The 233,915-nt window shown below is 40.3% G+C and overlaps 9 protein-coding genes and 1 long non-coding RNA gene across 29 annotated transcripts; 3 read left to right on the top strand and 7 right to left on the bottom strand.

Annotated features, from left to right (window-relative positions):
- Window positions 1-1,405: 1,405 nt before the first annotated feature.
- Window positions 1,406-7,931, bottom strand: LOC119737537 (deleted in malignant brain tumors 1 protein-like). Its single transcript, XM_038211968.1, has 6 exons — window positions 7,794-7,931; window positions 6,526-6,834; window positions 5,620-5,925; window positions 4,435-4,782; window positions 3,714-4,067; window positions 1,406-1,989 (listed from the first exon to the last, which is right to left on the bottom strand). Exons 1-6 carry the CDS (start codon window positions 7,879-7,881, stop codon window positions 1,670-1,672), a joined length of 1,725 nt encoding a protein of 574 aa, XP_038067896.1. The 5' UTR covers window positions 7,882-7,931; the 3' UTR covers window positions 1,406-1,669.
- A 176-nt stretch (window positions 7,932-8,107) lies between these two features.
- Window positions 8,108-22,092, top strand: LOC119737536 (E3 ubiquitin-protein ligase TRAF7-like). 2 transcript variants are annotated; one of them, XM_038211966.1, is made up of 15 exons: window positions 8,108-8,336; window positions 10,138-10,406; window positions 11,014-11,111; window positions 11,635-11,750; window positions 12,274-12,401; window positions 13,133-13,223; window positions 13,550-13,691; window positions 15,020-15,124; window positions 15,542-15,619; window positions 16,507-16,593; window positions 17,370-17,505; window positions 17,890-17,949; window positions 19,763-19,911; window positions 21,035-21,154; window positions 21,594-22,092. In XM_038211966.1, exons 1-15 carry the CDS (start codon window positions 8,131-8,133, stop codon window positions 21,663-21,665), a joined length of 1,857 nt encoding a protein of 618 aa, XP_038067894.1. In that variant the 5' UTR covers window positions 8,108-8,130; the 3' UTR covers window positions 21,666-22,092. The 2 variants fall into 2 exon arrangements, with proteins under 2 accessions (XP_038067894.1, XP_038067895.1); XM_038211967.1 differs by lacking the exon at window positions 17,890-17,949.
- Window positions 22,093-26,052: 3,960 nt separating this feature from the next.
- Window positions 26,053-44,364, bottom strand: LOC119738744 (alanine--tRNA ligase, cytoplasmic-like). Its single transcript, XM_038213681.1, has 21 exons — window positions 44,281-44,364; window positions 42,818-42,985; window positions 41,972-42,160; window positions 40,018-40,163; window positions 39,004-39,198; window positions 37,551-37,695; window positions 36,589-36,734; window positions 35,782-35,890; window positions 35,007-35,160; window positions 34,564-34,688; window positions 33,810-33,957; window positions 32,593-32,762; window positions 32,149-32,277; window positions 31,453-31,590; window positions 30,816-30,956; window positions 29,799-29,911; window positions 29,236-29,344; window positions 28,523-28,639; window positions 28,265-28,384; window positions 27,559-27,759; window positions 26,053-26,426 (listed from the first exon to the last, which is right to left on the bottom strand). Exons 2-21 carry the CDS (start codon window positions 42,968-42,970, stop codon window positions 26,250-26,252), a joined length of 2,925 nt encoding a protein of 974 aa, XP_038069609.1. The 5' UTR covers window positions 42,971-42,985; window positions 44,281-44,364; the 3' UTR covers window positions 26,053-26,249.
- A 123-nt stretch (window positions 44,365-44,487) lies between these two features.
- On the top strand, window positions 44,488-52,671 carry LOC119738745 (probable E3 SUMO-protein ligase RNF212). 3 transcript variants are annotated; one of them, XM_038213682.1, is made up of 17 exons: window positions 44,488-44,628; window positions 45,037-45,187; window positions 45,689-45,750; window positions 46,056-46,130; window positions 46,342-46,398; window positions 47,297-47,364; window positions 47,975-48,064; window positions 48,419-48,480; window positions 48,740-48,791; window positions 49,119-49,164; window positions 49,840-49,921; window positions 50,393-50,453; window positions 50,612-50,695; window positions 51,133-51,191; window positions 51,729-51,790; window positions 52,369-52,397; window positions 52,566-52,671. In XM_038213682.1, the coding sequence occupies exons 2-17, from the start codon at window positions 45,079-45,081 to the stop codon at window positions 52,606-52,608; spliced, it is 1,041 nt and encodes a 346-aa protein (XP_038069610.1). In that variant the 5' UTR covers window positions 44,488-44,628; window positions 45,037-45,078; the 3' UTR covers window positions 52,609-52,671. The 3 variants fall into 3 exon arrangements, with proteins under 3 accessions (XP_038069610.1, XP_038069611.1, XP_038069612.1); XM_038213683.1 differs by having other exon boundaries at window positions 49,843-49,921; XM_038213684.1 differs by lacking the exons at window positions 51,729-51,790; window positions 52,369-52,397; window positions 52,566-52,671 and having other exon boundaries at window positions 51,133-51,387.
- On the bottom strand, window positions 52,286-72,988 carry LOC119738743 (TBC1 domain family member 31-like). Of its 5 annotated transcripts, none has more exons than XM_038213676.1 (24): window positions 72,860-72,988; window positions 72,114-72,241; window positions 70,663-70,818; window positions 70,110-70,225; window positions 68,765-68,943; window positions 68,077-68,225; window positions 67,166-67,325; window positions 66,266-66,466; window positions 65,724-65,936; window positions 65,139-65,221; window positions 64,105-64,251; window positions 63,861-63,994; window positions 63,043-63,176; window positions 62,017-62,196; window positions 60,890-61,069; window positions 59,706-59,911; window positions 58,254-58,389; window positions 57,379-57,471; window positions 56,406-56,546; window positions 55,791-55,907; window positions 55,098-55,175; window positions 54,349-54,445; window positions 54,043-54,135; window positions 52,286-53,888 (listed from the first exon to the last, which is right to left on the bottom strand). In XM_038213676.1, the coding sequence occupies exons 2-24, from the start codon at window positions 72,188-72,190 to the stop codon at window positions 53,734-53,736; spliced, it is 3,225 nt and encodes a 1,074-aa protein (XP_038069604.1). In that variant the 5' UTR covers window positions 72,191-72,241; window positions 72,860-72,988; the 3' UTR covers window positions 52,286-53,733. The 5 variants fall into 5 exon arrangements, with proteins under 5 accessions (XP_038069604.1, XP_038069605.1, XP_038069606.1 ...); XM_038213677.1 differs by having other exon boundaries at window positions 72,886-72,987; XM_038213678.1 differs by having other exon boundaries at window positions 72,882-72,984.
- Window positions 72,989-73,764: 776 nt separating this feature from the next.
- Window positions 73,765-79,976, top strand: LOC119738750 (derlin-1-like). The gene is made up of 7 exons (XM_038213699.1): window positions 73,765-74,103; window positions 74,589-74,700; window positions 75,987-76,051; window positions 76,675-76,701; window positions 76,997-77,145; window positions 77,655-77,765; window positions 78,666-79,976. Exons 1-7 carry the CDS (start codon window positions 73,945-73,947, stop codon window positions 78,808-78,810), a joined length of 768 nt encoding a protein of 255 aa, XP_038069627.1. The 5' UTR covers window positions 73,765-73,944; the 3' UTR covers window positions 78,811-79,976.
- Window positions 79,780-180,150, bottom strand: LOC119738747. Of its 13 annotated transcripts, none has more exons than XM_038213686.1 (102): window positions 179,918-180,016; window positions 175,700-175,990; window positions 175,174-175,440; window positions 174,468-174,698; window positions 173,636-173,890; window positions 172,960-173,220; window positions 171,643-171,906; window positions 170,433-170,567; window positions 169,267-169,644; window positions 168,208-168,450; window positions 166,612-166,854; window positions 165,731-165,976; window positions 164,847-165,107; window positions 163,813-164,070; window positions 161,338-161,595; window positions 160,441-160,698; window positions 159,906-160,154; window positions 159,166-159,423; window positions 158,565-158,822; window positions 158,019-158,276; window positions 157,490-157,738; window positions 156,739-156,996; window positions 156,136-156,393; window positions 155,590-155,847; window positions 155,061-155,309; window positions 154,310-154,567; window positions 153,707-153,964; window positions 153,161-153,418; window positions 152,631-152,879; window positions 151,880-152,137; window positions 151,277-151,534; window positions 150,728-150,985; window positions 150,201-150,449; window positions 149,452-149,709; window positions 148,846-149,103; window positions 148,298-148,555; window positions 147,770-148,018; window positions 147,015-147,272; window positions 146,401-146,658; window positions 145,853-146,110; window positions 145,325-145,573; window positions 144,570-144,827; window positions 143,956-144,213; window positions 143,408-143,665; window positions 142,880-143,128; window positions 142,125-142,382; window positions 141,517-141,774; window positions 140,969-141,226; window positions 140,443-140,691; window positions 139,688-139,945; window positions 139,080-139,337; window positions 138,532-138,789; window positions 138,005-138,253; window positions 137,253-137,510; window positions 136,645-136,902; window positions 136,097-136,354; window positions 135,574-135,822; window positions 134,822-135,079; window positions 132,973-133,230; window positions 132,425-132,682; window positions 129,957-130,205; window positions 129,046-129,303; window positions 128,246-128,503; window positions 127,220-127,477; window positions 126,121-126,369; window positions 124,776-125,027; window positions 122,627-122,740; window positions 121,874-121,996; window positions 121,082-121,204; window positions 111,999-112,133; window positions 111,637-111,759; window positions 110,969-111,094; window positions 110,066-110,200; window positions 108,519-108,677; window positions 107,486-107,641; window positions 106,825-106,944; window positions 105,973-106,221; window positions 104,369-104,629; window positions 103,186-103,446; window positions 101,631-101,891; window positions 100,083-100,337; window positions 99,102-99,359; window positions 98,464-98,724; window positions 98,070-98,330; window positions 97,533-97,790; window positions 96,895-97,155; window positions 96,501-96,761; window positions 95,964-96,221; window positions 95,326-95,586; window positions 94,932-95,192; window positions 94,393-94,650; window positions 93,755-94,015; window positions 93,361-93,621; window positions 91,944-92,204; window positions 91,304-91,561; window positions 89,923-90,180; window positions 88,910-89,155; window positions 87,157-87,243; window positions 85,935-85,967; window positions 84,355-84,465; window positions 82,822-82,941; window positions 79,780-81,931 (listed from the first exon to the last, which is right to left on the bottom strand). In XM_038213686.1, the coding sequence occupies exons 1-102, from the start codon at window positions 179,973-179,975 to the stop codon at window positions 81,741-81,743; spliced, it is 23,970 nt and encodes a 7,989-aa protein (XP_038069614.1). In that variant the 5' UTR covers window positions 179,976-180,016; the 3' UTR covers window positions 79,780-81,740. The 13 variants fall into 13 exon arrangements, with proteins under 13 accessions (XP_038069614.1, XP_038069613.1, XP_038069615.1 ...); XM_038213685.1 differs by having other exon boundaries at window positions 84,355-84,468; XM_038213687.1 differs by lacking the exon at window positions 179,918-180,016 and adding an exon at window positions 177,509-177,717 and having other exon boundaries at window positions 84,355-84,468.
- On the bottom strand, window positions 112,902-118,318 carry LOC119738749. The gene is made up of 2 exons (XM_038213698.1): window positions 113,191-118,318; window positions 112,902-112,938 (listed from the first exon to the last, which is right to left on the bottom strand). Exon 1 carries the CDS (start codon window positions 118,281-118,283, stop codon window positions 113,841-113,843), a length of 4,443 nt encoding a protein of 1,480 aa, XP_038069626.1. The 5' UTR covers window positions 118,284-118,318; the 3' UTR covers window positions 112,902-112,938; window positions 113,191-113,840.
- LOC119738751 lies at window positions 120,052-120,735 on the bottom strand. The gene is made up of 2 exons (XR_005272500.1): window positions 120,341-120,735; window positions 120,052-120,088 (listed from the first exon to the last, which is right to left on the bottom strand). It is a non-coding gene; the product is annotated as an uncharacterized LOC119738751 (long non-coding RNA).
- A 2,102-nt stretch (window positions 180,151-182,252) lies between the features above and the next one.
- Window positions 182,253-227,857, bottom strand: LOC119737534 (G patch domain-containing protein 1-like). The gene is made up of 16 exons (XM_038211965.1): window positions 227,587-227,857; window positions 222,609-222,740; window positions 221,520-221,608; window positions 215,580-215,731; window positions 214,628-214,728; window positions 214,264-214,496; window positions 212,424-212,565; window positions 209,672-209,730; window positions 208,814-208,979; window positions 208,209-208,502; window positions 207,437-207,615; window positions 206,166-206,293; window positions 188,944-189,187; window positions 188,254-188,422; window positions 187,036-187,400; window positions 182,253-183,313 (listed from the first exon to the last, which is right to left on the bottom strand). Exons 1-16 carry the CDS (start codon window positions 227,648-227,650, stop codon window positions 183,140-183,142), a joined length of 2,691 nt encoding a protein of 896 aa, XP_038067893.1. The 5' UTR covers window positions 227,651-227,857; the 3' UTR covers window positions 182,253-183,139.
- Window positions 227,858-233,915: the final 6,058 nt, after the last annotated feature.

The following is a 233,915-nucleotide window of genomic DNA, read 5'->3' on the forward strand; positions in this document are numbered from 1 at the left end:
CACGTCTACATTGGCCGGCATCCGATGATGCTTTAGTTGACTACTAGTTTTAATAAAAGTTTCATGAAAAATAAGGCCCTAATTTTTTTTTTAAAGTGAAGCCAATAGGATGCCTCAATTTTTAAGCTGTACCCCCCCCCCCAAAAAAATCTAATATTCACTCGGTCAATGCAGTTTAATATCTTTACAACTTGGTGATTAATTTGAAGAAAAGACGAATATAAAATCATGGAATAAACTCACCATTGCAAGAAAGTTTCGAGATAAACCTTTAAAAGTATTTCATCAAGTTGCATGTATTATTTAATGACAAAATGGAAGAATTCCATACGTGGACACATCACTAACTTTTCCCTGCAGTGACTTATCAGCCATCAGAAAAGTGATATGTCCTAAAAAGTCAGCTTTAACAGGGAAAATATTGAAGCATAAGCTGAAGAAAAAAAAAACACTTAGAATTTTTCAGACCAGTCTCATGGGGTTTGTGCACAGGGTGTCAAGTGATGTCCAGGTATGGAAATCTTTCCACAAAATAGTCTAAAAGATAATTACATACTAGGTTTTTCAAATTTGAAGAATTCATCAAAATCAGAAAAACATGTAACTAGAAAATAACATTTTGAGCAATAAACATCACTAGGATGATTACAGTTTCAAATAAAAATTCTTCCCAATTTAAAACGGTGTGTTCAGAAATAAAGAGAAAACAAAAACAAGTGATGGAAATAATTGGACAACTGAATATGCTAGCTCTTTGTCAAAATATTCCACTTTGTGTAATAAACAATTCCAGTTATTTATGCCAAATTTTGATAAAGTAGCTATCATGTTCATAAAGTTTTTTGTCTAATATTGGATTTTACGCAGTATTATGTTTCTGTCTTCTTTTTGAAGATAAAGGGGACGGACCTGTGTTAACAGGAATGGAGTGCCCATCTCTCTTTCGTTAGTGATTGGGCCAGACTCATATGTTGCTGCGGGGGGATCGCCACACCTCCTCCACAGTGGGTCTGTTACCTTCCCAGCATTGAATAATGCCGGTACCCATTTAACACCTGGGTTGAGAAGAGTAATTGAGGTAAAGCGCCTTACTCAAGGGCACAACACGCTTGCCAAGGCGGGGCTTGAACCCACAAACTCACGATCATGAATCCTGTGCTCCACCGCTAGACCACACGTGCCCTTAAATGTAAAATGACATCGGCGCCTACTACACTTTGAAGATAAATCTTTGATAATAATTTAGAATGAAGTACATGTACATGTAAAAATAATCAGGATACTTTCTTTTCAACATTTGGCACTTGAACAAAGAACATCTGTCTGATCTGAATTCATAAACAGTAAATATGAAAACCTCATTCAGCACATATAGTGTTAATAGCAAACAGTTTTTCATAATCTATCGCCAGCTATGATCTCATTTATTAATATGCAAGTCTAAATTATAACCAAAAATAAGTAAATTAACCTTCAACAAAACACTTTTTTACTTCACACGTTAGCACCTTTGACAAAAGCAAATACACCTTTCTTAAACTCCCAGTTCAAGCGACACTTGTGGATTAGAACAAAAATAAATTACTAAATTAACCTTAACGAAACATAAAATAAACATAAAATAAACAAAGAAAACTTAAAAAAATATTGCAAAAATATATATCCTGAGTTAGACACAGGTATCCGCCTGAAGCTTCATTGCCTCGCTGTACTCGGGAGGCGGGGTTTCAGACCGCTGTGTGATGTACACATCTCGATTTTCGTGGACGGTGTGATAAGCGGGTGGTTCCTCCGTGTATTCCATAGGGACGTCGTTGGCGCGGGTTACGCCTTGCGTGCTCGCATCTTGGGTGCGGTGGAGGTGGGCGCGGCGGGTGTGGCCCGTGTAGCGATCCCAGATCTTCAAGTAGCAGTAGACGAGGCAGCCGACGAGGATAAGGAGCGCAATCAGGCCATTGATGAGGATGACGATGAATGGTAGAAAGGAATCTGTATAATGGAACACACAAATGGAATTTCAGTAAGTAGATTTAAAACCTTAATTGGGCAATTCCACGGTTACTCAACGTTACATTTTTGATGTACTTTTGAGTTTCCTTGGGCTGTAATAACCTTACTGAATAGGTTTAATAACTGTTATCCCCATGGTAGATAGAGTAGACCTAGACCTACCTAAGCACCAAAGATGACATCCAGAAAAATGTGTTATGTATGATAAACAAGACCCACAAAATCGGTTACTCACGCTACATTTTCGTAATGGGAGTAACTGATTTTGTGGGTCTTGTGTATCATACATAACACATTTTTCTGGATGTCATCTTTGCTGCTTAGGTAAGTCTAGGTCTACTCTATCTACAATGGGGATAACAGTTATGAAACCTTTTCAGTAAGGTAATTACAGCCCAAGGAAACTCAAAAGTACATCAAAAATGTAACGTGAGTAACCATGGAATTGCCCAATTGTGGAATGGATGCAAGTAGGGAGGAATTAAATGTTCCGTAGACCCTAGGCACCGGTGGTCCGTATTCCCTACTCCGCCCTAGGCACCAACACCAATGTCATGTTGATGCTAATTGCTGTACTAAGCAAGCCAGGCCACACTCTGGTATATTCCTAGGCTCTCAAATTGTTCGTAGGTCCCCACATTTTTGGTAGGCCCTAGGCATAGTGCCTACTGTGCCTGTTGACCTATCGCCATTTGCGAGTTAGCCACGCCCCTTAGACAACCCTATGGAACTTTTGTACGTTGAGTTTTGTTTGTCTTAGATTGGGCGCGATCCGCGTCCATTTGTATATCATGTAATTGGACAATATTTCACAAGCTGCGTTGACGCGATTCTACTGCGATAGGTCAATTGGATAATCCAGGCCTGGATGCAAGAATAACATTTGAGGATGATACTATATAATAATGAATGAATTCTGTTAAGAAATGTTGAAAATTTCAGTCTTGCAGTGGTTTTTCTACGGAGTCCGGAGTGCACAGACCCAAAACACATACTTTGCATGATGCTCGATAATTTGTTTCAGTACGAAGAAAGTTCTATTGGTTTATTACATAGAGTTAGATTTGCACCGATTCACGAAGCTTCCAGGCAAAAAAAGCCTTATGTCGGGCGACATGAGAGCAAGCTAAGCTACTAAATCACCTTAACAGACAAGCTGCCTTTTCATACTAGTTACACTATTTGCGAACTGTCATATTATGAGGAATAACCCCCACCTTTGACTTTTCAAGTATACATCATGTCAAAGCGCAAATCACTGGCTTACCAATGATGCCAAATATTCTAAAGATATGCCGCAGGAACTTTAACAGTGTCCCGCCGAACTTTGCCGACCTCATTTCGAGAAAACACACATTGCGCCGCTAACGGCAGTGAAAAACGTTAGGGGTATATTTTTCCAACAAAAATACATAGTGTGAATCTTGGATACCTTGGCTACTCAAAAATAAAACCAACATCGATTTTGACAAGATTTGTCCAGTATATCCGACTTCACGCCTTGATTACTCAAAAAGAGGTTTTGGGGGACATTCCTCACTTTGCCACAGTAGGTCACATTTGCAGGGTAATTTGGAGACCTATTTCTCTCATAACTTGCAATAATACATTGGGTTTAACTCTGGCTGCTCATCAAATGACACAATTTGGCCTTGGAAAATTCATGAGAAATATTTGAGCAACATCTTTTTTTTGGGTCTTACCTTGAATGCCGGGTGACAACGTCTCAAGCTGCGTCTTATTTTCATAGCATCGGACCCCGGCGTCCTCATTATGTTTACAGTTGTGCTCGCCGATCCCAGCATGACGACAGTTTATAATACTGGTCTCGTTCCCGGCACACATGACATCGTCCAATAAAATGGGTCCATCGCCCTCGCCGAAGTAGGCAGTTGTAGAGATAGCCTCGGCCGTGTGAAAACCAAGTTGCTTGCAGACGACGTGTGCATCGGCATATCCCCAGTGGTCATCGCAGACAGTCCCCCACTGGCCGCCGTACGAGATCTCCACCCTCCCTTCGTATGGGAATACCCCACCGACTAAACGGATCTGGAAATCTGTGTGAGGTTGGAGTCAGAAAATATACAGCTGTTGAAGGTGGGATTTTGAGGCAGAGCGATGTTACTTGTACAAACAATAATTTGTTTTGAACATATTTTGGGCATTTTTAAAAATAAACCTACTATCTGCAAATGATGACTTCTAAGATCAACTGACGACAAGGTGTCAGGTTCAAGTCCTACCTATGCACACCTTTAAAATATTCAACTAAAACACAAAATTCAAGAAAATGTTTCCAATTCCTCAAAATGTTTTGGACATCATCAAATGTCATCTCCAGTTGTTTTAAGAGAAGCCTTTCAATAATATCTGTGTAAATTGAAGATGAAAGTAACCGTCAAATTTGTGGACATTTTTTCTTACCGGGCAGTGGAGTTACCATGCTATCACTGCAGCTGACTTCTGCCAAACTCTTTGACGAGCACTCATAGTCCTTGCTGAGATTAAATTTGCATTCTGTGAGCGTTCTCTCTGTTCCAAGACACTCTAAACTTCCAAACTGCCCTTGTCTTGGGATCTTTGAAGAGTCTTTATCGTAAACAGAAACGGCGCGAACCGTTACGGCATCCACGAAGCCTAGCTGGTGACAAACCAATTGGGCAACTGTCATGTCAACTCCCTCGAAGCAAATCCTCCACCAGTCACCCGCATATTTGACTTGCAGAATTCCAGTATCGCTGACGTCAACCTCCGAGAGACGAGTGATATCTCCTATGAGTTAGAACAAAAAACAGGTTTATTGTTTAGCTAACAAAACTCATGAAGAACTATAGACTAATGAGTACAGGCAAAGGAAAGTAGTGCAATGTACATAAGAATGGAAGAACAAGTGAGCTAAACAACACTTTTGACAGTTAAGGCTGCCTAAAGTTAAAGATTTGGGCGAAAGATTAAGCGATAACTACAAAACTAAAAGACAATTTGGGGTGTCAGGTTGGCGTAGCAGTACTTTCCTTGCCTTCCACTGCTGTGACCCGGGTTCGAATCCCGCCTGGGCCAACATGTGGATTGGGTTTTCAGTCCCTGCCTGATTCCGTGGGTTTCCCCCAGAATATTCTTCTGGGGTTTTCCGTCCCCCCTCTAAAACTGTGATTTCTTCTCATTGTCTTCTATCTCTCCACAGGTTTCTTCAGGCTTGCGGGCTACAGTGCCTAGGGTGCTTTTGAGGAATCCTTGTCTTCATTACCAGAAATAAATAAATAATAATAATAATAATTTCAGCACCTTTCCAAGAGATCAAAATGAATACTATCATTAAAAATAAAAGAAATGTAAAACATATTTGACAAAATTTTTTTTTTTTAAATGTAAAACATATTTGACAAAAACATGGCTAGAATGACTTCCAATGTGGAATGAAATTTGGGTTGGTTAACTGTTTTGCATGACTTGATCTTTCCAATTAGACCACAATGACTGAAATCAATACTCTGGTGTTTGAGATTGTTGCAAGGCAATCTTTAAGTCACCATTTTAAAACTACAAACTTTTCTGGTGACTTCAGAGAGTTTTTAGGATCATGGATTGCAATGTGGAGGTTGAACACACCTGGTTTAACATCATTTGTGTTACTGCAGTTAACCTCAGCGGCCACACTGCAATCGCCGATCATGGGCCCGTCTGTCAGACACAGCCCCAAGTGTTCCTCCTCTCCACTGCAAGAGAAGTCCAAAGCCAGGGAGTCCTTTGCATCCTCGTCGCCTGATTTCTCACGGTGATGTCCCTTTACCCTGACGGCGTACCGGTAGCCTAGCTGTCGACACACCACCTGGGCTGTAGCTATTGCGCTAGGTCCGTGGCAAACGGGGATCCAGTGACTGTCGTATTGAATTTCCACCCCGTTACTAATACGGACTGGAAAAAAACATGAAAGCAAAATTTCATATTGACAGCAGTTTTAGTATGTTGTTCTCAACTTGGACACTTTCGATATAAAACTGTGAACAGAATAAATGGTAGAGGGACAAAAAGCAACAGGTTTTAACTTGTTACAATCTGAAATAAGACCTTAACATTGACTGGTGAGGTACTCAGGACTTTAACATTATCTGTTGACAAATTTAGCTTTTTTTGGCCTTTGAAAAGGTCCTGCTTAGGATTGAATGTTACATATTTTTTGTTGTTTCTGATGAAAGGGGAATATCAAATTGGCCTGAATGATTTTTATCCTTGACGACAGGTTTTCTGGACTGTAGTCTTAATCTGGTTGTTTCGGTGATACTTCCATCTTTGTGGTGACAGGGCAATCTTAGGGGACATCAAAAATCGAAAGATATCCCACCATTCTTTGTTGACAGTGGCATGTTGGGACACATTTATAATGTTACGCCCCCTAAGTGACCACAAAGATGGAGTATCCATGAAATGGTCTATAGGGGGTGGCGGGTGGGAGGTTGGGGTGGGGGCGTAAGGGGGGGGGGGAGGCAGAGGGAGTTGATGACTGGTCTCCCATACCTGGTAAAGCAGCTTCTTGGCATCTTGCCATCGCCTCATCTTCGCAATCCCATGATCCCGCACGATAATGACACTCTCCAAGATTACTCTCCCAGCCGTCGCAATCCACCAGGTCAAGCAATCCCGGACCGCCCCCCTCGGCGTTGATCATGGCGAGCTTGGCACCGGGGAATCCCAACTGTCGACACAAGACATTAGCGTCTACCATCTCCCATTCGTGGGTGCACACTAACCCCCAGTCACCATCGATGTTGACCTCAACTCGACCTTGGTGTAAATATCTGCCGTTTACAAGTCGGGCCTGGAAATCTGCCAGATTGAATGAATAAAAAAGTTTACAAGGAATTGTGGTGAAACAATTTTTAACTAAGACTATTGTTATTTAATTGTAGAAATTGAGTTCTTCTTTGTTTTGTTTGTTTATTTGGGCCTATATTTTGTAGCAGTGGGTATTTTGCCAGATCCGGCTTTCTTTTAGTAAACGATGTTTTGCCGGATAGGCACTGAACATGCACAGTAACTATTTTTTGGGACTTAGAAATGTTTACCGGCTAAATAGCCCCATAAATGTGGCCTATTTACTGGACTGCCTCCGTAAACATAGGCCACACATCCACATGTACAAAAACGTGTCGCACTTTGCCAAATTTTGATTTTCGCATTTAGGCTTAGTTTGTAGGGGTTTTTTGCTTTAGAAGCATACTCACCCTCTTTATAGGCTAATCAGAAAGTGCTGCCTTTTTCAGACGTATATTTTTCGTGAAATTTCCACTCCAGATTCATTTTTACACGTTTGCGTATCAAAATTTCAACATGAAATTTCACAAAAATTAGACATCTGAAAAAGGCAGCACTTTTTGACTACCCTATAAAGAGGGTGAGTATGCTTCTAATTTCTAAAGCAAAAAAATCCTACAAACTAAGCCTAAATGTGAAAATCAAAATTTGGCAAAGTGCGACAAGTTTTTGTACATGTGGATGTGTGGCCTATGTTTACGGAGGCAGTCCAGTAAATAGGCCACATTTATGGGGCTACCGGCTAAATATCCACTATCTATTTTGTGTTTTAATTGGGGGGGGGGGGATGTGACTGTAGGCCAACTTTTTTACACTTTTTTTCTGGGGTAAATGTTTCACATCTTGGTGTGCTTTTTTTCCATTCTGTTTTCCCTTTTTTTTTTTTTTTTAACTTAACAATAACAGTAAAATAGAACAAACATCTATGGAGTGTCATCGAAATATGTGGAATAAAAACAACAATAACATACCTTTTTGTGGGGTGTTATACGCGAATGACGTCAGGCGAACCGCAAACCACATCCACAACACTGCAACTTTTGCGACCATCATGATCATGTCGATTCCAAACGCAACAATTTTGAGCTTACCTCAAAATTCTACTTCCATTTTCGAACAAATATTTATGACATGAATCCCCAGCATCTTTTCTCACAGGTTATCACAAGTATATCACCCAATAAATAAGAGATATTTGGAGGTTTTTCTACAGCAATTTTATGTTAAAGTTGTTTCTCGCCCGAGCTTCCTTCATTATTGTTTTTGTAAACAGCGCCCTCCTTTGGCGAATCCTAGTCATTTTTCATCATGGCGACTTCCGTGTTCGCGGAAGAACCATCAGTTCACCTCTTTTGCCCCTCGTGTAAACATCTTCTGCAGGACCCAGTGATCAGCGTGGCATGCGGGCACACATTCTGTAGGCTGTGTCTAACGGACGGCAAAGATTCGGTGATTTTGGAGGCTTGTCCTGTCGACGAGAAGCCGTTGAAAAATACGTCAGTTGTTGCGAACAGGTTTGTTTTGTGCATGTGGTTTTGTGTGTTATCATAACGTTGTCATAACGCAGTACAGTAGTACCGGATGAGTGCTGTACCGGATGTAGGATGGAACGCCGTATTATCGCGGTACTTATCACGTTTCTCGTTCGGAATAGAGATTGCCCACTAACCTTCCAGAATTGTCCTGTCTTATGTGTAGTATAACTCTTCCTTTTTAAATTAATATAAAAAAATCCGACGGTGGTGTGGTTTATTCCGTGTACGATGCCTGTGAAAATAGACATGCGCGGCGTGTGCGAACGGAGGTGGACTCCCTATTATCGCGGTATGCGGGAAGTGGTTTTTATAATGATCCCAACTTTTTTGTTCATAGTTTATCTTTGACCAAAACACCCCCTGAATAAAGTTTGATATTTTCCCTGTAACGTTCAAGTTGATTAAAGACCAATTTTCTGCAGGATGATTTCTTAAGACCCTGCCCTTCCCCCGAAAGGAGAACACAAATCCCTGAGGCAAGTCTACTGATCGGCGATTGAGGGCGCCATTCACTTTACACGGTGTGCCGTTTTATTTTCGCTAACGCGCGGTGCTTATTTTGATCCCGTAAAAGTTGTTACGATTTCGCGCTGCCAATATCATCGTTCGACTTCATTTTACATTTGCAGCTGAAGAATGGGAACCAGACAACGGAACTTTCATGGTCAGAGCGCAATTACAGATTTATGTTAAAATATAAATGGTACCTTTTAGCAGACACGGTGAGGGAAAATTTTGCAAGTTTTGGAAAACGTTAATATTTATTAAAATCGTTAAAAGTCCCGAAAGACACAACATTTTTTAATCGTCCTTTTTATACAACTCGGTAGAAAATCCTCGATGACTGGTGAACTGGATAAAAATCGCCACTTGAAGGAGTTTTGACACTGTAAAAAGAGAAATTTCCCATGCCGCGATAATAGGGATGCCGCGATAATAGGGAGTCCGACTATACTACTATGTAGTATGTACAGCAACTTGCGTACCGCAGTCGTTACGCCCTAAGGCTATTAATTAGCATTATACATGTGTAATTACATTTTACATTTTGCGTCAGAAAATATTTGGAAAGGCCTGAGGTCTTTTTTTTATTTTCATTTCTCATTATTCAGTTATTATTAATTAATTAGGCCTACTTCAAATTTTTTATTATTCTTTCTTCAACTTGACTTGAGATGACTTTTTTGTCATGTTTATTTACATTAAAATAAAAATGAGAAAAATTGCTGCAAACTTCATTCTGACTGGATTGACCTGAAATAAACAAATGTAAAAAAATTAAAGTGGCGTGATGTTTCGAACTTAACAAGTTCTGCAGCAGAGGCAAACCTTAACTTTAAAAAGAAGAATTTACAAAAATTATTAAAAAGACAAAAATAAGAAGAAAAGAAGCAAAAAATTAAAAAAATTACCTTTATTTTAAAATGGGAGTCAACCCGATCTTATTCTGCAAAACAGTCATAAAACAAGACACATTCCTTGTTTTCAAACATAATTATGAAATTAAGCCATTTAAATTCGGCTTTAACGTTTCTGAATCAGTTGAAATATTGCAAAGCCCCGTGGTGGACTAGTACAAATAAAATATGTGATCTTGCGTATATTCAGGGCAATATTAATATTTTTTTTACTAGTATTGTTTTTGTTTAAAGTGTGGTTGTTGAAATCAAGAAGACTTTTTTTTAAAGGTGGGCTACAAACATTTTCTTAGTTAAGATAAAAATAAATATGATTAAATTAAAAAAAATTAAGCAATTTTCAATTCTGTGAATTTGTACAGGGCCATCACCTCTCAGCTAGACGACATACTGGTGTACTGTAAAAACGGCATCAAGCGGTTCAGCTCCAGGAATGACGAGCTAGTCACAGACACCTGCGGCTGTCCCGAGCTGGTCCACCTATCCCAGAAGGCCGAGCATGAATCCAGCTGTCCGTACAGCTCCCTGGCGTGCCCAAACAGCCCCGAGTGTGGGGTCATACAGCGACTGCATCTAGAGGATCACTTCTTGAGCGTCTGTCCTTACGTGAAGTGTCGTTATCATGAGCAAGGTTTGAATTGGCGATGTTACGCCCCAACTATAGCAGTGGCCCCAATTATAGTTGGGACACTCCCAACTCTAATTGGGACTCTCCCAGCTCTAGTTGGGATCGTCTCAACTATAGTTGGGACAATGTTCTAGTTTGGGTGTAACAGTCGTACTGCATCTTGTTATATATTTTGGCTTATAAACCCTCATTTTTGTCTCCAGCTTTGGCCCTATCTATGACTTCAGGGAGCATTCAGAGGTCTTTATGTTGCAGACCAAATGGAGATCTCTGAATGCTGGGCTCATTCATGTATTACAGGCTGTGATGGACTTGAAGCAGAAAATATCCCAATATTGAGTGACCTTCCTCAAAGTCAGTGTCTCAAACTTCAAGTTTTAAGTATGAAGCAGAACAAGATACTAAGTTTGGTATGATCCTATAGTTATACAAGTACAAGGTAATACAGAATGCTTGTCCATAAATTGACTCAAAGGTATTGATTTGTCTCTGGATCACTGCGATGTGTCTTGCTCAAGGACACACCATGTCAGGCTTTCGATTTTACAGGATTTTAACGTAGCTGGAATTGTACAACTATTGCTATTTTTCCTTTTTGGACATCTCACAGGTTGCACATTCAGCAATAAATCGCAAGCTGTGGAGGACCACTGCCAATCATGTAAATACAAAGAGCATCCAGGCTATGCTGCAGATAGCATTTCAAAGGTAATTTAACCCTCCTTTTGTCTGAGCAGTCAGACAGTCAAAATGTCAATTCTGTTCCCCTGCCATGCTTTTTACACAGGCTAGTCACCAACAGTCAGATCATTTTTCAATAGACACCCTGACTTGACAAATTCCATCGACAGACAAAAGCATGTAACTGGTAGGCACAGCTTGCTTATCAATCACATGTAGTCAAAGCATAGCTATATCAGGTTTCATAACAATTACAGCCAGTCAATCCTGCTTTATGAAGGCAGGGAGCACTCAACTGTCATAAACAGTCACTTGATTTATTTTGACTTCTGGGCTGGCCTTGTTGAAATTGCCAGCCAGAGAGGGAGGGTTTGCTTGATAAGCATCACGCAAGGTTACTGGACTCTCTAGAAATGCTGCGTTCACAACGATCACTCCACCAGTGCCAAAATGAGGGTGCTCTTGGGTGTACACTCTGTGAATATAAGACAAAATTTCAGGCTGAGGCTAAAAATGTATTGCTTAGTTTTACCTTTTTTTCTTTGTCCAGCAATCTTTCGAAGAGCAAATTCTCCTACAGAAACAGGTGCAGATGCTGATTGAGAAGGTCTTATTTCTGGAAAATGGCAGAGACGAGATGAAAGCACAGCTAGATGCTTGCACAAGGTTGGACTAAAAAATTAACCAATTTTTGAACCACAGCAAAAATCTTGCTTTCTTCACACAAAAAAAACATTCAGTGACGGAAATTGGATGGGCCAGTGGTTGTGAGAATCTTTGTGATTGTGGAACACTGTTTTCTTTTTCTCATGCGTTTGCATAAAATTATGGGGTATATTTTCTTTGTAAAGTCCGCTGAATCCAACCGAGTCCAACAGCTTGACCAAAAGTTACCTTTTTTCATATTGCCAATTTTAGTGAAGCTGTTAAGCTCTGAAATTTGCTAAGCACAAACAAGTACAATAGGTTAAACAGGTGTATTGCTCTTGAGTGGTCTCGGCTATTTTGTATTTAGTGTACGTGTAAATAACTTTGCTAAGCCATTTTTTGTCTTCTGCTGCTGAGCAGTTTTAAGAAGTTTGGCTCTTTCCAGATCAAACAAATCCAATTTATTTCAACCAGCGTTTGATAGTGCGGGATTTAAGAAGATTTAGGATGAATAGATTTTTGACAATTTGTTCCGTTTCAGGGCTCTGGCCGACATGGAGACCAAGTGTAATGACTTGAAGTCAACCATCACTAAGCACGACGCTAAGCTCAGCAGCTCCTCCTTCAACCGATCTCAAAGACCTAGCATCAGACCGAGGACTGCCTCAGGTAGGTTATCAGCGGAGGTCAAAGGTCAAATCACAATTCAATCACAAGCTTGGTCTTAAATCAGATCACAAGTCAGTCACAAGGAAAATCACAAGCTAGGTCTCAAGTCAAATCACAAGTCAGTCACATGACAGATCACAAGTCAATCACAAGCTAGGTTTCAAATCAAAGCGCAAGTCAATCACAAGTCAGATCACAAGTCAATCACAAGCAAGGTGTCAAATCAAATCACAAGTCAGTCACAAGCTAGGTTTCAAATCAAATCACAAGTCGGTCACAAGCTAGGTTTCAAATCAAATAACAAGTCAGTCACAAGGCAAATCACAAGTCAATCACAAGCTAGGTCTCAAATCAAAGTGAAGTCAATCACAAGTCGGATCACAAGTCAATCACAAGCTAGGTCTCAAGTCAAATCACAAGTCAATCACAGGTCAGATTACAAGTCCATCACAAGCTAGGTCTCAAATCACATTGCAAGTTAGATCGTAAGCTAAATCAAAATTCAAATCACAAATCAGATTGTATGTTCAATCGTAAGTCAAATCACAAGTCCATCACTGGTCAAATCACAAGTCGAATCACAAGGCCATCACAAGTCGAACCACAATTCGAACCACAAGTCATATCTCACAGCGCTTGTGACTGAGCTTGACTGAGCTACCATTGTCACCGTACCAAAAGTTATGATAAAGGTGTCAGTGTGCAACAAATTTTGATTTGTTTACCCATAGATCGTCGCGATTCATCCAGCCCTGAAAACACCATCACAAGCCATGACCACTGGCAAGTGCCATTTGAGTTCAAATGCATAGGAACCTTAAGGTAAGTTTTAATTTCACAGAAACTTTTTGAAATGACTGTAAAAAAATGGGTTACTAAATTTGTTTTTAAGACTAGGTTTTTTTTTGCATGGCGGTAGTGTAAGCTAGTGAGGGATAGTTTCCACACCATGTGGAAGAATCTTTTTGAGTAGATGTTTGGTTCTGAAAGAACCAATTGGTTGTGCTACTCGGCGTCCTGATCAGTATGCTCTGATTGTCTTCAGGAGAATTTTAAGTTTTAAGAGATGCTTATAATGATTTGCTTACACAAATTTAACGAAGATTTGAAGTAAAAGAAGAAATTGTTGATTTTTTTGTCGTTGACAGAGGACATGATGCTGCCATCCATTGCCTAGCAACAAGAGGTCATAAGTTATACTCCAGTGGAGCAGACAAAGTCATCAAAGTGTGGGACGTGGACGCCCTGAGTAAAGGATGCGTGCAGAACATCAAAGGACACACGGATACGGTAAGGGACCGTGACCATTCAGCCCTGGTATGAAAAGGGCCCCCCGGTACCTCGTCCGGTCCAGAGCCAGTCCGGTCTTCAGCCCAGTCTCGTCCGGTACATGGTCCTGTCTGACCAGAAGTTTTGAAGTCAGTCAGGCGCATCATTTTATTGCCCTTCGGAGAACGTTCTGAGCAGAACAATAGCAGACTTATCGGATTAAGATAAAATCCTTCCAAACTCTTTGGTAATTTACGGACCCATTTTGCGCGAAACCGCATGGCAGTGGTTTTGATCTGTGCCGACGAAAGTGTTCTATTGTTTCGCGCTGAAGGATGAAAACCACAAGCAGGTTTCTTCAGGGATATATTATGTGTGTCAATACTTGCAAACAATAGACCCCAGGATAGAGGAGTTCCTGATTAGCAACCGGACCAGCTCCTGGGCCGGTAGCTTGGACGGTACGAGAGGACTTCTTGGGAGGGGACGAGCTTAACGGGGGGCCCTTTTCATACCGGGGCTGAATAGTCATGGGCCCTAAGGTTTCAAAGAACGTGGCCATCTTTCTGTTGTTTCATTTTATTTTTATAGATTAACCCTCACGCCTTGTGGCATTTAACCCTCCTTTTGTTTGATCAGTCACACACAGTCAAAAATTTCAACTTGTTCCCCTGCCATGCCTTTTACACAGGCTAGTCACCAACAGTCGGATCATATTTCTTGTAGGCACTGTGACAGTCAAATTCACTCGACAGACAATAGCAGGTGACTGGAAGGCACAGCTGGCTGATCAATTTTCTACAGTCAAAGCATACCTACATCAGGTTTCATAACAACCACAGCCAGTCAATCCTGCTTTATGAAGGCAGGGAGCACTCAACTGTTAAAAACAGTCACTTGATTTATTTTGACTGCTGGGCTGGCCTTGTTGAAATTGCCAGCCAGAGAGGGAGGGTTAAATTCATTATATAAAAAAAATCAGTAATTTGGTTTTGCCTATAAGGATATGCCAACGTGTCGAAGGGTTTGCCTGTTCCAGATATTTGTTAAAGCGTCCTTAAAATCAAGAATTTATTCACAGATTTGACCAAAACTTGGCAGGAATGTTGCAAAATTGTTTGAATTCTCTCACACCTTAACTATCTAAATGTTTGTAATTCCTAATTCTGTTTTGTATTGATAGATTCCGAACTATAAAAGTCTAGCTACTTTTATATAATTTTACAAAGGCCTTGATTGCTGGCAATTGCTGATTGAAACCAGTGTTGGATTTTGGAGGGGTTAGGAAGCTTGCAGATAAAAACATTAAGGTTTTGGGGTTTTTTTCCCTGTCTTTTTTGTCTGTGCAGGTTAATGCCCTGCTAGCCGGCAGTGACTTCCTGTACAGTGCTGGCGAAGACCAGACCCTCCGTATGTGGAAATATGACACGATGAAGGAACACAAGTGCATCAAGGTACGAGCAAAGTTTCATTCTTTTGAAAATGAACTGACCAGCACCCCTTGAACGAAGACATTGACAAACAAAATGGGGAACCGCCAACATAGCGTTGGACAGCTCAGTTGGTAGAGCACCAGAAAGGCAATCCAGAGATCGCAGGTTCAAACCCCGCTCCAGTCAATTTGTTTGTTTACCTTAGTTTACATAAAGAGTAACACATCCAGAGTTTTGCAGTTATCAAGAGATTACAAATGTATTGTAGGAGGGAAGAAGTAGTATAAGAACACAAGTGAAAATCAGACTTAAATATAAAGACACTTTATAAGCCAAACCTCCTTGTTTGATGTCATTATTACATATGCCTCATGGCTTCAAAATTGAGTACATTTAGATAATTTTTAGGTGTTTTGTTTTGGTTTTGTTCGTCAACAGAAAGCCCATGACAGTGCCATATGTGCTTTGGTCAAGAACGGAAAATATCTCTTCTCATCGGGATATTCCACAATCAAGGTAAATATGTATTTGATGGAAAATTTTGCGTCAGTGTGGTCTCGCTAAGTCTTGCAAAATCCTCCTAAACTTTTTTTTTGCGTGGATTTTTAAAAGATCTGAGTGTGTTAGGGTTAAAGGAATTGTGAATGAAATAGTGTGTAATATCCAGTGTTGTAGTCGAGTACCTTTTTCCGAGTACCGAGTACTGCTGAGTACTTAGGTTGCCGAGTACGAGTACTTGTACCTCCGAGTACAAAAACGGGTCTCTGAGTACGAGTACTTGTACTTCCGAGTACGAGTACGAGTACTCGCATTTCCGAATCGGCCGTACGGCAAATGGTTCATTGTGCGTAATTGGCCCAGGCCCAGTCAGACCAATATACAGACCCTCTCACGGCTAGCTGTTAAATGTGTTTGTCCCGACTTGCACAGAGGAAAATCAGGAAATCTCAATTTCTCCACAAGCCGATCAACCATTTCAAACTGAAAGTATCGATAAAATAAGGTCATGGTAAGTGAAGCTATAACATTTTCCCCGGCCGAGTACTGCTATTCGAGTACGAGTACTTTAATGATCGAGTACAATTTCGACATGTCGAGTACGAGTACTTTGCTGCCCGAGTACGAGTACTTTGACATTCGAGTACGAGTACGAGTACGAGTACTACAACACTGGTAATATCCTTGACCAGTACAAGATGATGGATGTATAAGATTTGAAAAAAATTAATTTTCAGATTTATTCACTGAGCTTTTAAAAACCTCGTTCACAGACATCACATAACCCTGGAATTCCCCTGAAAAAAAATAACTCTTAGGCTTATGGTATTCTTGTAGGCTTTTGCTGCTTTTATTGTTATTTTTGACTTTTTTTTGCGGTGATTTTCTGTTCATCTCTTCATCAGGTTTGGCATGTGAACACCCTGGAGTCCGTCACAACCATTTCAGGTCAACATCATTGGGTCAGAGCCCTGACTTTAGAACCTTCAAAGGTAAACTGAATTCCAAATCAAAAAAAGTTGCTACATTTTCTAACATTTTTTTTTAAGATAAGCTGAATTCAATTCAGCATTTCTCCAAAATTGTTGCATTTCCTGAAGCGAATTGAAATGTTGCTGGTCACAGAGATATATAGCCTGCCTACATGAAGAGCCCTGTTTGTACCACACTGACTGACTATAGCCCGGTTTATACTTCACGCGAAAGCGGAAGCGAAGCGAAATTCGTGACGTCAACAATACATTCGAAGCGCGTCCATCATTGTTGACGAAATGAATTTCGCTTCGCACTTGCTTTCGCGTGAAGTATGAACCGGGCTTTACTGACTCACTTTTGAGCTGGGCAGTGTCATCATATAGACCAATCCAGACACACAATCAATTCTATCACGAAGGCCCCCTTCAATGGCAAAAGCATTGTGCTTACTATTGTTCAGATAATCTGTCATGGGGCAGTTGATTTGTACAATAGCTCTGCACAATGGTTCCGCCTTTGAATTGAGCTTTGTTGGTGTGTAGTGATCACTTGCCCAGATTCATGTATAGGATTACTCAGTAACAGAAATGAATGGTCTATAAAATCCATCCCATTGTGCACACTGATGCGTGAAAAGACTTCCATTGAATAGCCATAGTGAATCGATTACAATTGTGTGCACTCTGGGACCAGCTCTAATACTGCCTTGTCTTGTTACATTGCTTCCCTTGATAACCCAACTGCAATTTGCACCAAATCTGTCCTTGTTTGCCCCTTTTTTTCTGTCGTGCAGGAGGTGCTTTACAGCGGTTCACACAACACAGTCTGCCTGTGGGATGCCACAGGCCAGTTCAACCTGAAGAGGAAGTTGGAGCATGAGTACGGTTCCGTCTACGCCCTGGCGATCACCTCCAAATACATCATCATGGGTAAGTGTAACTCATAATCTCTCCTTTTATTTTTCTAAGAAACTGAAGTAAGAAACCTGAATCCTTCAAAATCCACCATTTCAAAGGAGCCCACATTTTTCAAACTATCCATTTTTGTCAAGTCTCAATGTCAACTGAAAAAAGCTTGCGCTCTGGCACAGCACCAAATATAATCTGCCTTAACATTTTTGTTTAAAAGAAAAACACTCCATGTAAATTTTGTTTTATCTTCTAATAGTCCTTGTGTCTTGTGTTTGCCGAAAATTTAAAGTTTTGACCTGTTGTACCCGTGTATAAAATCTTTTGGTGGAACATGTTGTGTTTTCCCCCGTTTGTGTGTACTCTCGTTTCCATGGCTACTTGTGACCTTTGCACTTTGACCAGGAACACGGGGAGAGAGTGGAAAAGAAGAGGGGTCAAAGAACTCTTTGGAAGGGCATTCAGGTAGGGCTTGACATCACCCATGGTTATTCATTAACCCTACTTACCAGACATTTTTTGCAAAAAAAATCCTTCCCGAATCCTCCAAAATCTTCCACCGTGCAGGAAATGGATTGCACAGTCTTTTTGGAAGGGCATCAAGCACGGTTTGACATAATAGATGGCTCTACCATCCTTTAACTCTCCCAGCAGAAAGCTTTTGAATGCTTTTGAATTCCTGGTCACAGCAGCGTTAGACTTAGCCACCATGTTTTCACATTGTATTGTGGGATACTTACCCAAGTAAATGGCTCCGCAGGTCAGTTACTTGGGCCAGGCTCGAGTAAGCGCGAGAAGTCACATGAAATTGATATCGAACACAGTCGCGCTTGCACGAGTAAGCGCGGGAAAAGTAATTGAACACGCTGACAGAGAGTCACTGAACAAAAACCAGCACTGTGGAGAGCTGTGAAGCGTGACCGAATCCCCCTGCTCGCCCTGAGCTTAACCACACAAGAATTGTCCAGGGATTTGAAGTGTTATCCATACTCCACAGAAGATTATCTCAAAGGAATTTGAAGTGCGGGTGCTATCTCTACGGGCAAAAAAGTGGTTTTGCAAAACTTGAAAGGTTGTGAAGTGAAGAAAGAGCAGACTAGGAGGGTTATTCCTGCAAAATATTTCAAAAGCTTTTGGTGGATTTTGAAGGATCTGGGAGTGTTGGGGTTAAAAAGCTTTCTTTGATAACACGAAACACACTATTTTAGCCCTGCGGTACTCACATTGTACACCACATAATTCCACACTTTTAACTTAAAATCGGGAACCTTTGCATCACATTATGCCACAGGTTTTGGCAAGGTCATAGTCATAGTGTGGCTAGTTTTTTGTAGTCGCAGATTGAAGTCTGATGTAGTGCCTTTGACTTTTAGTGTATAACAAAAATAATCAACTCATTTGCCTTTTCACATTTACCAGGCTATAGTGGGACTGCTGGCTGACTTTCTTTCAACACAATTTCGTGCATCTCATTAACGTTAATAATTGTTGATACCATGTAACACCATGCCTTTTGCATTTGGCTCATTCTGTACATTTAGGGTTCAAAGTGTGACATTTTTCCTGTCTCCATTACCTTTGACCTTTGTAATTTGCCATTCAGGTATCATTAAGAATTGCTTCAAACTATTTTATATTTGTTGGGTAGGTCGTTTGCTTTAACATAATCACTCTTGGAGGAAGAATTAATTAAGGAGTGCATCAGAATTACAAAATCATAGATGTCAGATGTAACAGGGACCGGAAAAAAATGGACCCCATATTTATAGTTCAGTGTAACGAAATTGTACTGTCATTGTTTTTTATACAATGCCTGAATAAATCCCCATCATCTGATTGGAGGTCGTTTTTCACATGTCATTGAATTATTCGCCCACCCACGGCACGGCCGCACTGCAAAAATAGAAGTTCTATTCCACTGTAAATAGAAGTTCCATTGCACGGTCAACACTATTGGTGTCTCTGACCAATCAGATGACAACGATTTAGTCAGGTGTTGTATCAAACAAATAATGAATGTTTCACATTCGTGCAATGGAAAGAAGAATTTCATTCGCCTTGTAGAATGGAACATTCCATCTGTCACCTCATGAAATTATTCTCACCATTGCACTCACAAACATTCATTATTTGTATAAAATACCAATTCTCTGTGAGATACATCTTGTGTGAGACTTTCTTGACTAAAAAACAACTATCTAAAGATACAACTCTAAGTTCTTTTGACATCATTTTTTTTTCTCGTCTTTTTTTTTTTTCTTTTTCTTTTTTCATTCAGGTTCGTACAACAGAAATATGCAGCTGTTTGACGTCATCACCCACCAGCACGTCAAATGTCTGGGCGGCCATATTGGAATCGTCACCGGCTTAGCCACGAGCCCTGCCGGCCAGTTTGTCATATCCAGCTCCTACGATAACACAATACAGGTTACGACAAACAGTCTTACTTTTGTAAACTAACATACGGGGCGGCCTCCCTATACAAATGATTCAGCAACCGCCGAAAGTTTGCCCAAATCATTTGGGACTTTTCTTTCTACCATTTGGGGTCATCTAAAACAATAGGTCTCTAGCTGTGGAAAAAAGTGGAACAACTGTGGAACAAAGGGGGGCATTTTCACCCTGGATTCTCATAACGTAGGCATGTGTGTAATCCACTTCAAGGGTTCATCACTACATATCCTATAAAGCTTGAGTGCGAGCATCAACACTGAATTAATCTCACAATCAACTTCCTTTTGTCCCATCTTGGGAGTGCGGCTGGATTGTGAGGGATCAAGCATGAATGGTTTGGCACACCATTCTGAAGTAGTTGGCGAGTCAATAAAGGCCAAGTTCGCGCAAGGACTATAGTTGACCAATGGTTAACTAACGTTTGCCCGAACTCTGTCTAGTCGACGATGGTTGACTACGCTAGTCGACTATTTGGAACCAGCCTACTGGGGTTGGTTGCATCGCTGGTAACCAATAGCCGCGCTCATTCATAACGCTAGCAGGGAGCCAGGATCCAGAAGTTTTGCGATGACATTTTGACCAGCGTTTGACTAGAGACGTTTGCACGTTGCTATCAGTGCGCAGGCGTAAGGTACGTCACAAATCAACCACTAGTCGACTAATGGTCCCTGCCCGAACTTGGCCCATTTTGGAACCATTCGGTGGTTGGCGAACCATTTGTGTAGGGACGCCGCCCCTAAGTATTTACAGTTTCAGTGAGTGTCCTTCTTGGAGTACAAGTTTCTTTATGATGAATATATGTATACTGCAAAAGGACAGGGCAAGCCCTCCTAAATCTAGTCAAAGTTCACAAAATTCTATTCCTTTGTCATGCTTTTGGTCTCCACAATGGGCCGGGTTTATAGCCCAATCATTGACGTCACTGGGTAATCCTATACAATAGCACTGCCCAGCTCACGAGTCAGTAACAGTGGGTCAGTCAATAAGTCATTGAGATATGGGCAAAGAGGCCACAAACCACAACATCTTAGCTATTCCACAGTTTTTTGGCAATGCTGGTTAATTAGTGATTTATTCTCAAATTTCTTTTCTTTAGATATGGGATCTGCAGAATTTCCTTTCCCTCCAAGTTCTCTCCCGTCACCAGGGCAGCGTCAACGCCATCGTGCTGTGCCATAGCTTACTCTTCACTGCATCCGAAGATAAAGAAATCAAGGTGAAATCTTAAAACCTCTTTCAATTATGAAACCTCTTCCAAACATGAAAGGGTATTAACAGATCAAATGTCTTGGGCGGGGGAAAAATGTACAACTAGGGTTTGGTTTTAGGCTCTGGGCACCAGTTAAGATTTTACTGTTATACCTAATTATTCACTGCTAAAAATATTTTGGTGAAATTGTCAAAACTCCAGAAATAAGGAACTAGATTTCAAGCATTTTAGTGATGTTGGGGTCCTAATACCTTTTTTTTTATTACATAATTGTCTTTCAATAAACAGAATTACCAACATGCACAGTAACATCAAACAAATATATCCACTACTCACATATCTGTGCTTGTACTGTTACTTTGGCTGGAGGTTTTTTTTTAAGAAGAAAAATTTCCACAAGAAAAAGATTCGTACATGTTTCTCCATTTTCTGCCTCTTTCCTCAGATCTTCAAATACTTCCGTCTGATCACCTACAGCAGCTTTGGTAACCACATCTTGCCGGGAAAGGACATGTAAACAATTCTTCTGGAACAACTCGTCAGCAGTAATAAATTTGGTGAAAGTGGAGTGCCGTGGCCTAAGTGGAGTGCTGTGGCCTCGTGGTCTGGAGCATTGAATTCGCAGTCTGCGGGTAATGCTGCAGGTTGTGGGTTCGAGGCCAGCCTGGGGTTGTGGTGCGTGTGCCCTTGGGCTAGGCACTTTGTCACTCATTGTTTCTCCCCACCCAGGAGTAAATGGGTACCTGTGTGGGCAGAGATGGTATATTGTGGTTGATTTTAGCTGCCTTTGCGCCGTAATGGCAGCAACGAGCTTTACACCCTCAGGGAGCTGAGATGGTATTTTGAAAGTTTCATTGGCCCAACGAGCAGGGTAATAATGGCGCCGCGCCTTGAGCACCAATACTGGTGGATACATGCGCTTTATAAATGCACACATAACATTACGTAAGGCCAACAAAAAAAAGTCTCCGGTTTCTGGTATGCGCGCGCGTCACCGTAGCCATGCGCGTCGGCTTAATGAAAACTTTTTTTTTTCAATGAAAGATGATGTCTCAAAACCGCCAAACTCACTGGTTTGACTGGAATCCTGCTGCTGCACAATTTTAACGTGTTTTTTGATTGAGTTATGGTCGAGAATAAGCTTTATGTGGCCTCTCTGGACTCCCATATATTTGCACTAAGTTTAGTCGGGCACCATTTGCAGTCATCAGCCGACATTTGAAGCAAAAAAATCAGGTAAAAAAAAAAAAAAGGCGCGTCGCCGCACCACTTTTTGGGCAAGCTCCATACCAGAAACCGGAGACTTTTTTTTTTTGGCCTAATTAACTCTCGGAGGACCAAATCTTAAGCCATGCTAGTAAGAAGCACTTGCAGTGCAAACGTGGTTTGGACAAACACAGTAAAATGGTCTGTAAAATATGTCCAATGGCCAGCTGTAATTTCAGTGGTACATTTACCTGTGGCAAATACTTTGTCCATTGCATATACATGTACATAACTGAATTGTGTTCTGAGATTTTGGAGTTGTGCCATAGAATGCCATGGTCCAGTGGTTAGGCCAAAAAAAAAAGTCTCCGGTTTCTGGTATGGAGCTTGCCCCAAAAAGTGGTGTGGCGACGCGGCTTTTTTTTTTTTTACCTGTTTTTTTTGCTTCAAATGTCGGCTGATGACTGCAAATGGTGCCCGACTAAACTTAGTGCAAATATTATGGGAGACCAGAGAGGCCACATAAAGCTTATTCTCGATCATAACCCCATCTAAAAACACGTTAAAATTGTGCAGCAGCAGGATTCCAGTCAAACCAGTGAGTTTGGCGGTTTTGAGACATCAGCTTTCATTGAAAAAAAAATTTTGCCGACGCGCATGGCTACGGCGACACGCGCGCATACCAGAAACCGGAGACTTTTTTTTTATGTAAATAACTGAATTGTTTTTTTGAGATTTTGGAGTTGTGCCATAGAATGCCATGGTCCAGTGGTTATGGTGTTTGACTCATGTGCCATGGAACGTGGGTTTGAACCCTAACGTGAAACATGGTGCTTGTTTCCTTGGGCAAGACACTTAACTACAATTGCCTCTCTCCACCCAGGAGTATAAATGGGTACCTGTGAGGGTAGAGGACCGAATGTGCGCTGATATCGGCTGCCGCGTGGTCTCATGGCCTGATGAACGGGGGAATAATTGTAAAGCGCTTTGAGATTGTTGATACAATGGAAAGCACTACATGTATATAAGCATTACAATTTATTTTTTTAGATAAACCATGTTGCATCCGCGATGTGCACGTCATTGCTTTCGTACATATGTAATAATACGTATTTATATTTTAATATTATTTGTATTAAATTGAATCATAAACTCTGAAAACACTGACTTGAAATCTGCCATTCTTTATGCAATACTTAACAGTAATAACTTTATTAAAAAAAATTATTTAATTTGTGTACAATGGTTTGTGAGTGCAAATTGCACACGCGGTTAATTTGTCATTTCCTCGTTTATTTTTAGATGATTTTTATCTCTAATTATTGTATTTTCCCAGAAATGTATTTTTCTAAACAAATCAGTGTTTTTCGAGAAAAATATACTGAATGTACGGATTTTCTAAGAAAGGAATGAAATCTTAATTCTGAGTACTTTTACCTCAATGTTACCTTTTTATGTTCACCCCGAGAATGTAGCATATGTAAACGTAAACATGAGTTTGTGTGGCATGTAACCATGCCTACTTTTAAAAAAAGTCGTTTTTCAAAACTGACCAAAATTCACAAAAAAAATGTAATACACTTTCATGAAATTAATACTTTCCATTGTTTTTAACCGTAATTTTTGCTGTGTTCCCATGTTTGATTATGATTTTGTTTTTGTATTATAATGTACACATCACGTTTTTAGTTTATTTTTGATTTTTATAAACCACTTTGTAATTAAAGCAAAAGTGGAGAATTATTAAAGCAATTTATTTCAACGACAAAAGTGTTCATGCAAAGTCACACAAATCCCCCCCTTAAAATGAATTTACATCAAAATTAAAATCCAAAACCAATGTCGCAAAATGATAAAACAACTCAATATTGAAATACAAGTTTTATTCTTAAATTTGTGCACTGAACTTCTCTGTTCACATCAATGGCAGAAAATTTTCAAACAAAAGAGCATTTCAAGAAATAAACACAAAAATAAAGTTAAGATATGACATGCAATACACTTTTTACCTCCATTATTAAGTTAACATACACTTTGCTAAATCTTGAGTAAACACATTTTTGTATAATGAAGATATTAAATTTCAAAACAGGACACACAAATTGTGAAATTTCATTTCACTGGTTGTCCACTAAACTTTTAGAAATCTCCAAAACAGTGTATCTGGGCTGAATGGTAAGAAAATCACCAACTTTTATACCAAATTTAACACCAAATATTGATCCCTTAACCAAAAGCAAAAAAAATGCACCTAGGCATGATACCGGTGAAGAAAACGGACAAAAACCTGACTATTCAAACTTTTTTATCAAAAAAATCTGACAGTATGGCAGAATTATTAAGTAAATTTCACAATGAACTGTGACTTTTAATTGTTTACCAGTAAGCAGGAGGCCGTAGGTTCGAGTCCCACCGGAGTGGTTTGTGAAGTTTTTGTATACCAAATTTAACACCAAAAATTGATCCCTTAACCAATAAGCAGAAACATCGCACCAAGGCATAAAACCGGTGAAGAAAATGGACAAAAACCCGACTATTCAAACTTTTTTCACCCAAAACAATCGGACAATTAGTATGGCAGAATTATTAAGTAAATTTCACAATGAACTGTGCCTTTTAATTGTTTACCAGTAAGCAGGAGGCCATGGGTTCGAGTCCCACCCAAGTAATTTATGAAGTTTTTTCCCACAATCACTTGGGACAACACTGAGTATACAGTGTTTATAAAAAAACGTCGGTGCAGGGCAAAACCTATTATAGAATTCACATCACCCCGACGCAAAGACGCAAATTCCATCTTACAAATATGTAACACTTTATCAGACCTCATAGACGATACTTTCTTAGTAATTTTTTTTTTAAATGAGCAACGACCATAACCCTTGCATAATAAATACAGTATCCCATTACAGAAAAAGTATTGATTTTTTCAAGTTTTGAGCTAAATTTTATGGTTGGTTTGTTTGTTTATATCCATTTGTACAACAAAAATTCAATGAGAAAATACAAGAAGTTGATCAATATAAATGGTGCTTTTGTAATGCACACAAATTGTTTCTGAAGATCCAGTTTTCATTCAATTTCATGCAGTGATTCACAATTGTACCACTTATGAATGCAAAGTTCTCTTCAAAGTTATACACAGAGATCTATTTAAAATTCCACATAATTTGAAATTTTCAATTAGAAAATTTTTTTTAATTAAAATTTTAGAGTCCTATCCCAACAATGTCAGACTGGTAATACTTTGAATTCCAGGAACTTTTCGTGGCTCATTTTTACCCTGTCACAATTTTTTTTCTTCTGCAGACTAGTCAAGTCATTTTCCTTAATACACATGTGTGAAACATAATCATATCACGTGATTGAATTAAAATATCACCTGATTTGAAATAAATTTTTAGATTTCTGTTGGAGATCATGGCAGCATTGTGGTCTATGCTAGGTCACTGTAGAGCAAAGGTTAGGTGTTCAAATCACTAGAATTTAACATTTTTCTTTTTTCCCCCAGAAGTGAACTTACATTCCTAAATTGTGTTTAACCCTGTTCCCCTGCCATGCCTTTCACACAGGCTAGTTACCAACAGTCAGGTCATACTTTATGCAAGCACTGTGACTAGTCAAATTCAGTCAACCGACAAAAGCAGGCAAGTGGTAGGCACAGCTGTTTTATATAGGCTGGGAGCTCTTAACTGTTTACAGTCACTTGACTGATTTTGACTGAAAGGACAACTTGGCTCAGAATGTATGTTTTTTAATTTAAAGAGGAGTAAAGTCTGAAAACCAGTTGACGCAAGCGCATTATGAAGATTGACTATACTTGGTTGCAAACAAAAATAATTGCTACCTGGTCAAGCGCAACATAGCTAATTCCTACCACTGGTCGTGCCGAGCATTAACTTGCCAGTTTGAGCTTAGCAAAGTCCTCCGCCAGACGTAGCGCCTCATCAATCCCGTCGGTCCGGTCTCCCGTTGCCTGGGCAGCCAGCTCCTTGCCTCCCCCTTTGCCGTTGATGACCTCTGTCACCTGAATGACCCACTCGTTGGCTTTCAAACCCTTGCCTGCTACATCCTGGATAGGTGGATTGGAAAGGAATTATTGGCGATTTTTTTTCATCATTTGCATTTATCCAAAACGTCACCTACCAAATGACTATCAATAAGCTTGCTTGGATTTAAGATCGTACTGGTACTAAACACCCCGTGAAATTATTCCGTCTGACTTACTGTCATTTAGAAGAAATCAAAAAATGTAGGTGACATGCAACAACCAGTCAATTGACTGATGATTTTGAAATATAAAGAGTGCTATTGGCAAAACTTTGTTTTATCATGGACATGGGCGTCGCCAGGATTTTTTCTAGAGGGGGGCAAAAAAAATTTTTGCCCCAAAATGCTTGTATTTCTCAACACATTCTCGATTTATCAGTTTTAGAGGGGGGCAGGGACATTTTGCCCCCCCCCCCAACTCATTAAATTTACACCACTTTGTCTTCGCGCCTCTTTTTCTTTTCTTTTCTTTTTTTTTTTTTTTTTTTTTTTTGCTTTTCCAGGGGGGGGGCAAGTGCCCCCCCCTTGCCCCCCTCCTCGCGACGCCCATGATCATGGACCTCTAAATCTTACTTACAAAATGTTGAAAAATGTTATCCCTCTGTTTGAATTATGGTGGTTTGTTTTGGGGTTTTTTGAGGGGGGGTGTTTGTTTATTTGACTTTTATTTTTGTGGGTTTTTTGTTTCTGTTGGTGTTTTGCTTTGGTTTTTGTATTTGAAGGGAGAGTATGGATAACATATTTTCGTTTTTTTTGCCCTTCGTTTTTTTTTTGGGGGGGGGGAGGATTATGAAGAAGAGTACTTGGGCTGGGAGGAAGGGAAATTAGATGATGTAAACAGTGCATGCCTTGGAGGGGGTGGGGGGGGGGGTATGATCGAAGGTTCAGGGTTAGAATCCAGCAGTTGGCTGCACCTCTCTCCACGCATAATTGGGTACCAGCTGGAGAGTAACTTGTGATGGACTGGCATCCCATCCAGGGGGAATAGAAATATTCTCAGTTGTTTCATGCCGCAGAAACCGAAGATAAACGCCGGCCTGATGAACCATATTGGTCCAAGACAGCCTTTACATTTTACTACTAAAGAGTGCCTGCCACGCTCAATCTTACAACCGAGAAACTGAAAATGATTTTTAAAAAATCTGTGGACTTACCTTTGGCACCTGAGCCATACACAATATCTTGCCGACCTCGGCGTCCATACTGAACAAGATGGCGGCGGTGTTAGGCGAGCCAGACTTGTACTCCTTGAGGGCAGCATCCAGGGCCTTGCCGTTGGCTCCGGCCTCTAAACGAGCAACGACGTAAGGAACGTTGGGAGAAGCCATGATCATCTGCTTGGCGGTGTCTTTTGCCTGAAAAAAAAAAAAGGAAATAAATCATTGGCCTGCTCTTTGGAAATGTTTAAAAAGCATTCTGAAGTTGATTATAGGTGGTTTTGCGAAATGAATGGTTGACTTTCCTTCTTTGTTGGAGGGGGGAGGGGGTTATTTTTTGGCAAAGTTTGGAAAACCTGCGGTAGAAATCAACCATGAGACAAAACTCATTATAAATAAACAAATACACCATCTCATTGCTAAAAAGTCATAAATGGCACTATTTTGGCATTGCAGTATTTTCAACTCTTTTGTCCTTTTTACAAATAAATATCACACAAATATAAAAAAATTTGACCATTTAGATAACTTCTGAGGCAATTTTTGGTTTGAGATTGCAGGTAGTGCAATAGCCTAATGATTGTCTCCTAGTACGCCAAGGATTTTTTTTTTAAACAAATCAACCAATGGTAGGTTGACTACAAAAACATCTAAACCTTTGTGTTTACAAAAAAAACAAGAACAAACAGAGGGGCTGTCTTACCTGTTGCACCTGGGCAGCTTTGTAGGCTTTGTCCATGTTATCCATGATCTTCTTCAGGTCTTTCAGTTTGGCGCGGAGTTCGTCCTTCTTCCACTGCTGGACGATAGCTATGTTGAGATCCTAGAGTAAGAGACACAAGAGATGCTTCTAATAAGGGCTTGCAAACATGTGAATGCTAAACATGGCTGTCAAAATGCAAAAATCCTGAGGGGAAAATCTTTTGCATTACTAATGCCACAATAGTGAAGGTGAACTTACGTCTCCCAACTCGACCACTTTCCTAGTCAGCAGTTTCTGGTTGGCGTTGCCGTTGTCCTGAATCTCCTTGGCCAGTTTCGCAATCAGAGCTTCCATGGCCTTCCCTCGACTGATAGCCTGTCCAAAGAAAAATATCGTGAAAAAAACTCAAGGACACTATTCTATTGGATAGTATTATGGGTGGAAATTTCCTGACGTCACAATCGCTGTCTTAAATGGCAGCGCAGGAAGCAAAACGTAATCTACATGTACCCATTTGCGCGGGCAAGCGCTAAATGCCGCTCAAAATGTGATGTCACGAAATTCCATCTGTCGGCAATATATCCTTACTAACTCAGAGGCCAATTTTAACGAGAAGCAAAAAATGAAACCTGTACTAACTTTTTCAGTCAAAACTTAGCAATAAAAAACTGTTGCAAAATTTTACCGACTGGACTGACAATGAAAAATTGAAATCAGAATGGTTAGAATGCCTAGTTTTTCTTCTGCTGTGATAAATATTTAGCTTTCTAAAATATCTGCAAAGCATTTCAGATTCACGTTAGATCATCAACACACGATCAAAGGTTACAAAACATATGTCATACTTTTTAAAGTTTTACCAGTACCATTTATTCCAATAATACAGAATAATTGGAGTCTATTACGATGATCAAAGTATCAGCTTTACTATTTTTGCCGTGAATAGTTTCATCATTGATCTTCTCTCTTACCTTTTCAGCATCCTCTCCGGTAATTGCCTGGATGCGACGGATCCCTTTAGCGATGGCTTCCTCCGAGGTGATGACAAATTTGCCAATGTGACTGCTGTTCTGTAGATGCCTGGCAGAACAAGTCATAATCATGCACGTCAACAACCCAACATAAAAAAACACGGTACTTAGACTGTATTCATGGATTCTTTAGAACGTTCTCCCTAGACTCTTTGCCAGCAACTCTCAAATCAACCGCCATGCAGAAAACTAACTGCGTATTCTTTGCACTTATAGTTTTAAGGGGCCATCGAGGCCCTAATGCGTTAATAGTGGCTGAGCTCTACCGTCCTTAACCCTAACCGAACTCAACCCATCAAAGCCCAACAGCAGGTGTTGTTGAAATTTGTTAGAAAGTCCAACAGTGTGTGTGTACGATTTCCCATGTGGGTGTTGGAATTTGCCAGGATTCGTACAGTTCGTAGTAAATTATGCTAGGGAGTTAGGGTTAATCAAGCAAAATAAATTTCTAAAAGTCTATTGACATGAAGTGTTGAAGGAAGAATTTTTTATCAGAGACTCACGTGCCACCGCAGAACTCCACCGATGTCGTTGACCCTCCGGGTCCAGTAGGGTCAGCCACTAGGTCTTCAACAGCGATTCCGATGCTGACGACACGCACTGGGTCTGGGTATACCTACCAACAAGCAAACAAACACAGAAGCAGTAGCCAACAAACAAACAAACACAGAGACAATGACCAACTAACTCAGTGATCAAAACAAGAAGTTCCAGTTGCTTTCTTCGGGTAGTTGATCTGTAATGCTTAGAGCTCAACAAAACAACCAGGTTGGCAAAGCGGTACTTTCCTCGCCTTCCACCTTGTGCGATCCGAGCTGTGAATGATGTTTTTCAGTCCCTGCCTGATTTTGTGAGTTGCCCCTGGAATATCATGCAGGATCTTCCTCCCACCTCTAAGATTTGAACATAACTGCAACTTTTTCTTCAGTCTTCCAAGCAACACTGCCTGTGAACTTTTGATGAATCTTCGGTTTCATTGCTAGAAATAATAAAACTACTTTGACTGAAATGTGCGTGAAACCACCGAACTGCACACATGTACTTTTTAGGAGCCCTTGGTTCAAATTTCAGAAAGTATCAAAAATACAAAAGTTGTTCAACTGACTGTGGACAAATCTGCAGACGTACCAACCATGAAATGACCCGTGACAAGTACAGTCCTTTATAATTGTTCATGCCCTATACCTTGCAACTGAACTTGTGTCGAGGACTTGTCATTTCCTTTTGACTGGACTTGTAATGCAATAAGCCAGTTCGGTATTTCAATGACCCGAGGTCATTCAGGATAACATCGCTGACGTGATGTTACGCGATGTTACGCCCATGCCCATTCTGCTGGTAATTACACGCAAGCGACATGCACCCGAGTTCATGCGCCTTCAAAACAGTCGATTATCCCAAATGACCCGTTACCCATATCATTGTGCACATGCGCAATTGAAATACCAAACTGGATTCTTGTCATAGACTTGACTGCAACACTGCCAAAAGTAAATAAATAAATAAAACACTTTACCTACCTCATCAAACACAGCACGCAATCCCTGTATGGCTTTAGCCTGTGCCAGCGGCGTGTTCATCGTGTACACTTTAGCAGCCTTGGCGATGACTTCATTGGCGATGCGTTCGGTGTCTTTCACTTGCTGCGTTGTCATGGCACCCTAACAATGCAACCACAATACGTAAGAAACAATTTGAAAGGCTTTATGTTTTAGAATTGTTTCTTCAAAACCAATTGTTCATTTTGTCACAAATTGGTTGTCTTCAATAAGCATCGAGATTAAAAGATCTCAGTTTTGCTTTCGAACACCCTAACGTCCTAGTTTCAGTGACTTTATACAATTTGAATCAGTATCATTCAAATAAAAAATATAAAAAATAAACAAGATGTTAAAAAGTAATGCCCTTTCTAGGCCGAGAGGTTAAAAGAGAAATTCTAAACAATGGTGAGGACAGTTTTCTACTTCAAACTTTAGGATTTAATTCATTCCTAGTTCACTTTCTGTACATTCCTGATTCCTTTTTAAAATAAACGATTTTACCGACTTAAAAAGAAGCACCTTATTTTTCCTCAATATAGCCGACAATTTTCCAATTAAATGATCTCCACTATACAATCCTGAGAAAAAGACTGAACTATCAGAAGACCTCCAATACCTTAGCGGTGAAGTCAAATCGTAGCCTGTCTGGCGCCACCAAGGATCCCTTCTGATCCGCGTCTCCTAAGACCTGACGTAGGGCAAAGTTCAAGACGTGAGTCCCCGTGTGGTTGTTCATCACGGGCCTTCTACGAACCTGGAATAAAAGCCGGAATAATGAAAATCACACCAATGTACCAATATGCAAATTCGGGTATCTGGTGGAATTTGCATCCACAAGGGTTCCCACAGAAATCTTAAAATAAAAAATTCCACAACTTTTTCCCTGACTTTTCCAGGACAAAATTTACGGCTTTCCAAGACCAATTCCATGCTGTTTTTGGCAAAACTTTCCATGATAGCTTTGAATTCCAGAGGTTTTCCAGTTTTTTTTTCAGGACTGTGGGACCCTGATCCATGGATGAAAATTTTAATATTTGGTTTTGCACCTTCTCCACTAAAAAGCGATTCAAATTGGACAGCTGACCATGGTAAGCTCAGTGGTTGAGTGATTGGTCTCAGGTTCAAGTCCCATCCCAAAAAGTTTGTGAAATGTTCCCATACGCTCTCAGACAGTACTGAGCGTACAGTGTTTTTAGAGTAAAGTCTGACAAGTTAAAAAAATCAGTATAAACAAACAGTACAGTTTAATAAAGAGAAAATTGGAAAATGTAGTCAAATAGTTTTGGGATATGATGGAACTGGAAATACTGACCTCATCAACGGCCAGCTTGAGGCGGTCGCCAATCTTGATCTTCCCGTCCAAATCCACGGCGGAAACTTTGCCGATGTGAAGGCAGTAGCCACCTTTGACCTGGACATTGGTAACCCTGAACTCGATATCCTACAATACAATGCAGAGTACCAGTCAAGTTAAACGTAAGACATAAACCAATACAAAAACAAATCGAAGTGAAAACTCAAAAGGTGATAAAATGGACCATTCCTGCCTGTCAATCATACAGTGTGCATTGACCAATCAGATCAGGACTTTTGGTCAGGTGACCACGGTAGTTCAGTCAAAGTCACTCACAAGCACTGTGAGAGATGTACACAAACCAAAAGTGGGCGTGGCCAAACCTGGAATGGCCAATTAAATAAATCATCATGGATTAAACACACATGAATGAATAAATGAATAAATTTAATAACTGCTTACAGCATTGTCTTCCTTCTCCATAAATCCCTCGTCATAGATCTGCCCTCCAGACTCTGCATAGAAGCACGTCTGATCCAGGAGAATGCCGCACTCGTCGCCACGCTGCACCTCCTCCACAAACTGATTGTCCTTGCGCAGCGCGATAACGGTGCCTACTGTCGACTCAAACTCTGTTGAGAAATCAGAACAACAACAAAGTGGTGTTGGTAGTCCAAGCAAACGTTGCCAACGTTCACGATCTTTTTGCGCATAGCCAATGGGAAATCATTGACAATGTCTGCGTTGTTCGCGTACGCGGAATGCATCCCAACTTAAATATTTCAACTCTTTTAACAACAGAATTCTAGTTGTTTGAAGAAAAACTTACCTGGCGATAAAAAATCGTCCCAATGACTTTCAACTTAAAATTACACTTTGTAGCTGTCGGACATTAGTGATGGCTCTCCAGACAATCCTGGAGAGCCATCACTAATGTCCGATGGAAGTCGCCAGAGTAAGTAGGGTTCATTTGGGTAGCTTGGGAGTTGACCTGTAGACTGGATGACTTGTGACGGACTTGTGACTGACTTGTGACTCACTTGTGACTGACCTGCGACTGACCTGTGACAGACCTGTGACTGACTTGTGACAGACCTGTGACTGACCTGCGACAGACCTGCGACTGACTTGTGACAGACCTGTGACAGACCTGTGACTGACCTGTGACTGACCTGTGACAGACCTGCGACTGACTTATGACAGACCTGTGACAGACCTGCGACTGACCTGTGACTGACCTGCGACTGACTTGTGACTGACTTGTGATAGACCTGCGACTGACCTGTGACTGACCTGTGACTGACTTGTGATAGACCTGTGACTGACTTATGACAGACCTGCGACTGACCTGTGACTGACCTGCGACTGACTTGTGACTGACCTGTGACTGACTCGTGACCGACTCGTGACTGACTTGTGATTGACCTGTGACTGACTTGTGACCGACTTGTGACTGACTTGTGACTGACATGTGACTGACATGTGACTGACCTTGTGAAATTTTTCTCACAAGCCCTACTGACAACACTGAGTATACAGTGTTAATAAAAAAATATGTCAGCGAAGGACAAAACCCACTACACAAATGTATATCTCCCCGATGCAAATTCCATCTCAGAAAATGTTCTGATAATCTCTTGAGTTCATAGCAAAATCCTGTCGACATTTTCTCAACTCACGATAGTTGCCGGCAGCGTCGCTGGTGTAGTTGTACTTGACTTTATCGTTGGTCGGAGGCACTTTCCTCTTCTCTTGCAAGTCGTTGATGGCGTGAATGTCGAGACTGATGGTGTCGTCAACTCCGGATCCTTTGCCCTGAGACAGAATCTGCAATAAAAATTTCAGCAGAAAATAATCAACAATGATGTCAAATTAGCCCCAGGTTTTTATGATATAAGATTTGAAGGCTGGCATGGTGAAGTTAGCAAAGTCAGGGAAAATTCAAAGTTTTGGACAGTATGCTCTGCCCACCGTCAGGAGACGGATGATGGGCGGTGAAGTTTCTTCAGAATGTTATCCGTGAAAACTCTTAATGCACAAGTGCCAACCCCACAGAAACTAAAACCAATGTTTCCTGTGGACCTGCTTGTTTATAAAAATAAATAATAATAAAAATAGCTGAATTTATAGAGCGCCACTGACTGCCTAAGGATACAAGGTGCTAAACAAAGAATGAAACAGGGCAGGAAGACAAGAAAAGAGGACAGCCAGTTGCTATTTGGAGAAAAGGTGGGTCATTTTTGAAGGACAAAATACTGCCAGAAATTCTGATGGGGATGGGTAGGCTATTCCGTAAGCGGGGGGCGGCAATGGAGAATGCCCTGTCACCAGCCTGTGACTTGGGGACGACAAGGGACTCTCCCGCAGAAGAACGAAGGGAGTAAGGACGGGTCTGGACCCTCTATTGCCACAAGCAGAGAGGATGAGCCGTACCTGGGCCTTCTTCTTTTCCTCTTCGTATTCGGCCATGTTGATGGTCATGCCCTTCTCCTCCATGATCAGACTCGTCAGGTCGACGGGGAATCCGTAGGTGTCGTACAGCAGCCATGCTGCCTTGCCTTCAAGTGACAAAAAGGGTTCATTGCTATGATTTCAATTGATACATAATAAGAAAATTATAACATGTTTACACCATGTAAATATCTGCCAAAAATCGAGCTGTTTGAATGCTAGTCGTGATTCCAGTCGAAAATATTGAACTGTCAGTGTTTTCTGGCACGTAACATCAAGAACTCTCCAACTGAATGCCGTACCAAAACCAATATGTGAGTCAGCTCTTCCAACTTTATACTTAGTATGAAACACTAACAATTTTGTTGTAAATGGTCACAAATGGTTTACCGAAAAGCCAAAATTCAGATGAAGGGTTAACTGACCTGGCAGCTCCTTGGCGTCCGGCCCCAGCTTGTTGACGGTGCGCTCCAGCACACGGCGCCCCCTAGAGAGCGTCTGCAAAAACTGTGCTTCTTCCTCGTTAATGATGTCCATGACTAGCTGGGGGTCCTTAGTCACTTCTGGGAAAGCTTCGCCCTGAAGTTGGAAGTGAAGAAATTTAACAAAAATTGTACAATTTCCTCACCTGAAAACTTGAAAACTCCTCAATTAAAGAAACCATTAACTCCATTGCCATTTTTGCCTTCCTGAATCCTCAAGGGCCCTGAAGCCCCAGGTAAAATACAGTGGTGAGACTGGGAAAATGCAAACTCCACAAAATAATCGGCAGAGGGTCGAGGGTCGTAGAGGGCCCCAGAGCAATGTAGGGTCTATGGGGTATGTTTGTATTTGCCTAAAGGCACTCCTTATACTACCCACTTGTTTTGTTTTGTTTTGTTTAAACATTTATAAGTAAAAACACCTTTAAGGTAAAAACCTCAGGAATTCCTGCATTCTCAAGGCATTCTATAAAAATCCGTGAAAAGGATAAAATTTCACGACAAATCTTACCCCTGTATAGTGGATGGGTCCTACTTTCTTCAATACAGAAACAAAATCCAACAAAGCCGCCTCATGAATTTTGAAGGTTCTGGGCTCGGTTATCGATAAGAAATATATTATAAGTCTATCACAACTTGAACCGGCTGTTTATAATTTGTCATGGCTATTTGCCCTTTGAAAGTTCACATACAATTGAATATAAAGAAAATATCTAACCAAGATTTCAACGACAACACTGACGAGGCTGGCAAACACTCCCGGCTTGGCTTTCAGTTTCTCTGTGGCGTATCGGATCCCCCTCCGCAGAATGCGTCTCAGAACATATCTGGAAAGGAAAAAGTTATAAAAATCAGCAATCATGAGTTTATCACAATTCACAAGAGAAAACAAGAGTAAAAAATATAGAAATAAAAAGCTATGATTAAAAGAGTATCAAAAAGTGGAAGTAAACAACATAAACAAGAACACAAAAGATCAAATATTCTTGCTTCATAACTGTGGGGACTACACAGCTGTTGAGCGATGGTACTATGGGGACCAAAGACACATTGGGGACGGCAATGTAACTCGGTCCTAATTTCCCTAACCATAAAAAACGTCCCCATAACGCGGTGACGGCCCGTGCATATACACTTTATTCAACCGTTTGAATCAAACACCATTAAAACTGAATCACAAGAAACTATTTATTACTTAAAGAGAAATTCTCTTTTCTCAGCCTTGTGGTTTCTGCTATTTGTAATATTACATTGTGATTCATACAATTCCATACAAATTTCAATACAACAGAAATTGACTGGAGCTGCATTTGAACCCGCGACATACGGAACATTGTACCGGTGCACTACCAACTAAACTATGCAGTCCTCTATCGGCTATCACCCAATTTAAGCACTATATATTTCTCTAAAACCAAATTTCTGGTTACACCAACAATTTTGAATTGTAAGACAGTCAACTATAATCTTTCACACTTGCAAATTTGCGATAAAATTGGCAATTGAGGAAGGGTTCGGTGCTTACCCTCTTCCGATATTGTCGGGTCTACCGCCGTCCGACAAAGCGATGGTCAATGTGCGAATGTGATCAGCAACGACACGGTAAGCCATGTCCACACCATCAGTGTCCTCGGCAGCCAGTTTACCAGTGTACGTCCGGATACCAGTGGCCTTAAGATAGAAAGAATCCAAAGTAATTCATCTGGTGAATTAGTGATCATTTTGGTTTATGACGAGGGCAAGGTGACCGTAAGGTCATGGCCAAATTCTGCTAAATGCACTTCAAAAATCTGCCAAATTCCACAGAGTGACTTGAATAAACACTTAAAACACATGCAGATGTTGTAGTATTGCCTTAATTAAGGTTCAAATTACATTATAAACAATCTATAGTCACATAAAGACGTTACGAAATTGAATAATAACAGGCAAAACGCGGTTGCGTCACAACGAAATCCGGTTCCCAGTGAACCTCAGCACCTGGACCAGTCAACCCGTCCTATTTTGCAAGGGTTTGTTTGAAAAGATTAAAGTTTTTTTAAACAAATGTACCATTTTTTTTCCAAATCTGCCATGTTTTTCTGTCAAATAACCATTTTTTGCAGAATTCTGCCAGAAATCTGCCAAAAAAATCCATTCTGTCAAATTTTCTGTCAAACTCGTTTTTTTTTTACAAAAAATCTGTCAAAGTTAGCCGAAAATCGGCTAAAACGGTCACCATGGACGAGGGCCAAAATTTACCATCATCAGTTTTGTATGGTCCACACAGCCCAACTCTGTTGCAGTTAATTAAGCCCAAACACAAGTCCATCACAAATTGCCCAGTCCAGTCACAAGATATTGAAATGAATATTCCTTTGTTAATGTTTATACTCTGTTACTTGTGACTAGACTTGTGAATTACTTGTGACTGGGCTTGTGATGGACTTGTCTGCAATATTGTCCTGGGATGAATACGGCTATAAAGTGGAATTTGTAAACGCTCACCTTTTGAATAGCATCAAAGATGGGCACGAAGAGGTCAGTGTCGTAGTTGGAGTCTTTGTATTTGAGAACCGAGACGATACGCTCCAGACCCATGCCGGTGTCACAGTTTTTCTTGGGAAGCAACTTGAGACTCCCATCTGGCTCTCTGTTAAAGGGAAAATACAACATTTGCAAACATGAAAAAATAAAACTACCAAATCATTTTGAAATACCTTGCTGGACTGTTAGTGAATGACAGTGTAAAGCATCCTGTAAAATCATGGCACCTGGTATACTGTCATTTTCAAGAAAAGTGGTATTTTTGTATCAATTTCCAACGCTGGTCGGTCGACCAGCGTTGGAAAAAACTGGCTTTTTTTCAAATACTGGCCCCAATTGACCATCGCACTTGTTTTCAATCGATTACACACCTATGAACGGGTACAAGCCAGCTGGACTGGTTCCCTGACCTTACAATTCCCCAATGTATGTAAACTGCTCAGTTTTTTCTCAAAAAGTCAGTGTAACTATATTTGCTATATATTTCCAACCCCCCAATTCCATCCATTTCTGAAAATTACAGCAAAAGCAAATGATGTATATTCCCTTTAAAGAAATGATGCAAAATACACAAAACTAGCTTTTAACCAAATGAATCAAACACTTGAGACAAAGTACAAAAAATGTGTACATTTTTATAGTTGATTGCTCACTTTATAAGAATTTAACAAGCTCATACATTTTGTGAACTGCAGCAAAGATGGCGTAGCTGCTAATTACTAATAATAGAAGTAAGTCTGAAAAAAAGCTATAAGCAAATGTGAATCCATTAGATTAATCCAAGACATTACAAATCTATCCAAAGTTGTGAAGGATATCGTAGGATTGAGAAAGAACTGAGATACTATCGCTTTGATGCCCTTTGTAAAAAAGAATGAAGCATTTATTCTCTGGGAAAAGTGGGGGATGTTTGGAAGACTGATTTCGGACAGGTTTGGGTTGAAACTCAGCAATATCAGGAACTGATTTTTGTTTTTTGGGGTTTTTTTTTGCAGATACTGACAATTAAAATTAAAAGCTTTAATTCCCTGACAAGGTAACAAATTACCTAACCGGTTAAAAAGGTTATTTGAACAAAGAAACTGACTGGAGCGGGGTTTAAACCTAAGACCTTCGGATTGCCGTTTCGGTGCTCTACCAACTGAGCTATCCAGCCTTATGTTGACGGCTCCCCATTTAGTCAATGTCTTTGTTCAAGAGGCGCTAGTCGGAAGCCATAAACCTGTATATGTCATGTAGCCAGGGACCACGTCCAAAGTCACGACGCTAGCAACATTAGTAATGTTGTAAACCCGGGAAATAGCAAACGGGGATCACTCAGAGAGGATACGGCTTTTTATTACAAAATGCTTCAAAGAAACCACATATGGAAGCTGACTAGGTAAAAAAGGTGAAATATCAGTCCACAACCTACCTGTTAAACTGCGTGAACACCAAGTTCCACAATTCCACCACGTTAGGGTCGTCCATGTTGACATATTCCGAGGCATCCCGTCCGCCACCCACCCGGTCAAAGTGCACCTCGGTGCAGGGCCCGCAGGGTCCTGTCGCACCCATCTCCCAAAAGTTGTCCTTGGTTCCAAATGGCATGACTCTTTCTTCAGGTACACTAATGGAGAGAGAAATTATTTTTTTTTAATTAAAAAGATTTCACAAACATCACTGAATGGCACAAGACACGGCAAGTCTGGTAAAGCTGGTCCCAGAGTGCACAAAATTCTATTGAATTGATTCAGAATGGCTGTACACAGGAAGACTCGGTACATAATGGGCCAGATTTGGCTCTGTCATTGGCATTACAGGGTAATCCTATACAATAGCAATGCCCAGCTCTCTTCACTGGTCTACAGCCAGTAGAAAGCACAGGTGACAGTCAGTCGGGGAGTCAGTCAGCAAGTCAGTGAGTCTGTCACTCAGTGAGATTGGTGCAACAAGGGCACTGGGCAGGCCCGCTGGGTTGGGACTACTCTGACCTAGGGTATTTAGCTCAGAAACTCTGCCCAATGCAACACTTGTCAAAATAAAAAGCCTGCCAGGTTTTCAAACTGCCCCAGTGTCTGTGGTTACCAACTGCAGCACGATACAACAGTGGCATTGTGCGATAAAGATTTGCCCGCATTGTCTCAGAAATTGGCCGTTTATGCACTGGTGCTGATGACCCTATGCCACAAGGTCCCACAGACTTGTACGCCCGGGGTCAATTTCATGGTGATGCTAAGTGCAAAAAAATTGGTAAAGCACAGAATATTTTGGCTCAGCAATATTGGGCAACCAACCAAACTGCCATGGGATCCTTATAGCTTGTCACTGGTTCTCTGCAATATTTTTGCTTAGCCCATATATTTTCTGTCAAGCAGCTCCATGACTTTTTAAGGGTAAATTACAAGACAAAGAATCCAATGTACAGACAGAGTCAGTAGTTCCTCACCCTAAATCCATCCAAATCTGTTTGGTCTCGAGATCTTCCTCCAAACCTTCTTCTTTGCTTCCGCCAAAGTATGTGACGTACAGACGATCCTTGGGCAGCTTGTAGACGTCTGTAAGGAGTTCCCACGACATCCGGCAACACTCTTTCTATTTAGATTAACGAAGGCAAGAAATATTTTTGTAAGCAAAAGCACCTGCAGAATCAGATCAATAGACTGTTTTGGATTGGACCACAAGCACCCCCAACCTTTGGTTTGTGTACATTCCAAAAACAGTGCCTGTGACCGAGTTGGACTGAGCTACAGTGGAAAATCAGTCAAACCCATAGAGATATATTAAATTACTAGAGCGCTGACTCGATGTACAAAGTGATGCCTGCTGGGCGCATCCATGTTTGTGCACAAACCTATAGAAAACTCAACATTTTGTTCAGTTTTTTGCATATCTGCGTTTGTATTCTATACAAGTGCATTGTCGAAGCCGATACGCCCAAAACCGAACCGCACAATCAGTAAATTAGCGTTTCATTTTGCTTTGCACAAACAACGCAAACGCGTGCGTGTATCTGCTGCAGATGATTTTTGCTATGTTTTTTAACCATCATGACACGCTTAAGTTATATGCGTACGTTGTACTTGCGCGTTGCATTTAGAGTACACCTTCAAAATTCACTCCGTCTAATTTCATTATGTGCTACAAACACGCACATGAAATAAAAATGTCTACGCTCAGAACAGCTTCAAAGTATCTCCGCAAGTAAGAATAGGGAGTTGGTGCTCTAGTAATTGAATATAGCTCTATGGTCAAACCACTAAACTAAGGCCGTGTCCGTATTACTTGCTATGCAAGGGAATATTCCATACACTAATCTTCACCATGCAAGCCTTCACATCTTATCTGACACAGCATTAGTTTAGCAGACTGTCCAAGTTTCGCACACTCCAAAAAATACTGCAAGTAAAACTTGCACAATCCCCCTGGCATCTTGCCAGTTTGTATACATGTACATGTACAGCCAGTTAGTAAGGTAGTAATTTTCAGTGACGGCCTTGATTGTCCAGCAGGCAGGTACCAGTTCTCAGTTGAATGGGGAGTTTGGGTTGAATGGAGAGTTTGGGTGAGACACTGCAAGGATCCAAAGTGCTTGGAAAAAGTTTCGCGAACTCTCTCCCTTCCTCACCTCAAGGCTGACCACTCTAAGAGTGAAAGGGAAGGTGTATGATGCATGTGTAAGAAAATGCATGACATACGGGAGCGAAACATGGGCAATGAAATCGTCTAATGTACAGCGCTTGGAAAAGGTTGAGATGAGGATGGTGAGGTGGATGTGCAGGACATCACTACATGAAAGAACGAGGAATGAAGTCCTCCTTCAGTCAGTGGGCCTGATGGGGGTAGCAGAGGTTATGAGGATTAACAGGCTTAGATGGTATGGACATGTGGCTAAAAAAGAGGCAACACACTGGCTCCAGAGAGCTTTAAATTTTCGAGTCACCGGAAGAAATCCTCGTGGGAGACCCAGAAAAACCTGGAGGGAAACTGTAGAAGAAGATGCCAAAACATCTGGTATCGCTCACATGGACCCCACAGACAGGAAAGCTTGGAGAGCAGCCATTAAGGAAATGAAATGTCCAACCCCACAAAGTGGGACAAATGGACTCTAAATGCTGATGATGATGATGATGATGACTGGACTAACATATGTTACAGTCATTAGTATCTTTCCAGAGACCTCGTAAATATCCATATTGGAAAGGATTTTTTTTTTATGTCGGCCTGCTCTCCACAGATCACCTTTCAAGTTTGGTTGATATTGATGACTGAACTTTACAGTGAAATGGAACACACGCACGCACGCACGCACACACCGACACAGACAGAGATACGCGATCGCAATATCCCCCTGTATGGCATGAAAGCCAGGGAGATAAAAATGAAAAAGAAAATCAACCGACCTTGAAGTAGTCTCCAAACGACCACGTTCCCAGCATCTCAAAGAAGGTGTGATGGTAGGTGTCTTTGCCGACATCGTCCAGATCGTTGTGTTTGCCGCCGGCACGGATGCACTTCTGACTGTTGACGACACGCCTCCATTTGGCCATGTCGCTGTTGGGATCCACAGTGCCGGTGAAAATGGCTTTGAACTTAAACAAAACACAGAAGAGATACTGAACATTTTCTAATTTAAAGAAAGTGTTTTGGGATTTCAAAACTAGCTGATTATTAAACATCAGTGTTATGATTCCATTGTGCAATCTCTTTAAATCAAAATGTATCAATAATAATTAATATGTGTCGTTTATACAGGGTGGATAAAAAAAACGAAACCGAGATATTATTGCTAATTGGAACAGAAGTAGGGCACATGTGAATCAAAGGGAGATATCTTCTTTTGAATCTCCTCTTTAAAATGACGCCCTGGTCATGTCATTACATTCACGGTTGACTGAGCAGTGACCAATTTTATGAAAGGGTCTATTTAGAGAATTGCGCCACTTTTCAATTGTGGTTTTTGTTGTGTTAATTGTAACAGAGTGAAAGGCTATGGTTGCCAATCAAGGCAGGTGGGGGAAAAAAAGAGAGATTTCACCATAAAAAGTAGCGCAAGGTGAACATGTTTTGTTATTAAAATTCAGTGACTATGAAAGTACAAAGTGTCTACAAATGCGTATCGCCGATGAACAAAGACCTGTCCACAGTGAGGGCGCTCTGTGCAAGCTCTCTATCGGCATATCCAACTGACTGGTGAAAGAAGTCAACCATCTGTGAGCGGGGCAGTGCAGTAATAGTTGGTTTTATACCTGGTTCATGCCAGCATTGGCAAAGAGCAGTGTGGGATCATCCAGCGGGATGGTGGAGCTGGAACGGACAAACTCATGCTTGAAGACGGGGTGATCGAGGTGGAAATCAATGAAGATCTGTCGCACCTGCTGCGAAGTCAGTGAGGAATCCATGGCAGAAATATTTGTCTGAAAGAACATAACAAAAACTTAAAGATTGTATTTTTTAAAAAGTCCACTTTTTCAGGGTTTTTCTTTGGGTATTGTACAGATTTAAAAATAAAAGGGGTGATTCTAAGTGATGAGCGGTGGTGAGAACCCAGTGACATTTTCATTTTTCAACTTTTTAAAAATAACATCTAGGCCTATATATAAAAAATATACAAAATTCTTGGCACAACTATAGAATACAGGGCCACTCCATTCTATATCCGCGCATCCATGGCTGTGTGGATGCGCAGTCGGTTTTCTATAGCACCCTCTATTGATTAAAATTTACTTCATGCCCACTCCGCATCCGCGCATCCAGGCATCCAGTAAAGTGCCCTCTATTGATTAAAATTAACTTCATGCCATTCGCGCATTTCTATAGCGCTCTCTATTGATTAAAATTTACTTCATGCCCACCCTGCATCCAGGCATCCAATAAAGCGCCCTCTATTGATTAAATTTTACTTCATGCCCACCCCGCATCCGCACATCCGCGCATCCAAGACGGAATGAGTGGGTAGGTTGGGGTTGGTTTTAGATAGAGAAATAAAGTAGTGGGTCCTATAGGGTAAATACAGTAGAGGGTCCTGGGGTAAATAAAGCGCCCTTTACTGATGATTTCATGCTCATCCACCCCGTATCCGTGCATCCAAGACATCCCAAGCTGTCTCACTTGGTATATATACTACGTACTTGTCAAGAATTCACTCTCTATAGCGCCCTCTATTGATCACAATTTACTTCATGCTCATTCACTCTTTCTACATGTTCTACCACCCTCTATTTTTTTTATACATCTACGTTCATACCGTACCCGCGTACGCATAGGATGGCAAAGTCTCTTATCTTATAAACCAACGTTGCTTCGTTCTCAAAAGAGTGCCATTCTACTCAATTCACGACCCCACTCCTCATGATCCAACTTAAAAAAAAAAAAAAACCTTTTCCGGCGTGGCCCTGCATTCTATAGTTGCTCCAAATTCTTTTCCAAATGTTGCATCAGGTTGCAACATTTTTTCCTAAACACAATAATGGAATTCTTGGGGCGAGCTGGTAAGGAACTGTCACAGTGTCACTGTCAGCGTGCATGAATGTCAATTGTCATGCATGGATTCGTCATCAGTCGACTGCTTCGTTATTTTCATCGTGTCTCAGTCTGCTTTCAATCAAAGCAAAAAGGGACTGTTTTCCATAACATATTGTGCTTTACAAGGCTTCACTACTACAGCAAAAAAAAATTAGAAAATAGGGAGAAAAACAGATAATTATCAAACCTTTCTGACACAGACGGTAGCAGGGTGACTCACGATTTCATTTACGACACGCGTGTTTATTTCAAGGACAGTGGTACGATTCCCAGTATTCGCTCAGTAGACAACCAACGTACAATAGTCGGGTACCATCAAAGATGATGAAACTGCGAAATCTCGACAGAGAAGCAAATCTCACGAGATCTTTCGTGACCTGTGACATTTGCATAGAAAAACTTGCAACCAATGGACGCCAGTGCAGTGGCAGTGCTGTAATTCTGTCATTCAGCGGTGATTTTAAAAGTGTAATTTTGTATCAAAGGATCTGTTTCGTGGACAGCTTGTGAAGAAGACTTTGTCACCTTTTGTCGGGTAAGGTGAATAAATATGTTTCGAATTCTTCCTTGCAAAACAATTACAAATTTCTGACCATGGCCATGCTAACGTAAGAATCTTATTCTGCATTGGAATGGATGATTGATTAGCCTAGATTTGTATTGGGGGGGGGGGGGTTAAGCCTACTAAAATATATGAGCCTATAGGGGCCTATTAATATTAATATTAATAATTATGGGGACCTGATTTCCAGAAGTTATAATAAAAGGGGAATGGGAAAAAAAAGTTTAGAAAAAAATGGTAAATTTGGGGAAACTTTAATAGAAACCTTCAAAAATAAGTTAAATTCCAAAAAGAACTTAAGAAGAAAGAGGATTTTTTTGTGGGGCTGTTGTGAAAATGAAAGCTTGTTTTCTCAGACCACTTACTGTGTTTACTCCTCAGTGATTATAATTCTTTTTCGGAGTCCAAGGCTAAGGGTTGACGATGGCAGACTGGGTACATTGTAACCAGTGTTTTCGTAAGCCAGGCAGTGAGCACACGTTCTACCTCACAAGCTGCGGCCACATCTACTGTGATGATTGTGTCAAAGAGGGTAATCAGATGAATTTCTATTTTGACAGTTTAATTGGAAAGTTTCTTCCATTCCAATTCTAAACTGAATTTGTTTACTTCCTCAGTGCCAATGGGACAAAAAAATATGCCATCATTGCCTTCATTTCATGTACTTACATGACTTATGATAATTCCTAATACCTAAAGTGATAACCCAACATAGGCCTATGAAAACAGTTTGCAAATCCTTAATTGTAAACAGTTTGTTTACAATACCTGTTTACAAGACAAAGTAATAGATAATCATTTGCCCTTTAATTAAGGTTACATTATCTATTTACATTATTGTAAACGGTTTGTTTAAAATAATGTAAATAGATAATGTGACCTTAATAAAAGGGTAAATGATTATGTATTACTTTGTCTTTAAAAGAAAAAAAATGAAAAGACATCAATAACCATACTTTATAAGCATTAGCATAAATTACATATTTGAAAAATGAGTTTTATCTTCTTCTTTTCAATTGTGTTCATTCTACAGGAACCAAAAATCAGTGTCATATCTGTGGAGTTCCGTGTTCAACAATAGAATTATCATCTAAGGTATAATGTAAACAAATGTTTTGAACAATTAAAAGTTTTTATTACATTTTAAACAACTTTTTAAAACATTTGAACATTTTTAATCATGGCAGAAGTCTAAAATTAAAACAAAGTATTTGCTGTTTACACTGTGTCCAGCATGGTTATAAACACGCAATATCAAAACAAAGTAATGTTTGATTCAATTAGACTTAGAAATGTTAACGTGTCCCAGGCGAGATGAATGCTCATTACTCTTTTGCTTTTAATTAAAGAAACAAATGTAAAATGAAGTAATATTGCTTGTTGTTACTGCTTAATCTCAGATGAAGCCGGAGGTGGAGATTTTCTTTGAAGATCCTCGTGAAATTGCCAAGAAACAACACAGGCAGTTATTACAGGTATATGCCAACCCCTTCCCCCCCCCCCCCCCCAAAAAAAAACACACACAAAACTTTGGAAATAACCCACCCCTTTCCCTTATTTTAAAGTGATACATTTGAAAAGTTTAGCAAAATATATTACAAAAACTATATTTTGTTGTTAAATCCTGATTAAAAAAACCTTGAATCTGACCATAAAATGACTTCCACTTTGTATTTGTTTTCAAAGGTGATGGACTTTCAGAAGAACCACAGACAGCGCTTTGAAGCTCATAAGAAGGAACAGGTATCAAGTTATTTCATTTATGATCCTTTCTACAGTGAAATCTGAAATATATAGGCCTATTTATACAAAAAACAAGTCAGTCAAAAAGAAAGACTTGGATTAATCATTTTTTTCCCCTTAAAAATCAATCCAATTTAATACACGTATGAAGTATGTCCTAAAAGAATTACGTCCTAAAAAGAAAAAAAAGAATTACTGAGATGGATCAATGCTATCAGAGGTTATGCATGTTTTACTAAAAGAACCTATTTTCATAGCCGTCCATGGAATGCCATTGGAGGCTATTGAGCTGAGTGACAATTACAGATTACACACATGCTGTCAAATACAAATGGGATTTTAATCATGCGAGTCAAGACTGAAGCATTATTTTTGCTGTCCGATTTTGTGTTTTGAATATGAGGAACAAATCCACTCTTTTTTTTTCTGAAATATTGATGGCAATTTTTGTCTGTTTTCCTTTGCAAGTTTTCATTCACACATGGAGGTGGGAAAACGTCCATGTTTCATTGTATTTAATGGGTATTCGTCAGTTTTTAGAATGGTAAATGATCAGTGGTGGACAGCTGAATTTGTAGTATTTTTATAGAAAAGGCAGAACTTGGGAATAGAGTACACAAATTAAGTGAAATTTTCACAGCTTCTTTATCCCTATGTTATTTTTATGAAATAGAATGTGCCACATATTTAAGAAACACAAAAATTCTAACTTGGTGACTTTCTTTTTGACTCACCCTGTAGATATACAGTTATTATTACAAACAAATTATTAACAAATAACAATCCACAAATGAAATGTCAATAAGATAACAAAACAACTCAATAATATTGACAACATTTTGAGTGTTAGTAAAGTTGAAATTAATATCTTTTTTTATGTGACATTCTTGATTTGAAGGAAGCAAAGACGCAGTCCCAGATGGCGATGACAATGCGAAATCTGCAAAAAGCCATGGACTTGGAAAGGTTAGATTGTTTCTTCAAGTTTGTTTTCTGGTAGGGACAAATCAGTCCCAAAAACAAACAGTCACCTTGTAATTTAGAAAACACAGAATTTATTTAAGACCAAAGAAAAAAAGTCTGCGGCTTTTTTTTTTTTTTTTACTTTGTTTTTCTTCAAATCTCGGCTGATGGCTGCAGATGGTGCCCAACTAAAATTAGTGCAAAACCGTAACGCCATCTAAAAACACGTTAAAATTGTACAGCAGCAGGATTCCAGTCAAACCAGTGAGTTTAGCGGTTTTGAGACATCATCTTACATTGAAAAAAAACTTCTTAATTTTGCCGATGCGCATGGCTACCGCGACGCGCGCGCATACCACAAACCGGAGACTTCAATAAGACTTAAAATTTCGAACAATCCTGTTATGTCATTCAGAATTTTTTTTTTTTTTTTTTTTAACAAAATGAATTATACTTTGGAACTAGCTAAAGTGGGTAGTTTATGGCAAAAATTCCATGATCCCGAAACGTGTACATCCTGACAGGAATTTTCTGTACTCAAATTATGCAGAATCTGTGGGCCATACTTCTGTTAGGGTTCATATTCTATGTTGTCATTTTTCCAAAACGTCAGGGAGGTGCGTCATTTGCGAGAAGAGAATTGCAAGCTGAGGCGGTTGATGAGTGGATCCCCAGGTCCAGGAGGTGCTGCTAAGGCCTACAGGTATGGCCCAACTCATCAGACAAAATTTGAAACAAAGTATTCAAAAAGAAGAGGTTCAAACATTGTACTTAATGGTAACAATAAATATTGAAAAACTTAAATAAGTTTGGGTGTTTTATAAATGGAGACATCCCTTAAATTTTACAACATCGCTTATTTGATCAGAACATTTTTGAAGGTACGTTATCATTGTCAAATTTGTCCGTGTTGCCTTTTGAACTAAATTTTACATAATAATTGTGTCTTTTTTTTGGCAGCATGCTCCTTTTGTCTAGTTGACTATGTTTAATTTTTTGACAACCATTGCCAAAAATGCCTGCAAATGGTAAATTTCTACATTTTTTATTTCTCCAGGCCAAGCACTCCCGGGCGAGTTTTGGCAAATTCCAGCATTCCACCAAATATGCGCAATATGGGTAGGTTTTAAAAAAAAGAAATGTTTAACTTCCATTTACATACAGTAAGTTGACAATGCACTGAAAAAAAGGTTGTTAAAGTGATCTTAACTTTTTTCTACTACTTCTTGAAGTTTTAAGAAGTTTAAACATTTGAAGAATAAAGCTTTAATGCATCATTTATCCGAGTCAGCATCTAAAGCTCTAAGCCTTTTTAATTGTCGAAATAGTTTTCTTTTAACATCATCGTATGTTCTGTATTATGATGTTTTATTTACAGTTCATCAGAATTCGTCACATTCAATCAGCAGGTCCTCATCACCTTATGGCAGGTATGATTTCCTACGTTTGTTTGGCCTTTTCTGTACCAGGTCTTCCAAATAATCTTCCAGTTTTGCTATAATTTTTGCTTTAGTGAACCACAGTTCTGTCCTTCTTTTGGGTTTTTTTATTTTAAAAGCATTTTTTTCATATACAAAAATTTGATATCAACACAGATATATTTGTTCCTTGAGTACGACTGGATGAACAATTACGTAGATCCTACAAAAAAAAGCAAAAAGGTCTTTCTTGTTTCCCTAAGTTGGTCCTTTACTTGCAAATGCCTGTTGTATCTGTCTATATATTAATGTTGATGCTTCTTTATTTTCTTACTTCAGACCACAGCATATGCAGCAAATGGACACATGCAAGACATCTCAGTCTGTGAGTAGTCAAAAATTAGATGCTTCATTAGAAGAGGGGGTGGGATGAGAAGAGGGTGTGGGATGAAAATCTAAGTCTGCTGTAAGGGCAAAAGTCCCCTTTAATTCGGGCGATTCACAACGCAGTGCGCCACCAAGAGTTTGCCATGGAGAGTCAACTTTTCAAGTTTACGGTCGACAAAACATTGCCAATTTGAATGAGTGTCAGTAGACAATTTTAGCTAATTTGTTATAGATTTGGGCATAGCGTTCTGCCGCCTTATCAAAAATTACCATATTGATACAAAGAAAAGAAAAGGGCAAACATATACTCGAATCATATGTTTATGAAACTACTGACCGGAAACACGAACAATTTCAAATGTCCCGCGCTGCGAATTTGTCGACCATCTCCAACAATGCACTGGGAAAAATGAACTCTCTGTGGCAAACTCTTGGTGGCGCACTGCATTGTGAATCGCCCGAATTACTCCAGTAGTTTCCAATACTTTCAAAGATTTTAACATCAGCAAATAAGCTCACTCCTGAGAGAGACTAACCTTCTGAAGGGGTTGAATAGAAGAAATGGGGCTTGAAAAAGCAGATTGAGCCAGTCAGGAAAGCAGACAGAAAATAAAAAAGTAAAGATGAGATGAACGAGGGAGATTATAATTTATTATTTTTTTTAATTCACCAGCAGCAACCCATGACTCCCACCAGAACTCCACCAGGTCCTGCCAGGCTGAGTATCCGCACGCCGCCAGTCAACGGTAGGATAGGTAAGTTCATTATCAGATTGGATCAAGTTGGCGCAGTGGTACTTCCCTTGCCTTCCACTGCTGCGAACCTGGTTTGAATCCCGCCTGAGGCAATGTGCAGATTGGGTTTTCAGTTCCTGCCTGATTATTGTGGAATTTCCTAAGAATGTATTTTGGATCCCCCCCCCCCTCTCTAAAATTGTAATTTCCTTCATTTTCTGCAAAGGGACCCCACTAGAAAAAAGTCAAATCTCAGCCGAATACTGAATAATTAACAAATAAATATATCCGACCTTGACAGATATTTTGAATTGACCAGCCAATCCCATTAATGGTCAATGGTTAAGACATCTGACTAGCATGCAGGAGGTCATGGGTTCAAGTCCCACCCAAGAAAGCTTGTGAACTTCTTTTTCTTTCACAATCTCTAAACCAGTATTGAGTATACAGCTTTAATAAAACTTCGTCTGTTGTGATATTTATTTATTACAGGAACGGTTGGCACCCCCACCCCGGGGCATATGACTCTCACCCCTTCTGGCACCTTGATAAGGTACAATCCAACTCAGATTTGGCTAAAAAAAATCTCTTTTTTTTGTTTTAGTTTGTACATTCTGATTATGTGGTTGTTATAAGAATATGATTTGATTTTTGAAGTGATTATTTTTTTTCCCATGAACTTATTTTCCAATTTTGAACTTTGACCTCTAGGTCAGCCAATACGCCGGGAGGAGTGGTTGACATGGCAACAACAGGTCACACCTCACCAATGAACATCAGCCCTGCTTCTAATAGGTTTGTGCAAAGACTTTTTTAAAGCATTCAAAAATCTGCCTTCAGGTTTTTTGGACTAAAAAGAACAATTTGGTCATATTTTTACTTCACCATCTAAGAAAAGTACTCTTTGTATTTTCCTTAAAAATTCTCCTTGATCCACCTTTTCAGATTATTAAAGTCTGCTTTTTATAATTACTGCGACTAACATGTGATTGTAGATCACATTGAGACAGTTCACCGGATAATTAAAACTTAATTCAATATAATTCCTAATAACTTAAATGACATGTGCTACTCAATGGCACTTAAATAGTACAGTAAAGAGTTTTTACATAAATTGAAAATTAACAGCATAAGAATTTTGCCTTTTTCTGTGAACACATACAAACCACAAAGAACATCCATTTTTATTGTTTAGGAAACAAATTAACTTTTCTTCATTCCCATTCTTACAGGAGTTTTGTAAGTCTTAGCGGTATCCGGTCTTCTCAACATCGTGATGGTTCTTCCCAGGGTTTGTTGAATTCCTTTATAGTTAAAAATATCATCAGATTGTTGCAATCCGAGCTGTTATCAAGTTATTATATTACAAGTCCTCGTTAAAGGTAATATACAACATTTGCAAAAAATCAAAAAAACAAACTACCAAATTATTATGAAATACCTTACTTGACTGTAAGTGAATATTATAGTCTCAAGCATCCTGAAAAATCATGGCACCTGGTGGTCTGCATTTTCGAGAAAAGTGGACTTTTTGTATCAATTTCTAGCGATGGTCGGCCGAAGACTTTTTCAAATACTTCCCCCAAGTTACCAAATTTAGTTAGGCCACATTTTGTCTGCAATCGTTATACATGCGTGAGCGGGTACAAGCCAGTTAGTCTGGTTCCCTGCCCCGATGTCTATAAATTGCTCCGTTTCATTTGAAGTAGTGTCAGGGAACCAGACTACAAGAACAGAATCTTTTTCTTGGTTTTTCCAGCATCCTTGAAAACACAAAACGTTAAACAGGTCTGTCATGATCTGTAATTTTTGTCCTGATCGAATGCAGGTAACAGGACGCCAGGATTGAGCCAGTCTTCCCAGACTGATCCTAGCAGGAGACCCATCCAGGTAATGTATTCAGAATATGAAATTTAAAAGGAGAGGGTTGGGGACAAGACATATAATTGCAACACATCACAATAGAAAAAAAACCTGTTTACTGCAAGTTTAATCAATTAGCAGAGTTCTTGAATAAAAGATGTGGACGTGGATCCATCTTGTCACCTTTTATTGTTGAATACAAATGGTTCAATTTGGCTCAAATGGAACAAAATACGAGTCATTTCAAAGTGACTTATAAGATGACTTTGGTTAAAAAAAAAAAAACATGGTTTGCATTAACTGAAGATCAATTTCCTCATTTGTAATCCCAAATTTTTGAATAGAACTAATCCTCTTTGGGGTGGGGGTCAGATATGGGGGCACGGACCTCTTCAGCTGGTATATATCTGAGCTCATTTCAAGTAGAACCAAATTTGTCTTGGGTACTTCTTCAATTCATAGAGTGCCTGACAGTCAGTGCAATGTGCATCATGGCATGTGAAATTTTTTTTTTTTTTGGGGGGGTCAAATATTTAAACCAGGAAAACAAGACAATGGTATGTTTGTTTGGCTAATACACTGTATTATGGTTTTGTTTCCCACAGCTCAACTACACTCCAACAAGGCCAGTGATGTAAGCATTTCAGAATTTGTTTCTAGAAATAAATGTTGAGACTGATCATTTCACTACACTCCCTTGTACTGCTCGGACAAATAACTGACTGTAACGATTCAATGACTTTTTTTTTGCAATTTATTGAAATATTTTTTTCTGATTTTTTTTTTTTTTTTTTTTTTACAGCTCTTCAACTCCGGGTAGCCAATACCGACAAGGCAAATCGTAGCCACCCTAGACTTGGCCTAGTCCTCCAACAGAGGAAATGTTAGCCTTTGAGGTACACTTACTCTGCATAGATTCCATGGATTTGACTTCTATAAATAACTAGGAAATACAACAGTTGCAGACCATAGAATGCATTTGGACATTTTCACTCCTCAAAATGGAGAACGACACTCCAACTACTTTTGCATTGCATTCCTTAATGGGTATTCATTTAACTTTTGCATGGATTGAACAGTTATACATTTTACTTGTCACTAACTCTGTACCAAAATGCATAAGTTTAAATAACAAATTCTTGGAAAATTCAAAAATTTTAAATTTCAAATCCAGAATTCTGGTTTGTGTGCACTTATTTCCGAAAATTGTGAATCGCATAAACTGCATAGATTGACTTAACATTTCAACTACTTCAGAAGCAAGCAATGCCCAATGGTAATTGTCAAAGAGTTGGAAAAAAAATGATTTTAAACTTTTCAACTTTTGACACAAAATAATTACCTCTAGGCTCCATGACTTTGTGTTATTCTTATAGCTACACTGTATATATGTAAATAAAAACATGTAATCATTTGTTGCAAACACAATTTCCAAACGAAATGTAAAATTCAAGTTTGAATTGAACACCATGTTTATGTGAAAACACTTCAGAGCAAGAAAATTAAAACAGGCACAACTGGTAATCAACCTCAAAAATTCTTCACTTCTAAATCTTATTAAATAGCTGTCCCAGTATTATTTTGGACGTGGAAATATTTCATGAAAACAGCAACCACAATATACATTATGTACAACAATATACAAAAGTCCAAAACGAGGTTCAGTTATACCGAACTTGGAAAAAAAAAATTAAATAAAAAACAGCAGAAGTTTGAATAATACAATGTAGATTAGAGCAATGACAGGTTACCAGCTAAAACATCTTGCAATGTTTATTAAACGTGACTGGTACTTGGCCCATTTGTGCTTAGCACACAAATTCCCTAAGGAAAATTAGCTTAGCAGCTCCACAGACTTCAATTCTTCTTTTTGTTTAAATGATTTTTCATCAGATTGTTGTAAGTCCATTACCAGAATTTTTTTTGTACAGTGTGACGTGAAAACATAGTCCAACTTTTTTATTTCCCCGTCATTCGTTTTCACTTCCTCCATCGTCTACATCAAATGTAGGCGGAGGATGTCGCTGTCTGGTTTCCATGGCGATTTTCTTCCGGAGTTCCTGGACCTGCCTCATCAGATTTTTCTCTCGCTGTTCGAAGGTGTCCCTCCCTCGATCCAGAGAAACTAGAAAAGATGGAAAAAAATTGGGAGGAAATTTGAAGACAAACAATTTGTGAAAGGACATCATAAGCACAAAAAGCGACAACCAGCACACTTTGAGTCAGTGTGACAAACTTCTAAATTTTGTAATTTTGTAAGAATGACTCAATATACTTACTTGGTACTTCGTCCTCTTCTGAACTACTGAAGTCATTTAAGGCTTTCCTCATTGATGAACTGTTGTTAAGATTTGAAGCTCCAACTACATGACCTGATTAAGTAGAGAATGCAAACAAATGCAGATAATAGGCTTACTTGATGACATTTGAGGGTACTTAAATTAAATTGCTAATGGGCAATCCCAAAATTACAACAACAAAAAAGAAAAGGATCCACACGAAATTTGGCTCCATATTCAATGGCAATGTAATTATAACTGACTGCTGTACGTGGAATCAAAATTTGAGTGGTGAGTATGTTGTACCTTGTTGGTGACCAGGTTTCGTTCGTTGTCCATCATGAGCACCGGAGAGCGCCCTCTGTTGGTGGAAATCTGCCGTTTTCTCTTTCGCCTCCTCCAACTGTACGTTCAAAAAAGATAATTAAATCTGGTGAAAATGTTTTCTCCACTTACGACATTATGTACAAAATTGTTATTAGCACAACAAATATTTAACGATTGATTATTGATTATTGTTGAAATTGACCAGAAATGATTATCGTACGTTTTGCAAAAGGATTACCAGTGTTGAGGTTTTCGTGCAGTAGATAAAGCCGAACTTGGCCCAATATTTTTCTTATTCAGCACCAAAGCCTCAAAAGTAAAATATCTTCAGAGCTTAAGAAGTAAAAAAAAAACGACTTGAAAGCAATCAAGACCTCTGAAATTTCAGCCAATCCACTCCTTTTAAAAAGGGAATGTACAACATTTGCAGTTGCTGCAGTTTTCAGAAATCAATGAATTTGAAGGATAAGTATGTTATAGCAAATATTGTTCAACTGACTTGTTTCACGTTTTGGGCTTGTAGATGCTGGAAAAACATAGAAAACCAATCATGTTCTTGTAGTCTGGTTCCCTGACCCCACTTAAGATGAAACAGAGAAATTTGTAGACTTTGGGGAATTGTAAGGTCAAAGAATCAGTCATTTCGTTTTTTGATGTTTGCAAATGTTGTATCTTCCCTTTAAGTCTACTCAATTTGTCTTCATAATGTTCTTTAAGCAAGCTCATACCTTCCTGCCAGCGATTCTCTTCATGATGGACTGGATTTCCTCTTCAAGATTGTGATTCTCATCATGAAGTCTTGAAAGCTAAAAAATTGTTTCAGGTCAAAGAAAAAGTAAAGTGAAAAAAAAGTACAGTTTGAGATTGAGTTAACACCTTCCTAAAATGAAAACTGGTTCTGAGGAGTATGCTTGAACGATGCTACTTGTTTTAATACATCATATGGATTATTCCCAATAATACGCCGCCTAAATAAATCCCCTTGATGGGTCATTGATCGCGTGTCATTGAACTCGTCCCAACCCACGGCCCGTCCACACTGAAAAAAATTGAAGTACAGTGAAAAGAAGTTCCATTCCATGGTCACACTAGCTACCAATCAGATAACAGGGATTCATTCAGGCGTCGTATAAAACAAATAATGAATGCTTCATATTCGTTCAATGGATAGAATCATTTCATTCGGCGACAGAAGGAATGTTCAATTCCAATATTCCATCTGTTACCTCATGAAATTATTCTTTACATTGCATTCACAAATATTAATAACTTGTATACTAGCACAGTAGACCATTCTTGAAAGTGAGGACTAACGAAAATTAGCGAGCCACATTTTCACCTCCCAAAGAAGTAAATATAGGAAGGGTTCCTTATCCCTTGTTCTGCTGGCAATATCTTTACAAATTAATAGTTTTCTCTACCTCCGAGTTCCTGAGTTGTCGTTCTAAGTCGTCCATTCTCCGGCGATACTCAGAGTCTCTCCTCAAACCGGCTTCCTCAGATATTTCTTCCGCCTTGGCAGTGCTTGTCTGAAGTTGCTGGTTCACAAAAAGATGAAAGGAAACATTCATTTCTAATTATCTAGCTGAGGAAATTCTTATTTAAGGAGGTGAATCATGCAGCTTTCTTCCAGAGAGACCTCTAACTTCTTCAACTTATTTATCATATTATGCTATTTTCGTGAGGAGACGAATACATTTTGGTGAGCACAGGAAATTTGTCTACTGAAAAAATGGTGACAATGTGCCTGCCTCTATAACAATTTGGAAACTCTACACAAACCTTGTGTTACATTCAGAAGAGTTGAGCTTTCTACCGACAAGAGCTGACACTACTAAAGATGAAATAATCTTGGCTTTAACTCTTTAAAACTTGTTCAGGCAACAAACAAAACCCAAGCAACAGCACTTTGGTGAAAGTATCCTCGCATGCAATCACATTGCCTTCACATAACTGTTTGATCAGGCAGCATAGCGCCCTCTATGGCCCATGCACGGACCCTATAGGCAGTGGATCAGATGGCTGCATGTAGCTACCTTTCTCGTGGCATGTTGTTTGTCCTGTACATCCTCCCACGCTCTCCGCCGGACTCTCTCTTCCAGCTCTGCCTGGCGTCGGTAGGCCTCGGCATCTGCTCTCTCCTGGTACGTGGTCTCTGACAAACCTTTAGCAAGGTCCTGCTCAACAACAAAGACATTTTCGTTCCACAAATGACAAGAACAACTGATCATCAATCGTTTCGTTGTTCTGTGCACAACTTGATAAAACTTGATAAAACATTAACCCTCCTGCTATTTAAGCAGTCACGGACAGTCAAAATTCATTTCCACTTCCCCTGCTATACTTTTAACAAAGGCTGGTCACCAGCATTCAGATCATATGTCAAGCAAGTACTTTGTCAAGTCAAACTGGGTCAACCGACAAAGCGGGCAAGTTGTGGTCACAGCTGTGTTATCACTCTCCTGGAGTCAAAGCATAGCTGTATCAAGTTACTTAAGCAGTCTAAGGCAGTCAATCCTGCTTTGCGTGGGCTGGGAATTCTTACGGCTTGAAAACAGTCATTTGATTGATTTTGACTGTAATGACAACTTGGCACAGAATGTATGTTTGCATAGGATGGTAAAATGTCCTGAAAGTGTTTAGCTCCATACATGTAAAATCAAGAAATCAACTGTGCTAACAAAAATGGAATAAATAGAAAAAATTGGATAAATATAATCCATTTAGCCTAATAAATCTGGTTTAAACCCAATGTTACAATTAAAGCTCTCAGAACCCATATCTTCAGTGCACAAGGGTGATGGTTTTGACTAAGTTAAATCAAGGTCTACTTGTTGACTAGTGGATGACTCATAATGTTTTTCGTGCTCGCACACTAACATCTGAGTGAAAATGTCTCTAGTCATATTATGGTCAAACATCATCACAAGACTTCCCAGTTTTGGTTCCCTCTTCTGCATGTAACATGTGAAGTACTAACTACAAAAAAACCCACAAAATTGATTATACCTGCTCCAGGAGTTGTTTCTGGGCCTGCAGCTCCATCCGTCGGATTTCTACGTCATCCATTGCTGCCTTGGTTTCTTGCTCTCGCAGTAAACTCTGTGGTAACCATGCAAATTAATCCCATCAAAAAGTTTCAAAGATACAAACAATCAACTGTTGTCTATTACCTATTGATAGATACCGCCAAAGACGCCAATTTCATTCGAGAGAAATTTGACAAACAACAGGGAAAGAATGTTGCAACCTGACGCCACTTCAGCAGCCGTGTACAAAGTCTATGTAGAGTCACGAAAATTTTCCTAAGTATTTCCTAACAAAATTGGAAATGTTTCTCAGTCCCAGATTCATGTCTTATCATCATTTTTGCAATTACTGACCTTCATTGAGATGATATATGAAGAAAAAAGCAGCGTCAGGTTGCAACATTCTTTTCAACAACACAAAATGTTGTGCGGTGCCGTTACATCTTAGGTCATTGGAGAATGCCAAATTAAACAGGCAGTTACTCAAGGTTTTCCTCAAGGTTTTACAGGGTTTTATGGGGTTCAGCAGAATACCTGCTCGTGTAAATTTGCTTTCTTCCATTAAGTAGACAGTTTTTCTAATTTATCCTAACAATGTTGAATTGAGAGAAGACAAGAAAGAAAATATCAATATCAAAATTGTCAGAATCCCTGCAGAACAAAATTCTAAGCAGTAAATTTTTAAAATACTCAAATCAATTATTAGCCCAGGAAGGACACACGTGAAGTCACCCAAGGTGGAAGGCAAGGAATGAACCAATACACCAGCCTGACCACAGCATAAAACAGCAATGATGCCATGTTCTGTTTGTTCACATTTATCTCTCTGAGACATCAAATAGTGTGTGTTCTTACCTTTCTAGCAATCTCGTCATCCAGCCTGCTGAGCTCAGCTTCCTTCTGCGTCTGCTGATGATGCATAAACTTCCTCTTGGCTCCGTCCAGGAGCTGCAGCTCTTGGATGTGCAACTCTCGCTTCATCGCTTGCAATCTGAAAACAATGTAGAGAATCATGGATTACAGCAATATTCCTGATAACAAGAAAATATATAAAATGACAAAACAAATTTCAAGCTGGCTGAGGCTTGTCAGCAACACCGACATCTGGCCCACTGATCTACAGATCTCTACCTTCAATTCACCCCCACCAAACCAAACAAAGAAACACATATCTACAATTTGAAACCAAGCTATCACACGACCCACAGGTTTGCAATCAATTTACCCTTCCTACCTGTCAATCAAACAGTGCACATTGACCAATCAGATCACGATTTTTGGTCAGGTGACCACGGTAGTTCAGTCAAAGTCACTCAAGAAATGTACACAAACCAAAGGTGGGTGGGGCGGAAAATCTGAAACTGTCCATCCTCACAGAATCCTCCTTCCTTTCTTCTTAAAGCTATAGTCCATCATTTGTAATTTGTGCATTTTGTTCGTTTGAAGCAACAAAAGTGCTCAAAATCTAAAGAAGGGTACTGAACAACTAACCTAATGAAGTTTCAGCTCAGCTTCAGCTGTATATTCCGAGAAAAACAGCATTCTAGGATCTCAATTTCAAATCAAAAGTTGCTGAATCATGTTTTGAATTGCGCCTGAATTCAGCGTCCCAGACACGTTCTCGCTGAGCCGATTGCAGCTACGCGATGTTGCGCAGCGATCCGACGAATTATAGCAGCCGCGCGCGCGTGTGCGTCGTGCCAATGATTGCGCGCGCTTTGCCGAATAACAAAACGAACTACTAATTTAAATTTTCCTACGGTGCGTCTTAAGAAGCACCGTTGGAAAGGCCTTCTTTCGTTGATTACTTCAAAATGACAGCTTGCCAGAAAGAATAATTTCACAGGGAGTTTAGTCCCCTTACTATCTTTCAACCAAGTATGTTTTTCAACAATAATTACGCCAGCTACTTTTCGGATAGCTGCAAATGATGGACTATAGCTTTAAACTCTCAAAATAATTTGACAAAAACCCCCTTCCCTTTCCAAAGACCCCTTTGTACTCCAGGGTGGGGAAAGACAAGTGGGCATAAAGTGGCTTGCCCAAGGACACAACATATGCCCAGCAGCTGGATTCGAACCCCTGACCCTCTGATCATGAGTCACCAACCCTAACCACTATGCCACACTCCCCAGCATTAGCAGGGAGTAACCTGCAATGGACTAGCATCCCATCCAGGGGGAGTAGAAATATTCTCAGTTGTTTCATGCCACTGAAACCGGAGATAAACGCCGGCCTGGTGGGCCACATTGGCTCGTGACAGACTTTACTTAAACTTACTGTCCAAATCCTACAATCTTATCTTACCTGACTCGTTGATCGATGAGTTTCTGCTCCTCCTCAGCTACCAGACTCCTTCTTTGCTCCTCCGCGTCTCTCAGCAGCTTCTGTTGTCGGTACCACGCCGTCTCCTCGCTCTGTCTTTTGTCCAGCTCTCGTTTGAGCTCGGCGGCCGCTTGGCGCTGGTGGAGGAACTCCAACTCATCCTGACGAATTCGCTCCCGCTCCTGGGCCTTGATGGCAAAACAATTTCAAATGATGGTATTTTAGAAAAAGAGACACACTTTTGCAATAGATTCTTGTGATTAAATAATTATATTTTGATTACTCAATGTTAATGTCAACAGTAAGGCCAAAAAAAAAAAGTCTCCGGTTTCTGGTATGCGCGCGCGTCGCCATAGCCATGCGCGTCGGCAAAATGAAAATTTTTTTTTTCAATGAAAGATGATGTCTCAAAACCGCCAAACGCACTGGTTTGACTGGAATCCTGCTGCTGCACAATTTTAACGTGTTTTTAGATGGGGTTATGGTCGAGAATAAGCTTTATGTGGCCTCTCTGGACTCCCATATATTTGCACTAAGTTTAGTCGGGCACCATTTGCAGTCATCAGCCGACATTTGAAGCAAAAAAATCAGGTAAAAAAAAAAAAAAAGCCGCGTCGCCGCACCACTTTTTGGGCAAGCTCCATACCAGAAACCGGAGACTTTTTTTTTTTGGCCTAAGGGGCAACTTTTTAGTTTGGATTTGTGCATCACAACCACGCTACCACAGCAATGCACAAATTAATGCTGTTGAAGTTCCAGCAATAAAAATCTTAAAAATGCTACATGTTACTGATGACTCTGGTTTGGAATAGCTCAAGCAAGTTCAAATATTGCTGAAAAATGTCAAAGATCTTTTGTCTATTTCGAGGCAAAAATGGACAAAACTACCTGTGTTTTAAAATCAGCCTCAATATTTAATCGCTTCTTGAAACATTCCTCAGTGACAAAGAACAATTTGATTTTGAATGAAAGGGTCAAACTTAAGACTAAGGCCGTGTCTGAATTTCTTGGCTACGGTTTGCAATTAAACACAAGTCTATGCGAAGTGGCTGCAGCCGCTACCATAGACTCATGTGTAATGTCAAGCCACAGCCACGTAACTCGGACACGGCTTAAGTTTCATATATGGCATATATGATGGTTTGTTCAATTCTTTATTTCCATACCTGATAGTCTACGATGAATTTTGGGTACTTGTTGAATATGGGATACTGTCCCTTGGTTAAGGGTTTGAAGTCGTCCAGCATTCTCTTGGGGTGAATGTCATCGGGTGTGCCGTCCCACAGACGATATGCTTCGCTGATGACTGTGCCGATGTGTACGGCATTGCGATGGTGGACGAAGTACTGGACAAAGGATACAAATTGTTATCATGCACTTATACTTGGGTCAAAAAACAAGCTTTTCCAATGAACTGTGACAAGGGTTTCCTTTTGTTGTTACTCCTCCTCCTCTTAATTGTGATTGACTTGTGATTTGAGTTGTGATTGAGTAGTGATGATTTTGTGATGGTCTTGTGACTGAATTGTGGTTGACTTATTATTGAGTTGTGGTTGACTTGTGATGAATTTGTGGTTGAGTTGTGATGGACTTGTGGTTCACCTGTGATGGATTTATGATTGACTTATGACTGACCTTTGTTAACTTGTGAGGGATTTATGATTAACTTGAGACGGACTTGTGATGGACTTGTTTTGACTTGTGATGGATTTAGGAGTGACTTATAATTGATATGTGGTTGACTTGTGATGGACTTGAGCTTTACTTGTGATGGACTTGTGATTGACTTGTGATGGACTTGTGATTGACTTGTGATGGACTTGAGAAGACTTGTGATGGGATTCTGAGGACTTAAGATGGACTTGTGATAGACTTGTGATGGACTTGTGATGGACTTGTGATGGACTTGTGATGGACTTGAGATGGACTTGTGATGGAGTTGTGATGGACTGGAGATGGACTTGTGATGGACTTGTGATGGAATTGTGATGGACTTGTGACTGACTTGTGATGGACTTGTGATGGACTTGAGCTTGACTTGTGATGGACTTGTGGTTGACTTGTGATGGACTTGTGGTTGAGCTAATTGACTTGTTAGATTGACTTATGCTTAACTCGTACTTGTAATGTGATTGACTAGTTGATTGAATTCTGATTCAATTCCAAACTGACTTGTAACTGACTTCTGTTATGACTTCTGATTGTTGTGTATTTGGGTCTGTGATTGAGTTGACAACTCATCACGTTTTACAAAAACTGTTTTACAATTGTAATGTATTAAAAGTCTTTATACCTTGAAGTCATCTACATCAGTGCATTGTAGCAGAGGCTGCCTGGAGCTGACAATGTAAGCGACTACGACGATGAGCAAGAATGCTGGATGGTTGGTGAAGATGTTGTCAAACAATCGCTGCCATTCTTCCTTAGTCACAACCTCTGACAGTAACGTCTGAAGCAACGGCCAAGCGTAGACCTATCATGAGATAGTTTCAGAAATATCGAGTGATTGCATGAAATCAGTTTATCAAGGTTTTCAGTCAGTTTAATACCAAACAATCTGAATTATCCACTTTTGGGATGGAATATGTTTGCTTCAAGGAGATCTAAGTTAAGGCAATAGCACCTGTTGTACGTTGTATCAATTTCTTTTTTGATCAAACCATACATTATTGGGGTGGTTGTGGCGGTATAGAAGAGTAACAGGCAGGACAATTTGTGACCTGTTCTGTCAAAAGCAGACGCTTCTGGGCAGAGGTTGAAATTGAGATAGGGCCAAAAAACGCTGTGGGGTGATTTTTTTCGATTTTCTAATTTTTGCATATTTGTAATCCTGAACATGTCTAAAATATACTATAAAAGTTTGAAACCCTAATTTGAACTCTAAATATGGTATTTTTGATGATTTGTTGAGGTATATCAGTTAAAGAAATTACTGTTTTGTGACGTTCGTGGCCATTTTCTCCGTTTTCTACTTTTCAACACAATGAACTTCAAAATAGCATAACTCTGCCCAGGAATTACAGGTTTCAAAAATTAAACCACCTATTAAAAGGGAAATGTACATATTTTAACAGTAGCACAAATCTCATTTTGGACCTTATGCCCAGAAAAGTCTGATTTTGACAGAACAGGTCACATTTGAGCAGTACAGGGACTAATGGGTTAATAGTGTTGTGTTTTTTTTCCTAACATAACTTTATAAGAGAGCTTGCGAAAAACTTAAATTACAAGCTTGCTCAAGATACAATTTCTATTTCTTGATCTTTGTAAAGTGATGCTTGCTGCTTTTGTTGTAATAGTAGATCTGTTAGAATAATACCTGAGAGGTCACGCCGTACTTGACAAAATGTTGCAGCACGGCCCGATCGTGGTAAGCCAGTACGTTCTCCACCATAGACAGGACGTTGACAGGAGGGTTGGGGAAGAACTCAAACCAGAGCTGACACCAATTACCTGATGAAGGAGAAAATAAGAAGAAAAAAAAACGGTCTAAAGATCCTAGATTGAAGAAATTGTTCATAGCCCTGAGCCTTACTGCAGTTCACACAAAAATAATCTGCTTATACAATAACCAAAGACAAAATAGTCAAAATATCCTAGATTGAAGAAATTGCCAATAGCTGGGAGCCTTTTATTACCTCCGCCAAGGAGGTTATGTTTTCATCCGATTTGGTTAGTTTGTTGGTTGGTTGGTTGGTCTGTTAACCAGATGACTCAAAAAGTTATGGACGGATTTGCATGAAAATGTTTCTAGGGTGGCCCTTGGTGCAAGTACAAATCGATTAGTTTTTGGAAGTGATTCGGATCTGGGTCTGGATCCAGGATTTTTTTTAAGGATTCTTGACCATTTAAGCGAGTATTTCTTTTGGGTGTACTGACAATATGGCGGGGAATTGTTTAGCCTTGGTGGAGGTTTGCGCTCTTAGAGTGCTTTCTAGTTTGATCATTACTGAAGTTCACACACAAAAATATCTGCTTATACCATAAAAAAAACAATGCTGTGGTCACTACTCATTTGAAAAGCTTGTGACCTGAATTGAGACTGAATGACTCTTGCACTTGTGAGGACGCATGATGACTTATAATGGACCCGAATAAAACACTGGTTCTAAAACAAAAAACAGAAGAAGCTCTTACTTAAGACAGTGGCAAGGACCTCAAAGCAGATGAGCTGGTTGTTCTGGAACAGCTTCACAAAAGGGAACGTCAAGAGGGGAAGGAAGTCAGCCTCTCCAAAGACGGCAGACCAGTGGGCTAAAGCAGACAAGGTCCTGTTGGCAGAGAGGGAAATGTGATTGATTTCATTAGCGGCGTAAACTTGCTTCAGGATTCACGTGAGAGGGTTAGGATTTTAATCTCACAAATGGGGATAAAATCGTACCTTTGCAGAACCCTGAGTAGTTTCCGGCTCTTGATGGGGTAGGTCTCGTGCACCTTGGCCCAAGCGATGTGGGTCCCCTTGTCTACAAGACTACTGAAGGCTGTGTGGTTCTCAGGAAGACGCAGAACAGAACGCCAGATGAACATCCTGAACAAAAATTCACTTTACAATTAGACGATGCCTGGTTTCTAGTGCTCATTATTTCTCCGTTCATCAACATCATCCTAGATTTCTCCCTCTGGGGGTAATAGACCCTCCCTGTCTGTCAATCAAACAGTGCATTGACTAATCAGATCACAACTTTTGATCAGGTGACCACGATAGCTCTGTCAAACTAAACCCAAGGTGGGCGGGGCTAATCACAAAATCTGGAACGGTCCATTCCTGGAGCTGCTGAGCATAGAAATTTGTTAAGCCCCAAAAATATTTGCTGAACAAAAACAGGTTCATTACCGGCCAAAAAGTCATGCAAGATATATTTACTTGGGACTGGTATTCAGAAAAAAAAAATTAGAAATTTGCTAAGCCCCCAAAATATTTGCTGAACAAAAACAGGTTCATTACCGGCCAAAAAGTCATGCAAGATATATTTACTTGGGACTGGTATTCAGAATTTTTTTTTGCTAAACAGAATTTTCTTCTTAGCAACTTCCTGAAATTTCATGGCACTGCTAAGCACGTGATTTCATGCTTACAGAGCCTCTGGGTATTTCATGGACACGGTAAGCAGTAAGCACAGCAAAAGGCTCAGAGGAAAAAGTTGCGTAACTTATTCAGTAATGACGTAACAATGACTTAATGACGTAGCAACAGAAATCTCCAATTGCGCGCAACCGTTAGCACATCCACACCAAGAAACAGGGTTCAAGGTTAGAACAATTTTCTGCTGAAACTTTTCTGCTATCTGTTAAGCAGCGCCATGACTTTGATCCCAGGTCACCAGCCAAAACGTCATGTGATGTACACTGCTTGTGACTGGTACTCGGCTGATTATTGCTTAGTAAATTACTCAGACAACAGTAAGGAGAACTCACCTGTACTTGGCTGGATACTCCCCATAGCCTTTGAGAATGGCGTGCAACCTGTTCAGATCGAGTCCCTCCGGCAACTCAGAAATCTAGACGGACAAAAATAAGAAGGTATCAATTGACCGATTCAGTCTGCTCCATCCACTGAGCACAAGGGCTACACCAGGTGCATCTCTCATATAGGCTCCGTGCATCAACAAGAGAGGGCGCTTTTTTACCACTTTTGAAAGGCCCATGGACAGGACCCACCCTGTGCAGTACTGGTTTGCATGCATATAGCACAAAGTTCGCACGACTAATTTTATTCTAAATGTGCACAAAGCCATAGCGTCTTTGTGTGAGCCTCAGGCGTTGTCGGCAATGCGTTCAAATGTCTCTCCCAGTGGTCTCCCCCAACTCTCCCTTTCTTACCGTTGAGGGGGTACTTGTGTATGGAGCCCATATTCCAGACATGTGGGTCAAACGCAAGTGCAGGCATGTCAGACTTTTGAGGGACATTAATCATGGCTGTGATTGGTCAAAATGTCAAGAGATCATTGCATAATGGAAAGACTTAAACAAAAAATTAAGATTTGCTAAACTTCCAAATACCTCCTCTTTTTTTGACGTCCTGCTCCCCTCCTCCCCCACCCGTCGCCTGACCCCCGTTGTCACCCTGTGCGTCACCCCTGGTGTCTCCCTTGCTGCCCCAGGCATCTGAAGTCTCCCTGGGGTCATGGACCTGAGTGTGGTTGTGGTTGTATCACTGGATGTGTCTCTCTTTCTGGTCTTGCCGGAGGCAACTTTGACCAAGGCTGGTGGTGGCTGAAGAGACAAAAACATTTTAACGTCAATCAATCTTATGGAAAATGTTTTGAAAGGAAAACATTCAAATGTTCAAAAGCAGAAGCAATGCCAAATATTGTTTTCACATAATAATTACTAAAATGTAATAAAATATTTGAGTGGAAGTTATAGCAAATACAATTGTGATGGACTTGTGATGGACTTATGATTAATTTGTGATGGACTTAGGACTAAATTTGTGATGGACTTGCAATGGACTTAAGATGGACTTATGATTAACTTGTGATGGACTTTTGATGAAATTTGTGATGGACTTGTGATGGATTTGTGATTCGAGAACCTCATACCTTGTTGAAATCCGACATCAACGCAGGCACGCTGTAGACATTGATGCATCCACTGTCCACCACCGCGGCAACATGGCGTCCGGCTGGGCTGACCGAGACGTTCACGACGCGATCCTGCAGGCTGCCTAGATCACATAGCATTGTGCAGGTAGTGACGTTGATGAAGCGCATGATGCCGTCCTGGCTTAGAGCTCCCACAACCTGAAAAGAGATATCATATCAACAAAATGAGCCACAACTTGCCAGAGATACTTTTGAGTAATTGGCCTTTTGGCGGAATCAACCCTAACCATTGCTTTACATGAGGATCGATGGCACTTGAAAGTCTAAGTACTTCAGAACGTGTCGTTGGGTTCCTTGAAAGTGGAGGATGTTGGAGGGTATCAGAAGCTTGGGATCGAAAGTTCATCAACCCTAACCCTAGCAGATCTTTAACCCAAACTCCCCAGCATAATTTACTAGGAACTGTACCCATTCGGGCAAATTCCAACACCCACATGGGAAATTGTACACACACTGCTGGACTTAGTTTCTGGAGGTATGCCAACCCCAGTGTAAAAGACCATCTGTTTAGGGGTACTGTACCTATCCCAACAGATTTAAACAAAACCTGCTGTTGAACTTTGATGGGTTGAGTTCGGTTAGGGTTAAAGATACACCCGTTTGTTTTTTTATATATATTTTTTCAGTATTGAGAAAGGTAGAGCTGAGCCACTAATCTTTAATATAGTGGGCAAATAGTTTAATTGGAAATCCCATTCAAAAACTCATAACTTAGGTTTAATGCTGCATAAAAGATTGAATTTTTAAGGGTGCCACAGCAATCTGTAAACTGTCCAGACTTCAAAATTTGTGCCAAATGGCTCTCATATTGATGAAAGTTGAATAAGTTTTTTTTACCTGACTTGAGCCGCCGTCAAAACTCTCGGGGAGAAACTCCACTTGCTTGACGACGTGTACCTTGGTTGGCATCTCAATGACCCGCAGAAGGTGTCGGGTGTCCAGGGCCCAGACGTGAAGAAAGCGAGACTTTCCCCCAGCGACCAACAGACGCCCGTCCCTGAAGAAAATCGGCAACAAATTTGACAAGTGTTCCTTCAACTGATGCTTAAATTTCATTTCTAACATTAATTTTAGATTCGAACCAGCCAACCGATCCCGTTAGCTCGGTGGTCGAGAGGTAAGACGTCTGCACTAGAAAGCAGTAGGTCATGGGTTCGAGTCCCACCTGAGTGTTTTTTTTCCAACTTTCACTTGGGAGGTAACACACTGAGTATACAGTGTTTATACGTCGGTGAAGGGCAAAACTTAATATTGATTTACATCAGCCCAACGCAAATTCATAATAATTCAGTCTCTTGTTTTATTTTTTTAAAAAGGTGACTTTGGAGATTTGTTGTAAGTCGCTGTCTCAGCTTAACTAAATTTTAGTAAATGTTTCTTTTAAATAAACCACAAACAAATTGACTGGAACTCTATAAACTGAGCTACCGCACAAAACAATACAAGGGTAAGTAAATAAAAATAAAGGGCAGTTGATTTCATCTAGGATAGCCCCAAAAAAAGCCAATTACAAAGGCTTACTTCCAATGAAAAGGTCCCATGAAAACAAAAAATATACAAATTACTGGAAAATAAATCAGTTGAAGCTTGAAAATACCCCCAAAAGTATAAAGTAATACCCCGTAAAGCAGTACCCAATACTAAAATCCACTTAAGTACTCCATTAGGATCCCATGAAATTTGCAAGAAAATCCTCTAAGCAAATGGCTTAGCGGATTTGTATGGCTTAGCGGATTCGTAAGACTTACCGGGGTGTGGCGAATGCCTTGTAGTGGGGTCTGTCGCCAGGGGGAATGGGCAGCTGATACTTGCACTGGAGGGTGTCTGACTCCCATGCAAAGATGGAATCATCACGGAAGCAGGTCAGGATGGTGTTACTCAGAGGCAGGAAGAAGACCTGACAATCATGAGGAAAATGAAGAGGAAAGGTTGGGAATAGCTAGAAAAACTGGGAAAAATGCGGAAACCCTGGGAGAATTAATGTAGAATGTGCGGATTACTGTAGACAAACCCTGAATACGACAATTACTGTCCACTTTTCATCGGCAAAAAAAACATTAAAGGCATTTAGGTTCATTTGCTTTTCATGCATTTTGTTAGTTTCCAATAATAACACTATTCAAAATCCAAAGAAGAAAGTTTCAAAATCTAACCTATTGAAGTTTTACCTCAGTGGATATTATACTTTTGAGAAAAGAAAAACGACGAAAAACCATGCACAACTCTTTTTTCCAAAAATCAGACTGATTGTTGGAAATCACCTACATTTCTTGAATTCTTCTAAATGACAGCAAGCCAGACGATATAATTTCACGGGGTAGTAACCAGTACGATCTTTAATCTAAGTAAGCTTTTTGATGATAATTCGGTAGGCTACTTAAGGTATAAATGCAATTGATCCGATATGCCTTTAAAAATAATGACGGATTTGTAAACCTTAGAGATGCCGACTGCATCCCTGACATTGAGTTTGCGTTTTCTGGTGAACGTGTCCAAGTCCCAGAGCAGGCTGGTGTCGGAGGAGGTGGTGAGAGCGTAGCGGCCCGAGGCGTGGACCGAGACGGAGTGGATGGGGGTAGTGTGGCCCTTCATCCAGGCCACAAGCTCCTTAGAATCTGAGACATGGTAGAGATGGGAAGAATAAAAACAAAAAGATACGAGTCCAATTCTTCAGGGATGAATTGAACTGTTATGGGCTCCGTGCACAAGTGCCCCCTCATTGGAGTGTCATGGCCTAGCTGTTAAGAGCACCGGACTCATGCTCTGGTGTTTCAGAGGAAAACAGTGGCGTGGGTTCGAGCTCGGGCCCGGACACTTGTGCCCTTAAGCAAGGCACTTAACCATTATTGCTTCGTCCTTCGGATGGGACGTAAAGCCGGAGGTCCCGTGTGTTGTGTAATGCAATGCACGTAAAAGAACCCAGTAACACTTATCGCTAAGAGAAGGGGTTTGCCCCGGTGTTTCTGGCCTCCTTGTTATAGTCCCTTGTGGAAGTCCTTAGGAGAAGAACCAACCAAGTACCAAGTACCAAGTATTGGCAAGAAAGTGAGAGTTGGGGGAACCACTGTGAGAGACATTCGAGCGCACTGCTGACTACGCCTGACCTCACGCGAAGACGCCATGGCTTTGTGCACATTTAGAATAAAATAAGTCGCGCGTCGTGAACCAGTAAGCACACGCGGTGTGTCCCGTCCATGGGGCTCTCAAAAGTGGAAAAGCGCCCTCTCTTGTTGGCGCACGGAGCCCACATGGCACACCCATCTTTCACTGAATCCAAAACTGAAACTCGTTCAATTGACCCTTTGCGTTTGGCAGCCATCTTGGGGGTAATTTAGTTAAATTTAGTCAGTAAAAATCAATGCACAAGAGGCCTACTCGTGCCTATACCTAAGGAACAAAAGCGTCTCAAAGACTGCTGCAATGCAAAAAATCCATCAAGTATCATACAGTTTCATAGCTATACATGCACTGCTTTTGAGATAACACAGAAGACACATTTCAAGACACTTTGGCCGACAAGCTACTTTAGCTCATCAACATTCTCTGTGCTAAGCAAGACTGTTTCCTTAGCAGCTCAATAAAACTGTATAGAAATATAGACGTCTTATATTTTTTTTTCTGCATTATAAGTTTACAAGTTTAAATTGTTACCGGATAACAAAGAAAAAATGATGAAATAACTGAAAGCTCAAAAACCACTGAAGACATCCCAGTACTCAATTTGACATTTCAGACCTTGAACAAAGGGAATATTAGATCAGATCAGAGGTCAAAGATTCACCTGTATCGAAGCATTTGAGGGAGCAGTCTGCAAGAGCAGCGAGGTACTCTGTCTTCCTGCGCAGTGTGAACGCAAGGGATGTACATGCCTGTCCTGTCTTCTGCACCAACTGGAACCTGCGATACACACATAATAATACATGGTGTCTTCAGTTATTATTTCAGTTTAAAAAAGGGCTATTTTAGTAAAACTTTTGCGAATGAAACGTGTCATCTCATGTGTCATTGTGACAAAGAGTGCATACAAGCTAGTCCAGCATTATGAAAGGCAGTGTAATGTCTGTGACAGAGCCAGTTAACCATGGTATCTGTTTAATGATTCAGAGAAAAGATCCAAAACTCATCGTAGTCTATAATCTCCTTGACCATTACTAGATGAAGGATGTACAAGATTTGAAAAAATACATTTTCAGGTTTATTCACTGAGCTCTTGAAAACTTTGTCACTGATAAACATTTTGTAAGATAACATTAGAATTGCCAAGAAGTAATTTTAACACAGGAGCAGAAAACTTATCTCTTAAGTATGCAATTCAAAGGTTATATTTAACCAACCTGTTCTTGGAAAGATCAAAGATGTAAATGTTTCCAAGGTGGTCTCCAGCGATGAAACTGTCGCCCGTGTTATTGAATGCTGTGTGGAGGAAGCGCACTCGCCGACCGCTTGGTGCAAGAGGCCCACTGACATCGTGCTTAATCTGTATCATCAACCTTGGTGAAAACAAGAAAGTACTACCTTTTAGTAAACACTTCACTGAATTAAATGGAAAAAAATGTTTATCATCCATCCTTTCTGAAAAAAAGGAAGGAGGCCCTTTTTTTTCATCAGAGATGACAGAGATTTCAAAATGAAAGATGGATTCTTATTTTGCCGATACTTTTGTGTCCAAGGAGTCGTCACCCTTTCTACCAGATTTTGAACTTCCATACATAGCTACAATTTTGCTGGAAACAATTAAAAAGATAACATTTATTGCAAATTATGATAAATAAAAAAGGTGGGTGGGAAAAAGGAAGTAGGCGGGGACAAGAAACTTTTGTTTTGTTTTGTTTTTCTTTGGCTAAGGTCCTGGATTAAAACATTTTGGGGGTTTCAAAATTTTATTTTGGAAGAAGATGAAAAAGGACCAACTTTTTTAAAAGATACCAATTTATAATTTTATGGGTCCACTAAGGTCCGACCTAACGTGATGGATATTGAAAGAAATGGAAAGAATTCCATACAGGGTCTCCACTCAGACTTCCTGCACAAAGTCTATGGGCTATGACAGAAAAAGTTTAAGTATTATCAAAGAATTTTTGCACTCCTAAAATAGTGTTTCTTCATCAGATTTACAACTTTTGGTACTTTTCAGGTCATATTAAAGGGAATATACATCATTTGCTTTTGCTGTAATTTTCAGAAATGGATGGAATTGGGGGGTTGGAAATATAAAGCAAATATAGTTACACTGACTTTTTGGAGGTTTTGGGTTCGAAAATGCTATAAAAACCAAGAAAAACGATCATTTTCCTGTAGTCTGGTTCCCTGACTCCATATAAGAAGAAACAGAGCAGTTTACATACATTGGGGAATTGTAAGGTCAGGGAACCAGTCTAGCTGGCTCGTACCCGTTCATAGGTTTGTAATCGATTGCAAACAAGTACAATGGTCAATTGGGGCCAGTATTTGAAAAAAAGCCAGTTGTTTCCAACGCTGATCGGCCGATCAGCGTTGGAAATTGATACAAAAATACCACTTTTCTTGAAAATGACAGTATACCAGGTGCCATAATTTTACAGGATGCTTTAGACTGTCATTTACCAACATCCTATTAAGGTATTTCGCAAAAACTTGGTAGTTTTATTTTTCGATGTTTGCAAATGTTGTATATTCCCTTTAAGGAATATGAGTGGGGGCTGTGCATGGAATTCTTTCCAAAGAAATTTAAAATATTGCATTTATTTATAAATGTTGGACTCTATACTACGGTGGAAATTCCATTCATTTATTGTTTGTTCCCTACCCATCGTCACCAGAAGGAGATGGCTTCCTCAGCCAAATCTTGCCTGCTTCTTTTTTGTTCACATCACATGTCTGCATCGTGCACTATGCTATAGTGACGTCATTTCTACTCCAATTCCAAACTCCAAACTGAACATCATAGAGAGAAAATTGGGAGAAAATTATTTAAAAAAAAAAAATTACATTAGGCCTAGGCCCACGGTAGGCCTTGGCCTTAGTTTAATTTGACATTTTCATTGTCTCAAAAAATGTATGGACATAAAGATATATTTAAAGTCATTTCATTAAATTATGTTTTTTTGCGATTCAATGCACATGCGCACATCACGATGCACAGTTTGGTTTCGAGAGATCATGAACAGTTTGCCACATGCATGCAAAATCATAACGGGTATACGGTAGGCCCCCATGGAGCTATAAAAAAGATTGGCCTACCAATGAAATTAAAGAAAACGCCTTTTTTTTTTTTGGTAAGATGTTACTTAAATGAAAAACTGGAACTATCTCCCGAAAGCCGAAACTACAAGTCATTGAAACGATGTGTGCACGAGCTGTTGAATTTTGCAAAAAGGCTTGCACCTTGAATTTGGAGACCACAAACTACGGAGGGCGCCCTCAATTGATTTGTTTTAACGATAAATTGAGTTAAACTTCAAATGCAATTATTTAAAGTCATAAAATTACACATTCTAGGAAATAATGCCGTCCAAAAATAACAACATGACCATTACGTTTGGTTTATAATACCTCATTTGAGGCTTGTTTATACCAACATGTTTTTAAGCGCTGTATACGTTGGAAAATGTGTAGCTTATCCCGTTTTTGCGTTTCAAAAGAAATTTCAATATGGCGCTTTGGGGAGGGTTTTCTGGTTTCATCTCTTGAGGGCGCCCTACAAGGTGCGAAGTGTATCGGCAGTATCACAACTGGAATTTGTAATCATTAGAAATGAATTATTCATGTTTTCATCATCAGCTAGTCTTGGCCCGAGACGTCAGTGACCAAGAGCATTTCGTAGCAATGGGGGCGGGGCCATTTTATGTAAATAAGACTGTGCGTCTGTACAGATTCGAACAATAAATTAAACATGTTTGTAGCTCCATGCTTGCACGTGTAGCACGAATATGTTTACAACCGTGAGCCATTTAAGCTTTTCTCGACCGCTGATTGATTTCCTAGGAAAGCCTATGGAGAAAATAGAGAAAAAGTTAAAACGCTTAAATGAAATGGCCAAGACGCTAGTGCGATAAACCCACTTATTGACCTATCGCGGTAGAATTGCGTTAGAATCGCGTCAACACAGCTTGTGAAATATTGTACAATTATATGATAATACAAATGGACGCGGAACGTGGAACATCTGAGCCAAACAAAACTTAGCATGCAAAAAGGTTCACAAGGTTGTCTAAGGGGCGTGGCCAACTCGCAAACGGCGATATAGGTCAATCATGGAGGAAGGATCTCCTTCCTCCATGGGTCAATTTTGTGCCATTGAAGGGCGCACTATGCACTATCCACTATCGATCACTAGCGCCTTGGGCCAAGACTAATCATCAGCGGCTCTTCGTGTGCTGCATAATTCATTACCAGTGACGCAATTATCTGCATAAATTATCTGTGACCCAAGCATAAATTATCATAAGTTAAGTTATATTGGGTTGTGATACTGCTGCTGTTTTACCGACCTACTTGGAAGTCGCCACGTAATGCTAACGCACGCAATCCATTAGTGCTTGATCAGTAAAATCACCGGGTTCGACTTGTTTATTCGACTGCAAAATAGACTAAGTAATTCTCCTTTTTTTTCAGAAGGAAGGACGGCCAGCAGCAACATGGCCCAAAGTGACATTGGTGATTGGTACCGTGGAATCCCCCAGATCACGCGGGGATGGTTTACCGGGTCTGTGGTCATTCCGTTGGCCGCGAAATTCGGTCTTCTCAACCCCATGTGGTTGATTCTGACCTTCCAGCAAGTGGTTTATAGATTTCAGGTAAACTAAAAGAAACTTGGTTAAACTTAAATATGTTAAATTAAAGTTAATGCCACTAAGAAAATAAATAAAACAATAACTGTTCAATTTTGTTTGGGCATGTTATTTATGACCCAAACGATTAGGCCCCTAGGCCAAAATGTTATGTGAAAATCAAGATTAAAATTTTGTCCTGGGTTTTAACATTATTGTTTGATTTTCATATTATTGGTTATACATTTACGATCACCTTTTCCGCCCGATAACCTCAATGTTGGTCAGTCGTTGCATATATAGGCTTATAGGCCTATATTTTGAAAAAATAAATATAAAAAATAATTCTCAGTTCTGAACTTCAGTGGCATCTGAATTCAACGTTCATGTTTAATTTTTTTTCCATGTTGTGCTGTTGGTCGATACTGCAGTTGCAATCTTTTCTTTATTGTCTGTGTACCTTTCCCAATTCTTGCTTGATTTCTCATCCTAATCCTGCCTTTGGTTTCCAGATCTGGCGCCCCGTTACTGCCCTCTTTTACTACCCTATCACCCCGATGACTGGTTTCCACTACCTCATACAGCTCTATTTCTTGTACAACTACTCGCGTAGATTAGAGACCGGTGAGTGTTGCATGATGGGATAGTCGCTGTCTACTGTCCTCGGCAAAACGGTGGTCTTTTTGCCTTCTCTGTTTTGCTTTGTCATTGGGCTCGGAGTAAAACACACTGTTGGTCCAGCTGAAGTTCTGCGCTTGGCAAATTCATATTTTATGATGTGAATTGTCAGACAAAATGTGTCAGATCCAACCATTCAGCCGAGTTCAGTAGACATGGTAGACATGAATATTCCGTGAAATGCAGTCAAGCATGCAACAAAATAAGTTTCTGAGACCCTTGATCAAAAGCATGATGGACTGCAATTCATGTTACGACAGTCGTAGGCCCATAAATGTGGCCAATTTACTGGTCTACCCCCGTAAACAATTAAGGCCACACTTGGAAAATGCACCATAGAATGTAGAACTTTGTCAAATTTTGATTTTCACATTTAGTTTGTAGTTTATTTACGCTTAAGAAGCATACTCACACTCTTTACAGTGATAGAAAAGTAGTCCTGCATTTTTCAGACGTCTATTTTTTGTGTAATTTGATGTTGGAATTTAGATACGCAAACGTGTGCAAACAAACCTACAAATTACACAACAAATAGACGTCTGAAAAATGCATGACCACTTTTCTATGAATATAAAGAGGGCGAGTATGCTTCTAAAGCATAAATATACTACAAATATAGTCCAAATGCAAAAATCAAAAAATTCAACAAAGTTCTACATTTTCGGGTGCATGTTCCAAGTGTGACCTTTATTAACGGAGGTAGTCCAGTAAATTGGCCACATTTATGGGGCTACGACAGTGGCTGCAACATGTCTTCAAACTGGCTTTTTGCTTTGGTCTCCCAGCAAGCCCTTCCTAATCCCCGCCCCCAAAGGAGCAAATGATATCACATTTCAAGATGTTTTATTCCATCCCGATTGCTGGCCTGGACTCATAGCTGTGGAGGCCTGTGACAGCATTGTTCTACGCTCCGTTGTCACCACGGACGGGGTTCCATTATTTAATTACCCTGTACTTCATGTACAATTACTCCGTCCGACTTGAGACAGGTACAGCTCATTTGTTCTCTGAAGTCTTTCCCAATCCCCCCCCCCCCCCACCCCTCACCCCTTCCAAAATAGTTAGAATTTCTTATTAGTTCCAGACATTGGTTTGAAGTCTAGAATCGTTAAATAAAGAAATGATGGATTGATAATTGTGATTCAGATTATATAATTTTTTCTTTTGTTCTTGACAAGATTGTTAACAAACTCATTAGGAATGCTGAAATTCATAGTTTCTCTTGTTCACAGGTGTATTTGATGGCAGGCCTGCGGATTATTTGTTCATGCTGATATTCAACTGGATTTGCCTTGTTGTATCCTTTTAAAAATTAAACAGTCATAATTAGGCAGACGGAGTGAAATTTATTACAAAAGGAAATTGCAGTTAAGTTCTGTGTATCTTTTTGAGAAGGGGCAGTGCCTTTATAATTCATTAACCCTTTACTATTTAAACAGTCACAGACAGTCAAAATGTCCATCCACTTCCCCTGCTATACTTTTAACACCTTCAGTCAGATCACATGTCAAGCAAGCACTGTGACTAGTCAAACTCAGTCAACAGACCATGAACAGACAAAGCAGGCAAGTTGTGGGCACAGCTGGCTTATCAATCACCCACAGACAAAGCAAAGATGTATCAAGTATAAACAGTCACAGCCAGTCAATCCTGCTTTATGTAGGCTGGGAATTCAATAACTGTTGAAAACAGTCACTTGATTGATTTTGACTGAAAGGACAACTTGGCATAGAATGTATGTTTGCAAAGGAGGGTTACAAATGTTATATTTTGTATTTGAATGCAAAGGGTTTTAGGAGTTTTCTCATTTTATTGGGGGGGGGGGGAGAGGTTGAAATCACATGGAAAGGGTTTTGGGTTTGGGAAAATTGTGATTTATTTTCAACAATTATTTCTGTTCTTAACCCTGCTGTCATTCAGATAATTGGTTTTATCGCACCACTGATGGTAAGAGTTTAAATTGAATTAATATCACAGTTTCTCCCTTTGTAGTCATTTATCATAACATTGGCTCCCCCCCCCCCCCAAAAAAAGCTTAACAAAAAAAAGTTACTTTGTGACAAATTTCTGAAAAGTTTTTGTCTCACACCAAACTCCTCAAAAAACAAAACCATTAGTTACAGGATTCTACAATCGTGTTCCTTCTGGTGCACAGAGACATTTTTTTACCAAATCTTGGGGATTTTCGTCAATTTTTACCAATTTCTCACATACCTTTTGGCATCGTCTTTTCTCCTTGTAGCTACTGATGGATCCCATGGTATTGAGCGTTCTGTATGTTTGGTGTCAATTGAATCGTGACGCCATCGTACAGTTCTGGTTTGGCACACAGTTCAAGGCCATGTACCTACCCTGGGTCCTGGTTGCATTCAACATGATCATCAGAGGGGCGTAAGTCGGCAGAAACTTGTAGTTTGATATTCTCTGTTCTCTATTTTAACTTGAAGATCATCTAAATTTAGTCTTGGAAAATTTGTAGAATTGAGAAAAGGCGGTTTGTTTTCCAACTTTTGTTGAATTTCTAAAATCCATATGTAAAAAAAAAATGTACTGTTAAGCAGGGGTGTGAAATCTCAGCTTTAAAGCTGATTTCAGCTCTCTTTTTTTCCCCTCACTTTCTGTGTACAAAAGTATAGGAGATTTCCAAAGTTCAGCTTTTTTACACCTTTGTCAGCTGCTATTTTAATCAGTGGTCACTCACACCCCTGGTTAAATGAGGAGTCTTTCTTTGTTAAAAAATGTTTTAGGGTACATTTTTTTTTTCTCTAAATGCACGTTGAAGGCAAGCATAGTTATTGAAAGTTTACAGATTTCATTGTTCCAAGTTTCGTTTCATAACTATCCCGTCTTTTGCCAAACGTAGTATCTTCATGTTCGTTTTTCTTTGCGTTGCTTTTCAGTGGACTTTCAGAGCTACTTGGCATTATAGTCGGCCATCTGTACTTCTTTCTGATGTTCAAGTATCCCCAAGACTTTGGTGGTCGTGCCTTCCTCAGAACACCAGAAATTCTGTGAGTACCGTCTCTAAAACCTAACTTTCCCAGATCCTTCAAGACTAACTAGGTTTAATAGGATTTTGTAGGATTGAGGAAGATAGATTCCAGCCATTTGAATTGTGACGTAACGGCCCTTGAAAGTATGAGCCATTCACTTCTTGCAGTGAATGTGGATTTTGGAGGATTCAGGAAGTTTCATACCAGAAATGCCAGGCTAATATCTCAGGATTAAACAAATTTTGTTTTTACCCTCCTCGTGCGAAGTCAATATTCACAGCAATATATAAAACCCTGCAGGTCAGGTTTCAGGTGAAGGGATATGAAGTGTTAAAGTAACTGTGTCACACAGAGAGTCACTGCACACACAAACAGCACTGTGGAGAGCAGTGAAGCATGACTGAATCTGCCTGCTTGCCCTGAGCTTAACCACACAAAAGAACTGCGCAGGGATTATCAACACTCAACAGAAGATTACCTCAAAGGAATTTGAAACGTGGGCGCTAACTCTATGGGCAAAACTGGTTTTGCAAAACTTGAAGGGTTGTGAAGTGCAGAAGACTAGCTAGGAGGGTTAGCTATTAACCCTAACAGCCCATAACCAATCAAACTCCAACAGTAGGTTAGTGTTTAAATCTGTTGGGATAGGTACAGTACCCCTAAACAGATGGTCTTTTACACTGGGGTTGGCATACCTCCAGAAACTAAGTCCAACAGTGCGTGTGTACAATTTCCCATGTGGGTGTTGGAATTTGCCTGAATGGGTATGGCTCCTAGTAAATTAGGCTGGGGAGTTTGGGTTAAAGAACCAGAAAGCCTCATTTTAGAAAATTATTATACTCAGCGAATCAGTCAGTCAATAACTCGAGAACAAAAATTTACGACACTGTTGAAAACTTTTACCTTTTTTAAAACCAGGTACAAGTATTTCCCCAATCGGCAAGGTGGAGTGAGTGGTTTTGGCATGGCGCCAGCTAGCCGGCGCCCTCGTGAGGAGAACCACGACCAGCCTGCCGGAATGCGTTATCGATGGGGACAAGGGCAGCAGTTAGGGGGACAGTAACCGACACAGCCATGAGATGTTTGCGAAATCTTGCGTTCGCCTTCGGCTTCAGGAGACTTTAGGCCCCTAAGTAGGGGAACTCTAGCTTAATTTAGGGCCAAGTTTTGGGAACGTCAGATCCTGTAGTATGAGACCATTCATGGAACAGGCAATAAACTGATGGTCCGTTATGTTACTAATGAATTATTCTGGCTATTAGCAACCCAACATGCAAATTTACATGTTTTTGTAAAATACAATGTATTGCTCTCATCAATTGTTCAGCCTTTGTGCGTATATATGTAAATATTTCAGTGTCCAAAAAAATACACTGGCACATTATTATGATCACTATTTAATTCATTTTTCAGTTTTGTTATGGATTTTTGTCTGAGGGGAAAAACTGTAAAAATACTTTTAAAACATGGATGTAAATCTTTGTAGAAGTTGTAACATTTCAAATCAAATGTTAACCTCAGTTAATTGCATACCTGGGCCGAATTTCACGGCGCTGCTAAGCAAAAAAATTTGCTAAGCAAAAAATTTGCTTAGCACAAAAAAGACATGGCTTATAAAAACAGTGTACCAGCCAAAACACATTATTTTCATGCTGTAGCAAACAACAGCTCAATACTAATCCAGAGCAATAAACATCACATGGAGTTTTGGCCGGTAACCTGAAATTATAAGCCAGACTTTCTTTTTGCTAAGCAAATTTTTGTGCTTAGTAGCGCAGTGAAATTTAACCATTGTCATGTGTCAGGTGAAGAAAAGTTGAATTGTTCAAAAACTTTTTGTGATTCTATTACTTGCTGTTATAAACAACCATTTTTTTCCTTATCTGAGATCAGTGTGTAAGCACCTACTAAATATACGGATGGATCTTCAGTTCTTTAACATTTTTTTTGGGGGGGGGGGTATTTTATTGGTTTTGGATTGAATAATAAAATTACTTTCTGTGTAAATAAGTTTACTGAAAATATCTTGAAGAAACGTCTGCTCTCTTTATATTTCCATTTTTAATGACATTAAACCCATGCGTTACAGACCTTTAAAGGAATATCGATCTTCTTATAATCTTATGCACGATTGCAAACATGAGGTAAAATGCAGATTGACTTAAATTGAGCAAAGCATAGCTGTCATACAACTAGTGTGTAATTAAATCAATACTTTCTAATGACGAGCAATTATGTTTGCTTTGATTTATTCCTTTATTGCTTTTCATCCTGTTTATGAATTTCTAAAAGCTAAGAAATCTGCGTTCGTCACATGCTTACTTTCCGAGAGGGAATTACAATGAATACCATTACGCTTCATAACTATCACTACAGAACTTGATAAAGAAATTATTTAATAAAAAGCTTTTGCACAGTCTCAGTGGTTTAATATTGGTGCTCCTTAATATCACTAGCAAAATATTTAATAGTATAAACTTCCTCATCTGAATAATATGTGAATAATGTAGGGTGGGATCAAACCGGGAGGGCCAAGATAGGCACAAAGCAAAATACAGATTTTTTTTTAAATTTGTCTTAAATTAAAAGAAATGGCCATAAAAATATTAACCAATTTTAACAAAAATCTCATTGATAGCATTTTGGCATTACTTCGCTACTAACACATTGGCACTGTAAATGTTAACTTGTGAAAATGTTCTGATTGACTCGGTCACATGAACTTTAAAAACATCGACTGAAACAAAGAATTGCATCCAGTGGTACAATATAACATGTAAACACTGATGGCAAATCAATTAATTACTAAAATAAATTTGCAGTACCAGCTCAAGTATTTTTTTTTTTTTTGCAGCATCGTATTTTAACCAATCACATCACGCATCCTAAACATGAATATTTATCACGCTGTGTGGGTGGAAGACACTTAGGTTCTCATAGTGTTTTCCCTTCAATTAATCTTATCCCAACCGACAAGTATATTTGATGAAAATGGACATGGGCCACTGTGGCAGCTCGACGAAAGCCGTTCTGTGAAAAGCAAAGTACATGCATGACTGAGTGATAGCAATGGTGTGACGTCATTGTTATATTCTCATGAATAAACATCGAACTAGCTGAATAATCATGATTCATTGGCGATGTGTGCCGCAGATAAAAACACTGCTACCAGCCCCACTAACCTTCATATATGGTTGTATCTATTCACTTTAAATCTAACAATAGATATCTAACGTACAAGATAATTAATACGTTAACTAAAACATTTTCTCTGACTAATTTAAAACCAGCCACCATTAATAAGGAGTTGTCTGAACACAAATTATTGATTAAACTGGTAAAACCACAAAACTGACAAAAGCCAAGATACCATGCACAGTGTCTGACACTCTATTTCAAACAAAATTTTGCAGGCAGTATCGAGTGCTAAAAAAAGTCTGTCGGTAGTTATTTGTTAGGTTGTGTACGTTTTTAGAGGATTTGTTTTTTTAATGGAAATTTAAAATTCTTATTATTGCTTTGTTTCAAAAATAATCTGAAAGTTAAACAACATATGCTTTAATGTCTTGGTTAAAAACGACAACTTGTCCGACCAGTTCTAACCCGTGACATAATACACTAAACCATACTTTACTCTGCCACAAATTTGGGTTCATAATTAAGGACTTGAACACAAATTTGCAACCTGCCACAACTTGTGAACAATCAAAATGTAGCTACAACACACAGTGTGCATATTTACTTCTGGAGTTGGCAATCTGATTTCTGTCAATAAGTGATAAACCAGCAAATCATAAAACATACACTTATCGTAGCAACTTGGTATAAAAACACCTCTCTAATATAACTACCAAATATATATATTTTTTATTAAGCAGTCACCATTTGAAATTTATGCGAGAAGCAATTTTTAAAAACATCTTAAAGAAAAGCTTTTATAGATTGTCATTATTTTAAAAATAAACAAATGACGCTCCGTTTCAGAGCCTCGTCCTAGTGAACGATGGGGACTTCGTCATAACGGAGTTTCGGATTGGTGAGGCGGGGAGCCAGGCGACAGAACATCGCAGCTAGGATAATAGCGAAGGTTGCCAGGACACCGGCTACCGATACCATGATCCAGGTCATCGTGGAATGTATGGGGGAACGGTCTTGGAGATCACGGATGTTATCCCGACTCCTTCCTGCAATCATTGAATTGGGTATAAATTAAGGGGCTTGAAATTCTTGTGCAGAAAATTTTGCATGCGACAGAAAATGCCAGCGAGTAAGTCTTGGCAACGGTTCAGCTAGTGACTGGTTTCTCAGTTGCTATCTATTTCATTATTACTTAGCAGGTCCGTAAAATTGGGCCGAGGAAGTATTTCAAATGAGGGATTATCAAAACCTGATCGTCCAGAAGCACTGTTGTTTTATGGGAGAGGATGTAAGTTCCCTAAAAAGATCAAAACATTTCCTGTAATCTCATTTTCTGATCACGCCAGACCAGCCACTTTGTATGTCCTTCAGATATAGTGTGTTTTATAAACCTATTACAATAAAAATTAGAAATGAACATGCTCTTGTACAGTGACAGTCACTCTCAATTCGGGCGAATCACAATGCAGTGCGCCACCAAGAGTTTGCCACAGAGAGTTAATTTTTCCCAGTGCATTGTGGGAGATGGTCGACATATTCACAGCGCAGGACATTTGAAATTGTTTGTTTTCCCGGTCAGTAGTTTCGTAAACATATGATTTGAGTGTCTGTTTGCCCTTTTCTTTTCGTTTTATCAATATGGTGTTTTTTGTAAGGCGGCAGAACGCTATGCCCCAATCTATAACATATTAGCTCAAGTTGTCTACTGACACTCATTCAAATGGGCCATGTTTTGTCGACCGTAAACTTGAGAAAAAAAAATGGATTCGCCTTGGCAAATTCTTGGTGGCGCACTGCATTGTGAATCGCCCGAATTCTCCTTTGACAAACAAAGTTTTCAATTACACATGAAACTCAAATTAAGAGCTTGTGTGACAATTTGCATCAGAACGACAGAGTCGCAGTGATGGTGATTGTTGGATTAGTTTATACATACCTGTACAGTCTTGCCCCACCCATCCCGGCTGGCATTCGCACTCGTATCCTATCTCACTGGAGGGTGTCGGGTAGCAGGTCCCATTGTTGGCACAGGGATTGGGTTCACAGATACTCACTTCTGTGGTTGATTACAAAAAAGGGAAAGGAAAGATAAGACAAACTTGATTTGGGATTGTCTGACCAAGATGGCAAACAGTAACATTTATCACTATATAAGACCCCTCTCACACCAATACGTGAAGCCCGTTCGTGGCCACTTCGAAGTGTCCGTGGGTGCAAAAGTTTAAAAATCAAAGTAACCAAGAAATGGAATCGGATCTCACAGGTTGCCACTAACTAACCACAAATTAAGGACGTATCGATTCCTTCCGTGGGCCAATTCTCACGGATGCTCAAGGGATCACCCAAAAAGTTTTTGGATATGTTGAAAAACTGAAACGTGTGCACTTTGGAAATTTATTGCCAAATTAAAAATACGGCTTCAACACGGCTTATTCGAGGTACTCTCGTAGTGTTCTCGAGGTTGGGCTGAAGTTACATCGGATTTTACGGGATGGCCCCGGATTGATTGTTGGCCTGTTTTTCGGCCGTTTTCATTACGCGCAGTCCACAAGTGTCCACGAGTTGACCACGAAGTGCTCACGGACTACACGTAGTACTGTCAAGCTGGTGCCGTGGTCACCACTGACACCACGTAGTAGTCTCGAGCTGGCGCCAAAGTCACCACGGGATGCAATCGGGATGGCCACGAGATGTCGCCGGCGTGCAGTCCGTGAATTCCAGGAAACGGACATGAGCACGGGTTGGTCCCGTGGTGTTTCCGAGGTGGCCACGGATTACTCACGAAGTAAAAATGGGTACCATGAAATAAAAACGTGCTGGCATAAAAAAAATGGACAAAAAAAACCCCGGAGACTACGGATACTGTTGAAAAAATTGCATTTCCGAAGTGACCTCGCACTGGTCTTGGATTGGTGTGAGAGGGGCATTAGAGTTGACTGTCTTTTGCTGACCCCACCTTCCTCAGTGCGATGTTGCCGCCAAAAGAATGCTCACACGTGGAAAATTCTACGTTCCTTTTTCTTTTTTAGTATTGTACAAAACACTCATTACCATCAGCAGAGAGTGCAAAGTGCACACAGGAAGCCACAAAATGCCTCAGAACCGAAAAACATACTTGTGCTTTACATAAAAAACTCTACGCCTTCAGTAATTCCTTTTGGAGTGAACTGTGGTTGATATAAACTCCCCCCAGTGTCTGTGACCGAGTTTGACAGAGCTACTGTGGCCCCACCTGACCAAAATTCATGATATAACTGATCGATGAGCACTATTTGACTGACAGACAGGCATTTGCAATGACTCCGGTCAATGAAGCAACTAGAGTCTGACTTGAGTCAAAATTGTTGGCGTCTTGACTCCACCCCAACGGGTAACTGACTTGACTCGACTCGAGTCACAAAATTCAGTGACTTGTTACAACCCTGCAGACAGGATGGGTACACTGTACCCCACACTCTGACAAACTTACCCCTGATCTGACACAGTATTCCAGTGTAGCCATTAGGGCAGGCACAGTAGAAACTTGGTGGATCTGTGCTGACTTCAACTGCCAGACCCCCGTGTTCGCACGGACCATTTGCTACTGGTAAAATATGAAAAGTAGGTTGTGTTCTATTCACACAAATGTAAGAACGTCCCGTTTTTATTTCTATGGTCTCATACTTGTTTTGCCCATGGAATTAGGGTCGGTTGGGCCGCATGTAAAATAAAAATCTGGAGACAGAAAAGTTCCTGTTGCAGCCGGTTACATGGCTAAATTAAATGATGCCAAGTGTGTATTGTCTCTTGTTTTGTTTATTGCAATGCGATTATCATGGGTTGATATCACTGAACATGATAATAAAGCCGTCTTGCAAGATGTAGTTGAGTTACGTTATATCTGCACCGTGCAGCCCAATCTTTTTGCTGTTTTGTCAGCAATGATTTACAATGTAACAGTAAAGATAAACTACAGGGTGAGTAAAAAAAACGAAAACCCAAATGTCGGGACTATTGTTTTAGTGAAGTTATGCATGTAGCACTTGCAAAATCTACGATATGAAAGCCCAATTCATAAACTTTGTTGAAGTACAAGAATCATTCAAATCACTCATGTACTTTTCAAGTTATGGAATTTTAAACACAACCACCGTTTTAAGATTCTGTCCACGGATCACAAAAACAGTTCAGTGTTCTTTCAGCGAAACGAAAACAAATCTCATAGGGATGTGTGTTAATTGTTTTCGTTTTGCTGAAAGAACGTACACTTTTTTGTGATCCGTGGACAGAACTTTAAAACGGTGGTTGTGTTTAAATTTCCGTAACTTGGAAAGTACATGAGTGATTTGAATGATTCTTTTACTAAAAGAAAGCTTATGAATTGGGCTTTCATATCCTAGATTTTCAAAGTGCTACATGAAGAACTTCACTAAAACAATAGTCCCGACATTTGGTTGTTTTTTTTTACTCACCCTGTATAGACCCCTGATATGATGTTAGGCAAAAGGCCCTCGCACCATCTACAATTGCATTGGTTGCTATTATGCCATGCTTCAAGTCAAATTGGATTATTTTCAATTGCTTTTCAAATAACACACAGCCTGATTGCCTGAATTTCATATTCTTTTTGTTTTATTATCAATTTGTTTTTATTTTTTGGGTTAGTGGGGGTTCAAGACAGGGTCGCAGTAACAAAAATGACCTTTTTTTTCCCCCTTGCGTTGGGAGCCCAAAATAGGGTCACTCGGAAATGAGAACCCAAAAATTAAAAAATGCTCTTAGCATGAACGTTTGCTTCCTGTGGGTGACAACCCAAAGAGGAGCAGACTTTTCCATCAAAAACCTGTTGTCAAAGTGGCGTACCTCCCCCGCCAGTGCTACAAGAGTCAAATCTTTGTTTAGGATCAATCCTATTTCTTGTGACTTAAAAGAGGTTTTGTCTGAAATCTCATTTGATAAACAGTCGGGGTTTTTTTTGTTTACACTCAACATTTTGGATTTGAGGGATTCGATGCAGTGACAAAAAAAAGAGTGAAACCAAAACAAATATGACTATTAAACCAAACTCACCGTCACCAGAGTCCCTCCTCTTGCGAACTGGGGCTAAAATAAAATGAAAAAAATTCAAAAATTGTATTTTTGTTTATACATCATGTAACCCATCCTCTTCCCAAAGGGGAAAAAAAAGGTACAGTTGAACGAATACAGTTACTGACAAGGTTAACTTTCTGTGTATATAATCGTATTACTCATCACAGTCTTTGAGTTTGGGGTTAAATGAGTCTTGGCCCAAGTTGTAGGTGACCGATAGCGATGGTTGGCGCGCATCTGGGGTTTTTTTTTTACTTTACGGACTAATGTCTTGGGAATCTTGCATCAATGGGGACGTGGCCGTTTTATGTAAATTAGACTGTTGGTGTAAATATTAATATCGGCGGCTTCCCATTTGATACCGGTAGTCGCCCATGCAGGGCTATCACTATGCTGCGTATTTAATCGAGGGCGGATCCAAAACACAATTTGGAGGGGGGCCAAACACACTTTTGGTCCCCCAAAAAGCGGGTCTGAAAAAACATGGCATGGGGTTCAAGGTTTGGAAAAAAATTGGATTCTAGATGCTCTGTGGTGCGATCTGAGGCAATTTCTGACCACTTTAACCAATTTAATTTTTTTGTTAGGAAAAGATGGTGGTGTACGCAGTGTCTGCTTTTATTGTGACATCACTTTTAAAAAAAATGGGTTTGTTTTGGGGGCCCCTGTTGCCCCCCCCCCCCCCGGATCGGCCCTTGTATTTAATTGGGATGGTTGATCACCACACTTCTCAGTTGAGTTTCCGCATGTAGTGCATATGTTTACAACAGTCGCACGAAGACTATATACTTTCCGAAAAAGGCTTAGCGTTAAGCGCCGCCATTCATTGTTACGCGTGCGACTGACTATAAACCATTTCCCGATCACTGATTGGTTCTCTAGGAAAGCTTAGGGAGATAATTTTTTTAAATAGAAAATGGTTACTAAAGGATTCCCAAGACCTAAGTACGAGATGCGCTGGTCTAACAGGGCAAACAAATCTACTTGACAATGCATGACCCACTGTCGATCACTAGCATATTGGACCAAGACTAGGGTCAAATTTGCAGGGGGCATTTAGGAGGACTCATTTTCTTTACAGGAGACTCAATGGGTTGTTTTAATAGGATAAGAGCTCATTTGTGAGTTTTATCAAATTCTGAGAGGGAAGAGAAGGGCTTGGAAGGTGAGGGGGGGAGAAGATGTGAATGTCACTACTTACGAAGACAGAGGTATTCATCACTCGTGTAAAAGCACCTTGGGGTTGATCCAGAGCAAGGGTTACTCTCGCACGGGTTGCTTGTGCGTGCTGTTTGAATCAAAGTCAAATGAAAATTGCGGATTAACAGAAAAGGCTTTTTAGTTGGACGAGATTTCTTTCAATTGAAACCATTTACTTGAAGTGTTTCAGCAGAAGTACTCGTCTAAACAACTTTGTGGGTTAAACACTCTACTCTTTGCCAACACGAGGGGGTACTAATAGGGCTGTCCCGAATATACCGAATAATCGGTCATCAACCGAATATTCAAATAGCTCGTTGCTGGTTCGGATAAAAAAATACGCATGTACACACACAACTGTAATGTTATTTTTTTAAACGTAACGTTTAAATCTGTTGTAAAGAGCTGCGCTTTGTCAGATGCTGCGCCTTGTCAGATGCTGCGCCTTGTCAGATGCTGCGCCTTGTCAGATGCTGCGCCATGTCAGATGCTGCGCCATGCCAGATGCTGCGCCATGCCAGATGCTGCGCTATGTCAGATGCTGCGCTATGTCAGATGCTGCGCCTTGTCAGATGCTGCGCCTTGTCAGATGCCGCGCCTTGTCAGATGCCGCGCCTTGTCAGATGCCGCGCCTTGTCAGATGCTGCGCTTTGTCAGATGCTGTGCCTTGTCAGATGCTACGCTTTGTCAGATGCTGCGCTTTGTCAGATGCTGCGCTTTGTCAGATGCTGTGCCTTGTCAGATGCTGCACTTTGTCAGATGCTGCGCTTTGTCAGATGCTGCGCTTTGTCAGATGCTGTGCCTTGTCAGATGCTGCGCTTTGTCAGATGCTGCTCTTTGTCAGATGCTGCGCTTTGTCCGATGCTGCGCCTTGTCAGATGCTGTGCCTTGTCAGATGCTGCGCTTTGTCAGATGCTGCGCTATGTCAGATGCTGCGCTTTGTCAGATGCTGCGCTTTGTCAGATGCTGCGTTTTGTCAGATGCTGCGTTTTGTCAGATGCTGCACTCTGTCAGATGCTGCACTTTGTCAGATGCTGTGCCTTGTCAGATGCTGCGCTTTGTCAGATGCTGCTCTTTGTCAGATGCTGGGCTTTGTCAGATGCTGCACTTTGTTAGATGCTGCGCCTTGTCAGATGCTGCGCTTTGTCAGATGCTGCGCCTTGTCAGATGCTGCGCTTTGTCAGATGCCACTTTTTGTTGACCGTAATTTTTTTTGTGCGGATAATTGCTTATCCGTGTTTGCATTCTATACAGGTGTGTTATCAAAGCTGATTTGCCCAAAACCAAAACGCACAATCAGTATATGAGCATTTCATTTTGCTCTGCGCAAACAATGCAAACGCATGCGTGTATCTGCCGCAGACGATTTTGCGATGATGTTTTTTTACCGTCATGGTGCGCTTAAATTGTTTATGTAAAAGCTTTGCATTTAGAGTACACTTTCAAAATTCACTTCATTTTATTGTGTTATGTTCTGCAAACACGCACACGAATTCAAAATGTCTGCGCACAGGACGGCTTCGATGCGTCTCCACGCGTAAGAATGAGGAGTTAGTGCTCTGGTAATTTAATATATAGCTCTATGGTAATTACCCTACTATGGCCACATCCGAATCTGTTGTCAAGAGCTATTGCTTATAGGCCCTCGTCCATTGCAACTACATGGTGACATGCTGACAATAGACGCAAGTTGTAGCTCTGGAGGACTGTTTCGGACATGGCCTATCTTTTTTTCATTGTAATAGATTACCAACCTGTGACATTGACTGAAAATATGCAGCTGGCTTGATTGCCGGCCCGGTCAGAGAAGGTATAGGTGACTTGAGTGATGCCCAAACCGAAGCTGTCTCCTGGTCTATGGCTGCGTTCAGTATTGGTAATGCCAATGTTATCAGAACCTACAGGCTCAGTCCATGTGACTATCACACTGTCGCTGCCGGACGGCAACAGGGACTGGCGTTGAGCCGGGCAACCTGTGAAAGTCGGAGGCTGGGTGTCCACTGTTGGAGAAAAATTATTTGTTTGGCTGAGTGCAACGGTTCTAGATATTACAATAATGCCCCCCCCCCCCATCCCTCAAACACAGCACACCAGGTCACCAATTTGAGTGGTCTAGTGACGTCAAACGCAACAAGCACGAGTGTCGTTAGAGGGAGGTGTGGAGGGCTGAATATGAAAGAGCCAAAGCATTCATAGCCCAAGATATGCGACTTTCATTAGAGACATTATCGATTACTGTTTCCATTGGTAATGGTTCCAAATAACGTATGCATACACACACACAATTCTGAGGAATGGAATAGCTGATAGTAGTAACGGATAGGTAAAGGTATACATATATGTATCCTTTCACATGGGAAACCTCTCTTACAGAAAAATTAGACGAACAAAACTAGAAGCTAATTTTCAGGAGGGACCACGTGTGCGCACGCGTTCTTAAAGACAAGGCGTGCACACATTTTGATCAAAGGAGCCCGGAGCGTGTGCGTACAACCCGAGTGTGACTCATGCAAGTCTGGTGCCTCCTCAGAAAATGGGAGTCACTGAATTAGTCCATAAGTAAATCCAAAAACTATTTATAAGAAGCAACACTAAAATGCTCGCACAAAGCAAGCTCACACCAATTATGTCAGCATTGTTTACATTTTAACATGATTCTCACCATCTTAAAACCTGTCTTTGCAACTCCTACATCATGATTATTGAAACATCGACAGACTATTGCCCCGCTGCATGCCCCCCTCCCCCCCTCAAACATTATACTCACGAATGACGTTGATGGTGAGTGTGCAGGAGGCCATATTTCCAGCTCCATCTTCAGCAGTGTAGGTGATTTGGTACGTGCCAAAATCAAAGGTGCCAGTGGGCTGAGGATAATTTGGGCTGGTGGTCACTGTGGGTTGAACACCACTGTCATCCGAGACGGTGGGATTGGACCAGGTGAACGACAGGACCTGAGTGATCTCTCTGACGTAACCGGTGATGCTTGCAGGGCAGACGATGGTTGGAGGGGTCGTGTCCCCGCCTGAGACAAAGATAAAAGCGGAAAAGTTCTTATGAACTCTGTGAACACATAGCAAATGGGGCTTCGTGACCGCTCACAGTGAGGTCCGTAAGAGGCATCAATTGACACAGTTTGTGTGCGCGTGATCAATTTTGATCTAAAAATACACAAACCCATTCAAGCGGCAATGCATTAGAGTCCCTGCAACCTCTTTGTCATTGAGTGCGAGGTAAAGCAGATAGATAATAGCATATGTTAGTACTCATAGTTAAAAGTAGCCCAGGTTGGACTGCTCCGTTGTGTGCATGCGACGGAGTCCAGGGTATGAACTTCTGCCGCCATAGCGAAAAAAGTTTTGTCATATTTATCATATTCTTACCTGATATTTACATTACCTTTCGTTTACATATTCCTTGTGTCCAGAATTAAAAAGATGCTTGGTTTAGATAAAGTCAATATGTCCGTAGGCGACGTGCTTAAGATAAATTGCAGATCTGTTTTCGTCGTAAACATTTTCAGTACGAACTTCCCGTGTGAAACTTTTACCCGCGTGCATGCACGCCCCACATAGCAACTGTGTTGCGTGCATGCACTCATAAAGGCACCTTTCCATAAGCACATTTTTTATCCGTGTTGTGTCCGTTGCGTAAACATTGCATTCGCGATGCGTTCTGCGCATGTGATTTACCTATCCATATGTATACATGTATGAATTTGGTTAGCAATGTAGGAAAAAGAAAAAAAGGCAAGCTGTCAAAATCAAATGTGTCTATTGATTACGCTGTAACTTACATAAAAAAATTCAGAGTGCGTGGCGCATCAAAAAATAACCTGCATAGGGAAAGGCACCTTTAGTCTTCACACGGGAAGTTTTCACTGAGGATGTTTACAAAACAGTTTACGACGAAAGCATTGATCTGTGATCTATTTTCGGTAAACACGTCGCCCACTGATATTTTTACTTTTTTAAACAGTGCAACTTTTTACTATTCTCGACACAAGGAATATGAAACTTCAGCTTCCTCCATCAGGTAAAAATCAAAAAAAAAAATTGTAAAAGCTGGAATTGAGAACAGGTCCTAAGGAATATAAAAACGCACAAACAAAAATACCGGTGATGACACCGTCAACACTGATATATTACCTCCTGATGATGTGATGGTGACAACAAAACTGCAAATGGCCTGGTTTCCTGCCGAGTCCATGAATATGTAACGCACTGTGGTGCCACCGATCTGGAACGAAGAACCGGGGGTGTGGGATCGGGCCACTCGTACCGGTAAGTTGTCGTCGTCAGCTGCCGTTGGCTCATTCCACGTGGCTGTGCCGGTGGTGGATCCGGACGGGGCAACCCCGGAGGCAGCTGTGGGACAGCCTGTGATGACTGGGACACGAGTGTCAGCTGTGGAGTGAATCAAACGTGGAATTATGAATGGGTCCATGAAAACAGAGCCAACAACATTCGTCATATTTTGCATATAGAGGTTCATCAACAAATTATTATGCTAGGTTTTTTGTATCAAAAGATATTAATGGTATATCTGAATACTATAATAGTTTTACAAGAATTCATATTTTTGAAGTCAAATAAGACTCTTTTCTTAAATAAAAAATGTATTGGGAGTAAGAATGCAGTTTCTCATTTTGTCAATGTTCCTTTCTTCACTGGTTTCCACTTGTTTTGAAGCTCTGTGCCCTTAACAGTTTTCCACACGTAAAACAGCTTACAAAAACCATTAATTAAACTTGCTAACTAGACATCGTAACTGGAAATCGTCACGTACCTATGACGTTTACAACAAAGGCACAGCCTGCCGAATTTCCAGTCGGGTCCCTGAATGTGTACACCACATTTGTCATTCCGACGGGGAAGCTCTGGCCTGGTGAGTGGCTTGCCGTGACGCTAACTTGTCCTCCAGAGTCATCAGTTGCGCTGGGTTCAGTCCATCTCACAATTATCGTTGATGCGCCTATCGGTGATCTGGCCGTCACATCTGCCGTGGGACAACCACTGACGACTGGGGCTGTTGTATCCGTCCCTGACCCTGTTCACAAATTCACATTAAAGGTTGCTGAATGAGTTATCTTTCGTGATATAAAGCACAAAGATTATGTATTCAAAATGTGCATGATCCTGTTAACTACACGGTTGCTGAAAAACGTAAGCGATATTTCACCACCCTTCTTGATTTTGGTTTATCACGTGTTTACATATTCATTTCATTTACGTAGATCACTCAACTGTATCTACTTCTTTTGTTATTCGAATTTGACAAAGCGCCCTCTAAATTTTCATTTTGAATTCCGCGCGCTTTGGGCGTCATTCTGTTCTTGGATGAAGATGACTCAGTACATATTTCTACTCTTCTCCATTTTACAGGTATGACCAATTTATTTTGTTTTCTCCTTTAAAAGTTTTCTTGTAATCCTATTTGACAATACCATACGTTTAGCTACATTTCCTTTCATCAGTATTCTGTATTTTGTAGTATTTTGATGTTATGCCGAGATGATTTAGCATTTAACTAAGTGTGTAAATAATAACTTGCTACCTGTTTCGTTATTTAATTATAGTATTTGTGTATATAGTTAGTAATCAACTTAATGATTCTGTTCTTGGATGAAGATGACTCAGTACACATATTTTCTACTCTTCTCCAATTCACAGACTCAACGAATAAATCAGCAAAAAGTTAGAAGCAGTTTCTCCGTCCCATTTTTTGTGGCCTAGATTACAAGAAAGGTCACGTACATTTTAAAAAAGAAAAAATTTGTCTGCGTCAAAAAAAGACAGAATAGAAAGTTCACTAAAATTGTCATCTTTTAAAAATTATGTCAGTGAGAATCTGAAGTGTTTTTATAAGTCGACGTCAAGAGCAATACTACTGATAGCCTCTAATGAAATAACCATTTTTATTTTTCTCGTTCAGGCAGTATTTGTTTGTACACTCATTCTTTTTAATGATGGTAATTTTGTGAACTCTACCACTTGCCTTAAGAAACAATGTCTGCCTGATTGAAAAGCATTAAGATTTTAACAGGTGTATTCACATTAAAATTCTTACCTCTCACAGTGACAAGAAAGACACACAATCTGTTCCCGTGTAGTGTTGAATCATATGTATAACCATGCACGCAAAACACCAATTTTCAAAGTGAAACAGCATTTGTACGTTAATCCAATTGAAAAAAGAAAGTTACCTTGAACATTGACAACAAAGACACACATGGCCTGATTGCCAGTTGGATCCCTGAATGTGTACTGAACCATTGTCTGTCCAATGGGGAAACTCTGGCCTGGTGAGTGGCTTGATGTACGTGTTGGTACTGCCCCGGAATCATCGGTAGCTGTAGGTTCGGTCCAAGACGCTGTTGCTGTTGTTGCACCAGAAGGAGCTGTTACAGACACACCCGATGGACAACCACTGACTGTCGGTGCAGTCATATCACCTCCACTACCATCTGTTCCAAGATTTTAGTTACAAATAAAAGATGTAAAATTAGTGAAATGAGGCTCACTCTGGTGGTTAAGAAGGAAATGGTTAGCTCAAAAATCACCAGAAGTGCAAGAAAAGTTCATCTTTCTTCCCCTTACCTGTGACCGTGATACTGAATTGACATGTGGCAATGTTGACTCGGGCATCCCAGAATGTGTAGGTTACTCGGGAGACTGTGTTAGCATTAAATCTTTGCCCGGGATTATGAGTACTGGCTACATTTGGCTGAGCTCCACTGTTGTCTGTTGCTGTTGGTGGTGTCCAAGTTACAGTGGCAAAGGTTTGACCAGCATCCGGGTTGACAGTTATATCGGCTGGGCAACCACTGATGACAGGAGGTGTCATATCTACACCGCCCACTGCAAACCAAAACCAACCAAAACCAAATATGACGTTCTGTAAGCCTAAACACGGATGTAGTTTAAACTTTACACAGAGCCGTATGGCAACTTGAGATACACCATATGCAATGATCGTCATTACAAAGAAGACCCAGAAGAGTTAACTCAATATATTGGTCAGTGTTTTGCCAACACTCTAAACAGGGGATCATTAAACACTGTGGATATTTGTTCAAATTAACTGTTTTCAGAAAAGGTAATGTTTCTGGACTTTGTTGCCACTGTCTGAAGTTTTGGTATGGTGTTTCGTTTCTCTAAATAGTTTTATCAGTGATTGCTACATTTTCTTGTATCATCCCTAAGTGATCTTTTATCTAACGGCCTAACAAACATACCTTGGACGGTGACAATGAAGGAACAGGTTGCCATATTCTGAGAAGGATCCCTGAATGTGTATATCACATTTGTCGTTCCGACGTTGAAGCTCTGGCCCGGCGAGTGGCTTGATGTACGTGTCGGTTCTGCTCCGGAATTGTCTGTTGCTGTAGGCTCAGTCCAAGACACTGTTGCTGAAGTAACACCAGTTGGGACAGATATAGACACACCCGATGGACATCCACTGATCACTGGGGCGGTGGTGTCTCCAGTGCCTCCTACATTCAAAGCAAAAGCCAAAATGAAGATCGTTTAACTTCAACAGTAACACTGCAAGATGCACAATTTGAGAAGAAATAGAAAGCATGCACTGCCTAACTGTTCCATATCTTAATACCGTTATATCTTCTTAGTGGAAACTTTTTCAGCCTTTCCCTGTTTTGTGATAATCTGTTTCTGTATAGTGCTGAATCACAAGTATAACCATGCGCGCAGGAAACAAATTTCCAAAGTGAAACAGCATTTGTACATTAATCCAATTGAAAAAAGAAAAACTCACCTTGAACATTGACAACAAAGACACACATGGCCTGATTGCCAGATGGATCCCTGAATGTGTATTCAACCATTGTCTGTCCAATGGGGAAACTCTGGCCTGGCGAGTGGCTTGATGTACGTGTTGGTACTGCCCCGGAATCATCGGTAGCTGTAGGTTCGGTCCAAGACGCTGTTGCTGTTGTTGCACCAGAAGGAGCTGTTACAGACACACCCGATGGACAACCACTGACTGTCGGTGCAGTCATATCACCTCCACTACCATCTGTTCCAAGATTTTAGTTACAAATAAAAGATGTAAAATTAGTGAAATGAGGCTCACTCAGGTGGTTAAGAAGGAAATGGTTAGCTCAAAAATCACCAGAAGTGCAAGAAAAGTTCATCTTTCTTCCCCTTACCTGTGACCGTGATACTGAATTGACATGTGGCAATGTTGACTCGGGCATCCCAGAATGTGTAGGTTACTTGGGAGACTGTGTTAGCATTAAATCTTTGCCCGGGATTATGAGTACTGGCTACATTTGGCTGAGCTCCACTGTTGTCTGTTGCTGTTGGTGGTGTCCAAGTTACAGTGGCAAAGGTTTGACCAGCATCCGGGTTGACAGTTATATCGGCTGGGCAACCACTGATGACAGGAGGTGTCATATCTACACCGCCCACTGCAAACCAAAACCAACCAAAACCAATTATGACGTTCTGTAAGCCTAAACACGGATGTAGTTTAAACTTTACACAGAGCCGTATGGCAACTTGAGATACACCATATGCAATGATCGTCATTACAAAGAAGACCCAGAAGAGTTAACTCAATATATTGGTCAGTGTTTTGCCAACACTCTAAACAGGGGATCATTAAACACTGTGGATATTTGTTCAAATTAACTGTTTTCAGAAAAGGTAATGTTTCTGGACTTTGTTGCCACTGTCTGAAGTTTTGGTATGGTGTTTCGTTTCTCTAAATAGTTTTATCAGTGATTGCTACATTTTCTTGTATCATCCCTAAGTGATCTTTTATCTAACGGCCTAACAAACATACCTTGGACGGTGACAATGAAGGAACAGGTTGCCATATTCTGAGAAGGATCCCTGAATGTGTATATCACATTTGTCATTCCGACGTTGAAGCTCTGGCCCGGCGAGTGGCTTGATGTACGTGTCGGTTCTACTCCGGAATTGTCTGTTGCTGTAGGCTCAGTCCAAGACACTGTTGCTGAAGTAACACCAGTTGGGACAGATATAGACACACCCGATGGACATCCACTGATCACTGGGGCGGTGGTGTCTCCAGTGCCTCCTACATTCAAAGCAAAAGCCAAAATGAAGATCGTTTAACTTCAACAGTAACACTGCAAGATGCACAATTTGACAAGAAATAGAAAGCATGCACTGCCTAACTGTTCCATATCTTAATACCGTTATATCTTCTTAGTGGAAACTTTTCCAGCCTTTCCCTGTTTTGTGATAATCTGTTTCTGTATAGTGCTGAATCATAAGTATAACCATGCGCGCAGGAAACAAATTTCCAAAGTAAAACAGCATTTGTACGTTAATCCAATTGAAAAAAGAAAGTTACCTTGAACATTGACAACAAAGACACACATGGCCTGATTGCCAGATGGATCCCTGAATGTGTATTCAACCATTGTCTGTCCAAGGGGGAAACTCTGGCCTGGCGAGTGGCTTGATGTACGTGTTGGTACTGCCCCGGAATCATCGGTAGCTGTAGGTTCGGTCCAAGACGCTGTTGCTGTTGTTGCACCAGAAGGAGCTGTTACAGACACACCCGATGGACAACCACTGACTGTCGGTGCAGTCATATCACCTCCACTACCGTCTGTTCCAAGATTTTAGTTACAAATAAAAGATGTAAAATTAGTGAAATGAGGCTCACTCAGGTGGTTAAGAAGGAAATGGTTAGCTCAAAAATCACCAGAAGTGCAAGAAAAGTTCATCTTTCTTCCCCTTACCTGTGACCGTGATACTGAATTGACATGTGGCAATGTTGACTCGGGCATCCCAGAATGTGTAGGTTACTCGGGAGACTGTGTTAGCATTAAATCTTTGCCCGGGATTATGAGTACTGGCTACATTTGGCTGAGCTCCACTGTTGTCTGTTGCTGTTGGTGGTGTCCAAGTTACAGTGGCAAAGGTTTGACCAGCATCCGGGTTGACAGTTATATCGGCTGGGCAACCACTGATGACAGGAGGTGTCATATCTACACCGCCCACTGCAAACCAAAACCAACCAAAACCAAATATGACGTTCTGTAAGCTTAAACACGGATGTAGTTTAAACTTTACACAGAGCCGTATGGCAACTTGAGATACACCATATGCAATGACCGTCATTACAAAGAAGACCCAGAAGAGTTAACTCAATATATTGGTCAGTGTTTTGCCAACACTCTAAACAGGGGATCATTAAACACTGTGGATATTTGTTCAAATTAACTGTTTTCAGAAAAGGTAATGTTTCTGGACTTTGTTGCCACTGTCTGAAGTTTTGGTATGGTGTTTCGTTTCTCTAAATAGTTTTATCAGTGATTGCTACATTTTCTTGTATCATCCCTAAGTGATCTTTTATCTAACGGCCTAACAAACATACCTTGGACGGTGACAATGAAGGAACAGGTTGCCATATTCTGAGAAGGATCCCTGAATGTGTATATCACATTTGTCATTCCGACGTTGAAGCTCTGGCCCGGCGAGTGGCTTGATGTACGTGTCGGTTCTGCTCCGGAATTGTCTGTTGCTGTAGGCTCAGTCCAAGACACTGTTGCTGAAGTAACACCAGTTGGGACAGATATAGACACACCCGATGGACATCCACTGATCACTGGGGCGGTGGTGTCTCCAGTGCCTCCTACATTCAAAGCAAAAGCCAAAATGAAGATCGTTTAACTTCAACAGTAACACTGCAAGATGCACAATTTGACAAGAAATAGAAAGCATGCACTGCCTAACTGTTCCATATCTTAATACCGTTATATCTTCTTAGTGGAAACTTTTCCAGCCTTTCCCTGTTTTGTGATAATCTGTTTCTGTATAGTGCTGAATCATAAGTATAACCATGCGCGCAGGAAACAAATTTCCAAAGTAAAACAGCATTTGTACGTTAATCCAATTGAAAAAAGAAAGTTACCTTGAACATTGACAACAAAGACACACATGGCCTGATTGCCAGATGGATCCCTGAATGTGTATTCAACCATTGTCTGTCCAAGGGGGAAACTCTGGCCTGGCGAGTGGCTTGATGTACGTGTTGGTACTGCCCCGGAATCATCGGTAGCTGTAGGTTCGGTCCAAGACGCTGTTGCTGTTGTTGCACCAGAAGGAGCTGTTACAGACACACCCGATGGACAACCACTGACTGTCGGTGCAGTCATATCACCTCCACTACCGTCTGTTCCAAGATTTTAGTTACAAATAAAAGATGTAAAATTAGTGAAATGAGGCTCACTCAGGTGGTTAAGAAGGAAATGGTTAGCTCAAAAATCACCAGAAGTGCAAGAAAAGTTCATCTTTCTTCCCCTTACCTGTGACCGTGATACTGAATTGACATGTGGCAATGTTGACTCGGGCATCCCAGAATGTGTAGGTTACTCGGGAGACTGTGTTAGCATTAAATCTTTGCCCGGGATTATGAGTACTGGCTACATTTGGCTGAGCTCCACTGTTGTCTGTTGCTGTTGGTGGTGTCCAAGTTACAGTGGCAAAGGTTTGACCAGCATCCGGGTTGACAGTTATATCGGCTGGGCAACCACTGATGACAGGAGCTGTCATATCTACACCGCCCACTGCAAACCAAAACCAACCAAAACCAATAATGATGTTCTGTAAGCCTAAACACGGATGTAGTTTAAACTTTACACAGAGCCGTATGGCAACTTGAGATACACCATATGCAATGACCGTCATTACAAAGAAGACCCAGAAGAGTTAACTCAATATATAGGTCAGTGTTTTGCCAACACTCTAAACAGGGGATCATTAAACACTGTGGATATTTGTTCAAATTAACTGTTTTCAGAAAAGGTAATGTTTCTGGACTTTGTTGCCACTGTCTGAAGTTTTGGTATGGTGTTTCGTTTCTCTAAATAGTTTTATCAGTGATTGCTACATTTTCTTGTATCATCCCTAAGTGATCTTTTATCTAACGGCCTAACAAACATACCTTGGACGGTGACAATGAAGGAACAGGTTGCCATATTCTGAGAAGGATCCCTGAATGTGTATATCACATTTGTCGTTCCGACGTTGAAGCTCTGGCCCGGCGAGTGGCTTGATGTACGTGTCGGTTCTGCTCCGGAATTGTCTGTTGCTGTAGGCTCAGTCCAAGACACTGTTGCTGAAGTAACACCAGTTGGGACAGATATAGACACACCCGATGGACATCCACTGATCACTGGGGCGGTGGTGTCTCCAGTGCCTCCTACATTCAAAGCAAAAGCCCAAATGAAGATCGTTTAACTTCAACAGTAACACTGCAAGATGCACAATTTGAGAAGAAATAGAAAGCATGCACTGCCTAACTGTTCCATATCTTAAAACAGTTATATCGTCTTAGTGGAAACTTTACCAGCCTTTCCCTGTTTTGTGATAATCTGTTTCTGTATAGTGCTGAATCACAAGTATAACCATGCGCGCAGGAAACAAATTTCCAAAGTGAAACAGCATTTGTACATTAATCCAATTGAAAAAAGAAAAACTTATCTGCTGGTCGGCCGTCCAGCGTTGGGAAAAAAAATTACGCCAGTTACTTTTTGGATAGCTGCAAATGATGGACTATAGCTTTAATATGGGCTCTGTGCCCAAGTATCCCCTCAGCGGTAAGAAAGGGAGAGTTGGGGGAGACCACTCGGAGAGACATTCGAACGCGTTGCCGAAGATGCATGAGGCTCACGCAGAGACGCCATGGGTTTGTGCACATTCCGAATAAGATCAGTAGTGCGTACTTTGAGCTATACGCGCACGCAATGTGTCCCGCCTAACGGGCTCTTGAAAGTGGTGAAAAAGCGCCCTCTCTTGTTTGCACACGGAGCCCATTTTCGTCTTACTTTTTTTCCAGCATTCTACTTCAAAAACGGTATGCCAAGGTTGGACTGATTGAATAGCATACATATTTCAGCCAGTAAATTCACTTGAAGAGTCTTACCTACAACGGTGACAATAAAGTTACAGAAGGCCTGGTTGCCAGACGGGTCTGTGAATGTGTACCCAACGTTTGTCACTCCACTGGTGAAGCTCTGGCCTGGTGTGTGGCTTCCTGTCCGTGTTGGTTCCGCTCCAGAATTGTCTGTTGCGGTAGGTTCGGTCCAGGACACAGTTACAGAGGGCGAACCACTTGGGAGATTTACAGTCCGATCTGTTGGACATCCACTGATCACAGGTATTGTGTTGTCTATGGTTCCTGTTCCAAAAAAAAACAAAGACGAAGAATTTATTACTATAAAACAGGCACATGCTAGGTATTTTCAAAAGTCAAGTGCGTACATTAATTGGAAATTAATTAATTGGAAATTAATTGCCACTTTTGATGTTTGTGACTGTATATTTATTGGTTGTAAAGTGAACTTAAAACATTTTTTTTCTTATTTGACCAAAAAGTATTCGTCTTTTTTAAAATTATTATTTCCCCCTCCCCTGTGACCCAACACTTGACTGGAATTTGGGCGTTGAGTTTTTGTGATAAATTAAATCTGAAGATTGTTTGCTCAATTACAGCCTACACAGAGGTTATGTAGTACATGTTTTCACAAGACTCTTTGTAACTTATTGATAATGCCTACAAAATAGGGTTATGGTCAGTTGGGCAGTGTTACCATGTTTAAACTTCAATGCTAAACACTCCTTAATGTGAAAAGTTGTATCCTCTCTGAATGATCCCCATTTTCTATTGTCCAGGTTTGCATCAATCTGGACTTTGGGCCTGAGCCCTGGCTGCCGGCGGCGTGTAAGGGTTTACAGCTTCTGACTTGTGCTCTTGAACCATAGCGCTACATCAAATTACTAGAGCGCTAACTCCTCATTCTTACACGCGATGCTACTTTGAATCCTTCCTGCGAGCAGACATTTTGAATATTGTGTGCGTGTTTGTAGAACATAATGAAATAAGATGGAGTGTATTTTGAACGTGTACTCTAAATGCGATGCGTAAGAACAGCACAAGCAAACTAAAGCATGTCATGACGGTTAAAAAGCATCACAGGAAAACTCATCCGCCGCAGATACAGCACGCGTTTGCGTTGTTTGCGCAGAGCAAAATGAAACGCTCATTTGCTGATTGTGCGTTTCGGTTTTGGGCGTATCGGCCTTGATAACAAATCGGTATAGAATACGAACGCAGCTATGCAAAGAGCCGTACCAAGCCGTACAAAATTTCGAGTTTTCATAGGTTTGTGCCCAACATGGAAGTGCCCAGCAGGCATCACTTTGTACATCGAATCAGCGCTCGAGTAATTTAATATAGCTCTATGCCTTGAACAAAGATACTGTCCTTGGGAAACTGCCAACATAGTGCTGGATAGCTCAGTTGGTAGAGTGCTGGTACTGTCATTCAGAGGTCGCAGGCTCAAATCTCATCCCAATCAACTTCTTTGTTCAACTTAAAAAAAGTGTTTTCGCATGCACCTAGTTTATAGTCTCCCTTTCTATTTTATTTGGTCGCTTTTTAACATCATCAATTCCATCCTGAAAGACTTACTTGTGACAGTGACAGTGAAGGAACAGGTTGCTACATTCTGAGACGGATCAGTAAATGTGTAAACTACATTCGTCACTCCAATGGCAAAGCTTTGGCCTGGTGATCGCGTTGATGTGCGTGTTACGACTCCTCCGGAATTGTCCACTGCCGTTGGTTCAGGCCAATTCACAACTGCTGAGGTAGCACTTGTAGGGGCCATTGCTGTCACACCCTGCACTGGACACCCACTGACTATCGGCGGAGTGTTGTCAGCACCGCCAGCTGTTGCAAAGCACAAAAACACACTCGATTGTCACTCAACAAAAGTTAGTAACAGTATGATCCTTATGAAACAAAGCTGAGTTATCTTAACCCTAACCCCCTTGGCCCTCTGGCTAGGATGCAACCGCAATCTTGCAAAATCCTCCAATTGCCACCAAGAAAAAATTGGATTCAGCCCAATCCTCCAAAATCATCCGTTATTTCTTGAATTTAGTCTGTGGAGGGTGACCACTGCGTCAATCCTCCAACATCCTCTCCCAATTACTGCTATGGTTTGAGGCAGTGCGAATGGCGTTCAGAAGCAGTGTAGATGAAATATGAGAAAAACACAGGGCTGAACATAACCAATGCAGGATATGGCCTACTGGCTTGAGGTAATGCATCCTCCACAAAAATGCGATACATCTCTGCCATTCATCCTCAATCCTTGAAATCATCCAAAACCGGCGGGATGATTTTGGAGGATTGAGGAGGTTTAAGGTTGCTTTGTTTCAAACTGTCAAATTTGAAAAACTGTCGAACTGTTAAAACATAAACATGACCGGATTGCATTTTCAGCATCTGACTTGTCCAAGTGTACTGTACATGTATTATGGAGAATTTGTGCTTAAAAAGAACGGGTTGGTTTTAGGTAGTCTGAAATCTGCCTCAATATCTCATTCAAATGGAGTCAGAAAATGGGTTAATGTGATATCGTCTCAATGGCCTGTATCACAGGGTCAAATTGGCTTGAATAATAACACGCACACAAAACAGCACTTGATTAGTAGGGTAGGGTGAACCACAAAGTGAAGAATAGGATAGTTTTCATGCACCACAAAGTGAGAGACAATGCTTAGCCTTTGTACACTCCATATCACTGTTATGTCACTTTGTGATGCAACGACTATCCACGATACATCACTTCATATTGGGACTGACCACTTGCTAACTAAACCCTCAGTCAACAGGGAGGGTAGAATCGTCACAGTGCACATAGCGACTAGTGTGATTCCAGAAGCTTAGGGGGCATTGCCTATTCCAATAAGTATGTTTGAGGTAAGGTTTCCAGTCTACCTTCCTAGTTCACAGTGTTACATTTTGAAACATTTGTAACAAAACGTACACACCAGGGAAAGAACAGTTTTGAATAGGACAACTCCACTAGACAAAACTAAACTATTTAAACTGTATTCCTTGAAACTCTATTTGCTGAGACTTGCTTGGATGACCTGGATTACTTTTACACTTTAAAGCAGCACCTTCTATGAGATTGTAAATTATGAAAGAAAAAGGATTATTCAGAGAGACTTACATAACACAATGACATTAAAGTTACAGGTGTCACTGTTTCCAGACGGATCAGTGAATATGTACGTGACAGCCGTTGTTCCGACGGAGAACGTCTGGCCCGGTGAGCGGTTTGTTAAGCGCGTCACCACTCCTCCAGAGTTATCCACTGCCGTGGGTTGGGTCCACGTCACGACAGCCGAGGTGGCGCCGGCTGGGGCTGTCACAGTCACACCTTGCACTGGACAGCCACTGATGACGGGGGGAATGGTGTCCCCTTGTGCCACTGTAAACATCACCGGCAAGAGAAAGAAATCAATTCTTGACGTTAACGGGACAAGTAGCGCTAGCTTTTTGTTGTTGCTTTGTTATACTTTTGCTTTGACATTGACAAAATGAAAAGCCTTTTAATTAAAGCTAGATTGAACACAAAAACTTTTGGGGTCTAGATCTAGAGGCCAGTTCAAACTTCATATGAAATACATACGTGAAGGGAATTTGACGTCATGAAACCTTCACTCTGAAATTCACCTGAGTTGCAATGGCTGCTCAACTTTTGCAACTTCGCAGTGCCAATACTTGTTGTGACGTCATGAATTTACACTCAGGTTCATTTTTGTGCCAACTATGAACCAGTCTTAAGCTTTTTTTTTGCCAAAGTCACAAAAAAAGTTCAGGAAAATTATCAGGAAAAGGGTAATACTTTATTTAGTACTTAATTCATAAGAAGCAAGTAAAAATAAAGTACATTCAGCATTTGAACAGTTGAACCATGAGACTGACAAAAAAATTATGTGTTGTATATTTTGATGGCTGGCAATTTCAAAAACATACTGTCATTTTTTTAATATTTTATGAGACTTTAAGGTTTGCATGGTGGATATGAACAAAGAATGGAATGTTTGTGGTAACATCATGTGAATAATATCTCTTTTAAGTTGAGAGGAACCAGTTTTTAAACCTGACATCTTCTGATGACCAACAAACTGGTTCTTAATACAACTGGTTCTTCTCAGAACCACACAATCAAAAGAGATATTATTCACATGGTGTTACCACAAACTTTCCATTCTTTTTTCATAAATTTTAATTTAGTTTTGAGGAATACTGCCATCTCAAAATCAATTCACATAATATGTTTTTTCTTTGATTAAGGTAAAATGCCAATTCCCCAGAAGAAGAAAAAAAGGAGCAGACAGAAATTCCACCTGTGACGATGACGTCAAATGTACAGGTCGCACTATTTCTGCTGGCATCGGTGAATGTGTACGTCACCCTGGTGTTGCCCAACGGGAAAGTACTCATTGGGTTGTAATTAGACGTGCTGGTTACTTGCTGCCCAGAGTTGTCGGTGGCGGATGGCACCGTCCAAGACACTTGCACTCGAGTGGCTCCAGTTGGGAGGGTTGCCCGCACACCTTGGATTGGGCAGTTTGTGATTGTGGGTGGAATGTTGTCTGTAACGCCACCTAAACAAGGAGAGTATAAACACGCACACACAAAAATCACTAACATTTCTTGCCAGAATAAAAAGCAATGTGGGGTTTTTTTTGGATGATTTTTGTTAAGAGAGTCACCCACCACAAGGCCGTATTTAAGGGCCACTCGAGGTGAGGACTCCCAGAAAAAGGAAGCTAACAAAAAGAAATATTGACTTCAAGTATTGCCGTTACGCTTGAACTGGGACAGATTATTATTCAACGGGCAATCAGAATACAGTTTAAGGAGTTCTAGAGTGAGGTGGCGTGCGTGGGAAAAAATGGATGGATGAACCAAAGAACTGTGAAATGTAGTCTTGCATGGGATTTGTGAATATAAAGGATTCACATAAGAGACAGATCCAGGCTTTTGTAATGAAGGGAAAAATCTTGAGTGTATTAGTGTGAAAATTCCCTTCATTTTGAAAATGTGATGGAACTGTTTAGATTGACCTTAATTTTTATGGAAGCCGTGCCCGAGTTCCCCTTTAACAGTCACAACAAGAAAGTTAGGCATTGCCTGGATTTCACGCCAAGATGCTATGGGTTTGTACTGATTCACATGATTTTTTCATTTTCTTTCAAATTTGTTGTCTTTGAGAAAGACTCTGATAAGATCCTGAAAAAATAATTGTCAACCTGAAAAATAATTGTAACTAATTCACACGTATATGTACACACTTGAACCAGTGCAGGCATGGAGGGTCCCCCACACTGAGCTGTCACTAGTTATCATTAAAATGCCATGTCCAAAGAGAAATATTAATTTTTTTTCAACTCAATATTGGGTTCTGGCTTTCACTGATGTATATTATAAACACTGTGTATTCAGTGTAGTCCCAAGTGATTGTGAGAAACAAATCACTCGGGTGGGACTCGAACCCATGACCTCCTGCTTACTAGCGCAGACGTCTAACCACTCGACCACCGAGCTTGCCGGGATCGGCTGGCTGGTCCAAATCTGATGTAGCAGCGGGTACCGCAATGAAATTAGATGGACTTTACGTCAGGCTGATGCAAATTCAATATTCGAGTGATAAGATGTCTGCACTTTCTTAGAAAGCAGGAGGTCGTGGGTTCGAGTCCAACCTGAGTGATTTGTTTCACTTTCACTGGGGGGGGGGGGGGGGGGTAACGCGCTAAGTGTACAGTGTTTGTACATCGGTAAAGGGCTAATATTAAATTTACATCACCCCAATGAAAATTCCAGTTTTGAAAGTTTAAAGTTTTTATCAAATCGAAAAAAGAACAGGAGGTGGGGTTGGTTGGAACCTCCTTTACCCCCTCCCTCACCCTTCTAAGTCGACTACTTAAAAATATCACTAATTCCTCACTTGTGATGGTGACAAAGAACGTGCAGGTGGCGTCGTTCCCACTGGGGTCAGTAAATACGTAGCTGACTACCGTGACACCGACGCGGAAGGTGCCGCTGGGGTTTGGATGGGTAGAGTAGATCAAGTTGGCGGTGCCCGAATTGTCGGTAGCCTGGGGGGCAGTCCAGCTGACTACGGTAGCAGACCCTGTTGGGAGGTTGCGAGTGAGTGACGACGGGCAGCCGGTGATGACTGGTGGAGTGTTATCACCTATGCAAATAACACAAGAAGCGTTAGTGTGACCTGACCAGTGAAGTGAACGTCAATTGAGTTTTGCACCTTGAATTTGCAAAATGTTGAACACATTGTAACTCCGGGCAAATGTTCGCAGCAAACGTTTTAGGACGTTGATTAACATTGCAATTGTGTTCAAATGGAATACAGGGGCCAATTTCAAGGAGATGCTAATTAAGCACACAAAATTGCTTAGCACAAAAAAGTCTGGCTTAGTAAAAGCAGGTTACCAGCCAAAACTCCATGCGATTTTCATGCTAAGCAAACCACAGCTGAATACCAATCACAAGTACCCCTAAACAAATGGTCTTTTACACTGGGATTGGCATACCTCCAGAAACTAAGTCCAACAGTGTGTGTGTACAATTTCCCTTGTGGGTGTTGGAATTTGCCAGAATGGGTATGGTTCCTAGTAAATTAGGCCAGGGGGTTAGGGTTAAAAGCATTTCAACAAACTTTATCACTTGACTTAGAATTTAACACACTAGAGGTAGAGATTTTTTTCATGGTTCCATAAAAAAAAAAAAACAAGGGCAATTAATATGCATGTAAAGATTTAAATGCTAGGAAGTTACTCACCGACTAGTATCTCGCAAATGGTTCCAGCGAAGCCGCTAGCGCACTGGCAAGTGAAGTAGGTGTTGAACGATGTGCATGTGCCACCGTTGCGACAAGGTGCGCTAAGGCATGGATTACCGTCTGTCAACAACAAAAAAGAAGAACAGTTAATTTTCACTTTTCCTTTTTAAGACTTCATCCACAAATAAAGCTTTTATCTAGGACTTCCATGGGTAATCTTAAGACTGAAAAATAGTTTTAATGATCAAAACATATGTGACATAATTGAAATGTTTGGATGTTGCTATATCCATTTTGGGTTGGACTTTGAGGGCAAAAAATAGAGAATTGTACTCTAATATTCTTTTTTATATGTAATTTTGACCCCTCAGGTAATGAGATAACAACTAAAGCTGATGAGATCTATTTTATCTGCATCCTCACAAATTTGATTCCAGTATGGATGAATCCTGGCTCGTGATCACTCTGCACTGTACAGGCCCCCTTCAATGGTGCAAAGCTACTGCCCAATGACGGATTATACAATAGCTAGCACAATGCTTTCGCCATTGAAGGGGGCCTCCGTGATGGAATTGATAGCGTGCCCAGATTGGTCTATATCTATGATGACTGTTTTCAATTCAATTTCTTTGAGAGCACCGTGTATGACGTGAACACTTACATCTGGTCTCACAGTTGTGACCGATGTACCCGTCTGGGCAAGAGCAGAAGTAGTCGACATCGCCGTCAAAGCTGTGGAAAGCATTGGAGCAAGGTGCACCTGCCTCGCAAGGTGGTCGCGTTGGTAAGGCGCAGATGTTGAAATTTGGGTTTGTGCCTAAAGAATGAAGAAAATATCTATTCACTTCACTGTAAATAGATAGAGTGGCATTGCTTTCAAAGTCTTTGCAAACGATAACATTTGCAATTACCAGTTGTATACCAGGGCGGATCTGGGGGGAGGGGGGCAATGGGGCCATGCCCCACCCCCTTCCCCCAAAAAACGAACCCAAATGTTTTTGTTTTTTTAAGTGACGTCACAGTCACAATAAAGGCAGGCACTGAGTACACCACCATCTTTTCCTCAAAAACAAATTGGTTAAAGTGGTCAGAAATTGCCTTAGATCGCACTGCAGGGCATCTAAAACAAAACAAAAATCCAGGGTCCTTCTGCGGGCCCCGAACCCCACACAGTATTTTTTTTGACCCACTTTTTGGGGGACCAATTTTTTTGGCCCCCCTCCTCCCCGAAAATATTGTGTTCTGGGTCCGCCTTTGCTTGTATAACATATATTTCATTGTATGTATTTTCCTGATGATGAATCCAAAGGCATGGCAGTTTGGGGCAGTACAGAAAATAATGGGTTGTTATGGATAAATTAGGATAGGTTACAGGAGAATTCAAAGGAAATAGACAATGCTATTTCTGGTTCACATATGGTGAACTGTGTAGCCATTTCACTTGATCTTACAATCTCATAGTCAGTTTGGAAAATGTATGCATAGGAAAAAAAAAAACAATCAAAGAAAATGTCCAGGGCTATTTTTGGAGTCAGGCCATCTTTTACTCATTTTCAGTAAATGCTCATTTCGTGCACCTTGTCGATTTCATTCTAAATTACATCAACCATTTCAATGAAAATTTAAAACAAAAGACATATGCACTATAGACCAGACATGCCTCTGGTTACTGAGTGCCACAGTATCGTCCTTACTTATTTGGAAATTGCAATTGCTGCCACTGAAGCCCGAAGCGCATATGCAGGTGTACTGAACTCTGAATTGTCCCCGTGAGTTACTGTTGTAGCTGTTGTAACACATTCCTCCGTTAGAACATTGTGAAGTTCCGCAGCCATCAAGCTGTGGCAGAGTAGCTGCAAACAGTACAAAGAATTGCATGTGATCATTTGACTCACAAAGTATACTTTTCTCTATATTGATTTGTTACAGTTGGTGTGTACGTGCTTTTTGGGAGTGGCACCTTGAAAAATAGATTTTCAAATTGAATTGATAATTTTCTAGCATTACATTAGTTATGAGCTTTCCAATGAGACTCTGCACGAAAAAATTGGCTGACGACAAGTAATCAATTAGTTAATTTCAACTTTTGAATTAAGAGCGGGACGCTTCTTATTCGGTTGAATAGTGTGCGCAATATCTGAACTGCAGCGCGCCATTTAAAACCAATTTTTAAAACTGTATAAAGGCCCGCAAGAAGAAACGAGCAAATTTATTTGTTACAGGACATTATATTCCATTAAATGTCTCTAAAAAGAAAATTGAAATTTTGAAAATGCACGTATATACCAACTTGAAATTGAAAACAATTTACAAAAATTAAAAATCAGCCCAATTTTGGACCAGGGTTCAGAAGCTCCATCCATACAGCAAATTGCAGCTGAAACGTTTACAAACCAGTACTGGATGAGGGGGTTTTAAGATACCTTTACCCTGTTTTCATAGGATTTTTCTAACAGGATTCTTACAGAGATTTTTGTAATAGGGCAGTGGCGTAGCCACGGAGGGGCGTGGGAGGGCGACAGCCCCCCCATGAAACCTTGTCGCCCGCCCAGTCGTCCCCCCCCCCCCCACTGAGATTTTGAGTTTCTAAAAAAATTATCATTGATCTACATGACGCCCCCCCCCCATGAAATGTTTTAGCCCCCCCCCCCCCCAGCGCCCCCCCACTGAAAAATTCCTGGCTGCGCCACTGTAATAGGGTAGCAATGTATGCCATCTGATATTCTCAAGAAAACAAGTACCAAGTGGTACAACCCAAGGCGGCCGGGTGACGTGTGAAGACAGCTTACGGACTGTCCATGCACCTGCGGACCGTACTGGTACCTCGAGAGTACAGAAAACGAATCTAACACGCAAAAATATGCAGATTAGATGCATGCTCATCAGTGTATGCAAAACCGGTCTTCGAATGCAAAGCTGAAATACTCGAGTTGCATGAATACAATATATGGCCGAGTAAAGAGACCACCAACCAACCCACCCACCAACCAACCAACCTAAGCAGCTCAAGCCCATGGCGTGCTTCACTACCGCGGTGGAAAAAAATGATCACGTTATTCTTTTTTTGGTGTTAACTTTTGCACTGATAGAAACGTTTCAGTGCAGTAGTCAATATGCTTCTCGCAATCATCTACCCGCAGACTCCTAAGCCATATTGGAATCTATTGGCTATGGCTTATAATGTCTAGGTTACAAATACAAGCTGACAAGACCTAGCCGTAGCTCTGGGCCTTAGCCTTACTCGTTGTGGACTGGCAGTTCTCTCCCAGGAAGCCGTTGAGACAGACGCAGATGTAGTGAGTGCCGTCCATGGTGAGGCAGGTTGCGCCGTTTAGACACGGGAAGCTGTTGCATGGATTGGGGTTCACTGTGACGACTGGAAAGGCAATGCAAACAAATGGAAAGAACGTCAGGCAACTCAAAAAACTTCTACGAAAAAAATATCAGAGAATTCAGTAAACATTTTTCAATGATACAAGTTCCATAAATATTCCGAATGCCCGGAGCCACATTTTCCTTTCTTGTTCCCCGGTATTCCCTTTATTTCCTGCATAAACAGAAACTTCGGCTAAAACATAATTAACAATGCGGATAAACGGAATTTTTGTTTTCTTCCAATACAGTTAACAATGTTCTCGAGCACTGAAAACTAAAACAGTATTACATGTCAGGCTTATCTAATTGGGGATGAAAAGCTATTTTTTATCTTCTAAGGAAAACTGTCAACATTTCTTGCAGTCTTACGCAAGAATTATCTTGTGCAAACTCAGCTCATGCAAAATTGAACTTTAAATAGCAATAATACTACATCGGTGAAGAGAAGACCTTTGGAAATAAACATCAAAACACTGACAAAAAAAAATCATTTTCTTGTCACCCCTCCCTCCTCCCAGGCCCGTCACTAAAGGGGGGCCAGGCCTAACCGGCGAACAACTGGTCCCCCAACGGCAAAAACCACAAACGTCAAAATGAACTACATTTATGTTTCTTCTTGTGGTGTGCCCCTTAGCTGGAACTATGGCCCCCTAATGCCCAGAGCTGGTGCCAGTGATGCCTTCCCCCCTTCCACATCCCCACCCCCTACCCCCTTCCCCTTCCCCACAGTGTATCTCCTACGAGTATGAGACCCTTTTGGAGACCTTACCGAGTTCACATTCTGAGCCAGTGTGGGTGAGTGGACACAGGCAGGTGTAGCTCCGGCAGGCTCCGACCACAGTGTTGCAGGTGCCTCCATTCTGACAAGGGTTCAGCTGGCAGGGAGACTCGATTGCTGCAAGGGGAAAAACAAATAATGACGCCAGTGCTTCAACTCTGCTGATTGGAACTCAAATGAAAACACAACCGTTTGGCATCATCTAGTCAAAGATTTTTAGTTTGATCATTCTTAACAAAGGTAGCCAAACTAAATATTTACAAAATTAAATGAGAACAAAATTAACACTTCCTTTATCAGTGAACACATTTCTTTAGTGGATGTGGATTTCAGTAATTTTGATCTGACTCAATGTGGGCAAAGAAGTTTAAGATTGTTATGTAAAAAAAGTAGAATCAACAAGATATGTCAGAATGCCAGGACTTTTGAAAACTATGTTTTTATTTCTCCCCGAGTACCATTGAAAGAAATTTGAAAGTCATCCAAGAGTTGGAACACTACTCAAATTTCTCAAAATCTTTTTTTTGTTTCCAAAGGAAGGAACACTAGAGTTGGAACACTACTCAAATTTCTCAAAATCTTTTTTTTGTTTCCAAAGGAAGCTCATTTTCCCTAACAGTTTTATGACTCGGGGTTTCAGCTGCATAGTTCTCCCTTACTTCGTTCACAATTGTAACCAGTGAAGCAGCCCTGACACTGGCAGGAGTAGGCGTAGCAATCGTTTGACTGGGTTGTACAAACGGCACCATTCAAGCACGGGTTGGGATTGCAAGCATCACGAGCTGTATAGAGATACCGGAGAAAAACATGTTACAAAAATAAACAAGTGAAACAGGCAATCTTTTGTGCTGTTTTCTGGGTACGAACACTTTAAAAAAATTCCCTTTGCTGAGTAACTTTACTTCAAAACAAAAATGTACAGACTGTACACATATAATTTTTGAATTGTAAAGTTAAGTTTTTACAAGCAATGTAAAGTAATGTCAAACACCTATAGAAAGTAAGTTATTATTGTACGTACTCTCCTGACACCACTGCCCAGTGAAGCACCCAGAGCAGGCGCAGGTGTATTCATGGCAAGCAAACGGAGAGCTGGATGTGAGAGCTTGACAGATACCTCCATTCTGGCAATTGTTGGTGGTGCACGGAGAAACAGCTATCACAAAAAAAAATAAGGAGGGAAATAAGTTGAAATACGCATCACTGATAAACAGACTGCTCCGTTAAGCCCTGTCTCGTGGTGTTTGGACCAATCACAGCCACAACTTCAGTCCGACACAACATGTGGGGCGCTGTGGTCCAATGGTTACGGTGTTCGACTCACGTGCCGTGGTACGTGGGTTCGAACCCTGATGGGGAATGTGGTGCTTGTGTTCTTGGGCAAGACACTTTACTACAATTGCCTCTCTCCACCCAGTAGTATAAATGGGTACTTGTGAGGATAGAGACCAGAATGCGTTGATCTCGAGCTGCTGCAAAAACTGGTCTCATTGCCTGATGAACGGGGGCAATAATTGTGAAGCGCTTTGAGACCTTTGGTATATAGTGCTATATTATTATAAGCACCATATTATTATTTTTATTATTATTATTTTGTAGGACACAACATGTCAGACAAAACTCTGATGTGTGGCATTGGACAGTTCATGTGATGTTGTTGCCCACATGAAAATTAGCAGATTGGTTTGTAGGTCAATTTGTTAAGAATCTTAAAGAAAGTTTATGCAATTACATACAGACAAATCATTATAATTGGGATTGACTGTTGTGGCTGCCTCGGGGCTCACTTGTGCCCAGAGGAGTTTCAGACTACTAGTTCTCAAACTTATGAGAAAAGGACTCCCAAGTGACTGGTATTCGCAATCAATCCAGGAACCACACACAAAACACAATGAAGCCACTTGACATGCTTGACAACATGGTGGTGATTGCTGATAGTAGATTGAGATTGAGATAACAATCTGCAATTTAATAAAGCAGAACAAACACTAATAAGAAAACTATAATAAAAGTACATGGAAAAGTCTAATCTATTAAACATGGCAAGTTGAGTCCAAAAATGTGAAGTCTGATTTGTCAAGGCTAAACACTATTTGCAGTTCAATCTGTTTTTGCTGAATGAATAATCAACTGTAAAATCTCAGAAAATCCACTGAATTCTGTCTCTAAACTTATTAAAAGTAACTCATAAAATCAAGGAAAATGCTTCTTACCAAAATGGGGTCTTTCAAGGTCCACAAAGAGTGAATAAAGTGATGAAACTTGAAGAACTAAATCGCAATGAGTATGAAAACACTTGTCTCTGAAATCACATGGTCAGTAAATATGGCTGCCCATTGTTTATGTGGCAAGATTATGTGGTACTTGTACCCACACAAGGTCTCTGTATGCACATGGGAAGTGCACAAGGTCACTCTGGTGGTGGGAAGGAGGCTACTTAATGCAACACATAAGTAGGCTCTTTCACTTTTATGAGGTGAAAGTTAACTGTAGGCTCTTTCACTAAATATGAAGTAATACTCTAAAAATGGAATTCTAAATTTAAACTATGAAAAACTTGTTAAGAAAATTAATAAACTTAAGACAAACTCACTGCACAGCTGCTGCAGTGACATGGCTCCTCTAACTGCATCTCGCAGTTAACAAACTAAAATCAAACCTGAACTTCAAAGATTAATGTCCATGAAAATGTTCCTTCATCTTGGTGGACGTCTTGTCTCGCACGCACTGCTCCTCAGATGCGGACTAGTGTTGGCTCGTTAAATTGGTATCTACCTACTAATGAGTAACAAGAACAGTTAAAATGTAAAGTTCATAAACTAAATAGATTGTCGTCAGCAGTGGGTCTCTTCTGGCAGGATCTTCAGTTTGGCTCTTCGGTGGGGACTTCTCTGGTCTCTTGAGCTTCAGGCTTCTCTGCGGGTACCAACAGGACAAGCTTGTGTACTGGTCTGTCAAGGAGTGATGGAGAGTGTTGCCGTCTGCCAAGGTTGTCTCGTGTGCCATCGGCCATCAAGAGCTTCACTGACCTGACTCTTCCGTCATTGCTCGGGTAGGTCTCCACTACGCGTCCCAATGGCCACTGGTTCCTGGTCTGCTCACCTTCCTTGGAGATCACGACATCACCTACTTGTAGATCTCTTACTGGATTGACCCACTTTTTGCGCTCTTGAAGATGGTGCAGGAACTCTTTTCTCCATCTCACCCAAAACTCATTGGTCAAGAACTGGACACGTCTCCACCATTTGCGGGCATAGACATCTTCCTTCTGGAACTTTCCAGGCGGAGGCAGAACAACCTTGGGTTTCATGGTGAACAGATGATTGGGTGTCAATGGCTCTGGTGCGTCTGATGAGCAGAGATAGTCTGTCGTTAGAGGTCGTGAATTGATGATGCCTTCTACCTCAGTCATGAAGGTCCTGAAACATTCATCATCCAGTTGTGTCGTGGTTTTAAGAAGAAGACCCTCTAGTGCACGGCGTACTGTACCTATCTGTCTCTCCCACACGCCTCCCATGTGACTGGCATGCGGTGTGTTCAGCTTGAAGGGAATCCAGTCACAGTTGCTCTCTAACAGGTACTGGTGGACTCTGTCCTGCTCCATCTCAGCTAGCGCTTCTCTCAGCTCACTCCGAGCACCGATGAATGTTGTACCTTGGTCTGAACGCAGTTGACGTACAGGTCCTCTCCTGCTCTGGAATCTTGTAAGGGCATTGATGAAAGAACTTGCCGTTAAGGAATTTGCTGTCTCTAGATGAACACCTCTAGACGCCATACATGTGAACAGGACACCATAACGTTTCACTTGACTCCTACGCTCTTTCACCAAAAATGGACCGAAGTAGTCCACAGCACAATAGGAAAATGGGGGCGCTGGCTCTAGTCGATCTACGGGTAGGTCAGACATCTTCTGTCGCTGCAGCGATCCACGCAGTTTGCGGCAGGCCACACATCTTGAGATGTAGTTGGACACAGCTGATGAACCACCAATTACCCAGTACCCTCTCTGACGTAGCTCGTTGTGTGTCATTCCTCTGCCCATGTGATTCACCTTCTCATGAATATGGCGAATCAACAACTGGGTGACATGACCTTTGTAAGGGAGAACGGCTGGATGCTTAGCTTCAATTGGAAGATCAGATCTGGCAATACGGCCACCCACTCGGATGATGCCATCGACATCTAGAAAGGGATCTAGCCGGTACAGACAACTTGTCTTCTTCAGGTAGTCATTTCTCACCCTTGCAGTCTTTCCATCGGTGACTTGCCCGATTACACCCAGTTCTTGTAGGGCCTGTAACTCGACACTGAAATGTTCATGCTGAACATTTTTGATGATTTCCATCTCTCCATTCTGTAGTTCTGCCACAGTGATTGCTTGCTTCGCAGGAGTGGAACAAACTTTCCCTTCACAAGGTTTCTTCACTACTCTGTTCCTCAACTTTGTCTTCAACCTCAGACAAAGAGCGACTGCCCTGCAAGCTCTATTCCAGGATGAAAAGCAATCAAGTCGGCTCACTTCGAAGTGATGATGTCGTGCGTTGTTCTCAGCTGTTGTCACGAAAGCTGAGACTCTTTTCACATCTGGGTCTGATTCACTCAGTGGTGCAACTACGGCTGGCTGGGGTTGAAAGGGGCCATCCTTCTGCAAGAAATCTGGACCGGATAACCAGCAGGACTTCTCTATAAGTTCCTTTGCTGTCAGACCACGTGATGCTTCGTCAGCAGGATTTTCTTTGGTGTCTACGTACATCCATCTCTCTGGGTTAGTCAGACTTCTGATTTGCTGCACTCTGTTAGCAACATAGACATGGAATCGTCTTGCTTCATTGTTTATGTAGCCCAAAACAATCTTGCTGTCTGTCCAGTAATATTCGTGGAGCATCTCGTAACATAGCTCTCGTCGCAGGAATTCACTCACAGTTGCTGAGACAGTTGCTGCTGCAAGTTCTAGCCGGGGGATGGTGACGAGCTTCAGAGGGGCCACTCTGGACTTACCGACTACAAAGGAACAATGTGCCTTATTGTTCTCATCGACTAGTCGCAGGTAGGAACACTGACCATAACCATCTTGGCTTGCATCGGAAAAATGATGCAATTCAACTGCTGTCACAGTTCCAAAATCCTTGGGCTTAAAACATCGCTGGATTTGGATCTTCTCCAAGCCGAGAACCTCTAAACGCCATTTCTCCCACTCAGGTTGTAGCATCTCTGGCACTGGACTGTCCCAATCAAGTTTGTCGCGACACATCTGCTGCAAAATTCTCTTCCCTCTGAGGGTTACTGGAGCCACATAGCCATTTGGGTCATAGATCGAACTTACAGTTGAAAGTATGCCTCGTCTTGTGAATGGTCTATCTTTCAACTCAATATGGAACTGAAAGGTGTCACTCTCGACACACCAAGTGACGCCCAGGGCTCTTTCCATTGGTAGTACATCAACCTTCAGATCTAGTTCCCTTGTACCACTGGCTCGCTCTTCTGCTCGGAATTTTTCCAACAGCTCTCTTTTGTTGGAGATGATTTTGTGCAGTTTCAACCCAGCTTTTCCACACAGATTCTGACTGGCTTTGATCAGTAATGATGCTCTTTCCACTGTGGGTAGTGACTTCAGTCCATCGTCTACGTAGAAATCATTACGAATGAAGTTTGCTGCCTCTGCTCCAAACTCATCCTCTCCGTCATCTGCTGCTCTCTTCAGCCCGAAGTTGGCACAGCCTGGTGAGCTAGCGGCCCCAAACACGTGAACTTTCATTCTGTATTCGACCACTGGCTTCTCTGGATCACCATTTTCCCACCATAGGAATCGCAGCAGGTCACGGTACTTCTCTTCTACATAGAACTGATGGAACATGCTCTTCACATCAACCATAAAGGCCACTTCCTCTTTCCTGAATCTACACAGAACACCGAGAAGACCATTAGTCAAGTCAGGACCTTGAAGGAGATGGTCGTTGAGTGAAACGCCTCCATATTTGGCTGAACAGTCGAACACCACTCTTATCTTGTCCGGCTTTTTGGGGTGATAGACTCCGGTGTGCGGCACATAGTTTACCTTTCCCTCATCAACTTCCAGTTGGTCTAGGGGGACTCTCTCTGCACACTTTGGGATAACATCTTTCATGAACTCCCTGTAGTCTTCACGAAACTTCACATTCTTTCGGAATCTGGCGGACAGCTGATTCCATCTCTTGACTGCAAGTTGGCGGTTGTTAGGCAGGGTCGCAGCGTCAGACTTCAGTGGTAGTGGCATTTCGTAGTGGCCATCGGATGCTTTCTTTATTCCTTTTTCCATCACGCTCAGGAACTTCTCGTCTTCTACTGAGTATGGCTTCCTCTGATGATTCTCGACAAAGTCGGATTCCAACACCTTGAGAACTTTCTCTGGGTTTAAGACTTCTTTCACCCTCGTACCATAGACGAAGTGTTGGTAGCTTTGTGGTTCAGCAGCAACCACTTTGTTGCATACTGCAGGTTGGTCATCGGTTTGTCGTGCAGCCTTGCACACGTTCCCAATTACTCCCCAGCCTAGTAGTGACCTCTGGCCGTAAGGGTCATCCTCTCCACCGGCGATGATTTCCCTGGGTCGAACTACTCTGGGACAATTGCTCCCGATGAGAAGAGATATTTGCAGGGTTGGGTCATAGGGCATGAGCTTCTCTCCAAGAGACTTTAGGTGGGGCCATTGATGCACAACCGCAGGTTTCGGTATCTGGGATTTCTTGGCTGGAACGCTGTCCCGCTTGAAGCAGACTGGAAGTTTAACAGTGTGCTCTCTATTGACATCAAGCACTTCAAGCCCGGATATGCGACTGCTGGTGATTTGCACATTTTGCTCTTGCATTGTACTGAGTAGTAACTGCGTCTCTGGTCCCTGCAGGTTCATCCTTTCACACAAACTCTTTGACACGAAGCAACTGTTGGATTGTTCGTCCAAGATGGCATATTCGAGGAACTCCCTCGCTGGATCACTCTCACTACGAACCAACACTGGTATAATCATGGAGTGGTCACCTTCTCCTTCTTGGTCTGGTTGGGAACACACTTGGATACAGTTGGACATTCCCTCATCTCGTTTGGGGTGCACAGCAATGACTTCTTTGGGTGGGGATGAATTGGTTGGGACTTTGTCAGCTGGTTGTTTACTTGCCGTTGCTGACTGGGGGTGACTTGAAGCAGTTTCTTCTGGCCGTCTCTGTTGGAAGTTGCGATGGAGACAGGTCAAATGGGCACCAGCGCAGATCCGACAAACTTTTTTGTCGTTACACTCTCTCACTTGATGATCACTGGAACGTGCACAGCCCATGCACAGTCTCTTCTTGAAGAAGAAATCCTTTCGCTCAGCGAGAGGCTTGCGCAGAAAGCGCTCACAGTCGTCCAGGAGATGACGCTTATTGCAGAAGAGACAACTCTTGTCACTGGACAACTGCACTCTGCTTGTTGGTTCACCTCGACTGGTACTAGTCGCAAAAACACTGGTGTTCTTTTTCGGAGCACTTCCTGCATTTGAACGTTGTTTGTCCTGACTTCGAACCACGCTCTGCAATTCAGGAATGTTTGCCCTATCTGCTGCAATCTTCACAAGTTTGACAAACTCGCTGAATGGGGGGAAGGAATCCTGACCACGGATCTGTCTCCAATAGTCAATCTTGTCCCGCCACTTTGTCTCAAGGTTGAATGGAAGTTTCTCGACTAGACGAGCATTCTCACTGGCGTAGTCCAGCACTCCAAGGCTTGCTGTGGTTGCTCGTGCTGCCTCTACTTTCCCCAGAAAATCAGAGAAATCTCTCAAGCCTGCTGCATCCCTCGGCGTTAACCTCGGCCACTGACGGAGTTTGCTTATGAAAGCAGTGCTCACTACACTACTGTTTCCGTACCTCTCGTTCAATACTTTTCTTGCCTGCGTGTAGGCCTCTTCAGTGCCGATGAGCATGTAGTGCTCCACTAGGTGCTTTGGTTTCCCCGTCACGTATTGATTGAGGTAGTTAAGCTTGGTGTCGGCGTCAAGGGGTTGGCTGTCGATAAGGGAATTGAAGGAGTTCCGCCACAGGGGGTACTGGAGTGGATCACCGTTGAATTGGGGGACGGCTATCTTTGGTAGCTGGCTAGATGCAACAAGGCGTTTGTTTACATCATGCTGTTGTCTACTGGACTCGGCCAACTGTGTAATGCACTTCTCAAGTGCCGACGACATCGTCATCCGTCCTCCTTCACTTTGGTGATGAGAATGATGTACACTGGACTGTTCATCAGATCTGTTCTGACTGGCTGATGTAACCATGGCAACTGGTTGGAGTGACGCATTGTCCACATATGCGCTTTCACTTTGGGGCACAGATGGACACAATGGAGGGGGGTGATCACTTTGATGCGAGTTGAGGAATCTCTGCATATGTTCATGTTTGTCGGCGGGGATGCCGGACAGCTCTGATGATATTGAACTGTCGCCATCCCGCTCCAGCGATGAGTACACCTGCATCACAGCTCGGGTTTCGGCCAATTTCCTCTCTATCTCAAGTTGTTCTAACTTTTTGTCTCTCTCGATCTTCATTTCCTCCACTTTCTTTGCCGCCTCCAACTCCAGGAGTTTCAGCTGTTTTTCTTTCTCTGCATAGTCTAGCTGGACCTGCAGGGCAGCCGCTGTTTTCGCTAGTTCCAGCTTTTCTTCCTGATGCCGTGCATATGATGATGTAACGGACACGGCATGACTGGCTCGACTGGAACTCTTACTTGACTTGTAAGACGACATATGACCAGCATGACTTGCTGCTCGACCGGCGTTACTCTTCTTTGACTTGTCAAACTTATGACTAGAAGACGACTGGATTGGTAACGACATGACGTGGGTTTATTCACTCTGCATGCTCTGGAACGACTGGACTTTGGTTGTGACTTTGATTGTCCTTTGATTGTTATTGTGGCTGCCTCGGGGCTCACTTGTGCCCAGAGGAGTTTCAGACTACTAGTTCTCAAACTTATGAGAAAAGGACTCCCAAGTGACTGGTATTCGCAATCAATCCAGGAACCACACACAAAACACAATGAAGCCACTTGACATGCTTGACAACATGGTGGTGATTGCTGATAGTAGATTGAGATTGAGATAACAATCTGCAATTTAATAAAGCAGAACAAACACTAATAAGAAAACTATAATAAAAGTACATGGAAAAGTCTAATCTATTAAACATGGCAAGTTGAGTCCAAAAATGTGAAGTCTGATTTGTCAAGGCTAAACACTATTTGCAGTTCAATCTGTTTTTGCTGAATGAATAATCAACTGTAAAATCTCAGAAAATCCACTGAATTCTGTCTCTAAACTTATTAAAAGTAACTCATAAAATCAAGGAAAATGCTTCTTACCAAAATGGGGTCTTTCAAGGTCCACAAAGAGTGAATAAAGTGATGAAACTTGAAGAACTAAATCGCAATGAGTATGAAAACACTTGTCTCTGAAATCACATGGTCAGTAAATATGGCTGCCCATTGTTTATGTGGCAAGATTATGTGGTACTTGTACCCACACAAGGTCTCTGTATGCACATGGGAAGTGCACAAGGTCACTCTGGTGGTGGGAAGGAGGCTACTTAATGCAACACATAAGTAGGCTCTTTCACTTTTATGAGGTGAAAGTTAACTGTAGGCTCTTTCACTAAATATGAAGTAATACTCTAAAAATGGAATTCTAAATTTAAACTATGAAAAACTTGTTAAGAAAATTAATAAACTTAAGACAAACTCACTGCACAGCTGCTGCAGTGACACTTACTGTGTAAGATTAAAAGCACACTAATAATGCAACAGAATGTTTGCATACTTGTTTTATTCCTGGTTTTAAATATGCTTAAAAACACTTAAAATTATTTCTCCTTCATGTTGTTACCATGTGTTTAAAAGATTGTTTTTCAAATGTTTTTTTTTCATTTTCAAATGAATATTCAAATGTTGTTCTTCTATTTCTCTTAATACAGATGGCTCCGGACATTCTTAGCCAAAAAAATTGTATATAGGCCGACAGAAATGTTTTCAACTCTAGTTGAACTTCAAAGTGAAAATATTATATTCAGTATTCACATAAATTAAGAGTGCACTAGCATTACTTACGGATACGACAGAACTGTCCAGTGTAACAAGCTGGACAATGGCAGGTATACTCCAGACAATTGTTCACTCTGGGAGAGCACGAGGCGCCATTGGCGCACTGGTTGTTTTCACAGCTGTCGACAACTATTAGTTTCCAAAAATGAAAAAGTTTGGAAGTAAATCCACACAACAAAGACTTTTTATTGGGGTATTAAAGTGTGAATATAACACCGATTCAATGCAAATACTACTAATAATAATCATTCTAATAATAATAACATATTCCGAATATAGCGTTTTACATTAAAAAATCTCAAAACACTTTACAAGACATCAACACTACATGAAAAGTAAACCAGTAAAACAACATGTGAACATCCGGTTCGTTAGTGTGACGTCATCTCAATTCAACCATGTGTACTTCACACGGTGAAGCATAGCACGAATGGAACCGGAAGCTAACGCAACTCGAGCGTTTATCCAATGGGCGCGAGTAATCAGTGGTGCACGCGCGTGTATGACATTTCTACTAACAAACCGGATTGGGAGCAAATATGATTTTCTTGAATATATTCATGTGAAAAGTGAAACTGGGGAAATGCAATACAATGGATCTTGGAAGATTAAGAAAGATTTTTGAAAAGGGATGCACCATTTGCATTTGTACAGAGCGCCCTCATTGAGGACAGGTCTTTGCTCCTCTGCGATACATGTGAATAGACACTGCGTACTTCCATTGTAATGGAATTTAAAGAACAAAGCCTGCCCTCTGCAGTGGGTCTGTTGAGGTTCAAGGACTGAATCAATACTTACTGGTTTCGCAGAATCGTCCGATGAAGCAGTCGGAGCACTGGCATTCATACTGTGTACATGAGCCAGGAAACGCTGTACACGCTCCACCATTCTGACAGTTGTTGGACTGGCAGATATCAACAGCTGTGCCAAAGAAAATTGAACGTTAAATTTGCTGATAAAGTGACCTCTCTATTAGTAACATAGTTTTTTTTCAGAGTTAAATTTGAATTTCTAAATAAGGCAGGTATGTTTCTTCCAATTATGGTTACAAACCATTCTGAATTTTAACACATAGTAGGCAAAAAGTATTCTGAATTTTACACATGGTGGGCAAAGAGTATTCTGAATTTTACACATAGTGGGCAAAAAGTATCGTAGATGCAGAAGGAGTCTTAATTCGGGCGATTCACAATGCAGTGTGCCACCAAGAGTTTGCCATGGAGAATTTATTTTTCCCAGTGCAGTGTGGGAAACGGTCAAAAAATTTGCAGCGCACAATTTGAAATTGTTCTTCTTTTATTATTAGTAGTTTCGTAAGCGTACGATTCAAGTTTCTGTTTGCCCTTTTCTTTTCTTTTTATCAGAACGCTATGCCCCAATCTGCAAGAAATTAGCTCAACTGACACTCATTCAACTAGGCCACATTTTGTCGACCGTAAACTTGAAAAATGGACTCTCCATGGCAAACTCTTGGTGGCGCACTGTATTGTGAATTGCCCGAATTGTTCAAATTTAAAATGGAAACTTCTTTGAGGCCTAAGAGCAACTCACCGTTTTCACAATGGGTACCGGAGAAACAGAGTGTGCAGATGCAGCGGTATGCAGTGACTGACTCTGCCACACATACCCCGCCATTCATGCAGGGCTGGGACAAACAAGGATTGGCTGTGGATAGATCGTACCAAAAAAGGGCCTTCATTCACGAATATTTGGTCTATTGGGTTACTGCATTTTTTACATCATATCAAACATAATGAACAAGAAAATATACAAAGAATAACAGAAATGATATGAGGGATACAGGTAAAAAGCGTAAGCTCGTACAAGAACCTGAACCTGTTGAATACAAATTCAATTCACTTCAATTTAACAGAACATTCATTTCCACACCTTCAACAGTGATAGAGAAACGATAACAGTACAATCATGTGAACACTTAATATCAGGAATGCAACTGGGAATTTAGGGGAAAAAATGAGGAAATTCCAAACAACTTTGCACAGTGTTTTTCAATTTGTAATGGCATTCATGAGAAGTAAAAAACGGGGAAATCAGCAGATCCGAGGAAAAGTTGCATGCCTGTATAATGCAAAATGAAGAACAACAACAAAAAAGGGGATAAATTAATATAGAAATAAATAAATATAAAGCACACGATATGTACAAGATGAGGGTATGGAGGCACTTTCAAATAAGCAAGGCTTGTACAGAAATGTCTTTTATGTATGAGCACTAGCGATTTATATTTAAACATGTATAACAGACAAGACACAAGACAGGATGACTAGGACAAGACAAAAACACCACAGACAGATATACAAGGACAGACAAAACACTAAATGGATTCCAAAAACAAAAGCAAGTAGTATACCTTAAGAAGAAACAATCAATTCAAGACAAATACTTTTAAAGAATGGAGAAAAAAATGAGAGTATAAAGAAGAGAAAGAAACTTTGTCACTAATGAGAGATAAGAACCCGTTTGTAAAATAGTTAGAATCAACCTGCGGACGGCTGGGTTTTTGTTACTCCGCTGATGCAAAGTCGAAGTCCATAAAATCTCACGGCGTTGATTGAATATGAAGTGCGGGTGTACAGCAAAAATAAACTGTGTTTGCTGCGAGACTTGGTGGAATAGACCATCATCATGTTGCGGCCATCTTGATTTTTTCCCATTCAAATCATCATAACCAAAGCGAGACTGGAAGGAAAAATAGTCTGGTTCCTTTTTGCACAAAAAATATTTCATTCAGTACTGTTATTGGATACAGGGAACATGACTGGAATGGTGGCAGCATGATAAAGGTCTATACCCCTGATGTGTTTTTACTTGATGTGAAGAATGAGGAAAAGGACCGTGATAAGTAAGTTGTTAGTAAACTTATACATGAATATACAAGTGTGGAGTTGATTAATGTCAGTTAGAGTAAGAATGTCTAACTGGGTGAATAGTGGTGTGGTACGCTCACGGGGATGGGAAGATGTGCAAATTCTGGTGGTCCATAACCGAGTAATGGTTAGTGAGATGAAGTTTATAGTTAGAAGAGTTCACCCAAACAATGTTGCAACAGTTCAGACAGGGAAGGAGGGATTTGTTGAGAAGGACTATAGAGGATGGGGGAATTTACATCTACATACACTAGACCTATAAAACTGCTAATTTATCAAGTGATAACATTAATTAAGGTGAAAAAAAAATAAACAAACATATTCACTCATTCAAATAAATATATTTTATATAAAATTGAGAGCCTAAAGTAGTGCTGCTGAGGGTTATTGATAAAAAGTATATAAAAAATGACAAAAAATATACCTTACGATTGTTGTCTACTATTTCAATGTAACATTCAATTTTGAAGCTTTTCAGTTGGACTTTTATATAGCGATTTGGTACATGTTTAGGACACTTTCATAAGGCGTATTTAATAATGTAATCATTACTTTGTCTTTTTATAATGTCTACTTGAACTGTTTTGGTTACCTTCATGGCAACAACCCACCAATGCAACAGAACGAGACCACCACAAGTCACCAGAAATCCATCACCAAATCTACCAGTCACAAGTCAAGTCACAAGCTATTCCAACGGGCTGTGACAAAAGACATTCCTTTGTCACTGCTAATGCCCCGGTTATCTGTGACTCTGACTCGTGGATGGATAATGTGATCGAATTGACTACAACATTGGTAAGAAAACTCACCCTCCATGACAGTCACAGTGAAAGTGCACACTGCAAAGTTTTGGGCAGCGTCCTCAAAACGGTAGGTCACCACAGAGTTGCCGACGGGGAAATTGTCCCCGGGGTTGAAAGTATTAGACACCAGTTGGACATTGCCTGAATTGTCCGTGGCCGTGGGCGCTACAAAGTCCACTTGAACAGGGGCAGTGCCAGCAAGGATGGTGATGGTAATGTCCGATGGGCAAGACAGCAGTGTAGGCGTTGTTCCATCCACTTCAGAAATAAAAATCAAAATTTCAAAAATTGGTCATCAAATCCTTCTTCACGTTAAGAAAATTGGAGGTAACACAAAAACGAATCTGTTGGACACCGAACTGCATACGTTGGTTTTATTTGAGTGTTTGTTTCTTAATTAAGGTGTTTCTGTTTTGGTTTTACAGTTTAGATTTTATTGTTATTGTTATTTTATTTACTTTTTTTGGAGGGGATGGTTTTTTTCAGTGAAACAAATGGATGTAAATCTTCAAAATTAGTTAGTCACATCAGACCACAGTTCATGTTTAGAGGCAAAAGCCAAATCAAACCCCTCTTAAATCCAGAGAGTTTCAGTAATTTCTTATTGAATTTGACACTTCAAATCACAGACAACATTATTAAAATCCTGGAATCTTGACGTCACTGAATCTTGACTTGGCCTCCAGATTTTGCTTCATCACTGCTTTCAAAATCAATTAAAAAGCCAACAAAAAAAGAAAAATAACAGCACTGCTGTTGAAACCCCTCAGCCGGAGTCAAGTTATCATCCGGAAACCATTAACCTTTAACACACCACTGTACCTTGACCTTTGACCCCCAAACCACTCCGAACTTGCCTAGCCTCAAGTCCAACCCCCTACTGAAGTTCTAACCCAAATCTCAGTTCTAACCCAAGTTATCATCCAAAAACCATTTACATTTTACTCACCACGGTGACCTTAAACTTGGACTTTTGACCCAAAACATACCCCAACTTGCCAACTCCCAAGGGCAACCTCCTTCTAAGGTTACAATCCCAAACAACATTTGTAACTCAATTTATCATCTGGAAACTGAGCTGCCCAGATGGACGGACGCCCTGATGGATGCCCATACGTCCTCCCAGACGGACGCCGTAGGTGATGACAATACCCCTCCAGCCTCTCGGCTGAGGGGTAAAAGCTCTCAAATATTTGCTTTATAAATCACAGAATTTAATGATCCTAATCAGAAGATAATTCAATGTTGAGCCCGAGTATTCAAATTTTGGGGCCAAAATCTTAATGAAAGCCAAATGCAAACACAAGGGCGAGGTTTCGAAAAACCCTTCTTGCTCCGCGAACGCCCTTACCTTCAGTGATTGTGACTGTAAAGGAGCACATGCCACGGTTCCCAAAGAGGTCTACGTATGTGTACGTCACTTGTGTGACACCCACGGGCAGGAAATCACCAGAGTTTCTGGTAGACTCTACAAAGGTAGCATCCCCTGCATTGTCTGTGGCTGTAGGCGTGGACCAGGTCACTGCTGCGCCTGTGGCACCGATGCTTACTGTCCGTGTAAAGCTTGCTGGGCACACTACCCTCGGTGGCACAGTGTCCCCTGAAGAAGACAAAACCAGGTTAACCCTAGCTAACTGCCCTGAATCCTCCAAAACCGTCTTTGCCAAAGTGGAGGAATTTGGAGGATTGAGGTTACATGGAAAAAGTGCGTTACTGATTTCGTAGGATGCACTTTGTCAAGGTCTTGGGCCGGACCTTCTGTAGTTTTTGCTTGGCCGTATATAAATATAGGCCTGGATTATGCTTGAAATCCTCCGTACTGCTCCAGAATGTGCCTGCTGGAATATTTTGCAGGATTCAGGCAGTGGTCACCCCTCCACGGACCATATTCAAGAAATAGTGGAGGAATTTGCAGGATCGAGGCTATATACTATTTTTCCACGAAGAAAATTTGGAGGATTTTGCAGGATTGAGGATACATCATAGCAAAAAGGCCTAGGGAGTTAGGATTAACACCCACACCAATTAGCAAAACACTCATTAATTGGGACATAATTATCTGGCTCAGAGCTAGACCTTTCGATTCCAACCATTAGCAGAATACTGAAGTCTTATATAGCGCACGTATCTACCAGAAAGCTGTCCACCGACTCACTGGGGCAGTAAGACTCCATGACAGAAAAATAATCAACATAATAAACAATTTTCTGTACCATGCTTCAACTTGAAAAATTGAGTCTTTTGGGGGCACAAAAGCAGGGCGAAAACTCAACTATACAAAGAAATTCCTAGTGCGTGATAAACCCAGCTATTGAGGGCTGCTTCCAAATTCTCAACTCGTAGCGAAGCAGTTAAATTTGCAAGACAAAATGACTGCTGATTTATTTAACCATCAAAACTACTTTATGCATGAGAGTACAGACTGGATAGGATGGAGGGAAGCAACTTACGAACAATGACACGGAAGCTACAAGTGTTGGCATTGCCTGCTCCGTCAGTAGCTCGGTAGGTAATGGTATAGGTTCCAAACATGAGATAGGCGTTGGGTCCTTGGTTGGGATTGGAGGTCAGCGTGATAGTCGGCGAACTGCCAGAGTTGTCAGTAGCAGTCGGTGGACTCCAGATCACATTAGCTCCATTGTCATTGCCGGTGGAGACTTCCTCATTGATATCAGCCGGGCAGGTGATGACAGGGGGCACCCTATCAACTAAAAACACAATGTCAAGTGAACTTACAGAACTCAGGTTGTGCAGAATTTTAAGAAAGATTGGGCATTGGGTCACGCCTTTTATTCTACAATAAATTACTGAAATAACTGAAACCTTAATATGAAATATGAAAATAAACATACAGTGACGTTCTTATCTCTGATCTTGTTTTTAAATCTCAAAATATAGTTATCAGGCTAAAACCAAGGGCGAATCAAGGGGGGCCAGCGGGGGCCATGCCCCCCCCCCCCAAAAAAAAACCAAACTCAATTGTTTTTTTTTTCTAAGTGACGTCATAATAAAGGCAGGCATTGCGTACACCATCATTTTTTCCTCCACAAAAATTGGTCAGAGTGGTCAGATATTGCCTCAGGTTGCACCACAGAGCATCCAGAATCCAAAATTTTGTTAACCCTATGCCGTAATTTTTTTCACCCACTTTTAGGGGAACCACATTTTTTTTTGGCCCCCCTAAAAGTGGGTTCTGGATCCGACCTTGGCTAAAACAGGATTCAAAAACATCTTTCAAAGTTGCGTTTAACGGGGAATGTTTGACGAAACTGATCACATAATCGCTCTTTTGTAGGTTAGTGATGATTGCGTCAAGTTTAAATTATGTCAGTAGGCTAACTATACTCATCTTTATATGACAACTTTTTATTAAATAAGTCAGTGAAGAAAAAGGAACTTGTCTACTCTATCAACACAGTTAATGATATATTACCAGCTCCTTTTTCTTATTGAGATACTATTCACAGAAAACTTACCAACAGTGACAGTGAAGGAACAAACTTCGTTGTTGCCTGACCCATCAATGGCTCTGTAGTTAATTGTGTAGCTTCCAAATTGGAAGAAAGAACCAGGTCCTTGTTGTGGATTTGATGACAAAGTCACTGTTGGTTCGGCTCCACTGTTGTCTGTAGCTGTAGGAACAGTCCATGACACTTCAATTCCATTCCGATTGCCACTGGTGACTTCTCGTATAATATTGGTTGGGCAAGTGATTGCAGGTGGCACTCGATCCACTGAAAATTAACAGGATGATTGAATTGAACACAGGCGAAAGCAGCAACATATCCTTGGGAAACTCACTTAACATTTTTGATTGGTGAGGTAAAACTGTCTTAATTAAATGAAATAGGTGGTTTTATTTGAATGTTATATTTATCCGCCACATCTAACAGTGGAAAACTGCCAATTACAGGTACAAGAATGGGAAAGAGATAAAAGCAAATATATTCCAATAAAAAATAAACAAAGGACAATGCTCCCAACATTCAGAATTTCAGAAATAGTGCTTTTCGTCAAGCTGGTAGTCATTGTGCAGCGTGTCGCTATGTTTTTGTATCTGCTTCAAATTGGTTTTTTTTCTGTGAAATTATGATACCTTTGAAGATTTTTTATATTTTTCCAACAAAAGGTGAACATCGGACAAGTTGAAGCTTTCATCATTCATCTGTCTTTTGCCAAGTGTTATTGGATTCAGTTAAAAAAAAATCTGACTTTATAAATATAATAATGTATTCTTCCTTACTGGCATAGTCAAACACAGAATTAGAAAACTTACCAACAGTAACAGTAAAGGAACATGAGTCGGAATTCCCTTCCGCATCAGTAGCTCTGTAAGTAATTGTGTAGCTTCCAAATGGAAAGAACGAGCCAGGTCTAAACTGTGCATTTGATGTCAAGGAGATAGTTGGTTGTATTCCACTGTTGTCTGTGGCTGTGGGCAAATTCCATGTCACTTCAATTCCATTCCGATTGCCAGTCGTGACTTCTTGTAAGATGTTGGCTGGGCAGTTAATCACTGGTGGCACTCCATCCCCTGAAAAATAATACAAAATTTCACATAAAACAAGTGTTTTAACCTTAATAGAATTATGAATAAATTAGCACTAGCAGTGGACAAAGGCAACTGTATCTGTGTATCAACAGACTATTCCAACATCTGCCGTTCATAAAAGTGCATTTTATTAAAAAAAAAATGAATTTTTAAATGAATATCATTGAAGTTGACAAATGTTTCAACCTTAATAGAATATAAATATCTGATCATTAGCAATGAGACAAAGGTAACTCTATCTGTGTATCAACAGACTACTGCAACATCTGCCGTTCAAAAAATTGTGATTCTTTCAAAATTACATAAATATTTGAACCCCTACAAATACTTGGTTATCATGAGTGTTCGTCCATTAAACTAGGAGGATATCTTTGATAACAACAATCTGTTTTCCACATATTGCAATTTGAAAACAATTTGTTGAGACGTATTTACAATAATTCACTCAGGATCATATAATGACAAGGTTTAAATACATCCACATGTACCTGTGGCTTACATTTTAACCGACCAAATTTTCTTCAGTTTCCAAAGGAAAGATAAAAACAAGTACACAAATATTTTTCAGGAAACCAATTCTACAATCTTTCAGAGAAATAAAAGAAAATAACAAATCAACTGCCCACAAGACTTACGTCGGGTTATTGTCACAGTGAAAGAACAGGATTCCGTGTTGCCTGATGGGTCACGGTAGGTATACATTACAGTAGTAATACCAGGTTGGAAACGGCTATTAGGTTCATGGGTCCTTGAGACGAAAGTGACAGTTCCAGAATTGTCAGATACAACTGGCTCACTCCAGGTCACCTCCCTATCATTAGCTGTAAATGGTATGTCAAACGCGACATTCCCTGGGCATTGGACTGAAGGTGGTACTTCGTCAACTACAAACAAATAAAACATCAACCATTTCAGTCAATATTTTGTTGGAATATCTTCCCAGTCCAGAAAATGTGACATATTGCAATTAATATCAGACTTTACAAGACAAAAGTCAATTGACAGGTACACAGGTTCGAATAATGACGGGGAACATGGTGCTTGTGCTCTTTAGCAAGGCACTTTACCATTATTGCTTCGTACTTCCAATGGGACGTAAAGCTGTAGGTCCCATGTGTTGTGTAATGCACGTTAAAAAACACCCAGTAACACTTATTGATAATAGAAGGGGTTCGCCCCGGTGTTTCTGGAAGTGGCTGTAATATGTGCCGCAGCATCTTGTAAACCCTTATAAAAGTGCTACACAATGGGTCTCATATTTCTCATTAACTTCATTTACCTGTCTTTAAAAAAAGACATAATTACCGGCGACTTTACCTAAACATAAACTATAGACTACACTTTCTCATGTTTGAAATAAATAAACCTATAACGCAGGTGAAACATTCATATGACTTCCAAGTATAATCTAAACTTATTCATGTTTTATCACATCGCTGCCAAGTGCCAGTTAAAGTGAGTTTAATTCTTGAATCATTATTCTCGTGCACACACTGAATTGTAAAAAAAAATACACAGCGATCGAACAGAGTTTTATTCTAAACTTGGCCTGCCCGAAACAGAAATCAATTTCTTGCATTTGCTGGCTGATTTACCTGGCTCGGTTTGGGCCGCTCGCTATAATTGTGGATTTTTCTGATTTTTGAATTCATTTCAGAACGTAGTATCAAACTTTACTATTCAAAAATGTTTGACATAACGGAACACCACGTGTATGCACGTTGTGACTATCATACAAGAACGTCAAAGTGTATTCTGTGTATCATGCGTGCACTGAGAAAAAGAAAGTCTGTTGTCTGCACGTAAGACGACATTCATTTTTGCGGCGGGGTGCCGCTGCTTGAAGTCTTGGCACCCCGGGAATGGACTGGTTCTAGTTTGTGATACTGTGTACATAATGTACATTGAACAGTGGGAATCACGAAACCAGATTCAGTTCGTGCACGCAGTACATATTTGCTTGGCTGCTTACAAATTTACGTTGTTTCTGCCAATTTTTTTCTGACAGAAATCTCCACTCACAGCCGCTTTCTACTTGGAATTTTTCCAGGCGTGTCAAATTGGTCAAAACCCGTATTTTATGGGGGAAAAACGCACAATCGTATTTGCAACAAATTCCCATACGAAATACGGCGGAATCGTATTAGTTGGCAGGTCTGTATAAGCCTCCGGTATTATAAGACTCCGGTATTATAGCAGGAATGTTTCATAGGAACTATGGACTCTATGCACAACTACCCCAGCAACTGTTACACAGAGAGAGTTATTAAGGGAAGCACACTGGGCAGGACTCTGGAATGTGTTATTACAGTATGCCAGGCACTCACCCAGACTCCATGGGTTATGTACATTGGGCTTAAATAAGTTTTGCCTACTTGCACAACACGTGCACCAGTTTGTACACACACTGGTTTGTCTTTCCCACTGAAGCTCTAGAAAATGCTCACAGAGCCCATTATTATACAAATAATGAATATTCATGAGTGCAACGGAAGGAATACTGAGACAAAGATTGACTGTAAATTTTACTTCATTTCTATGGCCATCCACAACAGTCAACATAATTGTACATCCAACAGGTAGTAAAAGTTCCAATCCAAACAGTTGTAAACCAACAAGTTCAAAGTTCAAGTCCTAAACTGTTCAAAAACAGTCTAAGGGTCGACGAGTTTACTGTCCAAACATAGTGTTCGCTGCTGTTCGTGTCAGGGTTTGTGTAAAGTAACGGTTGCAATCGACCCAGTGTCAGTATGGACAACATGTACGGTCAACGCGTAGCGCTGCAATCTTTTAGCAATAGCAAAGTTCACGCTCCGTGATGGATATCGAGGCGTGCATGCAATGGAACAAAATGAATGGAACCAAAATGCACGGTAAATGGAACCAAATTGCACGATGTACAACGTAAATCATGCAATGGAATTTCGTCAATGCAATGTGCAACTGATTCAATGTCATGTGACTAAATTCCACCAATCAAATGTCAAGGATCTAGTCAAATGTTAGATAATACTCTTTATACACAGAGTCAACATGAAGTACTTGAAACTATTGAAACAGTTTTACTTTGGCTTCATTCACAACCTTGGTGGAAAAAACTTACCAACTGTCACAGTAAAAGAACATGACATGGAATTGCCTGCACCATCACTGGCAGTATATGTTATAGTGTACGTTCCAAATGCAAAGAAGGAACCCGGAGTTTGCTGTGAATTTGAGGTCAGGAAGACATTTGGTGCAGCTCCACTGTTGTCTGTGGCTGTTGCAGGACTCCATTGTACTTCAATTCCATTCCGATTGCCAGTCGTGACTCGTTGGGTGATGTCAGCTGGGCAAGTGATCACAGGTGGTACACGATCCACTGAAATTAAGAGACATCTCTTAATTTAATTGTACACTTCCAACCAATGATTGGGAAAGGGAAACTGTTGTTTGCAGCTGAAGGAACATTCCATGAGACGTGAATTCCATTCTGAACACCACTTGAGACTTCTTCAACAAGGTTGGATGGGCAAGTCAGTACAGTTCTTATCAATAAGGAATTGATTGCAGTGGAAATGTGCCCATGCACTTTCAAATGTTGCTGATGTTAATTTCCCCATTTAACATTATCAATTGCCTACATTTCTAACTATGGAATTCAAAACTTACCAACTGTCAAAGTAAAAGAACAGGACATGGAATTGCCTGCACCATCACTGGCAGTATATGTTATAGTGTACGTTCCAAATGCAAAGAAGGAACCCGGAGTTTGCTGTGAATTTGAGGTCAGGAAGACATTTGGTGCAGCTCCACTGTTGTCTGTAGCTGTAGGAACATTCCATGACACTTGAATTCCATTCTGACTGCCACTGGTGACTTCTCGTATAATATTGGATGGGCAATTAAGTACAGGTGGTACTCGATCCACTGAAAATTAACAAAAATGGATGATTTATTTGAGAAAAAAGAAGAAAAACAGCAAAACATCATGTAAACATAAACAGACTCATGTACTCGACCAATACAGTAATCAAAATTAGATATGGGTGTCACGATGACTTGAAAGTTAACTACCAGGGATTATCCTTAGCGGTCGCCCGCTCGCCAAATGCGAGTGAAAACAGCGGCAGGCGAGTTAAAACCCTCCTCTCAGTAGTCCGATGGGCGAGTAAAAAAACTGTTAAAAAAAATAAAAATAACGAAGTTTTCCCTACAGTATTTTTCAATCAATCAAAATAAAAAGTTAATGTGATACAACACATGAATACTTTTGCCACGCCGACCGAAATAAAAACATCGGTAGTTCGAATTCGTATCACTCCATGTATATTCGCAGTGCGCTGTGCATTGAAATCCCAACGATGAACATGAGGCGAATCAACGTGTATTTGCCATTACACATTGTGCACACATGCAGCGCACGTAATTTATTTCGTCTGCAGTCCACATGGTATGGACGTACGTACGTTAACATCGTATTCGTATCATACAACGTGGTGAGGAGAAAACTTTCATGACAGTCTGCCAAAACTTGTGCCCGAACAGATTCTTGGGATGATTTCTTGAACACTATCAAACGAATGTACTGAAAAGATGAGGACAATATGAGATTCAAGGAGCCTATTTTGAATGTAAAGACTAGTGAATGTAAAGTGGACCGTGCTCCGGAAAACGTTATGGATTGACGTGACCAGCGGAAGTTCGTGGGTCGCCCGCCCGCAGCGCTTCTTGGCTAGGCACGCTGATTGCACCATTCTTCGCTAGAAATGCATGGCGCGCGCGAGAGATGTTTTTTTGAAAATACTGGCCTTCTCACTCATTTTCAAACAAGTTAAAACAGTTCAGTTACTAACTTGGTAAACTCCCATTAATACCACGACTGTGTGCAATGTTTTCTTGTTCCTCAAGATAACGCTTTTTTAGTTCGTGTTTTATCAAAACATGTCGGAAATAGAACACCTAAAGCCTTAAGTTCGGAACGAAGCACACTGCATAAATTTTGATTATAACTTCTCCCCCTATTTGATTCCTGTTAATTAAAGCCTTGCTCTATGTTAAAGCATGGACGATTAAAGAAACATTGACATCACTTAAAAAGGAACTACATGCAATATTATGTACATGATTAAGATAATTGCCGATTGTATTCATATTGCATAATTTATTATCAAAAATGTTATCAAAAATGCTTATGGTGATTTGATTGAAAGTTACTATTAAAACATGTGGGCTAGTAAAAAAAGGTTGCGGCCAGTGAAAACTCTGGTTTACTGGCCCGGCCGGCCATTAAAGGAAAAAGTTAAGGAAAGGCCCCGAACTACTAGCGCTTTTGTTCCTGTATCGGCTGTCAAATTTCCTTTCTGCTAAAAAATGTATCAACTTGATTACAAATTAAGTTTTTAATCATTTTCTCCATTTGCCAAATATTACTTGATTCAGTTTCAAAAATATCATAGCATTAGTAAAGTAACCTACTTTTCCTTATGCATATTGCTGAATCATTTACTGAAAAACTTACCAACAGTAACAGTAAAGGAACATGACTCGGAATTCCCTTCCGCATCAGCAGCTCTGTAGGTAATTGTGTAGCTTCCAAATGGAAAGAACGAACCAGGTCCTAACTGTGCATTTGATGTCAAGGAGATAGTTGGTTGTATTCCACTGTTGTCTGTGGCTGTGGGTAAATTCCATGTCACTTCAATTCCATTCCGATTGCCAGTCGTAACTTCTTGTAAGATGTTGGCTGGGCAGTTAATCACAGGCGGCACGCCATCCACTGTACAAAATAAGAAAAGATCCCCCATCTGACAAATGTTTCAACCTTAATAGAATATTAACATCTGACCATTAGCAATGAGATAAAGGTAACTTTATCCGTGTATCAACAGACTACTGCAACATCTGCCGTTCAGAAAATTGTGCTTCATTCAAAATTACATGAATATTTGACCCCTACAAATACTTGGTTATCATTATTTTTTAGTCCAATAAACAAGGAGGATATCTTTGATAACAACAATCTGTTTTCCACATATTGCAATTTGAAAACAATTTGTTGAGAGGTTTGTACAATAATTCACTCAGGATCATATAATGACAAGGTTTAAATACATCCACATGTACCTGTGGCTTACATTTTAACCGACCAAATTTTCTTCAGTTTTCAAAAGAAAGATAAAAACAAGTACACAAATATTTTTCAGGAAACCAACTGAACAATCTTTCACAGAAATAAAAGAAAATAACAAATCAACTGCCCACAAGACTTACGTCGGGTTATTGTCACAGTGAAAGAACAGGATTCCGTGTTGCCTGATGGGTCACGGTAGGTATACATTACAGTAGTAATACCAGGTTGGAAACGGCTATTAGGTTCATGGGTCCTTGAGACGAAAGTGACAGTTCCAGAATTGTCAGATACAACTGGCTCACTCCAGGTCACTGCCCTATCATTAGCTGTAAATGGTATGGTAAACGCGACATTCCCTGGGCATTGGACTGAAGGTGGTACTTCGTCAACTACAAACAAATAAAACATCAATCGTTTCAGTCATGTTTATTTGGAATATCTTTCAAGTCAAGAAAATGTGCCATATTCCAATTCATCTCAGCTCTTAAAGCACACATCACTAAACAGCAGCAGACATATCAAACAAATATTATAGCAGGAATGTTACATGTACCCAATCAAAAAAAAAAAAAATTCTTTAAATGAGACTATATTAATCACTTTACACAACTGACACACTTAATCTTGATTTCGGTAACATACATCCTTGATAAAAAAACTTACCAACTGTCACAGTAAAAGAACATGGAATGGAATTGCCTGTCCCATCACTGGCAGTATATATTATAGTGTATGTTCCAAATGCAAAGAAGGAACCCGGACTTTGCTGTGAATTTGAGGTCAGGAAGACATTTGGTGCAGCTCCACTGTTGTCTGTGGCTGTTGCAGGACTCCATTGTACTTCAATTCCATTCTGATTGCCAGTCGTGACTCGTTGGGTGATGTCAGCTGGGCAAGTGATCACAGGTGGTACACGATCCACTGAAATTAAGAGACATCTCTTAATTTAATTGTACACTTCCAACCGATGATTGGGAAAGGGAAACTGTTGTTTGCAGCTCAAGGAACATTCCATGACACTTGAATTCCATTCTGAACACCACTTGAGACTTCTTTAACAAGGTTGGATGGGCAAGTCAGTACAGTTCTTATCAATAAGGAATTGATTGCAGTGGACATGTGCCCATGCACTATCACATGTTGCTGATGTTAATTTCCCCATTTAACATTACCAATTGCCTACATTTCTAACAATGGAATTCAAAACTTACCAACGTTAACTGTAAAAGAACAGGACATGGAATTGCCTGCACCATCACTGGCAGTATATGTTATAGTGTACGTTCCAAATGCAAAGAAGGAACCCGGAGTTTGCTGTGAATTTGAGGTCAGGAAGACATTTGGTGCAGCTCCACTGTTGTCTGTAGCTGTAGGAACAGTCCACGACACTTGAATTCCATTCTGATTGCCACTGGTGACCTCTTGTATAATATTGGAAGGGCAATTGAGTACAGGTGGTACTCGATCAACTGAAAATTAACAACAATGGATGATTTATTTGAGAAAAAAATGAAGAAAAACAGCAAAACATCATGTGAAAAATAAACAGACACATATACTCAACCAATATAGTAATCAAAATTAGATATGGGTGTTATGATGACTTTAAAGTAGTAAACTATTAGTCCTTTTGTTCCTGTGTCGGCTGTCAAATTTCCTTTCCGCTAAATAATGTATCAACTTGATTACAAATTAAGTTTTTAATCCTTTTCTCCATTTGCCAAATATAACTTGATTCAGTTTCAAAAATATCATAGCATTAGTAAAGTAACCTACTTTTCCTTATGCATATTGCTGAATCATTTACTGAAAAACTTACCAACAGTAACAGTAAAGGAACATGACTCGGAATTCCCTTCCGCATCAGCAGCTCTGTAGGTAATTGTGTAGCTTCCAAATGGAAAGAACGAACCAGGTCCTAACTGTGCATTTGATGTCAAGGAGATAGTTGGTTGTATTCCACTGTTGTCTGTGGCTGTGGGTAAATTCCATGTCACTTCAATTCCATTCCGATTGCCAGTCGTGACTTCTTGTAAGATGTTGGCTGGGCAGTTAATCACAGGCGGCACGCCATCCACTGTACAAAATAAGAAAAGATCCCCCATCTGAAAAATGTTTCAACCTTAATAGAATATTACCATCTGACCATTAGCAATGAGATAATGGTAACTTTATCTGTGTATCAACAGACTACTGCAACATCTGCCGTTCAGAAAATTGTGCTTCATTCAAAATTACATGAATATTTGACCCCTACAAATACTTGGTTATCATTATTTTTTAGTCCAATAAACAAGGAGGATATCTTTGAAAACAACAATCTGTTTTCCACATATTGCAATTTGAAAACAATTTGTTGAGAGGTTTGTACAATAATTCACTCAGGATCATATAATGACAAGGTTTAAATACATCCACATGTACCTGTGGCTTACATTTTAACCAACCAAATTTTCTTCAGTTTTCAAAAGAAAGAAAAAACAAAGAACACAAAGATTTTTCAGGAAACCAACTGTACAATCTTTCACAGAAATAAAAGAAAATAACAAATCAACTGCCCACAAGACTTACGTCGGGTTATTGTCACAGTGAAAGAACAGGATTCCGTGTTGCCTGATGGGTCACGGTAGGTATACATTACAGTAGTAATACCAGGTTGGAAACGGCTATTAGGTTCATGGGTCCTTGAGACGAAAGTGACAGTTCCAGAATTGTCAGATACAACTGGCTCACTCCAGGTCACTGCCCTATCATTAGCTGTAAATGGTATGGTAAACGCGACATTCCCTGGGCATTGGACTGAAGGTGGTACTTCGTCAACTACAAACAAATAAAACATCAATCGTTTCAGTCATGTTTATTTGGAATATCTTTCAAGTCAAGAAAATGTGCCATATTCCAATTCATCTCAGCTCTTAAAGCACACATCACTAAACAGCAGCAGACATATCAAACAAATATTATAGCAGGAATGTTACATGTACCCAATCCAAAAAAAAAAAAATATTCTTTAAATGAGACTATATTAATCACTTTACACAACTGACACACTTAATCTTGATTTCGGTAACATACATCCTTGATAAAAAAAAACTTACCAACTGTCACAGTAAAAGAACATGGAATGGAATTGCCTGTCCCATCACTGGCAGTATATATTATAGTGTATGTTCCAAATGCAAAGAAGGAACCCGGACTTTGCTGTGAATTTGAGGTCAGGAAGACATTTGGTGCAGCTCCACTGTTGTCTGTGGCTGTTGCAGGACTCCATTGTACTTCAATTCCATTCTGATTGCCAGTCGTGACTCGTTGGGTGATGTCAGCTGGGCAAGTGATCACAGGTGGTACACGATCCACTGAAATTAAGAGACATCTCTTAATTTAATTGTACACTTCCAACCGATGATTGGGAAAGGGAAACTGTTGTTTGCAGCTGAAGGAACATTCCATGACACTTGAATTCCATTCTGAACACCACTTGAGACTTCTTTTACAAGGTTGGATGGGCAAGTCAGTACAGTTCTTATCAATAAGGAATTGATTGCAGTGGACATGTGCCCATGCACTATCACATGTTGCTGATGTTAATTTCCCCATTTAACATTACCAATTGCCTACATTTCTAACAATGGAATTCAAAACTTACCAACGTTAACTGTAAAAGAACAGGACATGGAATTGCCTGCACCATCACTGGCAGTATATGTTATAGTGTACGTTCCAAATGCAAAGAAGGAACCCGGAGTTTGCTGTGCATTTGAGGTCAGGAAGACATTTGGTGCAGCTCCACTGTTGTCTGTAGCTGTAGGAACAGTCCACGACACTTGAATTCCATTCTGATTGCCACTGGTGACCTCTTGTATAATATTGGATGGGCAATTGAGTACAGGTGGTACTCGATCAACTGAAAATTAACAACAATGGATGATTTATTTGAGAAAAAAATGAAGAAAAACAGCAAAACATCATGTGAAAAATAAACAGACACATATACTCAACCAATATAGTAATCAAAATTAGATATGGGTGTTATGATGACTTAAAAGTAGTAAACTATTAGTCCTTTTGTTCCTGTGTCGGCTGTCAAATTTCCTTTCCGCTAAATAATGTATCAACTTGATTACAAATTAAGTTTTTAATCCTTTTCTCCATTTGCCAAATATTACTTGATTCAGTTTCAAAAATATCATAGCGTTAGTAAAGTAACCTACTTTTCCTTATGCATATTGCTGAATCATTTACTGAAAAACTTACCAACAGTAACAGTAAAGGAACATGACTCGGAATTCCCTTCCGCATCAGCAGCTCTGTAGGTAATTGTGTAGCTTCCAAATGGAAAGAACGAACCAGGTCCTAACTGTGCATTTGATGTCAAGGTGATAGTTGGTTGTATTCCACTGTTGTCTGTGGCTGTGGGTAAATTCCATGTCACTTCAATTCCATTCCGATTGCCAGTCGTGACTTCTTGTAAGATGTTGGCTGGGCAGTTAATCACAGGCGGCACGCCATCCACTGTACACAAAATAAGAAAAGATCCCCCATCTGACAAATGTTTCAACTTTAATAGAATATTAATATCCGACCATTAGCAATGAGACAAAGGTAACTCTATCTGTGTATCAACAGACTACTGCAACATTTGCCGTTCAGAAATTTGTGCTTCATTCAAAATTACATGAATATTTGAACCACTACAAATACTTGGTTATCATGAGTGTTCGTCCATTAAACAAGGAGGATATCTTTGGTAACAACAATCTGTTTTCCACATATTGCAATTTGAAAACAATTTGTTGAGAGATTTGTACAATAATTCACTTAGGATCATATAATGACAAGGTTTAAATACATCCACATGTACCTGTGGCTTACATTTTAACTGACCACATTTTCTTCAGTTTTCAAAGGAAAGATAAAAACAAAGAACACAAAGATTTTTCAGGAAACCAACTGTACAATCTTTCACAGAAATAAAAGAAAATAACAAATCAACTGCCAACAAGACTTACGTCGGGTTATTGTCACAGTGAAAGAACAGGATTCCGTGTTGCCTGATGGGTCACGGTAGGTATACATTACAGTAGTAATACCAGGTTGGAAACGGCTATTAGGTTCATGGGTCCTTGAGACGAAAGTGACAGTTCCAGAATTGTCAGATACAACTGGCTCACTCCAGGTCACTGCCCTATCATTAGCTGTAAATGGTATGGTAAATGCGACATTCCCTGGGCATTGGACTGAAGGTGGTACTTCGTCAACTACAAACAAATAAAACATCAATCGTTTCAGTCATGTTTATTTGGAATATCTTTCAAGTCAAGAAAATGTGCCATATTCCAATTCATCTCAGCTCTTAAAGCACACATCACTAAACAGCAGCAGACATATCAAACAAATATTATAGCAGGAATGTTACATGTACCCAATCCAAAAAAAAAAAATATTCTTTAAATGAGACTATATTAATCACTTTACACAACTGACACACTTAATCTTGATTTCGGTAACATACATCCTTGATAAAAAAAAACTTACCAACTGTCACAGTAAAAGAACATGGAATGGAATTGCCTGTCCCATCACTGGCAGTATATATTATAGTGTATGTTCCAAATGCAAAGAAGGAACCCGGACTTTGCTGTGAATTTGAGGTCAGGAAGACATTTGGTGCAGCTCCACTGTTGTCTGTGGCTGTTGCAGGACTCCATTGTACTTCAATTCCATTCTGATTGCCAGTCGTGACTCGTTGGGTGATGTCAGCTGGGCAAGTGATCACAGGTGGTACACGATCCACTGAAATTAAGAGACATCTCTTAATTTAATTGTACACTTCCAACCGATGATTGGGAAAGGGAAACTGTTGTTTGCAGCTGAAGGAACATTCCATGACACTTGAATTCCATTCTGAACACCACTTGAGACTTCTTTTACAAGGTTGGATGGGCAAGTCAGTACAGTTCTTATCAATAAGGAATTGATTGCAGTGGACATGTGCCCATGCACTATCACATGTTGCTGATGTTAATTTCCCCATTTAACATTACCAATTGCCTACATTTCTAACAATGGAATTCAAAACTTACCAACGTTAACTGTAAAAGAACAGGACATGGAATTGCCTGCACCATCACTGGCAGTATATGTTATAGTGTACGTTCCAAATGCAAAGAAGGAACCCGGAGTTTGCTGTGCATTTGAGGTCAGGAAGACATTTGGTGCAGCTCCACTGTTGTCTGTAGCTGTAGGAACAGTCCACGACACTTGAATTCCATTCTGATTGCCACTGGTGACCTCTTGTATAATATTGGATGGGCAATTGAGTACAGGTGGTACTCGATCAACTGAAAATTAACAACAATGGATGATTTATTTGAGAAAAAAATGAAGAAAAACAGCAAAACATCATGTGAAAAATAAACAGACACATATACTCAACCAATATAGTAATCAAAATTAGATATGGGTGTTATGATGACTTAAAAGTAGTAAACTATTAGTCCTTTTGTTCCTGTGTCGGCTGTCAAATTTCCTTTCCGCTAAATAATGTATCAACTTGATTACAAATTAAGTTTTTAATCCTTTTCTCCATTTGCCAAATATTACTTGATTCAGTTTCAAAAATATCATAGCGTTAGTAAAGTAACCTACTTTTCCTTATGCATATTGCTGAATCATTTACTGAAAAACTTACCAACAGTAACAGTAAAGGAACATGACTCGGAATTCCCTTCCGCATCAGCAGCTCTGTAGGTAATTGTGTAGCTTCCAAATGGAAAGAACGAACCAGGTCCTAACTGTGCATTTGATGTCAAGGTGATAGTTGGTTGTATTCCACTGTTGTCTGTGGCTGTGGGTAAATTCCATGTCACTTCAATTCCATTCCGATTGCCAGTCGTGACTTCTTGTAAGATGTTGGCTGGGCAGTTAATCACAGGCGGCACGCCATCCACTGTACACAAAATAAGAAAAGATCCCCCATCTGACAAATGTTTCAACTTTAATAGAATATTAATATCCGACCATTAGCAATGAGACAAAGGTAACTCTATCTGTGTATCAACAGACTACTGCAACATTTGCCGTTCAGAAATTTGTGCTTCATTCAAAATTACATGAATATTTGAACCACTACAAATACTTGGTTATCATGAGTGTTCGTCCATTAAACAAGGAGGATATCTTTGGTAACAACAATCTGTTTTCCACATATTGCAATTTGAAAACAATTTGTTGAGAGACTTGTACAATAATTCACTTAGGATCATATAATGACAAGGTTTAAATACATCCACATGTACCTGTGGCTTACATTTTAACTGACCACATTTTCTTCAGTTTTCAAAGGAAAGATAAAAACAAAGAACACAAAGATTTTTCAGGAAACCAACTGTACAATCTTTCACAGAAATAAAAGAAAATAACAAATCAACTGCCAACAAGACTTACGTCGGGTTATTGTCACAGTGAAAGAACAGGATTCCGTGTTGCCTGATGGGTCACGGTAGGTATACATTACAGTAGTAATACCAGGTTGGAAACGGCTATTAGGTTCATGGGTCCTTGAGACGAAAGTGACAGTTCCAGAATTGTCAGATACAACTGGCTCACTCCAGGTCACTTCCCTATCATTAGCTGTAAATGGTATGGTAAACGCGACATTCCCTGGGCATTGGACTGAAGGTGGTACTTCGTCAACTACAAACAAATAAAACATCAATCGTTTCAGTCATGTTTATTTGGAATATCTTTCAAGTCAAGAAAATGTGCCATATTCCAATTCATCTCAGCTCTTACAGCACACACGTCACTAAACAGCAGCAGACACATCAAACAAACATTACAGCAGGAATGTTACATGTCCCCAATCCAAAAAAAAATCTCTTCTTCAAATGAGACTCAATGAATCACTTTACACAACTGACACACTTAATCTTGATTTCAGAAACATAAATCCTTGATGAACAAAAAACTTACCAACTGTCACAGTAAAAGAACATGTCATGGAATTGCCTGCCCCATCTGAGGCAATGTAGAGAATGCTGTAGGTTCCAAACTGAAAGAAGGAGCCAGGTCCTTGTTGTGAATTTGAGCCCAGAAAGACATTTGGTTCAGCTCCACTGTTGTCTGTGGCTGTTGCAGGACTCCATTGTACTTCAATTCCATTCCGATTACCAGTCGTGACTCGTTGGGTGATGTCAGCTGGGCAAGTGATCACAGGTGGTACAAGATCCACTGAAATTAAGAGACATCTCTTAATTTAATTGTACACTTCCAACCGATGAATGGGAAAGGCAAACTGTTGTTTGCAGCTGAAGGAACATTTCATGACACTTGAATTCCATTCTGAATGCCACTTGAGACTTCTTTAACAAGGTTGGATGGGCAAGTCAGTACAGTTCTTATCAATAAGGAATTGATTGCAGTGGAAATGTGTCCATGCACTATCAAATGTTGCTGATGTTAATTTCCCCATTTAACATTATCAATTGCCTACATTTCTAACAATGGAATTCAAAACTTACCAACGTTAACTGTAAAAGAACAGGACATGGAATTGCCTGCACCATCACTGGCAGTATATGTTATAGTGTATGTTCCAAATGCAAAGAAGGAACCCGGAGTTTGCTGTGAATTTGAGGTCAGGAAGACATTTGGTGCAGCTCCACTGTTGTCTGTAGCTGTAGGAACAGTCCACGACACTTGAATTCCATTCTGATTGCCACTGGTGACTTCTTGTATAATATTGGATGGGCAATTGAGTACAGGTGGTACTCGATCCACTGAAAATTAACAACAATGGATATCGATGATTTATTTGAGAAAAAAATGAAGAAAAACGGCAAAACATCATGTGAAAAATAAACAGACACATATACTCAACCAATATAGTAATCAAAATTAGATATGAGTGTTATGATGACTTTAAAGTAGTAAACTATTAGTCGTTTTGTTCCTGTGTCGGCTGTCAAATTTCCTTTCCGCTAAATAATGTATCAACTTGATTACAAATTAAGTTTTTAATCCTTTTCTCCATTTGCCAGATATTACTTGATTCAGTTTCAAAAATATCATAGCGTTAGTAAAGTAACCTACTTTTCCTTATGCATATTGCTGAATCATTTACTGAAAAACTTACCAACAGTAACAGTAAAGGAACATGACTCGGAATTCCCTTCCGCATCAGCAGCTCTGTAGGTAATTGTGTAGCTTCCAAATGGAAAGAACGAACCAGGTCCTAACTGTGCATTTGATGTCAAGGTGATAGTTGGTTGTATTCCACTGTTGTCTGTGGCTGTGGGTAAATTCCATGTCACTTCAATTCCATTCCGATTGCCAGTCGTGACTTCTTGTAAGATGTTGGCTGGGCAGTTAATCACAGGCGGCACGCCATCCACTGTACACAAAATAAGAAAAGATCCCCCATCTGACAAATGTTTCAACTTTAATAGAATATTAATATCCGACCATTAGCAATGAGACAAAGGTAACTCTATCTGTGTATCAACAGACTACTGCAACATTTGCCGTTCAGAAAATTGTGCTTCATTCAAAATTACATGAATATTTGAACCACTACAAATACTTGGTTATCATGAGTGTTCGTCCATTAAACAAGGAGGATATCTTTGGTAACAACAATCTGTTTTCCACATATTGCAATTTGAAAACAATTTGTTGAGAGATCTGTACAATAATTCACTTAGGATCATATAATGACAAGGTTTAAATACATCCACATGTACCTGTGGCTTACATTTTAACTGACCACATTTTCTTCAGTTTTCAAAGGAAAGATAAAAACAAAGAACACAAATATTTTTCAGGAAACCAACTGTACAATCTTTCACAGAAATAAAAGAAAATAACAAATCAACTGCCCACAAGACTTACGTCGGGTTATTGTCACAGTGAAAGAACAGGATTCCGTGTTGCCTGATGGGTCACGGTAGGTATACATTACAGTAGTAATACCAGGTTGGAAACGGCTATTAGGTTCATGGGTCCTTGAGACGAAAGTGACAGTTCCAGAATTGTCAGATACAACTGGCTCACTCCAGGTCACTTCCCTATCATTAGCTGTAAATGGTATGGTAAACGCGACATTCCCTGGGCATTGGACTGAAGGTGGTACTTCGTCAACTACAAACAAATAAAACATCAATCGTTTCAGTCATGTTTATTTGGAATATCTTTCAAGTCAAGAAAATGTGCCATATTCCAATTCATCTCAGCTCTTACAGCACACACGTCACTAAACAGCAGCAGACACATCAAACAAACATTACAGCAGGAATGTTAAATGTCCCCAATCCAAAAAAAAATCTCTTCTTCAAATGAGACTCAATGAATCACTTTACACAACTGACACACTTAATCTTGATTTCAGAAACATAAATCCTTGATGAACAAAAAACTTACCAACTGTCACAGTAAAAGAACATGTCATGGAATTGCCTGCCCCATCTGAGGCAATGTAGAGAATGCTGTAGGTTCCAAACTGAAAGAAGGAGCCAGGTCCTTGTTGTGAATTTGAGCCCAGAAAGACATTTGGTTCAGCTCCACTGTTGTCTGTGGCTGTTGCAGGACTCCATTGTACTTCAATTCCATTCCGATTACCAGTCGTGACTCGTTGGGTGATGTCAGCTGGGCAAGTGATCACAGGTGGTACACGATCCACTGAAATTAAGAGACATCTCTTAATTTAATTGTACCCTTCCAACCGATGAATGGGAAAGGCAAACTGTTGTTTGCAGCTGAAGGAACATTTCATTTCACTTGAATTCCATTCTGAATGCCACTTGAGACTTCTTTAACAAGGTTGGATGGGCAAGTCAGTACAGTTCTTATCAATAAGGAATTGATTGCAGTGGAAATGTGTCCATGCACTATCAAATGTTGCTGATGTTAATTTCCCCATTTAACATTATCAATTGCCTACATTTCTAACAATGGAATTCAAAACTTACCAACTGTCAAAGTAAAAGAACAGGACATGGAATTGCCTGCACCATCACTGGCAGTATATGTTATAGTGTATGTTCCAAATGCAAAGAAGGAACCCGGAGTTTGCTGTGAATTTGAGGTCAGGAAGACATTTGGTGCAGCTCCACTGTTGTCTGTAGCTGTAGGAACAGTCCACGACACTTGAATTCCATTCTGATTGCCACTGCTGACTTCTTGTATAATATTGGATGGGCAATTGAGTACAGGTGGTACTCGATCCACTGAAAATTAACAACAATGGATATCGATGATTTATTTGAGAAAAAAATGAAGAAAAACAGCAAAACATCATGTGAAAAATAAACAGACACATATACTCAACCAATATAGTAATCAAAATTAGATATGGGTGTTATGATGACTTTAAAGTAGTAAACTATTAGTCCTTTTGTTCCTGTGTCGGCTGTCAAATTTCCTTTCCGCTAAATAATGTATCAACTTGATTACAAATTAAGTTTTTAATCCTTTTCTCCATTTGCCAGATATTACTAGATTCAGTTTCAAAAATATCATAGCGTTAGTAAAGTAACCTACTTTTCCTTATGCATATTGCTGAATCATTTACTGAAAAACTTACCAACAGTAACAGTAAAGGAACATGACTCGGAATTCCCTTCCGCATCAGCAGCTCTGTAGGTAATTGTGTAGCTTCCAAATGGAAAGAACGAACCAGGTCCTAACTGTGCATTTGATGTCAAGGTGATAGTTGGTTGTATTCCACTGTTGTCTGTTGCTGTGGGTAAATTCCATGTCACTTCAATTCCATTCCGATTGCCAGTCGTGACTTCTTGTAAGATGTTGGCTGGGCAGTTAATCACAGGCGGCACGCCATCCACTGTACACAAAATAAGAAAAGATCCCCCATCTGACAAATGTTTCAACTTTAATAGAATATTAATATCCGACCATTAGCAATGAGACAAAGGTAACTCTATCTGTGTATCAACAGACTACTGCAACATTTGCCGTTCAGAAAATTGTGCTTCATTCAAAATTACATGAATATTTGAACCACTACAAATACTTGGTTATCATGAGTGTTCGTCCATTAAACAAGGAGGATATCTTTGGTAACAACAATCTGTTTTCCACATATTGCAATTTGAAAACAATTTGTTGAGAGATCTGTACAATAATTCACTTAGGATCATATAATGACAAGGTTTAAATACATCCACATGCACCTGTGGCTTACATTTTAACTGACCACATTTTCTTCAGTTTTCAAAGGAAAGATAAAAACAAAGAACACAAATATTTTTCAGGAAACCAACTGTACAATCTTTCACAGAAATAAAAGAAAATAACAAATCAACTGCCCCCAAGACTTACGTCGGGTTATTGTCACAGTGAAAGAACAGGATTCCGTGTTGCCTGATGGGTCACGGTAGGTATACATTACAGTAGTAATACCAGGTTGGAAACGGCTATTAGGTTCATGGGTCCTTGAGACGAAAGTGACAGTTCCAGAATTGTCAGATACAACTGGCTCACTCCAGGTCACTTCCCTATCATTAGCTGTAAATGGTATGGTAAACGCGACATTCCCTGGGCATTGGACTGAAGGTGGTACTTCGTCAACTACAAACAAATAAAACATCAATCGTTTCAGTCATGTTTATTTGGAATATCTTTCAAGTCAAGAAAATGTGCCATATTCCAATTCATCTCAGCTCTTACAGCACACACGTCACTAAACAGCAGCAGACACATCAAACAAACATTACAGCAGGAATGTTACATGTCCCCAATCCAAAAAAAAATCTCTTCTTCAAATGAGACTCAATGAATCACTTTACACAACTGACACACTTAATCTTGATTTCAGAAACATAAATCCTTGATGAACAAAAAACTTACCAACTGTCACAGTAAAAGAACATGTCATGGAATTGCCTGCCCCATCTGAGGCAATGTAGAGAATGCTGTAGGTTCCAAACTGAAAGAAGGAGCCAGGTCCTTGTTGTGAATTTGAGCCCAGAAAGACATTTGGTTCAGCTCCACTGTTGTCTGTGGCTGTTGCAGGACTCCATTGTACTTCAATTCCATTCCGATTACCAGTCGTGACTCGTAGGGTGATGTCAGCTGGGCAAGTGATCACAGGTGGTACACGATCCACTGAAATTAAGAGACATCTCTTAATTTAATTGTACACTTCCAACCGATGAATGGGAAAGGCAAACTGTTGTTTGCAGCTGAAGGAACATTTCATGACACTTGAATTCCATTCTGAATGCCACTTGAGACTTCTTTAACAAGGTTGGATGGGCAAGTCAGTACAGTTCTTATCAATAAGTAATTGATTGCAGTGGAAATTTGTCTATGCACTGTCAAATGTTGCTGATGTTAATTTCCCCATTTAACATTATCAATTGCCTACATTTCTAACAATGGAATTCAAAACTTACCAACGTTAACAGTAAAAGAACAGGACATGGAATTGCCTGCACCATCACTGGCAGTATATGTTATAGTGTATGTTCCAAATGCAAAGAAGGAACCCGGAGTTTGCTGTGAATTTGAGGTCAGGAAGACATTTGGTGCAGCTCCACTGTTGTCTGTAGCTGTAGGAACAGTCCATGACACTTGAATTCCATTCTGATTGCCACTGGTGACTTCTTGTATAATATTGGATGGGCAATTGAGTACAGGTGGTACTCGATCCACTGAAAATTAACAACAATGGATGATTTAATTGAAAACAGAAGAAAAACAGCAAACCATCATGTGAAAAATAAGCAGACTAATGTACTCAACCAATATAGTAATCAAAATTAGATATGGGTGTTATGATGACTTTAAAGTAGTAAACTATTAGTCCTTTTGTTCCTGTGTCGGCTGTCAAATTTCCTTTCCGATAAATAATGTATCAACTTGATTACAAATTAAGTTTTTTTTATCCTTTTCTCCATTTGCCAGATATTACTTGATTCAGTTTCAAAAATATCATAGCGTTAGTAAAGTAACCTACTTTTCCTTATGCATATTGCTGAATCATTTACTGAAAAACTTACCAACAGTAACAGTAAAGGAACATGACTCGGAATTCCCTTCCGCATCAGTAGCTCTGTAAGTAATTGTGTAGCTTCCAAATGGAAAGAACGAACCAGGTCCTAACTGTGCATTTGATGTCAAGGAGATAGTTGGTTGTATTCCACTGTTGTCTGTGGCTGTGGGTAAATTCCATGTCACTTCAATTCCATTCCGATTGCCAGTCGTGACTTCTTGTAAGATGTTGGCTGGGCAGTTAATCACAGGCGGCACGCCATCCACTGTAAACAATAAGAAAAGATCCCCCATCTGACAAATGTTTCAACCTTACTAGAATAATAATATCTGACCATTAGCAATGAGACAAAGGTAACTCTATCTGTGTATCAACAGACTACTGCAACAACTGCCGTTCAGAAAATTGTGCTTCATTCAAAATTACATGAATATTTGACACCTACAAAAACTTGGTTATCATGAGTGTCCGTCCATTAAACAAGGAGGATATCTTTGATAACAACAATCTGTTTTCCACATATTGCAATTTGAAAACAATTTGTTGAGAAGTTTTAACAATAATTCACTCAGGATCATATAATGACAAGGTTTAAATACCCACATGTACCTGTGGCTTACATTTTAACCGACCAAATTGTCTTCAGTTTTCAAAGGAAAGATAAAAACAAGTTCACAAATATTTTTCAGGAAACCAATTGTACAATCTTTCAGAGAAATAAAAGAAAACAAAAAATCAACTGCCCACAAGACTTACGTCGGGTTATTGTTACAGTGAAAGTACAGGATTCTGTGTTGCCTGCTGGGTCACGGTAGGTATACATTACAGTAGTAATACCAGGTTGGAAACGGCTATTAGGTTCATGGGTCCTTGAGACGAAACTGACAGTTCCAGAATTGTCAGATACAACTGGCTCACTCCAGTCCACTTCCCTATCATTAGCTGTAAATGGTATGGTAAACGCGACATTCCCTGGGCATTGGACTGAAGGTGGTACTCCGTCAACTACAAACAAATAAAACATCAATCGTTTCAGTCATATTTATTTGGAATATCTTCCAAGTCAAGAAAATGTGCCATATTCCAATTAATCGCAGATCTTATACCACACATGTCACTAAACAGCAGCAGACACATCAAACAAACATTACAGCAGGAATGTTAAATGTCCCCAATCCAAAAAAAATCTCTTCTTCAAATGAGACTTAATGAATCACTTTACACAACTGACACACTTAATCTTGATTTCAGAAACATAAATCCTTGATGAAAAAAAAACTTACCAACTGTCACAGTAAAAGAACATGTCATGGAATTGCCTGCCCCATCTGAGGCAATGTAGAGAATGCTGTAGGTTCCAAACTGAAAGAAGGAGCCAGGTCCTTGTTGTGAATTTGAGCCCAGAAAGACATTTGGTTCAGCTCCACTGTTGTCTGTGGCTGTTGCAGGACTCCATTGTACTTCAATTCCATTCCGATTACCAGTCGTGACTCGTTGGGTGATGTCAGCTGGGCAAGTGATCACAGGTGGTACACGATCCACTGAAATTAAGAGACATCTCTTAATTTAATTGTACACTTCCAACCGATGAATGGGAAAGGGAAACTGTTGTTTGCAGCTGAAGGAACATTCCATGACACTTGAATTCCATTCTGAACGCCACTTGAGACTTCTTTAACAAGGTTGGATGGGCAAGTCAGTACAGTTCTTATCAATAAGGAATTGATTGCAGTGGAAATGTGTCCATGCACTGTCAAATGTTGCTGATGTTAAATTTTTCCATTTAACATTATCAATTGCCTACATTTCTAACAATGGAATTCAAAACTTACCAACATTAACAGTAAAAGAACAGGACATGGAATTGCCTGCACCATCACTGGCAGTATATGTTATAGTGTATGTTCCAAATGCAAAGAAGGAACCCGGAGTTTGCTGTGAATTTGAGGTCAGGAAGACATTTGGTGCAGCTCCACTGTTGTCTGTAGCGGTAGGAACATTCCATGACACTTGAATTCCATTCTGATTGCCACTGGTGACTTCTTGTATAATATTGGATGGGCAATTGAGTACAGGTGGTACTCGATCCACTGAAAATTAACAAAAATGGAAGATTTATTTGAGAAAAAAGAAGAAAAGCAGCAAAACATCATGTGAAAAATAAACAGACTCATGTAGTCAACCAATATAGTAATCAAAATTAGATATAGGCGTTATGATGACTTGAAAGTAAACTACTAGCGCTTTTGTTCCTGTATCGGCTGTCAAATTTCTTTTCTGCTCAATAATGTATCAACTTGATTACAAATTAAGTTTTAAATCCTTTTCTCCATTTGCCAGATATTACTTGATTCAGTTTCAAAAATATCATAGCGTTAGTAAAGTAACCTACTTTTCCTTATGCATATTGCTGAATCATTTACTGAAAAACTTACCAACAGTAACAGTAAAGGAACATGACTCAGAATTCCCTTCCGCATCAGTAGCTCTGTAAGTAATTGTGTAGCTTCCAAATGGAAAGAACGAACCAGGTCCTAACTGTGCATTTGATGTCAAGGAGATAGTTGGTTGTATTCCACTGTTGTCTGTGGCTGTGGGTAAATTCCATGTCACTTCAATTCCATTCTGATTGCCAGTCGTGACTTCTTGTAAGATGTTGGCTGGGCAGTTAATCACAGGCGGCACGCCATCCACTGTACAAAATAAGAAAAGATCCCCCATCTGACAAATGTTTCAACCTTAATAGAATATTAACATCTGACCATTAGCAATGAGATAAAGGTAACTCTATCTGTGTATCAACAGACTACTGCAACATCTGCCGTTCAGAAAATTGTGCTTCATTCAAAATTACATGAATATTTGACCCCTACAAATACTTGGTTATCATGAGTGTTCGTCCATTAAACAAGGAGGATATCTTTGATAACAACAATCTGTTTTCCACATATTGCAATTTGAAAACAATTTGTTGAGAAGTTTTAACAATAATTCACTCAGGATCATATAATGACAAGGTTTAAATACATCCACATGTACCTGTGGCTTACATTTTAACCGACCAAATTGTCTTCAGTTTTCAAAGGAAAGATAAAAACAAGTTCACAAATATTTTTCAGGAAACCAATTGTACAATCTTTCAGAGAAATAAAAGAAAACAAAAAATCAACTGCCCACAAGACTTACGTCGGGTTATTGTTACAGTGAAAGTACAGGATTCTGTGTTGCCTGCTGGGTCACGGTAGGTATACATTACAGTAGTAATACCAGGTTGGAAACGGCTATTAGGTTCATGGGTCCTTGAGACGAAACTGACAGTTCCAGAATTGTCAGATACAACTGGCTCACTCCAGTCCACTTCCCTATCATTAGCTGTAAATGGTATGGTAAACGCGACATTCCCTGGGCATTGGACTGAAGGTGGTACTCCGTCAACTACAAACAAATAAAACATCAATCGTTTCAGTCATATTTATTTGGAATATCTTCCAAGTCAAGAAAATGTGCCATATTCCAATTAATCGCAGATCTTATACCACACACGTCACTAAACAGCAGCAGACACATCAAACAACCATTACAGCAGGAATGTTAAATGTCCCCAATCCAAAAAAAAAAATTTCTTCTTCAAATGAGACTTAATGAATCACTTTACACACCTGACACACTTAATCTTGATTTCAGAAACATAAATCCTTGATGAACAAAAAACTTACCAACTGTCACAGTAAAAGAACATGTCATGGAATTGCCTGCCCCATCTGAGGCAATGTAGAGAATGCTGTAGGTTCCAAACTGAAAGAAGGAGCCAGGTCCTTGTTGTGAATTTGAGCCCAGAAAGACATTTGGTACAGCTCCACTGTTGTCTGTGGCTGTTGCTGGACTCCATTGTACTTCAATTCCATTCCGATTACCAGTTGTGACTCGTTGGGTGATGTCAGCTGGGCAAGTGATCACAGGTGGTACACGATCCACTGAAATTAAGAGACATCTCTTAATTTAATTGTACACTTCCAACCCATGATTGGGAAAGGGAAACTGTTGTTTGCAGCTGAAGGAACATTCCATGGCACTTGAATTCCATTCTGAACGCCACTTGAGACTTCTTCAACAAGGTTGGATGGGCAAGTGAGTACAGTTCTTATCAATAAGGATTGATTGCAGTGGAAATGTGTCCATGCACTGTCAAATGTTGCTGATGTTAATTTCCCCATTTAACATGATCAATTGCCTACATTTCTAACAATGGAATCAAAACTTACCAACTGTCAAAGTAAAAGAACAGGACATGGAATTGCCTGCACCATCACTGGCAGTATATGTTATAGTGTACGTTCCAAATGCAAAGAAGGAACCCGGAGTTTGCTGTGAATTTGAGGTCAGGAAGACATTTGGTGCAGCTCCACTGTTGTCTGTAGCTGTAGGAACATTCCATGACACTTCAATTCCATTCCGATTGCCACTGGTGACTTCTTGTATAATATTGGATGGGCAATTGAGTACAGGTGGTACTCGATCCACTGAAAATTAACAACAATGGATGATTTAATTGAAAACAGAAGAAAAACAGCAAAACATCATGTGAAAAATAAGCAGACTAATGTACTCAACCAATATAGTAATCAAAATTAGATATGGGCGTTATGATGACTTGAAAGTAAACTACTAGCGCTTTTGTTCCTGTATCGGCTGTCAAATTTCTTTTCTGCTCAATAATGTATCAACTTGATTACAAATTAAGTTTTAAATCCTTTTCTCCATTTGCCAGATATTACTTGATTCAGTTTCAAAAATATCATAGCGTTAGTAAAGTAACCTACTTTTCCTTATATATATATTGCTGAATCATTTACTGAAAAACTTACCAACAGTAACAGTAAAGGAACATGACTCGGAATTCCCTTCCGCATCAGTAGCTCTGTAAGTAATTGTGTAGCTTCCAAATGGAAAGAACGAACCAGGTCCTAACTGTGCATTTGATGTCAAGGAGATAGTTGGTTGTATTCCACTGTTGTCTGTGGCTGTGGGTAAATTCCATGTCACTTCAATTCCATTCCGATTGCCAGTCGTGACTTCTTGTAAGATGTTGGCTGGGCAGTTAATCACAGGCGGCACGCCATCCACTGTACAAAATAAGAAAAGATCCCCCATCTGACAAATGTTTCAACCTTAATAGAATATTAACATCTGACCATTAGCAATGAGATAAAGGTAACTCTATCTGTGTATCAACAGACTACTGCAACATCTGCCGTTCAGAAAATTGTGCTTCATTCAAAATTACATGAATATTTGACCCCTACAAATACTTGGTTATCATGAGTGTTCGTCCATTAAACAAGGAGGATATCTTTGATAACAACAATCTGTTTTCCACATATTGCAATTTGAAAACAATTTGTTGAGAAGTTTTAACAATAATTCACTCAGGATCATATAATGACAAGGTTTAAATACATCCACATGTACCTGTGGCTTACATTTTAACCGACCAAATTGTCTTCAGTTTTCAAAGGAAAGATAAAAACAAGTTCACAAATATTTTTCAGGAAACCAATTGTACAATCTTTCAGAGAAATAAAAGAAAACAACAAATCAACTGCCCACAAGACTTACGTCGGGTTATTGTTACAGTGAAAGTACAGGATTCTGTGTTGCCTGCTGGGTCACGGTAGGTATACATTACAGTAGTAATACCAGGTTGGAAACGGCTATTAGGTTCATGGGTCCTTGAGACGAAACTGACAGTTCCAGAATTGTCAGATACAACTGGCTCACTCCAGTCCACTTCCCTATCATTAGCTGTAAATGGTATGGTAAACGCGACATTCCCTGGGCATTGGACTGAAGGTGGTACTCCGTCAACTACAAACAAATAAAACATCAATCGTTTCAGTCATATTTATTTGGAAAATCTTCCAAGTCAAGAAAATGTGCCATATTCCAATTAATCGCAGATCTTATACCACACACGTCACTAAACAGCAGCAGACACATCAAACAAACATTACAGCAGGAATGTTAAATGTCCCCAATCCAAAAAAAAAAATTCTACTTCAAATGAGACTTAATGAATCACTTTACACAACTGACACACTTAATCTTGATTTCAGAAACATAAATCCTTGATGAACAAAAAACTTACCAACTGTCACAGTAAAAGAACATGTCATGGAATTGCCTGCCCCATCTGAGGCAATGTAGAGAATGCTGTAGGTTCCAAACTGAAAGAAGGAGCCAGGTCCTTGTTGTGAATTTGAGCCCAGAAAGACATTTGGTACAGCTCCACTGTTGTCTGTGGCTGTTGCTGGACTCCATTGTACTTCAATTCCATTCCGATTACCAGTCGTGACTCGTTGGGTGATGTCAGCTGGGCAAGTGATCACAGGTGGTACACGATCCACTGAAATTAAGAGACATCTCTTAATTTAATTGTACACTTCCAACCCATGATTGGGAGAGGGAAACTGTTGTTTGCAGCTGAAGGAACATTCCATGGCACTTGAATTCCATTCTGAATGCCACTTGAGACTTCTTCAACAAGGTTGGATGGGCAAGTCAGTACAGTTCTTATCAATAAGGATTGATTGCAGTGGAAATGTGTCCATGCACTGTCAAATGTTGCTGATGTTAATTTCCAAATTTAACATGATCAATTGCCTACATTTCTAACAATGGAATCAAAACTTACCAACTGTCAAAGTAAAAGAACAGGACATGGAATTGCCTGCACCATCACTGGCAGTATATGTTATAGTGTATGTTCCAAATGCAAAGAAGGAACCCGGAGTTTGCTGTGAATTTGAGGTCAGGAAGACATTTGGTGCAGCTCCACTGTTGTCTGTAGCTGTAGGAACAGTCCATGACACTTCAATTCCATTCCGATTGCCACTGGTGACTTCTTGTATAATATTGGATGGACAATTGAGTACAGGTGGTACTCGATCCACTGAAAATTAACAACAATGGATGATTTAATTGAAAACAGAAGAAAAACAGCAAAACATCATGTGAAAAATAAGCAGACTAATGTACTCAACCAATATAGTAATCAAAATTAGATATGGGCGTTATGATGACTTGAAAGTAAACTACTAGCGCTTTTGTTCCTGTATCGGCTGTCAAATTTCTTTTCTGCTCAATAATGTATCAACTTGATTACAAATTAAGTTTTAAATCCTTTTCTCCATTTGCCAGATATTACTTGATTCAGTTTCAAAAATATCATAGCGTTAGTAAAGTAACCTACTTTTCCTTATATATATATTGCTGAATCATTTACTGAAAAACTTACCAACAGTAACAGTAAAGGAACATGACTCGGAATTCCCTTCCGCATCAGTAGCTCTGTAAGTAATTGTGTAGCTTCCAAATGGAAAGAACGAACCAGGTCCTAACTGTGCATTTGATGTCAAGGAGATAGTTGGTTGTATTCCACTGTTGTCTGTGGCTGTGGGTAAATTCCATGTCACTTCAATTCCATTCCGATTGCCAGTCGTGACTTCTTGTAAGATGTTGGCTGGGCAGTTAATCACAGGCGGCACGCCATCCACTGTACAAAATAAGAAAAGATCCCCCATCTGACAAATGTTTCAACCTTAATAGAATATTAACATCTGACCATTAGCAATGAGATAAAGGTAACTCTATCTGTGTATCAACAGACTACTGCAACATCTGCCGTTCAGAAAATTGTGCTTCATTCAAAATTACATGAATATTTGACCCCTACAAATACTTGGTTATCATGAGTGTTCGTCCATTAAACAAGGAGGATATCTTTGATAACAACAATCTGTTTTCCACATATTGCAATTTGAAAACAATTTGTTGAGAAGTTTTAACAATAATTCACTCAGGATCATATAATGACAAGGTTTAAATACATCCACATGTACCTGTGGCTTACATTTTAACCGACCAAATTGTCTTCAGTTTTCAAAGGAAAGATAAAAACAAGTTCACAAATATTTTTCAGGAAACCAATTGTACAATCTTTCAGAGAAATAAAAGAAAACAAAAAATCAACTGCCCACAAGACTTACGTCGGGTTATTGTTACAGTGAAAGTACAGGATTCTGTGTTGCCTGCTGGGTCACGGTAGGTATACATTACAGTAGTAATACCAGGTTGGAAACGGCTATTAGGTTCATGGGTCCTTGAGACGAAACTGACAGTTCCAGAATTGTCAGATACAACTGGCTCACTCCAGTCCACTTCCCTATCATTAGCTGTAAATGGTATGGTAAACGCGACATTCCCTGGGCATTGGACTGAAGGTGGTACTCCGTCAACTACAAACAAATAAAACATCAATCGTTTCAGTCATATTTATTTGGAAAATCTTCCAAGTCAAGAAAATGTGCCATATTCCAATTAATCGCAGATCTTATACCACACACGTCACTAAACAGCAGCAGACACATCAAACAAACATTACAGCAGGAATGTTAAATGTCCCCAATCCAAAAAAAAAAATTCTTCTTCAAATGAGACTTAATGAATCACTTTACACAACTGACACACTTAATCTTGATTTCAGAAACATAAATCCTTGATGAAAAAAAAACTTACCAACTGTCACAGTAAAAGAACATGTCATGGAATTGCCTGCCCCATCTGAGGCAATGTAGAGAATGCTGTAGGTTCCAAACTGAAAGAAGGAGCCAGGTCCTTGTTGTGAATTTGAGCCCAGAAAGACATTTGGTACAGCTCCACTGTTGTCTGTGGCTGTTGCTGGACTCCATTGTACTTCAATTCCATTCCGATTACCAGTCGTGACTCGTTGGGTGATGTCAGCTGGGCAAGTGATCACAGGTGGTACACGATCCACTGAAATTAAGAGACATCTCTTAATTTAATTGTACACTTCCAACCCATGATTGGGAGAGGGAAACTGTTGTTTGCAGCTGAAGGAACATTCCATGGCACTTGAATTCCATTCTGAATGCCACTTGAGACTTCTTCAACAAGGTTGGATGGGCAAGTCAGTACAGTTCTTATCAATAAGGATTGATTGCAGTGGAAATGTGTCCATGCACTGTCAAATGTTGCTGATGTTAATTTCCAAATTTAACATGATCAATTGCCTACATTTCTAACAATGGAATCAAAACTTACCAACTGTCAAAGTAAAAGAACAGGACATGGAATTGCCTGCACCATCACTGGCAGTATATGTTATAGTGTATGTTCCAAATGCAAAGAAGGAACCCGGAGTTTGCTGTGAATTTGAGGTCAGGAAGACATTTGGTGCAGCTCCACTGTTGTCTGTAGCTGTAGGAACAGTCCATGACACTTCAATTCCATTCCGATTGCCACTGGTGACTTCTTGTATAATATTGGATGGGCAATTGAGTACAGGTGGTACTCGATCCACTGAAAATTAACAACAATGGATGATTTAATTGAAAACAGAAGAAAAACAGCAAAACATCATGTGAAAAATAAGCAGACTAATGTACTCAACCAATATAGTAATCAAAATTAGATATGGGCGTTATGATGACTTGAAAGTAAACTACTAGCGCTTTTGTTCCTGTATCGGCTGTCAAATTTCTTTTCTGCTAAATAATGTATCAACTTGATAACAAATTAAGTTTTAAATCCTTTTCTCCATTTGCCAGATATTACTAGATTCAGTTTCAAAAATATCATAGCGTTAGTATAGTAACCTACTTTTCCTTATGCATATTGCTGAATCTTTTACTGAAAAACTTACCAACAGTAACAATAAAGGAACATGACTCGGAATTCCCTTCCGCATCAGTAGCTCTGTAAGTAATTGTGTAGCTTCCAAATGGAAAGAACGAACCAGGTCCTAACTGTGCATTTGACGTCAAGGAGATAGTTGGTTGTATTCCACTGTTGTCTGTGGCTGTGGGTAAATTCCATGTCACTTCAATTCCATTCCGATTGCCAGTCGTGACTTCTTGTAAGACGTTGGCTGGGCAGTTAATCACAGGCGGCACGCCATCCACTGTACAAAATAAGAAAAGATCCTCCATCTGACAAATGTTTCAACCTTAATAGAATATTAATATTTGATCATTAGCAATGAGATAAAGGTAACTCTATCTGTGTATCAACAGACTACTGCAACATCTGCCGTTCAGAAAATTGTGCTTCATTCAAAATTACATGAATATTTGACCCCTACAAATACTTGGTTATCATGAGTGTTCGTCCATTAAACAAGGAGGATATCTTTGATAACAACAATCTGTTGCAATTTGAAAACAATTTGTTGAGAAGTTTTAACAATAATTCACTCAGGATCATATAATGACAAGGTTTAAATACATCCACATGTACCTGTGGCTTACATTTTAACCGACCAAATTGTCTTCAGTTTTCAAAGGAAAGATAAAAACAAGTACAAATTTTTTTTTCAGGAAACCAATTGTACAATCTTTCAGAGAAATAAAAGAAAACAACAAATCAACTGCCCACAAGACTTACGTCGGGTTATTGTTACAGTGAAAGTACAGGATTCTGTGTTGCCTGATGGGTCACGGTAGGTATACATTACAGTAGTAATACCAGGTTGGAAACGGCTATTAGGTTCATGGGTCCTTGAGACGAAACTGACAGTTCCAGAATTGTCAGATACAACTGGCTCACTCCAGTCCACCTCCCTATCATTAGCTGTAAATGGTATGCTAAACGCCACATTCCCTGGGCATTGGACTGAAGGTGGTACTTCGTCAACTACAAACAAATAAAACATCAATCGTTTCAGTCATGTTTATTTGGAATAACTTCCAAGTCAAGAAAATGTGCCATATTCCAATTCATCTCAGCTCTTACAGCACACACGTCACTAAACAGCAGCAGACACATCAAACAAACATTGTAGCAGGAATGTTACATGTCCCCAATCCAAAAAAAAAATTTCTTCTTCAAATGAGACTACATGAATCACTTTACACAACTGACACACTTAATCTTGACTTCAGAAACATACATCCTTGATAAAAAAATTAAAAAAACTTACCAACTGTCACAGTAAAAGAACATGGAATGGAATTGCCTGCCCCATCTGTGGCAAAATAGGTAATGGTGTAGGTTCCAAACTGGAAAAAGGAACCTGGTCCTTGTTGTGAATTTGAGCCCAGAAAGACATTTGGTTCAGCTCCACTGTTGTCTGTGGCTGTTGCAGGACTCCATTGTACTTCAATTCCATTCCGATTACCAGTCGTGACTCGTTGGGTGATGTCAGCTGGGCAAGTGATCACAGGTGGTACACGATCCACTGAAATTAAGAGACATCTCTTAATTTAATTGTACACTTCCAACTGATGATTGGGAAAAGGAAACTGTCAAACCAGTGAGTTTGGGGGTTTTGACACACATCTTTTATTGAAAAAAAGAACTTTTTCATTTTGCCGACGGGCATGGCTACGGCGACGCGTGCGTATACAGGTGGTACACGATCCACTGAAATTAAGAGACATCTCTTAATTTAATTGTACACTTCCAACCGATGATTGGGAAAGGGAAACATTTGTACGTGATATTTCAGTAAATCTTTAAATGAGTGCCTTACTGTCAAAACACTTTCCACAATGTTTACAGACATGTCAGGGAAATGCCTACTTTCCCCAAAATCAATGTTCAACCCTAAAATATTGGCCTTGTTACTGAGTAGAAAAGGCTGAAAGTTTGGACATTGAAGTTTCATTTGCAGTGTGGAAGACTTCTTTTATCAAAATTGATTTGAAATTGTAAATAACATATACCACAATGAGAACCCCAGCAGGTGCAGTTCTCATCAATAAGGAATTGATTGCACAGGAAATGTGCCCATGCACTGTCAAATGTTGCTGATGTTAATTTCCCCATTTAACATGATCAATTGCCTACATTTCTAACAATGGAATTCAAAACTTACCAACATTAACAGTAAAAGAACAGGACATGGAATTGCCTGAACCATCACTGGCAGTATATGTTATAGTGTACGTTCCAAATGCAAAGAAGGAACCCGGAGTTTGCTGTGAATTTGAGGTCAGGAAGACATTTGGTGCAGCTCCACTGTTGTCTGTAGCTGTAGGAACATTCCATGACACTTGAATTCCATTCTGATTGCCACTGGTGACTTCTCTTACAAGGTTGGGTGGGCAATTGAGTACAGGTGGTACTCGATCCACTGAAAATTAACAACAATTGATGATTTAATTGAAAACAGAAGAAAAATAGCAAGATATCTTGTGGAATATCACCACATTCATGTAGTCATCAAATATAGCAGTCAAAATAAGAAACTTAAAATAAGAAAAATGGCAGGTGACTATGACATGAAATTAACCTCCTTGGTCAACTGAAAATTGCAATCATATTTGTCACACTTTATTTGGAATATCTAAGAAAATGTGATAAAAACAGAGATGTTTTACAACAGAAAACCCATTCAATAATGTATTAATAAGTAACTTGATCTTCAGCCAATGAGATCTGTAGGACTGAAAAAAAAGAAGGAAACTATCAGAACAAAACAGCTTTTTGCATAATTGTAGATGATCATATGGAATTTACTAGTGTGCTAGAGCGGCAAGGCAACAACCTTGCAGCTGTGTTTATCCGCGAGGTTGCATCAATTGGCCGGTATATATCATCATCGGCACCACGAACTGACACTCAGTTGCCCGTGAGGGTTATTTTGGGTTATTTTAGGTTTCACGGACTGACATCCTCCACAGTGCCACACTTTTAGAGCGCAACCCATACATTTTTCGGTTTCACGAGCTGACACTGACTTTAATTTCACCAATTAAAATGCTCAAAAGTTAAATTGTTGTCACACGTATACGGATAGATTAAATTCGTGTAAACCTTTCCAACCATTTTCCTCCATTCTGTATTGCCGTATCTTGCTTGGGTGTCTGCAGTTCCTGAAAACGAAAATCTTCCTATTTTGCGTCAGTGTCGATGTGCGCCGCACTACCGGGTGTCAGTTCGTGAAACCGAAATTGTTGATTACATGGTTTTCACGAACTGACACCCACTTGCGGGTGAGTGTCAGTTCGTGGTGCCGATGACGATATGTGGCATGACAGTCGGATTGGCCAAGTCTCAACTAAGTGTACAGACTGTGCGGATGTACAGGGTTGGGGCTACATTTACAGGAAAGCCCCCCCCCCCCCCCTCCCCCGGCTCCCCTGAAGTCATCTTCAGGAAAATCACGCTGGAGTTCATGGAAATCAGGGACTTGCTCATAGGTTCATACTGTCTACATACATTAGTCACACATAACCACCATTTAATTCACAGGCACTGGTGAACAATATTTACATCTAACTAAAGAAGCACAAATTGCCTTGATATAAAGTCATGCATGGACAATATGCCCACACAAATGAAACATGAATCTATCCAGTTAGAGCTAAAATAATTCCACATCTCTTAATTAACCTCTGCCTGGGAAATATTTTCATTATGCAGTTGAACGTATCGGGTTTTGCAGGGTCCAACCATTCAGACCCATTTGGTGGCTGACCATGTTATGTGTGTTTAGCGGAGTCAGTGCTGCACTTTGTCAGTGAACATTCGCAATGTGTGCTGTTGTTTTTGCATACAGTTGGTGCAAACAGTTGGTGCAAATCACTGTGGTCTACCTGCTTATATCTCCTTTTACCAATTCATGATAAAAAGATTTATACTTGGCCTGGAAGGGGATATTCGATCTGAGTCTGTTGCATATGACGATTGATGGGTGGGTCATCGGAGACAGCATGTCTGGTTATTGGGGGGCCTGACTAGGCATCCAGGGGGCACAGGAATGCCGTCACATCATCATCATCATAAATCTATTTTATAGCCAATCTTGGTATGTGGGGCCTCTGGTCACTTAAGCATGCTTGAGGCAAGCACATGGTCACTTGGTCACAGCCTTTCACCAAGACAGTACTCAGAGGAAGTTACAATTGACAATTCAACCGGTTTGCCCTATCACTGGTATCCGGAATAAAACACTCCTCTGTGGCTGTGGCATAAACACAATGATTTGTTTCCCTTGTCCTTCATTTCAAGTCTGAGTATAATGTATACAGTACACCATTGGTGGATATTTCTCTTTTATGATAGTGTAGTGTCTGATTGAGCTCTGGTCGATCAGCTGCTGTGGGTGAGATCAGATACCACGTCCATAACTTTGCTCTTAACTATTCCAACAGATTTTGTAAATTTTGCTATTAATTTATTTATCTATTTGCTTATGGACTCATTTATCTATGGACTCATTAAAAGCCGCCCTTTCTGTCTCAAGTCAGAGATATTTAGGATGGACCGGAAGTGAGAATCAAAGAGATGCTCTTTGACATTATTTCAATACAGATTTATTCCAACTAATGTAGAAATGGAAACTTACCAACAGTTACAGTAAAGGAACATTGAGCCGAATTGCTTGCCCCATCAACGGCGCTATAAGCAATGGTGTAAGTTCCGAACTGGAAGAAGGCACCGGGTCCCAGCTGTTGATCTGAGGTCAGAATGACAGTTGGCGTAGATCCAGTGTTGTCTGTGGCTATGGGTAAATTCCACGTTACTTCAACTCCATTCCGAGTGCCAGTCGTGACTTCTCGAATGATGTTGGCTGGGCAGTTGATCACAGGAGGCACGTTGTCCACTAAAATAAAATCGAGATTGCAAATCGGAAGAGCCCATCAACCTTAAGACCCAATCTAATCATTAACAATAAGACCACACAACTCCATCTGCCACTGGATTTTTCACGGCTCAAAGACCAGCGAATAGCCTAATCACTCAATACTTGTATCAATAATGTTATTCCATCTACTATCCTTGAAGTTCTGTAGTTACAATGGACTGCATTAGAAACCCTTAAAACTTACAGAGCGTCGTAATTTTGCACATTTTAACAAATTAGAAAAATATCAGAAACTGGGCCCAATTTCACGGCGCTGTTAAGCACATGATTTTCTGCTAACAGAGCCTCCATCCATTTCATGGAGACCGTGAGCATAAGCACAGCAAAAGGCATGCTTACTTCAGTGGAAAAATTTGCTTAATTAATGATGTAACAATAGAAATCTCCATGCATGCGTGACCGTTAGCACGTCCACGCCGTGAAATAGTGCTAAGGGTTAGCAAATTTGTCTGCTATGCTAAGCACACCTTTTCTTCTAACTGTTTAGCAGCACCGTGAAATTGGGCCCAGCTTACACTTAGGCCTAGATAGCATTAAATGTGGAAGTTGTACATTCATGGAGCATGGTCCTACAGTAGCAATGTCTTCTGATCATGGTTGCCAAAATGGTTAATTTGAAGTACTATTTTGCCTGAAAAAAAAATGATGAGCACTATCCGCCAACAATCTGCAATCTCACTTCTGATACTCTTCATACATATACATTGTAGTTAGAGATGAAACGAAGTACCAACCAGCACGTGTAACGGTCACATCAAACCGACAGTCGCCTGTGTTGCCAGCCGCATCGGTGTATCTGTAGAGGACAGTGGTCACTTGGCCAACAAGAAACCTGTCCCCCGGATTATGGGAAATCAGAATAGCTGTTGGTGGTCCAGCATTATCCATAGCCGTAGGTGCTGTCCATGTCACCTCAATGTCTGCACCAGCATTAAAAGGGGCCGTCACAGTGAACGAAGTGGGACAGTTATCAAAGAATGGATCATCAATGTCAACTGCAACAAAAAACATCGAAAGAAATCGAACGCAACTTTTGAATAATAAATCATTTCTCTCTCAAATGGAGTGGATAATCCATGACATAGTCTTTAAAAAAAAAGGCAGAAGCAATATGTAACATTAGTGAAGCATTTTGAAAGTTATACTGCACACTAAGCTACACAGAAATATAACTTCAATTCACCTCATTTTTAATGACTTGTGTATTATCCATGTGTATAATCACGGTAACTCTGATATATCTTCAATGAAAAAGAAAACACCCCACTCAAAGCGACTGGTTACCGAAATTGAAAGTAGGTGTTCACAACCATACAATTTTGCCTTAAATCCCAAGCTTCTGTGCTTTTCTTCCCAACATACAATTTGGTGGCAAATTTCAAATCCATGTGCTTGTCTTCCAAAATGTCAAATGATCGCTTTTATTTTTAACAACTGACTGACAATTTCAGGGTTATTAGAAACTTTTTAAATAAGACTCAAAGCAAAGTTTACTGACAGAAACATCAATAAGTTTACCAAGTGTTACACCAAAATCTCTTTTGTGAGTTTGCAATATCTAAGAGCAATAGATTAAAAAAATATAAAAATGTTACTTAAAAAATATCTACATTCTTACCGAATACCACTTCAACAATGAATGAACACATGGATGCCTGGCCATTGGTATCGGTGAAAGTATACACAACTTCAGTTCTGCCAACGGGAAGTTGTTGCCCAGGATTATGAGTGGATGTTTGTGTAACTGGACTGTCATCTGTTGCAGTAGGTGGTGTCCAGGTGACAAAAGCAGTCCCTCCGAAAGTATTGGTGGTGAATACTAAATTGCCTGGGCATCCCGAAATCACTGGTGGCGTATTGTCAACTGCAAGGAAAGCAAAGCAAAGCAAATTTGTAGGCTTTGTCATTACATTGTCAACATGAAAAGGTGCAATCTATACTAAGCTCAACTGACTTCATTCACCAACATTTCTCTTTATCAAAAACACACTACATTGAGAGAATAAGAAACCATGACCTTTGGAAACGATCACAAGAAGAAAAAAAAATATTATGTTATAAGATTTTAGGCTTTGCATGGTGGAGTATCGGTATCGTTTTGGTTTGCGGTAACACCATGTGAAAATAAGTTATTACCACACGGTGTTACCGCAAACCGAAACGATAAATTATTATGACGCATAAACGAAGAAAGTCCCACTTTTGGAAACAAGTGAATTTTTTTAATGAAAGCTTGTAATGACTGAGCGTCGGGACTTTACTATTTCGTTTTCAAACTTGTCATTGGTTTAAGATGTCAGAAAAAAGATCTCCCTAACACAAATCTCACAGGTCCCTCTGAAAAGTTCCCAGAAAACTTTCACACTTGAACAGCTAAAGATTACAGATCATGAACTACACACTCAAGATAATTATTAGACTCTTACACCCGACACCTATCCATTATATAGAAGAAAGTTCCAAGTTTGATTTCACCAATTTATCCGTCAGTGTACTTACCGAACACGACAGTGACAGTAAAAGCGCATGTTGAGGAAAGCCCATTTACATCAGTAAAAGTGTATGTGACTTGAGTTGCTGCAACAGGAAAAAGTTGTCCCGGCGTATGTGTTGACCGTGTGTCAAAAGAACTAACGTCTGTTGCAGTCGGTGGTGTCCAGAAGACAGTGAGGCCTTGCATATTTGAGGTTGTCCTAGAGAAATCATCAGGACAACCGGAGATCACAGGTGGATCATTGTCAACTGTAACAGAGATACAAACAAATATTAATGCTCTCTAAATCTTAGGCACTTGAACCTGACAAGGTAAGTTCTGTTAGATCAGATATCAAAAGCTGACCTTGAAAATAATTTAAAACACAAAAGAAGTTAATGTATTTTTTTATGAAAATGGTAAAAAATTAACTTTGAAAAGGGAAAAGAATGGAGCACAAAGGTTCATTTTAATGATTTGAGCAGTTCTAGAGAGCAGGTTCGGGCGCGAATTGCAGTTAACCATGTTTTGACTAACTTCGCTCAAATGAAGGACGGTTGGAAATTCACTGGTTGCATCGCTGGTTTCCAATAGCCGCGGGCATCATAAAGCACAATGGCGAGCCAGGACTTTGGACCATGGTTTGACTAGAGAAACGTTCACAGGTTTCTAGTAGTACGCAGGCAAAAGCTAAATCTCAAATCGACCATTAAGCCTAATCAACCGTCCTCAGCCGAACTTGCTGTCTTGTGTAATGACGTTTTGTGGACTTGTTCCCCCCCCCCAAAAGAAAAACCTGAGATACCAAAATACATAAAAAGGTCATAGTCTAAAAAGTTTTTTTCAAGCACAAACCTATCCCTGCACCAGTGTACAATAACATCAATTTATGTCCAACACCAATCAATAAGCATGTTTTTACCCCTAACACCCTAGGGTGTGTGGAAAATCATATTAAAATTAAGGGATTCAGGACTGTACGTTTAAGACAAATATAGCAGCTACGCTTTGTGTTTCACCGGGTACCAGAGATCACAATGTCAAACACAATTGCTTATTCTTGCGTCAAATATTTGCCAAGTTCTAAATTGTTGTTCCCATCTTTTCTTAATTGGTGTGAAAAATTCCATTATCTGGTGAACAGGGGAAGAATCTGCCAACATTATCGTGCTTTTTGAACTGAACAGTCTTAGGCCAAACAAAAAAAAGTCTCCCGTTTCTGGTATGGAGCTTGCCCAAAAAGTGGTGCGGCGACGCAGCTTTTTTTTTTTTTTTAGTTTTTTTTTGCTTCAAATGTCGGCTGATGACTGCAAATGGTGCCCGACTAAACTTAGTGCAAATATATGGGAGTCTAGAGAGGCCACATAAAGCTTATTCTCGATCATAACCCCATCTAAAAACACGTTAAAATTGTGCAGCAGCAGGATTCCAGTCAAACCAGTGAGTTTGGCGGTTTTTAGACATCATCTTTTATTGAAAAAAAAACTTTTTCATTTTGCCGACGGCATGGCTACGGCGACGTGCGCGCATACCAGAAACCGGAGACTTTTTTGTTTTTGGCCTTAGCCTGTCATTTTTCAATTTTTAAGAGTGCCATAAACACAATGGACAAAATCACATACCCAAGCGAACAATGACAGAAAATTGGCAAATGGAGGATTGACCGCCCGCGTCCACAAATGTAAAAGTCACAGGTGTTGTGCCGATAGGAAAGAGATCTCCAGATGAGTGGGATGCAGAGACAGTGAAGGCAGACGCATCTGTTGCTGTTATAGCTGGCCAGGTGACTCTTAAGGGAGCATTGGTAAAGGTTTGTCTGACGAGATTACCTGGACATCCTGTTATGACTGGGGGCTGCGTGTCAACTGATGGAGGGAATCAAACAGAACAACGAAAATTAGGTGTTTTTTTTTGTTTGCCTTTGTTTGCATTTCTTTTGGCAGTATTGCTGATTGAAACAGCACCTTGTGGGTCTGCACATGTACAAAAAAAAAAAACCTTTTTCGCATGAAAATCTTCTGATGTGAAACAAAAGGTTTAATGGAACACTTGGAAAAATAACAGGATGCAAATTTAATGTCATTCTAATATGCCAAAGGGGCTCACTTTTTTCCCCAAATTTCCTTCAACATCACATTGTAAATTTTTGTTTTTCTCTCCACTTTTTTTTGCCCAATCCAATATGAATTCTGAACGATGGGTGACCAGGTGGCATAGGCCAGGGCTACCTGTCATGTCTCTCCATAGACCAAAACAAATTTCTCAATGTTTGAAACAGTAAGAAGTGCAAAATAGATATTCAGATCCAATGATTTGTTTTATCAAAGATGAAATCGGTGAAATTCCCCTCCACATAAAGATGAAATTGGTGAAATTCCCCTCCATATAACGATTTTTAGCTTGAAAGCCACATAAAAACATATTTAAATGAATAACTTCAAAACCAAGCCAGAATATTTAGCAAAAGTCATTCACTACTTTACTGATCATTTGGGAAAACCTTGTAGAAAATTAAATTTCAAAGAAAATCTTTGGGAAACTGCCTCAATGGCATAGCACATAGTCAGATGATCAAATGACTATTTGGCCACTGCAACATAAAATGAACTCACCGACTGTTATTATCTGCTTAGAATACAAACTCATTTACACTGTTAAAATCTGTTGAAAAGTATACTCACGAATTTGCCAGCTCACTCGAAAGCCAATATATGGGAGGTTTTTGTCAGAGAGAAAGTACATCCATATCGTGTCAGTGTTTGTGACTGTCACAGGATTGGGGGCGTTATAGCCTTCAAAGAAGAAGACGCCGTCAACAGTGGTGTTTACACCATTGAATTCGCTGATGGGTGGAGTTAAACCTCTGCCAATGTACAGCTCATCTTTATCAGTCTCAATTTGAAAGGCTGTGTCAAATGTGAAAGTGAATCCACTTGCTCCAGGAACATAGAGGAGGTACTGTGCTCTGTAGCGATTTGGGTAGTTATTTGGGTAATTTAGAGATATGAAGCTGCCGCTTGAACACTGAGACCCATAGCAGGTGAACACTTCCTGATTTTCTGCAAAATTAAGGGGGAAAAAACTCTTTTTCAGTTGATCTTGTAAGGACGAATTTCATTGTGTCAGTGCAACAAGGTTGTAATTTTTTTCAAAAATCAGCATTTTGTGTATTTCTGTCAGGTTTTACCTATAGATTCTCACAGGAAACTTTCAATAGAAAATATTGCTTCACTATGACCTAACCCCCTAGAGTGATTTTCTAGGAACCTTCTTCAATCAGGCAAATTCCATCACCGGCCACATGGTTAACTGTACTGAAAAACTGTTGGACTCTGATTATTGGTGGTATGCCTAACCCTATGTAAAGCAGAATCAGTTTACTAGTACAGACCTCACTCTAACAGATTCCAACAAACCCTGGTGTTGGGCGTTTGACTGGATGGGGATTGTTAGGGTTAATTAATGTTATATGGTCTTATCGCAATTGCGAGCCTTATGTTCGTGCTAAAATGTTATATGTCAACGTGTCTCAATGTAAAATGCAATAATACACCTTTGTGTATGTCCCCATGAATTCAAAAATACGGAGTATCATTATACTACAACTGGTATAACATTAAACCATGTAAATTGAACATCTGTGTGCATGATAGCATAAGTACACATCAGCCAATTATGGAGGAGATGCCTCCTTGAAAAGAGCAAGAACAGTAAAACAAAATCTCCCTTTCTTGGGCAAAGGTTGCACTTATACTTAAACTGATTTCAAACAAATTATTTCAAGTGATTTGTATGCCGATGATGTGTACCTGCAGCATTTGGGCATTCACTGTGTTGTGTAACTTACCTGTTTGCACCTCGCAATTGTATCCAGCTTGATTCGGCATATTACACTCGCAGACGTAGCCTTCCGCTGAAGTTCTGGTGAAACAGTTGGCGTTATCCCTACATGGATTGGGGTTGCATATGCCTGTGTTACCAGCTAAAACCAAGAGAAACACAAACAAACACTGACTTCTTATCTTCTTGGGAATAGGGATTGCCTGCTAGCACTATTGTCTGTTCATCTTTAGCTATGCCTCCCACATGCCTGTCACCAGCAAATAGGATACCAGCACGAACTGTACGAGCTGTCAGCTGAACTTATTGCTTCAGGTATAAACATGGTGGCCTCTACATTGGGATTGACATGGAATGGTGTTTTTTTTCCTCAGTACTTTGTTGCATATAAATAAAAAACACATCACTTTTAGCGCAGACTGGAGCACAGTTTCTACTTGTAGAAAAGGTAAAAACCTTTGCAGAACTGCCACAGGCACAAACAGTGGATGCCTACTGAATGGCCACTTGTATGGAATTCAACAGGCAGTTCACAATTAATTGTCAAATCTGCACCCAAATTTAGACATTAGGGTGAAGTGGAAATGTCTACTCAATCAAGTACCAATCTTCATATTAAATGAAAATTTAGAAAGGCTGCTTTTTGGACATTCTCTTTTGTCTCTTTTCCCCCATATGTTTCTCAGCTTCTCTTCTATCACAAGTCCTATGTGCACAGACTTTCTGGACAGAACTTCTGTCACAAAATGGTGCAATATCCACAATTCATGTTTTATGTACGTGTTCATCTTTTCAAACCGTGAATGAAAAATAACCAGAGAACAATATTGTCCACGATTCCCAGCATACGTCCGCGATTGGGGTCGTGTACAAAACCTATGGGAGTCTTCCTAAAAAGTTAAGAGTAGCCTACAAACAAAAGAGGGACAATAGGACGGTGAACACACGTTTGGGTGTGTGCATGCCATACAGTTTGATGTTATGATTCACGTACTGGTGCACATGACAAGGTTTTATCTGAATGCGCAGCAGAAAAAGGTGTACAGCAGCAAAAGGGCTATTGGAAATGTCTGCCATTACCTTGTACAATCATATACATACATCCAAGACAATGATGTATGGAAAAAACAAAAACAAAAGAGGAGATGTCAACTGCCTCCAACTTTTATTCACATTAAAACCACATGTACCGGTGTATGAAATTCAAATTTCCCTACCTTGTTGAACCAAGACGGTGAACATGCAGAATGCAGTGTTACCAGCTGCATCTTGGGCTTGGTACCGGATGGTGTATTGTCCAACAGCCAAGTTAGAGCCAGGAGAAACCCCTTGAATCTGTGTCACAGTGGGTGTGCCTTGGTTGTCTGTTGCTTGTGGTACAGCCCAACTTACAAACGTCGTGGTGGACCCCGTTGGGATCATGAAGGTGGGTGACGTAGTAGGACAGTCAGTAAATGTCGGTAGTGTGGTGTCACCACCACCTGAGAATGAGAAATACAGCAAAAACAATAATGCCTGTCACCAGCAAATAGGATACCAGCATGAACTGTACTACAATTGGGCCAGAGCTGTCAGCTGACCTTATTGCTTCAGGTATACATTAACATAGTGGCCTCTACATTGGGATTGACATGGAATGGTGTTTTTTCCCCTCAGTACTTAGTTGCCTATAAATTAAAAAAACACATCACTTTTAGCGCAGACTGGAGCACAGTTTCTACTTGTAGAAAAGGTAAAAACCTTTGCAAAACTGCCACAGGCACATACAGTGGATGCCTACTGAATGACCAATTGTATGGGATTCAACAGGCAGTTCACAATTAATTGTCAAATCTGCACCCAAGTTATAGACATTAGGGTGTAGTGGAAATGTCTACTCAATCAAGTACCAATCTTCATATTAAATGAAAATTTAGAAAGGCTGCTTTTTGGACATTCTCTTTTGTCTCTTTTCCCCCATATGTTTCTCCGCTTCTCTTCTATCACAAGTCCCATGTGCACAGACTTGCTGGACAGAACTTCTGTCACAAAATGGTGCAATATCCACAATTCATGTTTTATGTACGAGTTCATCTTTTCAAACCGTGAATGAAAAATAACCAGAGAACAAAAGAGAACAATATTGTCCACGATTCCCAGCATACGTCCGCGATTGGGGTCGTGTACAAAACCTATGGGAGTCTTCCTAAAAAGTTAGAGTACAAACAAAAGAGGGACAATAGGACGTCCACGATCGACGGTGAACACGCGTTTGTGTGTGTGGGTGTGTGCATGCCATACAGTTTGATGTTATGATTCACGTACTGGTGCACATGACAAGGTTTTATCTGAATACGCAGCAGAAAAAGGTGTACAGCAGCAAAAGGGCTATTGGAAATGTCTGCCATTACCTTGTACAATCATATACATACATCCAAGACAATGATGTATGGAAAAAAACAAAAACAAAAACAAAAGAGGAGATGTCAACTGCCTCCAACTTTTATTCACATTAAAACCACATGTACCGGTGTATGAAATTCAAATTTCCCTACCTTGTTGAACCAAGACGGTGAACATGCAAAATGCAGTGTTACCAGCTGCATCTTGGGCTTGGTACCGGATGGTGTATTGTCCAGCAGCCAAGCTAGTGCCAGGAGAAACCCCTAGAATCTGTGTCACAGTGGGTGTGCCTTGGTTGTCTGTTGCTTGTGGTACAGGCCAAATTACAAACGTCGTTGACCCACTAGTGATTGTGAAGACAGGCGATGTTGTGGGACAGTTAGTAAATGTCGGTAGTGTGGTGTCACCACCACCTGAGAATGAGAAATACAGCAAAAACAATAATGACGTCAAGCCCAGTAAGAGCTTGTCACAGAGCACATAAAATTCAATTCAATCGATTCAGAATAGCTATTCACTGGAAGTCTTTTCGTGCATGGGCCTACACAATGGGCAAGAGTTATTCCATTCATTGGCGTTACGGTGTAATTTTTCTTTCTTTTTTTCACATTTTTGGGAAAAGCTAAGACTCGAGTCTAATTCACAATTGACAGTAAATGAATTAGTGAGTCTGTGAGGTTCAAAGAGAGCTTTAGGCTGGACCGCCCTCTGATCAGCAAAAAGCAATACTGATCCTATTTATATTGCTGAAAAATGGATTCTTATGATTTGTTAAATCTGACAAGTCTGCATAGACACTACGGTAGACTCATGTGCCTGGAAACTGACCTGTAACAGTGAGTTCAACCGTGAAGACACATCTAGCAGTGCTCCCTGTTGGATCTTGGAAGAGGTATTCCACTGGTGTTGTGCCAACAGGGAAAGCAGTGTTGGGAGAGTGAGTCTGCATGACAAGCCGCACATGCCCACCGTCATCGTAAGCTGTTGGTTCTGTCCATGTCACAAAACCACTGGCGCCACTGGTCACTGTCTGCTGGATATTATTTGGACAGCTTGTGATGACCGGCCCGTAAGCGCCGGTTACTGTGCGGGGAGACACAAAACAAAATGAAAGTTCTCAATCTTTCATTGATATTGTCTCACTTAAATGCAGATGTGTTGCATTTCTGTATGCATAGACCTAATATTGTGACATCAAATTTTAAGTGGTATTCAGCACATGCCTGCACGCTAAATGCCTATTGCTTCTGCCTAACACCGTACTGCCACTCAATTTGAAGTAACAACTCAGATGCAGTCATTGTTATGTTGCATTTAGCAGGGTTAGGGTTAATGCAGTGAAACTTACAAAAGTTCAGAACACCGCAGAGCTCTGTTTGCCGGTTGCAATACTCCAATTAAAACTATTATATTCAACTTTCATAATTCTTCTCAGAATATAGCCAAACAAATGTGGGCAGCTCATCACTCACTGTTCTTCGCTAATCTTAGTACACCAAATACAAATGTGCCGGTTGTTCAAGCAGATAAATGGAGAATTTTGGCCATAAAAATTAAGCAAGACTGAGCAATGTAGTTACAAGTTATTGCAAGATTTGAAATTTGCCGTTAAGCTGACATGTGGCAACTCAAGTCAATTTTAAATCGTTATTCAACTTACCTGCTCTTCGCACTATGAAAGAACAGGAGGCTCGGTTGCCAGAACCATCAACAGTATTGTAGGTGACAGTGGTGAAACCCTCCTGGACTACTGATCCTGGGGTTAAAGTTGAGGTTGTGGAAGCGATCCCTGAAGCATCAGTTGGTGTTGGTGGAGTCCAGGTGGCAATGCCACTTGCACTAGCAACCACATCAGCAGGGCAGGTCAAAGAAGGCACCACACCATCCGTTCCTAATTGGCCAAAGATTTGTTTGTTTTTAAACTGGCATCATCGACCATTCAAAAAAAAAAATCACTGTGTATGCAATGGAGTACTGAAGTGAATACGTCACGTGCACAAAATGTGTGTAAAAGACATGAGCGCGTGATTCGGCTCGAGAACCAACATGCGCGCATACTCCATTGGTTTGCACTACACTTTCTGGTTCTAAATGACGTCACACTTCGGTACTCCATAAGAAGTGGGATTTCTAATAACAGCCACGTTACTTTTTTTTCAAAGAGGATAACATTCCTCAACAATCCAGCTATTATTGGTTTGGAAGTCGACCATTATTTGCATAAATGAACAATAGATCAAATACAAAAGTACAAATGTAGTACACTGAGTAGACCTGCAGACTCCAATACCAGATCCGGCTATTTTGAATCGGGCTATTTTGTGAAAGAGGACCTCAAGAGGACTAGTGTTGAGATACATACATACCTGTAGTGGAAACAGTCACTGTGAACATGCACTGGGCTGGTGAGTTGGGATTGCTTGGGTCGATCCACTGATAAGTAACCTGGGTAGTTCCAACAGGAAAGGCAGTGTTGGGGGCATGTGACCGCCAGGAACGTCGCACTACGCCATTATTGTCTGTGGTACTTGGCTCAGTCCAGCTCACCACTGCAGTAGTTTGGCTGGATGCTATAGGCTGAGTGATGCTCCCTGGGCAGTTGAGCACTGTTGGAATGGTACCATCATTGTTGACTGGAAGAATAAAACAAAAAAACATAAGACAAGGTTATTCTTTTTAATAGGTAACATTTTGTCACATATTTAAAACAATAAATGGCAAAACACTACAATAGTTACAAATAAATAAACACATTATTAAAAAGTTTTTAAACAATCGTTATTGTACTTTACAATATTTTAAGGAAATTGATCCTGTCAGCGGTTGTATCCCTCTACCCCTGATTTATCCCATTTTTTAAAAAAAGATTCAAAATCCTTTCCCAATACGTACCTCCAGTCCTCACAAAGAACGTGCAGAAAGCACTGTTTTGCGGAGGACTTGTTGGACCGTTATCTACAAACCGATAACCAACGGTAGTGAAGCCATAATTGAATTGCGTGGACTCTGATGTCTGACTATAGATGTTGGAAAACTCAAATACGGGTGCAAAAATTGGTCCGGGCTGAATATTGAAGCCACTGGGTGTGTTCCACATAGCAGTTGACGCCTGTGATGTGGTGGTCAAAGTTGTTCCTGCTATATCTGTACCAGGACAGCCAAATACTTGTGGTGGCACCATATCTGAAAAAAAGGGGTTTTTTTTAATTAAAAAGTCGGGAATTCAGAGAAAGTTTGTACAAAGTATGGAATGTTTGCAGTAACACTATGTGAATTTTATCTCTCTTGAGTTGTGTGGTTCTGAGAAGAACTAGTTGTTTTAACTCAACGTTTCAAACAGTGTGCTGTGTTCGTCATCAGGAGACTGCCGAAATGACTGCAAGATTTTCACAGAATAATTAGATGTCTAGGGGTAGAGAGAGTGGTTTTAAATAAGGGAATAAATGTGTGCTTAATTGTCGAATCAGTCGAATAAGCCTACTAGAGGATTTGGGCCTGGAGTAGTCCAAAAATTTGGGATTCTCAATACTGTGTGTGAGAGTCCCAAAACTTAAGGTATTGAAAACATCCAAAAACAAGAAAATAGACTGGCACCTAAAACAACCAGTCCAACACCGCTTCAGTACTGCATCAATCAACTGTGCCAAAAGAAATAGGTGGCATGAACCGGGAACTAGTCTCTTTTTACTACACATTTCTCCATAGTCAGCCACCAGACTAACAACACTGATGAATGAAGAAGTCAGTCTTTTCAAATATTCAAGAAATCTCTCCTTTAAAAATTGAATTGTGTTTGCAATCTTGGTTGGTGAAATACTAAGGACCTTTTCTTTGCCCAATGTAATGTTTGGAGAAATTTGCTTGACTACAGAGTGAGTCAAGTTGGCATAATTTAGTTTTGCACGTTTCAGAGCACTCCAGGTCCCAGTCTGGGCCGGGAGCCACTACAAACCAGAAGACATCGTCAGATATATTATGCATGCTATACAATGTAGAATGAACTAATTATAATTGGATTACTACTAACGTCCACTTCAAAAAATATTGGTTCACGCCTCCGCCTTTAAGGCTTTAGCACAACTTTTCGAGAAAAATAGTTTGCGTTACATTTTGCAGCGCTGTGTGGTTCGTCAAGGGAAAGAATGTATCCAGATGCCACTTCTTTCGTTGTGCACAAAGTCTAGGAGTTGAGCATGTTGAGAGCACAAAATTGGAAATGTTTCTCAATCTCAGTCCCTGATTCGTGTCATTTCAACATTTTTATAATGACGATAACCTTCATTAATAGGCCTAACGTTAGGCCTAGGGCTAGGCCTACATATGATGAAAAAATGGCATCTGCGGGGCCCGTAACTACACAATTGCCACAATTTCCCATGAAAAATCAAAATGCTCCGGGCCCGGTAGCGTTTCTTACAGTCACAGTTGACAGTTACAGTTACAAAGCTAAGAAAAGAGTAAGACAGGCTCTATCTCTATGACAATAGCTTGAGCATGGGCTCGAGTATCTTGAGCATTGTTGAGTATCGACGACTTCATAATGAGTTAACTTATTGACTGACACGTGTGTACACAACAGATGAGTCGAACCTGCAGTACTATTTACTAGTACTAGTAGTAGGAGGGCCCAGCTGTCACTCATTTTTTAGACCGTCCGTGTAAGATCAATTATTATGAGCCATTGATTTACAAATTACATGCCTGTTTGTAGACATTCTTGACTCTTGTTCATCGCAAACCTGCACAGAAGTCAGTAGGTTGGTGAAATCATGGAGGTAATTCTACCTCCAGGACCATGGTGAAATAAAGTGACGTTCTCTTGTCCAAGAATAGCGACATCTACGATCCGAAAGAAGTAAGTAGCGGCAGCATGTGCCCCCCAAAAATAAGTGTCGTCTGCTTTTTCGTCATGTTCGTACGTATACCGACTTGTATATACATACGGTGGCACATAAAGGACATGAAGAAGATATAATGAAATGATGAATAACGTATTCCGCGAGATTCCGTTGTTCGTGGAAATGTTCATCATAGGCCACTGTAACATTGTGCAAAAAACATTTCAGCCAATCAGCGACGTGCAGACGTTCTCTAGCTCCGGAGACGATGAAACACAAGTGGCGCGTACGTCATCGACGCAAAAGACGACACTTTTTTTCCGTCAAGCTTTCAACCAATCATTGATCTCCATCACCGAAAATTAAATATGCGTACACATTGACTTTGCATGTATAATGTAGCTGTATAAACTGGGGTAAATATTATTGTTGATGTACCCTAGGCCTAATGTGGCGCGGCCCCCAACGTGGTGCACTTTGATTTTTCGTCTGTAGCACCTACCTAGAGCAAAAGTTTTAAACACTCATGTTCATAAATCGCGAGTTTATTTACCCGTAACAAAGTAACAAGAAAAAAAATTGGCGTGATTTTCCGATTTTATTTTCAAGTGCAAAGTGAACCCTTTAAAAATGCCCCGAAAAATAAGAAAATAATTTTCTGACAAACATCTGGCCGGGTATGGAAGTAGAGATAATAATTATTTATCAGAATTAATCAAGTTTAAAGAATTCTTAAATGTTAATTTGGAATTTTCCGAGATTTATTCAGGCGGGTGCGCCACGTTAGGGAACACTCCGCCTATTTGTGCCCAATTTCCGGACGCCACCGTTTTTGAATTTCGGATTAAATTTTATGAAACTGAAATTGTTCGCAGAGGTTAAATAACAAACATTAATAAGGTAAAAGTACTAGTATTTCACTGCATGAATTTGAGGTTTGTCAACAAAGAAGTTTGGCAACACTACACGAGGAAAGTTGGGTAAGCTTCGAAGTGCGCCACGTTAGGGAGCACGACTATAACTGCATTATAACTTATAAGGCTTACTATTTTTTTCTGGTTGCTTTTGCGCCTCTAATGATTGGTCAAGTCAATCGAAAAATCGGCCACTGTTGCCTTTAATTTAAATGCCTTATTCAAACGTGAAGACTTGTGCCAGCAGAAATTACCAAAACCAAAAATACGGCAGAGGGAAATTCAACTCTTGTTTCACATCCCAGCGAAGTTTATTTAACTTATGGCTGAAAAAAAAAGAATTTCAACATGAAGAACTCTCAAACAACAGTAAGCTCATCATATTACTGGAGATTGTCATGTCTGTTGAAGAGAACAGTGTGCCCTTCTTTAGCCATCCTCTTACAAGACACATGGAAGCTTCCAGCATTTCAGGCACTGAGCTGTGCTTACGTCGATGCCACAGCCTAAGTTTTGTCAGCCATTCATTTCTCAGTTACTTTTTTTTTGAGGAATTCCATATGAAAACTATAGGTCTGTGTCTGTTTAAAAACAGAACACATAACAGGGCATTTCCACATTATGATTTGTTACGGACTCAGTTATGCATTTGTTGGCGATGTGCAGTAATGACGTATTTCGTGTTCAAATTTATTTTGCTAGTAGTAGCCAAAAAATGTAAAAGTTTAAATATATTGAAAATCAGTTGATGACGTCATTTTGACATCATTTCGACTGTTGCATACTATTTACTAGTAACATCTACCTTCTCACCATGTTTCATGACGATCAGACCTACTTTTATGTATTCTAAGAAAATTGCAGTTTTTATGACGCCATTTTTAGAGAAATGGGAGGCAAAGAAAGGTTTACTTTGATGTGTGCACGAAACACGTATCGCATTACGTACGCCCACTATTCGGCCAGTCGGGAGTATAAGTCCTACTTTTTTGTATAAGTATCACAGGGATCTATCACAGTTAATAATGTATATTACGCAAGTATCTGTGATAAAGAATGTTTGGTCGACTTGAATACTGACAAGATACACGTTTTGAGCTTTTTTACGCTATGTACATTTTGTAAAAAAAAAAAAACACCGACAATTGAGCGTTTAGGGAATATCGGATCCTCATTTCGGGTCACAAAGTATTTCTCACTGTCTGATTCGTGGTTATGGAGGATTTTTCTTCTATAAAAACTCATAAAAAAATTGGAAAAATGGAAATCCGTACTTCACTCGATGGCGTCATCAACAAAGGCTTTTTTTGCAACTTTGCGGACAACCAAAAAATCGACTTTTGAATTGTTGTACTTACCCTGTGCGAGCGAAGTTCTAGCCAAACACAACAACACAGCCAGCACAAGTCGCTCCATGGTTGAAATTCGGGCTCTGCGTGTCCCGCTAAAAAAAAAGTCCAGTTTTTTTTAGACCATCAACCGGCTCGCTTGCAAGTTTTCTCACACCAAAATGTCCACGGGACGAACGGTTACGGAAAGCAGGGTCGATACTCCACCGGCTACGGTGAGAAACGACGCTACTGTGCCCTGCCAGTGCAACAACTCGATCCCTTGTAGTTTCGACAGCGCTCTGTACACACCCTCCCTGGATCCACCAATCCCCTACGTGGAAAAACCAAGTTCCTAGTTCAGAAGTTCACTAAAACACGCCCCGGTTTGTCCCCCAAACGCGTCGCCATTGGTCAAGGTTCCAGTCACGTTCTGAATTGGTTTTTTTCAGCGCTCTGCGAGGATTATAATGCCCCTATTGTCACCAACTTTTGTGTACTTTACATAGCAAGCCAACAAATGAATACAAAAAAGTGGGTAGGCCTTGTACATTTTAGTGCGCTCAAAAGATATAAAGCTTTAAAAAAAAAAAAAAAAAAAGTTGGTTGATTTTTTAAGTTGTCTTGTTAACGTGGGCGGAATAAAATATTACTCACCCGTTATTAATAAACTCAAAAAATGATCATTTGTTCATTCATTTTTTTCTTGCAAGGAAGCCTCAGTCTGATGGAGTCTGATATAACACATACATTCCCCCATCCCATTCTGGCCAATTTTAATCGTCTCACAGTCATATTAATGCCGAAAATTTGGAAATTAACAAAAGTCCTCATAATTGGCTCAATTTTCACCGATGAATATTTTCGCTCCTGAAGAATTTGGAGGCAAAGACAATAACCTTGGAAGTTTGGACCATAAGATGCACATACAACACACTTTTTAGAGTGACCAAATGATTTCATGTCAAAGAAATTGATTACGATTATTACTACAAAGGAAGTCAAACCCAAACCTTTTTTTAATTGTTTTTTTTTAAATTACACAAATTAAACTATATAATCTACCGCTTCTCTCACTCACTTCACCATGTGTGTGTATATGTTGTTGGAACAGTTTACTGTTATTTAATACCTCATTTTTCATTCCCTCTATTAAAAGAAACTTTTGAAACAAACGTTACTTTTTATATCTTTAACTCCATACATATTTATTCCCACATATACTTGTATACAGTACATAATTATATAATCCACATCAAACTAAATCCACCAAAATTCAAGAGCTGGTTTTCCACGATGTTGATGGATTAAACACTTTATAGCCCTACTGCATAGTGTTCGGTTTGACATATCTGAAATGATTTTTGGGGAAAAAAACTCAGGATATTATAGTCAAAGAACAAAGTAGGTGTGGTTTGTGTTGTGTGGTTGACACACTTTATCCGAACTAGAACTGACATTTGGTAGACTGACATTTTCTTGTAAAAGAAATTTCTCACTTTATGTGCACAAAACTGACTGCACTGAATCTGTGATCGGGGCTAACTCCTTTCAAAAACATTAGTTCAATAATATCAGCTTTTTGGAATATAAGTCGAGTCCATCACAACTTCTCATCAGTGTATGTGCATCACAAGTTTCGAGTCAAATTAGGCCAAATTAAAAAAAAAATGTTTAGCGTCCCCGCCCGCTTCCTTTTTGGAGGCCGCATCCTTTTTTTCTTTTCCTTTTTATTGAAATATGAAACCCCCCAAAAATGATAAATTGAATGATCTTTTTGGAAAAAAAAAGTTGTACTTTTTGGCTCTCAAAGCTGGTATCATTTCCTGAGTCCAAGTGGTGGCCATTTAAAAAAAAAAAGAGCTGGCGGCCATCTTAAAAAACAGCCCAGCCGCACGTTTTGGACAATGGGCCTGGTGGCCATTTTGGAAAGAAAAAAAGGGGGCTTCTCCTTCCTTTTTTTCAAAAAGGCAGGACGCTAAACATGTTTGTTTGTTTTTATTTGGCCCTACAAGCTACTCAAATGAACTTTGACAACAGAATTGCTTTGTTTATTGTTCTACCACTGTTACTTGTGACACAATCTCGTCCACAGGGCCTACTTTATTGCCAACCTCAATAATAGGCCCTGGGATGTCAACTACTTACTCGTGCTCTGATTGGACAGTGAACAACACAGTATTGGCATATGTTCCATAGTATTAATAAGGAAATAAATGTGTGCTTGGGAGGTGTTAAACACTCTGTTTAAGACCGGTTGGAGTCTGGAATGCTGATAATTACTTGAGCCGAAGACTCCAACCAGTCTTAAACATAGTGTTTAATACCGGCCAAGCACATATTTATTCCCATTCATCAATACCTTTTCGATAAAAAAATCCAAACTTTTCGGTCCAAAGGTCAAAACAAGTCCAAAATTATACATTTCCAACGATTTTGTTCTACAATTATTTTTTTTAAACACCCTTCTACAGCTATAATATGTCAATCCATCTCGCGAAAAGTGGTGCACAACTCCTTATATGCAGATTTGCGCAAGCATCACTAAAAGGCACCGGATTTCATAGGAGTCCAAATTTCATGTGACCCTGGGAAAAGTGTTTCAAACCAGCCAGCCGGTCTTTATCAACCATTTAAAACCAGCAACAAGAACCGATAGGAATCGGTAGACTGTCTTAGGCATTTATGTATATTTATTAACAATGCAAACCATCCGTTTTCAACAAAAGGGCCTATGTATCCTTAATATTAATAAGATCCTTACAAGTATGCAAACACGATCTCAACTGTTTCACCACGCGTAGTAATATTCCTTTAACATTTAAAAATATTTTTATCAAAATTGACTCACGTACGTACAGACAGCGTTCAGACAGCAACATGACATAGCCTTGCAATGCATGGATTTTTCAATCAAGCTATTAAATCTAGTACCAAAGAGACTATGCTGTGAATGTGACAAAGATGTAAAATTTTGGTATTACCACCAGACTACTATGTGCGCCCAGAACACATCACTTTCAGGGAGCCTAATTTGCATACATGATCCAAACTTTTGGGTATATGCAAATGATGAGAGAGCAGGTAGTGGTGGGAGCGTGCTGCTCAACACCCTGGGAACGAGGTTGCATGTGACAGGACTTGTGTAACGACTTGTGATTTACTTTTGACTGGACTTGTGATGGACTCGACTAACAGCAGTGAGTTAGCAACAACTAAAAAAATATTTAGATAACATTTTTTTATGAACCATCAGTTGGAATCTTCACTGCTGCTACCCGAGCTGCTGCTCCCACTGGCATCGTAGTCGGCGTCCGGGACTGTGCGGTGTTGACCTTGACGATCTGACCTCGAGGATGACCTGTGGTGACCTTTGTGCCTCACTTTGGTTTCCTTCTTCTTCATTTTCTTCTTCTTCTTTGATTTCTGGTTTGAAATGACAAAAAAAAGAAAACGGAACAGAAAAATAGCGATAAAATTTGGTTTTCAATGGACCTATATTCGCTAGGAAGCCATTTTAGATCGTGTTCCCTGAATCTATTTTGTAAATTGTAAACTGTTGGATGGGATGGTGCCAGACTATTTTATGATTGGAGTGCGTGCCAAGCCTCGCTTTCAAAATTTTTTTTGTGGAAAAAATGTGGCTCAAAACATTAGTGTAAGTTTAATCACACATTTTAAATTATTCATCAGAGCAGACTGGTATTAATTGTAATGAACTTTTATTTCATTGCTTTCATTTCCACTCTTAAGTTCCAAAAATGAAGAGTTAACCTCGCTTTCAATTCAATATTGCCAACTCGTGAATAACGTCTATAGTGGATTGCCCAACTGTAGAATTCTGTAACTGAATTCTTTCATTGCAATATTGAAGCTTCGTGGCCTAGTCAAAAGCTTAAAAATATTTTATAAAATCTCCCAGTATTTAAAAATTGCTTTACAAACGTACCAAAAATAGGCTTAGCAAATACAGGATACCTGCCAAGATGACATTGAATTTTCACTGCTTGTGCTGGTTCCCAGCAATTTTTACTAAGCACATCAATTAATACATAATTTTTTTTACACCAGCTTCTTAAAATGGGGTCCTACTTTTGCAAAATTAATTGGCAAACCAGTCCAATTTGTTTTCAATTTGCTTCTCTTTTTTTTATTTTGTTCATGTGAACTTCTTCAGTGGGCTCTTCTAAAGTGATATCAGTTTCCGGCAAGAATTTCTTATTTCTCATAGTCCAGAAATAACTTTCAATATTCTACTACTAAGGGTATTCTTACATTAAGTCACTTACAAGCCACAATGTTTTTGTTTTTCCTTTGAACACAAAACTGCGGTTAAGGTCACACAGAACAAGGACGACACATATAGAAACTGTCATATAATTGGTATGTTATTTTAATTTTTTTTTTCTTTTTTAGACAAACTCAATCAATGAATGGGAATGTAAGTGACGTCACAACTGAACTCGGAACTAAAACAGACAAACTGTGCCATTGGGAAGATTGTGGGAAACAATTTGGAGCAATGTACAAGTGGCAACACCCTCTGAAGTGACAATAAAAACAAACACAAAACACAATAATAATGTTTCTGACTGTTTTTTCTCGGACAATATGTCCCCTCTGTGGGAAAAACCAATATAGATTGTGATTCATTATGTCCAAACTGCACCAACGCAACTCAGTACAGACTTTGGGACATACCAAAAAAAAAAAAAAAAAAAATATCTCCATTTAGAAATGCCTTTGAAAACACCTGTGTGTGTGCGCCTTTACACGTGAGTTCACCCCCTTGTATGAAAAAAAAAGAATGGCCTTGCTAGATTTTTCCAAAAGAAAAAGGGGGAAAAAAAGAAAAGGGTATCAAAAGAATGCAATGCTCAATGGAGTGACGCACAGGGACTAAGGTCAGAGTATTGTACTTAAAAAGCTTCGGGGATGGTTACGTTGAGTACTGTATGAATTGAACACTGTGTGTTGCAGCATGGGACGTTTAACATGAACATTAGGTTCAATTTGAACTCCATCTTTTTGATACAATTTAGCCCATTCGGAAGCAAAAATTAGGTTGGGAAAACAATACATTTGTTTACACAATGGTGTGGATTTTCAGCATCAGCGACTGGTGTTCGCTATTCAGAGTAAAGGGGTCAGTGTGTGTAATTTGGTGTAAGTGGGGTCACCAACATGGCCGCCGACAGAAAAATAGGCTACTGTTGTTGCACTACCACGACAACTATTCGTCGGGTGTAATCTTGAAATGAGTTTCAACTTAATCTGGCCGCTTTCCCTCTAACAATTAATGTTGGTCCCCAATTCACATGAACCAAGAATGGCGAATGCTACAACACGACATTACAAATTACAAGTGCATGTATTCCTGATAAATACTGGGTGCTGCAACAATGTGACGCACTGTTCATGTATTAATCTAATTTCCCGCATTGCCTTGGTACAATAACTATGAACGCCTTCTTCTATAGTATATGTACTAAGAATCTATTCTTCATGACCTCAAAAAAAACCAAAAAACCAATTGTCAGTTATTTGCCGGGATGGCCTGTGTTACAGTTTACTGCCCACACAGACTGTGTAGGCAGTAAACAATAACAAAAACAGTTTCGCGACCAACAGTTCATCATTTTTTTAGAACATTTTTTTATACTGTCGCCTCCAAGTGGGTACTCGTTTCAATCTGTTTTTGTTAAATAATCACTTACAAGTGAAGATTACATTTTCTTTGATGGGTTATGACATGAAAACTTTTGAAAGAAATCATGAAACAAAAAAATTCATAGCATTGGCATGATTGATGTCCAAGAAACATCTTCATAGAGAGTTTTAGTGAAGAGCGACAACTGAGGAGTTTGAAATTTTTGTTGTTATTTTTTTCCTGCAGTATACTAGTATTGAAGACACAAGCACCGAGATGTCAAATGGATCATTCTATAAATGTAGGGTCCAAAGTGTGATATTTTTCCCTGTCCCATTACATTGGTACTCTGTAATGTGCCATTCAAGTATGATTAATCCTCCTATTTAAACAGTCACAAACAGTCAAATTTCCATCCACTTCCCCTGCTATACTTTTAACACAGGCTAGTCACCAGCAGTCAGATCATATATCAAGCAAGCACTGTGACTTGTCAAATTCAGTCAACAGACCATGAACAGACAAAGCAGGCAAGTTGTGGGCACAGCTGGCTTATCAATCACCCACAGCCAAAGCAAAGCTGTATCAAGTTATACACAAACTGTCACAGCCAGTCGATCCTGCTTTATGTAGGCTGGGAATTCTTAACTGTTGAAAACAATCATTAGATTGATTTTGACTGAAAGGACAACTTGGCACAAAATGTATGTTTGCATAGGAGGGTTAAGAATGACTTGAAATGATTTTTTATTTGTCCGGTAGGTAGTTTGCTATTCATAATCATTCTTGGAGGACGACTGAATTAAGGAGAGCATCAGAACTATAAAATTATAGATGCCAGATATGACAGGAACAGGAATAAAAGTGTACACCAAATTTATAAAATGGCCCAGATCAAAATCTCTCCTTGGAAATGAATGAAAGGAATAGTAAAAAAAAAAGGACGTCTCCACTCTCCAGTCAATTTAGCTGATCAGGCCGGTGTATACATTCAGTTTTCTTGGCATAAAAATAACTGAAAACATTTTGAATATCCCCATTTTGAATATACCCCCATTGCAGGTTACTTTTTGGTGGAGAGAAGTGTTGGTAAAGTAGCTTGCCCAAGGACACAACATAACGGCAAGCAGCTAGATTTAAACACCTGACACTCTGATCAAAAAATAAAATAAATTAGACACTCTAATTTTTACGTTACTTTGTACACACCTGTGTACTTATTAACCCAAGTTCCTTCCACTGACTATCCGCTATTGCCGAGTATGATATATGTCTGGATCTTTTATAACTAGTTGTCATGCTCATTCAAAGGCATATTCATAGAAAGGTGGAAATCTCCTTGCTACACCGGTGTCAGATTTAACGTTTGGTATACCATGAGGTATATCTAGGTTGTGTAAACTTTAGGTTTACTCCGATCTTAACGACAACCAAGTTAATGATCATTAAATACCAAACCCTAGCAACACTCGCCAAACAGAATCTAACGGAATCTCACCTTTTTATCCTTGCTGGTCTTGTGCCGGCTGCTGCTTCGACCCTCGTGTTTTTTCCTCCGCTTTTCCTTCCGGTGACTCTTCGACCGCCGGTGTTCGCTCGTGTCCCTGGGCAATCCCTCTGACCCTTGACCCCTGTTCCCTGTACTCTGATTGGCTGCTGATGAGGAAGGCGGCGGTAGTCTGGGGCCGTACACTTCCTCAGATTCTGATTCAGAGTTCATGGGAGGAGTCTGGACCCCACTCCGATTTCTGGCAGTAGTTTGGGGAGACTCTAGTCCATTGCTTGCTGTTGGGATTCCAAAGGGTGGTTGTTTTTCTGCCGATTCCATTCCAGAGGGATGAGGTGACCTTACGTGACCATCATCTACACAAAATTTAAAAAAACACAGCGGTAAAATGCAAACAAAACAAACTTGAGCGAGAAACGGAGATCCAGGCTGCGTCCATATTACTTGGTTATGCCGGCAGTAACACACATGTGTATGGGAGGTGGTTTTTAGCCACTTTCATTGATGCATTTGTAATTACAAGCCCCAGCCAAATAATTTGACCCAAGCCTAAGTGGGCCATGACTCTAACCCAAACTCCCTTCTTATTTTTTCCCTGGAACCTTTCTGTACCCTCTGAAATCCTCCAATTGGCAGAAACACAATACTGTGTATTTATGAAGCGCATGTATTCACCAGTATTGGTGCTCAAGGCGCTACATCATTATTACCCCTGCTCATTGGGCCAATGAAACATTCCAAATACCGTCTCTGCTCCCTCCAGGGAGTTTACAGCTCGATGCTGCCATTTTGGCACAGAGCAGCTAAAATCAATCACAATAACCATCTCTGCCCCGACAGGTACCCAATTTACCCCTGGTTGGAAAGAAGTAACGAGTGACAAAGTGCCTCGCCCAAGGGTACACGCACCATAATCCCAGGCTGGACTCGAACCCACAACCTGCAGAATTACCCGCAGACCACGAATTCAATACTCCAGCCCTTTATTTTGTCTTCGCCCTCCTCACTTGAACTGGAGCTGGAGTCTGCAAAAATGGCCTTGAAGAGGTCCATTCTTTGCTCTTCAAATTTCAAGGAGCATCAAGTTTCGACAAAAACTGGCTGGGTTGTACCTTCCTCAATCCAACAGAACCCAAAAAAACCTCCTGCTGGATTTTGAAGGATCTTGGAGGGTCAGCGTTAATTCTGCAGTTGAATTATAATCCTTACCTGAGTGGTTTGGTTCTTGTTTGTTCGGCGTTTCCTTCCCGCCCTCTATCGCTTCTTGCTCCGCCCCCTCCCTTTCGTCCTCCTCACTTGAGCTGGAGCTGGAGTCTGCAAAGATGGCCTTGAAGAGGTCCATGGGTGGCCGGCTCTCTGTCTCTGCTTCGTCAGCGGCCTAAAGATGAGAGAACGCGTCAAACCACCGGTCTTAAGAATACCAAGCAACTGTTGATAAGCTGTTAACATGCTCAGCCATAAAATAATTTGAGTCATGGGATGTGTTGCTTCTGCAACAGTCAATCTTAAGCAAGTCATAAGTCAATAAACGATCAATCACAAGGCTATCACAAGTCTTTCACAAGTCAATCACACGTCAATCACAAGTCAAGTCTACGCCAATCATAAGTGAAATCTCCAGTTGGGTAATGAGTAACTGGGGACAGACAAAGAATGTCATAGTTTATTTAAATAGCTTGTGACTTCAGTTCAGATTGTATGACTTGTGATTGACTTGTGACGCATTGTGATTGACTTAGGAAGACTTGTGGTTGACTTGTGAACACTTGTGATTTCTTGTGACTGGCTTGTGATACTTGTGATGACTTTATAATTGACAGCCCGTTTTTCTTTCCAATTTGAACATTCAGAACATTAATTATCAAAACAGAACCATAAAATGGCAGCGATCTGCCCTACCTGTGGATCGACTTGTGTCTGACTAGACGCCGCCCCATCCTCCTCTCTGGACACGCCCACATTTGCCAGAAGGGCGGGTCTCTTATCCCACCGCGAGGCCTTGTCTTTCAGCTGCTGACTTCCAACGAGCTCAGATGCAGAGCTAGAGGGCGCTGTTGCATCATCGGCCGCCGGGGCAATGGACAGGAAGTTGAAGACGGAAAACTTGTCTTTCTTCACCGTTGGCAAACCAACGACAGAAGACCTGCAATATAGCGATAGCAGACAACAAATAAGAATTTTGCTTTAAAAAAAAAAACCTTACATACCAGTTACATACGGTTGTCAAGCACAAGAAATTGCTAAGCGCATAATATCTGCTCAGCGAAAAATGGTTACCAGTTTCTAATTCATGCAATGTTGCATCTCATTAGATTTGGTGTGGTTACATTAAAAGGTAATATACCCCCCCCCCCCACTGAGATTTTGAGTTTCTAAAAAAATTATCATTGATCTACATGACGCCCCCATGAAATGTTCCAGCCCCCCCAGCCCCCCCCCCCCCCACTAAAAAATTCCTGGCTACGCCACTGGTTAAAAAAATCATTCAACCAAAGACCTGAGGAATATGAATACTAAAGAAGAACATACACAATCTGATATACTGAAAAAATAACGACAACAACAAAAAGGAAAATGTTTGGATATTATAAAAGAAATTACTCCCCCTACAAAAAACACCCTGAGAAATATGAATATTTAAGAACATACACAACCTGATACACTGGGGAAAAAAAATTACAACGAAAAAGAACATGTTTGGACTTTGTAAAAGAAATATTCCCCCCCCCCCAAAAAAATGAGAACAGTCTTTGACTAGAGTTCCCAATGTCTGTTGAACAAAGGCTTTGAATGAGTCACAAATTACTTTAAATAGACTAGTACTACTATGCACACATTATGTGGGATGTCCCTAGCAGTACACGTCATGAACACCCCTGCTTTTGCAAAAAGAAGACTGAAGAAAGGAAAATAACACTAAACAATTCACGTCCTGGTTTAATGTGACCTCGATTTTGAGTGGGCACAAGTGATGCGTGTATGACTGTCAGACTGAAAACAACTTGACAAGGGCTGGGCCCAGGACTTTCTCTGTTTAAAATGACCACAACAATAGACCAGGGTTTAACTTGAAAATTAATTCACAGAACTTGCGTCCTCTTTTGTTCCTGAGACCGTACTTTTGTGCCCTCATTGTCCTCAGTTGTAATGCGCCCTTGGGGGAACAAAACTGACCCGGGAAGTGGGCGACAAAAGGTATGGTTTTGACTAATCCTGATGTCACATACATTTTGGGTTCGAAAAACATGAAACTCCCCTGTCCTCTGAAAGCTGTTACATTCTTTTCTGAATAATTGTTGTCACTTATTAAAACTCTCCGTCTCTCGGTGACAAAGTTGAGAGAGATACCCCATCTGTCAAAATCTATCAAGTAACGATTTTTAACAGTTTTGTACATTGGGCTCATATGGGTACAATAAGCCAGTTAGGTATTTCAATGACCCAAGGTCATCTTAGATAACATCGCTGACGTGATGTTACGCGATGTTACGCGCACGCACATTTTGCTCGTAATTGACACACAAGCGGCGTGCGCCCGCGTGCATTCGTGCGCCTTCGATCGTTCGATTATCCCAAATGACCCATGGCCCACAACGTTGTGCACATGCACGGTTGATGAAATACTGAACTGGCTTATTGACAGGCTGTGGCAATATTGTCAACTGAAGGTACCATGCCTTGACTGAAAGTAATAGATATGGTGGGTTTCAGTACTGCCGAGTGCCTGGCAATTATTGATTTATAAAAAAAAAACAATGAAGGCACATTAGGTTCACTCACGCACATCCCAGCAAAACAAAGGTACTGCCCTCTATTAGGACACCCTACAATCTATCAACCCCTACAACAGCTTTCAATAGTTATGTGGTTTAATTCTGGCAGTTGGTGACTAGCCTGTACAAAAGCTATGTGAGAGGAAGTGGGTTGGTTTTTTGTCAGTTTGTGACAGTTCTATCAGTAGGAGAGTTACGAACGTGAACATTTGACATTTTGCAGCAGTTAGGAGTAGCTACGTCGAAAGATTGACTGGTGCCATTGTCCAGAACAACTCCCTAATCTAATCCATGGAAAATGACTACATCAAGTTCTCAAAATCTATTCGGGTCAACTTGATATTCTTTAAATACTCTAAAACGCCCACCTGAAATAGGCGTTACTTACAGTGATTTGGGCTACGTTACCAGTTTGAACACCTAAAGCTAAACTTTACGCATCCCATATTGAATTTCATATCATAGAAATGTGGCCCAAAATGTAACCACTGACCAGTTCTCATTCTTATTGGGGGGGGGGGGTGTCTCTTAAACTAAACGTACATAAATACATATTCATAGGGCATTCAATTTTATTTACTGTTGTACTCACACGTACAACTGAATTGGCAAACATCCATAATATTATCAAGTGGAGAGCGGCCCTTTGCATCAATCCAATCATACATCAAAGTGCCAGATAACAATAACGAAAAAATAAAGTAACTTTATTTCCCCTTTCCCCCGCCCCCTGGACCGGTGTGCAGACTATTTCTGTTCTGTGTGTCCTACTTTATTCACAGTTTGAGGATTGTAGAGTCCCACACTATTAAAGACTGCACACAATAGGCGTAAATTCCACGCATAGCGGGCACTCCTAGCCAGAAATCATCAAAATCCGGCAGGAAACCTTTTCTCTTTTTTTCCAGGTGGAAAGTACTGGGTGAATAGCTGTAGCGAGGCTCCGTCGATTCATGGCATATAAAAAAAGCAACAACTGCAGATTAATACAAACTGACCATGCAGGAACGAACAACAATAGCTGGGAAAAGTGCAACTTGGTCTTAACCGACCAACCCGGGACTCTAAGCAAAGCACTCAATGAAAAAATTGAAACGCGTTTCATACCGATGCAATAACTGTTCATAATCATGAAACCATTTCAAGAAAGATTGAGAAATAATGTGGACAGATACTACTGTATGGGGAGGGAGGGAGACAAAATATATATTTTTAAAAACTTTTTTTCTTTTAGTAGGTGGGTTGTTAGCTGTTCCCGATCTCAATCAGGAACACCTTTTGTTTACGTTAAGATTCTGTTTTTCTAGTGTTTTTTTTTTTGTCCCCCTCTTTCCACTTTTTCCCTATAGGTTTTGTACACGTTAACATCTTACAAGCTTATTTGGGAACTCTCAAAATGTCACATTTAAGGTGCATAATTTCTCATAGCCCTATATCTACCGAAGTACAACTCCGATTATGTTGAAACTTGGCATGTACATAGACAAGGACAAATTCTAGGTGAAAACTTAAAGTGATGTCATGATGACATGATCACGTCGTTTATTTTATGGATTTCTGAAGTTTCTTTTTTTTTTTTCTTTTTTTTACTTTTCAGCATATTTTATGAACAAAACATGCAAAATTCAAAATTATTTTGGCAAAACCTTTGATAGGTAATAAATATGGGCACAAAACTGGGAGAGATGTGTGACGTCATCATGGTAAGTAAATAAACATAGATTCAACTTCACAGGAACAATGTCATGTTTCCAATTTCTTTTAAGAAAAACAAAAATCACGTTGGCCTAGGTATGTGTGCATTGGGGACACAATGAAGAATTGGGTTTAGTAAAAAAAATTTACACACAAAAAAGTTGACTGAAGCATGCAATCTGGTTGAACAGAGTATGAACAATGACAGATTTTGCAATCGCGGCGATCTTGTCACGAAGATCGTAGAAATGCTTTATAACGATCGACCGATAACATCAAAGTCCACAATTAGAAAATACACATATATGGTCAATTTTTTAAATGCTCAATCACACAGTGGCAACCATGAATAGCAAGCAATAAGATGTATTAAGTACATTTACGAAAGATGACAAGGAAAGTGGCAAAATACTACATGGGATTTTACATGTCTTTGCACACTACAGGGTGAGTCAAAAAAGAACGACACCCAAATGTCGGGACAAAAAATAATTACTATCAGCAAGTCTTTTTTTTTTTTACCTTTTAAAATTATATTTTCGTTGGTTTTTAACTGTTTATTTGAATGTCTGTACAGCTAATGAGTAATGCATGACCACAGGATGTGTAACATGCTACTGTTATGCATCAATGTTTTTATAATCGAATGGTGTCTACACAAGGTATTTCAAACATTTTACGCTGAACTTGATTCCCTGCGTAGGCACGATTTTCGGACCTTAAAAAAACAGAAATGTTAGTAATAGGCACACCCCCATGTCAAGAAGAATAACACAGCATGTGGCAACCTACTAAAGATGACGAATACTACACAATGTCTTAAACAGGGCAAGGCCAGCGGAACAAAATTCCAACTTTTTTTTTTGCATTCCGTTATTGTCAAATATATTCAAAGAATTCCGGCTTGCACAAAAGTCATTTCTTCAGGTCCGGCACCTCTACACAAAAGCAAGTGGAGGGATGTCATCTATACATATTTTTAGGCTTAACTCCTGTATAACCTTTGACCTAGGCAAATCTTTGAGGGGGAGTGTGGCATAGTGGTTAGGGTTCGTGACTCCTGGTCAGAGTGTCAGGGGTTCGAATCCAGCTGCTGGCCATATGTTGTGTCCCTGGGCAAGCCACTTCAGCCCCACTTGCCTCTCTCCACCCAGAAGTATAAATGGCTATCGGCATTAGCTGGGGAGTAACCTGTGATGGACTGGCATCCCATCCAGGGGGAGTAGAAATATTCTCAGCCGTTTCATGCTACTGAAACCAGAGATAAATGCCGACCTGATGGGCCACATTGGCCCGTGACAGACTTTCGTTATTTTTTTTACTTGCCAATTTTTTTGATTTGAAATGGATTTTTTAAAAGCAAATTTCAGGGTATGAGATTGGAAGGTTAACATGTAGGTATATAATTGTACATATAGAAAGTTTGCAGTCAACCATGTTGCAAATAGGGAAAATTTAGGTTTGGGGAAACTCCTTCTGCAATTATTAACAGTTGTTTTCAGAAAGTTTCATTATCAGGTTTTGGGTTTCAGAGTTTAGAATACAGGCAAACTCCCCATGTTGTGGGACTTGAGTCCAGAAACAAGTCCACTTTTTTAGGGAATCAAACTTGGGCTCAGGTTGTCGGATTTGGACTAGTAGGCCTTAGATTAGGACTTGAATTTTTAGGACCCACACTCTGACTACGACCTATAGGCCTATGTGATAGACTTGACAACTTAGTAGCATAGCAAGAATTTTTTTGGCTGTTTCTGCAACCGGCTGAAACAGCCTTTGTTTTTGTTAAGATTTTTTTTTTTCAGACTCCCGTCCATAGTGTTCAGTTTCCAACGTAAAAGGCACTTTGGGCACTAAAATCAATCGGACAAGTGATGTCATATTAAAAGTGCATATTTTGAAGGCTTATATCTACAGAACAACAGCACCGATTAGGTTGAAAGTTGGTATGTACCTAGACCGGGATGTGTTATAGATGAAAATTGAAGTGACATCACGATGACGTTATCACATGAAATGTGACGTCATTTTAATTTAGCATTTTTGAAAGCCTTTAGCTTACGAAATATTGGCACTGATCACTATGCACATTTCTACTGCACATCTCTGTCCTATCAGTCTATAAGATGACATAAAAATGCAACAACAAATTGCCCAAACAGCCATGAGTTTGGCCAGAAACATCTAGGTCTTTTTGGGGGGGGGGGGGAGGGTTGGTTGCAAAAACATTCCCCCGAAATTTCAATATGCGAGACTGCCGTGCTGATGGTTTCAACCAAGTCCGCATACAGTGCACTATGTGCAATCCGCCCAATTGCAGAGAGGACATTCAGCATGTATGAAATCTAACAAATACAACCCCCCTTTTCTTCCCCCTTCCCCTTCCCCTACCCCAACTCTCTCTTTTGTAATCTCTGCTCCCCCCCCCCCCCCAATCAACACTATGCTGATTGTTTTTTGGAGAAAAAAATATATGCAAGCCCTGGTCAGTTAACCTGCTTAGCAACAACAGTTGTTACTCTGTTCGTTGATCAGATACCAGACAATGAATAGCCTTGGAGTGTTAAACAATGCAAAGACTCAGAAAAAGACGCGTCATTGTGATTTTACCGGAATGCAACTATAATGCCGGAATATAACTATAATGCAATCTAAAATGCCCTTCAAGCATGGGCAGTCATGTACTCATCACTACTGTGGACATAAAGTTTCTACTGCAAGTCCATTTATATCACAGGAGTTAGCACGCCCATGCACAATGAACAAAGCACTGGATGTCTACTCTAGGCACTCGTCCAGTATGCTAAATCATGGCACTTCCAAAAAAAACCTGGAAAAGATTTTTTTCCACGCTACCTAAAACTTCCACCACACTAGAAATGAGCAGTTCAGTGCTTAAAACACACGTCTCAAAGCGCTTCACAATTATTTTCCCTAGCCAGGAGACCAGTAGCGTAGCTCGAGATCAGCACAATCAGGTCCCTACCCTCACAGGTGCCCATGTATACACCTGGGTGGAGAGAGGCAACTGTAGAAAATTGTCTTGCCCAAGAACACAAGCGCCATGTTTCCCCTGTCAGGGTTCAAAGCCATGTAACATTGGACCACGATGCTTATACATGTACATCCCTTACCCTTACAAAAATGTTCCTTCCACCCTTAAGCCTTACAGTTAATTTGTTTTTCTACCGACTACAACTTGAATTTTGCAAGAAGCAAACTTCAAAATTATAACATTATAACTCAACATTCAAAGTTTGCAACAACCCACGGTACATGTGAACAGCCAGGTACTGCAACATTTCTTGCAACAGCCAGGTACTGCAACATTTCTTGCAACAGCCAGGTACTGTAACATATCTTGCAACAGCCAGGTACTGCAACATTTCTTGCAACAGCCAGGTACTGCAACATTTCTTGCAACAGCCAGGTACTGCAACATTTCTTGCAACAGCCAGGTACTGCAACATTTCTTGCAACAGCCAGGTACTGCAACATTTCTTGCAACAGCCAGGTACTGCAACATATCTTGCAACAGCCAGGTACTGCAACATTTCTTGCAACAGCCAGGTACTGCAACATTTCTTGCAACAGCCAGGTACTGCAACATTTCTTGCAACAGCCAGGTACTGCAACATTTCTTGCAACAGCCAGGTACTGCAACATTTCTTGCAACAGCCAGGTACTGCAACATTTCTTGCAACAGCCAGGTACTGCAACATTTCTTGCAACAGCCAGGTACTGCAACATTTCTTGCAACAGCCAGGTACTGCAACATTTCTTGCCATTAAAGGCACTTTTCTGTGTCAGGTACGTGGCTTTGTGTCCCACCGACTTCATGTTGTCGCACCAGAAATTTGCTTGTTCCAAACGCTATTCGCCTGTTCAATAAGTCTGTGAATAGGTAATCATTGATATTACTGTCTAAAGAGCCGTCAATTTGTTTTAATATGTCACTTGTATGGTGTTGGCTTTTAATTGTTGTGTGCTACATTGACTTAAGAATTGTTTGTGCAATGTATCGTGGTCCTCTCAATTTTAATTGTATTGTATTGGTTATTTTTAATGAGTTATAGTGATCTGTCTATATTGTTCTATATTATACAAATATTGAGTGGCTCAGCGTGGAATGGGAGGAATATTATCGCAAGGTAAAATCTGGACTTTTCCATTTCACGAGGCAAAGCCGAGTGAACTGGAAAAGTCCAGATTTTACTGAGCGATAATATTCCTCCCATTTCATAATTTAAAGCCACTTAATATTTGTTTTATATAACTGACATATAGATCCTTGTCATTTGGTATATTTGAACTTTTTTGTCAATACAAAACTGGAGGAAAATGTATTTCTCTCTTCCAAACCACCCCTTCACGAAAATGTTTGAACCCACATGTAGCGCTGGCTCTTTGGAACAATATGCGCTACGCGCAACTCTGAACTCGCACACCAGCATTGCACACAAATACCGCATCATGATATTAACTGTGAGTTCCACCAATCAAATGACAAGGATCTGTATGTCAGTTATATAAATTGGCTTAGTGGTTTTATGTAATGTCATTGTTCAGAAATGCCAGTGGAAGCTGAATCTCTATACCTTTTAGTGTGGATAATAAACTTGAATTTGAATTTGAATTCTTCCCTGCAAGGTCTTCAACAAGTAAAGCTACTCAAAAGAGGTATTATTCGCCCATACAAATTGTTGTGTAAGTCTTCACAAAGGAGGGTACACACCAACTGGTACAATTGTCAATGCTGAAATACAGCCCTGCATTGTTCAAAAACTTGAGAAAAATGGTTCGGAACACAGCGTGCGGGCGCTGGTTCGTATGGGCACTGCGCGAGTACTTTTAATCTGAATGGGCGCAAACGCGGTGCCTTCGCATGAACGAGGTGTACACCACACACACCAGGTGTACGTTCGCAGGTCCCTCCTGGCATAGTGGTCTCCTCCAACTCTCTCTTCGTAATTTTGGTACTTGTGGGCGCAGTCCCTAAGTCCCTAAGGGAATCAAAGTTTTAGAGGTGGGAGGAAAACACTGGAATAGACAGGGAATCTGACAGGGACTGAAAACCCAAATCCGATCCGAGCCCAATTTTATAGCACTGCTTAACAGTCTTAAGCAGCTAAGTTGTGCTAACTTTAGCACAAAACTAAACTTTAAGCACTATTTCGTGGCGGGGACGTTCTAATGGTTGCACGCGCATGGAGATTTCTATTGTTGCGTCACTAATTTATGCAACTTTTTCCTCTGAGGTAAGCATGCCTTTAGCTGTGCTTACTGCTTACGGCCTCCATTAAACTAGACGGGGGCTCTGTTAGCAGAAAATTCTGTGCTTAGCAACGCTATGAAATTGGGCCCAGGTCTCACTACTTTCCAAATTGAATTTAAAAAAAAAAAACCAAGTTGGACAATTTGAGGGCTGAAAACACCAAACTTACTGTTCATAAGAACCTGAATAGCTCACAATTCCATCTGAGTAAAGATTTTAAGCCATAACTTTTACAAAATCTTTGACCAGATGATTCGAGACGACTCGCCCAAAACCCAATTCTTCATAACTCTGTCAGTGATTTGTAAATAGGAAAAAAAAAAATCAAAAGCCAAAAAAATGGAAGAATTCTATTCGGGGGATTGCACCGTATGACTGACCACTGAACAAAGTGTGGTCAGTCAGTTGTAAAGATACAAGGCAGTCTTTATACAGGCTAGGTTTGGCATTAATTCTGCATTCCAGTTGTATTCAAGATAGGTCAGGGATTGTTGTGCGAAAGTACACGTTGAAATTCCTGACCTCAACAGTTCATCTCACAGAATTGTTCGGGTCCCAATATATAAAAGGACTTTGACACTACTTACACGTGTTTGTCAAAACATCCAGTTTAGCATCTTACTGGAAAGTTTTATTGGTAATTTCATACACATGCCTTTCTAAAGGTACATAGGACCATTTGCAATCACCTGAAACATACCTACCGATTTAACAAGAAAATCCTTGCTAAAAATGAAGATATAATAGGACTGGTACAAAATACCCTGTGAAATTATTCCGCCTGAAATGGTATCGTTCTGAATAGCACCCCATTATTAAAGGTGGTTAAAGAAAATGTGCCCGCGGGCAATTTTTTTTACGTGAGTTAGCGATGGAATCCAGCTACAAGGCCCCCAAAAATTGTGTGTATCATATCCACTGAGCTGAAACTTCAACAAGTTAGTTGTCATGCACCCTTCTTCAGATTTTGAGAAATGTTGTTGCTTCAAACCAGGGTTGGCTGATATAAATCACGTTGATTTAAATCACTGATTTAAATTGCAATTTCAATCAAATGATTTTTGTTTTAAATCACTGATTAAATCACTTTTTTGTAAAAATCTTATTTTCGGCAAAATAAATTGAGGGTCATTTTAAGCATTTAAATCAACTGATTCCACTTAATTACAAATTTTAAGATGTTGTAAACACATTCAAACACCCCTGCCTCATCATCATCGACTCAACTTACATGTATATACATAGGTTTTGCATAATTACCCAAAATCATCGTTTTGATTAAAGTCCAGGTCTGAGTTTAAGTTTCCTTCGAAGCTTTAATTTTAAAGACAACACACTCACTTTTGCTTTAATCAGTCCTCGATCAGTTTACAGTAATATTGTGAATTAACTGTGTTGGTGGAGGCTTACCTGAACCATCTAAAGGTGTATTAACGTCCCAATTAATAGTCTTATTCCAAAAAAAACCCGCCACCCCTGCTTCAAACTAAGAAAAAAGGTTGCTGAAAAGCAAATGATCCTTTATACCTTTAATTTCTGACTTTTTTCTGCATTTTGCACCTGCGTAGTATCAAAAGACAAAACTAGAAGCTATCTTTAATTTTCTTTTGGTCACTGAATTTAAGCTACTAAAACAGTGCAAAAGGGACCAAAAAAAGTTACTTTACAAAATGACCTGAAAATTTTTCACCCCATCCGCATACAACCGTTTCTATTATGTGCCTGAATAAGTGAACAAAAGTACTTATTCATTTTTTCGACTGACGCAGACGTTCAATAGATTTTACGAATTCAAGGCTAAATGCCTCGAGCTTACAATCTCAGACACAAAAAAAGCAACACAAAAAGAACTCAAAATGGCTGGTCTTTCAAGAGGTTCTGACGACCGGGAAAGCTGCCAAGTTTCTAGGCTGTAACTTTTTCTGACTCTTAACAAAATTTAAAAATTAAGTGTACAATTGTGTGGGCTGAAAAAGAAAATGAAGAATTGAGCTCTCGGCAAAGCAAACCCGTTATAAAAAGGGTGATAGATTTGTCAGCATTACAAATGTGACACAGACAAAGCAATTATTCTACATGTTCACATTATGTGCAGGTACCGGCATGAAGGCAACATTATAAAATGAACTTTTAACATTCAATACTCTGTCTACACCTCATAACGAGACGGAAAATCCTAAACCGCAAAGTCTATTCAATTCCCTGACAAGCTCCTTACATGGAATGCAATCAATAGCCTTGTTCCACTTTCAGACTGTCCCTTCACTGTGTTTCATGTACAGTCATAGTTTTGTTCACCATCACAATTTTTTTTTAATAAATGACCGCAAAACTAACTTTTTTTTTAGATTGAAGTTTTCTGTATTCTGTGCCTTGTGTTGTGTGTTTACAACCGACATATGGGTCATTTTATAAGTTTAGGTCCAAAGTGTGACATTTTTTCCTGTCCCTGTTACCTTGGTACTTTGTGATTTGCCATTCAAGTATCATTAATAATGACTTCAAATGATTTTTTACTTATTTTGGTAGGCAAGCCATGAGTACCAAGTCCATCCAAATCCACTTATTGTAGTGGTGGTCTTGTGGTGGATTTCAGCGGATTTAGTACTAAAGCATTATATGAAGCAGCATGATCAATGGATTTTGCTGGACAATCGTGGATCCCCTATTGTCCCTAATCCTCATTCATTTGTTTGTACTCTAACGTTTTAGCAACAGCTCTCATTGGTTTTGTACACGAATTTCAATTGTGGACTATCAGTCAATCGTGGACGTATTGTTTGTGCCCTAACCCTTTTGTCCTAGGTCCACGATTGCCGGTGTTTACATGTACATGCTCACACTGACACCATTCAAACGTGCAAACAAATAAGTATGTTTACCACTTGTTCTGTTATTTCAACTTTAATATGTTTATATTCCTTTGTAATATTGTTCAATGTTTATTACACTTTCATACGTATATTTGTTCCATCTTTATTACTTATTTGCCTTGCTTTAATGTCTTAGTATTCATAGTATATTCCTCGGAATCGTGTGTTGTGATAATAATTTCCTTGGCTTTTTCATTCCACAAGTCTTATTTGGAATAAAGACACGAGTAAAATGTTATTTTGATTGCAAAATTCAAGGGTTACATATAAAGTTATTTCTCCATTTTTATTTCAAAAGCACTTCTGACAAACTCATTCAGTCATATCAAAAGACCTCAAAATCATTTCCATACTTCCGGGAGTCCCATTGACTGTATGCAAAAACCTTTGACCCTAAAAGCAAGGTCAAAAATGAGTAAACAGCAACGTTATACAACAAAAAAAATTGCAAAAATTATCACAACAACTATTATTATTGAAGAAAGAGGAAGGCATGATGATATTCAAAAAAAAAAAAAAAAAAAAACAAAAAACACATGGAGGAAGCAATTCGATTGTTCTTACCGGTATCTTCCCTTCGAATCACAAAATGATGCAAAAATGATGCCACATTTATGAGAAAAGTGGTCAGCCAGTATTATTTAATTGCAGCTGGGATTCGTTTTCATTGCTGAAGATTACATAACCGAGATTATGCAGCTTGAATGACATGTGTGAAGGGTTTTTCCTGGTCTACAGTTATAGTTTGCTTTGTTTGTTTGCTAGGTGGGTTGTTGGGGTGTTTGTTTGTTTGTTTGTGATTATGTTTTATTTGGCAATTGGCCGGAAAGGCCCACAAAAGTCTTTTGACTTATTTCCAGTGGGGTCCTTTGGCAGAAGATGTGGAAGGAAATTATAGCTTAGTGGTGGGAGGAAAACCTCCGAATGATATTCTAGGGAAAACCCACGGACTCAGGCAGGGACTGAAAAATCCACTCTGCATATTGGCCCAGGCGGGATTCGAACCCGGGGTCAAGTTTCACAAGTTTCTTGTGTATTACTGGGCAACAACGTTCTACCAAAAACAAGGCGGAAACAGTAAAACAAAAAAAACATGGAAAAACAACAACAAAGGTTCACTGTGCTGAGCAGAAATTATTGCTGAACAAACTTATTTACTAAGCATAAAGTAGCTGAGGACCAGTGAAAAACAATGTGCATCACTCGATGTTTTGGTTGGTTACCAATTTTGGCTAAGCAATTGATTTCTGTACTTAGCATGAAATTGGCCCTGAGTGTTTGATTTTGATTGATTTGAGATCAGAGAACTGACATCTAAACTGAAGATGTGTCATTGAAAAAAAAAAGTGTTTTCAAATAATTAGACAGTAATGCGAAGTTACACAAGGAAAATTACACAAGTAAATCAAGTAGAAACCCCCACCCAAATTTTAAAAAAAAATAGTAATTTGAAGAGGGCGAAATTTTACTGTGAACACCTTTCTTCAAAAACACAATAATAAACTTTAATGCTAAAATGGCCTTGGTTGTCTAGCCAGTTGTTCAGATTAAGAATCCCTTAGGGGAAATATTTGGAGAACGCCTTGACAAAAGCACTGAGGTAATTAACTCCATTGTGAAGCCATGGAATGCTTTCTTTGGGAGCGACAGGCTCAAGATATATGGCAATGAGACCAGGCACTTTGAAAGTGGAAATATTTGTGTGTTGCATTTTTATAACAGTGGGTCGATAGTGACCAATGTCTGAATTAAGTGGAAATGAGTTTTATTCCCACGAACAGGCTTCAACAACTTGGATAAGGTTTGCTTTACTTTTTAAATGCTGAGATTTGCAAAGACTTGGGGGAAAAAAAAAGATGTTAAAAGCATGTAATAAAATGAAATTTGAATTGCATATACTTTGTGTATAGATGTATTTGTGTATTTATTTGCTAATTATGAAATGAACAAAGAAACTGACTGAAGCAGGGTTTGAACCTGCGACCTCCGGGTAACCGTTCCAATGCACTACCAACTGAGCTATCCAGCCCTATGTTGGCGGTTCCCCAGGTTTTGTCAATGTCCTTGTTCAAGCAGTCCTTCTGATTTGAGGCGTGCGATCACACCCCTACACCATCGCACACCTAAAAGCCTGAATTTCCCTGGACCACAGATCACACACCTAGAAAACCACACACCTAGAAAAAAATCCACACCTGGAAAAATCCAGGTGTGCCTTTTTCCACACGCCTGTGATTTTCAAATCGGAAGGACTGTTCAAGGGGCGCTAATCTGAAGCCATAAACCCACGGATGATATATTATTCACGATATTCACTGAAAATATTTAATGAGCAAAACTGTTCCAACTTTGGTAACTTTTTGTGTTGCTTATTTTTTCACAATTTCTTGAAGATGCTGTTCACGTTTTCAACGCTAAAGTTATACTACATATGTAACCCAATTCAAGGCCAATCGCGTGCAAAACACAAATAAGCCTTTATTTTCATATATTCACAGCTATATACTAAAGGCTATTCAAAACTTTCCAGTGAGCGTACCTTTTTTTAAACCTGACATAACACCCCCGCACATAATTTATGCGCTGTAAAAACATCACCTTGGGTTATTTCTTTTGTACCGGTATGCAATTCGCATTCAATGTATTCTCACATAGGCCTCAAAAGAAAGCAAATCCAAGGCCAAGAAACGAAAAAAAACTTCCATTAAGCTTTCAAACAGGATTGAATAAGATGTTTAGAAGTCCCAGCATATGGCAGCCACTGCCAAACTTTGCGCATTGTGCGCACTGCACTTTTTGTAAGGTAAGAAAATACAGTTGTGACCATTGTACATGTGTTATGCTTTTGGAAGACGAACTAAAAGTTTAATGTGGTTTTCAAAGTACTTTTTGCAGTTAGAAAAGAATTCTTTTGAACAGAAATTGCTACACACCACAGTCAATGAGTCTGTCTGGGGAAATGTATTTCTGAAAAGGTTACTTGAATAACCTCCCCCCCCCCCCCCCCCCGAAAAAAATGGAATGTTAAAAGGAATCAACTGAATTTGTAAAATCATGTGCTTGGATGCTGTAATTTCATTGGTCTAAAACGGCCACATGTCCAGTCTGTAAAAATAACCGTTAACTTCATGTACACTGCGCTCCATATAAATGAACCCCATATACACTGCGTTCCCATGTAAATGAATCTCATATACTCGGCGCTGCATATGAAATTGCGAGCGTTGCGCACACGTGTGGGGCTTGCCTGCGCGCGCATGAGAACTGCAACCACTGAGTCTCATGTCCGGCAAGAAAACCTGCACTTATCAAGGGTTACACCGCAGCGATTTAATTCAATCTTGCAAACTAAGTTCATTTAAATTTGACTTATTGGCATGGTGCAAAAAAATAGTTAGTGGCCTGACGTTTCGACCCTAGCAGAGTCTTTCTCGAAGGCGCTTTAGCCTTCGAGAAAGACTCTGCTAGGGTCAAAACGTCAGGCCACTAACTATTTTTTTGCATTTATACCATAGGTCCTCTTGGTTGGTAAGCAGTTTGCAACAGCTAATTCTATTTTTTATTGGCATGGTATAACAAAACCATTATTGACTGCTTTAAATCCCTAGGGGGCATTCGCCTCCGGTGCTATGCCCCCCTCGGGTGTTCAAAATGGCATATCCCACATCACATCACAGCAGTCAACAAATTTTGCTGAACATTGCCTTAATCAGTAGTTACACAAACTGCCAGTGCATTGTCAAGCATGTGACAAGAATTTGCACAAATAATGTTTTTGTTTAAAATTCGCTCTTTTCACACTTCCGCCATGGGCATGCAGAGCCTCGATCTGGCAACTTTACACAATAAATATAGCCGGTTCAGTGATTCCCGTGTCGGGGTTCAGATCACTGAACTGGTTATTTTTATTGTGCATAAAAGTTGCCAGATCGAGGCTGTGCATGCCCAATGGCAGAGCGTGAAAAGAGCAAATAATCTAGGCTTTGAGAATTTCTAGAAAAAAAAAAAGAGATTTGGAACAGAGCTTACAAAAGAAATTGATTCAACAGTATTAAAGTGGTTATCTTTTGTGTGTCCTTTCACTATTTTCTTTCACAAAGCCCTGTGCCTAACAGTACATGCTTCTCCAATTTCAAAAGTTCAGATCTGATTTCAGATGTGCCTTTTATTGAAAATTGTGATTTAATCCTGAGAAAAATCCCGTTTTAAAACACCTTCCACTATTGGGTCTGTTATGCCTTCCCATACTGAATTCCTCCGGCTTTCTATGCCGAAGTCAAAACCAAAACAACACTTTGAAAGAAGCTCAACATGTGATCTCTCCCAATTTCTTTGAGCGCGACCAAAACAAATTTCTGATCAAACTTAGAGACACTAGATTTCATTTCAAGTTGACCACGTATGTGGACATGTTTTTCAGGGATTTGCTTTCTAAACACCTCTAAGCCGATTATAAAAGGGCCAAGGTGTGCCTTATGGCATTTCAGCCCTGATAAAAGACTAGCCACCTAACTAAAGGATTTTATGTATGCTTCGCTGACTCCATTGTAGGTCTTTTTTCCAGCCTGCAGAAAGTTCAAGAACCCTGTGTAACCCTCAAGGTCATGGTATTATTTGGCCAACAGGTGGCGCCAACACATTCCACTGATGATAATAAATGACTTTTTTTTTTTGAATGGGAATATAAGACTTCAGAATCCTGCAAGTGATGTTCAATGAAAGCATGGCATTATTTGGCCACTGGGTGGCGCTATACCACCAGACTGGTCAACACATAGACATCTAATAAAACCAAGACACGACATTTGCTCTCGCGTCTGTGAGCAAAATCCTGCGCGTATAGAGATGCTAGAGACAACAATCATGTGATGAATTGGGCAGATAATGAAATCTTGCACAGTGAGGGCGACAAATTCAGACTTTGGATACGTGAAAGTCTATGGATAAGGAGACGACGATCAACTCTTTAACAGAGATGAGGGAGGGTACGAACTGTCACACATATGGGACCCCTCATACCCCAAGTACCACCCCGGGTGAGGACACAAGCGGCCAGACCACCATCTAGTGGCCGCAACAGGAAACAGCGCCACCAACCGACTGGTGGTGCTTCGTTCTGAGGATGACTAGTGAAACTAGTCGAAACGTAAACGAAACTACGTAAGTAATTGGCTGTGTTTATAGAAAATTCATTTACAAAAGTTGAAATTTCACCAGCCTGATGAACTTCTTTCATGACTCAGTTTCATTTCCAGCTTTGACTTCAGATAAAGCCACAACTTGGAGCAGCTCAAAGCACAGAAATCTGCTAAGCATGGAAAATATCTGCTGAGCTAAGACAGGTTACCAGCCTAAATTGCATGGAATGTCTATTGCTTGTGATTGGTTCTCCGCTGATACATGCTTAGCACAAACTTTGCTTAGCAGTGTTTTTTGACTAAGCAGATCATTAAAATTGGGGACTACAGATCTAAAAAAGGAAATGAGAAGTATGGAATCCCGACTCACCCAGGGTAAGGGTTTGGAAGGTTGAAGCGTTTACTGAGCAGGCTGTCAGGGTGCCATTCTAGAGTGTCGCGGGTCAGCTTGCCAAACATCTTCAGGTCGGCCGCTTTGGCCTGGTCCGATTTATCTCCCTGGGGAAGGTGAAAGGTCAAAAGTGAAAGGTCAACTGTGAAAGGTCAAAAATTCAAGGCAAGCTTCAATCAACATGGGGTGAGGCCGTGTCCAAATTACTTGGCTATGGCTTGATATTGCACTTGTGTCTATGATAGCGGCTGTAGCCACTTCCCATATACTTGTATGTAATTTCAAGCCGTAGCCAAGTAATTGGACACGGCTTGATACTGGTTGACATATAATGCACAATGGCAATGTCTCTGCATTGTGTCAGCCTTCCAGCCAATCCGTAGATTCCAAAATCCATCAACATCCACAACATCACGAAAGATGCAATATTCAAACAGCAATGGTGAATATCCAAACACTTTCCTAAAACGCTTCAAACGTAATTTGTGAACGAAAATTGTCACAAACAGAGATATTCAATGCATTTAAATGTTGACAAATGAGAAAATGAAAAAGCCCAACCATTCATGTCGAACAGCGCCCTCTTCTCCAACAGTGCCCTCCGTTTTGACCATGCCTGATGGTGAGCAGAAACTTTGTGCTTACAACTGTAGGAAATTGCGCCAATTTTACATGTAAGCATAGATTATATGGCAATGAAGCATGACCGCTTTTGAACAAATGGAGCCTTCAGGCGCGAAAGCCAACGCGAATGCGAATTTGTGACGTTAGGGCAAGTTTTCGTGCTTGAATTCGCAAACGCTAAACACTTCAACTCCGGCGAATTATGCTTTGTGATGTCAAATTCGCATCGCATTCATATTCGCATGAATTATGAACCAGCCTTCTACTGTTGAGTAAGTTTTGAATATTTGGATCAACATCCGACTTATCTGCTTAGAAACTTCATAAAATTGACCCATACCCATAGCAAAAGTGACCAAAAAGTCCTTGGACTTACAACTGACCTATCGCTGTTTGCGAGTTAGCAACACCCCTTAGACAACCCATAGAATTGTTAACGTTAAGTTTTGTTTGTCTCAAATTTTGCGCGTTCCGCATCCATTTGTATATCATGTAATTGGACAATATATCACAAGCTGCGTTGACGTGATTCTACCAGAAGAAAAGGGACTGAAGCAACTTCCCATAGACTTGTGTGTTACTCCTAGCCGTAGCTAAGTACTTCAGATGTGGCCAGCGAAACCTACCCCTTCTTCAGCTGGGACGTCCACCGTCTCCTCCTCGTCTTTGTGCTTAGCGGTGACGAATCTCGTCGCCATCATGCTCGATAGGGGTCTATAGAGGGCAGAAGCACGGACGAACTCCTCCGCCTCTCGCTGGCGCTCCCATTCCGTCATGTTGGAAGCCGGAGGCGCGACATCCGAGTCTGAAAACGGAAAAAAAAAAATTGTTATCAGACTTCCCGGACCAATTTTCTTAGCTAAGATCAGAAATTTGCTAAGCACAGACAAATATTTGCTTAGCAAGAACAGGTTACCAGCCAAAATCACACCTGATGTGTATTGCTTGTGACTGGTTCCCCGCTGATTTTTGCTTAGCACATTAAATTTGGTAAGCAGTATTTGCTGCTAAACAGCTGTGACCATTAATGATGAAAAGCATCATACAATGTGTATGTACAGTGGAATCTCGATAAGTCTAACCTCAGGGGAATTGGCTCAAATTTTGCATTAAGCAGAGATCTGAGTTATCCAATGGATTTTCTATTCAACAACAATTTTACTTTTGAGTTAGAAGGGTTTTGAGTTAACATGTTTTGACTTATCGAGATTTCACTGTAATAAAATTGTTCACTTTTTTTTTTAAATTGAGAGAGAGGTGTTTATTTTTGAAATTTACCGTTGGGACAAACTTACTACCTTAACCCCTTTCAATCAGAAGAAATGAATGCATGTATAAGAAACCCCACACAAAATCACTCCTTCAAGTCCGTTCAAAAAACCCTAAAATGTTATTAACCTTTTCCACTTCCTTTTCGAGCCAAATACTCCTCATATCTCTGTTGTTTGGCAGCATCGTTGGCAAAAGGCTGAAACCCGCCGCCGAACGCCTGAAGACGCTGAGGGTCACTAGCAGCAGGGGCGGCCGGGGCGGGGCTCGGAGCACGGTGGAATCGGCTTTGGGTTGGTTCTTGTATCTGCTGCCCTCTAGGGTGAGATGGAGTTGCGTCTTGAGTAGACGAACTGCTGCTTTTTAACTTTTCACGATCTTCCACAGAGAGGAAATCAAAGACAGAGGACTGGCCTTTGGAATCTGTGGAAAAACAAAAAGCCATGAAAGAATCCAGGATATTTACTCGAATTTTACCAAAGGATGTAAACATTTTTTCATTAGAATAAAACACCTCATACTTTTTCATTCTATAAAATGATGCTTGTGTTCTTGAGCAAGACACTTTACTACAATTGCCTCTCTCCACCCAGGGGTATGAATAGACCAGATAACGCTGATCTCAAGCGGCTGCAGGAAACATGTGTCATGAAGCGCTTTCAAATTATCATTATTATTAATATTACTGTACTTCATGCTACATTTACAAATACGATGAATCTCAAAAACTCTACCAGGCAGTTGTTCTTCCCCGAGTATAGCGGCTCGCTGAAGGGCGCTGAGGGTGAAGCGACTGCTCTTAAACTCCGTCGCTGCTTGGGGCGGCCTGTTCTCCTTAGCAAACTTGTCCACGGTGTGGAAGGGACGGAAGTCTTTGGGCAGCAGCGGTGGGGGAAATATCTGGTAACGAAGGGGGAAAAAAAATAATTCTTGAATACGAGTGGAAATGTGCTAACTAGATTTGAGGAACAGCCAAGTGGAGAGTAAATTTGTTTGATATTGCTTGGTACTATCCCATTTAGGAGACCTTAACGTCTAAACTACTCTACATATTCAGGCCAAATTGCTTGGCTCCGTTTAACCCTAAAAGGGCCCGGGGGGGGGGGGGGAAGGGAAAATCCCCCCATTGACTTTTTCTGCGATACCCTTGCAAAATAAATTTTCCCGACCCTAGCTTTCTTGACTTTTTAGCAGATTCTTGCATGTCTTTTGATACCAAAAACATAAAATTCATACCATTGGTTACCGCGCAGCCAAAATATTTTCAACGCTATGCGCCGTGAAAACTGAAATTCCCCTTATGAAATTTAAACACAAAGCAGGATTATCATTTTGTGCGTATGAATAATTAATTATCTATAATTCCAAAACCCTTTGACCTATAGTCATGAAATTTCTTGGATATGTTCATATTAAGTTGTTCTATGCATTCCTTAAGTTTCATAATTTTTCGTCACTCAATGGTTGAGATATGAGGGGGGAGGGGGGCCGAATCAGCATGGATGTCAAACAGCATCTTAGAAAGATCTCAAGCAGTTAGGATTTTGAGTGACTTAAATGACGTCAATTTATCAAAAATTTTAATTGTTTACCTTATTTGGTGGTCTTGCCTGCGCTGAGACCTTGAAATTTTCTAACACTCCTCTACTGGCTGTAGGTGAAGATGAAAAATGAAATTGTGTCTTTCAAAATAATACACAATCAATCTTTACTGCTCTCATTTTTTTCCCAAGTGAGAAATAAAACTAGAGGGGAAAAATGGCAAAGAACTGTTCAGATGTTTGATAACATCCATGCACAGAAAAAAATGCCATCAAGAATAAATGAGTTCAACACTTTTTTTTGGATGAATATCCATCAAATGCTGCCAACAGAGGGCGCTGTCACACCTGACCATTACTCTGAGAAAAACATGCTTTGGTCAAAATGTAGAAAAAAAATCCCAAAACGCAAACATGCTACTTTTATGTTGCTTGTCTTCTTATTAAAAATATTAATTTCAAATATGCCTGGCTTTACAGTTAATTACAAGTAGGGTTATATTTGGCCAACAACTGGGCCCAATTTCATAGCGCTGCTTAACAGCCAACTTTGTGCTTACCGAGCCTCCATCTATTTCATAGGGACCATTAAGCAGTAAGCACAGCAAAAGCACGCTTAACCCCAGAAGAAAACTTTGCTTAAATCAGTGACGTAACAATAGAAATCTCCATGCACGCAACAGTTAGCATGAAATAGTGCTTAAGCAGCAGCAGGATTTTCTGCTACAGTAAGCACAACTTTTCTGCTTACTGTTAAGCAGCGCTATGAAATTGGGCCCTGCCAATAAGCATTATATTGTCAACTCTTTCACATGTAGGAATGGGGGGTGGAGTGGAGGGATGAAAAATGTTCCTCAGGGGTTCTAGGGTCCATTCAGAAAAATAAAAGCTTCCACACAAATGCTAATGTACCAGTAACTCACACCACAAATCTCATCCACTATGTCAATACCCTTGAGAACGGCTAAGAATGTGTGCAGCGCACTCTTAAGCCAGCTAATCCCAATGCACACATTGGAGCCAATCACTTAGACCCCGTTCCCACTTGATCCACCAATTGGGGGATCTGATCCACCTTTTGCCAAATTGCCGGATCAGATCCCCCAATTGGTGGATCAGATCCGGCAATTGTGTGTAGTGGGAACGCTAACCGTTATAAGGTGGATCAGGATCAGATCCACCTTTTTTGATCCACCTCTGGACCAGGATACAGATCCCCCAATTGGTGGATCAGATCCGGCAATTGCCGATCACGATCAGATGGGAACGCAAAAGGTGGATCTGATCCGGCAATTTGACCTGGTAACATCCGCCCGGTGCACGAGTGGCGCGAAAATGTTGCGGTCTTATGAACGAAGAAACACGTTTTCAGGCGTGTAGCTCATGTGAACATTTCCAGCGTATACAACATGCACAATAAACAACCGCTGAACTACGGGCTAGCACCGCGCATGCAAAAGCGCACGTGGTATCCTAAAAGTACACTAGGCCTTATTTTTGTTGCGTGTTCGTCCATTACTAAACCTTTTTTCATTCGTGAAATTTTACTTATTTTTCCATCCATAAATGACTCTGAGTCCGCACTCACCAAAAGACTTCACTTTGGCACAGAATCATGGAAAAGCTTACGAGTATGCGATGAGAATAGTGCCGATAACGCGGTACGTACTGAGTGACAAATCTGAAGTATTGATTATAGAAAATTGGAAATGATGTCGTAGTACATCATGTGACCCTTTCTAACCAATGAGAAGCTTCAGAACCAGGGAATCCTTTATCGATGCATTGGTTTCTGCCGTGATGTCACACAATGAGCGGCTCTGATCTGTTTGATTTCACCTGTTAATTTATGCACGCACGGATCCTCTACGGATCCGTGATTTATGTTGGTGAATTCGCGTAATTTTTGTCGGTGAATTCTGATAGTGCTGTTTGAAAACTGACCCATCCTGGTCTAGCGTGCAACCATGCAACAATGGCACTCCCACAGAGCGCGCGTAATTCCGAACTCAGTGACCTTTCGGACCCGACATTTCCGTACGAAAAGGTGGATCAAGCATAAGTGGGAACGCGTCTTGCGGTTTCGTTGCGGTAAGATAACGATCACACCAAAATGCAGGATCTTGATCCACCTTTTTCCAATTCAAGTGGGAACGCGGTGTTAATCTCGCCATTCCAAGCCCAGTTGGTCTTCGCTCCGGTCACATTTTTTTTTTTTTTAAGCGTGGCACACATTTAAGCAAACCATGCACATACTATGTTAATACGGGCTTCATGCCTGAATCAGTAAGCCGTGCTGTTGGACCATGGCCATAATGTCTCCGCGTGCAGGCCATATTCTGAATGCATGCAGGCCATATTCTGAATGCGTGCAGACCATATTCTGAATGCGTGCAGGCCATATTCTGAATGCATGCAGGCCATATTTTGAATGCGTGCAGGCCATATTCTGCATGCGTGCAGGCCATATTCTGCATGCGTGATACCTGTAGCATCTAGGCGTGAGCGCCAGGCCTGCAGTGGCGATGCGTTCAAGAATCCCCTTATTCCCTCCCTCTTAACCGACACCGAGAAATTCCAAGCTTACCTCATGCGCAACATATTCAAGCTAATGTGATGCGTGAGGTATGCTCGGAATTTCTTAGGGTCCCAGCGCCAAAGTTCCTAAGACTGCATTTGAATTATCTTGCTGCAGCACTCTTCTTTGATAGAGCGGCTTGGCCACACTTGTCAGAGACTAATGGCATTAGGGACCAAAAAAAATGAAATCCTGTCTTGAACTGAGACTAAAAGTTCTTCTGACCTTTGTCGTGACCCCTGGGGGCCGTCCACCCATAATTGCTATCGCCTGGCTCCTCCCCTCCCAAGACAGTGTCATAGTTGGACATACTGTCCACACCGTATATGTTGTCATCCGCGGTCTCAAAGGCTCCCACGCCAAAGCCCTAGTGAAAAAGAGAGAACGAAACATCCAACATAAATTGCTATGAAAACTGCGTATCATTAGAATTGTTTAACCTTTCAATATCAGAAATGGTCATTAGAAATCAATATTCCAAAACAAAACAATGTCAGTCAGGGTGCCTGGCACAATTTGTGATGCTTGAGAAAAATAATGCCGGGATTTATGCTTATTATTTATGTGGAGTGCTGCGGTCCAATGGGTACGGTGTTCAACTCACGTGCCGTGGTACGTGCATTTGAATCCTGACAGGGAACATTGGGGTTGTGTTCTTGGGCAAGACACTTTACTACAATTGCCTCTCTCCACCCAGGAGTATAAATGGGAACCTGTGAAGGTAGAGACCAGAATGTGCTGATCTCGAGCGGCTGCAAAAACTGGTCTCATCTTGGCCTGATGAACAGGGGTAATAATTGTGAAGCGCTTTTGAAACCTTAGGTATAAAGCGCTATATATGAACCACATCATTATTTTTATTAATTAGAACGAAGGCTGATCCCAATAAGAATCCCCTTGTGATTGACTTGTGACCCTTGTGATTCCCTTGTGATTCCCTTGAGATTCCCTTGTGATTCCTTGGTGATTCCCTTGTGATTCCCTTGTAATTCCTGTGTATTTCCCTTGAGATTCGCTTGTGATTCCCTTGTGATTCCCTAGTGATTCCCTTGTGATTCCCTTACAATTCCCTTGTGATGGACTTGACTACAATTCTGAGACAACCAAGTCCATCTTGGAACACGTTTTAAACACTGCTTGTTCTTACAAAAATTACAACATTCATTCAACAAATTCTGAAATTGCATCAGCTTGGTTTACGACATGACTTTTTTACGTTGGATTCATTTGTGTTTTGTTTGTTTGTCTGTTTGTCTGTCGTTCTGTCTGTCTGTTCTTGTTTTTGTTCTTGCTGTATTTACATTGTCCAAGCTGTTTCAATAACAAGCCTTTGCTTACGTGAACATCCTTGTACTCTCCTATATTATTCTTTCTCTACTTATTTATTGAAAATAATTTAGTTCTTTAAATCCCAGTTTGTATTGGTATGTTGAAGAGTGCAAAATAAATGCCTACTGAATCAAACTGAATTGAACTGAACATTCCAAGTTTTAGACATACTCTTAAACTTTGCCAAAACATAAACCCTTCAGTCCAGAGTTTCAACTTCCAACATAAATGAAACAAATAAAAGAAATATTACTTGAATTTCTCGTTCCTATTAAAAAAAAATTTACCCTAACTCCCTAGGCCTTTTTGCTAGGACGTAGCCTCAATCCTGCAAAATCCTCCAATTGGCCTCATGGAAAAAAAATAGCAAAGGGGGCCTATAGCCTCAATCCTGCAAATTCCTCCATTATTTCTTGAATATGGTCTGTGAAGGGGTGACCACTGCCTGAATCCTGCAAAATCCTGCGGCAGTGACTGTCAATATGTTGAGGCTTGGCCAGTGACATCCTGCAGCAGTATGGAGGATTTCAAGCATAATCCAGGCCTATAGTTATGCATGGCTGAGTAAAAACAACACCAGGTCCGGCCCAAGACCTTGACAAAGTGCATCCTACGAAATCAGTAACGCACTTTGCCATGTAACCTCAATCCTCTAAATTCCTCCACTTTGGCAAAGAGGATTTTGAAGGATTCAGGGTGGTTAGGGTTAATTAATGCATATTTTTTTTTAAGATACCTGTCCCGCGATGCCACGTCTGCCGCTCCGACTGTACACCGGTTGCTCTTCAAACAGTGCGACGTGCCCTCCCATGCCAGCCATGGAAGGGTCCAGCCCTCGGTAGCCGATGCCATGGTAGTCGTCCTTGGGGTGCAGGGCAATCTCCTCGACATCGGTGGGAGCAAAGAGGAAGTCCTTGAAGGGATCATCATCTTCACCATCGTCGTTGTCAGATGCCTTGACGTCAAGGTCTGAAACAGCACCATGGTACATTATACACCAATTGAATAAAAACCATCTCCCAATTCAGGTTATTCTATTTGCGAAGAAGAAAGTCTGACAAAGTGACCAAAAATATTGAAAGAACCTCGATTAGACTTACCACTGGGGGCGCTCTTCTTCTTTCTTCGCCTGACCTTTGGCCCAACGCCCTGTCCCTGCCTCCATCCCATCTTACGAAGGAGCCACCCCCCAATGGACTCACTGAGAACACAGACAAACCACAAACAAGGAGTTTATGAAAATTCACATGGTAAACTCTTTAAGAAAGGTCCTCATTTGAATAGGAGGTCTTTTAAGTGGCAGTGGGGCACCCAGATTTTTCAAGTGGGGCGCTTCAGGGCTAAAAATATTCGCTGGTCCAGTATACAAATATTGACTGCTTCGAGTGATGTTGTAAAACTAGCCTCCCTGGGTAAGAAAGAGGGGTTTATAGGGTGAGGGTTGGAGTTGAGTTGTGGGTGTGAGTTTTGGGATGGGTTGGGAAGGGTTTTGGGGTGGGCGTGAAGTTCTGGGTGGGTAGGGATTGGGATAGGGGTAAGGTTGGGTGGGGTGGGTTTGGGTGGAATGGGGTAGGGTGGGAGTTTGTTTCTGATTCAGTAGGGGACGTTGAACAATAGAGGACAATTGGGTCCTCAATTCCAAAAGGTCCCCAATCTACGATCGTGTATAAAAGATATGGGCAGTCTTCCTAAAAAGTTTGAGTACAAACAAAAGCGGAACAATAGGGGGTCCCCGATTGCAGGCAAATAAACACTTGTGGGGGTAGGTGGGGTGGGTTGTGGGTGGGATGTGGGTGGGGGTGGGGTGGGGGTGGGGGTTGGGATGGTGGTGGGGTGGGGTGGGATCTGGGTTGTGTGGGGTTTTGGGTTGGGTGGGGTTTTGGGGTGGTGGTGGGGTGGGGGTGGGATTGGCGAGAGGGTGGAGGACGGGCTGGGGAGGGGTTGGATGGTTTTGTTTCAGAAAGAAGATTATTAATCTACTGATCTCTCCAAACACAGCATGACAAGACTTTAGGAATGTGATGACTGGTGTTTTCCTTTAACGCTGCTTACTTGCTCATCACAATCAGATCCTGTAGTGGGTGCTCTCCAGGTATGGCGCTAGGCCCTGAACTGGGAGCAAGTCTTTTCTGTGGTTTCCCTTCTCCAGTGAATTTCTCTGTGGTCACTATCTTGCGCGGTGCAATGCCAAAGTCCCCTAGGTCCTTGGACAAAAAAATTAAGATGTTCAGTAATGGTAAAAACTCTGGCAGGCAAAAACACTATTACTCTGTTGGTTTGCAGCTTTTAAAAACCAGGAATGGACATGTTGCTTAACCATTTAGCATATGTGTCTAACTGTGATATATTGTATTTATTCCTTGATGAATCTATGGGCTTTGTGTGTAAGTTCCCCCTCGATGGTAAGAAAGGGAGAGTTGGGAGAGACCACTGGGGGAGATATTCGAACGCATTGCTGCCCCTGCCCGGCACTCAAGCGACAACCCTATGGCTTTGTGCACATTCAGAGTAAAATAAGTTGTGCGTTCTTTGGGCTACATGGGCCCAAACCAGAACAACAAGATGGGTGTTGTGTGGATTTCATTCTGTTGAGTGTGCAAGCGGTAGAGTTCTGGACAAGTTGGAGGCATTTTATCGTATGTTGTGGCAGACCTACAAGTAGGGTATTGTAAAATCTAATTTGGATGATATGATAGCGTGAATGAGTTGTTCTGCAGCAGATGATGCAAGTGAGTTTCTGACTGATGCCGTATGTCATAGATGCACGTAAGAGGATTGACAAATGGAAGAGACCTGTTGGTCAACTTCTTGACTTGTCCAAAATAGTGCCAAGATTGCAGGCGGTATGTACATGTATACATGCGTGTATAAACACTGCCTTATGGGGTACCGGAACAATGGGAGGTACTCCACAAGGCCATTTTGTGACAAGTTTTTTACGAAATAGATGTATGGATTTTACTCAAAAACTAGGAATTTCCAAGGTGGGTTGATCCATCGCAAATGGAAAAGTTTTAGAAAAGGGATATTAAGTCTGAATTTCAGAACAGAAAATCAATTCTGGTTAAAATAAGAGCATTTTGAAATTAGTGCGCAACATTGCAAAATTTTAGTACACGAGAAAAAAGGAAGTACCCCACTTCTATGCCTGTGTGTGGGTGCGTGTGTGTGTCGGGGATGTTAACTTTGTGTCTGAGGTGCTGAGAGCATCTGACAAGGTACTGGGTTTTATCTGCATTATAAACAGGGACACCACGCCCTTTCACCCAATGGCACTGTATTACACTGTGTTGAATTGAATGATTCTCATCTCTTAAAAAACTTGAGTCCAAACCTTGCTTCTAAATTGTGCACACTTAAAATATGCATTTTATCCCACCCACACACAATTTTTTCAAGCAAAACAGTGAAAGTCTAAACTCAGTCTATGACTAGCACCGAGTGGCACAAAAGGAAGTCATGTTCAAACATTCCACAGGGCTTTCAATGTTTGCCGGGGCTCTGACTTTCTGCTTGCGCTTCGGGATGTGTCCACATATGAGTGCAGCGACACGATTATTCAGAAGGATGGAGTCATGTTTGCGAAACGGCTAAGTTTTGTCGCAACAGTAAACACGGATCTGACGAATGCGTTACACAAATCTCTGAACCCAATTGAATGTGAGATGATGAGTTATTCCAGCCGAGTGAATTCAACCTATGATTCCACTAACTTATCCAAACATGGTTGTGGAAACTCAAAAGAGTAGGATCTCTAAAGGTTGAGGCAAACTGAACTGGTATGGCTTCTTTAGTCATAAACTGTGAAACCACGCCCTTTAAAATAATTACTACCTTTCTGTGTTTTGGGCTGCTGTTTATACATTTCATGGGTAGGCCAACTTGGAAGAAAAAAGCAAGAATACAGACAATGGGATCCCACAAGTTGGTCTTTTGAAATCTCAGTACCCTACAAGTGAAATGCTATGACAATTGTGATTTCAATAAAAACATAAGAGAGCAACACATGTACTAGGGAAGTAACGGTTGTACAAAAGAGAGGTATCTCATACCTACCCGTAATCAAAGATGTGTGACCACAGACATTATTACACATTCATAAATACCTAAGACAGTTTACCCATTCCCAATGGTTAAGAGCCTGTCACGTGGCCGGTCTTAAACGGATGATAGAGACATGGCTGGCTGGTCTTAAACACTTTTCCAGTGTCACATGAAATTTGGACTCCTATGAAATCCAGTGCCTTACTGCCTTTTATCATTTTATTGGTTGAACGTTCACAATCCTCTGCTAGGCATGCGCAATACTACGGTACCAGTGAGTCACTATTTCATAGTCCTAAATTCACAACGCACTCACCACATCTGCGCGTCATCATCACGCAGTACGTGCGACGCGCCCACCAATCTCCATAAAAGGAGTTGTTTACATCTTACTTGTGACCTGGACACTCCATTATATAGCAAGAGGGGTGTTTCGAAAAACAGAGAGTAAAAGTGTTGAACAAAATCGTTGAAAACTTTTAATTTTGGGACTTGTTTTGACTTTTGGACCGAAAAGTTTAGATTTTTTGACCGAAAAGGTATTTATGAATGGGAATAAATATATGTGCTTGGTTGGTCGGTATTAAACACTATGTTTAAAGGGAATATACATCATTTGCTTTTGCTGTAATTTTCAGAAATGGATGGAATTGGGGGTTGGAAATATATAGCAAATATAGTTACACTGACTTTTTTGAGGTTTTGGGTTCAAAAATGCTATAAAAACCAAGAAAAACAATAATTTTCCTGTAGTCTGGTTCCCTGACTCCATATAAGAAGAAACAGAGCAGTTTACATACATTGGGGAATTGTAAGGTCAGGGAACAAGTCTAGCTGGCTTGTACCCGTTCATAGGTGTGTAATCGATTGCAAACAAGTGCGATGGTCAATTGGGGCCAGTATTTGAAGGAAAAAAAACAGTTTTTTTCCAACGCAGCGTTGGAAATTGATACAAAAATACCACTTTTCTTGAAAATGACAGTATACCAGGTGCCATGATTTTACAGGATGCTTTACACTGTCATTCACTAACAGTCCAGCAAGGTATTTCAAAGTGATTTGGTAGTTTAATTTTTTGATGTTTGCAAATGTTGTATTTTCCCTTTAAGTGAACAACACATGTACTAGGGAAGTGAAGGTTGTACAAAAGAGAGGCATCTCATAACTACCCGTATTAGAAGATGTGTGACTAAAGAAAGTATTGCACATTTAAAGGGACACTGCGTCCTGGAATACGCCCAATTGGGCTACAAAACGCATTTTGAACGAAATGATGTTAATCGGAAAGAACATTTAAAAGTAGTATATAAACATTCACACAACTATCCTCTAAAAACTGGGCACTTTTGTAGTATTCTTGTGTTGTTCATGCGAGAACGACTTTCAGGGCACTGGGCACTTTTGTAATATTCTTGTGTTATTCATGCGAGAACGACTTTCAGGGCACTGGGCACTTTCGTAGTATTCTTGTGTTATTCATGCGAGAACGACTTTCGGGGTCCACTTTTGCGACCACAAAAAGTCGGCCGTTCATGCTAGTTGTGATTCCAGCCGTAAGAGTTTGCCTTTTGCGGACGTGTAAGAAATCTCAATTTGTGCATTGGTGATTGGTCACATCTCTGTTCCTGAGCACGGTGCTGTGTACGTGTGTAATACTAGACACACATAACGTATATCGTACACTGTATGAAAACGACAGGAAACACGTATCATAATCTGTCGTGTCCGATGTAAACAATCAGGGTTTTTCGTCTTTTCTCAGGAACGGTAAGACATTAGGGTGGTTTCCTTTCAACCAGATGTTTGAAATAGGATAAGTAAACAATCCATAGCATGAAAATTTTCAGGGATTTCAGGACGCAGTACCCCTTTAATGCAGTACAAGTGGTCATACTTCATAGATGGTCACTTCACATGGCGCACCGATGTACGTCTCCCAACTTATGCACTCATTGTTGACTGTTCAAATATACATTCAGAAGGCCAAGTCATAGTTGGACATTAGATATTTTCCGACCATGGGCTCTGCCAAATATTATTTTGTCCTGACAAGTCGGTTATTTTCAAATAACTCAAAAATTCGAAAACAAAGAAAGGCACATAATTGTGATGACCATGTTGGTATAAAATGATATCAAAGAGTTTAAAGGTTATTCTAAAACTTTAGGATGCGAAATATACAAACACAAGAAGACAAATTACATGAATTATGTAAAACAAAAATTTGGGCTACCTTTTAGCGATTAAAAAGTTAACATTCGTGTAATCTTCATAAACGCGGTTTGTTTTCCCCACACAAACACTATTAGAAATAATCTGCTATACTTCAAACTGTTGTTTAGGCCAAAAAAAATAATAGGTCTGCTTCTGGTTTCCCTACCTACCCTATTCTGACAGCCCCTACCCTAATTTTTGTATTGGAAAAATGAGAAAAAAAACCACCCAAAACCATCACTTTATACCTTTTACCCTTGACTACATGCAGACGCCTCCATATGTTCATACACACAAAAAAATTGGCTAAAAAAAAAAAATCACTACCTACTGGGTACCTACCCTTTTTTTCGAATGCAGTGTAATCGGAAGCAGAAGTTGTTTTTTTTTGCCTTATTTGTTGGGTATACATATATATAGTTTGCTTAATATGATTTCCCTTCGAAAAAAAAATAAAATAGGCAGTACAAAAAAGAGTTCATGTAGGATTCATGAAATCTAATGTCAAACATAATGGGGCAAGGGAAAAAATGGACTCTATTAGTTCATACATGACCAATACCGCAAGGAGTAATCTGGCTGAAACCCATACCAACCCCCACCCCCCCCCCCCTCCCACTGCCCCTCCCACTGCCCCTCCCTTCCAAAATCACAAGTAAAGGCACTGGACCAGATGGGACCAGCCTTCACAAGACACTAGTTTCATTCATCCCTGCTTCCGATTACACGGCATTCGAAAAAAAGAGTAGGTATCCTATTGTAAGGAAATGCTGTGTTCTTTACAACAATCTCTGCATACCATTGCACCAATCACGGCTATTCATAAGTCAACTACCCACAAAGGTCTAATTGTGTGCACAGAGAAGCTTTGGTAGTCCTGCCAATGAAGCTTAACATAATCTCCTTTTGGGGGTTTCTTTCAAGCTTTGGAGTTAGTCCAAGATTTGGAATACAGGTTGCCTTATAGGTCTAGGCCCTGATAGTTTTGCATTTACATAGACAAAATCAGTGAGTGAAAGAGACACTGCATCCTGGAATACACCCAATAGGGCTACATAATGTCTTTTTATAACCCTAACCCCTTGAGCACTTTTACTAGAAAGTATCCTGAATTCGCCAAAATCCACCAATTTTGTCATGCAAAAAAAATGTTGGTGTCCTGAGGCCATCTAATTTGTATACATGCGTATAAGCTAAAATTCCTAACTTATTACCCTTGAAATATGCTTACCAATTACAAGCATGGAATTTTCTGTTATAGTAAGAGGTAATTTTTCGCTAAAGCCAAAAAAAAAAAGTCGGTCTCTGGTCAGCGCGCGCGTCAGTTTTAATCATGCGCGTCAATCTTCTTCTTTTTTCAAAAATGTTCCGCGGTAGCTCCAACAGCACCAATTGCCGCACCTCCTCAAATTTTTTTACCATAGAGCACCAAGGAATGGGAAATTGCACCAAGGCAAATGATCAAGGGCACCAAGGCAAATTATGGAGGACACCAATGTACATGAGGACACCAAAAAAAAAGGCAAAATAGTACCCCACCTTGTCTGTACAATCCAAGCTTGAAGAAAAAAAAAAAAAAAAAAAAAAGCTGCGTCGCCGCATCAATTCCGGAACTTCTGTCTGACCAGAGACCGATTTTTTTGGGGGGGCCTAACAGTGAATAGAGCCATGAAATTGGGGACAGGTTTGTGTCACATAGCGCAGCCATCAAATCAGGGGAAAAACTATCCGTACCTCTTCGTCCATGAAATCTTCTGCCCTCTGCCTCGACTGGCCACCAGTCTTCTGACCTCTGGAGGACATGAACGTTGAGGGAGTCCATCCTAACATTGACAACACAAAGCAAATTAAGAATGTTGAAATGAAAAAAAAATTTAACAATACTGATTCAGATTATTGTTGGCATCTGCATTGGGAAGTACTACATTTTACTTTTTAAAGGTAATATACAACATTTGCTTTTGCTGTAATTTTCAGAAATGGATGGAATTGGGGGTTAGTATTTTATACCAAATATCGTTACACTGACCTGTTTAAAGTTTTGTGTTCATATATGCTGGAAAAACCAAGAAAAAAATGTTTTTCTTGTAGTCTGGTTCCCTGACCTTACTTCAGACGAAACGGGGCAAATTATAGACGTCGGGGAATTGTCAGGTCAGGATACCAGACTAGGTGGCTTGCACCCGTTCACGGATGTGTAAGCGATTGCAAACAAAATGTGGACTAACTAAATTTGGTAAATTGGGGGCAGTATTGGAAATAAAAGTCATTTTTTTCTTCCAACAATGGTCGGCCGACCATTGTTGAAAATTTATACAAAAATTCCCTTTTTCTTGAAAATGACAGCACACCAGGTGCCATGATTTCACAGGATGCTTGAGACTATTATTCACTTACAGTCAAGTAAGGAATTTCATAATAATTTGGTAGTATTGTTTTTTGATGCTTGCAACTGTTAAATATTACCTTGAAATAATTTTTCTCTCCCCCATCCCACCTTCACCCCGCCCATTTTTGGATCCCCCTTCAAAAGTTAAGCCTCTGCAACCAACAGCAAAGAACCTAACAATGTGTGCATTATGTACATCATCAGGTCAATACAGTGTCTGCAATAAACAAGTTAGTTAAAAAAGAAAAAAATTGTATAACAAAACTTTCTCAAAAACAGTTGAATAAACACAAACTTCTTTTGCCCCTCCACTGTCAGAGATCAAGCAGGAGTCGAACCTTGGCCAATGAAAAGGCAACAAAACTCACCGCCATATGCCAATCTAGCCACCTTCTCATAATAAAAAACTTGATGGAAGAGTTTGGCAGTCTTACCTTCTTTTGTCCCGACAGAGTTGAAGTAACCCGCGGAGAAACCGCCAGTGAATGCCCCATGAAAGCGCCGTCGTCCTTGCTTGTCCGTCACGACTTGATCCTCAAGTAAGACCGGTTTGCGCCGTGCCTCATCTGTTGTTGATGACACAAAAAACAATTTTATGCACAAAATTTCAAAAGAAAAGGAAAGAAAAGAAAACCATATGATACCATACTCAAGTTACTGCCAAGCACATTATGAAGCCATCTTGGGCAACTCTGTACTTGGTGAAAATATCTAGGACTCTGCTCTTCTTACGTTCAAAATATAAAAAAAATAGAGTTTTCAAAGACAATATGTTCCCGGATAATCAGGCTGAAAATGAAATTGGATTAATACCTTTTTTTTTAACTTCTATAGTAAGAAAACAAATACAACAAAAACAAATTGAGAATTTTATATCCAATTGAAGATTTGAATATTTTTTTATTTATCTAGCACAACACACCCTAACAATTTCCCACACACAGCCTTAACTGGGTGTCCATTAACTTTTGTCCATCTTTTCTCAAGGATTTTTTCTTGAATTTTTTTTTCTTCGTACATCCTTTCTTATTAAGTCGGATTTGACCTCCAAACTGAAGACTGCGGGGAATTTTTTTTTGAATAAGAATAAGAATTGCTAATGAGCTGAAAGTCAATACAGTCAAATCCTTGGTCTTTCCTTAAACAGACAATATAAGACGATCACTTTCTTTCAAGCGATTCAAAGATAGATTTTATTTTGGATAGAGCCCAGGGGGGCAGAGCATTCAGAAACATTTGTCTGAATTGTTCATCTTGGCTGGGCCTGTAATCGTCTTGTATTGAAGCTCAGTGACATCTTATTCCCTTTTGTCGTTTAGTTTCAATGTTCTTTCCTTTGAAAAGAAAACAGCACTCCCTACAAAGTTACAATGCGCGTTGAATAGCCCTGCCCTGGATTGAGTACACGTGGAAATGTACACGCTGCTATTGGTGACGGCTTAACTTGCCTTGCATGCACAGATACTTAAGTTGTTTCAAACACAATGGCCAGCTTTTACACAAAGTCTCTCTGGAATGTTTTAGTGAGGTGCTTTGCAAATGCAAAGATGGAATTTTTCTTGGGCAAGTTTTTTTATTCATAAAAAAATCAACTCTTTTCCGTGCCTGTGATTTGCTATGCATTATGTTTCGTGCTGCTGTTCTAAGTGTTACCTAGAAATTAACATGACAGAATTATATCAACAGCAGAATGCACATGCTTTAATGCAACATTGTGTAACGTAACTACACATTTCTCACTACTACATAATGTATGCAGTAAAGGCAAGGGCAAAAAGTTGTGTATCCCAGTACATTTTCTATAGCCAGAAAAAAAAATAGGATGAAATGATGGTCGATTGAATTTTTTTTTTTATTTATGCGTTCATAACAGTTCACTTGTGAATCAACTGCTCATTCTGTTTGTCATAGATAAAGGGCAGGGTTTTGAATTTTTGAGGGAAATTTGGGGGTAAAATGACGATGAAAACGACAAAACGCATCACGAAAATAAAGATGGCGATCACTGCGCCTTGTACCATGTGCACGCAAATCACGATGCGCAGCACCATCCGGCCTGTAAACCACGTAGGAAAATCGTAATTTCTACCCCAAGAAACTGTTCACAAATTACCAAAAGGGTGTCATTACATTGAGAGAAGTATGCTTTAGGTTGACACTGTCATTTTTCAGTAATAAAAAAAAATCTTGATTCTAATTTGACCGAAACAAAACAGGGGCCCTACACTACATGATCACCCAAAATTGGGCTTGTCTGATTTTTTAAGCTTTACCCCTTGTTAACTGCATCTGACATATTACTTTCATTGATTCATCAGGTCAGTACTTTTCACGCCCTACCTTGGAGTATAGTTTCTACTTTCACAAATTGTGTTGAAATATTAGGAGGGGTTATCAAAGTTTGGTCACGTGTGTGACATCAGACGAAAAACATGTTATCCAGCCCATATCGGAAATTCACGCCTTTCTCCATAGTTCTAAGGACGCACACACCCATACTTATTTTGGAGTAAGACTAGTCTTTTGCGATCTACAGAATACATAAAAAATGGACACCCTCTACTTGAGTTTTACTGAATGGGAATTGTTCTGTGGTCACGTGTTTGACATTTTGATCGGTCACGTGTGTGGCACTGTGTAATTGAAATTATGCTAATTTATGCAAATTATATAACTTCTTAAGAAATTTGCATCTTTACTTACTAGCAACACTTTAGTGAACAATAATCATTTGTAGTACTTCACATAAAAAAAAGAATTCCCCCTCCCAAAAAAAATTTAGGTTCAATTCTGAAGAATCCCCCATTTGCTGTGCCGTTTAAACAGTGGCATAGTCAGGGTTCTCACTATATGGGGGTGAGTGGGGGGGGGGGCTGGTTGTTACAGTGGGGGGGGGGCATCAATGTTCATTTAAACCCATTAGCCATGGTCACTAATAGGACTAACACATTTTCAGGTGGGGGGGAGGCTGGGGGTGAAGGTAGCACCATAAGTTCTTTTTTTATTACATTTTTGGAAGAATAAGATTTAGGTTCTGAGTGATTTTCTACTAGGATGGGTGGCTATTAACTGGAAACACATGGATTGGAAGGAATATTGCATCCTGAAACCACATGTTTTCATCATACAATAGCTCAATGAAGGCCAGTCATTGCAAAAAATGTTGAAAACGCATGAATCTGGGAGTGAGAAACATTCAAATTTTGTTAGAAAATACTTTCAAAATGCACTGGACTCTCCACAGACTTTGCACACAGCCAAAGAAGTAGCGTCTGGATACTACATTCTTTACCATGTTTTTGGTCTGGGCCTCACTGCATCTGGGTTAATCATCATTATATAATTGACATACAGATCCTAGTCATTTGATTGGTGGAACTCACATCACGTGACATTCGTTATTGCTCCCATTCACGCCGCGGCTCAAAAAGTACTATCCGCCCATGGGGAATGGAAAATACTATTCAACAGTTAGGATCATGACGCGGTATTTGTGTGCAAATGCATGCTGGTGAGCGCGTTCAGCGTTGCGCGTATTGTTCCAAAGAGCCAGCGCTACAGCGTTGGGTTCAAACATTTTCGTGAAGGGGTGGTTTGGAAGGGAGAAATACATTTTCCTCCAGTTATGTATTGAAAAAAAAGTTCAAATATATCAAATGACAAGGATCTATATATATGTCAGTTATATAAAACACATATTGAGTGGCTTTAAATTGTGAAATGGGAGGAATATTATCGCTCGGTAAAATCTGGACTTTTCCAGTTCACTCGGCTTCGCCTCGTGAAATGGAAAATCCAGATTTTACCTTGCGATAATATTCCTCCCATTCCACGCTGAGCCACTCAATATTTGTATAATGAGTTTGCTGAGCTAGATATATTATTTTTCATTCAAGACATTTTCTTCCTTTTAGATATAATACGCAGGTCTGTGACCAATGCTTTTTTGGTCTGAGACGTTTGGATAAATGCTGCACTAACAATTTAACTTTGATGACCACAATTTTATTATTTGAAGAAAACAAATATTGACGACTGAGCTAAGGTTTCATTTGATTTTCAAAATTTCCTCAAGAACGTAAGAATGTATAAATTACCAATGCAACAATGTTTGAAAAGGTGCTCACTTAATTCTTGGTATTTATGTAAAAGAAAGATTTAACTGGTTCACAAGCAGCACAGCCGGCCATACAAACACGATCTCATGAACTGCACAATGGATATTCATAACCTTGTCCACCTCGCCCGCATAAATGCATACATAAACGACGCGCAAAACCGGTTGGCCATTTTGAAATCCCATGGAGGAACATTTTTGAGACAATATTTGTGGTAGCAGAAGACTGATCGTTGTTTCTTGGCCAGATGGATGAACATTTTTAGATAAAGGAACGTGTTTTGGAAAAGGTATGAGTTCCTCTACGAGCAGGTACCCTAACTTTGGAAATTCTTACCCTGGATGAGAACATAATCTCGCTCAAAGTCGGTATCAAATTTGCTACATCAGTTTCAGGCGTCCAGGGGACGTTTGCAGCTCTCGCCGTACTACTGAGCTTGTGATAGTGTTAGGGACTGCACACGATTTATTTATTATAAAGGGTTTTAAAAGCCAGTCAAGTGAGAGAAGACATATCTATGCTTACAGCTGTTTTAATTTTCAAAATCGGATAAGGGATTACTGAAATACGACAAAATTCTTCTGTGATTTATTTTTTTCTCTGCTCACTTCTCTACGGCCGCCCTGGAAAAACTTTGCATATCTGCCTTGTTTACATACTAGGTTAACTAAACCGAACAGCCTAATAAGCAATCCTATTGGATGTCATACACCAATCACGAAAAGGAGGAACCATGACGTGATACGTTGCCCCCCCCCCCCCCCCACCAATCACGAAAATGATAATTGAAACATCACCACGGGATTCAATTTGGCTTTGCCATCTATATACCATGTACTCATTTGGAAACCAAAATTGATATTTTTCACCACATTTCTTATTAAGTCAATAAGTGGGCCCAAAACACGGCCCAATTTATCATGAACAAAATAAAGATTTTATTCCAAGCAATGGCCTTCAATCACTATGGCCGGGTGCTTCCAACTTAGTTCTGCACGACGTATGCATCCAAATTGTGCTCTAAAAAACATTTTTCCTAAAAAAAAAATCACACTGCCTGAGCTTCCGCATTCGTCTTGTGAAGTTGGGTGAGGGGCGGCAGGTGTAAGCGGTGGCTTAGTACAGAATTCTTCCCCTAATTAATTATGCTAATTAATGTCTAATTGCCCCCTTCGCACTCAAACACCTCAAGTCATGCATGTAAACGACACAAAACCTCAATATCATAACTGGTTCATACGGCCTCCCACGTGAATCCACGTCTCAACATTTGAATTTTGATTTTAATATTTACCATTTTCTATCGGTTCTAGAGCAGTTCCATACGAAACAAAATCATCATCTGAATCGTCAGCCATCACTCGACATTTCACGTGAGGACTTTCGTGCAGGAAAGCAAGTTTTCAATTTCATCAACTTTATATCGACATCACGTTTACGACGTTTGCAGCATGAAAACATCACCCAACTACGAACTTGGCGCAGTGGAAAATAATGGCCCGATTGAGAACTTATTAGACGAGCAAACAGTCCTCACATTGCTGGAAATGTGCAGATTATTGTCAACGGCAACAATGCAATGTAAATCTTGTTTGAAAAAAAAATCAATGTCTGCAATTTTTCTTTGTACATAATTATCTCCCTTTCGCCATTTTAGGCCTTGTGCCATAAAATTATGGCCCATAATGCTGTCCCTTATTGTCGCAGAATTATTTCGCGTCAGATCGCGATCACCACACAAGGACTTCCATATGCACGCGAAACACGCTATGTGTGCAAGTCGTTGTAGTAGAACAGACTCACGCGAGTCCCATTCATTTGTTGCCTCTCAGAAAGACCTTCAAACCAGACAAACGAAAATAAAAACCATTTATTGATCCGGAAGAAGGTGTTTGTTGAAGCTTCGTGTGAGCGAGCGAGAGATATCTCGCACCCCACGGGGCGAGGCATCCCTCAGTGCATCTCTAGTCACACCTCTTAACCTGTATGTTGCCAGATCAGCTTATGTCATTGAGATGCAGCACAAATTAGGTCTCGTAATTATGACACCGCCCTTGGCTCAGTGAACCGTACACTGTAATATTATGATCATTATACATGTACACTCTTAAAAAAAAACTATAGATGTGACTAAAAAACGGTCGAACTTTTACTGCAGCTATAAAGTTTGACAGTTTTTAATCAATTCTAAGCAGACGGTTTTGAAAGTACAGCGGATCTGGGGTGTAACATCCCTCAACCCCCCCCCCCCCCCAACTCCCACTCCCCGTGATCAGCCGCTAAAAAAAAATGTCACGATACAAGTAAAATGGGGCCAAAAATAAGAGCATTTTGACTCAAAGTTTCTAAATTTATTCGCAAATTGCCTTTAATGGGGGAGGGGGCGTATGACTTTTTTCACGAGTCCGGCGGCCATTTTAAATTGAAAACGAGGTAGGTAAAATCTTCATTTTGGAACTGGTGAATAGAAATGAAAGCAATGAAATAATGTTAGTTACAAATTAATACCAGTCTGCTCTGATGAATATTTTGTGATTAAACATATGCCTTAATGTTTTAAGCCACGTTAAAAAAATAATAAAAGTGAGCATGGAACGCATAAATAGTCTGGCACCATTCCATTCCACAGCTTCCAATTTATAAAATACATTCAGGGAACACGATCAAAATGGCGTCCTCCTGAATAAGGTCTATATGGATGCACCCCTGTAGTAAATTCCCATAGACACCAGTGATAAATGCCCATACCACAATTCATTTTAAAATACTCGGAACTCTCACAGGTTTAAGCTGCACAGAAAAATGTCCTCCCATGTCATCTCTCATTTTCTTTTCATTTTTTTGGTGGGTTGACCATTGACTTTTCGAGAAATGTTTACCCAAAGAAGACGAATCTTAAAGTGGAAAAGTTGCCATCTTGAAAAAACGATCCCTCCACAAGATATCTCTCCAATTCCCCAATTTTATGGTTCTCGAAACTCTCTAATATAGAATATTCTGAAGGTATAACTTTTATCCATGAGCTCGATCGGCGGATGGGTTTAGGCCTATTTACCGGTGTGCACCCAAAGCAGGGGCACGTCTTGCATATCAAACCCCTCCTCCCCCGTCTTCGTGTGTTTCCTGAGATCGAGATCCGCCCCGAAGGGTAATAATATGCATAGATTAGCCAAAATCTTCAGACAGTCAGTAAACCTTAAGCTTATCATAGGACACCATTGGGTTTTCTGACGACAAAAAGTTGTGTGGGCAAAGAAATAGTTTCAAAGGTAGGAGCAGACAACACCAACACCCCCCCCCCCTCAAAAAAAATGATTTCAATGATACTGGAGACAACTGTCTTAAGTGTAGTCAAAGATTTTCGTAAAGTCATAACAAAATAATAATCTTGGCCCATGCACAGGGGCTTTGGGGAGTAAAGAAGATTGTTCTATTTTTGTTAGTTTTGTTTTTCAGTCTGGGCGAGGGAAATGAAGACAACCCGGCTTTCCATAACCATCTTGTATTTGGGGTCAGAACCTTACCCGGCCACCCAAACCTGCATAATAATCGGCGTCTCGCATCATTACTCACAAGGCCTACACTACAAAGGGTTGACGACCTAAAAAGTCTACGACCTTTCCTGGATATGTCTTGACGTACATAATATGTAAGAAAGATCTGCAGATGCACCTATATATAAATTGTCCTTTAAGCTGACCTCAAATTGATTTGATACCACACCTCCATCTTCATACCGTTGTGAACAGAAGTGTTGCTGGGTTAAGGGGGCTTAGGGGTGCAGACCAGTAAATCGGTCCGAAATTGCCTACGCCGGCCAAATCACGATTTGCATGCCCTCAAAATCTTCAGTATTTGAGCATGCTGTGGGCCATGAACTTGAGGGTTTGTAAAAAATATGGGTGGAAGCCGTGCACAGGACTGGGAGCTTGCAGTTCTGTGTAATTTGGATTTGGACCCTAAAAGCGCTCTATTTTGCAATGGAGTGTAGGCATCGTTTTTCAAAATGGCGATGGGCTTCAGGACTATTTCAGGGGTGATCATCTTCAGATGGAAATTTCTCCTGAAAGTCATCAGTTGGCCCCCCAAAAATTGAAAAGAAAATGAAAGATGATGAAATAAGCTTTAATTTGATGTGTGTCTCGAACACCTTGGAGAGTTGTGAGTATTTTCCCCGAATTTCTGAAGTGGGAGCATTTACCATTGGGGTCTATGGAAGTTTATTTACTGGTCTGCTACCTTAGTTTAAAGTGCGCTTGGGTGGCACTCTCTGGTAGCTTATTCGAATGCTACTACTCTCAGGCTTATTTGCGTGTGTCAAGTCTCGGTCTTGTCTTAGTAAACTGTTGTGGATGTCCTATTTGCTCAGGTATATGCAGCTAATTTCTGGAACATGGAGTCTGAGTTGATTTGGTCTATTTGGTTCATGATCCTCTAAGTCTGGACGAGGTCCCCCTTTGTCTTCTCTTCTCTAGTGTAGTCAGGCTCAGTCTGGTTAATCCTTCTTTATATGGGAGGTTCTTGATGCTGGGGATGAGTTTCGTAGCTCTTGCCTGCACTTTGCCAAGAACTGAACTCTTTTGTCTTTTTCCAGATGTGGGGTCCATCATGGCACAGCATAATCCAGGTGTGGTCACACAAGTTAGGTGACAGCATGCACTCTCCCGTATTAAAATCACAATGAACAGTGAAATCTCGATAAATCAAACCTCAAGGGAACAGGTTTATAGTTTGACTTAAGCAGAGGTTGCATATCATTGTTATACCCTTTGTTTGACTAAACAGTTGTCTTGAGTAGGCCTATCAGAGTTTGACTTTCACTGTACATTACCTTTAGAAGTTTTCAAAGGCATACAGTACCATTCACTCGACCGAATACGTGAGGCCTGTACTGCTGTACATAACATGTCCGACATTTTGTTTACTTAAAAATCAATAACACATTATGGGAACCAGCATTTGCTCTTGTGATATAAGTTTTAAAGTTCGATATACTCCCAGCAGGGCCAGAAAAACAGAATGGATCTAATATGAAGATTTATTTAATGAAGTTAGTGTGTTACCCTACACTTCCACTAAGTCGTCTATATATACCTTTAAATTTTAGCTCTTCGATTCATGATGTTCTGCCTATTTTGGACTATAGGACCATGCATGCGTCTGATTTGAGAGAACTGTGTTTCTAAATAACATTATTTGTTTGGATAATTTTTACACATGTAAATGGTTTCACCAGAGAATAAGACATGTGAAAGATCATGAGCCGGAGTACCAAAACGTAGGCTGCACAGGCAGTTCACGCCTCACATCGCTTGTCTTCTAGCCCACTTCTTATCCATGAATATTTTACAACCCTTTCATGCAAAGCAACCTTCATCCAAATTGTATAAGTTTGAAAGTCAACGTTTCAATCACAGTAGATCCCCAAACTACGGTGGCCCACAACTGTCACGGCAAAAGCAAAAGCGCCACGGCAAGCGCAAAAGCGCCGCGGCAAGCGCAACAGCGCCGCGGCAAGCGCAACAGCGCCACGGCAAGCGCAACAGCGCCACGGCAAGCGCAAAAGCGCCACGGCAAAACAAAAAGCGCCGCGGCAAAAGAAAAAGCGCCACGGCAAAACAAAAAGCGCCGAGGCAAAACAAAAAGCGCCACGGCAAAACAAAAAGCGCCGCGGCAAGCACAAAAGCGCCACGGCAAGCGCAAAAGCGCCACAGCGAAAGCAAAAGCGCCACGGCGAAGGCAAAAGTGCCACTGGTTTATTGGGAAGGGGCGTAATCATACATGCCGCTACTACATCAAAAAATAAAATGGGAAGGAGAATGGCCGCCACCAGGAATTCTTATTAAGCACAGAATTTAATTCTTTGAGAAGTGATTTTATGGCTGAGAAAATAGCAAGGCCAAGGAAAACCGGTCAGGAAATAAATCGTCGATATTAATTTGTTGTAGGATAATTATTATTCCAAGAGAGTTGCTGCCGTGAATCAGAGTTTATCAAGGAGTGGGACTCGCTATCGGCACCATCAGGGCCGTTCCTCATTTCTTTACATTTCGTGGGATGCAAACAATTACAAGGACGGGAGGCTCTGTGAGCTGATGCATTTTTGAAAACATTTTTTTCCCCTTCCGACTAGCATGCAGAGAAGAGTTCCGTTAATTTGAGCCTTTTTTCACAGGTGTGTATACCAGTGTAGGCACGAAAGTGAGCTGCCCAGAGTGTATGAGTTAATTTTTTTTTTCTTTTTCAGTATATCATACACATCTATAGGAAGTCGATTAAGGCTCTCCTGCAGGGCTGCGGCAGTGGGTGGGTAAGGCTTGTCAACACGTAACTCGCCCGCGGGCCCATTAGGTTAGAAATTCCCAGAGAGCGGGAATTTCAAAACTCTTCGCTGAACGTTGCTTGCACTGACCGATTTTCCTTGCTATTTTCTCAGCCATAAAATCACTTCTCAATTCATGGTGGCGGCCATACTCCTTCCCATTTAATTTTAGATGTAGTGGCGGCATGTATGATTACGCCCCTTCCCAATAAACACGGCTGAGTTGAAGATAACTCACAAATCGAGAAATGGATCGTTCTATTAGACAGTTGCAACGCTTTCGACAGAGGAGGTTAGGTCGTGGATTTCATGTAAGGAACGTAACACAGGCGAAGACTTTGGATATAGAATAAGAAAGAAAGAAATTAACTTAAAAAAAGGGGGGGGGTAAGGGAGAGACACTAAACAAAGGAGAAGTGTTATCGTTGAGATGCACAGTTCTAAGCTCTTCTATGAAAATTTGGTGGCTCTGAAAAGAGCCGTTTGCTTTGTTTCGAGTGAATACGGAACTATTTGATGCCGGAAACAAGCCCTCTTTCTGCCCTGCAGGCTGATTCTGCGATGATGTGGAAGACTGTCCACAGGGCAACTCATCATCGCTATCGCTAAGCATCATGAGGTCTTGTTCGGCTTGTTGGTTTCTTGAGCCGGGGGTGGGTGGGCCAATGAGTTCTAGGTTCTGAGTTAATTTCTTTCTTTCTTATTCTATATCCAAACTCTTGGCAGCTCAATTGTGTACCTACACTGGTATACACACCGGTGAACTCATGGGCGTCGCCAGAATTTTTTCTAAAGGGGGCAAAACATATTTTTCCCAAAAAATTCTTGTATTTCTGAACAAATTCTCGATTTCTCAGTTTTAGACGGGGGCAGGGACATTTTGCCCCCCCCCCAACTCATTCAATTTACACCACTATGACTTCGCGCCTCTTTTTCTTTTCTTTTTTTTCTCTCAGTTTTTTCCCCTTCCTTTTTTGTGTGCTATTCCAGGGGGGGGGGGGCGCCCCCTTGCCCCCCTCGCGATGCCCATGGGTGAACTAAGTCTCAAATTAACGGAACTCTTCTCTGCATGCTAGTCGGAAGGAAAAAAACTCTTCAAAAAAATGCATCAGCTCACAGAGCCTCCCATCCTCGTAATTGTTTGCATCCCAAGAAATGTAAAGAAATGAGGAACGGCCCTGATGGTGCTGATAGAGAGTCCCACTCCTTGATAAACTCTGATTCACGGCAGCAACTCTCTTGGAATAATAATTATCCTACAACAAATTAATATCGACGATTTATTTCCTGACCGGTTTTCC

This window comes from Patiria miniata, unplaced genomic scaffold (assembly GCF_015706575.1).
Source record: "Patiria miniata isolate m_02_andy unplaced genomic scaffold, ASM1570657v1 HiC_scaffold_3, whole genome shotgun sequence".
Classification (NCBI taxonomy): domain Eukaryota; kingdom Metazoa; phylum Echinodermata; class Asteroidea; order Valvatida; family Asterinidae; genus Patiria; species Patiria miniata.

Bases quoted from the DNA above. Each gene is read 5' to 3' on its own strand.
- LOC119738743 (XM_038213676.1), bottom strand. From the start codon at position 72,190: ATGCAGACATGTGATGTGAACAAAAAAGAAGCAGGCAAGATTTGGCTG. The intron at 67,326-68,076 runs GTAAGTCTTACG...GATTTTCTTCAG, and splicing joins AAGGCATTCGCCACACCCCG to GGACGGGCGTCTGTTGGTCG. The intron at 55,908-56,405 runs GTAGCTACATGC...TTTGTGAACCAG, and splicing joins AACAACATGCCACGAGAAAG to CAACTTCAGACAAGCACTGC.
- LOC119738747 (XM_038213685.1), bottom strand. From the start codon at position 179,975: ATGGAGCGACTTGTGCTGGCTGTGTTGTTGTGTTTGGCTAGAACTTCG. The intron at 166,855-168,207 runs GTATGTGATTTT...TCTCTGTTACAG, and splicing joins TTCTGTCATTGTTCGCTTGG to TTGACAATGATCCACCTGTG. The intron at 140,692-140,968 runs GTAAGTTTTTTT...ATTTGTTTGTAG, and splicing joins TTCTTTTACTGTGACAGTTG to TTGACGAAGTACCACCTTCA.
- LOC119738745 (XM_038213682.1), top strand. From the start codon at position 45,079: ATGGCAGACTGGGTACATTGTAACCAGTGTTTTCGTAAGCCAGGCAGT. The intron at 48,481-48,739 runs GTAGGTTTTAAA...TTTTATTTACAG, and splicing joins ACCAAATATGCGCAATATGG to TTCATCAGAATTCGTCACAT. The intron at 50,696-51,132 runs GTTTGTGCAAAG...CCATTCTTACAG, and splicing joins ATCAGCCCTGCTTCTAATAG to GAGTTTTGTAAGTCTTAGCG.
- LOC119737536 (XM_038211966.1), top strand. From the start codon at position 8,131: ATGGCGACTTCCGTGTTCGCGGAAGAACCATCAGTTCACCTCTTTTGC. The intron at 11,751-12,273 runs GTTGGACTAAAA...GTTCCGTTTCAG, and splicing joins CAGCTAGATGCTTGCACAAG to GGCTCTGGCCGACATGGAGA. The intron at 12,402-13,132 runs GTAGGTTATCAG...GTTTACCCATAG, and splicing joins CAGACCGAGGACTGCCTCAG to ATCGTCGCGATTCATCCAGC.
- LOC119738750 (XM_038213699.1), top strand. From the start codon at position 73,945: ATGGCCCAAAGTGACATTGGTGATTGGTACCGTGGAATCCCCCAGATC. The intron at 76,702-76,996 runs GTAAGAGTTTAA...TTCTCCTTGTAG, and splicing joins GTTTTATCGCACCACTGATG to CTACTGATGGATCCCATGGT. The intron at 77,766-78,665 runs GTGAGTACCGTC...TTTTAAAACCAG, and splicing joins CTCAGAACACCAGAAATTCT to GTACAAGTATTTCCCCAATC.
- LOC119738744 (XM_038213681.1), bottom strand. From the start codon at position 42,970: ATGGATTCCTCACTGACTTCGCAGCAGGTGCGACAGATCTTCATTGAT. The intron at 34,689-35,006 runs GTCAGTTAACCC...TGTCACTTGAAG, and splicing joins GGACGCCAAGGAGCTGCCAG to GCAAGGCAGCATGGCTGCTG. The intron at 29,345-29,798 runs GTGAGTCTCTGA...TTGTTCTGCCAG, and splicing joins GTGGAGTTCTGCGGTGGCAC to GCATCTACAGAACAGCAGTC.
- LOC119738749 (XM_038213698.1), bottom strand. From the start codon at position 118,283: ATGGGCTGTGCACGTTCCAGTGATCATCAAGTGAGAGAGTGTAACGAC.
- LOC119737534 (XM_038211965.1), bottom strand. From the start codon at position 227,650: ATGGCTGACGATTCAGATGATGATTTTGTTTCGTATGGAACTGCTCTA. The intron at 221,609-222,608 runs GTAAGACTGCCA...TGTCAATGTTAG, and splicing joins CTCTGTCGGGACAAAAGAAG to GATGGACTCCCTCAACGTTC. The intron at 183,314-187,035 runs GTGAGATTCCGT...ATTTCAAACCAG, and splicing joins AGACCAGCAAGGATAAAAAG to AAATCAAAGAAGAAGAAGAA.
- LOC119737537 (XM_038211968.1), bottom strand. From the start codon at position 7,881: ATGATCATGATGGTCGCAAAAGTTGCAGTGTTGTGGATGTGGTTTGCG. The intron at 4,068-4,434 runs GTAAGAAAAAAT...AACCTCACACAG, and splicing joins CATGGTAACTCCACTGCCCG to ATTTCCAGATCCGTTTAGTC. The intron at 1,990-3,713 runs GTAAGACCCAAA...TCCATTATACAG, and splicing joins GTTGTCACCCGGCATTCAAG to ATTCCTTTCTACCATTCATC.